We start from the raw sequence: 210,167 nt of genomic DNA, 5'->3' as shown, positions 1-210,167 counted from the left end.
TGTATGAGTAGAAGTTGAAATTTATATGATTTTGGTGTAATTCTGAAAGAATATATTTGTATCTTTTATTGGTCCAGTCAGTTGTAAGTGAGTGGAAGCCCTCCTCATGCTATGGCTATGCAGAATTCAGCATTAGCAAAAGGCTGGAACAACTTAGTCCATGAGAAAGGAACTATTTTACTTGTATATTTACTTCTATCTATATATATATATATAAAATATCAGTTCCATATATTATCTCTTATTATACATTTTATACTGACTTGTAATATGTGTTGCTTATTTTTTTTTTTTTTGTTTTGTTCATCTGTTTAGCTCTGAATTTTCTATATGGGTGTGCGTGTTTTGTGGTATGTGTTTAGATGTTTGGCCTGGATTTGCTCTGTGGTCAAAATGTTTAGTAGTGGACATGGTATACATTGACTATTGCCTTTATTGCTGGTTTTGATATTCACACTGATCATTAGAACAAAATGTACCCATTCAGATCTCACTTTAGCTGTCAGTTTTACTTGCTGGGTAGCCTCCATCATTTTGCACACTGTGTATGCAAAGCCTTTGGAAGCCTTTTTTTTTTTTTTTTTTAAGTTATTTGAAGCAGTAGACCTGAATGACCAAACATTTTCAAATTTATTAGTGCATTAATGTTGCTGAGGAATACAATTGCCATGGCATGTTTTATTGCTTTTATTATCTGTTTTCAGTTTTTGACATATTTAGAAAATGCCAGTTGCCCTTTACATCATGTATAAGTTTCATGATAAATGAACTGAAAGAAACAGCCCAAAATCACATGGGAAACATCTGGTTCCATTGACTTATGTTAAAAGTAAAGTAGATTTTTTCCTTCTCCTGTAAAGTTACCATATTGGACGTATTAGGTTGTGTTCCAACAGCAAAATATGACAATCCAATTACAATAGGAAGGGGGTAAAGGGTGGGGTTTCCAAAAGTGCAGTTCAGAAAATTATTTTAAAAAATAGGGGGGAAAAGAGGCTCCTAAGAACTAGACAGTACCTATTAGGCAGTGATTTAATGCTAGCCTTATCATTATTGAATGAGTTTGGGATTAACTGGTTTGGGAGGAGCAGCAAATGCTGGGGGTGGGGCTGTTATTGGCTGTTTGGACTGGAAATGAAATGAATAAAGAGACTTTTTCATGGTATAGTCATAACAGAAAACGAATAGAATAGCATTTGAAGTGGAATGAATATTTGAGTCTTGTACGGTAGTAGCAGTGTTGATGTATACCATGCCCACGTTATCTTAATCGACACTCTGTGGTCCATGCACTCAGACGGAGGGGCGTGCTAAAGGGGAGATATTATAGAATATGTTTAAAGGGTTACTGTGAGCAGTGTCTGCACAGGCAAAAAGAGATTATGTTGGCACTCTGCAATTGAAGATGTGGTGTTTTTTTTTTTTTTTTATATTGTTAATAATGGTTTGTAGTTGTATTAACAGCATTTACTATGACGCTTGTATATGGATTTTTACCTCTAGAGGGTGAAGATGCAGCTGTGAGGTCAGGGGTTATGGGGCATGTTTCTGCTGCATCCTGTTAACATGGCATTCTTCTCTTTGTATAGCTTCTAACTTTCTTACTCCCTCCTTCTCTTATTTTTTTTACTTTTAATCCCCCTGTGTTGACTTTGTGTTGGCTTTATGTGTGAATGTACACATTAACGTGGTTGCTACAGTTCAGCATACAGTCCCGAAGTGTTTTATATTAGACCAGCTCTGACTTCTGAATACTTTACAATTGAGCTCCAGCTGTAATGGAGCCACATGCAGCCTGTTCCCACTCCCTTTGCGCCCCCTCTTCTTGGAGGACATCTCGTCTTCTGCTGCCTTATTCTCTCTCTGGGCTTTGACCTCTTGCTGTCCCTCTGATCGTACTGTGATATGTTTTTTCCTTTCCCTATTCCAAGCCCTGTGCTAAAAATGTTTTTTTGTTTGTTTTTTTGCTTGTTTGATATCTTTTGTTTTCCAGTCTATTACAGATATTAGTGGTAGTAGTGCATTTTTTGTAGAAAATACGTTTTTTTGTTTGGGGTTTTTTTTTTTGTGTCTTTCTTTTTTTTTTGTTTTTTTAGTCACCTTTTAAAAAATGTACAGTTCTGTTATTTAAAGAATGTTTCCTGTTCACTAGTGTTACTACTTTTTTTGTAATATGCCATTTTAAACCTTTCTTTTTCAGATATTAAAATGTTACTACGCCACAAGGTTTTCGGTTTGTGACATATGTTATAGTGCTTACCTTTGATTTAATATAAACAATAAAACTCTTTTCTGTCTGTCAGAAGCCAGCTTGATTTTCATTTCTTTATTTTTTTTTCTGTTTTCTTTTTATGAATTAAAGGGGAATTCGCAGATATTTTTTTTCCTCCATCATTTTTAAGGTTTCATTTTGCAGAAATGTAAGTTCATTCAGAGTGGCTCTAGAGAAAATGTTGATGGTGATGAGAACCAGAAGTCTGGAGAGTTAAATGACTCTAAAAATGGTTATGAATATATTGCCTGATGTATGAGACATTGTTTTATGATGGCTTTTAGCCTAAAACATGTTTGTTTTTTTTTTTTTTTTTTAAATACATTCATGGTGGAGAGGTACATGCAGGGCATTGTAAACTGAAATAGTGGCAGAAGAAAACTTAGTTTTTCAGCTTCATCACTGCTTTACAGGTGTCAGTATTACATATTACAAAAACTCAGTTGATGTGTAGGTTCACTGGAGGTTTTAGATGGTAAAATGTTTTTATTGGTGTAAAGGCTGTGAGCTCTTGTTCCCATCACCACCACCCTAAAGAACTCCGTTTTCTCTAAAGAAACATTTCACATCAAAGCACTGGATGATTTTGCACATCTCAGTGACCAAATAATGCAGAAATGTTGAAAAAATGAATGGGTTTCCCCTTTAATATTTGTAGCAGTCATTCATTCCTTTCTGCCTTACGTTGGTCTTTTCTGCTTTCTACCAGCAGATGGAGACAGCAAGATGCGCTCGGCCGATGAGGCGCGAGTGCGGCCTCTGAGAAGCACCCTGGTGAGAAACACTGTAAACCAGCCTGTTTGTGATAAACTTGTTTTTACACGATGTTTTAATAGAAGACTGTAGCAAAAATGCATTTGCAAAAACATCCACGGCACAGTTAATGCTTTTTCTTCCGCTCTTCATTATGATAGTCATACTGGGAGATGGAAATTCTTTCAATTATGTGGCTCTTTTTCCATTCTTGGTTTCGAAATACATGTTGCTTACATTAAATAGTTTATGTACTGTGAAATACGCAGAATGCTTCAATCAAAAGGGGAGGAGAAGCTCTTTTATGGACAGAATCGCTTGGTTGAATGAGTTCCGTTCTCTGCTTTGAAGCTCACTCTGTGGTAGTTACACTGTCCTCTGCCTGTCTGGTTTTAGGAACACAAATGCATTGCATTCCCAGCGCATTCATGTTTTTCTCTCTCATACTTTCTGGGTGGAAGATCTGTTTGTCGGCTTCAAAGGCAGTGGGGTGCGTGCCATTCTCGAAATGTGGAGAAACGCCTCAGCAAGTCTGTTATTACCTGCGTGATACAGAATGTCAGATAATGGATTTAAAAACACAGGTAACTCCGTAATAACATGTTCTGCAGAGAGGGGATGGACAGCTTGCAAGCACACTGTTTACACTTACCAACTCTGGTATTCTCATAAACCATTAGGTGGACGGTCATATGGCAAAGCCTCGCTCTCTTTTTTTACAGGGAATAATCTAAAGTTTTTCCTGCCTCTTCATAATACCGTTATTAATGGGTCCCAAATGTTTTTTCTATTTTGTTTTTTTTTTTATTGAGGTGCTCTTAACACTTGTTTGGATTTATGTACCAAAGACAGGCTTAATTCACTTTTACATGACTGTTTTCCAAATTTTCTTTATACCTTAGAATAAAACAGGTTGTTTGTGTTGCTGTGCCTTTAGGACTATGTATGCAACTGATCTCTTGTTATTGGCGGTCTCATTCTCATGTATTGTGCCTTATTCAAACAGCACTCTGGGCTGAATCCTTCCTTATAACTTCAGAATGGGCTGGGATAGGCTGCTGTAAGCTGTATAGGTAGATAAATGCAAATATATTGGGTTTTGTGATGCCACAAAGACAATGAATACCAAACAGGCAGCTTAGTTTCCATATGGGGACTCTGGAGTGAGCGGTATGTTTTGACTTACGACACTAACAGTGCTTATATACTGCATCAAACAAAAATTTTCCATGATCTGAGCCCCTTCGTGCTAAGACTTGTAATCCGTAGCTCGGAATTATTTCATGTCTACTATGGAACTTGTAGGTGAGTTCTGTGCTTAAGAGAGAGGGATCGAAATGTGGGCTCGCATGCAGACCCTTACAGTTTAATGCGTGTGGTAATCCTACACTGCTCTGGGGAGCTTGGGTCCAATCCCACTTATTTTTACCCCTGTCCCTTGTTTTCGAGTGTCACCTTGTGGTTGAAATCTTCCCCTATGAAATGGGACAAACCCTCAAATAAAGAAGAACATTACTTCATTAACAGGCTACTAGAGCTGCTCTGTAGGCGACCCTGCCAGTCTGCAGTGGTATACAATGTAGCTCAGACCATAATACATGGAAACAACCATTGCTTTATCTTAGTTGAATGTCATCACATTTTTAAATGGAGAAAATACTCACATTTTGTGGTTTTGTTGGTCACTTGTGCAGCCGTCTTATCAGTTTTTATTATTTTTTTTCCTCTATCTCAACTAAAATCGAGACACCTTATTCCTTAGGTGAGTGCGCGTGAACTACAGGTGTCTTTATTCAGGAAAGCAAATATCATAATAGGCATGTACAGTAATAACAAAAATAGCAGAGCAAAATAAAGATTTACACAGGAAATCATAAGAAAAGCAGAAATGAGAGTACAGCATCACAAGGCCATGAAGTTGAAGAGTAGTACCGAGTGAGGAGGTTTCAGTTTTAAAAGAGGAAATGGAAGAGCAGTCGCGAATGTCAGGGCATTCAAGGAATTCAAGTGCTTAAGGGCTTTAAATTGTTTAAATTGGCTGATCCCTCAGTTTTTTTTTTTTTTCCTGCGTTTAACCCATCTGTGCAGTAAAACACCACATACACGTTAGTGAAGACACACACTAGGGGGCAGTGAGCACACTTGCCTGGAGCGGTGGGCAGCCCTATCCGCAGCGCCTGGGGAGCAGTTGGGGGTTAGGTGCCTTGCTCAAGGGCATCTCAATCATGTACTGTCGGCTCTGGGGATCAAACCGGCAACCTTCTGGTTACAAGGCTGGTTCCCTAACCTTCAGCCCACGACTGCCCCAAATTTGATGTCAGCAAATTCAGTAAGTTAGGTGAAGTTTAGCTTATTTTAGAGCTGCTTGCTAACAGTTTTGTCATTGAATCAGTTTGGTCTTACACACAGATTAATCCAAAGCTTTTTCAGCCTCAGAAATGAAGTAAAACCACTACCCACCAGATTATCAGGAATAGTATGTGTCTGAATGACGTGGTGTTCACCTTTTTCAACATTTCTTCAACTAAAAATAGTGACTAATTCCCTGCAATCGCTGTTTTTACTCCAGGATTGTTTAGAAGAGCAAATGACAAAGCTGAAATTGGTTGAGTGACTGGTCAGTCATTATTTTGCAGATGGTCAGTTGAACATGAACTGTAGACTGAACAGTTTAGAACATGAATTAAAAATTAATCTTGTTTGCCGTACAGGAGCCATAAATGGCCTGTGTGTTCGACACCTTGGTGTAGGTGGTTGTGTAGGTGTAGGTGTAGGTGGACACCTTGTTTGTGGTAGTTTGATATATGAGCATAGCTGTTTGTACTGATTCTAAACAGAAACAGCTAGCATACTGTATGTGGCAAGCGTCAAAAATAGACACAAGGCATATTTTATGTATGTGTTACTGCCATATAAAAGGCTACAATGATTAACACAGGATAGTATTGCACTCAGCATGTCAAGCAGTGCTTTGAGTCCGACTAATTTATGCCTGATTGTTTAAAAGCAGAGAAACTGCAGAGTTTGCAATGCGAAACAAGCTAACACTGAAAATTTGTGCTGCTCTCCTGTGTTGTCTAAATAATCTAAATCTAAATCCTTTCTCTGTCTCGTTTGAGATCAGATTCTCAAATTTATTTCTGAAATTTGACTTTCTGTTGGTGTTGCTATTGTGTTGGCAGAAAGAGGTGTTTCAGCCCTTTTTTAGGAGTCAGATGCGAGTCAGATGGTGATGATTATCTTCTGTTGTGAGCCAGCAAGGGACTCCACTGAAGGCTTTGTTCCACTTTAGGTCCCTCCAGCAATGCAAGTAAGTCCCCTGAACTCCTTGGAGAAGTCAGAGAACAGTGTTTCTTAAAACAAGTCCTTCTTTGGGTATGGTAGGCTTAGTTAGGGCTGTTACAACTGGAGAATAAAAGATGTTTGACAGCTTGCACCCAGTGTCAGGCTCAGGATTGTAAATCTCCAGTCTTACTGTAATCCTCCAGATACCAAATTATCAAAATGGTGCTTCAAATACAGAGACATTGAGTTCGAAAGGCATGTTAAATAAGTTTGATAAAGAAACTCTGACTAAAGGGGGTTGTTGACGGTGTGTAGAGAGGGTTATCATAAAAAAATGATTTGGGGCATGAACCAGCACTTAATGTTAGACAGGAGCTGTGCTGCTGTGCAGTTCAACACCACAGCAGGGCTGCCGAACCCTTCTCCTGGAGATCTGTCATCTTCAAAGGCTCTTTCCAACCTTGATTAAAGGTATCGTTCAGCGAAAAATGAAATATATGTGGTTTTCCCCTCGACCCAAACAGCCTTTGTAGTTTGTTTCTTTAGTTTTGCCCTGGAGCGACAAAGCTAACATGGCTAACACATAGTCGAAGTTTATGACCATAGAGTGGCATAGTACTAAATGATTGCACAGTTGCATTAGCTGTTAAGGATTCCTTTGAAAACATAGTGGTACAGTTTTTAACAATGCAATGTACTTTTGTGCATTTTCAGGTGGAAGCATCTCATGGACTTGACTTATAATTCACTCACGTTTAGTGCTAAAGTGCTGTTTGTACTTTAGCTTTTGGTGCTTCGTAAGAGTGGTGCTTCACATTAATGACACTGTGTTGACTTTTTAGTAACAGTATATCAGTCTTTTTGAAATTACTCAGCAACTCAATACAGTATTTGCAAGGCAGTTTACACTATACTAATTAGTGGTGTGTATGCCTCCATTAATTATTTGGCAGGGTTTCATGATGAAACTGGAATCATATCCGTATCTGCGGACAATTGCTTAAAAAATGATCAGCATCAGACAGATGTGACCCCATTATATGATGACTCATTTAATGTACTCTGGAAGGCATTGCTGGGCTACTGCACTTAAATATCTATAATTTTATTCACTTTACTGCATTTGCAGCCCTGTACAAATAAATGTTACATTTCTCTGTAATGCTATTCCAGCTGGATCTATTCCCAATCTCTATAGTCTTTAAATGTTCCTTTATCTGCTGGATATTGACCTCATCGTAAAATTCAGGGCATCCGTACTTGTTAGCTGTAGTTTCATAACTCTGCTGCAAAACTAAAGAATCAAACTAATACATCTCGACAGACTGACTATATTTAGGACAAGGATAAACTGGTGTAAATGTTCCTTTAACACACCTCCTTCTGTTCATGTAGTCCTGACCTCTTTGATGAGGTGCATCATATGTCTCTTATTAAGGCTGGAACTGAACTGTCCAGTGAGAGTTTATCTGGGGAAGCTTTGTTGGACATTATTGTTAGCAGAGTTGTGTAGTTGTTTACTGCCACCCTGTAATTCCTTGAAGGATGAGGTGATTAGGCCTGCTGGCTGGCAGCCACAGTGGCTCTAGATTGCACCATACAAGTAAGTAAGTAAGAAATTAATTGGTTGAATCAAGTCGTTTCAAATGCAGGTCTGTGGCCAGCCACTTCCTGCCGTGCAGAAGATGACCTGTAAACCCTGACCTGGTTGGGTGAACTCACTTTTCAATACACCAGTGTCACATACCAAAACAGTTCAGTCAGGAAAGGTAAAGCCAGAATACAGCCGTTTAAAAAAGCTACAGGATTTTTAAAACTCTGCTGCACACAGCTAAAACTAAAGGTTCTCTTTTTATCCTGACCTCAGTCAATAGCGATTCCACACATGAAAGCTCACTTCATGCCTTTCTCTTGTGTTTTTTCCTTCTGGAAATTAAATAAAGATTCTCTGTGCCACTGGTGTTGTAATGTACCATAGTAATCCCTGCTTTTACTCTCAAATCTCATTTTCATCCAACTCTTAATCCTTTTTTCAGTTAATTTGTGCTGGAACAAGCCTGATCTGGATCCAGCATCTCCCATTTTGGATTTGATGTTTAGTTTAGCTCTGGGACCTCCCTCCATAATATCTACAGTACTGTGTAAAAGTCAGATGGGCGCGGTGGGTGGGTTTTGGGGTGGTTGGGGGTCAGGAGTTTCCAAAACTGAAGTTCAGAAATTATTGAACGGATATATGCAAACTGGGACTACTAACAACTGCATAAGACCTGAGAGACCATCAAAACAGCCACCATCAGCTAAACACAGCTTTCATCTTTGAGAGAGAGAGAGGTGAAAATCAAGCTGTGTAAATTCTGAAAGGTGGTGTTTCTGTCCATCCTTCCACTGTGAAAGGACAGCTCAGTTTCTCTGTTAAACATGTTTTCTGTCCCCTCCCCGCTAATACTGGAAAACAAATCATTTGCATTTAATGGCCATTTTGACTGGAAATGATATAAATGAAGAGCGGTGTCTGACTTTTTCACAAAGCTGTACTTGTTCAATCCATCGCCACTCCATTTTCCAGGACCTCACCATTTACAAATTAAGCTCTGATTAGAACTCGTCCGACTCTTTGTGGTCGAGTTTCTGTTATGGAGCAGCACGCTCATTCTTTCCAAGCCTGTAATCCAGCCGGTTGATCTTCAAATTGATGAAGGTTTTCTTCAGTTGATCGCTCCCTATTGAGTTTCAGCACTTTCACTCATCCCGGCCTATTCCTCTGCTTAAGTATTTGCATGTTTTCATTTTACATCTATCTGCTGGGTATTATATTATGTTTATGAGAAGCTGTGTGTAACTTTTTTTTTTTTTTTTGATCAAATGATAAATTACATAGACGTGCATATTATTGTAGGAAAGTTGTCTGCCTGAAGAAAGGCAAAATATTTTAAAACTACCCGTATCAAGTTTAATGAAATCTATCTTATTTTCTTATTACAGTCCGATAGTTAGTTTTTTTTTTTTTTTTTTTTTTTTTTGTTTGTTCTGGGGATTTCTTGATGGTCAGGACGGAACAGGAAAGCTGTGATCTCTCCTGGCTTGAGACGCTGCAGCGGAAAGGTGGGTTCTTTGTGAGTTTCTTGACCCAGGAGAGAGTTTGGTAGTAGCCAGTTTTTCATTTTTAGGCTCCAGACAGCAGGTCTGATTTGAAACCCCACTGAGAGCTGGGGACCGTTCTGATTAATGTCTTTCCCTCCTCAGTGGTATGCGAGGAAAGTAAACAATTCAGATTTACGCCTCATCCCCTGATCTGCTGCAGATTTCATCACTCCTTTGCCACCTGGTCTTATAAACAGTGGAGGTAAATCGGTCCTGCAGGGTCATAGGAGTATGTATGTGTACATGTGTAAGTGTCTGGTCTCACCAGAGCTGGTGTTTTAAGACTTCCAGTTAAGATGTCAGTATTGCTCACATCTGTTGATAATGGGGACCTAGAATCTAGAATAAAGTTTGGGGTTGCACTTTATTTGGAGTGGTCCTTTGTAGATGATTGATTAACTCTTAACAGATTATCAGTGACACATCAACAGTGTATCAGTGAAGTAGCAGTGGTGAAGCATACGAATACATTCAAGTAAATAGTGTTTTGAAGATGTTCTGGTAATATGTTACTTCCATTACACAAAACCTAACCCTGCCCAACCTTACACAAAACCTAACCCTAACCCTCACCTCAACCTTAACCCAAAACCAAATCCTAACCCTCATATCTTTTTGATATGTTACTGAGAGGCAGTTGAGTGTTTGTTAAATCTAAAAGGACCACAAAATAAGACACTCACCCTAACTTCAACCCTAAACCTGGCCCTAATCCTAACTCTAACCTTAGCAAACCAAAACCTAATCCCAAACCTGGCCCTAATCCTAACCCTCACCCTAACCTCAACCCTAAACCTGGCCCTAATCCTAACTCTAATTTTAGCAAACCAAAACCTAATCCCAAACCTGGCCCTAATCCTAACCCTCACCCTAACCTCAACCTTAAACCTGGCCCTAATCCTAACTCTAATTTTAGCAAACCAAAACCTAATCCCAAACCTGGCCCTAATCCTAACCCTCACCCTAACCTCAACCTTAAACCTGGCCCTAATCCTAACTCTAACTTTAGCAAACCAAAACCTAATCCCAAACCTGGCCCTAATCCTAACCCTAACCTCAACCCTAAACCTGGCCCTAATCCTAACTCTGAGAGTCAGTTGAGTGTTTGTTCAATCTAAAATGACCGCTCAAAATAAGACAATACCCATATTTCAGTATTTTTAATGTGCGTCTGCCGATGCCGATATGTAAACATTCATAAAATGTAGGAATAGAGCTAAATCCACCTGGGTTACATTATCAGAGAAATAGAACATTTATTTCTGTACAGGTCCAAAAGCAGAATTGAATAAAATGCAGATAATTTAGCACAGTAGCTTAGCATCACCTAAACATTCTGCTCTTTTGGAGCATATTAAATATCAGTTTCATTTGTTCAGTGGTGACCAATGTCTATTAGAACATGGCATTTAATGTCAAAGTTTGGGCCATTAATGTCACAACCCGGTCAGAAACGAGGGAAAAACCAACTATATGATGATGCTAATTTCCACTAGCGCCCCTATGGGATTCTAGCACTAGCGCTAAGCTAAACTTGCTTCACTTGAACATATTTGGCTTTTCTAGGTCAAAGACATTTAATGCTTGTAAAAAACATCCCATGTTTTATTTGAAGCTTGTCACAGACATGTCTTGTACAGGCCAAGCAGCAGCCCTAACGTTCATGTTAAGGCCCCTTAATAGCTTTGTTTAGTGACCTGCTTGCAGACATTTAGTACACTTGATAACTGCATTGTCTGGTTCGATCTGAGGTGGTCGACACTGAGGTGTCCTTGAGCAAGACACCTAACCTCCAGCTGCTCCCCGGGCGCTGAGGATTGGGCTGCCCACCACTCCGGGCAAGTGTGCTCACTGGACCCTAGTGTGTGTGTGTCTGCTCACTAATGTGTATGTGGTGTTTCACTTCACGGATGGGTTAAATGTGGAGGTGAAATATCCCTGTTGTAGGACTAATAAGGGTCTCTTAATCTTAATCAAACACACTGTCTAGTGCTGATTGTTGGCCAGCAGCCACATCGAGTCGCTAGACTAACAGCGAGGGAGACACTCAGTGTTGGACTGTTGTACTGTTAGTATATCAATTCTTGCCTGAATGAGACTTCATGGACAGAGTCTTCTGCCTTCAATGCTGTGACAAAACCAAAACCGGCCTCTACCACATGTGCCTTGATTGAATTACCATCTTCCACCATTTGAGGCAGTTTTCATGGAGTGATTTGCAAAATTCCAGAGCTTTTTGTAAATTCGGAACATTTCATGGTGCATTTTTTAAAGGTCTACATCTGTCATTAACTGAAATTTCACTGTTTCGTATTCCCCTCTGCAACCAGTAATGGGCTAAGATCTTCTCTAGCAGCATCCCCAGGTGCTCCTGAGCTGTTTACCTCCAGTTTCTCAAATTCAGTTAGCGACCTCGGGCCTTAGCTCATTACAGCGATCAAAACACCGGCCTCCCGAACTGACTAACGTGATTAGTGAAGTACATCTCCTGGCAGTGTATCACCGTCCTTACATGCGTACACAAACATACTCATACAGTGCGGGGGTGTGCTCCGTGTTTGAGTCACTGTGCAGCTGTGTTTAAAGGCTGTGTGTGTACGTCTGCGTTTGTTTTTGTACATTTTCAGGACAAAATGCCTAGACTTTGTAGGACAACCAGACAAAAACTGGGCTAACCTACATGTTTGGGAGCTTAATGGTGCCCCCTTAATAAAGTGCCTTTCACAAATGCAGCAGAACCATTCATTTGTGGTTACTGTGGTAAAAATGTTTATTACAAAAGAAATTGGACTGGTCAGGAAAATGACTAGGCCATGTGAGCACCTTCACCACTTTTTTAGAATCGAATAATTTTGGCTTTGTGTTTGGGTTGTTGTCTTGTTGAAATGGCCACCTTCTCCTCAGTTTTAGAGGAAATTCTTCTCTAATATGCTCCAGTACTTCATTCCAATCATGTTTCCTACTATGATGATGTACTACTCCAGAACAGTTTGCAGAAACGCAGTCCCAGATCAAGATGCTCCCACCTTTGCACTTCACTGTGGATATGTTATCCTTGATATTCTCAACCTGTCTTTCTGCAAACATGATGAGCTGAGCTATTGCCAGAAGGTTTTATTTCCGTTTCGTCTGACCAGAGTTTATAATACAAAATGATTTGCCTTTTTACATTTTGTTTTTTATTTTTAGATAATGTACAGCAAACAGAAGATAATAATGTCAATCTAGAGAACTTTAGAAACATTCTTTATCTTCACTATGATTGCTACTTGGTGCATGAAATCTTAAAATTAAATCATATAGTAACATCTGGTGCAAATTTGCTGCAGCATTAATATCTAGGAACGGAGTATCTGAAAAGACTAAACCAAACATTGCTGAGTACTTTCCCATCATTTTATATGTAATACATACGGAATGAAAAAAAAATATATATATTCAATATATTATTATTATTATTATTATTATTATTATTATTATTATTATTATTATTATTATTCATTATAACATTTTGGTACTTTCATACATAGAGCATACAATTGGGTAATTAGTGTCATGTACAGTTACCTGTACATGTTAAATACCATACACATGGGACATGTGCTGACATTGAACTAAAATGTGTTTGTGTGTAGGTTTCACTCAGGTCCTCTTCCCTCTTTTGGCTCTGGAACTGCTGTGCCACTGAAGTACACAAAACCCTTCCAGAACATGTGAACTGCACATGCACTTGTTTATTTAGCTTAGACAAGTATCACTAGATCTCTGCCAAGAGGGTCTGTGCAATAAAGGCGAGCAGGAGGGGAGCAGCGTCGTTTATTTTTATGTTCTACAAAGGAAACAAGGTAGGGTAAAATTATGGTTGGCACAGAGAGGGAGCAGGCAGACGTTCACAGGAAACTACACCACGACTTCCATGCTTTTGCCGGGCTCCCGTTGTGTTTACTGTGTATTTCTGTGATGTACATATTTTCAGTTCTCCATTTTTACCTCTCTTCAATTGGATGACAGGAACCGCGGATAACACTGTCTACAGCTGAAATGTAGCCATTCTATATATTATTCACTATATATAACCTGCGTGAGTCTTTGAGGTTTTATATGTAATGTTCATGGTAAAATAGTGGCAAGTGTTAAGTGCTCCATCTTGAGTATAATAAATCTGAATACATTTTAGACCAGAAACCCACAGCACAACTATCGTAAAACAATGACTAACGTGTTGTGTAATACCTTGGTCAACATTTTATGTTAGAGCGTCCTGTGAGGGAGCTTTTAGATGCTTTAAGCGCTTCAGACGTCTGGTTCACATCGTCACCACTGTGAACATTTCCAACTCGTCATGTTTCTCTAGAATGGACCATTTTCCATTAAACCACTCTGAACGACTTTGTTTATATCCTTGTGATTTAATTGTGCAGACATTTAAAAAAAATGGTGGAATTTCTTTCAACAGAACTGCTCATGTTTTTTACTGCTGCTCTCCAACTTCTGCCCCGATGTTTGTACATATTTGTGACTAAGAGGAAGAAAAAAAACCTTGCACATCTGCTGCCCAGTGGGTTTTCACACTGAGATAATTCCAGCTACTAAGCAGCTGTTCTGTAGTTTTAACATTCAGCTGATGATCTGCTGAGATTATGTTAGCAGTCGTTTATCTTTTGGCTCCTTGCGTGAATCAGTGGTGTGTTTTAGTGAGCGGTGATTAAATATCATCAGCACTGAGGAGTTCAAGGATTTTGAGAAAAGAAGTAAGATCGTCTTACAACTAAGGTTTTTTTTTTTAATTTAAAGGATGGTTTGCTCCCATGGATTGTGTCCTGCGTTATACACCAATGTTTACGGATTGCAGAAATAGATTTTCTTTATCAAAAGGGATCTTTTACAGAATTTCCAAAATGTATACATAATTAAATTATTACGATGTCAGTTATTTGGAGTGGCTTGATGTGAAATTTCATTGGAGAGAAACTTGCTGACCCTGATTTCTTTACAGTGGTGTTGTTAGGAGCCAGGAGTTGTGATGATTGGCAAATAATGTGGCCATATTTGTATTGCATTCAGTACAACTAGAGCCAACATATGTCTCTTTACATGTAATGTTGATGATGGAATCTTGATTTGGATTTCTTTACAGTGGCGATGATGGGAACCAATGTCTACAACTTAAATATAGCCATTTTGTTTACTATACGAAACAGCGAGTAAACCTACACGTGTCCTTGGGTTTTTATTTGTAACGTTGATGATGGTAAAATAGTGGTAAATCTGAAAAAAAGAAGTTTTCTCTAGGTACTGTTTTGCCTCTCAACACCCTACACGTACCTCTCCTCCATGAGCGCATTTAAAAATGATACATTTGAGGTCAAAATTGATCTCAAAACGGTCACAGGGGTCATGCAATGCACTTGTTACCATGTCATGTAAGAACTTTCTGTGCTGGAGCTTTTAGAGGCAAAGAAAATGCTTCAGACGTCTGGTTCCTATCACCACCACTGTGAACAACTCTGATCTGAAGTTTCTCTAGAAGGGAGAATTTCCCATCAAACCACTCTGGATGACATTGTTTATGTTTTAATGATTGAAAGGGTCGAGACTAAAACGTCTTCCCACTGAATTCTGTTCTAAATGTGTTTTGAGACGCGGGTTTTTCTGTCTTGGGTGCGATGATTAATCCTATGCTACAGATGCCACAGGTTGAAAAGCACTGGAGTGTTGCTTTAAATGCGAATATTCTTGAGTGTAAAGGACAAAACACACCTGTACACTTACACCTCTAACAACTGTTATTTCTGAGACACAGCACATCTGGCACCCAGGAGACAGCCATCATGTAAGGAAATTGCAGGGGCGGAAGAACGGACTCTCCAGAGGACAGCTCATCTGCTCCAAAACATTGGAACATGTGTGGTGTTTGGATGGGTGGCAGTTCTCTGCATGAGATTCCTCTGTGCCTCCAAGTGTAAGAATCCTGCATTCAGAGGTAGGCAGTCCCTCACTTCACACATTTATTTCATTTATTTAGATTATTCCAAAATAAATTCAAACATAGATCATACTACTAAAGCAGGAATAAGCATTTATGATGAGCTCCATCAAATGGGGTTTTTGGGACCTTTCAGCTTTTACATTTTGTTCATTTGTTTATGCTTTTAGCTACTGGCTCCTGCATGAATTTGCTGTTTACTCCAAAATAAAGAACATTATTGTTTTTTTATTTTATTTTATTAGATTTTGCCTTTTGTGTTTTTCCTCAGTTGTATTTGAATGTGGCAGGGCTATGCTGAAATCACATGATCTCTCAAACCAATCAGTTTTTTTTGTCAGCTTCTTACCAGCACTGGTGGTCACAATGTGCACAAATCCAGTTCTTGAGAGAAAGTAGAGATAATATTGTGGTGTCACTCAGAAGAAGAATCAGGAGAAGCCATCATCTGCTCCGAGTCCTATATTTTGTCCCAAAACTCTGACCCAATGTAACTAAACTCATACCCTCAACATGAAACCACACATAAAACACATCTCAACCCATTAACAACATAAAAAAAACAATAACAGGCACTCAAAAGGGTTAGAGGGAGATGCACACCTCCCATGAGCCTCTTCTTATCATCCTTTTAACATGCCTGCTTGTGAGCTCCTATGGGAGTGCAGCCAGTGGCAGAAAAGTGCCCTATTTGTATTTTTTACTTGTGTTAAAATACAGAATGTTCTAGCATTTCAATGTATTTGAGAATCCAAAGTAACAATACTGTGAGATTTTCTAGCAATTCAACATTTTTCCTCTTGTGTTCTCAGTTTAGGAAATGGGTAAAATTTCAGTCCCTGCCCAAACTCTGATTTAAAATACCAGAGTTGCCTGGGCCTGATTACAGTTGCTAAGATACAATTACATTCAGTATTTAGAGGATGAATATAGTGCATGATTTGCTATGAATGATTTAAATTGGGGCTTATTTTTTTCATACATGGAAAAAGATTTTCATGGAAAATCTCATTTTTACTTAATAGTGTGGAAAGGCATCTCACAGTGTTTGACATGAGCCTTAAATAAGTAATGTAAATTTTATATATATATATATATAATAAAATAATGTATTTACTTTGGATATTTGCTTTTATGAAGATTTTTTGCATGCAGTAATTCATTTTGGGGTTTTTTTGGGTGCAGTTCCATTCGTGGGATTCAAAAGAAGAACTGGTTTAGTTCGGTTATCAGACCCGTTGTTCTGTTCATACAGCAATGTTTTCTTCAAAGAGAACATTTCTGAATTTGACTTTAAAAATATCTGATTATCTTTACTTCCTCCCTCTGTTTTCTATTTTAACAATGCATGTATTTTGACAAGATATATTATTATTACACTTCAGTGTAGCTGATTTTATTACAGTGCATGGTGGTAGTATTCGTCATTTGCAGTGGTGAACAGTGACTGTTAGTAGCTATGGCTTCAGTATGGACAGAAAATTTCAAAACCAGGAAAAACTACCATAACAATACACATTTCTGCTAACATCAGTGTGGGATTCTAGTAGTCTGTTAGTGCTTAGCTGGTGGTGGCTCACATAAATAGTTTGACCGTTCTGGATTAAACATGGACATTTGAAGCTTGTGAAAGACATTCCCTGTTTTATTTGAAGCTTGGGACACACATTTACATGTTTTACCTTGTAGCTGTTTTACAGTGACTCTTTCAGTAAAGTGTCCTGACACAGATCTGATGTCTGATGTTTGATCCACCACTTTTCAACATACAGTGGAGGAAATAAGTATTTGATCCCCAACTGATTTTGAAAGTTTGTACTCTGACAACTAATTAAACAGTCTTTGATTTTTATGGTAGCTTCATTTTAACAGTGAGAGATGGAATATCAAAAAGAAAATCTAGAAAATTAAATAATATTGGCTGTAAATAATATAGGGTGTATCCTGCCTTCCGCCCGAAGACTGCTGGGATAGGCTCCAGCTCCCCCCCGCGACCCTGACGGAGAAGCGGCTTAGAAAATGGATGGATGGATGGATGGATAAAAAATTATTTGCATTTCATTGAGGGAAATAAGTATTTGATCCCCTAAAAACCATGACTAATGTTGGCTCCCACAGACCACTGACACACCCTAATCTCAGTGAAGTCGTTACCTGCATGAGAGACACCTGTCCCACCATGGGCAAGACTAAAGAGCTGTCTAAAGATGTCAGGGACAAAATTGTTGACCTACACAAGACTGGAATGGGCTACAAAGCCATAAGTAAGAAGCTGGATCAGAAGGTGACAACTGTTGGTGCAATTATTTGGAAGTGGAAGAAATACAACATTACTGTCAATCGACCTAGGCCTGGATCTCCGTGCAAGATATCACCTTGTGGAGTCTCATTGATCATGAGAAAGGTTAAGAATCAGCCAAGAACTGCACAGTAGGAGCTGGTTAATGATCTCAAGGCAGCTGAGACCACAGTCTCCAAAAAAAACATTGGTAATACATTGAGACGTAAAGGTTTAAAATCCTGCAGTGCACGCAAGGTTCCTCTGCTCAGGAAGGCTCACATCCAGGCCCGCCTCAAGTTTGCCAATGAACATATTAATGACTCTGTGAGAAACTGGGAGAAGGTGCTGTGGTCAGATGAGACCAAAATTCAGCTCTTTGGCCTCAACTCAACTCAACGTGTTTGGAGGAAGAAAAATACAGAATATGACCCTAAGAACACCATCCCCACCGTCAAGCATGGTGGTGGAAGTATTATGTTTTGGAGGTGTTTTTCTTCTAAGGGCACAGGCCAACTTCACTGCATCGATGGGAAGATGAACAGGGCCATGTATCGCAAAATCCTGGGTGACAACCTCCTTGCCTCTGCCAGGGCACTGAAAATGGGTCGTGGATGGGTCTTCCAGCACGACAACGACCCAAAACATACAGACAAGGAAACAAAGGAGTGGCTCCATAAGAAGCATATCAAGGTCATGGAATGGCCTAGCCAGTCTCCTGACCTCAAACCCATAGAAAATCTATGGAGAGAGCTGAAGCTTCACATTTCCAAATGCATGCCTAAAAACTTTGGAGATTTGGAGATGATCTGCAGAGAGGAGTGGGCCAAAATTACTCCTGAAGTGTGTGCAAACCTTATAAAAAAAAACTACAAGAAACGTCTGACTGCTGTGCTTGCCAACAAGGGTTTTGCCACCAAGTATTAAATGATGTTTTTCTAGGGGGTCAAATACTTAATTCCTTTAATGAAATTCAAATTAATTCTTATTTGTCATTTCATGTAATTTTCTCAGTTTTTCTTTTGATATTCCACGTGTCACTGTTAAAATAAAGCTGGCATAAAATTGAGACGTTTCATTTATTTTTTTTTGTATTAAAACTTTTAAAGTCAGTGGGGGACCAAATATTTATTTCCTTCACTGTATATCCCACCACTTTCTGATTAAGTTCTGGACGCTGACATCAAATAGGAAGTTTACATTCTGATGCTTGAGGTGCCAGAATGTAACTGCTGCTTCATTTAAGGTGGAACAGGAAAATTCAAATAACCTAAGTATTAGAGGTGGGTGATAATAAATAACTGTTGCATCCCCCCTCTTTGAAGGCATATAATGCCCTAAATGTATCTAAAGCCCAGCAGTGAGGAGCTGAACTTTGCTATCACTGCAGACTGGCAAGGTCGTCTACAGAGCACCGTTGCCTTTTAATGAAGTAATGTTTTTCTTAATTTGAGGGTCCCGTTTTGCAGCGGAAGATTCCAAAACCACTACCCCTTGTAACTTGGTTCTAAGGGGCAAGATGGCACTCAAAAATAAGGGGTAGGGGTGAAAATAAGAAATGGGATTGGGTCAAAGTTCCCCTTTCTCTAAACTGCACAGCCTGCTGACATATAAACATAAAACAGAAATTTTCATTTGATCTGTTTCGACGTGTGAACACTTCACCTGTATTGAGGTCTGCTTCAAAGAAACGAATGGTGGTCTAGCAAAGTGGTGGGTCATGGGCCGCTTGTAAGTGAACCCTGCAGTTCAGCTACATGGGGAAAAGTGTTTTATGTATATTCAGCACAAGAGCACACTTTCCTCAGTGCATGTCAGCACTGTACTGCCTTTTTAAATACCTTACTCTTTACAAACACTCATCATTTTTGCAATACAAGCAAAAAAAACGTAGTGAAGATATGGCTGAACATATGTTTGGTCAAGCACCAGTGAGCTGGTTAGTTAAATTCAAGTTGGTAAACCAAATATAAAGAAGTCAAATAAGGTTTATTATTGTCTGTTTGGTTGTTATTCACATTGACAACAAGTGTTTCTTTTTTCTGTTTTTCTATTTTCGTGGTGGTAAATGTAACGGAGCGCCTGCAAAATTTCTGACCAATAAACACACCTACGGGTGTAAACTGGTCCACTCTAGTGTGAAATCAACTGAACCACATAAAAGAGTGTCATAAAATCTCTGAGGTGGACTTTAGAAAGTGGATATGAAAAGCCCGCTGTTAGAAAACTCCACTAGCTATCTGAAATTGAAGTGAAGCGAAGGGTCAAACAAACACTGACAATTTTCATCAGTGGATTTATAGAGATGTTTTATTAGCATGACGTGAAAGTAAGTTAGTCATTTATTGTAGTTGCATAATCACTCGCCCAGCTTTTTATTATTTTTTTCTTTTTTGTGGAAACTGTTTTGCCCCGCCACTGCTGGGTGTGCGGCACCATCCCTGCCCACACGTTGCAGCTCAAAATGTGACTTTTTGATTCTCCTGTCATTTACTAATCATGTCAGTAGTTAATCTGACACTTTAGGACTCCGATTCAGATCCTGAAGTCCTAATCAAAGGGAGAACATGATTGGTTACCTACATACCACAGAGAAAAAAAACCCCTAATTGAACAATTTTTGTTTGCCTTCTCTGAAGGCCTAGGGGTCTCAGAGGGTCCCCCACTGGCAATTTGTAACTAAAATACACCATCTGTGTGCAGAGAGCTAACAGATGGATCATTTTGGTTGCAAGTTATAAATACCACACAGTCCAAGCAAATCCAGAGACCGTTAAATGAATGTTAACTAATGTTTGATTTCATGCATATTAAAATTGCTCAAAACAGGGACTACGGGCATTTCAGGCTGTGCTAATCAAAACTGCATGTGCTTATGTTTTTATTAGCGTGGATGTTTGTCTGAGAGACTAAACAGCCAATATCTCCAGCGTGGAGTCAAACCGAGAGGAATGCTAATGAACCGCACAGTGCATTGGTTTACAGTTGCTTTAGGAGGCATGTTTACAAACCTTCACCGTTAACCTCAGGGTTTATAAACTCTGAGCTGTCTGTGATTGGCTTTTTGATTGGATGCGTGTGGCTGGAGTTCGGTTGATTTATGTCTGTTAATGTATTTTTGGACTTTTCGACCTTTTGCGTCCTCCAAGCTGTGTTGTTAAGTGAATGTCCTGTGCAACCTTCAGCAGTTCTGTTATTAGGAGAATTACAGGATGCCTGGGAGTTATGAATTGTTATCAGTTCTTCCCGTTCATAGATAATACATTTTGAATAGTACGAAAGGCTGAGCTCCCTGATATGATGTCGGCTCTTCTTATCCCACGCTTCGCTCTAGCACACCCACCGTAAAACCTTGAGATTAAAGAGTGATGGAATGTGACTTGCACCCTGGAATGGGCTGATTTCCTATCAGCAGTGCACATGAAGGCCGTCTCCCAAGGTCACTGATTTCCCCCTTTTCCTCCTTTAGGAACTTGTAAGCTGTAAATAAACACTGCAAAACTGGGTAAGCGGACTGGTTAAATATCCTGGGTTACTACTTTTAACCACAACTAGAGCTTCAAATTAGACTTAGACTGCCATAAATACTGTTTGCAGTATTAAAGCAATATTCCAGCTTTTTGCAACCTAATCACTATGATCAGTTACTGTACAGTTATAGTAATGTTGCTTTCAAGTGCAAATCAGATGCTAGTTTTCTTCAAAGAGAAACACATTCATGCCACTTGGCTGCTTGCATGTTGGAAGTAAACAGAAACCTATAACAGTTTCAAAACATCCATCCAAACACCCATCAATTTTGGCCTGTTTTACAGGATTATCTAACATAAATATAGCACTGATAAATGTGGGTTAATTCTACAGGCTAAAATAATGTTCTTTCTGTTCCCATCAATTTGTGCTTTATTTAATTAGATACACGATTTTCATCGTCCCCAGCTTCATAGTCCAGCCCTAAAGGGTGTAGTGTAGAGCCTCTGTAACATAGTGGAGGAAAAAAAATTTTAATGTGGCAAAAAACATGTTATTTGACCAGCGCTGCCCAAACCATTGTAATTTTTTAATCAGTGTAGCTGATTTTATTACATTATTTCATAAAGTATTTGTAATCTGCAGTGGCGAGCCATTACTATAAAAACCAGGTCTTCCGTTTCTGTCATAAATGTCAAAACACCTCTATGGTAATGTTCATTTCTTCTAGTGCCACTATTGGACATCTGATATATGTTCATGTACTGCCTGTAGGTATGGCAACCTCTTGAAAGCAGTGGCAAATATGACTATTAGAGCTGGGCCTTCAGTTTGAGCCATAAATGTCAAAACTGAGGAAAAAACCCACCTTGATGATGGTTATTTCTGCCAGTGCCCCACTGGGATTTCTAGAACTTTAGTAGCATGTTAAAACTAAGCAAAAGCAGGTGTACATTTACCCATTTTGGCTGTTCTAGATTGAAAATGGAACGTCGTAACAGACATTTTACCTTGTAACATTTTTATAATGACTCTTTTAGTAAAAATGCAGAGATACTGCTGTTTTACATTTCTAGCGACTAACCGAACCCTGGTTGGACTATGGGTCTATATATGGACAGTGATGCATCTAGGATTTCCAGAAGGCTTAGAGTGATGTTTTGACTCTGCAAATCCGGCATAATTGTGTTGGTTATTTCTCTGACAAATTAGGCCTTCAGTTCAGCTCCTGAAGTCCTAACCAAGTAAAGAGCTTGCTGAGCTGCAGCTACCTAGAAATCACCTTTTTTTCAATCATTAGGCCTTCTCTAAAGGACTAGTGGGCCCTGATGGTTCCCCTCTGATAAATTTTGAAGCACCTGCCCTTTGGCTTCTTTTGTATGTGGATTTTGAATCAACAGGTTCTCTCTTCTTTTCTAAGTACAGAAATACACATTAAAATTATTCGCGATGGTAATCAACAGTACGATACAGGTACAGAGATTACATCGTCGCTGTCCAATGAAAACCTTGTACCTCCATTTTTTGCAATTTCTACTTTTTTCCAAAGACATGCAGTCAGGCCGACTGGACATGCTAAATTGCCCCTAGGTGTGTGTGTGTGCGTGAATGCGTATGTCTGTCTGTCTGCCCTGCGATAGACTGGCTCAATGACCACTGGGATAGGCTCCAGCACCCCCCGCGACCCTGAGGGAGAAGCGGCTTAAAGTGTGTGTGTGTGTGTGTGTGTGTGTGTGTGTACTTTTCTGCATCGTTTGAGCTCTGTAGCTGTCCTTTATACAGTGTGAAAATGTTATGATGATTTGACCAATAAAAATGCTCCAAAATAGTTTAGAGTAAAAACTTTATCCATTAACTTACATTGAAAGTAAAGAACGTTTTAGCCTTCTCCTGTAAAGTTACTAGTTTGGAGATTGTTTTTTGTTGGACAGCGATGATATTGAAAAATGTAGATGTGCTCCTTTAAACCCTTAACATTTCTTTTAAAAGTGCTCATATTCAAAGGCTTCTGAGTGCAGCCCGTACAGCCTGCATCTCCAGATAACAGAAACAGACCAGCTTTGATATGAATGTTTATCTGAAAAGGTGTCAGGACGGCAGGGTGAAGCGCAAGCCAGGCAAACATGCTCTCGCACTCTCACCCTGCGAGAGCCATGAGGAGAGACGCTGGCGTGCCTTTGGAAGCATTCTGTTCCTGGAGTCATAAGGTGAGGACAGATGCCAAGGTCAGCTTCTGAAGGATTAGACCTGCAGATAAAGCAGATTCTTCCCGTGTTGGAGTAGCAGGACACTCACCTTACAGTGTACCTGGATTTTGGAGCTAATTTTAAAGCTCACTTTAAATGTGATTGATTCCTTCATTTTTCGCTTTCCATTTCATGCACACTCAGGATTATAATCAGTCACATCTTAGTCCATTCAGAGTCTAGCTGAGTTGTCTTGAACCCACATGCTTAAAGGAGTAGTTCAGTAAAAACGAACCCATTCCATCAAATATAGTCACTCAGTTGGGACCTGTTTGGTGTCTGAAGTTTGCTTCTTTAGTTACTGGAGCTACAAGGCTAATGTAACTACATCTGCGTACCCATCACATTTAAACCATCTCACATTTTTAAGTGATTTCAAATAAACTTGCTTGTTATTTTCCACTATGCAGTGTACAGGTGTCTATTTTTACAGAGTCATTCTAGAATTGCAGTGGTAAACAAGGTATGAATGTTGGATGTAATTCAAGTCTACAATGTAGTCTATTAAACTGAAAAATATGTAACGGCACTGACAAAAAGACTGAAATCTGAGCTTTTCTAGAATTTAGTCCACTGCCACTTCAGTACAAATTCATATTGTACAAAATTAAGGAAAATTACAAATATTGCATGAGTTTTAAAATCACCTAATGAGTAACACCACTGACGTTTTTGATCTTTTTGCAACATTTGACGGCAGAAATTTAGCCAAAAAAAAAAAGTCCCTCACTGTGGCCTTATCAGTTTATCTGTTGAGAGAGATTGTAATGTGTGTGTTTGTGTGAGTGATTCTTTTTTGAATTTCTGTAACATCACCTACAAAAAATATTGGCAGATGTTTTTACCGTTTACATTGAAAAATGCAACTGGGAAATTCCTGTTTGATAGTCCACTTTAGATGCTTTGTAGATACTTTATATACTTTCAAGAGACATTCAACTAAAGATCTACTAAATTGACCATAACTTTCTTTAACTCTAAACCTGCTCTAATCCTAACCTTAACTTTAAACCTTAACCTCAACCCAACCCTCACCCTGGTCCTAGTTCTAACCCTAATCCAAATCCTAACTCTAACCCCACCACTGTTTAGTATCAACTGATTTTATCAGATAGTTTGTTAACAGTTAGAACATCTGTAGATAAGCAGTAGGTGACTAGTGGACTATCAAGATAAAGTGAGACCAAACAATACCTTAGCATCTGTGAAGTCTCTGCTGAGTCAAGCACAACATGACTACAAATCACTGAAGAAGGATTGTCATATTTTTTTGTTGGTTAATTTAGAAAAAGCACATAAAATACACAAACGTCAGCTTTCTGTGGATTTTCTTATTTTTGTGGATCTGTGGGACACAGATAGAATGAGCCAGAAGACTATAAATCATACAGAGTCAGAAACCACACAGGCCAGTCTGTTTGAGATCACTTAGCAACTGACTGACTAAATTTGGGGTGAGGAGGGAGAAACTGTTTAAATTAGATTTTCGGCTAAACCGGCTCCGTCTTCAATGAACACAAACCACTGACGCGTAAAGCCACTGTTCTTTTAGCAGTGGCTCCAACTGGTCCCAAAAACAGTGTATCAAATGCCCCTGTCCTGGCTGGCATTAGTCCAGCACCCAGTAAAGAGTGTGTCCAGTACTCACCACTGTCAGCTCCTCATCAGCATGCTGCAATAAAGCAGGCCACTGCAGGCCTTTGAAGCTCTCTGCTAATGAGGGCTATATTTCAATCACCTGAGGCAGAATACAGCCCCCCCACCATCACATGTCTGAAGATGTATGGGCAACCATCACATTCCTTTCCACAGGAAACTAGACCCATTCAGTATTCGTTAGCATAATTATCCAGGTTTTCCCTCTTTTTTTTAGGAAATTCTTTTTTCCAGGACTTTTTCACATACATGGTCACTGTTTCTCGCAGAAGGTCATATCAGAATGACTTTCTGTCAACATCCTTAACACTAAAGGGCCCATATCATGGAAAATGAACTTCCCTCCCTTTTCTTTTTTAAGTAAAGGAGTTAGAAGTAATATGTAAACATTTTCAAAGACTCAAAATGCACCATTCACTACCCAGTCCATAGGTCCATATGTAGAAACTAAGCCGCAGCTTGTTTTGAAGTAGTTTTTGTGAAAATGAAAAACTCACTTACATATATCCACATATTCGGCCTACAGCAGTTTATCCCTGCCTATTCCTAGATTTAAGTTCTACAAAGTTTTTAAGCTCTTTTTTAATGATTCACAATACAGGACAGCCAATCAGAACAGAGCTTATTAGCATACATCAGTCTTAAAGGTGCAGTAACAGAAACAGCCTGTTTAAATGTAAGGGATAAAGAGAGGTTGGAAAATTGTCATGTAAAATTTAATGATGACCATTTTTGGTTTATAAAACCACAAATATAAGCCAACCTCAAAAGAAAAAGCAAAATACAAGAAAAAGGTATTTGTAAAGTTACACTCATCGGAATGCATTTTCAGTCATAAGCAAACGTTTGACCACCCTCAGCCTTGCTGACTTTCTAAGTGAAAATAAGTGAACACATTCTATACAGGAACCTTAAATACATGTTTTTGCAAATTTTAGTGCAAATGTTCTATTTATTTGCTGAATTTAACAACACAAAGTCTAAAACGTGCCATAGCTACACAGGCCACATTTAGTGTTTTATATTTTTATTAAATTCAGCATATACACCGTTATTGTGCAGAAGTGTGTTGTGGATGTGCACTTAACTCAACAAAACATATCATCTGACTGGGGTGCCCAAACTTTTTCATGCCTTGTATGTGGCCTTAACGTATGAGTAGCTCCAATACAGCGCTGATCTGTCCACCCAAACTTCAGGAGATACAGCATCAGCAGCCAACCTAAGCAACTTCATGCTTACTTCACATGTACATCCATTTTCCAGTTGCTCTCCAGGAAAATGTAGACGACATTTCCAGGTTTTCCAGGATGTGTGGGATGCTTGATTATTAAGACGTTTCACAAACCACTACTGAAATTTGAACAATGACAGATGGTATCCTTATGCTGTTACATAAGCATGTTCAGGATTTGGATTGTATGTAATAATTGTCATCTGTCTGAATTTATGACTCGGGGGTTTACCTCATCCGTGTAGAGCGCCGTTGATGAGGATCAGATTAGCCGGAGGTATGTTCATTGAGGAGCCCAAAGATGTGGTACACTTGTTAGAGAAAATGTCTCTGCAAGCTGGAACAGGTCAGCGGAGGCCCCTGGGGGACCTCAGCAATCACACACTGGAGAAATGCTTAGAGAGCCTTGTTATTGTCAAGGCCATCCAGAGGGGAGACATAACAATGCTTGGGTGTGCGGCTGATTGTGAATTGTGGCCGATACGAGCTATTTTAAGACCTGTTTCCATGGTCATAGATCAGGCCTGTCCAAGCATTTGTAATAACAGCTGCCAAAACCACACAGTGGCTGTTCATTCTTGGGGGGTTTGTGGTCAGTGGTGCAACTTTACAGCTGAATATTAATGGAAATATACCAGCCTGGCATGTCAGTGATTTCTACAAATATCTACTGAACATCCACCTAAACTCTGGTTAATATTAGTGCCTCTTGCTTGCTCTTGCCCAACACTGTTGCCTGATTAACCCTTTGTATTCTGTCTTAATTCAATGTTTATCATAGCATAGCCCAAATGTAGCTTGAGAGATGGGAAAGTACTCAGCAAAGAAAGTTTAATGTTTTATGCTATCATTGTTCAAGTTTTAAAACACATCTTTCTCTCCTCAGACGCAGCCCATATATGTAAACAGCCCATTTTGAATTCACTGTTTGTGTGATGTCACACGAACCAGGACATTGACCTTTCTAAGGGATGACGAGAGATTGGATGGGGTCATGTAAAAATGAATTATGACTGTTTTTGGCAAATAAAACCACACAATCTTTATAAGAAGACCACAGCGAAAGAATAAAAACAAGAAAAATGTAGATGTGGACTCTTTCAGATGTGTGGTTTGAACCTGCTAGTGGGTTCTTAGACTTAAAGTGGTTAATTTACTATAACAATAATTCATAACTGACTTCTGAAGTGATAACCTGCCATTTACTCTGGAGAAACCAGAGTGCTTCCAACTCACATCATTCCAACTTCCCATCAGTCCCACACACGTCTATTAAACTTCCCAAAGTACTAATGCCAGTCTACTGCTACACCCTCAATTACATCACTGTGCCATCCAGATGTACCAGCATTGAGATAGGATGGGACCGTTTCAGCTCACTCCCGCTTTTCATAAAGATTCAGTCAGAAACTGCCTCTACCAGTGCAGTTTCTAAAGCTTTACCATCCAGTCTTCAAACAGAGATCCTCTTAGCTTTTATTTGGTGTTTAGCTTATTAAATTGTAAATACTGTTTGACCAGAGGAGGACGGGTCTCCCCTTGTGAGTCTTGGTTCCTCCCAAGGTTTCTTCCTCCAGACTGAGGGAGTTTTTCCTTGCCACCGTCGCCTCTGGATTGCTCACTGGGGGATATATGTTGTAACTGTGTAAAGCTGCTTTGTGACAACATTGTTGTAAAAAGCGCTATACAAATAAACTTGAATAGAAAAACTTGAATACTGCTGCAGGGACAGAGCGGACCTGATTCCAGAACAGACCACTTCCTCAGAAACGGACTCCGTGCAGTCTCGCCTCACTGCTCTCTGCTGTGCTGCAGGCGTCTTCACTTTAAATTCCTAAGTACACTAAGGTGTGGAGTCCAAACCTGATGTAATTCCAGCCCTAGATGTATGTGAATCAGACTGAAGGTAAGTCCCACTCACTGTCGGGCAGGACTGAGCTCAGAGGTGCGTGTCAAAAAGGGGACGTGTTGTATAGCGCTAATTATAGGAGGTGTTTCTTTACGGTCATTTGCCTGCAAAAGGAGGGGAGTCTGCACAGTTGTGTATATTGTAGTGGGAGTATCCTTGGAGTAATGATGTGCCTGTGAGGGACGTGCCGTCAGGTCTGTATACCTTCAGAGTCACGTGTTAGCAGGGGGGGCGTATCCTACACCTTATATGCCTTTGGGGCATCTTCATGATTATACACATATGCACGCAGAAGGCGTATCCTCATGGTTGTCATCCAACAGGGGGCGTGCCTTCATGGTCATGTGTCAGCGGGGGGGCATATCCCACCCTTTATATGCCTGTAAGGGCATTTTCATGATTAAATGCATATGTATGCAGGGGGCGTGTCCTCATGGTTGTGAGCCAACAGGAGGCGTGAACTCAGGGTCATGTGTCAGCAGGGGCATTTCATATATCATACATCTAAGTATGCCTTTAGGGTATCTTCATGGTTACATGCATATGTACGCAGGGGGCGCATCCTCATGGTTGTGAGCCAACAAGGGGCTTGCCTTTAGGTTCATGTGTCAACAGGGGGCATATCCTATATGCCTATGAGGCATATGGATGATTATACACTTATGCACGCAGGGGGCGTGTCCTCATGGTTGTGAGCTAACAAGGGGTGTGCCTTCAGGGTCAGAGGGCGTATACCTCATATACCTCATGCCTATGGGGCAGCTTCATGATTGCATGTGCATGTGTGTGCACGGGGTGTATCCTCATGGTTGTGACCCAACAGGGGCCAGTCTTGAAAGTTAAACTTGCAGGGGAGGAGTCGTTAGCTTACGTCTTTAGCGGGTGTGCCTTCATCGTTGTGTTTCTGCAGAGGGCGTGTCTTATAGGTTATGCATATATTTCCAGCGGTGTGGGCGTGTCTTCGTGGTTTCACGTCTACAGGAGGCGTGTGTTCATGGTTATTGGTCTGCGAGGGGCATGTCTACAGAGAAGGACTGGTGAGGGTTTATGTTATTTGTCTGCACAGGGCGTGTCTTCAGGGTTGTATGTCTTGAGGGGGCGTGCCTTCTGGGTTATTTGCCGTGCGGAGGGCGTGTCTTAATAGCTGAAGGGGCAGCACTGCAGAAGGGAAGCGCTGAGGCTCAGCTGCAGGTGGGCTGCTATACAGGCTGCAGATCCCAGGTCGGTGTGAACTGAAGCATAGGTTTTTTTTTTTTTTACCTCTAGCTCTAGTCACGCCTTTACTGCCCTGAGGGCAGACGCGGACTTTCCTGCAGAGCGTGTATTAAGACTAGAGAGCTGGAGCTCATATGTACTTTCTTTATTCACCTGGCAGACCTTGATGATAAGAAGTTATGACATGTATGCCTCAGTCTGTCTGTTATCTTTGTGACTGAATTTAGACCATATTCATTTCTGATTCACTTCTCAGGTCATCTGTACTACGGTCTGGGGGTCTTGTGGACTAAAGAGAGTGGGCTATCCTTCACGTGATCGTGGCCAGGTGGATGAAACGTGCTGCGTTCGAGCTCAATATGCTCAAGAAATGGAATAAACCACCTGCTTGCCAGCAGCGTTGATGGTTATATGGAGCCGAACCGTCCAGTCTGTCTGTATTCGCTCCTGCTGCTCCTTCAACGCTTCTCCTCCTCGCTAGGAGCTTCATCAGGATGAAACTGCGTGCTCCTTTTCTGCTGTGAGAGCCTTTGGCCAGCCCCTTCTCTCTCCTCGAGGATTTCACCCATGTGAGAAGAGCTAGGACTTTGGATCGCAGCTGGTTGATGACCAAAGAGCAAAAGCTATCAGATAGCATGGGTGCAATCAAGTCCACTGACCGTTTGGAAGGAAAGACCCTTGGGATCCCATCGTTCCCAGGCTGCGTTTTAGCAGCTGACTAGTGAAACTGGATGTTTAAAACATTTTCTGTCTCTGAGCTGCACTTGTCTAAGAACTAGGATGCCAAAATCATACAGCAGGTTAGTGTTTTATGAAGATTTCATTGATTTTCTTTGCTTGTTGAAAGCACTGCTGTTGAGAACATGGTCTAGTGGTGGTAAGTGGTCTTCAGTCAAGATGTCAAATGAATCTGCCTGTCTTTGGCACATGTGTCGTTTGGTGTGAGGACCAATTCATGGACCTTCTAGTTAAAGTTACTAGGGTGTTCAGTCTTAGCAATTCATGGGTTTTCTTTCTTATTCTTCAGAATGTCCTTATGAGATGATATTCATGTCGCTGAACTTATGGTTCATCACTGATATATCTATAAACATCTTTATTACTTTGAATGTTCTGTATGGTCAGTCTTGGGCTGGAGGGAACCAGACCTGTGACTGGAAGGTCGCCGGTTCGATCCCCTGACCTGACAGTATGTGACTGAAGTGCCCTTGAGTAAGGCACCTAATCCCCAACTGCCCTCTGGGTTTCTGCGGATTGGGCTGCCCACCATGTGCTCAGTGTGTGTGAATTCTCTAGTGTGTATGTGGTGTTTCACAGCATGGATGGGTTAAAATGTGGAAGTGAAATTTCCCTCTTGTGGGACTAATAACGGTCACTTAATCTTAATGTCTCATTATTATCAGGTTGATTGCTGACAGAGTACCAGATACCCTCCAGAAACAAGTACAAAGCTTGTATATATTAATTAATAAACTGTTTTCTGTACAGCGCTGTGCAAAAGTCACCCTTTCATTTATTTAATTCCCAGTAAAAATGCCATTAAGTATAAGTTTGTTTTTAATGCCAGGAAAAAAGCAGAAAACCTATATTTACAGAAAGACAGAAGCCTCAATAAAGCCTCAACATAAAGCCACATTTGTTGAGCACGTAGTGTGGCCAAACTTTGACTTCATTACAGCTTGGGTTCTTTTCAGGACACTTGCTTTCAGTTTCTCAAAGAAATCTGCAGGGATATTTTTCCACACTTCCAAAGTTCAGTCTCAGAAGTTGGCTGCATTGTCTTCTTCTCACGATCCACATAATCCCAACTGCAAATTTAGGCTCATCAGTCCATAAAGCCTCAGTCCATATCTCAGATGTCCAGTTTTGGTGCAAATGTTCTTCCTTTTTTGGTCTTTTTCACTTCTCATCCACAGCTACACATCCTTTCAGACCCATAGCGCTGAGTCATCTTCTCACAGTGGAAGGATGGACAGAAACACCTGTGGATGTTTTCAGATCTGAAGCAGCTTGATATTCTCCTCTCTCTCTCAAACGAACGAACGAACGAACAAACGAAGATGAAAGCTCAGAATTAGGATCACTTTATTTTGGTACACATGCATGAATTTGATAATTTTTTAATACTCCAGTTTTGGAAACTCGCTTATACTTACATCAAAACTATCTTCCTTGGCTGTTTTAGATGCACATGAAAAAGAAACATTAAGGCAGCTGAGGTGAATTTGGGTAGCTGCGTATGTGAACGTTGGTCTCTTTGATGTCAGTGACCTGTTTGAAATGTTTTGTTGGGAGGACACAACTGTTGCACAGAAGTAAAGAGTGGACAAAAAAATGCTGAAAATATTGACATTATCTTTACTTATTAAGGTATTTAGATAATATGTGCTGAAAAATGAATTGCTTGCACTTAAAGGCTGCTTTGACGTGAAATTAAATAAACAAGAGTGTGGTCTCTGACTTTTGCACAGTACTGTATCTGGAAGGCTGTCATTCCTGCCAAAGGTGCCAAACTGTTGGGACATTGCGACTTTATGAGTGCAGTTTGGCCTCTTTCTCTTTGAGAAAACCTCTTTTGAGAAAGAAGCTTATTTATATGGAGGCAGCATATATTTAATCTTAAGGTCCAAGACAAATTACTGTTGTCAGAGAGCAAAGAGGTTTAACATGGCTTTAAACTATGCCAGTAAGTTCAAATTTATGCTTTTTCTTCTTGTAATTGAATGTTTGCAAATGCTTAAGCAGGTTTTACATGAGTGGAGCAAGTAATATTTTGCATACATATGTATTACACCTGCGAAAGAGTGCTATTCCTATGTAGTCTGTGCAGTTGTGTCTGTTTGAGCGCACACAGCAGGGGTCACATACTCACCTGCTCTCTGTACATTCAAACAATGCACTGTTACTTACCTAAATGAACCCGGCCTATGACCTTGTCATAGCCTTTTAACAGTGGGCCTCTCGACCCAGGAGGCCTTTAACCTCAATTTCAGACATGTAGGACAGTTCTCTGCATGTTATGGTGGTGTGGTTTTAGTCTAGGACGCCAGACATTATGGGTTCCTCACACAACTCCAGGAAAAGTCAGTATGCAATTGCTTAGTAAGACAAAGCACAGGTTTGATGCATTGTAGAAACAGCGGTTTGAGAAATCACAGACATGTATGTTGATATTCCGGCCTTGAAGTTCATTCAGCTTCATTATAGGTGTGGGTGATATGACAAAAAGAGAATAATAAAGTGCCAGAAGACATTTTCATGATACAAAATATCCTCCTCCATTTCTTGCTAATTGTAGTTTATTGCCTAAATGAGCTCAGCCGCTGTTCTTTACATTGTGTGAAAATTTCGTCATGACTGGACCAATAGAAATGCTTCAAATAAAACATCTTTACATTAACTTAGACTGAAAGTAAAGGACGTTTTTGACCTCCCCTGTAAAATCACTATCTTAGAGATAGTTGTTCAGAGAAACTGGAATATACTCAAAGAAAAGTGGAAGTATGGAGCCAAATGATTTCTTTAGGTCAAAAAGCATATGCATATATCTAAAAGTCCATTTTAAACAACTACATTTAAAGTTTCCTTTGTTTGGTGGTAGTGACTGGCCAAAAAAGGTGATCATACCCACCAGCAGCACATGAAAACTGAACATCTTAGCTAAAAGAAAATCTCATTGTCAGCAAATATTTCCTGGATGCAGTTCATTTATAACTTAAGTCATGTTGTGCACAGGTGCCGATCAGCCCCAACACATGGCTTGTTCATTTATATGTGAAGTTTGCCCTGCTGACCTAGAAGTTAACACAACCCTTTTCTATACTTTCAAAATGAAAATGGAAGGAGTAAAATCTGTGCTTTTTCTGTTGGGAATATTATTGACTGAAAGTATTCAGTTTCACTAACACTCGAGTAAAATACAAATCTTCCAAGATTTAATTACATAAGAATTTTCCATCCCTGTTTTTTTCTGGAGCGTCAGCTAAGAACTGACACAGTGTTCCAGCAAAGCAATAGTTCATGTATTTAAAAAAAACTGTACTATAAGTACAGTAATATAACTTTTTATTTAGAGTAATGAGGAGCAAGAAGAAAAGTCAACAACTGGTCAAAAACAATGGGCTAACATCCAGCCAGCCACCTGTTACTCTGCAGTTTTCATTTGACAGTGCAGCACTACTAGTCTGGTTGTTGTTGTTTACAATCAGTCTAGATCAGGGACCAAATTTGGCCTGTATTGATGTTTGATTTGACCCGACTTACCATACCCTAACCTTACTCCCTCACACGATGAGAGGACACATAAGTATTTTACGCTATATATTGTATCATTTTTCAAATTGTATTTTTACAAGTATATTAGTAACAAAACACAGTGTAATATAAAATAAATGAATTAAAAACGCAATTTAAAGCCCACCATTTGTTTTCTCTTTTAGGCCCTCGGCCTACCACAAACATTGTACATTGGTCCCCCTGTGATAAACAGCTTGGGCACTCATGGTCTCTTTTTTTGAAGCGTGCCGTCAGCCAATGTTTTCAAAATACTGACAATAACTGATGTGCTTAGGAAAATGTATTATGACAAAAGTTATTGCAATACTAATAACATACAGTTATATGCAGAAATAATGCATGCCCCAGGGTAAATGACAAATAGTGTTGATTTTTCTATGTGAAAATAAGTAACACATCTTTAACAGAGAACACAGTTTTGCACGTTTTCATACACAACTACTGTTAATTTGCTGAATTTAACATATTGGAAAAAACCTCACCAAATAAATAGAACTTGTGTCATGTTTAAGTATTTGGAGGATGTTTTATTTTCACTTAGAAAATCAACAAAACCTGTCATTTGACCAGGGGTCTTCAAACTTACAGCAAACATAGGAGTGTATGGTCATATTGCCCACCCCTAGAAGTAAATACAGTGTGCTACTTTTTTCAGGGTGGAGTGACGGGCGGATATTTCCTCCACACTGATTTATACACTGTTGGATGAAACGTAGCATGTTCCCTGCTCCTCCGAGGACAGTCTGATCGCTGGAGTGTGGGAGAGATATGTATCGTTTAATTGGATGACTGCAGCTCTGGTGCACAGCCAAAATCAATCTATTTTGGAACGGAAGCCTTTGATCCTTAAGATAAGAGCAAGATGTGAGAAATAAGCATGATTCCTGACAGAGGCTGAGCTGTGGTCAGCCTTCCGAGACTGGGAATTTTTTTTATTCTTTATCTTGTGTCACGTATGTTGTATATACAGTGACAACACATTACTGCCAGTAACAAAGAGAGGGGTATTTCCCAGACTGTAGAGTTTTTGTGAAACTGCTAATTCAGTGAGTCATGTGTTTTGTGCCTTACTCAGTGCTTTGAAGCTTTCTGCAGGAGCCTGGCTGGTTTACATTCACCAGTCAGTCACTCTAAGAAGTGCATAAACAGAGAAACTATAGGATTCAGGGTTGAGCAGCTTTCACAATGATTGTTGTTCAGCAAGACGTTTTACACAGAGTTGCCAGTTTATTGGAAACTTCCTATCTAGCTACACTCACTGGCCATTTTATCAGAAACACCTGCATATAGGTAGCCCCACTCTACTAAACTGGGACGATAGTGTAAGTTTACACAAATGATTGCTCATCTCAATAATTCAGCAGATGATAATGTGATTGTGATCCAAATGCAGTTATGAGGTATCACATGTGGACGTTGCAGAGCCTTGGCATATGGCTCGCATTTTCTCTGATGGCAATATAGTTACCATATAACCACCAACTCCTTCTTTAAGGGGAAATTCAACTGTTTTTCATAATGTCTGCATAATTCATTCTTTGAGATGTAAACAAAGTCATTCAGAGTGGTTTGCTATGACATTTCACATCAAACCACTCTGAAACAGGGGTTGTGATGTTCACAACAGTGTGAGAAACCACAAAAGCAAGTCTGTTTAAGATAACATTAGGGTGAGTTCCACCAATGTTTTTAACTTTCTGCATGATTTAATCATTGAAATGTGAACAAAGTCATTTAGGGTGGTTTGATATGAAATAGTAAAGCAAATATAGCTATTTTATTTACTGTCCAAAATGATCAGTGAAGCTACACGTGTCTTCTGAGGTTTTATGTGTGGTATTTATGATAGTTAAAATAGTGGAAAATCTGAAAAAGTTCGTTTTTTTTGGAAACTGATTTGCATTATAACAACCTGCATGTACCCCTCTGGCATGAATGGATTTTAAAAAGTCATTTTTAGGCCCTAAGCTTATCTCAGAACTATTGTAAACTAATGTCTCATGTATCAGTTCATTCCTAACGATTTCATGTAAAATTGTCTGTGAGGGAGCTTTTAAAAGCACTCTTTGGATGTCTGGTTCCTATCACCACCACTGTGAGCAATTCTGACTTTGTAAGTTTCTCTAGAATGGAGCATTTTGCATACTACGAATGACATCCTAGTAATTGAATTGTACAGAAATTTTGAATTGAGGGAATTCCCATTTAATTAATGACGATGATAATTCCATTCTGCCCAGGTGGCATGTAACACTGTAAATATACAGTGGTTCTCAGCATTCGTTTAGCTGGAAAACAAAATATTGCTAAGCTTATGTGTTGGCACCCTTCTTCTGGATAAGCTAAGCTAGGATTTTAGAGGTGGTCCTATGATGGTAGGTGCTTTTGATAAAATAGCCTAGAGACATATAGTGTTTAATTTTTTTTTACTGTTGTAGAGGAAGGAACCAGATGTCTGAAGAGGTTGACACCTCTCTGCTTAATAATATACAGCTGAATTCAAGACATTGCTTTTCATTCATGTTGAAACAAGGTTTTGGTCCAAAATGAGCTGTGAGGCAAAATAGTCCCTGGTTCATATATACAGTATCTCATAAAAGTGAGTACACCCCTCACATTTCTGCAAATCTTTTATCTTTTCATGGGATGACACTATAGAAATTAAACTTGGATATAAGTTAAAGTAGTCAGTGTGCAGCTTGTATAGCAGTTTAGATTTACTGTCCTCTGAAAAGAACTCAACACAGACATTAATGTCTAAATAGCTGGCACCTCACAGTGAACATGTCCAAATTGTACTCAAAGCGTCAACGTTTTGTGTGACCACCATTATTATCTAGCACTGCCTTAATCGTCTTGGGCATGGAATTCACCAGAGCTGTACAGGTTGCTACAGGAATCCTCTTCCCCTCCTCCATGATGACATCACGGAGCTGGTGGATGTTGGAAGCCCCAGAGGTGCTCAATTGGGTTTGGAGACATACTTGGCCAGTCCATCACCTTTACCTTCAGCAAGGCCGTTGTCATCTTGGAGGTGTGTTTGGGGTCGTTATCGAGTTGGAAAGCTGCCATGCGGCGCAGTTTCCAAAGGGAAGGGATCTTGCTCTGCTTCAGAATGTCACAGTACATGTTGGAATTCATGTTTCCCTCAATGAACTGCAGATCCCCAGTGCCAGCAGCACTCATGCAGCTCCAGACCATGATGCTTACCACCACCATGTATGATTGTAGGCAAAAGACTGGTGTCTCTGGTGTGACAGGTGCACTTCTCACCAGGTCGCCGCCACACATGCTGGACACCATCTAAGCCAAACAAGTTTATCTTGGTCTCATCAGACCAAAGGAGATGGTTCCAGTAATCCATGTTCTTGGACTGCTCGTCTTCAGCAAACTGTTTCTGGGCCTTCTTGTGCGTCAGGTTCAGAAGAGGCTTCCTTCTGTGACGATGGCCATGCAGACCGAGTTGATGGTCTTTTGTGTGGCATATGGTCTGAGCACTGACAGGCTGACCTCCCACTTCTTCAACCTCTGCAGCAATGCTGGCAGCACTCATGTGTTTTTTTAAGCGAACCTCTGGATATGACACTGAACATGTGGACTCAACTTCTTTGGTCGACCCTGGTGAGGCCTGTTCCCGAGTGGAACCTGTCCTGGAAAACCGCTGTATGACCTTGGCCACCATGCTATAGCTCAGTTTCAGGGTCTTGGCAATCTTCTTATAGCCTAGGTCGTCTTTGTGGAGAGCAACAATTCTATTTCTCACATCCTCAGAGAGTTCTTTGCCATGAGGTGCCAATACCCAGTGGCCAATCCGAGCGAATTGTAACCAAAACATCAAATCTAACAGCCCTGCTCCCCATTCACACCTGGAAACTTGTAACTCTGATGAGACACATGACACTAGAGAGGGACAATGACACAACTGGGCACAATTTGGACATTTTCACTGTGAGGTGGACTCACAGTGGCTTTTTAGACATTAATGTCTGTGTTGAGTTCTTTTCAGAGGACAGTAAATCTAAATTGCTATACAAGTTTCATTTCTATAGTGTTGTCCCATTAAAAGATATAATATTTGCAGAAATGTGAGGGGTGTATTCACTTTTGTGAGATATTGTATAAGTATTTTCCACTATTTTACTGTTATCAACATTACCCCTGTTTTATGTCACCACGACTGTTCCCTGTGTTCCCTGGACTGCTTTTTCTATTTGTGTTTGTAGTCAGGCTACAAATATGAATAATATGTATATTTCTACACTATTAAAAAGAGGGTGCTTCAAGGGTTCTTTAGTAGAGGAAATGGTTCCATGTGAAACTGTGAACACTCAAAGAACCCTTTGCACAATTAAAGAGTTCTTTGCATCGTGACAGTTCTCCTCAGACTGATGGAGAATGTGCTGTAGATGGCTCTATATAGAATCTTTTTGAAGCACCCAAAAGGGTTCTTCTGTTCTTACAAGCATGATACCTTTACAATAGAAGAACCCTTTGGGTGCTATCTAGAACCCTTGTCAGAAAGGTTCTAAATAGAACCACCTATTGCACATTCATGCAGATTTTACAACTACAACTTTTTACAACACTTTCATGAAACAAAGAACAATTTAATCATGCAAAGGGTTCATTGAGCATTCTGGGTTCTATTGGGAACTATTTTCTTTACTAAAGAACCCTTGAAGCACTATCTATTTTTAAAAGTGTGTGTTTAATATAGGCCTACAAGAATGAATGTGTAGATCTTATTCCTTAGAAAGCTATTTAGTGATGCAGGCTTTTCGTGACAGTATCCATTACAGCTTCATACATTTTAACACACAGTCCACGTGCTTTTCACACAACAGTAAGAGTAAGAATAATTATCACATCTTAACAATATGTTTATCACGGTAACAGTTCAAATATGATCGATTGTGCTGCCCTGACCAGTTGGTAAGTTTCAGAAATGGTCTGTTCTACATCACTTTGTTTACATTTCAACTATTGAATCATGCAGAATATTTTCAAAACACGACTTAAAAATGAATTTCTCCTTAAGCCTAAAGTTTGCAGTAGAACAGCTAGAGATTGTGCTGTAAGGAGAATACTGAGATGCTGGGAGACTGCTGAACTCTCGGCCCTCTCTCTTCGGGTGTGGAAGTTAATGATCCCGAGAGTACGGAGGGCATTCCTGACCTCGGCTCCTCTACCCTCGGGGCCTCACGGTCGTGGCAGGTCTGGCTGAGCTATTTGTTGTTATTAATGGTGGATCTGTGACCCAGGGCCAAAGCGGCATTGTTAAGTAAGGCTAAGGAGTCCACATTCTCTCACCTCTGTCTAATAGGCTCTCACTGGGGGGTTTTGGGGGCAATGTATGTGAGTGGGTGGTTGTCACTGACTTACACTATTTGTTTTATCTGTCTCTAGGAAACTGTCTCTGTGCCAGTCGTTCACCCTTGTTACCCTGTTGGTGTCCCCAGTTTGCCTGTCCTCTCTGCACGTAAGACAACACCTGTCCCCTTTTTTCCCTCCCAGACTCTCCTCATTAAGAAAGCCTATCGGCTTTGCCATGCCTGAATGGCACAGTTTGATACTGAACAACAACTCTGCACCATGTCAGCACAGTTTGTCCTCAGGCTGCACAATTACCCTGAATTAATTTTAGTCCATATTACATCTAGAGTCCCGTCACACTCAAAATAATTGGGACCTGCATTTAAAAAAAAAAAAAAGCTGAATAGAAATGCCCACATCCTCTGCCAGGCTATTTTATAATGACATTTGAAAGCTGAGCTGACACGATTGTTTGCATAGTGCTGAGTGTGGTAATAGTATATTCTGATTGGCATGTTTCCTTGTCACAGCTCACTTTAACTGTAGCACTGTGTCTCATCAATGCTTCATTGCCATCTTTCAGCACCGTTTGTGTAGCTGTCAGGGACGGGGAACGGCTCTCTCTGATTGTTAATCTAACCTACCAGAGTTAAAAAGAGAACAGCTCTTCCTCACCTTCCCTTTCCGAGCTTCAATGGCAGCTGTAGAAGGGGTTATATGTAGAGGTTATAATTTACTGCTCCCCTATTAGTGTCCTCTGGCCCCTACAGTCATTTTCCACTCTCTGCTCATGAAGCAGAATCACTGCCATTCCACAAAACTGACTGATACGCTTCTCGTTTAGATATAGTCACAGTCAAGTTGCCATAAATACATTAACAAACACATACAGTAGCTCTTGATAACACTTGCCAAATGTCCAGTGATCTATGGATTAAATTGTAGTTTATCGCTCTGAGGCTGAGTTGTTGTTTCTCCTAGGTGCTTCCATTTCACAACAATAGCACTTACAGTTAACAGGAGCAGATCTAGCAGGATATAAACTTCACAAATTGGATTTGCAAATGACATCCTTTGACAGTGCCACATTTAGTTGTGTAGTGGTTAACAACTCTGCCTTCTACACTGTAGACTGGGGTTCAATCCCCACCTGGGCAAACACCCTACACTATACCAATAAGAATCCTTGGGCAAGACTCCTAACACCACCTTGGCCTACCTATGTAAAAATGATCAAATTGTAAGTTGCTCTGGATAAGAGTGTCAGCCAAAATGCCATAAATGGTTAAAGTCACTGAGCTCTTCACTATGACCCAGTCTGCTGCCAGTGTTTGTCTATAGAGATTGCATTGCAGTGTTGGATTGTATACACCTGTTAGCAATGGGTGTGAAGTACCTGAACTCAAAAATTAGAACTGTTCACATACCTTTGGTCAAGCAGAAATACACTTACATAATGAAAGGGAAAGTCAGTTGAAAAGTAAAAAAAAAAAAAAAGATTAAAAATCATTAAAAGCTACAGAGGAAATGAGACTCCTAACAAGAGTGCAAGACCTGGTAAACACCAACACCATCCCCATCATCCCCAAACACTTACAGCTTTCATCTTTCAGAGAGGAGAAAACCAAGCTGCTTCAGATCTGAAAACATCCACAGGTGTTTCTGTCCATCCTTCCACTGTGAGAACACGACTCAGAACTATGGGTCTGAAAGGATGTGTAGCTGCCAAGAAGACCTCACTGAAAAAAGAAATGAACAGCAATGTTACACTAGAAGTTTGAAACTGGACATCTGAGATATGGAGTAAGGTTTTAGGTACTGCTAAATTTGTAACTGAGATGACTTGGAGGGTTAGGAGCAGAAAATGCAACTTCTAAGACTGAACTTTGAAAAATGTCCCTACAGATTTCTTTAAAAAAGATTTCTTTAAAAGCAGAAAGTCTTTCGAAAAGTGTGGAGGCTATAGTCACGACAAACGGTGAACAAACTAAACACTGACAGTTATATATTTAGTTGTTGAGGCTTCTGTATATGCTTCTGATAAATATTTTTCCTATATGAAATAAATAACTTGTACACAATAGCCATTTTGATTGGAAATTAAATTAATGAAGGTTGGTCTTTGCACAGTACCATAAAGCCGAATTGATCACATGTAAAGGTATAAAATGATCAAATGAATTTCAAATAACAGGAATTCCAACAGTTGCATATACGTACATATTCCAGTCTTTATAGAACTTGGACAGTATGTTTTAAATGAGTACTGAGTCAGTACAGTGCACTTTGAATGACATGTTTGAGTTTCATGTTGTGATAACTATATGCACACAGTTTATTGCCCAGCCCTAAGGCATGCTCTATAACGTGACACCTTATTCACACCCAAATTCCTTTGTAACACACGTATTCCTAAGTCAACAGTCTCCTGTGCATTGTCTCTGGGAGAAAACTGACCTTCTGAAGGTTAAAGGTCGATTTCGTTAATCCAGCTTGCTCACTGGCCCCATGGAGGATTATTATCAACACTAATTTGAGTCTTTTACGCTGTAATGAGGCCAGTTTCAAGGCACTCTGTGATAGAAAGCAGCCGTAAATCTCTGGGGTGGTGATGGCAGAGCAGTCACGCCATCTTAAGACCTACGTGCTCCTAGCCACTCATTATCAGGGTGCTGTTCTGCACAGATTAAGAGACTAGCTAAGGTCAAGACCTTTGGAACTCGCTCCACTTATCTTCATCTCCTTTGACGGAAAGATATTTTGACTCCACCCAGCTTTGGCTGGTCATAGACGTATTCAGCAGTGTGTACTTGGAGGAACCGGTGAGAGAGTCACCATGAAAGACTGAAAGATGAGTCAGAGCAGGGAAGCTGAAACACAGCTTTAGGGTTAGAGGTTTGAGACTCATATTCAATGTAGTGTTTGTTTTGCTAAATGGTTCGTATTGTTGCACTGTGTTTACATTCCTCACATGTTCCTGAATGTTCTTCAGATTAGATTTATATGAGACACACCACGTTGGCCGTTTTATTTTTAGCATGAAAACAACTGCTAGGGTTGGTTTAATTGACAGACATAGCAGGGTGTGCACTCTTGGCTTTCACGCCTTCCTCGCTGTGAGGGAATGAGGGTGGCCCTCAGGGACCTGATGAAAGCTGCTGCCTCTCCTTGCTCTCTAGCTGCCGGTTTGTCTCGGATCACAGCCAGCGACAGATCTAAGAACAGCGCAGTAATGTTATCCCGCAGGACGATTAGTCCCCTTCTCCAGAGCGCTGATAGCAATACTGCATGTCTAATGGAGGATGACAGGGAAACCTCTGTGTTAGCGAACTAATGTGGCTTCCTCTGCTCAGCGCTGAGGGAATACACAAATGCTTCTACAAATGTCAGAGGCAGTCTAGCACTGCCAATGAACAGGAAATGTTTGGGTTCCACCTGATATCAAGTATCCTGAATGCAAGGGTTTGTGAGTACAGTGCGTGTCTGGTTGAACTGTCATGGTGCCTTTCAAGCCCTAAAAGGGAATAAAACATTTAAAACTTGTAATAAAATTGCAGTGGTCGGTAGTCTGGTGGTGGGAGGGATGAACTAGCAACCTAGGTCAAATCCCGGCACGGAGTGGGCCCTTGGGCATGGCACTTAAAGGGGAATTCCGAACTCTCTGCGTAATCCATTCTTTGAGATGTAAACATAGTCAATCAGAGTGGTTTTATGTGAAATTGTTCATTGTCGAGACCAGAGTTGGCATCAATGTCTGCAACAAAATTAAAGCTATTTTATGACCAGTGAACCTACATGTGAACAATGAATCTTTAAACATAATGTTGAAGACGGTCAAATATAGGCAAACCAGGCAAAAATACATTTTCTATTTTATGTTACAGCACCCCACATTTACCCACCCCCACCACAAATTAATATAAAAAAAGTTTAGGCCAAAATCAAATAAAAAAAGTCATAGTGACATTCGACATTCAAATTAATTCAATGTAATCACTTTCTGTGAGCAATTCTGACTCTGCATTTCTCTCGAATTAAGCATTTCACATTAAAACACTTTGAAGGATATTATTTACATTGTAATGATTAATTATGTATACATTTTGAAAAATTGCTGGAATTTCCCTTTACCTCTCGACTGTGCCCAGATCATGCTGCTCTGCTGGTGATGCTGCGCTGCTTCCAGGCTGGGCATAGTTATGCAGCAAAATGACACATTTTCATTGTAGGATCAACAAATTATGACATATAACATAATAGAGTATGACACTATAAAATGCATGGTTTATGTACTAAAATACTGGATAAGCAACGTTTGACGTCATTGTAAGATTGTTAGTATACACACATATGACAACATGCATCCGTTGAATTCTGTATGGTTATTTATAAACTATTGGAATAATCATTGTTCATGGAATATTCTATTACTTGGCAACCCAGCCTACTAGTAATGAGCTACATTACTTAGTGTAAGGACAGTTGATAGCATTATTGCAATTTTTTATAATAATACATCTTCTTGTTTTTTTATTTAACTTTTTATTACTTTTCACAATTATTAATAAAGTTGTATGCAAAAGCCTGGGCACCCCAGTGAATCAGTGTTTTGCTGGCTTTCTAAGTGAAAATAAGATTTTAATGCTCAATCACTGTTTTTTTGATGAATTTAACATATTGGGGGGGTCGGGATAAAATAAACATTGTGGCCCATGCAAAGGTTATGACACATTTGTCATATAATGGTGGTTGGTTAGTGTAGTGGATAACACCTCTGCCTTCTACGCTGTAGACTGGGGTTCAATCCCCACCTGGGTAAACACCCTACACTATACCAATAAGAGTCCTTGGGCAAGACTCCTAACACCACCTTCGCCTACCTGTATAAACTGATCAAATTGTAAGTCGCTCTGGATAAGAGCGTCTGCTAAATGCCGTAAATGTAAAAATGTAAATATGATAAACATTAAAAGACATATTTAATGTTTTTTCCCCAATATGTTAAAGAAACTCAAACAATTGCAGAAATATGCTATTTTTAATTCTGCTCCCTGAAGAGGATGCAGTGACTTATTTTCACTTAGAAGATCAACAGAATAGAACATGTTAATTGTCTGGGGGTGTTCAAACTCTTTTACAACTTTGCATGCGTAACAAAGCAGTAAGCCATGCAGAGAATCTCTTGGTTCTTGGTTAAATTAGAGGAGGTTACTGCTGTTATGAAATAGGTGTTAGCTGAACTGTTTTGCATGTTTAATTAGTGCCATGTCTTATCTAAATTGTCCCTTGTGCTTCCATTTTCCAGTCAGCCAGAGAGGTTGATGGGCTAGTTGTTGGTCGTTCATCTCGGGTACCGCGGCAGCTATTCTATCAGAACGAGTGGGCTCCGTGGAGTAGCTGGTCTGAGTGTTCCCGCTCCTGTGGAGGAGGGGCTTCCATCCGCAGACGCACCTGCATTGTCAGGTAAAGTGCAGAATGAATGGCAGGCCTCTTCACTTCACGGGTGCTTTTCCTTTCGGTTTGTTTCAAATGTGTGCATTATTTCTACTTTTCCATCACAATTGTTTGATCTGACATCATCACAGTTATTGCCAAGACTAAGAAAATTGACAAAATGGTCAAATATGTTGTATATTTTACTCATGTAACAGTGATACATGTTTGAATTAAGTAAGTAGTGTATTACGTTTTTCAGTGATGGCACAGCCTACATACCGGATCTGTGTGACGTTACAAGAGTTTACTGTTGACACGAATGTGTGCGTGTGCAGATGTGTCTAAGGACAGAGGTTGCAGTGTTCAATAGTACTTATTTGTGTTTGATCTTTATTCTGATCATCTAAAGCCACGTTTTTTGATGTGTTTCAGGAATCCAGTTGGAGGGCCGTGTTTAGGTGATCCAAGACAATATAAAATCTGCAATAACGAGGTACATCAAACCAAACAATTCTTACACCAGCTCAGGGAATGATTATGCTAATGTGGCCTGTATGCACATCAGTTACTCAATGTAAATAAACAGGGCCAGAAGAAAAACAGCATACATCATACATCAAGCATCAAACATACATCCAAACAACAAATATCAGCAAAGACAAGGGGCAAACACAGGGCTTAAATAATCACACGGATGATGAGGGACAGGTAGGAAACAGGTGAAACGAATCAGGGGTGGAGTCACTAAACAAGGGGGCTGGACCAAAAAAACAAAACAAAACATGTGGACTATCAAAAGGTAAACAAAAAGCACATGGGGAGTGGGGGGTGGGAGGAGCCAAGCGTGACAATAATGTTGGAACACTCATCTTTTAGGACTCCTAATAAAGCTGAAATATTTACCCCACTTGTGCCTGTACACATCTAACTGTATAATAATTCTAAGATTAATAACAGAATAATAAGCCTAAGATTGAATAGACTAATGTATTTCAGGTTTTGATATTTTTTTACATTTCAGTTGGAAAATTATGACAAACCGTTATAAAGTTTCTCTGTATAAACAGGGTCATATTGCTAGATGAGAGTGTGTGTGGTACTCTTTACACAGGAGAGTATCAGCAAGGCGGTCCTGTATTAATCATGCAGAGACTGTAGATAAAGCAGAGCTGAGGTAATGCCTGAGCAAGTACCGACAGGCTGTGCATGTGTGCGTGTGTCCTGGCTTACATACAGCTCTGTGTCTTCTCACTCAGGATTGTCCACCTGGGTCCACAGAGTTCAGAGAACTGCAATGCAAAGCTTTCGACGACAAACAACTGGTTGCTGGCAGCAGTTATAGGTGGACTACCTTTCATGGAGGTCAGTGAGTCATGATGTAGATGTAGGTCTGTCACATGAGACATTTTCACTTCAAGCTTTACTTAATGCTTTTTTATGTGAAGTTTTTCTTGTTAAAAATGAAAAGACTTGGTGTCCTCGCACTACTTTGTGTCACCTAGTAGTACTGAAAAAGTTTATTCAAAGCTGGGGTCAGGACAACAACAGCACAGATATGCGTGACAGTGTATTGACAGCGTAGTGGATCAGTATTATGCAGCACGTGGAAAATGGAAGATTCCATTCCAGGCAGGAATGCCGTACCCATGTCAATAAAAGCCCTAAGGCTAGACTCCTAACTCTGCATTTTCCTACATTTACAAGTTAAATATCGCCATTGTACAAAAAAATAAAATGAGAAGCAGGAGAATCTAAAACATGTTTTTAATTTTAATGTAAGTTAATGTAACTGGATTTTATTCCAAATAATGTTGGAATTTCCAACATTTATATATATATATATATATATGTGTGTGTGTATGCAAGGGGATGGCAACATGTGGCTCTTTTACTGCCCTGTTGCAGCTCCACAGCAGAATTAGATTTGTAGGTAAAAATAAAATAATCCTCCTTTGCAGTAAAATAAAGATCTGATGGTCATTCAACACAGTTTAACCGTAAATGGTCTTAAACGCTGGAGTGAATGTATATTGGCTAATTCGTCCTTTAACTCTGAAGGTTGGCGGACAGACTGTTGGTCACCATAGCTATGCAGACAACAGTCTCACCTAGCTAGTAGCTAACTAAAAAAAGCCAAAGAGAGAGATTTAAGATAAACATTGACAATTCAAAGATGAACTGACTTATTTGCACTTATAAGCACTCCAGCTCGTTTCCTGATCATAATCTACAACAAGAAACTCCACCTTAAATGTTCCCTCAGACACCATTTAAGATGGAGCGGGAAAATCTGAACAAGAAGCTGGTGAAATGTAACGTTGAGAGACAGTTTACAAGAAACTCTTCTACTTTTGCGGAAAAGTTTATTGTTGGAGATGCGAGAACAGCAGTTATAGCTGAGCTGAAGCTTAAAACAGGCCAAAGTAAATCTGCATTGTTATCCTATACTAGTACATGAGCACATACTCTCTAACCACCTCCACTCTGCCTGCAACTGATTTGCCTGATTTTTTTTATCTTATTTTCATTATTTTATTATTTATGTATTTATTATTCTTATTTTAATTATGATTATATTATTATTTGTCATTATAATCATTTTTTGTTAATTTTTGATTTTTATTTCTCCTCTTATTTTATTTTGATTTGATCTGATTTTATTAACCTTTACATTTTAGCTGTTTTAATTTTTGTTTTATATTTTTTATTGTATTTTTATGTACTTTTATTATTAATGTTTTACTTTTTAATACTTACCTGATTTGAGTCTTTTTCATTTATTAAATTAACTTTTATTATTTGATATGTTTTTTATACATCATCAGTCCCTTGCTCTGTATCTACTCGGCAACACTGTAAATGAGGGCCACCCTCAGTGTTCTCCAAGATTAAATAAATGTTGATTGATTGATTGATAATGAGACATATTTATAGCCAAGATGGTAAGACGGCATAAAATGTTGTGGCTTCCGAGGTGGTTTGATTTTTCTTGAAAGGACAAAATGTCTTTTGATAACATTTGGGTTGCTGACCCCTGATATAGATAGCAAAAAACAGCTAAGCAGATATCAACAGCAAAATCATCAAAGAATAAGAATATATCAAACTTCAGTCATCTTTATATAAAACGATAAGAGGAATCCATAGTAAGTGCCTACTGGTTTGTTTGCACACTCGCTCAGAAAATACTGCAGTGCATTCAACAATAAAGGCAGCATAAAGCTCATTTTATACAGCGATGGAAAGCACAGTAGCACACAAAAAGCTCCAATTCTACATGCAGATCCATTTCACTATGACCAACATGCACGTGGCCCGACTGCTCTGGTGTTTTAATAAATTAAATTAGACAAAGTCTCCAAATGCATTTCTAGCAAGAGATTAGCTTTGATTGGGTTTCTGACTGATGCATTTTACCATCTCTGTTTTTCTTCACATCCTCCTGTCCCAGGCTCTAACCCATGTGAACTCAGCTGCCTGGCCTTGGGCTACAATTTCTACTACAATTTTGGGCGAGTCCTGGATGGCACACCCTGCCAAACGGAGCCTGGAGCCATCTGTGTGAATGGCAAATGCCTGGTGAGTGACTAGGCTGCAAGAAAAATGCCCAAGCAGCACGTTTTGTTTCATCCCTTTTTACCTCTCTCCACGCTTTGCTCTCCTTGTTAATGATGTGCAGGTGTTAAAGTATTGGCCTATTTGACAGTGAGTGTTCACAAAAGGCCCAGGTCGTCATGTAACGCAGAGTTTAGCTTATCAGACTTGACTTGGCCCTTCACATGCTATTAAACAACACAGCGTTACAGAACCGCAGAACCTTCAGCTGGAGAAAGCAGAATATCGGCCCCCCGCGCACCTACTCACCCGCTAAATTGCCCCACCACCTCCCATGTGGAGAACATTTCTCCCTCGAACCTTTCACCCATCATGCTCAGGCACTTTGGAGGTTTTCTCATACCAAAGTGCAGCCAAGTGTTTGAAGTTTTCAGTTTTCTTCTGTGCTCAACGTCATCAGATTTACCACCAAATTTTATTTACTATTTATTTACACTATTAACATTTTGTCATAATATTTCATAACCACAGCGACTATTTCTAAACGCACATACATGCACATTGAGGTGAATTCACGCTGCAGCCCATCTGCAGTCAGCCCGCCTGTTTTATATCAATGTAAATACCTGCAGGCTTTCCCAGTTACCCCACACTATCAGGTGGACATGCTCTACTGCAGCTGACTTGAGGTCATCCACATGACCCTGCTGATGGCTCATGGTGATGTGTCTTTTGTCCATTCTTAAAGCGTGAGATGACCTTGGTGTCTTCTCTTTGACAGAATTGTCAGAGAGGTCAGGCCTGAGTGCTGAAAGACATGTATGGTAGCCCTGTGTTTGTGGAAACTCTTTGAGTTTAGAAGCACAAAGCTGTGTGCTGTCTCATCTCCTTCCTTTTTTGTCCTGGAAAATTGGGAGGATTTCATATGAACAGGCAGCTGCTATAAAATTGGCATGGACCAAGTCCGCTTTTTTAAGCATCAGCCTCGTTGGATAGGCCATGTTGTGGTCTGTAAAGTGGTGTGTGGTGATATCCTGCTGCTATTTGGTTTCTAATCCCTGTGTTTTGTTTGTGTGTCTGTACGTCTGTGTAGAAACCAGGCTGTGACCTGATCTTTGGCTCGGAGCAGCAGGAGGACGCCTGCATGGTATGCGGAGGACAGAACACCACCTGCCTCCATCACCACAGTGTCTACCAAAGCAACGGCCAGGAGCTCGGTCAGTACTGCTGGCTCCAACAACACGTTCACAGGCACATCAGCACAGCTGGACACAGCTGCTGTAGAGACTGCAACTTTTAATCTCTTAAAGGGGCATTTCAGTCCAATAATGCTAACGTCACTAACTTTGAATAAATATGAACAACTAAGTTAACATTATGCAAATAACATCATGCTAATTGGTGGATACTCGCTTCCTTTCATTTTTAGCTGTGTTTGCCCTATTTATTTAAAATTTTAACCACCAATTCAGATTTTTTTACAGTGGTGGTGATAGGAGCCAGGGGTCACATTGTCAAATGTAATCTTTTTTTATTTACCATCCAAAATGACAAGTGAACCTACACGGTTAGAAATAACGGTTCTGTGCAGGTGCATTTTTCATTTATTAAGGTGTAAACAATGAGGGTAAAACAGTGGTTTTAAGGTTCAATTGTGAACCATAAATAAGTTTTTCCAGGTGAAAATGATGTATTTTTACCTTTTTATGACTTAATGTTTTAAAACAGAACAATAAAATAAAAAGCCAGGAGACGAGACGGGGGGTGTGAGGTCAGTACAGCTTAGAAAACATCATTTCATTAGATTATGGTTCAGTTATGTTCCCTGGCCTGAGATGTCCCCGTGAGTGAACCAGTCCAGTGACAAGAGGAGTACTGCCCCACTGACAGTTTCGTACCTTTAGTTAAAAATAAATATCACTATATATCACTACACTCTACATGTACCCCTCCACCATGGATGTTTCAGGCCAAAACGTGACCTCAAAACTGTCAAAAGACAACATGCCTCATTTACCATGCGTTCTTAAGAAGGAATGTCTTCTTTTGACAAAGATTCCGACATTCACTAGTGTTTTCTTATTTTGGATTTGTTCTTAGGTAAGAACAGAATCTAAACGCATTCAAGAGCACAAAGTGAACAATTCTGTGGTTTAAGAACACGTCATGAATCTGACGTAGATTTTATTCTTACGACCGTTCTTAACACATTTAAGAAAAAAGATATTGGTGAATGAGGCCCAATGTTTATGCTGGTAACAGATCTAGCATTGCTATCTTGGATTGGCTTGACAAATTTGTGGGTGGGCCAAACCTTGAATTTCACTCTTGTTGGCAGATGGTTGCTGTTGTTACTACAAAGCAGTAGTAATGATTAGCCATTGACCTCAGAACAGGAATAAACTGAAACATAAAATTTGAAACTTAAAATAGGAAAAATGTCACTTTGCACAAGGAAGCAATAATGTCCAGTATAATTTTTAATACACTCATATGCCCTCTCTACTATTCTGCCATGATGCCTTCAGATTTACTGAGCTACTACTTACAGTCTTTGAATGAGCCGTGTTCATAAGCTTGCTGTCCGTATGTGCTGGTGTTGGTGATTGTCTTGGAAGCATTACAAATTTTTTCCTGTGATGAGCTGTTGTTTTATTCTAGGGTCAAGCTGAATTTTGAGTATGTCACATATTTCTTTAGTATATTTATCTAAATATTGAAATTTAATATTGATTTGATCAGTCGTTTTGGGTTCAGGGTTAACTGAAGCCCTAATCTTAGTACACAAAATAGGTGGGCCCACTCACACTGTGGCCACTGGTCTCAGGCATAAGGCAACATATTCAAACCACTTAATTAAACACCCTTCAGTGAAGGAGATTTTAGAGGCATTAAAAACTTTGTACATTGGGCTTTTTTACAGAGACTTTCTATCTTTTTCTCTTAAAATCTGCAGGTCACAAATTCGTATTACAAAACTAAATCTTATCTTAATTTTAAAATCTTATCTTACAGCATCTTTTCTTTTCTCAAGTTAGTTTCTCGATTGAAGTTGACGCTAACGTTATTCCTCACCAGTCACCATCTTTGGAATATTTTATCTAGTGATTTTTTTCGTTTTTATAAAACATTAATATCTGAAGATAATAAGTGGGGACAGTGGGGACAGTGGGGACAGTGAAGATAGTAGGGACAGTGGAGACGGTGTGTCCTTAAAAATGTTGTTTAAAAAAAGTCAAGTCAAAGCACGGTTTTCAGTGTAGATAAATGTAGTGCCACTATGCTTTTTATAGTGGAATGTGCAATAGAAACAGATGATTAAACATAACATGCTCTGGGGTTTATCTTAAATTTTCTAAATATTTAGGATATTTTGGCAGCTTAGGATGTTTCTGTAATACCGTGTTCTTATCTGGAAATAAGATAAGATTATAAACTTAAGAAGCGTTGTTCTGTAATGGCTTTTGTCCTAAGTTCAGTCTTAACTGAAGGAACCATGACAATAAAGCAGATAAGATATGATCTCAGACTTAAGAATTTTCTGTAAAGTGGCTCCTGGTTCCTATAACCACTACTGTAAACAGTTCTGACAAGTTTCTCTTTTTTACAGTCATTTTTCAATTATTAAAATATGGTACTAGGAAAAATACCCACCAGATAGAGACAGAACAGCAGCAGAGACCTTTTTTATCACTGTTTTGATGACTAATTTCCAAGGAAACTGTGAAATCTTCCATTGTTCTGGAGCATTAGTGTGAGCTCTGCATTAGACAGGGCAGCATACAGACCATTTTAAACCCTAAGGTTTGGCTCTTGTCCAGGGAATTCTTCATCTAAGTGGTTCCTGTAGGACAGTGACTGAGTGTTTAAGGAACACACACATACAGTTATTCACACATATCCACAAATTCATACATGCACCACCTCGCAGGGCACTGACACCTCGGTTTGATCTCCACTGGGAGAAACAGTGCCCTGTTTAAAAACCTCTTCATGTTGGCGAAGTGAAAATGCTCAGCGTTTATGGAGGGGAAAACATGAAGATAATGCCAGCTTTGTCTGGCTCTATTGAAAATCCTCGGTTTCCCCTCTTTGTGAACAGCTGGATTTCCCAGAGTGGGATAACAGATTGGGAGCTGCCAGCATGGTGTGCTTTATAGAGGGTCAAAAGCCAATGGAGCATAGAGCGTTGCGGCCAAAGTCGTAATTCTCCAGTTCAGCTCCACATGCAGAGACTGTGAAGCAAATGCACGACTACAGGAAGAGCAGTCATAAAAGCACACCTATACTCTTTTTCCCTTGCAGGACAGGCGTATGCTTTCACAGAAAAACCTGCTCTCAGCGTGGTGCTGGTGTAAAGCAGAGTCATAATACTGTTTTATTCTCTTATCTGTGTCTCTCACCAGGGCCGTTTGGATACAATGAGGTCACCATGATCCCCGCCGGAGCCACTCACATCAGAGTGACCGATAACAGCAAAAACTATTTAGGTTTGGGCAAGGCTTGTTTTTCTATTAGCTAGGAGACGCATGTGTGCTTTTCATTAAAAAGTCAATATGTAATTGCTTTGAACATATTATGTTATTTCATCTCTCTTTGCTGCTGTAAGGCGAGCCAATAGTTGATTGTAAGTTAGTTTTTGTGGTTTTGATCGGTTTCCCATCCTGGGATTAAGTCTAGTCCTGGGCTTAATCCCTGTTGTAAAGCCAACCCTGTCTTTTCAACTATTTCTTATAATCTACAAAATCAACTGTTATTCAAAACAGTGCTGGCCACTACCCCAGTATTTTTTGTAAGGTCTAACAGTCTGAATGACAGCATGTTGTATTACTGTTAAAGAGCATTTTGGGGTGCTTTGGTAAGTTTGCTACCAAAAAAGTTCACTAAAAACAGGGTTGGGTTACATAAACAGTGAAAAAAAAAGATAACAATACATATCATAATAATAATTATACGGGCACATTCTAAAGATAGGGTGAAACCCAGATGTGCTACTTTCAAACCAAAAATCTTTTTAAAGTTTTAATTTTGGGGAAAAAGTGTCTGTGTTAGTTGGGCAGCGTCTGTTGCCATCAGTGAATTCTGAATGCCCCCCCAGCCCCAGCAGCAGTTAGCAGTCTTTCATTCAGCTGGTCTATTGAAATGTTAGTATACATTTTATGTTTTTACTAAGGATATTTGAATCGTGTACTCATTTATTCTGGCTTTCCATAATGCCAGATTCTAAAGAACCAAACTGATCTGGAATTAAGGTCTTTTATTGTTTGTTGCTGCATAAAATTATTCAGTTTTAGTAGCTGTGATGAATCAACAGAAACTGGATGCTTGCGGATGTAAAGGACAACAGCGGTTTAATAACACAAGGCAAATAAACTTCAAAAAGGCAGAGCAAAAGACGAAGTCACAAAAAAGTACAAAAAGGGACAAAGCAAAAGGCAGAATCAGAATAAACAAAGCAGTGGTCAAAACACGAGACACAGGCAATCAGAATACAAATGATTAGTAGTTTACAGAGCAACAATACCTCACAAAGGCCCTAACTAAACCCCGGGCTTATAAAGTAAACTTCCCTGTCATATGACAAAACACACAGGTGATGCCAGTTAGTATTCTGGGGAGTTGGAGCGAGAGAGACTCAGAAGTCATGTGAGTGTGGAGTCTGGGAGATGAAGTCCATCTCTTTCTGAGAGCTTGCTGAATGTGTGACAGCACATGTAACAACCAGTTTAAGACGAGACACTTGGAATGAACATGGGGGCAGGTCTAAACTGTATATCACTTCATTCATTTGTTTACAATTTTGAACAGTCCAATATATTTGGGCTGAAGCTTTCTACAACTTCCCTCAGAACAGCGAAAGTCCTTTGTGGCCAACCACACTGGGAAATACTGGAGTTTCCACACATCCACGGCAGGAACGTCTGTTTGAGAGCAGGTCCAGGGTGCTAGAGGGGGCTGGTAACCTAAGATAGACTGGAAAGGAGTAATTTGTGTGGCAGAACTACTCAATGAATTTTGTGCAATTTCGGCCCAAACCAAAGGGCATTAACTTTCTAGCAGGTAATGTCTTTGGGGTCTTACACTGGGAACACGTCGAGCATGAGGACACAAAGGAATGGATATCTTGTATCATGGATTCCCACCAGTACCGATGGGCTAGAAACTTGTGTGTTTGAGCTTCTCCTGGATGGCCTGAGGTTAGATGGTTAGGAAGATGAATAAGCTTTTGTTATAAGATGGGTCCTGAACTGTTCTGGCACATAAAGCTTCCCTGGTGGGCGTTGGTTGGGCATGTGGACATTGGGTAAAGCCTTTTCTGTGTCTTCATCTATCTGCCATCTAATAGAGGAGATGGTTACATCAGGTGGAAGGATGCGTTCAGGTGTCTCGGACTGTGGTGTGGGAGTTTCCTGTTGATTCATTCTAGATAATGCATCCGCCTTGGTGTTACGGGAACCTGGTCGATATGTTATGTTGAACTGAAAGCGTGAAAGGAATAGGGACCATCTAGCTTGGCAGGCACTGAGACTTTTGGCAGTAGGAAGATATTCTAAGTTCTTATGATCAGACAATACTGTGAATGGATGGTTGGCTCCTTCCAGCCAATGATGCCATTCCTCCAGGGCTAGCTTGACTGCAAGTAGTTCACGATCACCGATACCATAATTTCTCTCTGCAGGCAACAACTTATGAGAAAAAAAATGCAATGGTATGTGATTTCAGAGGGGATCCTGTGATAACACCGCTCCTACTCCAGTTTTAGATGCATCAACCTCTACTACAAACGGCTGTGTGGGGTCTGGTTGTTTCAAAATGGGAGCTGTTGTAAAAGCCTCTTTGAGACTTTGAAAAGCCTTTTCTGCCTGTCTGGTCCAGGTGACCTTCTTGGGGTTTCCTTTTAGCAGAGAGGTGTCAGAGTGGTTGCAATACTGCTAAAGTTTCTAATAAATCTGTGGTAAAAATTGGCGAAACCTAAAAATCTCTGTAATTCCTTAACTGAAGTGGGTGTGGACCATTGGACAAGCACCTCAACTTTGTGGTTGTCCATGATAACTTCCTGATGGCTCTTGATGTAGCCTAGGAAGGACACTGACTACATGTGGAATTCACACTTTTCTCCTTCAAGAAACAAATTGTTCTCTAAGAGCCGTTTTAGCACTCAAACATGTACATGGGACTCTAAGGAAGGTGAGTAGACAAGAATGTCATCAAGGTAGGCTGTGACAAATTGCCCTAACATGTCTCTGAGTACATCATTTATGAAAGCTTGGAATACCGAGGGTGAGACAGAGAGTCCGAATGGCATTACAAGGTATTCATAGTGCCCCCTAGTGGTCAATCTTACACTCATCTCCTTCTTTTACTCTGATGAGGTTGTAAGCACTACAAGGTCCAACTTGGTGAATAACCTAGCCACTTGTAGTTGTTCTCAAACTACTGGAACTAACGGAAGGGGATAAGGGTAAGCTTTGGAAATCTGGTATAGGGCCCGATAATCAATACAGGGGCATAGTCGGCCATCCTTCTTCTTAATAAAGAAACACTGGAGGCTATGGGGCATGTGGAAGGTCTGATGAAACCTTGGTTGAGGGCCTTTTGAATATATACATCGAGTGCCTTCTGGAAAACAGGGTTCTCAATGGCACAGTCATATGGTCTATGAGGAGGCAATTTGGTGGCATTCTTCTTGTTAAATACTTCCTTCAATGTATTCAGAGAGGATTTCAAATGTGGAATCAGAGTTGGGGCTTTCTATGGATGTAGATAAAACTGAGATGGAAGGGGTGGTAGGACATGTTTGGACACAGTAATCAGACCATTTGATGATAGCATGTTCTGTCCATGAAATGGTAGGGTTGTGTCTCTCTAACCAGGGGAGTCTTAGGATCAATTCAAATTCTGACTGCTCAAGAGCTCACAATGATCATTCCTCTTGATGAAGAGCACTGGTCTGTAAAACCAAACATGTTGTGACCTTGGATATGGTCCCCAAAGCAACTGGTCCTCAATCCAATGCAGCCACTTTAAGAACTGTCTGGAGGGTCTTCACTGTAGAACAGTGGAGCAGTTTCACCGAATCTGAAGCTGCTCCACTGCTCTAGCATGAATGAAGTTCCCCTCCGCACCAGAGATGACCAGAGCTGAAACAACAAGAGAATAGGGATGACAATATATATAGTCACAGGTAACATCACTGATTTCAAAACCAACCCCTTTGTGGGCACACTCACCACATTACTTGTGACCTGTCCAGTAGTCAGCGCCTTGCTTTTTTGTGGTCTGGTGCGACAGTTGCAAACTTGATGTCACAATGAAGACAGAAATGATTGTTCAGTCGATGCAGTTTTTCCTCCTGTGATAACCGAGATGAATCACACTGCATGCGTTCAGTGGTTTCAGCAGTCTCCTGGGTGACTTTCACATGAGGGAGTGTCCTTCTTTGGACTTCCTTGATCTTGGTTCTTTTATGGGAGTGTAGAAGATCTAGCTTAATAGCTAGGGTTACCAGTTGATCCAGCATTAAACCGTCATCTTTGCTAGTCAATTTGTTTAATATATCAGCATTAAGTACTCGATGAAATATCACTAGGAGAGCTGCCTCATTCCAGCCACTGCTTGCTGCTAGAGTTCTTAACTCTAATGAATAGGCCACCACAAAATGATTTCCCTGATGTAATTGGGAGAGTAATTCTCCACTAACATTACCCTCATATGAGTGATCAAACACCATCTTGAATTCTTTAATGAATTGGGCATAAGACATGCAGTGAATGTTAACCCAACTGGCTGTGGCCCATTCAAGAGCTTTATCCATTTAAGTGAGACACAACCAAAGATATCTTGTCCTGGTCAGAACTAATAGGGGAATTTTCAAAAAAGACAGAACACTGAAGCAGGAAACCACATTTATCCAGATTCCCTTCAAATTTGTCGGGTTTACTAACCGTAAATACTGCCGGTGAAGTCTCTGCTACCATGGTGGGGAAAACAACGCTTACAGTCTGTTCTGCTAGGCTCATATTCTGGAGCTGGCCCGTCAACCCCTTCACACTGGCGACCAGTTGAGCCAACTGAGCTTGCTGTTCCGCCTGTTGGTGGGCTAGTGACTCCAGGGATTGAGTCACTCCGGACAGCACTTGCTGATGTCGGCTTAGGAGTTGTCCTTGTTTGTTTAGAGCCTTTTGAAAGGCTTCCAGATCTGCCGTCTGTATGTCAGGTGAGGTATTCCGTGACGAATCAACAGAAACCAGAAACCAACAGAAACCACACTCACAAGGCAAACAAACTTCAAAAAGGCAGAGCAAAAGAAGTCGCAAAAACAGGCCAAAAGGTTCAAAAACACAGATCAGTCAGAACAGGCAAAAGTACTAAAAAGGACGAGGCAAAAGGCAGAATCAAAATAAACAAAGCAGTGGTCAAAACACGGGATACAGGCAATCAGAATACGAACGCGCAGTAGTTTAGAGAGAAACAGTGCAGGGTGCACTGGTCCTATAGTTAAGCCCAGAAATATTTGGACAGTGACACAAGTTTTGGTATTTTAGCTGTTTACCAAAACATATTCAAGACACAGTTGTATAATCAAGCACTGAGTGCAGACTCTCAGCTTTAATTTGAGGGTATTCACATCCTAATTGGAGGAAGGGTTTAGGAATTACGGCTCTTTAATATGTAGCTGCCTCTTTTTCAACAGTCCAAAGGTAATTGGACAATTATCTCAAAAGCTATTTCATGGGCTGCATGAGCTATTCCCGCATTAATCCATCATCAGTTAGGCAAGTAAAAGGTCTGCACTTCAATTGCATCTCAGTTGTTTCATATCAAATCCAATGTGGTGGCATGCAGAGCCCAAATCATGAAGATTGTGTCACTGTCCAAATATTTCTGGGCATAACTGTAACTAAAGCCCGGGCTTATAAAGTAAACTACCCTGTCATATGACAAAAAACACAAGTGATACCAGTTAGTATTCTGGGGAGTTAGAGCACTGATTGGAGTGCGAGAGAGTCAGAAGTCACGTGAGCCCCCATAGAACTGTGGGTAATGGAGTCCCTGTTAGAATCTGAGTCTGAGGGAAGTTGCTGAGTCATGTGATATCCAGGTGGGGTCTGGGAGATCAATATAACTGATCTCTTGTGATCAGAGTTGATCAAACTAAAAAGTCTCTTTAGGAGTGGATATCACTTTTCACAAGTGAAAGGCTTAGCATCAGTGCTGTACTGGATTCTTGCTAGTGGGAATTGTGGGAGCAGCAGTGAACTAAAGCAGGCAGTGAATTTCAGAGCTACATTATGGTGATGAGTGAAACTTTCATGAAATATACAACAACAATTTCATGAAATAATATGCCAACCAGTACCAGTGACGGACATCAGAGATTTTCCCTACCTCTTCTTCTTCTTTCGGCTGCTCCCCTTAGGGGTGGCCACAGCGGATCATCTGCCTCAATCTTGCCCTATCCACTGCCTCCTCTACTTTTACACCAACCATCTCCATGTCCACCTTCACTACATCCATAAACCTTCTCTGAGGTCTATCTCTTCTCCTTCTACTCGGCAGCTCCATCTCCAACATTCTTTGAGCAATATATCCACTATTCCTCCTCAACACATGTCCAAACCATCTCAACCTGGCCTCTCTGGCTTTATCTCCAAACTGCTCCACCTTCACTGTCCCTCTGATCTGCTAATTTCTAATCTTGTCCAGCTCCCAACGAAAATCTCAGCATCTTCATCTCCGCCACCTCCAGCTCAGCCTCCTGTCTTTTAGACAGAGCCACAGTCTCCAAACCATACATCATAGCAGGATGCACTACTATCTTGTAAACCTTCCCTTTCACTCTTGCTGCTATCCTTCTGTCACACATCAGCCCTGACATCCGTCTCCACCCACTCCATCCTGCCTGCACCCTCTTCCTCACCTTTTTTGCACTGTCCATTGCTCTGGATGGTTGACCCAAGATATTTGAAGTCATCCACCTTTATGACCTCTACTCCTTGCATCTTCACCTTTCCACCTGCCTCCCTCTCATTCACACACATGTATTCCGTCTTATCTCTACTGACCTTCATTCCTCTCCTCCCCAGTGCAAACCTCCACCTCTCCAGATTCTCTTCCACCTGCTCTCTACTCTCACCACAGATTACAATGTCATCTGCAAACATCATGGTCCATGGAGCCTCCTGCCGGCCTCATCTGTCAACCTGTCCATCACCATTGTAAACAAGAAGGGGCTCAAAGTTGATCCCTGATGTAACCCTACCTTCACCTTGAAACCATTTGTCACTCCAACTGCAAACCTCACCACTGTCTCACTATCCTCATACATGTCCTGCACCACCCTAACATACTTTTCAGCTACACCTGACTTCCTCATACAGTACCACAGTTCCTCTCTTGGCACCCTATCATATGCCTTCTCTAGATCCACAAAGACACAATGTAGCTCCTTCTGACCTTCTCTGTACGCAAAAATTGCATCTGTGGTATCAATATGTCAATATATCAATATGTATTCAAAATGTATTCTGAATATGTTACTTTTTAAATATTGTAATGAAATATTGAACACATTTAGGACAGTATTTTGAGTATTCAGGTATTCACTACTTTTTCAAATTATTCTGCCCAACTCCCACGTTCTCTGTAGTTCTCTGTCACACCTTATTTGAGTACCTAATTTTGAAATGGTTGTACGCATAGCACACATAATGCACAGACAAGTCACCTATTATGAGGTAATCTATCATTTTTTTGTATGAAACAAAGCAATTTTCCTGTTGACTTGTTATCAATGAATCGATGTTGTTGACTTTGTTGACTAATAATTGCAGCCCTATTTTTTAGATAAGTCAGTAAGTCAAAATGTTTGCAAAAGTATAATAAATGTTTATTTGTGTCAAATATTACATCTGAAATCATGTTTTTGTGTCATTTTAAATCCTCCAGCCCTTCAGAATGGACGCTCCCAGTTTGTGATCAATGGGAACTGGAAGATCAGTGTGCCGGGAGAGTATGATGTAGCTGGAACTAAACTGCTGTACCGCCGCTCTGCTGATACCTGGGAGAGCTTTGAGGTACCTGGGCCCACAAAGGAGGACCTTCATGTTATGGTGAGTGAACAGACATATTCAAAATAAAAAGGTTAGAGGTAATTAGAAAAATATGTCACTGTCATAGGACATCATATCTTTGAAACGGTGACTTTAGACCAGGAATAAACATCCGCATCTAAATGTGGACCTACAGGTCAGTTTCTCATACTTGTGACTTGTAACTTATGTTGTTTCATACTGGTTGCTGAATAAAAAGGGAGTGAACATCAGTAAACAGAAAAAGGTTGCTTTTCAAAAATTGAGAATGCTCTGTTCATCATGAAATGTTACTTGCTTTGTGCTGAATGGTTTGCAGGTGCTGTCCACTGATACAACTTCTGGGATAGAGTATGAGTATTGGTTGCCCCCTGACCGCTACGCCCTGTACCACGGAAGGAAAAGCCCACTTCGGCAGCCTCAACACGGGTCAAACTTCCTACCCTGGGAACCACCAACCCCAACCACAACCATAACCACCACCACTACCACTAAAGCTCCTGTCACCATTCGGCCTCACTGGGGTAAACATCTCACATGAGGTTACCTGAAATCTAACTGGCTCCATCAAAGCAGTAGATAGATAATAGATATCTGTAGTCTCACATATCCAGCTCTAAATGGCCAAATATGAGCCCTTTGTAAGCTTTGCTGTGATTAAGTAGTGTGATGTATTGTTCTTAGGAAACTAGCAGCTTTTTCATGTGTATTATTTTACAAATTAGTGAGGACAACCTTTTTATAAAGTGCTGGATCTGTATACACACAGATTATGATTCATAAAAGGTTAATTCCTTTTGAAGGGACTCTGACACGGAAATGGTTTTATGGATGTGTCCCTAATGTGCTTATATCTGTGCATACATGTCTGATGGTACAGTGGAATGCATGCTAGCCACTCCCTGTATTCCAGAACACATTGAGTGATGTAATGTCTTGCTGGTGCTGAAAGTTTCATCTTGTAGGGTGTTTGGATGAGCTTTAAGTCTTTATGCCAATCTAATATATATTTAGACTTTCTTCCAAAAGTGAAAATGGAAATGAAGTTTTATTTTGTTTTTAGTTAGAACTGTTTTGCTTGAAAGGAAGTCAGAATATTGCCTTCTAGCTCTGATTTAAAGCAATTTTTTTCTCACCCCAAATGTAATCAGCCATGACAAGTAACTAAGCAAACTTTTTTACGTGGTTTCTTACTATGTGTCACCTACTGTTTAACAAAAGTACAGTCAAAATTGAAGCTTCAAGACGGCTGTATGTCATACAGTGTCAGAAATGACAAAAGCAAGTATATATAATATAATATATGAAGAGGAGATTCTACAATTTATTCAAATGTCTACATAATTCAATCCAAGTGATGTGAACAAACGCATTCAGATTGGTTTGATGTGAAGTGGTAAAACATATCTAGCCATTTTATCACAAGCCAAAAAGGACCAGTGACAACACACATCATCTAAGTTTTATGTGTGTTGTCGATGAAGGTAAAATAGTGGGAAATCTGAAAATATGCTTTCTTTGGGGGCTGTTTTGCCTTAGAAGGCCCTGCACATATGTCTCTGCTTTGACTGAATTAGGAAAATATGTTTTAGGCCAAAATCTTATCTTAACACTATCATAAAACAGTGTCTGAGGCATCAGGCAGCATATTTATAACTCTGTCACGTAATCGCTTTCTGATGTAGCTTTGAAAGACATTAAATGCTTTGGATGTCTGGTTTCTATCACTATTCCATGCACTTCCATGAAACCACTCTGAATGATTTTGTTTATATTACATTATCCACCAATTTTGAAAAATTGGTGGAATTCCCCGAGTGAGCCTTAGTGATACAAGCTTTGATCATTTGTTGGCTACATTTATCTTGTAGCTCTTTTGGCTGAACAGTTACATTTGGACTACGGGAGAAATTTTCTAGCTGAAGTGAACTGAAGTGTCTGGTATGTCTCATGTCCTGTAGGTGGCAGGCCTGTCAGACGTCCCTCTCAGAGGCACCCAGGGCCTCGTCTCGAACGAGATGAAAACCGAAGCAACTACCTGCCCGAGACGCGCGGTACAGGTCAGCACAAGTTACAGCATCAGCACTGTTGGCTTCAGCTTAATCTCTCTCATCATTTCCACCAGCCTGCGAGGAAAGAGGTTGAATCTTTTACCTTAATGCCTCATGTGTGACCAATTTCTTTACAGGTCACTGTGGCAAATGCAGGAAGGTAAAGGGTCGAGGAGAGCGGCAGAGACAGTATTGCCAGAAGGATTTTGGTGAGATTAATTGTTACTGTTTAGCCCAGTGGTTCTCAACTCCAGTCCAGTCCTGGACAGATTATTGTATTATAGTTATAGTGCTACATTTTGCAATATATATATATATATATATATATATATACACACACACACACACACACACATATTAGTATGTAAGTATGTGGGGCAATGAACATTTTAAACAGAGCAGGGCAGTAGGATTTGAGTTGAGAACACTAGTCATTTTCATTATTCACCCACCAAGCAGAATTTACCTGTTGGTTAAAGGGAAATTTAACCAATTTTGAAGAAATATTCTGCATAATTTATTCATTAATATGTAAACAAAGTCATTCAGAGTGGTTTGAAGTGAGATGATGCATTGTTTATGGATTTCTTTACAGTGGTGGTGACAGGAACCAGGGGTTACAATGTCTGCAATGCAAATACAGTCATTTTACTTACTATCCAAAACCACTAAAGACCCTACACAGGTCTTCTAAGATTTAATTTGTTAAGTTAATAATTGTAAAATAGCAGTAAATGTGAAAAAATATGTTTCCTTTGCCTTTGAATGCGTTGTGTGTATCTCTACACCATGAAAGCATTCAAAAAATACATGGCAATCGAAAGTATGTCAATACTGTTGTAAATCAGTGTCTTAGGCATTATGCATGTGTAACCCTTTCATTTCAAAAGCCCATATAATGGAAAACCGGAATTCCCTCGCTTTGTTTGAAGTAATATGTAAACATTATTAAAGTTTTAGAAGGTATCATTCACTACCCACTCCATACGGTCCTTATACAGAAACTAAGCTGTGAAAAACAGACCAATTTTTATTATTTTTTACATTTACATATATCATTCAGAACAGAGTTCATTTACCTTATCAGTTAAAGACATGCAGTAACAAAAACAAAAACTGTTTAATTCTCAAGGTTAAAAGGAGGCTGGAAAATGGTCATGTAAAATGAATTATGTCTATTTTTGGCAACATAAAATCACACCAACAATATAAGGGGTTCCTGTCTGACATCTGGTTCCTATCACCACTGTTGTAAACTATTTTGGGCAAGTCTCTGTAGAATGCCTCGTTCCACATCAAATGACCCAAATGACCAAAAACTTGTTTACATCTTAATGATCACATTATGGGGAAGTTTAAAAAACAATAGTTGAATTCCCATTTAATTACATCTACACTTAGTGGCCATTTTATCAGAAACACTATACATATAGGTGCACTTAGTTATTAACCATAGGACATCCATAGGACCACCGCTGGCTAGGTATTATATGGATAGTGGACAATGAAATGATAAAGTGGCCACTGCTTATAGGTGTAAAGTAGGTGAACCTTACAAACTTGGTGATTATCTCTAATGTCAAATTTTGCTGCTTCAGTCTTCAGAGCCAAGATCTTAGAGAAGACATATATAGGTGTGGAGACTCGCTATGACGTGCAGATCATCCACACGTACCGCAACCGCTTCCGTCTAGAACACCGAGAATACCTCTGGGCACCCAACAAATGTGACTGCCCCCCATTGGACGAGGGCTATCAGTATGTGCTTATGGTGAGGCGTCATATCAACTATGAGCAGACACTCAATCGCATTCTGCTGGAGGAGGACAGCTATTCTCAGCTTTACCGCCCACGTGAGGACAGCCTGCTGCGCCCCCTAGAAGAGCTTTGCAATAACAGAGGACCTAGAACTCAGCTGAGAGGGTAAAACCTGGTCTCAGCTCTCCCATCACTGTGCACTTACTATATTTAATCCTCATTCCAAAAAACCATGGACAACAACTGCCCATCTCTGGCTTTAAGAAATAAACCAGAGAAGTGGACTGTGGGCTGTGGAAATTACATTAACCCTGGGATTTAAAAGGAACTGAAGCCCACAAAAGTTAAACCTATTCACTAAATGAAGCACTTTAGGTAGCTGTTATGACCTACCTTTAAAACTCACATACCAAAGAGAAGAATATATTATTTTTATTGTTATTGTTATTATTATTGTTATTATTACTAGACTCACTGTTGCCTTTCTGCCGCCAGAATATAGTTACCTGAAATCATGGGGCTCTGTATCTTTGCCCTCATTTGGCATTCATGCTGTACTCAGTTATTGTTGGTTTTATTTGTATTTATGATGATATTAGTACACTTATTATTAGTGTTATGTTTTACGTTTTTTATATATATATATATATATATATATATATATATATATATATGTATGTATGTATATATATATATATATATATATATATATATATATATATATATATATAATTTTTTTTTACTATCAATACATTTTCTGTATGCGATGCAAGTTTATTAGCATCAGTTATTTTGAAGATTTCAAGCAGAAGACAGTCTTTCTTATGAAGTGCCCGACTGAAATGATCAGTAGAGGAGAGCTAGGCGTCTTAGGAGGATTTACATCTTGCATGCTAAGAGGATAATGATCAGCAGACATAGTGCTCTCCTGGAACTGGATCTATATCTGTTGTCCTGCGACCCATTATTTACTTGCGCTGTATATCTGACACACATGTATTTGCATCTCCAAAAGCTTTAACCTTAACCACCATATTTGCTAATATACATTAATTCAATGTTCAGCTTACTGTACATTCTTTGGAGGGGGGGGCTGATATTTATACAGCATATTAAAGGGGAATTCCAACATTTTTTTCAAAATGGTAGAGATGTGAAGTCATTCAAAGTGGTTTGATGTGAAATGCTGGGGTCTAGAGAAACTACCCAATTATATATAAACTGAATTCACAGTGCTGTTAATAAAACTCAGACGTCTGAAATGTGCAATGCTTTTAAAAGCTCAATCAGAGAAAGTTGTTACATGAAATGATTACGAATATGCTAACTCATGACTTTGTTTTATGATAGTTTTCATATGCTTTCAGCCTAAAACATCATTTTAAATACATTCATAGTGGAGAAAGCTCACATATAGGTTCACTGGTCATTTTGGATACTAAATAAAATGGCTATATTTGTGCTACAGACATTGCAATGAGCCCTGGTTCCTATTACCATCACTGTAATGATGATGTAACGAGTCTGAATTCTGCAGAAACTTTGAAAACAGTGGTGGAATTCCCCTTTATGGACTATTATTTCTTCTCAGAGATCTACAAAATTTTCTCCCAGAGAAAAAGAAAAGAAAGGAAATCTTTAATGAGGTTGTTTTTTTCCCTCTGAACCTCCCCTTTCCTCTTTCTTCAAATAATTGCATACAAACAGCAATTATGTGCGTTTTGTTAAAAATATATTTACAAAAATAGCTTGATCTTTGAAGACAATGACATAAAATGTGCTAGACCTGTAATTAGAGATAAAGGAGTTAGGTTGCTCAGTTCTGGTCTAGTAAAATCATTACAGTTTACAGCTCTCTCTCTCCCTGCAGCTGACTGGTTGGTTTGAGGGGCAGAGGAATGTGAGGGACCCTCCCCTGGAGCATATGGCTGCTTTATACATTAGCCACAGATCACAGAGTGACAGCACATACAAGTAATAGGACACTATTTACAAAAAGAGCATAAATAGCTAATGACATTTTTAAATAAAGTTAAAGATTAAGTATTCTATTTTTGTTTGTTTTTTTTTCTAATCCTGGTATAGTTTAAACTAATCTCTAGAGTGCTAAACAGTAATCCAGTGGATGGAAATGTGTTTTCTAAAGCTGAGATTAGTCCCGTGTGAGTCATTTTGTTCACCTTTGTGATCCTTTTGGCAATAATAGCGCACTCCTGATGGTAGGCCATCATAGTCGTAAACATAGCATACATTGTTCCAGTGTCCCTTTTAGGTTTTTTCTTTTTTTTGCTGGTATTTATCCAGCCTTGGTTATGTGGTTATGATGGAGGAGCATCAGAGTGCTTGTCGTTAGAGTCCTTCTCGGCTCAGTTTATTCTTTGATGAGATAAAAGTCCTTCCCTTTTGGCTTCAGCTCTCATCACAGCTTCTGCTGCAGTCCCTGCATCCTGAGCCACGGTCACACGATGACGCTGACATGACGCTGGGAGGCCATTCTCCGCTTGATTCGAGAGCGCCGTGGCCGCTTGGAATCGGAACGGCAGTGGCATAAAGGACCCAGCAGGAGCCACAGGTAGAGCACCACGCACGCCCAGCAAGATGACAGCTTCACGTAAAAGGTGGAGTAGCTGCCGTGGGTGAAGGTGGTCTCCAACACGGCTGTCTCATAGCTGCAGGGAAAGGGACAGTAAGGTAATTGCACTTGATTGGGGTTGAACGATACTGGAAAAAAGTCACATTGCGATATTCTATGTGAACCACATTGTAATACATGAAAAACGAGAAAAGTGTCAAATGCCCAGAGAAACCCATCAAAATTATTACGGTAGCCAATCATAGGGGCTGTATAGACTTGTTGACCAGTAAATCTACTAGTCGGCACTGTTGGTAGTAGCCCCATAGTTGAGAACAGTGTCTGAAATAAAAACTGCAATGAACAGGATTAAGAAGAGAACAGATCAGTTTTTGTGCTAAACAGAAAGCCCAAAGTGGTTTATTTGTGAGGAACTTTTCAACAGCATGAATGTTTCCTGGTTCAGCAACTGGGCCGTTATCCCGCTCTGGATGGCTTATTGTGTAGTGGCTTGCTAATAGCATTTAGCTTGATAAACAATTGTTTCCCAGCTGACTGATAAAACCAGTGCATGGAAGTGCAGGCAGACAGCTCAAATTCTCTGAGATTCCAAGAGCTGTGAGGATTTTAGCGTGCAGTTTATATCAGACAGTCTGTGTACTTTACATTTGGCAATGCAAAATACCCCAGCATCTGCCACCCCTGGCTCCTATTACCATGCTTCTAACAAAATATAGATGTCCAGAACAGTAATATTTTTTATTTTCTCCTTTTTTGGGATTTTTTCCAATTTTCTCATCGATTTAATCATGTCCAGTCCCTCAAATACACAATACCACCAGGTCTAGGAGGGTGAAAGCAAACTCAAGCTTCCTCAGTAAGCCAGCTACCGCATCTATTAACATTGCACTTGGAGAAGAGCACTAGCCGGCAGTTCTGTTTTATCAACTAACAGATGCATGCACTGGTAGTTAGACAGTGTAGTGGGTAACTCCTCTGCCTTCTATGCTGTAGATTGGGGTTCACCCTACACTATACCAGTAAGAGTCCTTGGGCAAGGCTCCTAACACCACCTTGGCCTCCCTGTGTAAAATGATGAATTTGTAAGTCGCTCTGAATAAGAGTGTCTGCCAAAATGCTATAAATGGCTAGCATCACGTTGAAGCAGTTGACTGTGTTTTTGAATGACTAGCTGACTAGTAAACATGAATAGTCCTGCAACCCCTAATTGGCTGTATTCTGGCTAAGGTTGCATGATATTATACTTTCTTATATATTAATTATGTTGCTACATACTGACATAGTGATATACCCTCCAATATATTGATAACACATTGGTGAAGATTTGATGTGATTTTCAATATATTTTAATCAATCCAATTCAAACCAACCTTTTTAGACTCAGACCTCTGTCTTTCTGGGTCTAACTGTTTTAAATATAGCTGGACAAAAACACATTAACACAGATAAGAAACTGAATTAAAGTTAATTATAGAAAAAGATAAGAACAACAAAATATTAACCAATTTTTCTTTTTTTGTTGGATCATGTGATCTTGATTCATTCCAACATCCAACAACCATCTGTGATTGTTCACGATGCACACAATTAAACATTCAGCGGCTGTTTAGAGATTAACTTAATAGAGATATCACAGCCTTTTTCAATGTACAGTCATATGCAAAGTTTTGAATTTAACATATTGGGAAAAAATGGCTCAAATAAATAGAAATTGTGCCCTTTTTTATTCCACATACATGTGAAAATGTAAACATTAACTATATGCTGTGTATGAGCTTTCAGTGAGGGGTCTGGCAAAGGGTCTAGGGTACTATGTCATGGTGATAATCAGGCTCAAGTGTGAGTCAGTGTTCACTACTCTTTCCTTAATCCAGATCAGCACATTCGAGCTCTTTAACAACTGACCTGAACCAATTTGTGAGGGTCATCATGACGTAGAGGGAGGCCAGGAAGAAAACAAAATGGAAGAAGAAGTAGCTGTAGGCCACTCGATGGCTCTCGTTGTGAATCACCTTCTGGCAGCCTTTACTCTCATCGTCAATCACAAACTCTTCCTCCGCTGTAAATAAGAGAAAAGTCAATTGTTTCACAAAAATGTTTGCTACATTATTAGCAGTTATAAATTCGGGTCTGCAGTGTTTTACTTACCATCTTCTTCCTCAGGACAGCAGAAACAACACGTGGCTTTCTGAGAATTCACACAGGTGAAGATTAATATGAGCCATAAACTTTTAAAATGAGCTTCTGGGATCAGAATTTAATCCCCATTGTAAGAAACATAGACAACAACTCACTGCCTCTTGCATTACAAAGAGACAGAAGAGCTTGTATAAGTATAATGCCATAAATCATTGAGAGCTATTGAAGAGCAGACAGTAAATCAGACCCAACCCACCTGGAACTCATAACGATAAACTTTGATCATCCAGAATGGACCAAATACCTCAGCCAGGTAAGAAGCCTCATTGCTGAAAAACAAAGTTAGTTGTTAATGAGTTGTGTGTGTATTAAAACAACACCAAAAATCATAAAATATTTCAATATGATGGTAATATTGTTTAGATTGTAAAGCTGCAAAAATGAATTTTTTAAATGATGAACAGAGCTGTAGACGATAAACTGTATTAACACTGAGAATGAACTTATGCTGAAATAATACAGAATGCGTCATATTTAATAAGTGGTGACTGAAACTTGCTGACCGTGATTTTATGACAATAATTTACAATAAAAAGGTAATTGCAGTTTGTTATTTAATAACAATAACCACTGTTTACCATGATATAACTTCATATAGTCCTCAAAACTGCTCCAAAAAAAAACTTTTGCATAATTGTAAAAAAAAAAAAATATCGGTTTATGTTTTGGTGGTACCTGTTTACAATATTTCAGTCTACTTGCTGTCCAGCCTAACATTCCAGTCTATACTGTACTATTTATTGCTCAATAATGATTATTAATGTAAGACTTTTGAATCATAGTGTATATAATCTGATACACGGATCAAGCATAACATTATGACAACCTCCTTGTTTCTACGCTCAGCTCCACTTACTATGTTACAGACTGTAGTCCATCTGTTTCTCTGATACTTTGTTAGCCCCCTTTTACCCTGTTCTTCAGTGGTCAGGACCCCCATGGACCATCACAGAGCAGGTACTAGCTCCAGCTGCTGGAGTTTTTAAACACCTCAGTGTCTCTGCTGGACAGAGAAAAGTCCACCAACCAAAAATATCCAGCCAACATCGTCCTTTGACCACTGCTAAAGGACTAGAGGACGACCAACACAAACCGTGCAGATGAGCTGTCGTCTCTGACTTTACATCTACAAAGTGGGCTGACAAGGTAGGAGTGTCGAATAGAGTGGACAGTGAGTGGACACAGTATTTAAAAACTCCAGCAGCACTGCTGTGTCTGATCCACTCAGACCAGAACAACACGCTCTAATGCACCACCACCACATCAGTGATACTGCAGTGCTGAGAATGACCCACCACCCAAATAGCACCTTCTCTCCAGTTGTTAGTGATGTGTTTCCACTTTCTCTCTGACAGAGGAACATGGAACTGAAGCGAGTACCGCCACAACACTAGCTATAAATGCAGTGAAAGTCTATGGAAGTTGTGTCACGTCTTACTTCATTTTAAAATGCTTAGAAGTATGTTTTGTTTTTTTTTTAAAGAAAAAAAGTTCAATTAAAAAATAACCAACAAAACAGTCTGTAACTGATCTGCGAATAGTTGAACATGTTTGGGGAAAAAAGCTCTCACCATGCAAACAGCACACAGCAGTACATAATAGCAGCGCCAATGATGGCGACAGCATTTCCTTCGTTCTGGATCTCGTCTCTGCCCACATTAGGGTAGCACACGGTCATGTTGACCCCCTGGTACTCCACTGAAAGAAATGCACACAAAAAAGGGATCAGTGAATTTTATTTTAGGGGGGCTGGATACATTTTGTGGGGTGACAGGTAGTCATCATTATAGTGTCCTGATATAGTAGCTTCCAAGTGAGAGGGCCTGGATCTCCCAGGTCTCCCTGTGGCTCTTGCTCTTGACGTGTCGTACCGTATCAAATTGTCTCACAGCCTTTTATGTTAATGCTGTATATTAATGTTAAAGTAAATACACATTTTCTGCCACGCTTTAATTTGCTTTGGAAAACGTATCGACTGGAGACGCCACTTTGATTGATCTTTCTGTATTGTTACACCCCTAAATTACATGGTTATGCTAATTATCAGTTTTGTCCATTTTTATTAAAAAGGTAATTCATTTCAAACTGTACTTCAATTACTTCAAACTTTTACTTCTTACTTTACTTTTTCAGTTATCTTACTCATAACCTCTGTATTACTCCCTAAAAACCCAAACACAACCGGAAAGTACAAAGGAAAATTTTATATAAACTTCTGTATGTTACTTTCAAAGAAATGGCCAATCACTGTATGATTTCAAAGACACTATGAATGGTTAATGCTATTTAGAACCCTAGAAACTAGCCAATAGAACCTGTTCAGAATCAGAAATAAAACCTTTACGAGATGTTTCTAAGCTGTTACGTGAGGTTGGAGCTCTCTCTTCTTCAGCATCTCTATCCATCAGTTTCACATTAGTGTAAATAGATGTTAGACATATTAAAGCACAGGCACAGTTAATCTATACAAGCTAAATATTTTTCATGTATCACATATTTTTAAGCACCTACAACTTATATTGTTCTCTTAGAAACAGGAGTAATGCAAAAACATAATTCTTATTAAGTCAGCAACTGTAATGTGATTACAAGTATTTATACTGTAATGTGTTACATTAGTTTGTCACAGGAAAAAGTAATTACATTACTGTAACGTTCCTTTGTACTGTGCTACACTGGACACTGCTGTATATATTAGACCCTGTTTTCTCCCCTTTTAGGCCTTGATGCTGAAGTCAAAGTGGAAATGGTAGGTAGAGGACACACACACACACACTCTCACACACACACACACACACTCACCCTCTTCATCCTCCAGGGCTTGCGAATCAATCTAGGGCAAATTCCTCCAGTGTTGCATTAAAAGCCAACTCAGGCTTGTATGAAAACACTGGCTAATTACAGGGGCTTTGAGCGTGGCATTTACACACGCGAGACAGGAATTCTAATTGAGCTGCATTCAGTGGCACACTGTGTTCCTGTTTAAGGATAAGGGACCCTCTCCTGGTGTTCTGTGCTTTCAGATTTACAGAGTTCCTCTGAGATGGGATTAAAGTGTCATGGGTGCGACTTCATAACAGTCCACTCAGACGAAGTCACACAGCAGGCAAAGCCTCACGTCCCCGGAATGTGTTGTCAATATGTTACAATATATTAAAGCCAGGGATGCACAGCGATGGACACAGGGATGCAATTCTGGGCTACTGAGCTACAAAATCTGCATGTTTTTACTTTTTTTCATTTGTAATCCTATAAAAACATCCTTTCTACTTCTCTGTAATGCTAATCTAATTAAGGTGGATTTAGTCATCATTTCTACATTTGATGAATGTTTGTGTCGACATCAGCCATGTACATTGAAAATATTGAATACTGGCATCGAGCTACAATTCCCACAGAAGTGGGAATTCCGTACTTTGGGAAAATCACTGTAACGCTTGGCCTCAAGAGCCTTATTGCTTTTATAAAACAATGATTAAATACAATATAATACTTCTTCAAGAAATATTTTAACTTGGTAATAATATTTACTACAAACAATTCGAACAATTCTTCTACCAAGCAAATTTGTTAACAGTGGGCCATGGCTGCCGGGCAATACTGTGGTCAAATATTATTCAGTTATTAAGCTATTTTAATAACTTGCTGCATTCCAGCAGAATTCAGTTGATGTGTGATATATATCAGATGCCAATAGAGTGATTAAAATAATATGAGTGAAGTCTGTGACTTTATACAAAAACTCAGTAATAAAAAAAAACAACTAATGATTAAAAAAGTTACAAAAACGGTGAATCTTGAGAAATATCTATCCAGTTGCTGTCAAAATTCACAAATGCTATAGGAATATGAAATGATGATAAAAAGAGTGCTCTATTTGAGCCTGTATAGCTACATAAAATATCTATTACAATTTGCCCTGCATTTGTTTGTAGCCCATTCTCCCATCTGGCATGGAGGGTGTGTGCGTTAGAAAGTTGTTTTTATAGCAGGCTGACTCTGCATATTTCTGAAGCATGTCGAAGCATTACCCCATATTGCCTGAAGACAACTTGCCCCTATTCTACACAGCTCTATAGTAATGCCATATTTTGATGCTACATGACCTCCAGACTGCTGGACGTGATCCAGTATTCTCTGTTGTCAAAGCTGGCAGTATCAACTTGATCTTTTCCAGGGTTTTATGTTTCCCCCGTATCCTAAACCTCAAGCGTTAATTTCATTTCCCTTAGCAGGTTTACAACATGTGTCTTTTCAATATGGCATATAAAACATCACCCTCGACCTCATAAGCACAACTGATCTACATGCTTCGGTGGTCTCTCCCTCCCCCTGTTCATCGCCTCACGCTCTAATCAACAGAGCCTTTCTTTCTGGAACGTTCCACCATTTGTCTCTGTCACAGACTGATCACGCTCCATTACATCACTTTTACTAGATACCACATATAGTCATGAATTGCAGATGACTTTCTGCCCAACGCAGCCATCAGATCAGCAATGACAATGCACTGAATGGATGAGCTTTATAGGCTCCAACAAGTCCTTATTTTTTCTTTAACTTAAAAACTACTCTGAATCAAATATTGTCTCAAGTTTTAGGTTGTCTCTACTATGCTTTGTTTTGTGTGGTTTTCATATGCCACAACTTTCAAGCTGGAACCAAGAAGCATAGCAATGCCCTAGCAACAACTTAACAGCCACCTGGGACCCCATAGCATGGTCTTGCAACACCTAAGCAGCTGCCTTTGATATCATAACAAAGGCCTAGCAATACCTTAGCAGCCATCTGGGACACCATAGCAATGCCCTAGCAACACCTTAACAGCCACCTGGGACCCTGTAGCATGGCCTTGCAACACCTAAGCAACTGCCTTTGATACCATAACAAAGGCCTAGCAATACCTAAGCAGCCGACTGGGATACCACAATACCTTAACAACTGCCTGGGATACCATTGCAATGCCCTAACAACACCTGAACAACCACCTGGGACTCCATAGCATGGCCTAAGCAACCACCTGGAGTAACAAAGCAACAGCCTAGCAACACCTTAGCAGCCAACTGGGTTAACATAGCAACAGCCTCGCCACACCTTAACAACCACATGGGATATGTCCTAGTAACACTTTCAACCCTATGGATGTCATTTTTTTTTACAAAATATTCTATTTGGGATTAGAACTACATAGCATTTTCATACATCCCATGTAGAGGGGAAAAACATCTATTCAGACTCAGAGATCAGTTCACATGAAAAAGACAGCTCAGCTCCGAGAAACTGAGTAAAAGCACGTTCATTCATGGCTGGATCGCTACACGCCAGACCATATCTGAAGGCCACAAGGTTACCCTACAACACCCTGAAGAAGTTCAACACACTTATGAGCTGACAGATAGCTTATCCCTTTCTCCTTACAGTCACTGTCAACAAGCCCCCATTTTACCTGTGAGGGACAGCTCAGCAGCACTCAGGTGGGTAAAGCCAGGTTTGTACATGCTGGAAAGATGAGGCTATGCTGTCTAATAGTGTGTAACCGTACCACCAGTGTGCATTACTGTGTTGTTGGAGTGTCATTCGATGCAATAGGAATGTGATGTATCCTCCCATATGCCCTGTAAGGTTAACAGTATGGGGAAGCATTAGCCAGTGTTTCAGCCTGAATTTGGGGTTATTAAAGGAACACTCTCGCATTTTTAATCTGATGTCTATCTGCTGCATCTGTAGTGTGCGGCCAATTACTATGAACAATATAAAATGCTTGAGATACAGGTTTTTTTATTGGGCAGGTGAATTCTATCACTAAACTATTATTTTTACAGAACATGTTCATGAATTCTTCAGTCAAAGGTAAAAAGTAAAGTCTTTAGTAGAGAATTTGAATTAATTCTGGTAAATGGATGCTAAAAACCATAAAAACCTCAACAACTAAATACCTGTCAGGTTTGATAATAAGGCTTAATGACAAGGCTTGTATTATTAAAGAAACTGCAGTCTTTAGTCAGTAGACAGAACTAAAGTGCTACATTCAGTAAAAGCAGTGTTTAAAGGGACAAAGCAAAACAACTTGAATGGGTTGGTTAGTCTGTAGTTCCAACAGCATCTGTGTTAGTTAATTAGCTAGGGTAATAGGTAATCCAACTTTAGCTAGAATAGCTGACAACTAAATTAGCTACTGTGCTATCTAGCATACTTGCTACCCAAATTACATGCTGATGAACCGTTTCAAATTTTTGCCTCTTTCCTTAAAGCTACACTGTGTAAGTTTTGGTGATTTGGAGACCTCTCTGGTGGCAATGTGTAATTGCATGCAGTGTTTGCAAAGAACATTCAGTTGTGCTTTGAGCTCCTTTTATAAAATCAAAACAAATCTGTCTACATGTCGTAAGAGTAGATGATTTTACCTTTACTCATTCTAGCTGTGACCGATTCTAACAAAACTAAGTCATGTAGTTGAAATTTTCAAAATGTCATACACTTCGATTACGTCGGGTGAAGCCACAGAGCCAGACCTTCTTTTTGAGCCTGTGCTTGTGACCTCAATATGTACAGATGACCTGGTCCAAAAAGGTGCCTTCAAATGACTTTTTCAGGCTTTACAGGGAAACTCACAGCAATGCACAAACGCCATATTTCAGCATGTTTTTTTCATCTCCTTTCTTCTTTCAGTTAACAAAAAATCTTACATGGTGCAGCTTTAAACCCTGCATTTACTGCATGTAGCACGTCATCCTGTCCATTTGCCTGAAGGCTCTTCTGTAAAGTACATGTTTGAAACCATAACGAACGTGATATTCCTCGTGAGCTGCAGGAGAACAGTACTGCAGTAATGAACGCAGCAAAACTGACAGGTTAGGAAAAGAGACGTGTTACTGACTTAGCATTTAGCATTAAGGGTGGCAGGCCTAATATTGGTTTTGCTTGTGTTTTTTCTCTGGCTGAAATTTCACAGATCTTAGGTCTTAAGTCTGAGTTGTGAGTCGGTCAATGTCCAACAACGCAGAGTTGCTGACTCAATTCCCCATCACTGGTCTGTATAATTGGATCTTTCAGTGATGAACTGCTTTTCCAGATTGAGTTTGTGGTAGTTCATTACCAGCACGGTAGCTCCGCCTGAACGCTATGGATATGCAGTGGTGGACAGTAACTAAGTAAATGTAATTCATTACTTAAGTAGTTTTTTTGTATATCTGTACGTTACTGAAGTTTTTCCATTTTGGGTGACTTTTTTACTTTCACTCCACTACATTTCCAAGTCAAATATCTTACTTTTTACTCTGCTAGATTATAAATGTATCTTCTAATGTAAGTGAGTATCTTCTAATGTAAGTTGAAATTTCTCTTCATGGTGATCAGGGGTATGACACAATTGAGAGAGACTAGCTTAAAAAACGTTTGTCTATCCTTTTAAGGGTCACTCTAGAGGTTTGGTATGGTTTGCTTTTGGTTTTAGTGTAGCACACTGTGCTCAGTGTGTGGAGGGGCTGTACCTTTCTCAGGTGGACGGCTGGACAGTGCAGAGAAGGTCAGGTACATGACGTAGCAGCTGATGATAGAAGCCTGCAGCAGTCCTGAGCGAGGCTGCTCTGAAAATGCCAAAGCAAGAGTAACATTCCAGAAAACAATCATCGAGCACAAATACAAGCATTGTGTCCATTCTCACTCTCTTCATTCATTTGTGCAAGTTTCAGCAGCATGCATAAATTGTAATCAGAGCATGTTGATAAACACACTTCAGTGTTCTTTCTCTTTCAGCTTCCTATACACTGCCGGCCAAAATCTCGAAGCAACACTAATTTTGTAAAAAATAAATGTTATTTTTTCAAGTATGAAAGGACAGCATTTTTGCTGCTAAACTCTCAAACTGATTCCTAAAGAGGATTCTGCAAAATTTGCAACAAAAAAGTATAAACAAAGTCATTCAGAGTGGTTTGATGTGAAATGTTTAACTGTAGACAAACCAACTGATGCAGATTTCTTTATAATGAAGGTGACAGAAAGCAGGGATCGCAAATTTAGCAATTTCATTTACCATATAAAATAACCAGTGAATGTAATGTTGAATGAGTAAAACAGTGGTCAATCTCAAGTAAGTTTTCTTTAGGTACTATTTTGCCTGTATGCACCTCTCCACTATAAATGTATCCAAAAATTCATCTTAAAACAATCAGAAAACAATGTCTCAGGCATCATGCAGTGCATTCAAAACCATTGCATGTGACTGAAGTAGCTTTTAGAGGCATTAAATGTTTCAGATGTCGGGTTCCTGTCACTGACTTGCTACATTTTTCTATAACGCAATCTAAAATCGCTGGAATTCCCCATGAATTAGTTTAGCTCCTATTGAGTCTTGCAATTTTACTGCAATCTTAATCATCTCCATCTGATTCTCTTATTCAGATGCACCTGAAGGTCTGATTTTAGTCACATGTGCTAAATTAGGAGTTCAAAATATTCAGTCGCAAGCTGATGGTTAAACTAGACAGAAATAAACATGTTTTAATTACTGGCAAATTGACTTACAGTACTGTGCAAAAGTCAGAGACCACCCCTCATGTATCTAATTCTTTCATTTAGAAAAATGATTTATTATCCAGGAGATATTTCTTAGAAAATGAAATATAAGATCATACATCTGCTTAAGTAAGATGGAAATTCAAAGTCAAAGGAAAAGAAGTGGGAAGGAATGATTTTTCTAAAAATTTGAAAATATTCAGAGAAAATGGGACTCCTAACAACCATAGAAGGCCTGGTAGAACAACAAAACAGCCCCCAACAAATAAACAACACTGAAAGCTTTCATCTTTGAAAGAGAGTTGAAAATCAAGCTGCTTCAGCTCTGAAAACACCCACAGGTGTTTCTCTCCATCCTTCCACTGTGATAAGACACATCAGTGCAATGGGTCTGAAAGGATGCTTAGCTGTCAAGAAGCCTCACTAATAAAGAGGAAACCAATGCATCAAACTTTAAGGAGCTGCTGGTGTTCTCTGAACAATGAACTGACCAGCCCAGAGCCCAGGCCTCTACATCACTGAATGCATTTGGGACTGCTTGGATTGTGAGAAGCAGAAAGTGCAACCAACGTCTAAGACTGAACTTTGGAGTTGTGGAAAAATATTCTTGCAAATTTCTTTTAAAAACTGAAAGTGAGTCTCCCGAAAAAATGGAAGCTCTGATGAAGAAAAAGATAAAGAAAAGTGGAACTAAATACTGTAAAAATGATTTTCTGTTAAATATAAGTTTTCTGCTTCTGAAGACAGAATAACCTGTACCTACTGGCTAAGACTTGAAATTCATTAAATAAATGACTTTTACACAGTACTATACTATACTGTTAAAGGTTTTTGGCTTCCACATTTTTGGCCTTTTATGTACGTCGTGTATAGTGGCTGATGACACTGTGGCTGTGACTGACTTTGCTGGACGCAGGGGGTGACGGCAATGAAGCTCATGATGGCACACAGGCCCAGGTTGGTCCACAGCAGCGCTTTGTTTACTCGGCACGCGGACGGGTGTGTGTAGTACTTGTACATGAAGGTGAAGGCTGCGGTGGCCACGGTGTAGAAGAAAAGGGTGGCAAACATGACCGCCACATACCACCTCTTATCTTCAGCTGCCCCGGTTAACCTGCGGAAGAACGGCGAGACATAAAAGCATTGAGATCGAATGTTAACATGGTTTAGAGGAGTGTTCATACTACTGTGTGTTTTTCTTGGACTGGAGCCACGTTCTGCGAGACAGCGTTTCTTTTTTTTTTCCTGCAGCCAAAGTCTTATCATGTCAGTTGTGTTCAGCATTTAAGCAATGCCTCACGTGGCCTCCAGTTACACCCCACAAAACATCTGGGATAAAGCTGTGTCAGAGACAGCGAGTCAAAGGATGAGTCTGTCTGTGTGGAGGGAGACACTCAAAGTGCAACAGCTGATTTTTCAGCCAGCCAGAATATGATAAAGCGCTTCACTTTGCTCAGGCATTGAACACATGGGGCAAAGTTTTGCAATGCAGATTGAACTCCAGTATGAAAGGCCAGATCTATACTTTAGTATCAGTACTTCTGATCATGATGTTTCCTTCTGAGAATGAATCCTCACAAAACAACAGCTAAAGGAGCTGCATCAAGGAAAGACTATTTTGACTTGTAAGCATTCATAAGGTTTTTCAATCTGCCTTTCCATGCCCAATCCATATGGCAAACATATGGAAATTAAGCTGCAAAAGCAACCCATGTTGAATTAATTGTTTTTGTGATTTCACAAAAACCAAAACATTTACATATATCCACCCATTCAGCCAATAGCAGTTTGGCTCTGCCCATTCGCTTAAAGTTGTAAGGAATATTTCAGCTTGGACAGCTGTTTGAATAAGGCTCAGTACAGGGCAGCCAATCAGAACAGAGATCATTTACATATCAGTCTCACTGACACAGTGATAACAATAGCCTGTTTAAGGAATAAAGAGAATGAATTGACTGTAATTGATACATAAAGCCACAAAAAATCCACATAAGTGGACCTCAGGGGCAAATAACTGAAACACAAGAAAAACATGATATGAGCCCTTTAATATATTTGTTTCAGTAAGTGGCTGAGGTGTCCTTGAGCAAGACACCTAACCCCCAACTGCTCCCCGGGCACTGCGGATACGGCTGCCCACTGCTCCAATGCGGAGGTGAAATTTCCCCATTGTGGGACTAATAAGGGTCAATTAATGTTAATACTTGCAACCATTGCTGATACATGTTCAATTGCAAGCGCACAGCTTGTAATCTCCATAGAAAAGCACTGATCAATAGATTGGAGCACTGTGGAACAGTCACACATGGGCTTAAGGTCACAATGCCCAGTGCCAAGTGTTGTGTAGGGGGGTATAAAGCCCCCCCCAGCACAGGGCTGTGGAGCAGTGCTCTCTGGAGTGATGGAGCTCCATCCCGTACCAATGAAATGAGCTGAAATGATCCAGAACTGATCATCCAACACCAGTCCCTGAACTCGCCAATGCTCTTGGAGTTGCAATTAAATCCTCACAGTGATGATCCGACATCTAATGTAAAGCCTTGTCAGAAGGGTAGACGCTGTTACCGCAGCAAAGAGAATACCATTCATTTCAGAAGAAACACTGGATGAGCAGGTGTCTACAAACCTTTGTACATCCTTTAGGCATCTACTGAACAGCACACATTTGACTAATACAGGTCATGGGTCTATTTAATCAATGGCAGTATTTACCAACGTTCACTGTAGAAATCACAAAGATTTCCCTTTCTTGTCCAGGTATAAGATCAGGATACTAGGCTGTCTACTGCTCAGTATCGTATTGAAAAGAAAATCTGCAGTATTGCTCATTGCCTGCTTTGAATGTGGCTCAACCAATCAGATTTTAGAACCACATTCATTGGAGGTTTAAAATACAATTCCACCGATTTTTCAAAACTGTGCATAATTTAATTACAGTGATTCAGAGTGGTTTGATTTTAAATGGCTCACCGTAGATAATCTAATAAGTTTCTCTTTACAGTGGAAATGATGGAAACACGGCTTGCAATGTCTACAATGCAAATCTAGCCATTTTCTTTACTATACAAAATGACCAGTTAATCTTCAGAGTTTTTGTATGTAATGGGAAGAATAGTAAAACTGTAAGTAGGTGATTACATTTATTTTTTATACGTTTTATTTTATTTTTTTAAATACATTTTAGGCCAAAAGCTTATTTCAAAACTGTTGTGGAACAGTGTCTCAGGCATTAGGCAACACAGCCATAACCATTTTGTGTAGTAACTTTCTGTGAGCAGCTTTTAGAGGCAATAAACCCTTGGGGTGACTGGTTCTTGTCACCATGACTGTGAACAATTCTGATGTGGTAAGCTTCTCTAGAACAGACCATTTCACACAAAACCACTCTGAATTCATTGTTTACATCTTAATGACTTACACTCTAAAAAGTGCTGTGTTTTATCATAGTGTTTTCGGATTTAACACATTCTGTGTTAAAAGGAATCTAAAATGCATGATCAATGACTGAGTATTAAAACATTTCAACACATTTTGGGTTAAAAGAAACAGGAAATCTCGTTTTTTGGTAATAGTTAAAATGTAGCTAACTGATGTGTAGTTTGAGACAGAGTGTGTTGTTTTTAACACATGATTTAAAACTGCAGTTATGCTGAAACTCTGAAAAATCTGTGGAATTTCCATTTAACCAGCAAAAATGACTAAAAGTGCTGAATGTATGCTGGCTGAATGACAACACTGCCCTCACTACGCCACTCACCAGTTCTTATTCCAGGTGTGTGCGAAAGCAGTGATGAGGATGAGCTGAATGAGGATGAAGGTAAAACCTCCCACTACTCCGACATAGTGCCAGGCTAGAGAGAGAGAGAGAGGGAGAGAGAGAGAAAGAAAAACAAAAGAGCAATTACATTCTTTGACACACAAACATGACAAATAGGGTAAAAATGCTGTAAAGCTGCCTGAGGCGCAGCGTGTCTACAGAGCAAGATTTACTGCCTCCTACTCAACCGATACTCAACCTTGCGCAGCTTCACAAGTGCTGACAAAATCCACAGTAAATATTTAGCTGTAAAATGTTTCAGTGGGCTTATGGTGCCCCCTGGGTGAATCCAAGTCGCAGTGCATTTATATGGACTGAACTGATGCAATGTGTAGATGTTTCAAGTGAATTTAGTAAGAGCATCAAATGCATCAGTACATTGTGCTGTGTCAACCTGGACAAGATGATTCAACTGTACTGATTTTGGAAGGCAGAATGGATTATAATCCATCATAAAAATCTAATTAATTATTTTAATAAAGTGTTCAAAAACAACCCAATATAATTTATTTAAAAAGCATGATTATATATTATTATTTATCATAATTAATTCCATACAAATCATCCATTACTGTTATAATTCTAAGGAGGTTAGATATAAAATACTAATAACAATACTTGCATAAGGAAGAGGAAACTCAAAGGAAAATAAGTAAGTTTCCAAAACTGGAGTTAAAAAAATGATTGAAGCACCTATAGCGCCTAACAACCTGTGACCTGGTAGACCACCAAAATTGTTCTCTTCAGATTAACAGCGCTTCAAGCTTTCCTTTTTGAGAGAGAGGAGAAAATCAAGCTCCACTCTTCCTTCAGACATCCACAGGTGTTTCTGTCCATACCTTCCACTGTGAGAAGACAACTCAACACTATGGGTCTGAAAGGATGCGTAGCTGTCAAGAAGCATCACTGAGAAAAGGAAATAGACAAAAGGAAGCGACTGGTGTTCTCAGAACAATGAAATGACCACCTCAGAGTCCAGACCTCAGCATGACTGAGTGTTTGGGGTTACTTGGATTGCTAGAAGTAGAAAAATACAACCAGCTTCTAAGACTGAACTTTGGAGGTGTGGAAATTTCAGATTTCCTTGAAAAACTGAAAGCAAATTCTTCTGTCTTCTGAAGTCTCCTGGAAGAATTCTGAAAAGAATGGAGGCTGTAACTAGAAAAGTGCAATTCCTGAATAAAATTCAGTGACTGTGCACCTTAAGCTTGTTAAAATGTTGCTAAGTGGCTGCTGTGGTATCCCAGGTAGTTGCTAGTGTGTTACTATGTGTTTGCTGTGGTACCCCAGATGGTTGTTACGGTTTTGCTACGCGGTTGCTAGAGTATCCCAGGTAATTACTAGGGTGTTGCTAGGGGGTTGCTATGGTATCCCAGGTGGTTGCTAGGGTGTTACTAGCTTGTTGCTATGGTATCCCAGTGTCATATAAAAATAGTGCCATTAATAATCGCTTTATTCATCACTAAAAATATAAAGTAGACATACAAAACACTAAAAACAGATTAGATTTAATTGTTATTCCTTCTGATAAATGAATTAATTGTAAATAATATCCGTTTTTGACTGAAAATAAAATACACAAAAGGTGGTCTTGTGTTTATTTTTTAGCCAAAATAAATAAAATTGGTGATAAACAAAGTGTGGAAAAAATATGTTCTGTACTCCTGTATAAATTTTCCCAGCCACATCTGTGTATTCCATGTATTTAAAGTTATATTCATGTAAAATTATATTCATACCCTTCAATGTAAGCTACAACTTTAGATCATATCAACAAAAATACCAAATTAAAATAAATAAATAAATCATACTCAGTGCAGATCTGCTCGCTCAATCACTCAGCGAGCAGTTCTGCCCTACAGATTAAAGCTTTAGCACTGAGCAAAGCTCTTATTTGTTGCTCATCAACTCACCATGCAGGAAAGACTCAGTAGGGATGAAGAAGGCAGCTGCAACCATCCCAAGTAACGTGATGAACTTCAAAAACCAGAACCTGGTAAAAGCAAAGGAGAGAGTGAAAATCTGCTCATGTGTGGATATTTTTAGTACATGCTGAGCACATAAATCTGTAAATAGTGTACAGATGGACAGAGTCAGAGTAAAAGCTATTTAGAGCCCACAGTGAACTGTGCGTGGATATGCTTGCCCTTCTTGTTGCAGGCTCAGCCCTGTCTGACCTCAGGCCAAGCTCTGTCCTGACTTTAAGAGCTTTAGAGCTGAAGCGCTTTCATATACATTGGGATTGACTCAGTGGCCCTGTTACAGCCTCTAAGAGCCTAATCCCTGCAACTCCACTCTTTAGACGTATGCCAGAGTGCAAGTGAAAGAGATGAAAACAAACACGTCATAACCAAATCTGATGCTTTCCATTAAAAGACAAACAAAGGCTTATGTTAATAGGACAGTATGTAGCTTGGGCTTTTCAAAGAGTTTGCTCTGGATAAAAGGGAATTCCACTGATTTTTTCCCATTTTCTCTATAATGCAACTGTAAAATAAGATGTAAAAAAAATCGCAGAGTGATTTGATATGAAATGTGGCTCTTATCGAGTCAGAATTGTTCACAGTGATGGTGACAGGAACCAGACGTCCACAGTGTTTAATGTGTCCAAAAGCTCATAGAAAGTTATTACATGAAATGCTTATGAATGCACTGACTGATGCCAGATACATTGATTTAAGCTTTTGAGGAACAATGTACATGCAGGGAGTTGAAAGACAAAAAACGTCTCCAAAGAAAACTTTTTTCCCTCGAATTCATCACTTCTTTGCCATCATCAATATCACATACAAAAGCTCAGAAGATGCACATAGATTCACGAAACATTTTGGATGGTAAATAAAATGGCTATATTTGTATAATGGCACTGTAGACACTGTGACCCCGGGTTCCTATCACCACCACTGTAAGGAAATCTGAGCTGGTAAGCTTCTCTCCAATGCGCCATCCCACATCAAACCACTTTGAATGACACCTTGTTCTGGCTGATACTAAAACTATGGATTTTTTCCCTCTCTAAAAAATTCACAGTTTACACTGTTAAAATAGCCTTTTTTACATTTTAAAACAACTTTACATGCATATATGTATATAAGTGCAATTAATTAATGAATCAATGAATAATTTCACATGGCTACATTAGGCCTGACAATTATTCTAAACATTAGAAGTGTAATGATTCATAAAATTCACAATTCACTTTAATACAATATGATGGAGCCTAGTTTCAACACATTATTCAATACTGCAAAAAATATGGAGTGCCTGAAATTGTGCCTTATATTAATCTGTCAAAAATGTTCAAGATTTTTTCATGTATTAGATTTATAGATATGTATTACTTATCTAAAGTATAATATTTGATGCAGTGCAGTTTAAGCTGAGCTATTCAGAATGGTTCCTTAGCAGTATAGATGCAATAAATAAAAGCCGTTCCCCGTTCTAAAGAACTAGCCACGAGCCAGAATTTTGGACCTTCAACTAACCCACTAGCCATTAACTAACACACTAGCTTTTATACCGCAGTACAAAAAAAGTGCTGTGAAAAAGTATTTGCCCCCTTCAGTTTCTCTGTTGCTGCTTAACTGAATCAAAAAAATAATTCAGAAAATGTTTTTGTGGTTGTCTCTTTGTCTAATATCACACTTTGAAAATCTACAAGCATTCAAAGTGACAAATATGGTTTGACAATAAAACATTTTACATTTTTTAGACATTTAACATTTTTACATTTAGAAATATAATAATTAGTTATAAATAATCAACTGTAATTTCAGTAATTAAATATACCCTTTTCCCCTGCTTCTGACTGACACACAGCATCACTGACCCGTTATGGATGAGGGCTCGGAAATCCTGGCTGGACTTAACGTCAATGAGAAAGAGAGCCATCATCAGGTAGAAGCAGGCTGTGCCAAAGCAGACCCTGTAGACTGCGGAGTAGCCCACCAGCATCTCGCAGTCTCCACCACCGTGGGCCTCGTCACACACCACGTTAAAGAAAGGCACCTGAAATAAACAGAGCAACCGTTTCCCTAACAACACATGCTGTGTGACTGGGGTTCGAGAACATTTGTTGGCACACCTCTTTTGTGTGTGTGCTTCTGGACGAAGGATTAACTGAACAGTTATTGGACATGACTTGATACAAACACAGTACACTCTGTGCCAAATTCAAAATCAGAGGGTTTAGTCAGTAATGCAAATAATCTGTAGTCAGTAATCTGGTGCCAGAGCATAATTAGAATCTTATAGATCCCAATGAAGGGTTGGAATTGTGACAGAGCTCTTGGGGGGTAGAGGTAGAGGTTCACTATGAGGTGACCTATAACAAATCTGACATGAACTTAGCATGTACAACAACAGGCATAACACATGTTACCAAATAACTTCTATCCACAAGCATACATATACAACAGAGCACGTACATGTTGGACAATAAGACGCACTTTTTGAAAGCAGTCTAACTGAATGTGGTCGGTAACACTTTATTTAGATGGTCCGCTACAGATGGTTTGAAGATGCTCAGTATATCTACAAACATATTAAAATGCACCAGCAAGTTTGTTAATTATTTAAGTATCTGTAGATCATCTATAGAGGCCCATGAAATAACGTGTGACCATGCAGTTCACCAATGATGCCCAACTAGCTAGACGGCTAGCTAGATTGTTACCTACAACTTCAATCTAGTTTGTTTATTAACTTATGAATGCCATTAATGTTCTACAAGTTCTATAGACATTGCAGCTGTGCAACATGGGAATTTCACCTCTGCATTTAGCCCATCTGTGCAGTTAAACACCACATACACACTAGTGAACACATACACTAGGGGGCAGTGAGCACACTTGCCCAGAGCGCAGGGAAGCCCTATCCCCTTGGGGGTTAGGTGCCTTGCTCAAGGGCACCTCTGTCATGTACTGTCAGCTCAGGGGATTGAACCAGCGACCTTCCAGTCACAAGTCTGGTTCCCTAACCTCCAGCCCACAACTGCCCCCAAATATGGAGCGCTTCATGGATTTGCGTGTTTAGAAAAATTGAATATTTTCATAAAATCAAAGTTAATCCAGAGTAGGTTTTGAAGTTTATGTTTCCACATACTAGGCAGGGGAGGTAATCTCATGACACGTCTTTCCTTTACTTCATGGATTTGAGGGACCGTGAAGCAACTGTGCTCTAGACTGTATGCCTGCATCTGTTCTGCACTCATGTTGGGCATGTTTACAGTTTATCTAGGGGAAGCTAATGTTGAAAACATGGAAACAAAAACCTATCATTTCATGAGAGCGTATTAATTCAATAGAAATGGGCTGCTCAATTTACCCTTTTCTTTCTTATAAGAGGTTCGTTTTCTCTTATGGGAGGTCTGGGACCCCCCCAGACCATCCTTAACCCTTTAAAATTCCAGGCTTGTTACATCCTAAGGCTCATTAGTCAGTAATGAATAACGTGGAAAGCAATGCAAATTGGCTGAATTATTCTTATTTTATAGGAATGAGGAATGGAAACCTGGACTAGCTGGAAGGTCCTGGGCATTTATTACAGCTATCCATTAGAAATGACTGTAAAATTGCACAAATAGTGTCCAGTAAAGAGCTTAGGTGCCCCCCACAGTGTAACTGTCCCTCCTGCACCGCCAGTACTTGACCCACTAAGTGCTGCACTAAGTGACCAAACAAGCCTGATGCTTGAACACTCACATTCTCCCTCACTGCCTCCGAGACGGTTCGAGACAGCATGAGGCACGAGACAGCGCAGGCCAGGATGTGGAACAGAGTGTACATCACCCGTGTGCTGGAAGACGATTTGATGGGCGGACAGAAGGAGCAGCAGAGTGAGCAAGGAGCCGGACCACAGCAGCAGCATATCTGTGAGGAGGTCAGAGAAGACTTTTATTAAAATCAGAACCAGAAAAGCACGTGTGACTTATAATGTACTACACAGATAAGTATGCAAGACAACAAATATTCAAGAGAAATATTGAGAGACAAATAAAGGAAAGTAAAATAAAAGATGTAGACAGATGAGTAGACACATAATCCAGTATTATTTACAATATATTAGATGTTTATACATTATAAAACACAGAAAATTTCAAGTGCCAGTTAGTAGAATTTGCTGTGGACCACTCAGGATCGAAGTCCTGAGAGATGTTTTTGACATAGTCTCACTTTGCCTCATCATTCTATGGTGCCCGCCAGTGCTCCATGGTGGAGCTCAGAACTAGAATCTTTATTTCTGGCTTGAATTTTTATTGCAAATACCAACAGATCTCAAATATATAATAGGGTTTGGGAGGTGAACCCTTTAAAATCTCAGGCTTGTTACATCCTAAGGTGATTTGAAGGTGAATAGCAATTATCACTGTAAGCGTAAAAACAACTGCAACTGCTTGATTTACTGTGTAGCTACAAGTATGTATATGTATGTCTGATTTGTACCTGGAGTTGAAGTATATGAATACAGTGTTTCCTAAACTTAGGCCATACTTGGGCACAACCCCCCCCCTCACCTAGTATATCTTGTGCCATTTTAACAAATTCCAATGGGAAAATATTTTATATTGTCATTAATAAACACGAAACACAGTGTCATTGCATTTTCCCCTGTTAAAAAAAAGCTTCCATTTATCTGATAACAGTGCTGATTTCTGCTAGCACCCCTCCCAAATGTCCAATGTTATCCCTCTACTTATTTGATGCCTTATTTGATTACTTAATTGAGGAAATAACTGCTGTGAACTGCATTAAACTTTAAATGATATGTTACCTGAACAAAGTCTGCGTTTTGAATTCTGTGAACTTATTTGAATTTTAATGAACTCATTTTAAGGAAGGAGTAATCGACGAAATGTGATAACTCTTTTATTTCTATCATGTCAAAACCTTGTTTCGGCTCCCGAGTGGTACAACTGTCTAAGCATTGGCTCTATCATCAGGAGATCGTGAGTTCGATCCCTGCTGATGCTACAGCCGTCCGTAGCTGGGAGTCTGGGTGGGTAGGATGACCCCTCCATCTACCCCCATCATTCATTGTGGTGCTAGTCAGTGCAGGCGTCTGTTAGCTGACGTAACAGATCTGGCGGTTGCCGCTTTCCTCCGAGCACATTCGGCTGTACCGTGAGGTTGTGTGAGCTGTTTCACAGGTCTCGGAGGAAGCCTGTGTTAGCCTTCACCCTCCTAGCATTGATGGCATCGTGTGATTTTGGGAGTCCTAATTGGAGTCCTAATTTGGTGGTGTAATTGGAGGCGATTAAATCGGCGAGAAAATTGGGTAAAAAAAAACTAAAACTTTACTCTATCTGCACAAAATCTGACTACATTAACACATGTTACAGTTAAGAACACTGGTTCCTTGTCTTGTTTTCTATAAATCTCCCATTTTTGGAGATACAAATTTTGTTACAATAACACAAATATGCAAATGAAAAATATGTAAAGATTTCACATTAACATTAAAATGCTCTGTGCTGTAAAAATGCAGGAATTAAAGGCAAAAAAGTCTTCTGGTCACAGAGGAGGGATGTGGAGCTCTTCTTTAGGTAATCTCCAAGTGTTCACCAAGCCTGTGTGGCCCACAGATGCATTAAAAAGATGCTGGAAGAGGAATTCCGGCCCTTAAGGTCCTGGATAGGAACTGTCGTATGTGGTATGGCTGCGGTTCAGTCATGCAGGGACAAATCTGCAGAGTTCTACTTTTTTGCAGTGAACACATTTGGCACAGTCTGAAATTAGAATCTTTTTAGGTCTACAGTCCTCAGCCTACATTCGTGCGTCTGTCTGTCTGCTTGGCTATGAGCGTTTAGAGCGAGGGTGGTGTAGCTCAGTTAGGGATTAATCCAGATTGCTCAGAGCATCTGGATTTTTCTAACGGATCTGGGCTGGTAGGCCGGACGGTGGCCAGGCAGTTTTTATCCTGCGCTAAATCCAGAGGCATGGATTGGGCTACAGCGACAGCCATTTCCTTTATGATCATCCCTTTCCTCAGATTAATGAAGTCACGTTTGATTTGTCTTTTTCACATGTTGGATTGGAGATGATTTCACAGCCATGCCTATAGGTATGAACTGTATGACCTCCCACAGATACACAGAAATACAGACTTCCAAAACAGGCAGCAGTTGCATTTTATGGATAAAAAGACAAGGCAACCCTGTAACTTGCTTGGTCCCACAATCTTCAACTCACAAATGGGTTAATTTTATCACCAGCCCTGACTCTTTTCAGCAGACTGACAGAGAGCTCTGACTTTGGGCTACTGTAACGCAGATGCATGCAGTAGATCTGTCCTACGATGTTCAGGAATTTAGATTCAGCAGAGGAAATCAAAAAGCTTACAGTGGATGTGTGAACCACTCTAAACCGCTTTGTAGTGGATCCTTTAAGCAACAGCCGTTAATCACAAGTCTGAAGAATAAAGTTGTGTTAGAGCAGATGGTCCACTGGAAAAAGGAATAAACTGTGCTGAACTTTATTTAAGGTCCATTAAGAGAATAACTTTACAAGCTTGTTGCCTTAACATTTTAATTTGGAATGAGGTCTTGGGGGTAAGATTCAGGGCTTGACCGATATAAAAAATTTGCTCCAGATATTGATACTGAACTGACTACAACTAATAACATGCGCTGATATAATTTAATATTTCTATTTTAATTTTATACTCAGTTCAGATTGAACAGCGCTTTACTAACGGATATGATTGACAGTTCTCAGTTGTTATGCATCATAATCTGAAATGTGGCTTGGGGCTTAGTGGTAGGAGAGGGGAGCCAGCAGTCAGAAGGTTTGTGCGTTCGGACTGAGTATAACTGGTTGTACCTTTCTGCAAGGCACCTTTCCATCCCACTAACTCAGCCAGCGCTGCTCTACTGGTGATGCTGTGCTGCTCCCAGATGGGGCATAGTTACAAAGCAAAATGACAAATATTCCTAGTAGGATTAATAAAGTACATAAATGAAGCTCATAGCCTTAAATAATATCAATATTTTGGCACTGCAGGTGGAGCTACTCAGATTTCTTTCACAATAATTAACTCATGCATTTTTTTAATATAACCATGATGGTGGATCACTTTAGCCTATGTTGCTATGATATAGCTTATCAGAGCGTGACTCTCCTGGGTTCAATAGTTGTGAGGGTTTATCCTGTGATACACAGACTGAGGGTCTGAATCTGTGACCAAAAAAGTAATCAAGTGAAACATGATTATCAACTTATTTTATTGGCCATATGTATATATATATTGGTCAGGATATTTATACAGTTATATAAGTGGTCAGTGATTTGGTCGGTGATTTGTCATTCTAAGTGAAACTATGTTAACACATCCATTACAAGGTGCAAACTTAAATGTGGCATTTTTCCATTTTAGTTCACAATGTCTAATTATTTCTTTAATTGTGTTTAATTGTGTTAAATGTTTTATGTTGGTCCATCTGTCCATCTGTTTCTCTGCATACTTTGTTAGCCCCCTTTTACCCTGTTCTTCAGTGGTCAGGACCCCCACAAGGCCATCACAGAGGAGGTATTACTTGGGCAGTGGTTAATTTTCAGCACTGAAGTGATACTGACGTCGTGGTGGTGTGTTAGTGTGTGTTATACTGGTACGAGTGGATGACACAGCAGTGTTAGAGCTTTTAATAACTGTGTCCATTTAACTTGGACAATATGACAAAAACATTATACCATGTTACTTCTCATGATATACATGATATTTAGTTGTTCTGTGATTTAAGTAGGAACAAACTAAATAGAACCTGTAGAAACATTTTATTCAATGTTTAAATTTCAATATTTTACAGATTTAACTCCACTGCACAAGTCCAATTAAACAATTGTGCTCACTTTGTAATGAAACATGTAGTGAGTCAGTTCTTTAAGTACTGGCTGTAACCACAATAGAACAGCACAATTATCACATTATTATTATGATGATAATAATAATAATAATAATATATTGACATATTGCCCACTCCTAAGTCAGAGACAACAGCTTGTCTGCTGCTGCACAGTTTGTGTTGGTCATTCTCTAGTCCTTTATCAGTGGTCATATGCAATATGCTGAGAAACAGATGGACTACAGTCTGTAACTGTAGAACTACAAAGTGCAGCTATACAGTAAGTGGAGCTGATAAAGTGGACAATGAACGTAGAAACAAGGAGATGCACTTAGGATGTTCTGGTTGGTGTAAACAGACACATTCTGTAGTTTTGTTAGCTTAGTTCAGTTGATTTCTTTGTCATCTCACTTTTCTGTTCAACAAAACGTGAAACTTCATGCATTTCTCAAACCTATTTTCCGCTTATTAAATTATCATGACTTAACTACTATATCACTGTTGTCGGAACAAAACCTCATATCTCCATTTTTGTGATTTTCAGTTTTTGGCATAATTTGAAAATGCATGTTGGTGTAAATTTTATAAGGGATGGACCCAAAGAAATGGCCAAAAATGACTTGGAAAAATATCTTACATTGAAAGTAATGTAGGTTTTTTCCTTCTCCTGTAAAGTCACCATTTTGGAGATACAAGGTTTTGTTCTGAACACAGTGATATAAATTATTCAATTAAAAGCCTTGTCAGCTTTGTCTTTGGACTAAAGACAAAAAGTCGTGATACATGACACACAACCCTCAGCTGTGAAAGCTGTTCACACGTCTCCACCATGTCGAGGCACAGCACAGCTGCAGCTACACTAAATTGTGTACATGCGCACAATAAAAAAACAGCATTTAAACACAGTAAAAACAGTTGAGTACATTTTGACTGAAATTTAGAAGACTAGGTCATTCAGAGTGGCTTAAAGTGAAATTCTTGAGAAACTTTTCAAGCCGGAATTATTCACAGTAGTGGTGATCATGGCCTATGAAGAGTTCAAAACCTCTAAAAACTCCTTCGTAGAGAGATAATTCACACATCGGTAGTGAATATGTTGCAACATTGTGTGTCATGATAGATTTGAGCAGGTTTTTGGTCCATTATAAACACACAGAGCCTGAGAGATACATACAGGATGTTAGAAAGACAAAATAATCCTCAAATAAAACAAAAATAAAAGTTTTTCAAATTAGCTGCTATCTTACCATAATTACCACATCACACAAGAACTCACTTGTTGCTTTGTATAAGAAAAATGGCTATATTTGTGTCGCAGACATAAAAACCACTGGTTTTTATCACCACCACTGTAATGAAATCTGAATTGGCAAGTTTCTACAATGCACCATTTAACACCAAATCACTCTGAATGGCTTTGTTTACATTTAGGTGAAGGATTTATGCAGGAATTTGGAAATGCTGGTGGAATTCCCCTTCATATTCATCATGGCACCAGATGTTTAGAAACAGCTCTTATGATATGCAGCATTTCATAACTAAACATATGCACCGCTGACAGAGGCATAGACATCCGGGGCTAATCAGAGGTTCAGTTGCGCTCATCCTCTTAGCTGGCTCCACAGATAACATTTTCCATGATGCTATGTGCACAAAAGGCAATATGTATTTCCACCAAACTGACCCAGACTAACTTGTAACTTGGCCTAAGATGACTTTATCTGACTTATCAGCAATCGGTAGCTTAGGTAAGTCTCCATTCTGCATACTGTTCTGGAAAATATGGATTTACAGACGGACAACTATTGTCTGTTTGTGCTCATATTGAGCTGGTCACAATGCAACCATGCAAGGTTAATAGGTTCAGACACTGAAATGGAAATTCTTTAGAGAGCTCATTGAATGCCATCATGTTATGTGAGGACGCCTGCTGCACACCAAATTATTTCAAATTGACAAATGAAACCACGTAACAAGCTTGGGAGCTTAAACACTTAAGCAAGTACTGAGACTTAAATGGAGATCTGCTGTTTACCATCATGAATCTAAAGTTTTCTCTGACACAGTTTTTCACATTCCTCTGATATTAGATGCTCACCATGATACAAAAATCTGCAATCACTTGCCTTAATAACTGTCAGTCATTCATGATTTTTACAGTGTATATTGAATTATTATAAACTAGATGCTAAAATCTTAAATGATTTTGTTCACAATTTTATATATTTTGGGAGAAATATCAAGTTATGACATGGTAAAATAAAGAAAATTATTAAATTATTAAATGCATTTATAGTAATTTCATTAACAATGACAAAAAAGGTATAAATTTAAACTGTATGTAATGTTAGCCTCATAGTACTAAGGATTGAAAACAGTACTTTCAAACTTTTGAACGCTGGCGTATCTTTGAAGGTCATCCCAGACACAGCCCATATCACCTAACACCACTTTTGCGAAATGTTCAATAATGAATTAGTTCATTAATTCATTTGTTAATTGGAACTGAATTAATGCCAGTACAGTTGCTGTTCAACTTTTTCTGGTTAGGAAACAGACTGTCGAACTGAAACAACCCACAACACCACAGCCCTCATTTCTACCTGCCTGTGCATAATAAACAACAGCATTACCTGAAAAGTGAAAGTGATATGTCATTAAAAGCAAGTTTTAAAGGGAATGTGACCATTTTAAATATTAATATAATACATTATTATATTATATATTTATATTAATATTTAATATTAACAAAAATATACATTAAAGTGACATCATTTATTAGGTAGCAATATTAAGTGATTTTATACTGTTTTGTACATAATGTTTCTTTGTAATAAAGGCAAACATACCAGGAACTCCAAAAGAGGAGGCACTTATATCTGCACATAGATTGATATCGTCTTGTATAATCTGGAATATATATATATATATATATATATATATATATATATATATATATATATATATATATATATACACACACACACACACACATACATGTATGTATTCTATCCCCGATCCCCTGTGTACCCTGCGTCTCATTTATCATTTATTATGGCATCGTCATGGCTTTTATTTAATCTACATTACTGTACTACATTAATGTACTGTACAACTGTACATTGGAATGGTGCAATACTGGTGTACACTAATGTGTATAATGTGTGTATATGTATACATTACATATATTTAAGCATTACAAGGTCACACTTAAGATTTTCACCTCACCTTCACACCTGTATAAATATGACGTGCCTATAAATGTGATTGGAAGTCTGTACTTGTGATGTGGTGAGAATTTAAAAGCATGCTCCAAAAGAATGCTCCGTTCTAGAGGAATTTACAGGGTTAGAATTGTTCGCAGTGGTGGTGATGGGAACCAGAGGTCCAAGTTTAGAGTTTAATTTTAGAGTTTAAGTTTAATGCCTCTAAAAACACCCAGAAAGTTCATAGAAAGTTTTTACATGTAACTGTTACTAATATGTAACCTGATGCCTGAGATATTATTTAACAATATTTCTGACATAAAATTTTGGTCTGAAACGTGTTTCTCCCTCACTTATGAGGGGTATATGCAAGGTTTTCTTAGGCAAAACAGCCCTCCTCCCTAAAAACCTTTTTTCCCCATATTTACCACTAATTTACCATTATCAACACTATAATATACATATATAGTGACTATAATAGACATCAAAACCCCTGGTTCCTATCACCACTACTGTAAAGAAATCCAAGCTGGTAAATTTCTCTTGGACGCATTTCGCATTAAATCACCTTGATTACCTTTTTTAGTATTTTAGTGACTGTAGTATACAGAAATTTTTAAAAAGTGGTTGAATTATCCTTTACTTGATTAAGGTGACAGAGATGCTACAAAAAAAAAAAAACAGGCCTTGCATTCAAACCTCTTCCAGCAGGTCTCTCTCACCTGATAGGCCACCATATTGAGAAAGTAGCTGTAGACACCGCTGCGGTTTATTGCCTGAGCAGTCGACATGGCTGCTTATTTGGTCAGCAGCTTCAGAAGGACGTCCTCATTAACCCCTGAAAGTTACACAGTCTACCAAAAATCCAAGAGGGAAAAAACAAGGGTTGAAAAAATGATGCTTTGTGAAGATCCCTGGGTTTCTTCTGTCAGGTTAGCATCCACTTCTCTTTCTCCCAGTGGTCAACTGAAGATCCCCTGCTGTGCACATGCTCATCCTTCCATCCGTAGACAAACACAAAACGAACAGTATATCCTGTTAACTGGCCGGTGGCAGTGAGCAGTGCCAGCAGAGTGTGTGAGCGAGGCTGGATGCCCAGTGGCCCTCCCTACAGTTCCCTCTCCCTTTACCCAGGGAGATTAGCCAGCCAGGGTGGAGGGAGGAGGAGGGATCCGTGTGTTAGTCCATCTGTCCCTCCCTTCCCCCCAGGGCCCACTCTACTGCCCCATGCAGGGCCACCAGCAAAATAAAAACGAGGCCTAATCGGTTTAGGGCAAATAATGTAATTACTCGCAATGCTGTGATTTCACTGTGGTCTTGGGAATGCCTTTACGTTCCCTCTTCTCACTTAGGTGACACATAAGGGATGTCCTGTGCAAATCGACAAAGAGGCCATGCATAATCCGGTCATTATACCTCGACCCAGAAAGAGAGAGAGGGAGAGAGATAGAAAGAGGAGTACATTCAGCCTCACATTCCTCCGCATACAGCGTACCCACAAACAAGAAAAATGTCCACTTCACAGAAATCCCCTTTAAAGGGCCTGTAGCATGGAAACAAAATCTTGATATAATATATAAATATCACTAAAACATCAAAGCGTTCCATTCACTCGCCCAGTACATATGGCCCATTTGGGGAATCTAACTTGCAAAATCAGGCTGTTTTTAATTTCACATTTTTGTGATGTCATAAATATTAACATAGATCTGCCTATTCAGAAAATAGCAGTTTAGCTCAACCCATTCACAGTGAATTTATAAGGAGTGTTTCAGCCTGGACATCTTTTTGAATGAGGCACAATACAGGGCAGCCAATGAAGAGAAAAACTTTACAGGATTAAAAAAAAAAAAAAAAAATTTTAAACTTCCAATGGAAGGAAATGTAACAAGATTTTTGGTTAACGTTTTATTTGAAGAGTCCCCTGCAGATGCTTTGAACATGCTCAGCTTGTCTTTAATGAACAAAATATCAGCTAAATAGAGCAGAACTTAAATCTGACCTCTTAACCTGAAATTGAATTCTAATCCTAAATCTAACCTTTCAAATACTGGTCATAGTCTGACAATACGAGCATCTGTAGATTACCTACATGTGCTCTCAAAATAATAATAACAAAGCATTTTGGTTTGGTTTTTGACCATTTCTGTTGATCACATCATCTTGAAATTTTAACACACAGTGGGGATTTTCAAATTCTGTAAAATAAATAAAAAAATGTAAAAAATACACACATAAAGGCCCAGTGACAAAAACACCCTGTTTAATTCTGTTCATTCTGAGGGATTAAGAGAGGTTAGAAAATGGTCATGTAGAAAGGATTTAGGCAAATGATCTGATCATCAAGACAAAAAAGAAAATAGAACAGAAATGTAGTACAGTATGCCTTTAATTCACCTCTGATAATACTAAGCATCATGAAAAATGATGACAGTGTGCGTGTTATTGGCCTGACTTATCAGTCGTAGGCCGGCCTCTGGGTATATTTGGGTCAGTGTGTGTGAGTGTGTGGAGATGTGCGCCGGGATTATCCTGGAGTTTTTCAGTGCTCGTCTCAGTCTGAGTGACCTTCCCTCTGCCGTAGTTTGACACACTAATCCAAATGGCAGGGTCCAGCCAACAGACACAGTTGGACTCTTTCACAGACTGTGAGTAACACACTGTACCGTGTAAAGTTGATGTGAGTGTAAATACAGAAGCACATGAGTTGTCATGTTGGTTTAGCATGCAATAGGAGGGTGTTTAGTGTGTTACAATGTGTTACTAATGTTACTGTCCGCTGTTGTTCAAAAAGCATAACTAGATAATGTTTTTTCTGTCCACTGTTGTCTACAATGCTTAACTAAATAAAGTAACCATCAGCTGTCGTCTATAATATAACATTATAACATTACACTAACTTAGTGTTGGCTCTAAAAGTACTTCCAAAGTACATCTAAAAATATCTTTTTTTTTAACAAAAAACATTTGTTCAGTCATTGGATAAGGTTATGGGATGAATGTCCTCAAAGGCCAACATTTGGCAATAATAATAGTCTCACAATAATTTACAACTCAATGAAATCATGAATATTTAAATCTTTAAATAAAAAAAAAAGTTAAAAAGGGGCATGATGTGCAGCAGATATATGCTATGACGAGTCATTTCTGACTTATTGTGCACTCTAGTTGCACCTGTATTCCCCAGTTCTAAGAATTTACGAGAGAATTAGTTGCTCCCCAGGAAATACTGGCAGTTCCAGCAAACCCACTGTTCCAAACCCTGATTGGCTTAATATGATTACGTAAACCAGTCAATGAGATGCAACTACTGTAACACATAACAACACAAGAAGGGGGTTCACCTTTCTTTTGAAGAAAGAAATACACTGCGATTCTGAAACAATTGTGCGTTTCGTGTCTTAAAGTTCAAGCAAGAACAAAACGTCCAAGCAAACAAAGAGCAAACTATCAGTTCTACTTGGTATTCAGAATAGCAACATAGCAGTGTAACGTCAGCACCGCACTGACACCTGCTAAAACGGTCCAATCAACAGATGTCATACTAGGAAATTCCTGTTTATTTTAAAGTCTCTAATCCTTGGTTGGCTAAATCACACAGCCATGAACTTCTCTAAACCAATTAGAGTCCTTTAAAGTAAACGGGTCGTACACACAACAAGCCTTCACTCTCCCTCTCACAGTGAAAAGTGGGCTGGCTGGAGGCCCTTTATCTGTTTGATAATTGGGGGCCGTGTGAAAGAGAGGGACACTAGCCACACTATTCACACACAAGCGCAGTCGTTGACATACAGTGCAGATCATGGCAGCCTCACAAGAAACGTTTAAGCTATAGTTTTTTGATGGGCTTCAGAGGAACTGAGGGGGGGATCCACAGTAACACTGAAGCACATTATTTCTGAACGACCTGTATCATGCAATATTTTACAGAACTGAATTGTTGGATCCATCATTCATGGCATTCTGCTGGATATGCTAATTTCATGGTCCCCCAATAAACAAATGACTCCAGATGATTCCAAAAATTACAATGTAATCTGATTGTTTATTCGCTGTTGTGCTGTAATAGGATCTAGTCTGTGCATTATTAAGTCACTCATTAAGGCAAATTACATAAGTGATAATATAAAAGACATTAGGGCACTTGGTTCCCCACCTGCACTAGTATGTACTAGACATTACATATATGTATTGATGGGTATCAACAGCAAAAACGCTGGATCTGAAATTGGAGGGAAATAAAAAGTTAGTTTGATTCAGTCCGGTAATAAATCTGCCTGACAAAGCACTCATCGTGGTTCATGCCATGTTTTAGCTGCGTATTTCTGTGAGGTAGCAGACTATTTGAATACGCTGTAAAAAAGTATTTTCACTGTCAAAGTACTGTAAAATGTAATGGTCAAATCCCTTTTTAAAAAATACTGTATGTCAAAATAACTAAATAAACTAGTGAAGCTGTTCAATTACAGTAAAAGAGAGTAAAAATAAAATCATTGTAATTTCACAGATTTTTACCATTGTTGAGAAAACGTACTTCTACTGTTAATTAACGGGTTTTGTCTGGAGCCCCTGCTACTGGAGTAGTATTTTGTGTTTTTTCTCAGTGTAGTATGAGAGCTTCCTTTAGATGCTCATCTTAAGAAAGACTCAGTTGAAAAAGAGCTTATTATAATGCTCAGTAGTATTTCAAGAAAAATCGATTATACACAAGGATGCAATATCAAAATCAGGAAAGATTGGTAAAAAAAGTGGTAAAAAAAGTGGTAGCATCCCATCTCTAATAGTTGCACTGTAGCTGAAAACCCCATGAGAAATATAAGAACATGCAAGCTGTTGTCATGTGCAAAGGTTTGGTTGCCGCTGGTCAAATTACACATTTAGGTGACTTTCTAAGAAAAAGTAAGTAAAAAGTAAATTTAACATATTGGGGTTCTAGCTTGTGCAAAAATCACGTCACATTTAAATTTTTCCTGTTAGGTCTTTTCGAATATGTGAAACTTTGTGCAAAATTAAATAAATAAACAGTGCATTAAAAAAATGCAGAAAAATATTTATTATTTAAATTCCACATAGAGAGGATGTCATTTTACTGGGGGTGTTGACCAAATGTGTTGAAACTTTTGCATGCATCAGTATGTTCAGCGAAACATGAAACATTCCTAAAAAGAAAACTACATACAAATCTACGCTGTAAAAAGAGATTAAATAAGTAAGTAATTTGGCTATTTATTATTTGAAAATATATTTGATCTACATTTGAAGACAGACAGATTACTTTCTTTTAAGTTGCTTTTCCAATGTAAAGGTTGAGAGTGCACCGTGATCTTACTTGGGCCCAACAACAGCGACACCACATCACTCCCACAGTAAAGTCCTGCTCTCGGCGGAAAGCTCCAGGTCCACAGGCTATCACAGGTCAGTCGTACAGCAGGATGAAGAGGCTGCTGATGATGATAGGGTAACAGCGTGTATTGAGCTCCTGAATCATTCCTCAAGTGCCACACACAACTCAGTCATTCACCAGCTCATGGTCCAGACTGAGCATCTGCTCAGACTGTATAGTAGGTGTTGTCTTTCACACGGGAAAGGTTTCCTTTTTGTTAAGCTGATTAGGGTTAAGTGAAGGATTGGTTTGCCAGGCAGGAGGCTGGAAAACCCTTACTGTCTCTGCAAAGGGAAAGGGACCCGGCGCACAAGGTTTAACAGTAAACCTCTTAAGAGACAGAAATAGCCCTACTTCTGTCATACGTAAGATTTGGTCAGCCATTAGTATATATTTTTTTCACAAACCAATAAATGTGTGTTACTTTTAAAAGCACAAAACACTCATTCAGTAAGCAAAGCAAACTAGTGTCTGAAGTTCAATATGCATACTCAAGTTCTAGACAACGTTTAGGTAGGTGTTTTTGGGTGCTAGACAAGGTTGACAGATTGCTTTGACATTTTCCACCCAATGTTCAACCTGCAAAAAAAAAAAAAGTATTAATGTCATGTACACAGGCTCAAAAAGGTCCGGCTCGATGTTTTGGTCTCAAATTCAAAATCAACGTTATACTGATGAAGACAGGATGATAAAAGTAGATCATATATTTACATCCTCACAAGACACGTCCTTCACCAGGTTTTGGCTGCGTTCTCTTTGAATACGCTTTCATTAGATTCATCCACTCGGGACAGGGGTCCGAAGCACAATCTATGTTACAAAAAGTTCTCCTATACATTGCATGCAGTTACACATTTTCCCCATAGTGGTCTCCAAATCCCCAGCAGCTCTAAGTTTGAACTGTCATTGGTACAAAAACTAAAAGGTTTGTTTTTAATGTAATTTTCTAACTTTGTGTAAAACCTCATCTGAGAAATGCCTGGACAATACATCTGATTTAATTCATGGCAGAAACTTATCAGAATAACTTTTTTTCATTAAAATGCTTATAGATCCCATGACCCAATGCAATCAGGTAATAAATAATAATTATACTGCAAGCAATGGAAGATGCATATCCATCAAACACATTTTTGCTCACAGTTATAGGCTATAGGCTACTCTGAACAGCTATTTTAATTTCCAACTACTGCAGAACTATGTTCGGTCAGTATTGCTGAGTAAACTGGACAAACCATGCCATGTCTTGCCTGTGAGTTTGCAAATGATGTTGATGGATGGGGTAACAGCCTCCTCTCAACTAAGGGAATAATATGATTTTTGTGAGTTTGGGTCAGCAGGTGCTTCTTGAGTATATTGTAAAGTAATTTAAAAAAAAATTAATTTTCTCATGTAACCCTACCTATAGTCATCCAGAGATACTTCAGCAGTGGTTTTAGTAATAAGGCATTATAGAAAATTATAACCTCAATTCCAAAAAGTTGGGACAGCATACGAAATGTTAACAAAAAAGAGAAATGAGTGATTAGTAAATTCTATTAGACATGTATTAAATTGAAAACACAGTATGCTTTCAATTGTCAATACAGTTTTACCGTAGAAACTTTGTTTTTGTAAACATACGCTCGTATATATGTGTTACATCATCTTTCATGTTAACAACACTTAATAAACATTTGGGGACTGAAAACATCAAAAGATCCATGCCTGAAAGTTGATTTTTTGCCATTCTTCATTTCTGGACTGCAGCCACTCCAGTCAAGCACCTGATTTCAAATAAGTATAGGTGTTCCTGAAAAAGACAGCATCTAAAAGGCAGCATATGTTGATCAAATTGTGTTAAGTGTTAATGGTGCTTTAACAGATATGCAGCTAATCCAAATCCACCCCCGACCATAACAAGCCCTGGTTTTTGAACTTTCACTGGTAACAATCTGGATGGTCCTTTTCTTCTTTGGCTTGGAGAACACAACATCCATTATTTCAACAAATAATCCCAAAGGTTGTCTTGTCAGACCACTATGGTACTAGGTGTGAATGGGGAGCAGGGCTGTTAAATGTGGTGCTTTGGGTACAATTCGCTCATACTGGCCACTGGATATTCAACATGGAACCTCATGGCAAAGAACTCTCTGAGGATGTGAGAAACAGAATATTTGCTGTCCACAAAGACGACCTAGGCTATAAGAAGATTACTGACACCCTGAAACCGAGCTATAGCATGGTGACTAAGGTCATACAGTGGTTTCCCAGGACAGGTTCCACTCGGAACAGGCCTCATCAGGGTCGACCAAAGAAGTTGAGTCCACGTGTTCAGCATCATATCCAGACATTGGCTTAAAAAAAAAGATGCATGAGTGCTGCCAGCAATGCTGCAGAGGTTGAAGAAGTGGGAGGTCAGTGAGTCACAATGCCCAGTCTGCATGGCCATCGTCCCAGAAGGAAGCCTCTTCTGAAGCTGACACACGAAAAAGCCCACAAACAGTTTGCTGAAGACAAGCAGTCCAAGAACATGGATTACTGGAACCATGTACTGTGGTTTGACGAGACCAAACGAGACTGGATTCCAGTAGCAACCTGTGCAGCTCTGGTGAATTCCATGCCCAAGAGGATTAAAGCAGTGCTAGATAATAATGGTGGTCACACAAAATGTTGACATGTGAGAGGTGTACTATAACACTATATATATATATATATATATATATATATATATATATATACACACACACATACACACACTGCTCCTTTAAGCGAGCACTTATCTAGCACTCTAGCATTCTAGAGTGCTAGATACAGTGGGGAAAAAAAGTATTTAGTCAGTCACCAATTGTGCAAGTTTTCCCACTTAAAAAGATGAGAGAGCCCTGTAATTGACATCATAGGTAGACCTCAACTATGAGAGACAAAATGAGGAAAAAAAAATCAGAAAATCACATTGTCTGATTTTTAAATAATTTATTTGCAAATAATGGTGGAAAATAAGTATTTGGTCACCTACAAACAAGCAAGATTTCTGCTTGACCTGTAACTCACAGACCTGTAACTTCTTCTTTAAGAGGCTCCTCTGTCCTCCACTCATTACCTGTATTAATGGCACCTGTTTGACCTCGTTATCTGTATAAAAGACACCTGTCCACAACCTCAAACAGTCACACTCCAAACTCCACTATGGTGAAGACCAAAGAGCTGTTGAAGGACACTAGAAACAAGATTGTAGACCTGCACCAGGCTGGGAAGACTGAATCTGCAATAGGCAAGCAGCTTGGTGGCAGCTACTGTGGGAGCAATAATCAGAAAATGGAAGACCTACAAGACCACTACTAATCTCCCTCGATCAGGGGCTACACGCAAGATCTCAGCCCGTGGGGTCAAAATGATCACAAGAACGGTGAGCAGAAATCCCAGAACCACACGGGGGACCTAGTGAATGACCTGCAGAAAGCTGGGACCAATGTTACAAAGGCTACTGTCAGTAACACACTACGCCGCTAGGGACTCAGATCTTGCAGTGGGCACTTCAAACTTCAGACAAGCGCGTCTGAAGTTTGCTAGAGAGCATTTGGATGTTCTGGAAGAGTATTGGTAGAATGTCATGTGGTCAGATGAAACCAAAGTAGAACTGTTTGGTACAAACACAACTCGTCGTGTTTGGAGGAGAGTGAAAGCTGAGTTGCATCCAAAGAATACCATACCAACTGTGAAGCATGGGGGTGGCAACATCAGCCTTTTGGGCTGTTTCTCTGCAAAGGGACCAGGACGACTGGTCCGTGTACATGAAAGAATGAATGGGGCCATGAATTGTGAGATTTTGAGTGCAAACCTCCTTCCATCAGCAAGGGCATTGAAGATGAAACGTGGCTGGGTCTTTCAGCATGACAATGATCCCAAGCACACTGCCAGGGCAACAAAGGAGTGGCTTCGTAAGAAGCATTTCAAGGTCCTGGAGTGGCCTAGCCAGTCTCCAGATCTCAACCCCATAGAAAACCTTTGGAGGGAGTTGAAAGTCCGTGTTGCCCGCCGACAGCCCCAAAACATCACTGCTCTGCATGGAGGAATGGGCCAACATACCAGCAGCGGTGTGTGCCAACCTTGTAAAGACTTACAGAAAACGTTTGACCTCTGTCATTGCCAACAAAGGATATACAACAAAGTATTGAGATGAACATTTGTTATTGACCAAATACTTATTTTCCACCATAATTTGCAAATAAATTCTTTTAAAAATCAGACAATGTGATTTTCTACCTTTTTTTTTTTTTTTTTTTTTTTTTTTCCCCTCATTTTGTCTCTCATAGTTGAGGTCTACCTATGATGTCAATTACAGGCCTCTCTCATATTTTTAAGTGGGAGAACTTGCACAATTGGTGATTGACTAAATAGTTTTTTTTCCCCACTGTAAGGGTAAACTAGCATTGAAATGTACTGTATTATGCTTATGCTATGTCTTAATTCTTCCTAGGTATCAGTGCTGGCTTTTGTTTTTAGTAGGATTTGAACTCAAGGGTAGTTTCAATTCTGTTTGTACTGGTTAGGATAAATCTCTGAGCAGCTGAAGCACATTTGTTAGTCACTCTGGATAAGAGTGTCTGCTGATTGTCATAAATGTAAATTTAAATAAAGAATAGAATCATAAAGTGACACCACAGTTGGAGCCACTAAAACCAGAGCTACTCTGTGTAAAAATGCAGCATGTTTGACTAAATTCAGTGACAATATTGTATGTGTATGAACATTTATTAAGATTATTATTGATATTTATTATTATTGAGCAGGTTTCCTCGATCAAGACAAGGCAAACAGAAGGTCATGCCAAACTTACTGAGCAGGAAGTTCTGAAGGTAGATGCTACCTTCAAGATATCTCGTGCTTAATATGCCAAAATCAGCCAGACATTCATGGTAAAAACAAATAAAAAAAATTAGGCTATACTTGTAAAGGGTTTGACAAGATTCGTAGTCAGTGAACAGACATGGGTCAAATCCAAAAGAGCAAAAAAAAAATTGTTATTGTATTTACAGTGTTACTGAAAGTGTGATTTCAAAGTGTTTTTGTGCAGTTGATCAGCATTATATAGTGTGGATTAATAAAGTATTATGATTAGAATAAAATAAGGCGATCATTTGATATTATAAGCGAATAAGAAAGAAACTTTTTTCTGAGTAGGCCTCGTGTGAGGTGGAGAATTATAGGTAAGGATTCCTAAAAGATGAATGTGTGAAACAGACTGTCCAGGCTACCTGCCGATATACAGATACAGTGAATCCATGGAGAAAACATAAATCTATGTTGCAAAACTCCCTTTTGCTTCTCTCTCCACTGGTGTCTGACTGCATGTGAAGTCATGTACTGAACTGCTTTCTCTTGGTTGAGTGTCTGGAAGCCTTATAATTAGCCAGTTGCGTGAAAGAAAGTAGAGGTGGCACCCAATCAGGTTTCAGGAGTAGCCACTATGCCTCTGTGTGTCAGCTACTTATCCTATCTTTCTTAGTAATATGCAAAATAAAGCCTTTAGATAAAGATGGTCCGTTACAGTTGTGAGGATTCTGTTCCAGGAGTGAAGAACTAGAGCTTAGTGCATTCATATAATGTCAATTCAGGTACAGTGTAATTAAGCTGTGATGTTAGAAACATAAGAAAATAAGAGTGATTTCCACCCTGTCCTCTGCCTCTCCTGCTATTCATATCCCACGGACTGTATTACTGGTTAGGATAGACACAGTCCTCATAATAGAGCACAGCACTAACACCACCTATGTCAGGAGTTCAGTTCCTTCAAATGAATGCTTTCAGAGTAGGTTGAATTGGAGGGAACATCATGGAAGTTGCCCAACAGGCTGCTAACTACCTTCAAGATGTAAACAGAGTCAGAAATAAAATAATTGTTTTAACAGATAAATTGTTGTGCTTATGGGGAGACATTTCATGCCACCCAGAGCTTTACACATGGGCAAACCAATACATGCAATATGAACACTGCTTACAGTGGTCTGGAAGACCATTTATGACAGTCATGTTTATAGGATGATCTGATCTTGGCACCCTTCAAAAAGCCTGACACCATCCTACCAGTTCACCACTGTCTTCAGCTGAAGCACCACTCGACACCTACTCAAAACACTGTTCCTGCAGCCATGGTAGGTTTCCCTTTGATTGATTTCTTTTTTTTGGAAGCCTTCTGGGATAATGAAAATGAAACAGGTGTCACTCACAAGAACTGAATAGGGCTTGTTAATCTTGATGCTTTTTCTATGCCTATGCTTTCTTGTATCTGCAGGATATGTCATAGTCAATATTGGTGTTCCTGAGTCCATGCAGTGATTTCCACTACAGAATCAAGGAATGAGATCCTAATGCATGACTATGACTTTGTAAGACATGATCCAATTCCCACGCCTTACTAAGTCATGGCCATGACTTAATTATCTCATTCCCATGCCTAATTTGTGGCCATACATAAGGATATGGTTCCCACATGTTAATAAGGCATGGCCATGCATTATTTTTATTTATATGGCATGTCACCAGTGGGATCATGCCTTACTAACTCGTGGCCACACATTAGGATCTCACTCCCATGCCTTAATAAATTGTGGCCACAAATTAGGATTAGGTGAATTGTTATTGGACTTCTGTGCCAGGCATGGATTGTCCATAACGAACACCAAGTTTGAATACAAGGATGTTCATAAATGTACATGGTACCAGAGTTCCTTGGGTCAGAGGTCAATGATCGACTTTGTTGTTTCATCTGACTTGGGACCGTATGTTCTGGACACTAGGGTGAAGAGAGGTGCTGAGCTGAACTGGTGAACTGATCACCATCTGATGGTGAGTTGAATCAGATGGCAGGGAAGACTGATGGTCAGGCCTGGTAGGCCCAAGCGAATAGTGAGGGTGTGCTGGGAATGACTGTTGGAGGCCCCTGTTTGGAATGATTTTAACTTCCACCTCTGGGAGACCTTTTCTCATGTCCCGGAGGAGGTAGGAGACATGGAGTGGACCCTGTTCAAAACCCCCACTGTGGAAGCTGCCAGGCGTAGCTGTGGCCAAAAGCTTGTGGGTGCCTTCACGACGGTAACCCAAGAAGCCCCTGGTGGACACCAGTGGTGAGGGAGGCCCTCAAGCTGAAGAAAGAGGCCTTTAGGGACTGGATGACCCGAAGGACTCTCGACTCAGCAGAGAGGTACCGACAGGTGAAAAAGATGGCAGCAGCAATGGTGGCAGAAGCAAAACCCAGGGTGTGGGAGGAGTTTGGTGAGGCCATGGAAAAAGACTTTTGGTCGACTTCAAGGAGGTTCTGGACGAACTGTCGGGCGACTCAGGAATGGTCAGGGTGGCTGCGACCAAGCTGTATTTGGCAGGGGTGGAAAAACACTGACTTCAAGTGAGGATATTGTCGGTCAGTTGAAGGAGCACTTTGAAGAACTCCTTAATCCAGGAGACATGCCTCCCTCACAGGAGTCAGGGCTGGAGGCCTCTGGCATGTCAAGCTCCATTTCCCTGGTGGAGGTCACTGAGGTAGTTTACATTTACAGCATTTGGCTGACACTCTTATCCAGAGCGACAATTTGATCATTATACATAGGTAGGCTAAGGTGGTGTTAGGAGTCTTGCCCAAGGACCCTTATTGGTATAGGGTAGGGTGCTTGCCCTGGTGGGGGATTGAACCAGGTCTACAGCAGTCTACAGCGTAGAAGGCAAAGGTGTTAACCACTACACTAACCAACCACCTCTAGTTGGCAAGCTCTTCAGTGGCAAGGCACCGGAGGTGGATGAGATTCGTTCAGAGATGCATAAGGCTCTGGAAATTGTGGGGCTGTCGTGGCTGGCGCACCTCTGCAATATTGCATGGACCTCAGGAACAGTGCCCTTGCCCTTGCCCTTGGTGGTGGTCCTGATTTTTAAGAAAGGGGATCAGAGTGTGTGCACCAACTATCGGGGTAACACACTGCTCAGCCTCCCTGGGAAAGTCTATGCCAAGGTGCTGGAAAGGAGACTTCAACCAATAGTTGAACCGCAGATTGAGGAGGAACAATGCGGATTCCGTCCCGGCCATGGAACAACGGACCAGCTTTTCACCCTCTCACGGATTGTTGAGGAGGCATGGGAGTTTTCCAACCCAGTCTACATGTGTTTTGTAGAGTTGGAGAAGGCTTACGACCGGGTTCCCTGAGATATCCTGTGGGAGGTCCTCCAGGAGTATGGGGTGCTGGGGCTACTACTCCGGGCCATTCAATGTCTGTACTCCCAGGAGTGAGAGTTGTGTTCATATTCTCGGCATTAGGTCAGACCCTTTCAGTGTTAGCGTTGGACTCCGGCAGGGTTGTGCCATGTCTCCACTCCTGTACATGATTTTCATGGACAGGGTGTCAAGGCGTAGCCGAGGTCAGGAGGGCATTATGTGTGAAGGCCAGAGAGTGGCGTCTGTTATTTGCAGGCGATGTTTTTCTTTTGGCTGAATCACATGGTTGCTTCCAGCGCTCACTGGAGCAGTTTGCAGCTGAGTGTGAAGCGGTGGTATGTGGATCACCACCTCCAAGTCTAAGTCCATGGTCTTAGCCCGGACAAGGTTGGCATGCCCACTCCAGGTAAGGGGAAAGGACTTGCCCCAGGTGGATGAGTTTAAATATCTCGGGGTCTTGATCATGAGTCACGGGAAGAGGGATTGTGAGATCCGTCACAGGCTGGGACAACGATGATGATGATGATGTTTATGAATAAAGAATTTAGCATGTAGAATGAAAAAATTAACAATACACTCAAGAGGCTTGTTAGTAAAGTTTTATAGTAACGAATAACATATTTGAGATTAAAGGAATGTCATTTTGACAGGGTGAAAAATGTGAGCACGTCAGACCAGAAGTCCCGCTCCCACACTGAAAAAACAGGTCAGCGTTTCATCAGCAGATCCACTGAAGGAGCAAAAACTATTAATGTCAACAAATGTGGAAACAACAGAATTCACAGGGTGTTTTATGTACAATTTTTAAGTGAATGTCTTTGATCTTATTAGATATACAGTATTTATAACGCCCATTTCCAACTGATATCCTCAATAAATAAACATGCTTCGTTCGTTTTGACATGTTACGTTTTTATACACACATAAGCCAAAACGGGGATAAGCTCTTGCCTCAAGTGGAGGAGTTTAAGTATCTCAGGGTCTTGTTCACGAGTGATGGTAAAAGGGAGTGGGAGACAGGCGGATTGGTGCTGGGTCAGCAGTGATGTGGGCTCTTTACCGGTCTGTTGTGGTAAAGAAAGAGCTGAGCCATAAGGCAAGGCTCTTGATTTACCGGTCAATCTACATTCCCACCCTCACCTATGGTCATGAGCTTTAGGTAATGACCGAAAGAATGAGATTGTGAATACAAGTGGCCGAAATGAGTTTCCTCTGCAGGGTGTCTGGACTCTCCCTTAGAGATAGGGTGAGAAGTTCGGTCATCCGGGAGGGACTCGGAGTAGAGCCACTGCTTCTCTGCGTTGAGAGGAGCCAGCTGAGGTGGTTCGGGCATCTGGTTAGGATGCCTCCTAGACGCCTCCCTCGGGAGGTGTCACAGGCAAGTCCACCCGGTAGGAGAATCCCCCCCAGGGAGCTAGTGGAAGTGGCTGGGGAAAGGGAGGTCTGGGCCTCATTGCTTAGGATACTGCCCCTGCGACCCGAACCCGGGAGAAGCGGAAGATGATGGATGGATGGATGGATGGATGGATAAGCCAAAACGACAGATTTCGCAAAATGTGGTGGAGTAAAAAGTCATTGAAAAATACTTAAGTACAGAAACAAGAAAAAGCTACTTAAGTACAGTAACGAATTACATGTACTTCGTCCCTGTCCACCACTGGGGGATTCGGAGTTAAGATCTCGTTCCAACGCGTTAATACGGCGTGAACGCTTTATTTTTATCCATACAGTACGCCAACAGCAGGGCTGCCTCATATTCTCAATAACAACGCTTTTCTTCTCCCTGAAACACCGTCAGCCCTGCTAACCTCTTCTTCCTCTTTCTGGCGTCCCTGTACTGTAAAAGGGACAAAGGGAGTGTTACTTAAACTTCCTCCCGGGTCTTTTCGTTCCGGATGCACATCGACGCAGACATGGCGGCTGAGGGAGATGTGGATTTGGACCTGGAGGCCGAGGAGAACTGCACCGGGAAACCGACAGAAAAACCTCGCAAACACGACAGCGGGGCTGCCGATTTAGAACGAGTCACAGATTATGCAGAGGAGAAAGAAATCTCGAGTTCGGACCTGGAGACGGTGAGCTGGGTTTGTTCTCCCTTTAGCCGCGCTAGGTTAGCCGACCATGCGGAGGGAGCGCGGACCTGCAGCGCCATAACGTGTGAATGTACAGGTTAAACACGGAGACGAGCTGTAATGGCCTTTATTTACACTCCATTAGTGTCATCTGCCCGGAGTGGAGTTTAAGTTAAAGCTGCTGGATGTTTTCCTTTCGCTGTGGCTTAGCTAACGCTAACCGGGCTGCTAGCTGGCTAGTTTTCATAGCATTAACGTGAGATACTTCAGCTCACAGCACCCTCGCCATCACCATCAGCTCACAGCACCCTCACCATCAGCTCACAGCACCCTCACAGCACCCTGACCATCAGCTCACATCACCCTCACAGCACCCTGACCATCAGCTCACAGCACCCTGACCATCAGCTCACAGCACCCTCACCCTCACCATCAGCTCACAGCACCCTCACCCTCACCATCAGCTCACAGCACCCTCACCCTCACCATCAGCTCACAGCACCCTCACATCACCCTAACCATCAGCTCACAGCACCCTGACCATCAGCTCACAGCACCCTGACCATCAGCTCACAGCACCCTCACATCACCCTGACCATCAGCTCACAGCACCCTGACCATCAGCTCACAGCACCCTCGCCATCAGCTCACAGCATCCTCGCCATCAGGTCTCCTATAAAACCTTCCATCCCGTTTACATGGTAAAAAGACAGTGTCTGGAAAAGATAAACATTGACTTGACAGGTTTTCTGAGGTTGAACGTGTAGTTAGTTCACTTATTTATGTATTTGCGATGTAGTTTGGTGTGATGTGTATTTATTTATTTTTTTGGAACACAAAGTGGATTTAAAACATGTTTTATAATGAAAATGTGGGCCATTATTGCTGATTATGTAATTATTTTGGTTATCACCAATGGAAAAATTAAACCTTAAATGCAAATGGTTGAAGGAGCCATATGAACCTTTTCTGAAATAACATTTTGATATAGTATTTATTAACAGTTCAAACCCTGTCATTTACTAACCAGACCGTAAAAATGTGTATGTGTGAAAAAAGGGGCAAATCGGAGGCTCAAAAAGGTTATATCTGCTTATAATGAGAGACTAATACAAAACCTGACAAAGGAGAAGCTGATAGAACCACTGCACTGGAGCTGGATTTGAGTCTGTTACCCCCTGGTTTCACCCCAGTTGTTATTTGTCATTGACTGACCTGTTAAGGTCAAGCATGTCATTGCAGTTTTCTGTTAAAGCATCAGACATTCTGTTTAGCTAGTGTAACTTTTCTGTGTATTTGAAGGCGATGTCCGTTATTGGAGACAGGAGATCCAGGGAGCAGAAAGCAAAACAGGAAAGGTGAGGAGACACGTTTGGTCTTACACTTCAGCCTTTTATATTCCGTTTAATCCCGTAACGTCTGACTGTATTATGATTTGTCCCATTTCTGCAGGGAGAAAGAACTGGCCAAAGTCACAATCAAGAAGGAGGACGTAGAGCTCATTGTAAGTATAAAGTGTAGTTGTATATGTTTTCAAAGCCAACCCTGTTCTCATGGCTGTTAAACTAAGTGCTGCTTTTGTTCAACAGATGGGAGAGATGGAGATTCCCAGAGGTGTGGCAGAGCGCAGTTTGAGAGAACACATGGGCAACGTTGTAGAGGCACTGATTGCGCTGACCAACTGAACTGTCGTGACTCAACTATGACCAGTAGCATGGACACCTTGGACTGCCTCTTTTTCTGCAGTAAACTCATTCCACACTTTACTGTATTTAACATCTGTAATAAACTATCTTGCCTGTTCACTACTGCAATTCAATCACCTCCCCTCTCAACTTTTGTAACAACGTACAATTTTCATTTTGATTTGATTGCCTTTTTTTTGTATGTACATTCAGTGTGCTAAATCACTCCAAGGCATATCTTGGACATAATTTCTACTTGTCATAGTAATTTATTAACAATAACAATAAGATTTGTACAAATTGCTGAGCTGAAGGATACAAATTTCTGTAAAGAAATCCATCAAATGTACAAGATTAAAATGCAATAAACCAAGATTCTTTGCCACACTGGGAATTTCAGCTTCGGTGGTACAAAAAAAAAAAAAAAAAAACGAGTGTAGGAACAAAGATGTGAAACAGTTCTTATTTTAGCTGCGTCTGAACATAACAGATGTTCAGAATGGTGTTCATGTCTTCCTCTTCTGCACCGTTGGACGCTCAAACACATCTCTCACGCCCCCTGCCTTCTGTTTGAAGAACTTGGTGTTCTGTGCACTTTCCTGCGCCCAAGCAGAGTCGAACGAGGTGGTGTCCTGGTCCACCAAATGTGTGTACTTGGTGCGTCCCGAACGACCAAAATTCTTGACCTGAATTAAAGAAAACATTGTGAAATGCAAATGAAGCAGAATGAAGATATTCACTGTTACAGAATAATCAGGCTTATCTACAGTTGTTCAGGGCAGGCTCGAGATGTTCATAGAAGTATACAGGGTTTAATGAAGTTACAGTGGGGTCTACTGTCCTCTTAGCACTGTTGCACTGGCACCCTTCAGAGAGTTCCCTCCAATTACGTTACAGCAAAAGTAACAGCTAGACCCTTGGAACGTGTAGAACATGCTTTACTGTAAGGCACTGTATTGATGCTTAGTTCATGATCAGTGGCATATGAAGCCCCATTCAGCACACAACTCCATCAGGAAACTTATTCTTAAGAATTGGATGGTTTTGCAGAGATACCAAGCTCTTGTATCTTGACTTAGAATTCATATGCGAATCTCACACTGACTATAAAAGCACACATAAGCGATTAAGGCTTGGTTAAATGTGAACAATGTTATAGTTAAGAGGACTGCTATAAATTTTAGCTATAACCTATTAGGGCAATTATTATTATCATTATTATTATTTATTGTGTAATACACCCAAACAACATTTATTTGTTTGTTACTAATTACTTTTACCGATGTAGAAACCACGTTTTCAAACAACTGGAATGTACAGTCAGATCTAATTTAAAGACTTAATCCAAGTGCCAGATAAAAACAGCTAAGACTCACAGCTCCGACTTGAACTGGGGTAGTGTGTTGGCTCAGTGAAACACCATCAGATTCAGACTAACAGATGCGTAACCGAAAAATAAACCTAAACCAACCTGCATAACTTTAGGCAGAATAGTTTTGTTGAAGTGGTCATCAAGGGTTGGAGCGCTGAAGTCTCTCTTGTACAAATCTTGCTCGTCATTCTACCAAAGAAACGGGTCATAAAAGGTTTAGCGGTGATCAGTCAGGAGTATAATGAAAAGACTGCTTTGCAGATTCATCTTTCAGCTTCACTCACCATGAAGAAAGCTCCTCTGTGGTAGTACTTTTGGAGGAACTTGTATTTGCCCTTGGTTGCTTTGTTGGTAACGAGTTTTCCGCTGTTGCGAAGCTCAGCTCTACGCTCCTCCTCTGTGAGACTGTGGAATCTCTCAATCTCAGCTTTCTCCTTCTCGAATCTAGAGACCACACAAGTGATGTTCAAGTAAACAAGCCAGTAAGATTTGCATCAGCATTGCGCTGTTCTGGGGCAGGGGTCACAAATCTCATTCACGAAGGGCCAGTGTGGCTGCAGGTTTTCATTCAAACCAAGCAGGAGCACCTCATGTAACTAACCCAGTTAAAGACTGAGACCAACTGATTAAACGTGCTGAACGTAAATTAACGTGCAATCAGTTATGTATTAAAAACATGCAGCCACTGTTTTTTTTTTTTATAGATAATATTGGTGAACCCTACACTGGACAAAGCCAACACTGATGACATTCATTATGCACACAAAGGACAAGCACTTACGCTTCACGAGCCTCCCTGTCCCTCTTGATTCGTTTCAGCTCTCGAACCTTCCAGGCTTCGTACTCCTCTTCCTCGTTTTCCCCGTCTGTGTCCAGTGCCTCCAGAGCAGCCAGAGTGCGTCTATTTTCTTCAAACTCCTTCTTGGCCTCTTCCTCTACAATCTTGAGTGTGTAACGACGTCTCTCCTCAGCCTGTTTCTTGGCCTCGACTTCCAGCTCTTTCTGTCTCTGCTCCTCTGCTTCACGTTCTGCCACAGTCACCCTGTCCTTCCTGACAAGGAAGTGACAAACAAAGAAAAGACAGACAAATAGATACCCTTAGAGGGGATGTTAACTGGCTATAGCATTTATAGTAACATACAACGATCGATCGATCGATAGCCAGACTCCCTTTGAGGGGATGTTAACTGGCTTTAGCATTTATAGTAACATACAACAACAGAAGACGATAGATAGATACACTTTGAGGGGATGTTAACTGGCTTTAGCATTTATAGTAACATACAACAACAGAAGACGATAGATAGATAGATAGATAGATAGATAGATAGATAGATAGATAGATAGATAGATAGATAGATAGATACACTTTGAGGGGATGTTAACTGGCTTTAGCATTTATAGTAACATACAACAACAGAAGACGACAGACAGACAGACTCCCTTTGAGGGGATGTTACCTGGCTTTAGCATTTATAGTAACATACAACAACAGAAGATGACAGACAGACAGACAGACACACAGACAGACAGACACACAGACAGACAGACACACAGACAGACAGACAGACACACAGACAGACAGACACACAGACTGACTGACTGACTGACTGACTGACTGACTGACTGACTGACTGACTCCCTTTGAGGGGATGTTAACTGGCTTTAGCATATATAGTAACATACAACAACAGAAGGCACTGCTTTGTGATATGATGACAGATGGGCTACTCACTTGCGGATAAAAACAGGCTTTAACCGCGGTTCAGTTTCATCCTCACTGTCTGTATATTCCTCATACTCTGACTCGGATTCTGATTCTTCTCCAGACTTCCCCTCTTCCTCCACCTCCATGACCTCCATCTCCTCATTCTTCCTTTCCTGGGCTCGCTGCCGCATCATCGCTCGTCGCCTCTCAATTTCCTGCAAAGACATTTCAGCATCCATATTTGTAACAGTGAGACATTAAATATCCGGAGCACACATACTGGCAACAAGATGTCACTTAAACATGACATTAAAGGGCCCATATTGTGTTGTCCAACAAGTTCTGCTTACTTTTTTAAATGCAGTATGTAAACACTGTTAGTTTAAAAAAAAGGTAAGATTCACTTGACAACTTTTGAATGGGCCACTGACATATATCAGCCTTAAAGGCACAGTAACAAAACAACCTGTTTAACTCTAAGGGATAAAGAGTGGCTGGAAAATGGTCATGCAAAAATGAACTATGACTTTTGTGGTTTTATGCACCAAAAACAGACAAAGTGAATCACAGGGGGAAAAAAAAGACAAGGACACAGGCCCTTTAACATGAATCAATTTGACGACCCACCTCATCATCCACCTCCTCCTCCTCTTCCTCGTCTTCACTGCTCTCCTCCCGCTCAGGGTGCCAGGTTCCTTCATCTGAATCCTCACTGCTCTCAGGAATCAGCTCTGGTTCAGCTATTTGTCTGTGTCTTGCAAGTCTTGGGGAGAAAAAACAAAGCACACACTTCACATATTCATCCAGTTACAACTGAACAGAAATGGGATGGTTACAAATAAAGAAGACAAAGGAAAAACACAAATTTCAAAGATACCTTTCTTCAACATCTTCCGACACGCGGTTCAGAAGACGTCGAAGACGAGGATCTGATACATCCTCTTCTTCCATTTCCATCTCCGGTTCAGCCTCCTTGCCTTTCTTAACAAACTGGAAATCCTCTTCCTCCTCATCCGAGGACTCCATCGGAGCATAATCTGGACGCTTTCCTGACACATATCGCTTCACCTTCACCTTTTCCATAGAAACTTCACCTGTAGGAATGGAAAGTAGAAGAAAAAGAACATTTTTAGACATGCAGTGATATGGGAATATTACTGGCTATATATTTTTATATGTGCATACCTGCTAATGCCAATACACACACACACACACACACACACACACACACACACACACACACACACAATATATATATATATATATATATATATATATATATATATATATATATATAAATATGATTTTGTGTGTATATAAATATATAAGTGTGTGTATATATATTATATATATGAACATAGTATGCATATTCATACTGTTATTTACATTATACATAGGACCAGCTCAAAGCACACAAGCCAGTGAAACCTTGCAATCCTTTTATGTTAACCTCACCAGGCAAATAACCATTTAAGCATGAAACTGTTCTATACAGAACTCTAAACAGAACCACTGCCTTTACAATAATCCGTGAAGAACCAGTTTAGTTTTTAGTTGTGTATATAATACAGCAGTTTAAATTTCCCTTTCATTATAATCCCAATACCTCTCAAACTGATCTTTTTTCAAAGATCAAAGATCAGGAGATCTAATATTAGCGAGGAAAAGAGTTCAAAAATCAGAATAAAATAAAACACCCAGAAAATGTCACTTAATCCACATCAACCCACTGTAATACAAACCAACACGTTCAGTCTGCAGCCAGAGCCAACACAGAACGAGTTATAACACACACCGCTAAACGGACAGTCCTATTATCACACGCCTTGTCTTTTACAGTACAGTAAAGACTCTTAACACGACCCAGAGGTTTTGTGGACCGGTTTAAGTTTCAGTTCAGTAAAATAATCTCCGTTAGCTTAGATGCTAATGCTAACCGTAGCTGCTTTAGCGCGTCTGCTAGTTCACCTTTCTCATTGAGGATCGGAACGGCTCCTGCCGTGGACTGGATCGGCGGCTGCTTGGCATTTAGAGCGTTTTGTCCAGACATGTTGGACAGTTGAAGTGGATCCGTAAATTAAAGAAGTAATAATAAATAAATCGGGTTTCAATCCGCGCCGCCTTGCTTGTTTACTGCCCTCCGCACAGACAGCGCCTGGTACGTCGTCCCTCTGGAAACAGCGCAATCATACCGTTCCTACCCGCGACGTATGACCGCTGCCCACTGGACCGGAGTACAGGCGACGCGACGCCCTCAGTGGCCCATTCATCCCCTCTCACCCTGCCAGCATCCCTGTAAATAAAGATCCCAGTTCATGGAAATTCAAATGTTCTGCTTATGTTTGATACAGAAGAGTTTGATGTCGCTTGTAAACATATCGCTTGAAGTTTGAACGCACGGCTGAGTCTCCAGGTTTTACAGTCCGCATATGTGATCTGCACGAACAGCCCTTTCTGAATGAACTGTTTTTGTGATGTCACAGAAACTAACACATTTACATGTAATGTCTATTCAGCCAACAGCAGTTTTGCTCCACTCGTTTGCACTGAAGTTATAAGGAGTGTTGCAACTCGGACTGCTTTCTGAATGAGGCGCAATACAGAGCAGCCAATCAGAGCAGAAGACATTGACATACAGTACTGTGCAAAAGTTTAAGGCACCTGAGAAGGTTAGAAAAACACTATTATTATAATATGGTAAATACAAATAACATTAAGACAAAAAGAAGTGATTTACATATCGCTGTTGTCGGAAGAAAACCTTGTATCTCAGAAACGGTAACTTTACAGGAGAAGGAAAAAACATATCCTACTTTTAATGTAAGTCAATGGAACCAGAATTTTTTCTAAGCCAATCTGGGTCATTTCTTTTAGTCCATTCATCATGAGATTTGCATACAATGTAAAGGGTAACAGGCATTTTCAAATTATGTCCAAAACTGAAAAAAGGAGATATGAGGTTTTCTTGTCAATGTATTATTTTAACCACTTCCAAAGCTCAACTTAGGAAGCCTAGTATAATACAATCAGCAGTGCTTGGTTGGAAGGCAGTCATGTGAAAATAAATGAAGAATATCTTTTCCTACATAAAACCACACAAACGTGATGAATGGATGTCAGAGAAAAACAGTAAAACACATAAGAATGTAGGTTATGGGCCCTTTTAAAAAAGAGCTGCAACACTGTCTCATCTCTGTGCAGAAGACTCAGTAGATTAAACTGATCAATTTCTAAATCCGCTTCTTAACCCTGCTGTCCTGGGTATCCACTGCACTCTATTAACACGTGTTCTTCCCTACAGAAAACGGTTCTATATAGAACCATGAATACTCAGAAAACCCTTTGCATGATCAACGTATTCTTGGTATCTTCAGTGTTCTATATAAAACCTTTTTGAAAAGGACACCCAAAAGGGTTCTTCTACTGTAACATGCTTGAAATCATGAGAACCATATTTATGTTGTATAATGTTCAATATACAACCATATACAACAATTTTACCAATAATGAAGATTTGTGATGTAAAGAACAATGATACAAAGGGTTCTTTGAGTGTTCGTGGCTCTACAATATAACCATTTTCTTTACTAAAGAACCATCTTTGTACCCTTAACAGTCTCAACTGTCAGTTTGTGTATATATATATATATATATATATATATATATATATTAAATATATACATATATATATAATTACAAAATATTTAGTTCTTTCTGAAAAGTGCACAAGTTACATAATTGTGAAAATCCAAAATGTACGTATTTGTATCAAATTACAGTCTGACTAAATATAATGACCCATATAATGCAGTGCTTTGTTATTATTATTTATTATTTTATTATATATTATTTATGAATGACTTTTTTCCTGTAGTTGACCTGTATGTGGACAACATAGCAAAAAAAAAAAAAGTTATTCTTGTTCTTGTAAATCATCCACTACTACAATCATTTGTCATCTTTATTAATCAGAACAGTGCAGCGATGAAAGTGCTTGGTCTCAAACATTTTGGGATGAAGGAAAACAGAACGTTTTTTATCATAACGAGAAAACAATCCATGACTGTCTACAGCAGTCTAAGACGGCACTATGTGAGGTAGTCCTTTATTAGCATTACATCTCCACGCCTCTCTCACTGAAGAGCAGCTGTAGCTTTTCCTCGAGTGCAGAGTTGGTTCCACGAAGTCCTTTTACTACTTGAGCTGCCCATATAAAGTATTCCTGAACACGTTCTGCAGACCAACCTGTCAGCACACAAAGGCAACAGTTCAAGCCATAAATTCAGGTTGCTGGCTGGACATTATCACACAATTCTCAATGGCCAAAGATCATAACGTACCTGTGGGCGTGCAGCGATTAAGGTCTCGTAAATTATACAGCTTGTCAGCCAGTTTGACCAGTTTGGCTTGGTGGCTGCAGTGAGGCGCGTGCTCCACTTGCAGGCGTTTTCTTTCTTGTTTAGGCAGTGCTTTGTCATCGGTCACTTCCTGAACAATCCTGGACACAGTGCTGCCAAACACAGCCTCTAACTCTTCAACAGATGTGTCTGTGTCTTCTACAGTGTCGTGAAGCAACGCTGCCTGAATAACAGAAGACGGAGCTCTTAGCCGTCCTTTGACATGTGCTATTAACACAACAGTATCTAATGTATTTGTTATTTATATTTAGGTCAGTTAGTTATCTTTTAACTGTTAGAATGCATTTATAAGGACTAAATTAATTTGAAATGTTTGACTCACCTGTAAAACCTCAATATTTGTAATTCCACCTTCATGACTCAAGATCCTTGCCACCCCTGTGAAAAGTGAACCATATTAAAATATTGAAACTTATTAAAACTTAATATCATGATAAAGTGAATATTATTTTCCATCCAACAACTAATAGAAGTATGATGTAAAACAAATGCCTCAAAATTTGTTCTGATTAAAAGTGACGTGTAGTTATTCTTTGGATTAGCACCCATGAGTAGCATCCATTCAATATTTTATTTTTTTTGACGTAATTGGCATTCGCTATCATTTCGTTCAGTAACTCAAGGTGGTCAAAAGACTGAATACTAGACTAAAAGACTGATAAAAACACATTTAGCCCTATGGTTTAATCTATTATGGAACATTTGATGGAAAAAAACTCAGAGAACAAAGGAAATGTAACATTTCGGATATTTTGGGATAACCTGAAAAGTTCCTTTAGGGACCATGTAAGTTACCTATGGGGTGGTTGATGTATGGAGTTGCCTCTGGGTCTTTCCGACGTTGGGTTCGATGTTTTTCTGCAGCAAAGTTTATGGTCTCTAACAGGATCACTGCATCTGAACTCATCGCTAAATGCAAGGGACACTCAATAACATTAATGCTGATAAATCATGTTGTAACAAAAACTGTAACAAAACCCACTGTAACCTTTTTTTATTAAGCTATTCAGTTTAGATGCTGTACTATATGATGTTTAGCTATCCATGAGCCTAACTGTGAAGCATAATACTACTGCTGAAAAAGATTGGATATCTACATATCACAAGTTTTCACTGGATTGCGTAATAAATCTGCACTGATATGGGATGTGTGGGCTGATGTTAATGTCTGTTGATGCCAATACCGACGAGCATCTACAATAGACAGAATTTGCGTAAGGATCCACCTGGATTAGTCTTACAGAAAAACATTCATCTGTGGAGGCGTATAACTTACAGCAAATGTCTAAACATCTAGCCAGTGCTTATGTATATCTTTGCCAATGCCAATGTGTGTTTGATATTGCTGTGCATCCCTGCATAAATCAATTCCTTTGCTAAAATAAGAGCTCCCCATAGCAGGACCCCCGTCTCTTTTAGCCACAGTCCCACCAGAGAGAGCTGCCTGCGTTTCTTTTATTGGATAAAAAAAAGATAAATCAGGAAACAGCAGTTTACAGACCTACAGTCCCAAAATACACACAACCACAATAAACACTAGGCCAAAAGAAATAGTACACTACCAATAGTGTCCATTCATTAGTGCAGTGTTGGGCTTTTAGACCCAGCTTGGGTCATACTGTCACACTCAATATCCCGTGATAATAATACTGAGAAGAAAACCAGTGAAAACACGAGAAGTTCAGCACTAGATAACAGCGAACACACACATGGAGACGCTTGAAGGGTTTCACTACAGCAGCAGTCAAACGTTAAACGGGTGGCTTATAACGACCAAACCTCTCAAAAAAGACGATAATAAGCGCTGTTGTATCGTACTTAGACTTTCCTTTAATCACTTACCTTTGTACAGGAGTTATATTCATATACTAAGTTAAATAAATCTTTATTTTTGACATAAATTTGACAGTTTTACTCGGACTGGCGTCACCGTTCGTCCTCTGTGGTGTGCGCTCCTGTAACGGCTCCGTGGAGAAACGCATACTTCTGATTGCCGTTTCTTCCGTAAGCGCAGCGGGCGAAGAGGTGAGGTTTGCATCTGGTTGAATAAATGTTCATAATTTTATCATTTCAGTCCGATGTGTGTTCAGGGCTAGATGGGTTGGGTTATAATAACATACATATAAGGTTTCTCAGATTGATGCTCTGCCAAATTGCTGTGTGTTCATAAATTATCCAGTGTCTGAAATCCGTCTAGCTTGTGTTGAGCGGTTAGTGGTTTCTTTAGATGTAGTTTCATGAAATAATGTTTGGTTTTAGGTTTCGTTCGTTTTTAATGTACCTTGAAGTAAAGACCACTGCTCAGAATGCTGTGAGAGATTATAATATTTTTTTTAGCATGAAAACCGTAGCGTTAGTGTAGCTCGGGGGTCTTGGCATTAGCCTGCTGTCAAACTGGCGAAAAATTAATCCTCACATGCTACAGATACAGCCTGCATATATACGCTTACTGTGCTGCGTGTGCTGCCTGTATAATGCTGTTTTCTACAGAAGAGCAGAGCATTATACTATCTGCTCTCTGTTCTCTGGCTGTTGTGTTGACAGCTAGCCTCGCAATACGTCATGGGAGTTGTAGTTTTTTGCGACGCCTGCTCAGACCCAACTACGTTGAAATGTCTTCCATTTAAAACTACAACTTAAGAGTAACCCAAATCCATACTCAGGTAAAAATGTTCTTTCTTCTGTTAACTAATGAAACAAGTGAAATCTAAAGTACTTTTTCCTAAAAACTACTGGTACAAAATGAAACTTCTCAGTATGTCCAGTCTTTTTTAAGCGTTGGAACTAATGTTTTGTCTTTTTGAAGAACTCCAAAGAGACTAACATGATAAACCTTAAAAATCAGATGAGTGGTCAGTCGCAAAATAGCACAGGTGATATCAGCCAACAAAAAAGGAATTAGTTATAAAGGGATTAGTAACTAAATGTTAAATACTAAAATCTACATGAGTAAAATAGATTCCTTGTCTCACAAATGCTCCTGAAATCAAAGTCGACGTTTTTTATTTGTCATATGTAGAATATGTCAAGGAGATCTAAACATTGAAAAGCTTTTGAGGTTTAGGCAATTTCTCTCTATAGCAGTACAACAATGTACAGATAATTATATACACGTCAATATACTAAAAAAAATACTAGACTAATAAGAATATGTGTTGTTACAGAATGAATACTACATAATACGCATAAAAATGCATGTGTGCAGGGACAAATGTACAGGACTGGAGTTAACATTTCTGTAGTGGGGAGAGAGATGACAAACAAATAAAAGTATACATTTATATATTTAATAATACGTATGCACATGCACAGTGACAGTGGATCTGTAGCAATGCCCGTAACCTGGACAAGAGTAGAAGTAAATTAGAGTAGAAGTTATCATTTGAAAATACCCAGGCACGTTTGAATGTATCAGTTTTTTCTCGAGTACATATATCTGAGTAAATGCAACTAGTTACTACCTCTGAGTGTGAAGAATAAAGTACAGTGCAAACAGTTAAGCTGTAACAGTGCCATCCACATTGGCTCAACTCATCTCAAAGTTAATAGTGTTTTTCTTTTTGTATATAAACAGAAGCACAGCTGTGGTGCTGCTCTGCAGAGTCCCACATGGCACACACTGGCAGGAGAGATGCTCCTGAACTTCCAGACTTCTCCCTCCTTAAAAGACTGGCCAGAGACCAGCTCATCTACCTGCTGGAACAAGTATGACATTCTCTATACCCTAATTGCCACAAGCTGGTACTCTGTAGGTTATCAGGTGTTGTAAAAAGTTTGTTTTGTTTATATTTTGTCCTCTTAGCTGCCAGGAAAGAAGGACTTGTTTATTGATGCAGATTTGATGAGCCTTCTGGACCGAATAGCTAATGTGACCACACTCAAGGTAGGAGTACTTTAAAGTGGATTTAAGCATTTTGGTAGTGTTATTTCTTATTATATCGCATTACGTGATCTATGAAAACATTCAGCATGGTCTTTATGTTTTATATAGCAACATGAAGTGGACAAACTGTACAAAGTTGAGCTCAAACCTATTGTCAGTACTTCAGATCAGTAAGTATGTTATTGCCACCACGTTTTAAAGTGTATGGCGTTTTCAACAAACCTGCTCTGCTTCATTATATACTTCCTTTTTTTAGGCTGTGCTTCTTGATACGTCCTCGAATACAGACTGTGAAGTGGATTGCAGGTTAGCTCTACATTCCAAATAGCGCATAATCTGAGGTCAGAATAAGGCGACATCTGTCAAAGAACATCAACAATACAATACAGCAATGTACATTTTGCCAATGTTTGCAGATATAGTTAACTCGGACAAGGCGTCTGGAAGATTCAGAAGATATAAGATCATATTCACCCCTCAGAAGGTAAGCTATTATTGATTAGATTGCTTGGTTATAAAGTATTAGAATGCATTTAGTCAGCATTTGTACAAAATACTGATATTGTCCCTTTCATACGAAACCCTTATAACAGCATTTACAATATTGCTTTTATTGATAAGTAATTTTGCCACACATCATTTTTCATGACATGTGGACAAAAGAAATTCAAAAAGCAATTGTTCCTGTAAAGTGTGTTTTTTCACATGAAGGGAGGTTAAGAATGTTTTCCTTCTCATATTCCTCCTATACTGCTTCAGATATATGACCTTTTCATACAACACAGTGTATTGGTTGTTCATTGAATTGGCTAAAAATGTTATTTCAACGTTCCTGCAATTATTTGGACAAATGTCAATGTACACTGTATGTCTAAAAGTTTGCAGACACCTGCTCCTCCAGCGTTTCTTCTGAAATGAAGGGTATTAATAGAACGTTTGTCCCCCTTTGCTGCAGTAACAGCCTCTGTTCTTCAGGCAAGACTTTACATTAGATGTTGAACATTGCTGTGTGGATTTGATTGCATTCAGCCACAAAAGTGAGGTTTGGTACTGATGTTGGATTATCAGTTCTAGATCACTCCAACTCACCGCAAAGGTACTGGAGCTCCATCACTCCAGAGAACCTAGTTCCTGTGCTCCACAGCCCAATGCAAGGGGGCTTTACAGCTCTCTAGCTTTACCATTGAGAATGGTGGTCTTAGACTCATGTTTGGCCTTTCAAGAGTGTCCCATTTTACTAATCAATGCTTTTCTATGGAGATTATATAAGCTGTTTGTCTGTAACAGTGGGTGCACCCTAAAGTTGCTTAAGTCACTAATTAGAAGGGTTTCTACAAACGTTTGGACAGTGTATCCATGCAATTGAACATAAAACTATAAATTTGAATGAACATTTCTTGCCTAATATGTCTTGTTTGGCATTCCTTGCAGTTCTATGCATGTGAAACCGTTTTGGAGGAGCAGGGAGTCTACGGTGGTAGGTGCTTTAAATTTTCACATAAAACCTCAGAGATATTGAACTCACAGGAACCTTAATGGACACTGCTTGACCTTTTCGGCAGATGTGACAACTGATGAGTGGGCTTTCTATCTCCTTCCACTTGATGATGACATCATAAGCCTAGAACTGCCTGAATTCTTCAGAGATAATTTTCTGGTAATATTTCACTGATGTGCCCATTCAAGTGAAAATGTAGTAGCTGATCAAACCGTTTCATTTGTAGTTTAAAGCTTCCCACTGGGAGGTTTAGTGCTAGCTTAGTTTTGTTGAATATTGTTCAGGACAGGGAATTTGATGGCATTTTATTGTGATAAATTACATTATAATATGCTGATATAATATTTTCTGAGCATATTGTAGATTGTCAATACTTAAAGAACACGGACCAGCTGCTTGATTGATTACAAGAAGAGCATAATTAGCTTTGTTTGAATGGATTTAGTGCAGTATGTGAAACACTGAATAAAAATCATTGTAGGCAGAATTTTTGAAATGATGTGACACTAATGTTTTGCTGGTGCACTGTATCCCAATTTGCCAGCAAACTTCAGAAAAAACAAACATTGTGGTACATATCATGAAAACATCCTCATATGTTGTGATGTAGTTTTGCCATATTGCCCTCCCTTAAATCTAAGAAGCATTTCTCCAGGGCTTTGCATAAAACTCCAGACCTTTACATAAAACTGTAGGAAAGGTAAATATATATAAAAGACAAAGTAAATATAAATGCTAATCAATGTATACATAATACATCAAGTGCACAAAATTTGTCAACAAACAAGTACATTTTCATATTAGTGATCTTTTTCCTTGACACCGTGTTTTTGTTGGAATTTTTATTCTTGTTTTTTCTTATTGTTTTCTTTACTATGTGTTTCCTTTGATTATTTGCCTGGATGAACAACTGTAAAACCATCAGGAGGGAGATCAGCGCTGGGTGACCACAGCTGGAAGTGCATTACGTCTGGTATACTCCTTATACGGGCCCTTCTCAAAGGTGTATGGGATTGGACGATGTGCCAAGGTGAGATTATGAGGCCAAAAGAATATCCAAAATCTGATTTTTATTTTTGGTTTGTGTAAATTTAAGAAATGATCCCTGTTGTTGCTGCAGATGGTGTATGAGTCATGGAGGGATCAAGTGGAGGACGGAGAGCAAAAAGCACGGCAGCCTGAGATTGGAAACGTTTTCCTCATTGATAGAGGTCAAAGTCACATTTAAAAATTTTGTTTTACTTTTTTTTTCTCTCTAATATTTATTCAATGTAATGTAGTTGCAGTGTGTCCTGTTTTTATATATGTTGTTGCTGATGGAACAAAATAGTAGCCTAACTTGAAGTTAGTCATTTTCGATTGGTCTGTTTGTCATATCATTTTAATACAATCCAAAGGGTAAGTAGTTTTCAAACTATGAAAAAATTAATTGGAAAATGAAAAATGGAAATACAAGGTTTTTGCATGACAGCAGTGGTGTGTAGGACGTGATGTCCAGTCGAATTTAGTGCTCCGTTTTTACATTTACAGATGTGGACTTTGTCACTCCGCTGTGCTCTCAGGTCGTCTATGAGGGACTGGTGGATGACATTTTCAGGATTAAATGTGGTACGTGATGATATACTTTCAAATCTGTGGGCAGTATTTAGTTTGATTCTCAGTATTTTATGTGTTAAAACTGTCATAATTCTACAGCGCTCGAATTATATCATACACTGGGTTGTTTGGCGAAAAATAAAAGTTCCTTAACAGAGTCACCATCTAACAACATAAACACCTTAAACTGCACTTCAGTAAAAATGTCCTGTCATTTAGGAGTGGGCGTGTCCACAGCATAAGCCCCTCCTCCTCCTCCTCCACACCCACTTCACTCTTATAAGATGCAGCCAGTGGGTTCCAGAAATGAGGAGAGACCTTTGTAAGCCAGTGAGAACTTTTACAATCTTATGCAAAATTTTGAGCATCCCAGTGAAATTACTTTTTTAATAAGTTAAATTAAGTCATCTTCTTCAGAGAGCACACTTCTGCATATTTAAAGCACACTTGCTCTTTATTTGCTGAATTGAACATATTGGGGGAAAAAACATAAACGTGGCCTGTGCAAAAGTTATGGCAGATTATAATTTTTGTTTTTTACAACATGCTAAACTCAGCAAATAAATAAAAACTATGCAGAACATTTGCAGAAAAATGCCATATTTAAGTCTATTTCATGTAGAGGATGTATTAACTTATTTTCAATTAGAAAAACAACAAAATGCGTAAATCGACAGGGGGCTAGTCAAACCGTTGCGTACAACTATGCATCTGTGAAAAATGTTACATTTCTAAAGACAAGCTTATTTTACATTTTTATATTGTATTGTACTTTTATGCCTTTACTTTTAACAGTAATTTTTATCAATAATAGTAACAAAAACAAGTTTACTTATGTCCTATGATGCCACCAACTATGAGAATTTCCCATTTGTGAGCATTATTCTACTTGTACAGTGACAGAGAAAAATATACCAACTTCACATTTGAGTCGTGACTTTTTTTAACAGGTAGTGTGGAGTTTGGACCTGAAGTCACCTCCTCTGATAAGAGTTTAAAAGTGATGGTTAACTCTCAAGATAAGGTACATTATAGCGAAGTTAAAGCAGAGATACAGTTGCTGTAACTTTGCTTATTTGTGACTGTGTTAAGTGATTGTTTTGTTTCCTCAGGTGTTCAATGAAATCAGGAATGAGCACTTTTCCAACGTGTTTGGCTTTTTGAGTCAGAAGGCTCGAAACCTTCAAACAGCATATGATGTAAGTTGAGAATTTTAAGGTACCCATGTCATGAAAAAGCATTAAGGAGTTTGATGTAGTATGTAAACATTAAAGTGTTAAAAGCGTACCATTCACTCCCCATTCCATACAGTTCATATATGGAAACTAAGACCCCATTTACACCATCTAGAGTATCAGGATTAAATCAGATAAGACCAAGCCGCATAAAAATGCAAGTGTAAACGCTCCCAGGATGCGTTTAAAATGCATACAAATCTGATCACTCCGAGTGCTTCAGGAGGTGTCTCTCCAAGACACTTTTGACAACCAAAACACTCCCAGTACACCCAAAACTCCTCCCCATGCAGTTTGTTACCGGGCACATGATCAGTGACTGCAAGGAAGATAATCATGGAGGACGCACATGGTAGAAGACCAGACAAAACAAACTGCAGACGAAGAGGCTGAACAGATAAACAGTTGGTAATTGGTTGCTACGTAATGAGCAGATTTGCTTTTTCTATCCCACACAGCAGTCGGATTTCAGTCCAACTAACTGAAGATAGATTTGACTTCCAGGTGTAAGTGCCTGTGGCTAAAATCTTATCAGGATACAATTCAGATACATGAAGTGACCAGGTGTAACCTGGTGTAAGCCTGTTTTAGTGAGGCCAGCATATTTACACACATCCACCTATTCAGCAAACAGCCCTGCCCACTGACGCTGAAGCTATATGGAGTGTTTCAGCCACTTTTTGAACAAAGTCTAATATACACTGATCAGACATAACATCAACATCAACACCACCTCCTTGTTTCTATACTCATTGTACATTTTATCAGCTCCACTTACTGTATAGGTGCACTTTGTAGTTCTACAGTTACAGACTGTAGTCCATCTGTTTCTCTGATACTTTGTTAGCCCCCTTTTACCCTTTTCTTCAGTGGTCAGGACCCCCATGGACCCTCACAGAGAAGGTACTGTTTGGGTGGTGGATCATTCTCAGCACTGCAGTAACACTGACGTGGTAGTGGTGTGTTAGTGTGTGTTGCGCTGGTCTGAGTGGATCAGACACAGCAGTGCTGCTTGAGTTTTTAAACACTGTGTCCACTCACTGTCCACTCTATTAGACACTCCTACCTTGTTCGTCCACCTTGCAGATGTAAAGTCAGAGACGACAGCTCATCTGCTGCTGCACAGTTTGTGTTGGTCATCCTCTAGTCCTTCATCAGTGGTCACAGGATGCTGCCCACAGGACGCTGTTGACTGGATATTTTTGGTCCAGCGGTGACACTGAGGTGTTCAAAAACTCCAGCAGCACTGCAGTGTCTGATCCACTCAGACCAGCGCAACACACACTAACACACCACCACCACGTCAGTGTTACTGCAGTGCTGAGAATGATCCACCACCCAAATAGTACCTGTTCTGTGAGGGTCTATGGAGGTCCTGACCACTGAAGAACAGGGTAAAAGGGGCTAACAAAGCATCAGAGAAACAGACGGTCTACAGTCTGTAACTGTAGAACTACAAAGTGCAGCTATACAGTAAGTGGAGCTGATAAAATGGACAATGAGTGCAGAAACAAGATCATAATGTTATGCCTGATGGCATATGGCAACCAACTAGAACAGAGCACATTTACATATGTCAGTCTTAAAAGCACAGTAACAAGAATAGCCTTTCATTATAAATGGAAAAATAGGTTGAAAAATGTTAGTGAGTTGTGATGTTTTTTGGTTAGAGGGTGGGATTTGGAGGGGGGTTTGTGGTGGTGTGGGATAAATGTAGGATTTGGGTCCTTTTTTTGGGCCATGTTTGGTGGGAACCTAAATCCAGTGAGAACCTTGTTGTTTTACATTTTTACAAAACAGTAGTCGGTTTTGTCCTTTTCTCACATCTCACACTTACAATAGAAACGGCGCGGGATGGACATCCAGCAGATGAAGACGTTTGTTTCGGAGGAACTGAAAGGCCTGAAACAGGAGCACCGTCTTCTCAGTCTGCGTAAGTTACATCGACTTAATTGTGGTCATTTGGATGTTCCTCTCTGAGGGTTTTGTTAGTGGATATCTGGGTGGATAGAATCCTGAGAAGTGCTTTGGTAGGATCTTTAGTGTTTTGAAGCACAGGCAGTGTGTGTGTGTGTTCTAACTAATAAATCATGTTACATCAGATATTGGTGCAAGTGAATGCATAATGAAGAAGAAAACAAAGCAGGACTTTCAGGAATTGCTGAAGACTGAACACTGTAAGAAATGTTGCTTCTTCTGAAATAATTATGAAATTATTTTTATTTAATCGTGTTGGTATTTATGTAAGGATTGCAGGATTTTGCTACTGAATTAATCATACATGTTGTGGGGGTGGGGTAATTAGCTTTGCTTGAAGGTTTTGAAGTTCGGGAGTGTATCTCCTTCATTGAAGAACACATTAACAGACAGGTACGTCAACACAAACAGAGCAAGACAATAGTTGTTGATCTACTTCGCACACAGCGATGCAGATCTTCATTGTGTAGCTATAATCTCATCAATAGAAATATTGTGCTTCGTTCATTAGATATCAATGATAGACAGTCTGAGACTCCTTTGCCTGTTGTCGATCACTGAAAATGGTGAGTCCTATAAAACCTCAGTTCGTATTGAAGCTTTTTACTGAAAATGAACGTATGTGTATTCTTATTTTGTTGTTACTGTTATGGCTGAGGTGGTGAGAGAGATGAGATTAATGAGAAATGCACAAAACCATGTCTGTGTGCTATTTCATGTTCTTCAACAGGACTTCTCCCCAAAGATTATCGGTCCCTAAAGGCTCAGTACCTCCAGGTCAGTTAATGCTGGAGCAGATGTTGGGCTGGTTTTCTGGACGTGGATTATAGACCTCTGAAGTCTTCAAGTCGGAGACATGAACAGGCTAACTGTCCTCTGCACTGAAACGCTGTTGCATGAAAGTCTGCTACACTGAAAAAATGTTGCTTTGAGTTTTCTCGATTTAAATGTGCATATAGGTTCCACATAAATGAAATATACTACATAAACACAATTACTTTTCAATTTACTTACTGTTGGAAAGAAAAGCGTGGTGAATTTGATTCATTACACTTATGAATCAAGTCGATTCAAAGCAAAACTTTAAATGTATTTAAATGTGAGATGCAGTTTGGCAGAGCCTGCTGCTCTGTGTGAGGTGTTTTTGAGAGGCTGCCAGTCTTGATGTCAGTTGAGTTCGTAGCAATGTTTGATCGCATATAGCAATATTCGTACTTCGGCTCTTCAACAACCTCGTAGTTCAGAGGATCGAGTAAGAGGATGTAATAGCGGTGATATTCGAAAATGCCATTCATTTGTCTCGCAGAGAAAATCTGCTTAGACCTGAGTTCCTAATGTGGGCATGACTGTAATATGCCACACAACTTCAGATTCCTTGTCTTAGACTACACCTGTTCTAAAAGTGTTTTACCATTTAAAAATCCTATTCTAGGCTTATCGTCAACAGGGGAGCAGGAAACTAGCACATTGAGGTGGTCCTGGGGTACCCCTGTCCTGCATTTCACTGCTTATTAAATTTTCTGTTTTCTGTACAACACAGCTACTGACCTTTACATTGTTTGAAAATGTAATGATGATTGGACCAATAGAAATGGTCCAAAATTGCTTGGAATGAAATCTCTTACATTAACTTGCCTTAAAGGTAAAGAATGTTTTTGCCCTCTCTTGAAAAGTTACCATGTTGGCGATTTTTTTTTTTTTTTTTTTGGACAACAAGAGTCTATTGGTATTTTCTCTGCTCTGATCCAACTGATCCAACTCATTAGCTGCTAAATAACAACATTTTATGAGTTGAAGTGGAAGTGTCAGAGCAAGGGAGCACTAAAATGTATAAGACAGATGTACCCAAAGACCAGGGTAGATAAAGCACATGCAGTGTCTCACAAAGCTGAGTACACCCCTCACATTTCTGCAAATATTTTATTCTATCTTTTAATGGGACGACACTATAGAAATGAAACTTGGATATAACTTAAAGTAGTCAGTGTGCAGCTTGTATCGCAGTTTAGATTTACTGTCCTCTGAAAATAACACACAGCCATTAATGCCTAAACAGCTGGCAACACAAGTGAGTCCACCTCACAGTGAAAATGTCCAAATTGTGCTCAAAGTGTCAATATTTTGTGTGACCATTATTATTATCTAGCACTGCTCTAACCCTCTTGTGCATGGAATTCACCAGAGCTGCACAGGTTGCTACTGGAATCCTCTTCCACTCTACGACTCACATGACACCAGGGAAGGATGACGACACAATTGGGCACAATTTGGACTGTTTACTGTGAGGTGGACTCACTTGTGTTGCCAGCTGTTTAGACATTTATGGCTGTGTGTTGAGTTCTTTTCAGAGGACAGTAAATCTAAACTGCTATACAAGCTGCACACTGACTAAGTTATATCAAAGTGTCGTTTCTATAGTGTCGTCCCATGAAAAGATATAATAAAATATTTGCAGAAATGTGAGGGGTGTACTCACTTTTGTGAGATACTGTATGTACACAAGCTCAACATGCATGATAATTCAGTATCTGATATTTGATGTGCGATAGCTGCAAGTTAACTTCATTGTGGTTCACCCTCTTGTCTTCAGAGTTATGGCATAGAGCACCTGCTGACCTTTGCCAACCTGAAGCAAATTGGCCTGCTAGTGGAGCAGCAGCCTGGCGAAACACTAACAGTCATGGAAAGCAAAGTGGGCAAACTGGTCAATGATAAGACTGCTGGTAAGATACAGGCAAACTTGCACGATATCACTGAGGCCAGCATTTCTCTCACTCTTGCACACACATCTTATTCACCATCACTCCTAGAAACACTGGGCCTTGTTCACCAATATCTTCTTAAGTTTTTTCTTAACATTATTCTTGAAAAGGTCCTAAGAAAAAAACCGCATCAGATTCATGACGTGTTCTTTAATTGTTCACACCTTTGTGCTGTTCAGCGTGCAAAGTTTCTGTTCTTACCTAAGAACATATCTCAAAATAGAGTCTTTGTGAAAACCGTGTAAGTGGGTTGTAAGGAGAAATTTCTTCTTAAGAATGGTTGGTGAATGAGTTCCAATGGTGCCAAAAAGGGTTTTCTGAAGTTGGCCGGTAACAATTATTACATAATATTTTCTGATTACGCTCAAATTTTGTGATTGTGACAAGCCAACTTCAGAGCAATGCCAGAGAGGAACCACTTTTGGTTTCCTAAGCAACCGCCATCAGTTTTCTATCATTTAACACCTTAAAATCTTAGACTTATTACATACTATGTAATAACTAGGTATGTTTATGTACCTCATTATTTGTAAGTCGCTTTGGATAAAAGCGTCTGCTAAATGTAATGTAATAATAATGTAATAATACTAAGGATTGTTATTCAGTAACTACAGTGACTTCATTGCAAACTGTTAGAGCTATTCATCGGTTATAGAAGTGTGTAATTAAACTTTGGGCCCACCAGTGGGAATTTAAGGGGTTCCAGATTTCCAGAACCATACCTGTAAGCCAACAACAGCATCCTTTATTTTTAGGATTATATGCACGAGACAGTTCAGAAAGAAGGCAGTTGATACGGTCATGCTTTTTTTCAGGAAAACTGACTGATGCTTTCTCCTCTTTGGCCAAGAAGAGCAATTTCCGAGCGCTGAGTAAAAGGCTGGTGCTGGTAAGATTGTCTTACTTTGCTTATGAACAAACACATTAAAATATCGCATTCCTCTTATGTGAACCTCCACACCCACAGATACCTAAATCAGGGGAGGAATATGACCTCCGTGTCCCACGAGACATGGCCTACATCTTCAGTGGGGCTTATATCCCTTTGAGCTGCAAACTGATTGAACAGGTTGGTGCCCCCCAACCCCCCCACCCAGAGAAAGTTTATTTACAGTCAGCTGACTTTGTTCAGACTTCAAGACTGCATTAAAAAGTCCTTTACATTTTCTCTTTGCAGGTATTAGAGAGAGATGGCTGGACAGGGCTTGAGGAGGTCACGCGCATGTTGAACGGACATGAATTTGCAGTAACAGGTCCTGAACATCACATCTCTCCTCATCTACGCCTTGAGATGAGACTCTCACAAGCAGTTTCCAAGTTATGCTTTAAAAATGAGCAAAAGTAGAGACACCGTTTAGCCACACACTGCCAGAAACCACATAAGCAAGTAGGGGTGGGAAACTCCAGGCACTCCGTGATTTGTTTTGAATTCGATTATGTGTGCTGAGAATTTCTACAACCTATGTTATGTTTTTTATATCATAATGTAGGCGCTACACTTTTAAATATTTAATGCAAATCACATTTTAAATAACTTAATAAAAAAATAACTTGTTTGGAAGATAGTCCAACCGTGTGCGTTTGTGGATGTTTCCTATCTTTAAGTAAAGCGCACTAATGCGACTTGCTTAGTAAAAGCACCCACTGCTGGAAAAACCTAATATTTCAGTAATACATTCATGGAGGATAGATACATAATGGATGTTGTAAGGCAAAATAGCCCCAAAAAAACTTTTCTAGACCCTCATATACACTCACTAATGAACACTTTCTTAGGAACACCTCCTTGTTTCTTTACTTATTGTTTATTTTATCAGCTCCACTTACTATATAGGTGCACTGTAGTCCATCTGTTTCTCTGCATACTTTGTTAGCCCCCTTTTACTCTGTTTGTTATTGGTCAGGACCCCCACAGGACCACTGCAGAGCAGGTATCATTTGGGTGGTGGATCATATTTGGGTTGCTGCAGTGACACTTGTGTGGTGGTAGCGTGTGTATTGTGCTGGTCTGAGTGGATCAGACACAGCAGTACTGCTGGAGGTTTTAAGCACCTCAGTGTCACTGCTGGACTGAGAAATGTCCACCTACCAAAAATATCCAGCCAACAGTGTCCTGTGGGCAGCGTCCTGTTTCCACTGATGAAGGACTAGAGAATGAACAACACAAACTGTGTAGCAACAGATGAGCTACTGTCTCTGACTTTACTTCTACAAGGTGGACTGACAAGGTAGGAGTATTGAATAGAGTGGACAGTGAGTGGACACAGTGTTTAAAACTCCAGCAGCACTGCTGTGTCTGATCCACTCATACCAGCACAACACACACTAATACACGACTACCACTCCAGTGCAAAATTAAACAAGGCCCTACTTTAGTTACTTGCAATTTCACCTTACTTACCTTACTGCCTTTATGTTGTAGGAGGCACCAATGGAACTGAAGCAAGAATCAAGACGGATCCTCAGAGGATTATTCTTGTGATGTTCCTGGGAGGATGTACTTACTCTGAAATTTCTGCCCTGCGTTTCTTGGGTCGAGAGAAAGGTAAGGATGATTCAGTAGAGCAGTAGTGGATCAAAGAGTTCTGACTTATTGAAACTAATGTAACTCTTCTTTACCAAAGGGTATAAATTCATTGTGCTGACCACAGCCATCACAAACAGTGCTCGCCTGCTGGAGGCTCTGTTGGATAATCATGCTTGAATCTCCAGTGCCTGCTGTCAATAAGGTGACAGAGTCGCGGGAGATTCGGGTGTGACCTGCCTGTAGGATGCAGCTGAGAGAGACATTCCAGAAGGATTTTTTCCTCAACAATGGACATGAAAACCATCACTGACCAACAGCACTACCTATTGCCATTTCAGTGAATAATGCATACTTCTGGGAGACCGTATGGTTCTGAAAACTCGCTGCTGCGATGGGACACTCAGTTGCCAAAAGACCCTTGTAGAAAATGGTTGTTGTGGTCTGTTTTGAACGTGATGGGCAATGTAATATATAAACAGAATATCTATTTCAACGGTGAAAAAATAAACATTTATTTCATTTTAAATGTATGAAAGATTGTGATGCCTGAATTTTACCAGATGTTAGAATGTGTACCCCCTACTATTACAATCCAGATTTCATATGCTCATAGCCTAAGTCTAAACACAAGCCTGGGTAGGTAGAAAAGGGACATGCAGATGAAAATTTGACATCCAAACTGAAGCACAAGGACCTTACCCATCTGTTTAAACATTATAGACACTCCCCATTACATTACATCCCCACTTTTACATTATAAAATGTTACTAGGCACTGTAAATAACCTTAGGTCCTGAGAAACTCACCCTGTCACAATAGTTACTCTTTTATTTTCACTCTCCAGCTACATTTCCCAGAAAGAATTTTCACTGCCTCCCATTCTCTACTCAATATTTCTACTGTCCTTTACCAAAGAGCTATGGTGTACTGCAGCCCTTATTAGCAGGTGCACTACCAAAGCTTTCATCTGTAACTAGGTTTCTAAGATATGATATTCTGCATATTAAATCTTTGAGATGTAAATAAAGTCATTGAGAGTGTTTTAATGTGAAATGTGCCATTCTAGAGATAGTTTTGGTCTAAAATGTATTTTTTAAATACATTAATGGAGGAGGGGTGTATGCAGGGCGTTGTAAGGCAAACTGAAGAAAACTTTTTTTTGCCAGATTTACTACTATTTTAACACACCACATATAAAACCCTAGAAGAGACATATAGGTGCATTGGTTTTAATACTAGATAAAGTGGTTACATTCTCATACCTGATGAAAAAAAAAACATACAAGCCATTCAAAGTTTCCGTTTGTTCCTGATGGTGTCCAGTGGTCACTAATGGTATTCTGTGTTTTCCCAGGGGGTTGATATCACAGTGTAAAGGAGTCTATTGGTTAAGCAGGTGTTCTGAGTCCAGATGCATTTTATGGTTTCCTGATGGGATCTAAAGGTGTCCTACAAGAATATAGCGGCCTCTAATATTGTATAAGCCAGTTCCCACTAGAGAGCAAAATCACCTAATTTTAATTCTAATGGTTCCAATGGTTATTTTTCAGCAGGGAATCCTTGGCTCCTATCACCACCACTGTAAAGAAAGCCATTTGCAAATCTGCCAGACAAGACAGGCAAAAAAAAAAAAAAAAAAAAAAAAAGCCATAAGCTTATCTACAGTGAGCCAATACACATTGAAGCACTCTTAATAATTAAAATTGCATAATTTTTGAAAATTCGATGGAATTCCCTTTGAACACACAGAAGTGAATCTGCAAAGGAGCTCAGCGGGTCAGCGAACGGCTGAACTACATTGATGTGGAGTGACTGAGCTCGGCCAGTGACCTGATCTCTGACCAGTCGGTCCTCTGGGGCCGGAGGCGAGTGACCGTTTATTGCGTCATTAATGGAAATAGCCCGGCTCCAGAACACACCCTCGCGCATGCGCTGTTCGGCGCCCCGCTGGCCAATCAGAATCCGAGGCGCTTATTTTGACGCGTGTTTTGAATCAGACAGAAACGGCCGTGAGCGATTCGGGTGGGTCGCAGCTCCGTCTTCTACATAACGCTGGAGAGTTATTAAAACACGATTAAAATCAGCACCGAGGGCACCTTAGGATGAGGAAAAGGTCAGTAACGTTATTTTGAATCGTCTGTTTCATTTCATTTTATCGCTTTATAACAACAGCGTTATGAATGTTCTCTAACTGGCTAATCTAACCCAGTTAACGTTATAACTGTGTAATAACTAGCAGTACAGCATCTAACGTTACTGTCCTTTATGCCAAAACAGTTGTGAGCCTTTATTCTGCCTTTACTGAACAGCGTTAGACTTCTTAGTGTTCATTGTTTTATCGCTACAGAAATCTGACACGCTAGGGGTTTTACACGTATGGCTAGAGGTGGGTAATCCAGGTCCAAAGAGTAAAAACCCTCCCCAGGATTTTGTTCCAACTGCTTGACTTCTCTAATTTGCTCAAACCAGCAGCAAATGTGTTCAGGCAGTTGGAACAAAATCCTGGGGAGGGTTTTTGCTTTTTGGACCTGGATTACCCACCTCTACGGATTTCCCTTATATCCACCTTATATTTATCACATATGGACAGATACGTAAACTAGATGCCATCTTATTTGAAATATGCCTAGATTTCAAGCTTATATCAACATATAATGCACAAACATAGCATATGTAACACCTGTATAACAATATATGATAGAAAACATTTATATATGGATGGCATATATAACTATATACTACCTCCATGTTAAGTTTTTTATAAAATTTTTCTTCATAATAAAAAGTAAAAATTAATATGATAGTTGCAGACAGGTGTCTGTCTGTCTGCCCTGCAATGGACTGTCGACCTGCCTTCCGCCCGATGATGGCTGGGATAGGCTCCAGCACCCCCCCGTGACCCTGAGGGAGAAGTGGCTTAGAAAATGGATGGATGATAGCTGCATAACTAAACTCTAAAAACATACACATAAAGGCATTAAAACGAATGCTGAAAATAAAATAAATGAAAATATTGCCCCTGACACTTTAATAATTTAATATTTAAAAGCAAACAGATAATATAGTGACATAACTGATCGTCATTATAACTCTGCTAGGATGTTCACCCACTTATCAGACATATAGGTATGATCCATATATTTTGATGAATGCCTGAATTTTTATGATTTATGCGCATATTTGGCCATATATCAGATTTACTATATGGGTGAAGGGGGGTTTCACTGATTTTTCAAAAAATCTGGATAATTCAATCGTCGAGAGACAAAGTTATTCAGATGTGGAATGATTCATTGTAGAGACACCAGGAACATCATGTCTACAGTATAAGTAGGAACCAGGGGTCACAATATCTACAGTATAAATATAGCCACTTTATACACTATGAAAAATGACTAGTGAACCTACACATGTCACATGAGTCTTAAAGGCAATATTGACAGTGGTGTAAAAAATGCATGGAGGTTTCCTTCGGGAATGTTTTGCTTTAGAACTACTTTTTGGGTATGAAAACCTAATCACACACATTATATTCGTTACCAAAACAGTGTATCCATAATTATTTCATCTAGTGACTTTCTGTGAGCTTTTAGGGCTCAGACGTCTGGTTGCTTTCACAAAACGTCTGACTCTTTAGAACTGTGCGTTTCATATCAAGCCACTCTGAATGACTTTGTGTGCATTTTCATGAGTGATTAAAAAAGACAGTCAGTGAAATTCTCTTTGAAGAGGTCTAATATCTACAGTGGATCTCCTGTAGTGGAGCCCTTATATCCTTTAAGATTTTTTACTGTAGCAGCAACTTAAATATGGAGTTAAGAGTGACCAAACCTTTCTGAAAACCAAAGTATAGCATGAACTAATGCAGACCATCTGTCTAGGGTTAACCCTTGTGTGGTGTTGTTGTTACTCAGTGGTCTGGTGGACCCACCACATTATTGTTTTGTTTTTTATCAATACAGCCATAACAATTTATGTAAAAATACCAGATGTTAAAATATGATCAAATCTCACAAGTGGCCAGCGTAGGGTTCTCCTTTAGCAGCTGTAGCCAGTCAGAAGCCTCACACACACACACACACACACACACACATACACACACACATACACACTAACAGCAGGCCATGTAGGAAGAGAACAGAGTGAAGGGACACAGCACCTCCACACTTTTATTCCCTGTGTCATATAAATGTGTAGGGGTGAACAATGTGAAGTCATTGAAAATGTCTGTTTTATATGTTCTTCACAGAAAATGAAGAAAGGCCAAGGGATCTGAGGTTAAAATAGCAATAAATCACATAATATCTTCTTTTGGTAAACATTAAAAATGGGTCCCACAGACCCCAACACCACACCAAGGGTTAACTGACTTTTAACCAGATGTAACTTCACAGCTTAGTAATGGTAAAGTAACAGGTGTAAAAGTAAAGACGGCATGATTTGCATGTTTTTCCATTGTGATTGCAGTGAGGTGCTTGCAGCCGAATCAGTGGCATGCCTGAATAAAGCACTATGCCACTTGAAGGACATATGGGAGGAGATTGGGATCCCAGAGGAGCAGAGGCTGGAGAGAACAAATGTGGTTAAAAACCACATCAAAGTGAGTTTGAGGTTGTTGTGCTCATGCATGGTGTCACTAAATCGAATAAGAGCCTATGAATTTTGAATGTAATTGTGCATGTTAGGGCCTCCTGGACATGATGATAGCAGAGGAGGAGAATCTGCGTAAGCGTTTGACGGCGAGTATTGAGTCGTGCCGCAAAGAACTGAACAAAGTGTGCTTGGAGCTTCAGATGCCTCCATTTCAGGCAAGTGTGGATGGAATGTACGTAGATGACCCTGACCTGTAGTTTGTGCTTTTTAACAGTTATTATCAGCAAACGTCAAAACCAAAAGAAAGAAAAACAGTGTCAAGTGAAGCGCATGGTTGTCATCAGTGGGCTGAGGTCTGCCACTACAATAGAGGAACATCTCTACCATTGTTGTGTTTGATTATGAGTGAGCTGTTATGATAAGAAAATATAGGAAGTATTTGCTCTTCAACCTCATGAATGGCATTAGGACGTCCTGCATTGATAAATGGTTGTCAGCATTACCTGCTTTACTACGTTCTTTTGTGTTTATTGACATATTTTTTGTGGATTTCATATGTTCATTACTTTACTTGATGTAGTTCACTCTTTGTTATGTTGCTGTATAGTGTCAGATTGTTCCACCAAAGAACTTCACATTTAAAGTTGCTATTTGTCGTTTAGGAGGATAGGAGTAACACGATGCTCCAGCAGGAGAAGGATATTCGAACCTGCCTTGAGGTTATGCTGAAGGAGAAGAGTCAGAGGATGCAAGCGCTTAAAGCCCTAATAGAGCAGGATCAGGACCTCTGTGACATTCTCTGCTCCGAGCCGTATTCTATCTCGGCCAGCTCGGTCCCGTCTCTTGAGCAACTGGAAAGCCTCCGACAACACATAGCTGCTCTCACAGCAGAAAAGGTGGAACATTTATTTGTTTACTCATTCACGTTGAGCTTAATTGTATTAAAGTCTAACCTCTTTGTTCTGGATTATGAATCATTTTTTAATCTTAACTTTTATCCTGTTGCTACAAAAGTTGTTGCGATTTCAATATGTATCAAAAATTGAATTTGAATAGTGTTAAAATAGCAATTTAAAACTCTATCACAGATACGCCTCGGTTTCTTCTGGGGGTCTCTAATTAACTATCTTTCACCAAAACGAGTGTCCATGATCAAAACTAGGCCTCTGGGTATATCCTATCAGAGTAAAGTGTGCAGGAAGGGACTTATTGTATAGACACATCCTCACTCAGTTGTGTGCTGTTGTATTTTTAAGTCAATTATAAAGTCTACGCATTGTGATTTTTGGGGTTTATTTTGTTAGAGAGTGCAGCGGTAGACATTAAAACAAGTTGTGTAGGGGAACTTTTATCTGAGCCTAGTCTAGTCTATTACCTATGTCTAGTAAATATTAGTTACTTAGTGAAATTGAATCTTGAATTTTGACCTTGGAACTGAAAGTCACATTGAACCTTAGATTCTGTGCATCATTATGTAGCTAGTGTGCATAGATGGTGCAAATATTAATATATTAATACTAACATATAAACTAGAGATGGAATCGAACCGAAATTGGAAAATTCAATTCAAATTTAAATTGCAAGAGCTGTCATTTAAGTTATATTCTGAATTATGCAGCATTGTCTTAGCATATTTTAAGTGAAGTTTAAATTCACTTAAGACGTTATAAGCACATTATCACTGGAGCTTAATTTATAGGAAATAAATGAATAAATATTAGAATAGCATTAGTATGAATTATTCATAATGGAGAGAAGAAATAATTGCGATTGCAATGTTGTAATATGGACAGAAGCTTCATATTCAGGTACTCCTTTTTTTGCTTCTATATATCATATTGAGACACCACTATTTTGTATCTGAAGAAATGTCACTGTTGTGTCACATTTGTTGTAAAAGTAATATGCAGGTTATGTATTATGTAGGTCCTCAGGGTGTATTTCATAAAACATTGGTAAGTTTTATTAATGAATGTTTGAATTAAAATATATCTTCTTCTTCAGGAACAAAGACACAGCAAGTTTGTCGAACTTAAGAAAAAGATAATACTGTGCATGGATGACCTGGATCAATTGCCTGAGACTAGTTTTGAAAAGGATATTGTGTGTGAGGATGAAGAAGCTTTTTGTCTGTCTAAAGAGAATATTGACTCCCTTAAAGTCCTACTTCATCAGGTAAGGGCAATAAATTAGCATGTTTTATCCTATAAGACCAGCTCTAGTGAAATGCTTTAATATGCAAAACGTTTGATATTAAATTGTTTCAGCTGGAGAGCAAGAAAGCTGAGAATGAACGTATCTGTGCGTCATATCGAGAGAAGATCCAGGAACTATGGGACAGGTTACAGATCTCACAGGAAGATCGAGATGCCATTTCTGAGAACATGACCTTGTCCAAGAAGAGGAACATGGAAGCTGTAAGTACATATCTGTCACAGTAAGACCAAGTTTCATGCTCAACTTTTCCATTTCTGTACATATTCATATGTTAAAATTTGGGCACCCCTGACAAAATTATGTTTTGTTGATTTCCTGCATAAAAACAAGTTACCACATCCTCTACAAACATATTTGGGGGAAAAATATAAAAAAGGAGACCTTTCTAAATGTTATGGCACATTTTGTACTATATTTTTATTTTTTAAACAGAAATTGTGCACTAAAATTTGCAGATGCCATGTTTATTTTTTTCCCTGTGGAGGATGTGGAATATCAACAAGACATCTTCAAACTTCTGCATATGTATTGGAATTCAGAGCCAAAGCATTTTGTATGTGTGAGATTGATTTGCTGTGTTCTGTCTTTGTTTTCAGCTGCAAGCTGAAGTCAACCGCCTTGAGGAACTCAAGCTTAGGAATATTAAGAATGTTACTATGGCTATTCGGGATGACATTGCTGTGTTCTGGGAGAAGTGTTTCTATAGTACTGAGCAGCGCCAGGCTTTTGTGCCCTACTATGATGGTAAGCAGAGATTTATGAAATATATATATGAATATATATGAAATTTGGCTTTTTTTTAATTTATGTCAAGAGATACGCTAGCTTGGAATAACAGAGTTTGGTATCACTGTTTCTAATTATATAAAGGCAAATTTGTTGCAGACGAGTATATTATCATTCTAACATACTGTTTTCAAATAATAAGTAGGACTGAGAATTAAGTTATAATAAAATTGACATCCAGAATTCATCATAATTCATAGGTGGGGATTAAATATCAAGGCAGGCAACTTGACATAAAATAATTTATTTATATTTAATAGATTAATTTATTTAGGTTATTACAATATAGAATTTAACATTTTATGATCTCCTTGTTCACAAATTATTTTAAACTGTCCACTAATACTATTTGAGAATAGTTTATTACATTTAAATCCGTGTTGAATAAGTCACCATTGTATTAAAAAGTAATTGTAAATATGACAAGTGATAGCAAACTTTTGAATGCTAGTGTATGTGTGCTATATATATATATATATATATATATATATATATATATATATATATATATATATATATATATATATATATATATATAGCTGACGGAAGAAAACCTTGTCTCAAAAATGACAACTTTACAGGAAAAGGAAAAAGCCTACTTTACTTTTAATGTAAGTCAGTCGAACCAGACTTTTGTGTATGTATATATATATATATATATATATATATATATATATGACACATACATAAACACAATATTTAACATCTATCATGAGAATAATAATTTCCCTTCTTCAGATAATTTTAATGAAGACCTTCTGAGCTTGCATGATGCTGAGATCCTGCAACTAAAACAGCATTACGAAGATCATAAAGAACTTTTTGAAGGTGTCCACAAATGGGAGGAGAGTTGGAGGCTTTTCCTGGAACTTGAGGTAAGCTGCATGATCAATAGATATACGCTGACGTGATATATTACTTTTGTCTACAACAAGCTTTTTTTCATTTCTTATTTATTTCATTGATTTTTGAAGAGAAGAGCTACAGATCCTTCAAGATTCACAAACAGAGGAGGAAACCTTCTCAAGGAAGAGAAGCAAAGGTCTGACCTGCTCAAAAGCCTTCCTAAGGTAACTGATTCTTGTTTCCAAAACAAAAACCCTCAGCTTTCACCAAGCTGAGTAAAATCAGCTCTGAATTAAATCATTTCTCAATATCTCTCATTTAGCTGGAAAAGAAGCTGAAAGCCCAGATTGATTTATGGGAGCAAGAGCAGCGAAGGGAGTTTCTGGTCCAAGGTCAGAGGTTCATGCAGTTTGTTACTGAGCAGTGGGAGCTGCATCGACTTGAGAAGGAGCGGGAGAAGCAAGAAAGGGTATGCTTTTCTGTGTTTTAGTGTGCATGAGGGAAAATGAGGTGAAGAATTTAGGTGTGTTTGGAGGAAAATCTGCTGAATCGGATCTTGGTCAGTTTTGATTAGCTACCTACTTATAACTAATAACATTCTCTGTGCTTTTACTATATTCAGGGAAAAGGTCACATTTCCAATTAATCACCAGTACCTCTCTTTTTACCACTAGTCATCAGTAATTCCCATTCATCCCCCAAAATTTGTGTACACCACCTCCAGAATGTGCGATGGAATGCACACTTTCACATCAAGTTTCACTTTTATAAATATCGATTTCCTGAGTAGAGAGTTACTAAGCACCGCTTTAATGCATGTACGCTCTTCATATATATGGCCCATAGTGTCCTAGCCTGTTATTCAGAGTGTGAGTTCACAGATCATACCAGTCTTGTTTTTGGTTGCTTGTGAGAGGTTTTGTATAATGTTTTTAGAAACTCTTTGAAGTGCTTAGACACACAAGTTATTGAAGCCTGTGTCTTTGTTTTAGCAACTGAAAAAAAACAAACAAACAGAGGAGGATATGCTCTATGGCACTGCAGTTCGGACACCAACTAAACGAAGATTCTTGGGGAGTATGACACCTTGCAAGGCACGCAAGGTAAAAACACTTAATGAGATTTGCTTGAAATCACTGTCGGAACAAAACCTGGTATCTCCAGCAAGGTAACTTACAGGAGAAGAAAAGATGTCCTTAAATTTCAGTGTTAATTGATGTAACAAGGTTTTATAGTTATTTTGGTCCTTTTCTGTTGGTGCATTTGTCACAATTGACCCCTCCCAGTCCTCCATGTGCTTTTGTTTTGCTTCCTTGTTTTTTCCCGGGTACTACCCCCTTGTTTTCAGACCCTGCCCTTTATTGTACCACTTGTGTCTCATTGTCTCTGTATTTAAGCCCTATGTTTTTCCCTAGTTGTTTGCTGGTCTTTGTAGTGTATTCTTTGTAGTGCATTGTATCGTTTGGTGTTTGTTCTGCTGGCCTCCGTTGTTTGTTTAGCCTGTTTTCCTTTTTTTGAAATGTCCGTTCCTCGTTCTATCCATGTTGGCTCTCTAACCCTGGACTGTCTTGACCCTGAGAATGATTTTGCCTCTAATAAATCTCACTTCTCTCAGCACATGTGTCTGCCTCATCATCGCTCCCCGGTGTTACAGAAACACACTCCGGTATGTGGTTGTTTTGTTGGGACGAAACTGTTTCTATGCAGCCCGAGTTAGACATGTCTCAACGCCACCAATCCGGAGACAGCAAACAACTAGGGAGAAACATAGGGCTTAAATACAGAGACAATGAGGGTTAATAAGACACAGGTGAAAAACACAGGTGGTACAATAAAGGGCAGGGTCTGGAAACAAGGGGGCAGGACCTGGAATAAACAAGGAAGCAAAACAAAAGCACACGGAGGACTGGGAGGGGCCAATCGTGACAGCATTCGGCATGAAATTTGAGTGCAAACAGCAGTTGGCATTTTCAAATGAAATGTAGATAGAAAGGTTTGTTCTGATAGTGACAATATGCTTATTAATTCCTGTCACTTAAATTTAAGCTGAATAATTTCATCATTGCATGTTGTGATTCATTGCCTTTTCATTGCATCACTAACACCTCCTGCATTTTTCTCAATAGCTTAATGCCACTTCCAGCACCTCCACTGGTACCTCTAACAGCACTATGCGCTCTGTTTTTGGTGGAACTGTCTGCCACTCCCCTGTGTCCCGCCCTCCGATATCAGCAAGCAAGGTTAGTGCAGGGCCTTAACAAACATTAGATTTAGATTCAGTCTATACGGACAATGGAACATTATTTTTACGTAGTGAAGTGACTTCAAACAATGCTTTTGTTTTTCTTTCTGAAACAGGGTAATGCAGTAAGGACCCCTGTTCGTGGTAAACCCCCCAATCCAGGACTGGCAGAACGCAACAAGGAGAATATTTGTCATCTTAACTGTGGCATAAGTGGTGGGTTGAAGACTCCATCTAGCCCGCAACGTAACTTCAGTATTAACTCTGTCGCCAGCACCTATTCAGAGTTTGCGGTAATTTCTTTTTCTTTTTGTAATTTAAGTTTCAGTGAACAACACACAGTCTAATCAAAGAACAGAAAGCATTCAATAACAGGCATTAAATGTTGAGCCTGATGGAGAGTACTGATTTAATGATGTTTTAACCATTAGCATGATGCAAAGCTTTTGTTGCAACTAATATGTTTTGAAATGTTTTTGATATATAATCTGATTATCTGCAGCTTAAAGAGAGAATCCACTGATTTTTCAAATTTTCTATGAGGTGTAAACAAAATCATTCAGAGTGTTTTGATGTGAAATTTTGATGTGTTTATTTCAGGGAAACTTAAAAGTTCATTTAGAGAACTTAACTACTCGAAATTATTCAGTGGTAGTGATGGAAACCAGAGATTGTGATATCTACAACACAAATATAGCCTTTGAAACATTAATGGATTCTAAAAATATGTTTAAGGCCAAAATCTTGTGTCAAAACTATGACAGTGTCTTAGGCATCAGGTGGCATATTCATAACCATTTTGTGTAATAGATATCAGTGAAGGAGCCTTTAGAGCAAACCCAGCCACTAAAAGGGTCATATTAAACAATCTCAACAAATCTGTGGGTCAGAGAACAGCTGTGTTTTAAGCTTTAATTAACATTATGCTATAAACTGACTGTTGCTGGTTCAAAATACACAAAAACCTCAACAGTAAAATATAGGCACTTGTAGTAGACCTTGAAATATTACATACATGCTTAAAATATTTAAAATTTAAATGTCCCCAGGTGCTCAGTCATTTAAACCAACCTATTTGCTTGATTAGACACCTGGCATCCTTTCTTTGCTGCAAGTTCATTAATACTTGGGCTCAACTTTTGAGCTCATGTTACATGTTTATATTGGCTGAACTGCAGTGTGTTCGGTGATATGACTGGTGTTGAATTGTGTAGAACTGAGGTGTAACCGCTGTCCCATAGATTGCTGTTGGGGTAGGAGAATCAGAGCACACATTATGTTGCAGTGCACGTTGGGGATATTATATAATATTAATAGAAAATGAAAATTTTTTACGAGCCTTGTGTTTGACACATAGGCTTTAGAGGCATTTAATGCCTTAGACGTCTGGTTCCTATCACCATCACTGAGAAAAATTCTGACTCAGAAGGTTCCCTAGAAGGGAGAAATTCACATCATACCACATTTGTTAACATTTCATTTGTAAATCTTCTTTTAAGCATTAACAAAATTATTATTAGTTGAGCTGTATTTAAATATCTTCTGATTTACATAAATATTCAGTCAGAAATATCTTGCATTATTTTATCTTGATGTATAATTCATTTTGAAATTTGTTTTAAAAGGTAATAGTCAGCGCTGAATCTGTTCAATCAAGGTTTGTTTGAACAAATGCTTTTCTGAGCCAAGTTTCTTATAAGTGCATGCTTACCTTAACAAAGCTGCTACAGCTCTATTGTGGAAAGATGGCAGATTGACAGTTTGTGTGCCGCTCTTCTATCTTTATGTCTTGCATCATACATGACTAGTTATCTAATTTTATGTACTGGATTTGTAAAAGTAGACATGTGCGCATTGCATTTCATGCATTGATTCTTAATTTACATCCCGTCTGATCGCTTAATGTCCAGCTGTGTCAATGACAACACTGTAGCAATAAACAGTGGACAGAATGGACAAAATGATCCTGTTTTAAAATACAACAGTGCAAACTACAATAGTGATAATTGCAATAGTCTACATAGTCTGAACTTATTATTTGTGTCTAAACACTTGCCAGCTTATCCAAACTTTTTGAACCTTTATCTTCTTCTCCAACTGAGCTGTTGCACATATATAACCCAGTAATTAATGTATTCCTGCTGACCTGTTGTTTGGAGTTAGACTGTGTGTATCATATAATCCCTTTTTCATTCTTGCTCACAACCACACCTTTTAACCTGATGACTACTAACCACCTTCATCCGTCTCTTTGGTATTTTGTCACTGTTAACATTATCCAGTCATTTGTCTGTTAAAGCAGAATTCCCCGAAAGTTTCAAAGTTTCTGCATAATTAAATGGTTAAGATGTGAACAACCTTATTCAGAGTGGTTTAATGTGAAATTCTAGAGAAGCTCACGGAGTCAGAATTGTGATGGGAACCAGATGTCCTAAGAGTTTAAAGCCTCTTAAAACTACATCACAGAACGTTATTACATGAAATGATTATGAATATAGAGAATACGCTGTGTATTGCCTAAGACACTGATTTATAATGGTTTCAAGATAACATTTTCACCCAAAACATTTTCTTAAAAGGCCATTTATTGTGAAGAGGAACATGCAAGAGGCTGTAAAGCCAAAAAGTCCCCTAAGAAAACGTATTTTTTCAGGTTCACAACTGTTTATCATTATTAATATTACACATGAAAACTCATAAGATACAGTATGTGTAGGTTCAATGGTTGATTTGAAGAGTAATATATATATAAAAGCACTATAGCCTTGTAGTTATTGTGATCCCTGGTTCCTGTCATCACCACTATGAAGAAATTTGAGTCAGTAAAGTTCTCTATAATGAAGCATTTGACTTTAAACCACTCTGAATGACATTTACATCTTGACAATTGCAGAGATTTGAAAAGTGGATTTCCCCTCTAAAAGCCTAGACTGTTTCTTAGATATCTTATTTTATTGTCACTGCAAAACTGTTTATCATCATTTACAACAAATTTTAACCAATTAACCAGGGGTATGACTATACACATATTTTTAGGTTCTAGGATATTTTTGAGCTAAAATGAATTGATTCTTCAAAGCTATGATTATATACTATACAGATTGATTTGGATCAGACACAAAGAAAATTGCAAAGTTGTGTGTCCTTGTGCAAAATAGTGATTTCATTAGATATAAAGACATGAGATGTATGTCTTCCTTCTCAATGCATCAAAATTTAAATTTCACTATCAATATACATTTATCAAAAATATATGCTCTTTCAAATTGTTTGAGTTTTATGTCTGAATGTGTTGATTGATGAACTGACAGTACTGGTAGTGTAGGTCTTAATAATAATCAGTAAGACCCTTATTGGTATACTTAACATGAGTGGCTGTGTGTTATCATGAATATCATCATGTCTGTGATTCGGTCTCAGGCCGTAGATCATTAGAACAGTGAAGTTCTTTGTGATAACACACAACCTTGAGTGTTCATGTTTTGAAACATTGGTTTTAACTTGTTATCTATCCTCTCAGGTGTGAGAAAATGTAAGTTTGGTCATTTTTGGATGTTTATTTCTCCCAACATTGAGGAGAGATTTTTTTTTCTGTTTGTAATAAAGTAGAACTTACTAACGTTTGGCTGAGAAAGCAGTCGTTACTTAGCAGCCGGTGTTCAGCGTAATGATGCAGTCGTGAAAAGACTGCTGTTATCACAATAACAGCATAGCTGGAACGTTTCTCAGCCAATCAGATTGTGTTGTCTGAACTATTGTATAATTTACACCCTTACATCTGACATAAGGAAAAGTTAACCTTATAGGTTAAGGTAGACCAATTTAAACACGCACACATGCTGATCTAAAGGAGCATTTACATGACACATTTTTCATTGGATGTTCTCTTCCACAGCGAGATCTCTCCAAGGCCTCTAAGTCAAAGTGCACCCCAGACGTCCTGAATTCCACCATCACACAGCTCTGACCGCACGCAGAGTAAATACTAATATTGGGACTGGAGCGGTAAACACTGCATGACCTGATCAATATCAAAAAAGCTTTTCACGTTTTAAATATCTATGTTATTGTGCATTGTATGTGTACATGATGGTAATATATTTAATGCTTCTTAAAGAATCTTTATTGAATGTTCACTGTTAATGTGATTAACACTAGTTTTAATGCACAGTCAAAGGTCCTCCTAACTGTTTATGTTCATGCTAAGCAAAATCGTCTTTCCCTTGTAACATATTTACACAGACGTAGATTGGTGATTGGGCGTATGATTTAAGCTAGACCAGGGCTTCCTGCCTCCAGTTCTGTTGGCCTGCTGTGCTGCACCGTTTTTGTGTTTTCAGATATACAGAACTGGAAAAACAGGTGCAGATGACCTGCAGGACTGGAAGGGTAAACGCTCAGCTAGGTTGATACCAGCGGTGTTACCAAATGTACTTTAACGTCTGTGCCTATCATGAAAGTTTTGCACAATATATTGTTACAAGTTTTGTTTTTGTATTTGTATTGTACAGTTCACTATATAAAACTGATTTCAGACACTGTCAGTCATCATTTCACAACTGCTTTGTGTGCATCACCATCTTTTATTCTGCTAAATTTCTGAAGTTATTTAACAAGATGTCTAAAATGACAGTAACTGCCATGCAGACTTATAATGTAACTACGCACATATACATGGACTTTGTCTATCTCTGGTCAAAAATTGATTTTCTTCCACAGCCTACATGACGTGGAATTTGAACTTTGTCCTTTCAGATGCTATGGCATGTGGTAGTGACATTTTTTCTGACTGTATATTCATTTCCAAATAGGTCCTGTCATTAACAGGAGTTCTAGTTATAAAAGTTATAGCTGCAGTTCAGTTATAAGTCTTTTATATATTGCCTGTGGTTTCATAATGTACTTTGACAGTAGTGGAGGTGAATAGCAACTAGATGGAACTATACTTGTATAAGCATTTTCAGTTAATCCATGTGTTCAAGTGACATTTCAATCCTTCGTGTTTAGTTTCTAATACATTTTTGAGAATAATTTAATTCTGTTGAAAATCAATCCACTCTCCACCCCATAGGGTCCATATATGGAAACTAAACTGCAAAACTGTCTGTTTTGAATGCATTGATTTTATGATGTCATGAAAAACGTACACAATCACATATTTAATCTATTCAGCCTACAACAGTTTAGCCCCACCCATTCATGCTGAAGTGATAGAGTGATTCAGCCTGGGCTGCTTTTTGAATGGAGCACCATACAGGCCAGACAATCAGAACAGAGTTCATTACATACCTAGTACACATATATCAAATAGGGGCCTTTTAAACACTTTTTGATCCAACAGTTTATACTTAAATGCAAATGAAAGCATTAAATATTGTTTGAGGTTGACGCCTTTTGAAATTATTTCTAATAAATTTAAATAAAAACATTTTTCAAAACTCCCCACAACAAATATTCAGTCCTGTTGGAAAGACATCTCAGGAAGCTGCAATGGAATAATCAAGAATGTAAATCTGCATCAAGGCAAAGCTTTCTAAAATACTAAAAGTAAATAAAAAGATTATATTTTTAGGTGTTGAACACTTTTTTTGCTTTAAGTTGCTTCACTATTATTTTAAAATCATGGAAGCCCATTTCTGACACTGGAGAACATTATATAGCTATTTAGTAAGTCATAATAATGAGAATGTTTTCTGTATTTATGACTTATCTCATAAGTATGACTTAGTATCTCATAATTATGACTTCATGTCTTATAATAATCTCAAGACTTACTATCTTATAAGAAGAATTTAATATCATCTCATTATCTCATAATTAACTCACTATTGACTTAATATCTCATATTTATGATTGAGCACCTCATAATGACTGTCATAATTATGACTTACGTTCTCATAATTACGACTTAGCATGTCGTAGTTATGACTGACTTTGTCATAATGATTAGAAAATGTTCCCATTGTTATGTGATTGTAATTATTTGGATATTAAGTCTCATAAGTCTATCTTAATTATGAGATAGTATCATGTAGCAAGTCATAGCAAGTCATAATTAGGGAAAACTTGAATTATTATGAGATACTAAATACCTGTGGTGATAGTGTGGAAAATAGGAAAAATAAAACCCTTCCGTGATTAGGCGTGTCCAATAACTCAATAACTTAAACTTAGACACTAATGTGAAAAATGTAATGGTTTTAAAGTAAAGTAAATGCAGTGCAAAACTGGCCTAAACAGTTTGGTCTGATTCCATTCATTCCTCTTAGGAACAAAAAATGTATGTAAACGGAAGTATATTGTTTTTCATATTTTTTTTCTGTTTGATTAATTAATTGACAGCATTATTACTGTTGTAACATTGCAGTACATTTTTATTGTTTAATAATTGCAGTAACATTACTATTGCTTAGTATAATTGCAGTAACGTTATTATTATTATTATTATTATTATTGTTTAATAATTGCAGTAACATTGTTATTGTTTAGTGTAATTGCAATAACATTATTATTGTTTAATAATTGCAGTAACATTACTATTGCTTAGTGTAATTGCAGTAACATTATTATTATTATTATTGTTGTTGTTAATAATAATAATAATAATAATAATAATTATTATTATTCTTTAATAATTGCAATAACATTACTATTGTTAGTTTAATTGCAGTAACATTATTGATATTATTATTAATAATTATTATTATTGTTTAATAATTGCAGTATCATTACTATTGTTTAATGTAATTGCAGTAATATTATAATTATTGCTGTTTAATTATAATTTTTATTGTTTAATAATTGCAGCAACATTTTTATTTAATAAAAAAAATAATATTTGTAATAATAAAACGCTGTTACAGAAGAAACTGTGTTTAAATGGGAATGTTGGGAAATGTAGTGCACAGACACTGCTGTGCGTTTTATTGTAGTTTTGTCGCGGTCGCTGTTGTTATAGTAACGCCCGTCTGCGTGTAACCCGGATGTAGAAGGACCGCGATGACGACGCGGGTCGGATGGACGGTAGAGAGAAAAAATGGCGAACGACGAGAGCGGCAGCGTTAGCCTGAGAAACCACCTCGGTTTCGCCGAGCTGTGGAAAACGCCGGCTCGGAGCTGGATGTTCGTCTTCATCTGCGTGCTCCTGGTCGAGCCGGGACGAGCCACCACGCACTGGGTCGTTACGGAGGACGGGAAAATCCAGCAGCAGGCACGCAGGCGCTTTGGGCTTTAACGCTAACTCTTTATTTCTGATGAGGCGACAGAGACGAAGCTGATGTCCGCCTCATATTCGCCAGCGGACCTTCCCATTTCACCTTAACTGGTGCAGCGTTTAGGCTACATTCTGGCCAAGCTGGCTGCCTATCCTCCAGCTCGTTCGTATTTTCCCGTTCCACCTTAAGTGGTGCGTCAACTAATGCACCATTTAAGGTGGAACGGGAAAATTCGAATAGGAAGCCGACTTCAGCCTCGTCTCAGAGAGCCCAACAAACTGTTCTAGTAAAGCCAGCCGAGCTGTCTAACTGCCAGCTGTGGAGCTGGATAGATGCTGCTTTAAGTGATGACTTAACGTTACACCTTACAGACTCACCCTGATGCTGCCTGCTGACAGCAGCTTCGCAGCCTTGGGGTGAAGCGATGATTGATGTGGAGGTGTCTCTGCCAAGTAGGCTCAGTTTGTCTAGCTAGCTCTCTGGAGTGCTGTGTTCGTCCTCAGCTCTGGCCGAGAGCCGTTGTGTGGTCAGAAACTGAATATTGAAGGGCGTGAGGGTGGCTGACATGGCAGCAGTCACTGTATACAAGCATGGTAAACCTTAAAGGTGGCTTAGGGGTTTCTAATGGAGTGGCCGGTGAGTGGGGGTTAATTATTGGCATGGAGAACTGAATTGGTGTGAGGAGACTAAAGGAAGGTATTGACCTTAAATACATGCGCTGAGTGCATTTTTATTACAGCCTCTTCATTTAAGTGACATAGTTATAAACTTGGAGCATCTTGTGTAGGGATGTTGAGCAGGTTGGGATTGGCTGGCTTGGATGTGAAGTAATGGTGGTGTGAAGATTACCTGTTCGGTAGATTGCCGTGGCCTTCAGTTTGCTAGAGGGTTGCTGTTCGCTGCTCTAGCCAAGAGCCGTTCTGTGGTCAGAAGCTGAGTGTCGAAGGTCTAGAGGGTGACTAACATGGCATTAGTCTTATGGTAGACCTCCATGGTAGGAGTTTCAGATAAAAGTGGCCAGTGAGTCTATGTTAGCTGTTGGTTAGGAGAACTGAAAGATGGGTCGCCAGAAGACGAAATTAAGTTAGTTAAATTAATGTACTGGATACATTTATGTTACCCACAGTCTATCCAACCAGAGGGTTATGATTGTCTCTGATTCTAATCGAGACCAGTTCTGTGGTCAGCCTTTGAAAGGCAGGAGCTAATGTGATATCCAAAGGGCTACAGTCTGTAAGTGATAGAGCGAAGTTGACCTACAAGTTAGGAGCATCCAATAATTTTATGATAATCTTTTCACTAAAGTAGTTATTTGACGCCTCTTTTGTAGAGATATCTGGCAGTTTGGGCTTGGATGTGAACTATTGGTAATATGAAGAACGGTCATTCTGCAGTAGGTTGCCATGCTCCTATACTGCTCCTATATTGCTCTAGCTGGACATGTAGGATCACCAGGCTGCTTTAGGTTTTGCAGTATTGACGTCTCTGTGCCAGTCGTCATGCTTGCAAGGTAGATAAAGAAATCAATATAGGACAGACTAATCAGTGTCTTATGTTATGTGGTAGCTGTAGTGTTGTAGACCTGAAATGACTGAGGAAAGCTTGTACATACAAGGGGAGTCGAGCTGTAGCATTTGGATATAGCTGGTCCATAAACATACTGACTTCCGTCCTGATAGCATCATTTGCTGCTTTGTTTACAGGTGGATTCTCCGCTTAACTTGAAACATCCACATCATCTCGTTCTTTTCATGCAACAAGAGACTCGAGTGAGCTACCTCAAGAAATTAGAGGTGATGTTGAGTTTTTTTGTCCTGTGTTTTCCACTTCACATTAAATTTAGAGAGTCAAATGTCATGTAGTGATGAGTCAGACTTCTCCATCACATGCTTTTCCACAAGTTTCCTTCCTATTAATCGCCTCATGTTTCCATTAAAATTTTCTTCCATCTGTAGAAGCAACTAGTTGCTCAGAAAATTCACATTGAGGAGAATGAAGACCGCGACACTGGGTTGGAACAACGTCACTATAAAGAAGATGCTGATTGTGTCACAGCTAAAGTTCCACTGGGGGATCTAGACCTCTATGACAGCACCTTTATATCCCTGGAGAGCAAAGGCATAAGGTTAGTTTTGTTTCTGCATCCTGCTTGTAGGTTGTATTTGTGCTGTAGATGAACTCTCTTGCTGTGCTTGCATTGTAATTCTGTTCTACTCTTGTTTTTTATGCATTACAGTCTTGAAGATTATGTGGATTACATGTCACCTCTACCTCCAGACCTGGAAAACCCTGACTGTGCAGAAATTCTTGAGCTCCCTTATAGCATTCACGCTTTCCAGCACTTAAGGGTGAACATGCTCTCATTATTTATACTTGAATGTGCAAATAGATATGTCTGAATCTCTATAGCTTTCTTTGAATGAATTTGTTATCTCTCTTTTTTTCAGGGTGTGCAAGAGAGAGTAAACCTCACGTCACCTTTGCTCTCAAAAGATGACCCTATCTTTGCTTCATTGTCCCACAAATTGGGTCAGCGCATGGATGAGGTTGGACATAGAATACACCAGGGTCTCTTGAGGGTACGTGTGTGTGTGCACGTGTATATATAAGTGTGTGTGTCTGTGTGTGTGTGTGTGTGTGTGTATATAAACCACAAGTTGTACACAAATTTACATTATCCAGATTAGGAAATTACATGCACCACCTTTCTCTCTTTCAAGATTTCTCTCTTAAAACAATGAATTCATGTCATCATCATATTTTTGTACAGACTTTGCATTTCTCCTACTGTAAAATAAACTCACATGCAGCTACATTTGGGCGACATGACAAAAATATTGTATCATAATACTGAAAGACATTTTGCACAATACAAAATATGTATCACAATGTTCTGACACACACACAATGCACTAATAATGCCATATTTAAAAACTCTGGGTACAGTGATTTTTAACATTTCACATACCCTGCTGCACTAAAGTTAACCAGTTAAACAGGTATAATTAAGCACTCTTTTTAATTAAAGATGCAGTTCATCATCATGCTTAAAGTATTGAAAATATCCATTATATGTTCAGAAAATTACATCATTTTTATCATTATAACAAAATGTCAACAAAAAAAAAAATCTATATACTGCCACCTCTGTGTGCAGCTAGAGGTTTTGTAAGATCCTCTGGGGAGATTGGAGAGGGAAAACACCACAGGATATCACTAATACAAGAATATTTGCATGTTAGTTACAAATGTTCACCATTTCCATGTATGTGAATTAAAAGACCTGGAACCGTTGTAAACATGACCCTTTGTAAGAATGCAGCTTTGTTTTATGACCATCTCCGCAAATTGGAAACAGGCTAATCCAGTCTTGTTCAGAGTAAGGCTTTAAATTTAAGACTGAATCCTGCAAAGCTTTTGCATTTTTAGATTATAGTATAAACCTAGTTTATACTATACTGGAGTTTGCATGTTCTCCCCGTGTCTGCGTGGGTTTTCTCTGGGTTCTCCGGTTTCCTCCCACAGTCCAAAGACATGCAGTCAGGTCGATTGGACGTGCTAAATTGCCCCTAGGTCTGAGTGTGTGAGTGACTGTCTGTGTCTGTCTGCCCTGCGATGGACTGGCGACCTGTCCAGGGTGTATCCTGCCTTCCGCCTGATGACTGCTGGGATAGGCTCCAGCACCCCCCACGACCCTGACGGAGAAGCGGCTTTGGATGGATGGATGGATGGATGGAGTATAAACCTATTAGATGGTGAAACAGGCTACAGAAATAAAAAAGCGAAATGCATTGAGAATTATTTTTTGAATGTTGGCCGTGTTAATTTAAGTCGAATGGAATCACAAGGTCATGAGACACTTAATAAAAAAATTCATAGGGTGTCAGCTGATCAGGTAGAAGCCAAAAGACACTGCTCTACCTGTCGTTGGTGGAAATATTGTGGATGAGTAATTTTTTCTCCCTCTTTTTCTGCCTCTTTTATGTTTAGAATTCCTCCTCTTGGGTGCTTTATAACGTGGCCTCCTTCTACTGGCGTATGAAGAACGAGCCCAGGAGAGCTGTGGACTGTGTGATCCGTGCTCTGCACTTCTCGCCCAGGTAGTCTAATCTCACTAGCACTACGTGTTGGCTAAATATAGAACTCCATAGGGAAGCAGAGCTAACATAGCACATCGGTTCTCATCACCTGATTTATTGAGATATCGGAATCATTCAGTATAGGATTTGCACATATTTGCATGTTGCTCTTTCCCTTTGTAGGCAGTACAAGGACGTAGCCCTGGTCAATATGGCGAATATACTGCACCGAGCTCACTTTTCAGCAGATGCTGCCATCTTGGCACATGCTGCCCTGGATCTTACTGCTGATCTGTTTACTAGCCACTACACCCTTGGCAATATCTATGCTGTGAGTACTGTTTATCTAAGCAAGAGTAACTGAGAGCTCATTCAAACTTGCATTAGCACTCGCTGTTTGCTGTGTGGTAAACATATTGCCCTCTCTGTCCCCCTCTGTTATCAGATGTTGGGGGAATATAATCACTCAGTGCTGTGCTATGAGCAGGCTCTGCAGGCCCAGCCAGGCTTTGAACAGGCTCTTAGGAGGAAGCACGCTGTTCTATGTCAGCAGAAGCTGGAGCAGCGGCTGGAGGCTCAGCATCGGTGAGAGCAAGTGGAGAAAGAATCGAATGCTCTGTAACGTACAGTGAGGGGGAAACAAGTTTTCAGACATTTTTGTTTTTGTTACGTAAAACATTTTCAATATTATATAATATTATATAATATTTCAATATCTCCTTCAAATTGATTTGTGCTTATAAATAATGAAGATTACATATTGTAAGCATAAAGTTATGTTTACCAAAACAAAATTGGTGGAAAAAAGTACTCAACACCACAAATTAATAACATTAGTACTTTATTGCAAAGCTGTTGTTGGCAGCTATAGCTTCAAGATGTCTGCAGTAAGAAATGATCAGCGTTGAGCGAAACCAGCATTTTTGTTGGCTGTTTTGTTTAAATGTCCATGTTTTCCCCACATTATATTTGTTGGCCAAGTTGTAGTTCCATGAACTTTCCAAATACGTATTAAAACATCTGTACTGACAGAGACGTTTGGGTCTTTGCTATGGCTCTGCAGCTTTTTCCATTCATGTTTTAATGATGGTGAGCCTGAGAACTTTAGGAAGCTCCATAACCATGATTGCTGCTTCTTGGATGAAATCTTCCCAACAAATGGTAGCGTCTTTTATGATGAGACCAAGTGCAATTTGCACAGTATTATTTTTTTTTTATGGTGTCTGAATATTTTTTACCCCCATCAGTTCTTTGTAGATGCTTGTGAGTCCATACCTTTTGTTCATATTCATTCTTCAAGTTCAAAAAGTCAAAAGACGTTGTTTGTTTGTGTAAATTTGAAGTGGTTATTTGCTCTGGAAGTATGTTACATTACAAAACAAAAATGTCTGAATACTATTAATATGAATATATTCCCATGCTATGGTTTGCGGGATCAGAAATTTCCAGCCCGGATGTGCATTTTGGCTAAATGTGATATTCAATTATCACGAAGGGTTAATAAATGAATAATGGGTTAACTGCAGGGAAGGAAAAAGCAATAAATAACTCATCATTAATGTAGGGCAGTAGGCTTAAAGTAATGTATGGCTACGTTAATGTAGGGCCATCTTCTCACAGGTGGGCAATGTGATGTGCCAACATGTTAGTTTTTCAGGGAATTATATTTGTACTGGTTTTGGACCAAGCGACACACCAAAAGCTGGCAGTTAAGATGTGTTTCTTAGAAGCGCAGTGTAACATTTTTGTTTTCAAATATGAGTAAACTCTCCACATTTTAGAGTCCTGTTAAAGTTTAAAATTTCACTCAAGTGTTTCCACAGTTAAACGAAATGAAGACCCAAATCGTGAGTTCAGTGTTCAAATATTGGCACTTCAACTCCTTAACTGAGTGCTCAAGTACCAATGCACATGTGTGTTTTTGTAATATTCCCAAATACAAAATACATGGTAATAAGGAAAAGTGTTGTAGCTGGGTTATACGTCTGCTACTAAGCGGTTTGTTAAGACTGTGTGTTTTTCATGTGTATAACTAAACCCAGAGAATTCTCATGGAAGTTGAAACACCTAATCATTCCCCTATGTTGTGTGAACGAGCTAATGCGAGTTCTCTCTCTGTGCAGGTCTCTGCAGCGCACTCTAAATGAACTGAAAGAATACCAGAAGCAACATGACCATTACCTCCGGCAACAAAGCATGCTGGACAAGCATAAGTTAATCCAAGAGGAGCAAATACTGCGCAACATCATCCATGAGACGCAGATGGCCAAAGAGGCACAGCTAGGTGAGACTAACTGGCTACCTGCATGTATTTAGATAAGTAATACTGTTCAGTGATGGTAAATGAGTAACATGGTTGCGTAAGCATGCTAGGATTTCCTATGTTTGCTCCCTGCTCAGTCTCTTTCTCTCTCTCTTTTCCTGGTTGTCATACAGTGCTACTATTTCAAAGCACTTACAAATGGGCTGGTAATGATTTATTTATGTCCCTTTCAGGTAACCACCAGATGTGTCATCTAGGCCAGCAGCAGTATAGCCTGTTCTGCCCCTTTGATTTGCCTGTTCGTTATCATCGAGGAGACCTGTTTGAGAATGTGCAGCACATACAGGTTAGACAGGTTTGACTCCACACCCTCCTCCATCTCCAGGCTTTTTATTTTATTCTTCTATTTTAAGATATTAGGTTATGAAAAGGTACAAATGTGTACCTTTTTCCGCTGGGAAAAATTATATAAGGTTCTCATTTGGACCTTAAAACCACTGTTGTACCTTTAAGGGAACATTTACATTGTTTGTACCTTGATGAACAAAAAATGTACCTGCACAGAACCTTTATTTCTAAAAGTGCACTTTGTAGGTGGTCATACATGTACAATACATACTTTATTTCTATATATATATACATATGATATATATAAAGGTGCCTCAGCATGCATATTGTGATGCTACTTTGCTGTTATGCATGAGGTGCATGGAACAATGTTCTTAAACATCAACATGTGAACAACATAAATCACTTTTTATCTCAGTCTTACCAAATTAGTGTCCATCCGTAATAGTGTTGTTGAAATCTTTTATAGGAAAAGTGATTCCTAATTGGTCCTTTGGTCTGTGTAAACTTTTTCCCTAATCTGTTAATGACATTTGTCTCTGTTATTATGTATGTTGTGCAGTTTGGAGAGGAGGTGTCAGTAGCCAGCAGTGTGGCCCTGGTATCAGAGCTGAGCGTGAATGAGAGCCGAAGCCCACAGCCTTACTCTTCGGTCTCTGGAGGAGAGGAACCAGCAGTACACTGGGGCAAGGAGACCTCCACTAATACTGTAAGACTGTTTCTGTTTTATTGTGAATATTCTGCTTGTTTACTGCAAGTTCTCTGTGTTTTTGGGTTCATAGTGGCCATGTGGGCATTTTGAATACTGTATTGGTGTTGTTTCCAGGATTAATATCTGAATATTTTTCAGAGTGTTTTGCAGTGTAGCTCTGGAATTTAAGACTTGTCCATGTTGAATGTTAAACAGGAGTCTCATAGCGTGTTGTGGCCGAGAAGATCAGACTGTGCCCAGCGATTCCCCTCCATACCCTCTGCTCACCTGCTGCCCACCTTCTTCCTCCCACCAGAGAGCCATGGCTTCGAGTGAGACTGACTGACTCTTGCTTTCTCTGTCTTGTTGCTTCTGTTTACCTTCATATTATTGTAGACATCCTGTCATGCCTACATCTAAATCTAGCCCTCAGTCTCTTTGTGCTGTGCTGATTGTTTTGCTCCAGAGTGAAAGCTGAAGAAACCAGATGATTAATTGTAGTTTTAAACTATTTTTTATGGTCAGAACATAAGAAAAACTTGCCAAACAGAGGAACATCTTTGCAAATCTAACATGGGATAGTGGGAGAAATGTATAAAAATCACACCTAATTTTAAAAGAAAAATTTGTCTGGTGACAAATGCTAGGCTGTCTGGTTACAGATGCTAAGCACAATAGTGTCAGCTTAGTATGAACAGTAAATTTTAGCTGGCTCGGTACGTCAGTAATGGATCACGCTGCTTTAATCGTGTCGGTCTTACCACATCCATGTCAGAGCATACCACACTATTTAAATACAAGCTAGCAGACATTTGGATTTGTCTCTTCTGTCATGGTAGTTTAAGGGATGAAGGACGTGCAACATGTCTGACACTCTTTGTGTGAAAGACGGACCTCGGTGGCATTAACTGTAGTGTGATTCTCTTGCACCAGTAACGACTTTGTACCTAAAATGAGGACGACGTTTGTCTGGTGCAGGAGAATTACACCAGCTATTACCGCAGACGAGATCTGTCTGTCTTGTTTGATCACAGTAGTTCAACACAATAACATCAGTCTGCCACTTCAAGTTAACCAGCTGCTAAAAACAGCTAACCTGGTAGTCAAGAAACTGTCCCATGCCACACAAGCAGTAAATTCAGCTTACTTTCGTTTGAATTAGTGGTGCAACTAGCATGACCCCTCTTTTTTCTTTGTTTTGCTGCTTGAGAATGTACTAATACTAAAATATAACTGTTTAAGCGCCGTAACACACAAACTATTTCAGCTGTAGTTGTGTGGAGCAGAGATGATCTAACCCTGCTAAAGCTTGTTAGGATAGAAGAGAGTTTGCTTTAGGCCAGCACAGTTATGATACTTGCCTTGTCAATCACACATGATCGACAAACAGATTGTACGTCCAAGTATATTTGGTGACCCATTTTAGTTTACCATCCCCTCCTTTGTTGAATCATCTGAAAACTCAGAAGAAAAACCCTCTCATGGCGATGGCAGTAGTTTCACTTTTCCTGCAGTAGAAAATGCCACTACTCTAGTAGTAGTATAGTAATGCCATACTCTAATAGTAGTATAGTGATAAAATTAAAAGTCCCAAAATGGTCTGGGTAGAAAATAGCTATGAACAATGTAGAATGTATGAGTGTCATGTCTTTGCTCTCTGCTTGGTGTTTTGACATCCAATGTTTGTACGTTTTTCATTCTCACTTTCAGTTTTGGGCACTTTTGCATTGTGAAACAAACTTTATTTTAGGTTCTCTTAAACAAAACCACAGTACCCTAATAAAGTTTCATAATGATTAAGCTTGTTACTTTGTGTTTGGCTCAGGGCTCAGAGTAGCCTGTATGCAAACAGGAGCCCCCCAGGGTCACTGGAGCCCCCAGACTGCAGTTCTAAAGCACAGCTTTCGACTGGTGACCCCCTTGCCTCTGTGGCCTGGACTCTGGAGGGGAAACAGTTGCCTGACCAGCATGCCTCTCAGGTTTGATTGATTTCTTTCTTTTTTTTAGTGATGCACAAGTCTAATGCACTCTGATTTGAGATAAAAGGACATCATGCTTCATATTAATATTGACAGTAAAGAGGCTGAATAAGATCTGTAAAACCAGGTTTGTGTCTAGTTTTAGCACAGTAATGCTTTGAGGAACTTCATTAAGATACATGGAAACAAAACTAGCCATCCCTAAGTTTATAACTCTTCTGCATAACAGGTGCATGTAAAGGGTGGCCTCAGTAATGTCCTTTTTGAGATTTGCTTCTGATTTGACAGTAATGGCTCTTAGAGAATCAGAAGTTTGGACAATAATTTAGTTTGTAAATTTAAAGACTCGGCACAGTGGCTTTTTATACATGTGTCAACTTCCAGAATGTTCCCTTATCAAAAGGGTATTAAATTGAGTGTTTTATACTTTACAATTTATTTGTTGACTTCTCTATTTTGCTGTCTGACCCTTAACATATTGCATGTCCACGACCACCTCTTGATTGACAGGCTGTGTCAATGTATGAACGAGTCAGAAGAGAACAGCATTACAAAACGTGAACCAAGGATGAGCCTGGCTATTCGAATTCAGATGCCTGAATTTATCATAGAAGTAAAACATTTGAAAACACCTAAACAAGCCTTGCATCAGAGAGTTAATATGTTAATAGGCTTTGAAGAGTTCAGGTTAGGTCTTAAGCTTACATTTTTTTTTTTTGCGAATGAATGGCAAAGTTTGCTTAAGACTAATCCATAATTGTAAAATCCATATAGGCGCTAGCAGAAATTAGCATTGCGCAAACAGGGTTATGCGCATAAAAAAAAAACCTTTCAGTATTAAGCCATTTGGCTGTCATTTCTTTATGCAGTTTATGACCAAATAAATTTTTTATTTTGTTTGGTTCAGGTTGTGCTAGGTTGTGGAAAGAGATGACAGCCAAAAAAGACCAGGAGTCCAGACAAAAAAATGTTCATTACAGACCCGTAAAGAAATTTGAGACATTTTGGTTTTGGTCTCATGAAAACTGAGTATTTGGAAGCTCTAATTCAGACGGTCCAGTGGACTAGTGTAAGCAGACAAGTTGCTTTTGCAGTTTATGAACATACAATACAAGATCAACTATAATTTGCTGTAATCCGTTGTGTGTGACGTCTGCGGTAAAGCCAAATTGTGTAATTCCCAAAAGGTTGCTAGGGGGCAGTATAGAAGTATTTTAAACTTTGAGATCGTTTAATTCACTGAAAGCACACAGGTAACCCAAGTCTTGCTACTGGGTTAAGATTTTGAGTAAGAAGGGAATAAAAAAAAGACACAATATTACTGCAGGTGTTAAAAATATACCTAAAATGTCTGAGAACAAATATCTACAGCCAAAAGCATGTATAAGTTTAGACCTTAATACAGCTAATTTCTCTGTGAAGTTTACAGAGCATCATACATTATCCTACCATATCATATCTTATTAACTGAGTATACTAAACAATAGGTGTTTAATTAGTCGGTATGTAGTGTTTTCACAAAATGAGTGATGAGGTGAAGCACATGATTGTGCGTGACTTGTTGCAGGTACTGCTGAGGCGTAGTGATGGGTGGAGTTTGGAACAGACTGGTGCATTGATAACACATGCAATGGAGAAGGTAAGGCCTAAGGACTGTGTTTAGAGCGGTGATAAATCATGACAAATACTGCATGACCTTGTTTTTGACCCACATTTGCAACTTGAAGGCCATGATAGTGAGTGGGCAGGATTTGTTTTGCTCCAAAAAAACACTTTCACAATGTATGTAGGCTAACTAATTTGAGATTAGATGAATCAGGTCTACCTGTGCAGTGTTCTGTGGGTTTTTTAATTGGTGCTATGACGCAGTATACAAAAGTGACTATGCAGTGACAACAACAGAGTTTAGTGACTCTCCAGAACTTTTCACAATATAAGCAATATTAAGATGCTGGATTATTTTTAATAGATGATGGTTTGTTCAGTAATGTTCAGGATTTTACAGTCTGCTTTGCACAGGATGAAGTATCTGGATAATTTCCCCAAATTACCACAGATACACTATATTACCAAAAGTATTTGTTCATCTGCCTTTGCACACTTGTGAAGTTGAGTGACATCCCATTCTTAATCCATGGGGTTTAATATGGTGTCAGCTCACCCTTTGCAGCCATGACAGCTTCACCGCTTCTGGGAAGGCTTTCCACAAGGGTTAGGAGTGTGTTTATGGGAATTTTTGACTGTTCTTCCAGAAGCGCATTTGTGAGGTCAGACACTGATGTTGGATGAGAAGGCCTGGCTCACAGTCTCCACTCTAATTCATCCCAAAGGTGTTCTATCGGGTTAAGGTCAGGACTCTGCAGGCCAGTCAAGTTCCTCCACACCAAACTCGCTCATCCGTTTCTTTATGGACCTTGCTTTGTGTGCACTTGTGTGCAGTCATGTTGGAACAGGAAGGGACCATTCCCAAAATGTTCCCACAAAGTTGGGAGCATGAAATTGTCCAAAATCTCTTGGTCTGCTGAATCATTAAGAGTTCCATTCACTGGAACTAATGGGCCGAGCCCAACTCCTGAAAAACAACCCCACACCATAATCCCCCCTCCACCAAACTTTACACTTGGCACAATGCAGAAGTACCGTTCTCCTGGCAACCACCAAACCCAGAGTCATCCATCAGATTGGCAGACAGAGAGGCGTGATTCATCACTCCAGAAAACACGTCTCCACTGCTCTGGAGTGTAGTGGTGGCTCTACACCACTGCATTCGGCGCTTTGCATTGTGCTTGGTGATGTAAAGCTTAGATGCAGCTGCTTGGCCTTGCCAACCCATTCCATGAAGCTCTCTACGCAGTTCTTGAGCTAATCTGAAGGCCACATGACGTTTGGAGGGCTGTAGTGATTGACTCTGCAGAAAGTTGGTGACCTCTGTGCACTATGCCCCTCAGCATCCGCTGACCCCGTGCTGTCATTTTACTTGGCCAACCACTTCTTGGCCGAGTTACAATCATTCCCAATCACTTCCACTTTGTTATAATCCCACTGACAGTTGACTGTGGAGTATTTAGTAGCGAGGAAATTTCATGATTGGACTTGTTGCGTATGGCATCCTATCACGGTACCACGCTGGAATTTCCCTGAGCTCCTGAGAGCGATGTTTTCTCTACATTCACAGATGTTTGTAGAAGCAGTCTGCAGGCCTAGGTGCTTGGTTTTATACACCTGTGGCCATGGAAGTGAATGGAACACCTGAATTCAATGATTTGGATGGGTGAGTGAATACTTTTGGAAATGTAGTGTAGCTTGAAACTTGGAAACATATCTGAATATAGATATTAACAGATAATTGCTTTAAAAAGTCGGCTACAGACAGACGTACAGGTTTTGTTGCTTTTTCAAAACACAGGTAAGATGTATAGATAGCCAGCTGCCTTGCTAAATGTAGCTTTTACTTGCTTGTCCTCCTGATCTGATGAGTAGTTTTAAGTGGTCCTTTTTAAATGATACACACAACTGACTCTCAGTAACATGTCAGAAATATATGATGGTTAGGGTTAGATTTTTGGTTGAGGTTAAGGTTAGGGTTAGGATTAAGCCCAGGGTTAGGGTCAGGTTTTGGGTAAGGCTGGGTGAGGTTAGGTTTGGCATAATGGAAGTAACATATTAACAACACATCTACTTAATGTAAGAAATGTATCAACGGAACATCGTCAAGATATTGAATGTATTCAGATGCTGCACTAATATGATGATGATGATGTTGTTGTTGTTGTTGTTGTTGTTGATGATAATCTGTTTAGAGTTTATTAATCATCTACAAAGGACCACTCCAAACAAAGTGTTACCTTTTGTTTTTGTCGTTTGTTATCCATTCTCTCCATTGTAATGATGATTTGAAACCAGTTACTATGGCTGCTGTAACATATTCAGCTTCCTAGCAGTAACATTAGCTAACCAGCTTCCTTCTGCACACAAAAAATATCAGGAAAAACGATGCCTTAAACCAGCCCATCCCCAAAAGTCCACCCCCAAACCAGTTGTAGTTTTTTCCTTGGTTTAAGATATCATAACAAGGGGCTTTTTCTAGTCTTTAAAGTGAAAACATTTTTTTTGCTGCTGGATGTGAGTAAGCATGTTTACAACACACAGGTGCATTTTTGGCTCTTTTAAGTCTTTCTGATTCTCTTTGTATGTAGATGAGTGTGCCATGGTGGCTGCTGATGAATGAAGCTGGGCTGTTTTGGAGAGCTCAGGGAAATGGCACGCGAGCTCTGCAGTGTCTGCGCCAGGCCCTTCATTCAGCTCCACCTCAGCATAGAAGCGTACCGCTGGTCAACACAGCCAACCTGCTGTTCCATTATGGCCTGCACCATGAGGCCCAGGGGCTATTGCAACAAGCCCTGGAGCTCAACGCATCTGAGGTACATCAGGGCGGTCACTCCCCTTCTAACATACATGACAGTGAGGCACAGGCAATCACTTTAGCCAGTTTGTATTTAATAATCTGTTAATTCATATTTTCAGATAGTGTTATGTTTTTTTTTTTTTTTGTTAGGGAAACATTTTTAGCCATTTAAAGGCAGATTCCAACTCAGATGAACTCTTCTGCTGATGGCAATGTTACTTACTTGATACTTACATTTATAAGGGAAAAAAGCAGGTATTTTGTGTATGATGGACGTTCCACTTGTCTTGCTACATCCAGCCTCATACTCTGCTGAGCATGGCGAGTGTGCAGCTCACTCGGGGGAACCTCACTGGTGCGCTGATCCTGTTTCGACACACCCTGTCTTTGAGTGCCAGCTGCAGCCAGTGCCATGCCAGCCTGCCTCTGCTGCGCTGCCTGCAGTTTTACCCCTTTCTCTACAACCTCCAGCACCAGGGCTGCCAGCGTGAGTACTCCTGCCACTAATGGCTGCTCTAATTGTCCTCCGCCTGGGAACAGAAGGGAACTCTTTATAGCACTGAAGAGAGGGGAAAGGTTGAGAGGTAGACATTGATCATTGGAATTGGATATGAGCAAAAGTGCACCATTTTTCTGCCTGCGTGTCATTCAACATCTGTCATCACATTTTTTTAATTACTGATGTTTTAAAGTTTCTAGTTTATTAATGAATCTATAGGATTATGGATAAATAATGGTACGGTTCATATTACCCTGAGTTTACCCTAGACTGGCTCCGTATTGCACCTTTCTCCTTGCTCTGCCTTGCTGTCTCTTTGCTCTAATCCCTTGTGTTTCAGCCTCAGTTGTGTTGTGGGTTGAGGTCTTTTTATAGCCCAGTCACTGTAATCTCTCAGCCATTTTTAGCTCCCTCACTGCTGCGTTTTCTATTCTAGGTTTGCCTTCTCTTCCTCCTCCCACTCGTTCTTTCCTTCCATCCATCTCTCCGCTTCCCCTGTAGTTCAGCACTCTTTCCCCTGACGCTGTTCCCCGTCAAGCCAAAGGGCTTTGAAGTAGAGAAATCTTGCACTCAATAATTCAGTGGGCCGAAAATAGCTCAAGCTTTATTTAGATGCTGCTCTACTCTGCAGACAAAAACTGAACTCATTGTCCTCTCCTAGTTTGGGGGAAACGCGTGCTGTGCTATTGATTCAGATATTAATATACCACCCCTCTAGTCTTAATGGTGCGTTAGTATCCAAGTTTCATCTCTCCTTCTCAATCTGAGTCAAAGTTCTGCAGTTTTCATCAAAACAAAGAGGAAGATTTTTCAAAATAGAGTCTAGTTAAATAGTGGCTTGTAGTTTTTGGTGTAGTTTTGAGTGTGATTAGGCTGTGTGTTTGGTGTGCAGATGGCTCTGGCTGTGAGAGAGATGAGGATGTGGAGGTGGAGGACTGGGGCACAGAGGGGAGGCAGGACAGAGGGAACAGTAATGCCATGCCTGGCTCTGCCCTGGAGGACTCACTCCTGTTTGAGAGTAAGGACACACTTACTCATGTCCTCAATGTTTAAAGATTTGTTAGTAGACCACTGAAGTTGTGTATCATTCTATAGTCTGTGTCATGGCCCATATTAGAAGCTCTGTTTCTAAGCAGATTTCTCTGTGGAAGAAATGAATGGCATTTTTTATAAAATCTCTGCTGTTGTGCCCTGACAGTTCCAAATCAGAGATGTTTTTGTTCTACATGCATTTTCCTCCAGATTGCCAGTGGATCCTTTTAGAGAATTATGAGGTCATTTAGCAGTCAAATGCCAAATAATGGTACATACATGTTCCAAGCAGGCTGCCACTAGTGCACATTCAAGTTCATTATTATACTAATACACTATTTTAAAGTGACGTCAAAGTGTAGGCTACTACTGCCAAAGCAACATAACTGCCACAATGGTCAAAGCTTGCTGCTCAGTGTGGGGTGTTTGGTAATGTTGCTAGTATTCTGATGTAAGATCAGTGAATGCTTAGGTTGCATGTAGCAATATTCGTAATTTGAATCCTTAACAACGTCATACTTCAGAGGATTCAGTGACATTTGGAGGAAAAACATTCACTGCAAATATTACGGTTTTGGAAGATTTTGTTTATTTTGAAAGACGCCCCCCCCCCCCTCCCCCCAAATTAGCTTAAACCCAGCGTTCCTAATATGGACATGACAAAGCAACACACCTTCAGATTATTTGATTTATAGATTATATTGTTACAGAGTATTTGCCATACATTTTGTCTTTATTTTTAGGGCATATCTATATTTATCTGGCAAGTTTCCCAGATCCTGATCAAGTTTAAGCATGGACCAATTAGAATTTTTAATGATGAAGCTCGTTTAGAATTCCAGTTTATTCCAAGATTAGTCTTAATTCATGACTAAGAGTATGAACAGAGTCTCTGACTACCCAGTGTGGTAGCTGTGCGTTTCTGACATTATCACACTCTCGCTCTCTCACTTACACATTCATACTCTCTGGTTCGTCCTGTCCCCCGACAGAAGTAGTGGTGGACAGTAATGGCTCAGGAGAGGTGGGTCAGCAGGAGAGAGGAGGGGAAGAAAAGAAAGGAAGTCTGGAGGGAGAAGAGGACTGGCAGCTGCAAGAGGACCTGATGGGGGCATTTGAGGGGGCTCTTGACATTAGTGGGAAGCGTGGGGATCTGCGGGGGATCCGTGTCCTTAAGAACGATAAGGTCATGGGGGCCAGGACTGGTGGACCCTGCTTTGGTAACTGCGAGGATGACGATGGCGCTGAATGGGTGAGCTATGCAGTGACTTTCTCTGTCTAATATCTTATTGTCCGTCTTTTTCTTGATTTATTATTTTTTTTTTCCAGTCTGTAGGCAGCCAAATCGGTCTTTTTATCTTTATACACTAATGTTCAAAAGCCTGGAATCACAATTCAAAGGTTTGACATTACTGTAGTTAATAAAATAAAACACAAAAAACAGTTTCTTCTCATTTGTAAAAAACTGTACAAAAAGTTTTAGATGTATCCAAAATTATTAACAGAGCTATAGTTGTAATAAAATTAGTATTTTTGTCCATTTGTTTCATTTGCGTACAAGGTAAAACAAGGTAATCAAGTCTCAGCCAAATAAGGTATGGTGAAATTCTTAAAATAAATAATTACTGTGTATATTAATCATTTAATAACTTCATGACAAGTGATTCCAAACTTTTGAATGCTAGTATGTATCACTGCTGACAGATCAAAACCTTGTGAATCCATAATTTTATTTTCTTTTTTATTTTAAATTGTTAAACTATTAAAAAACTTCATGTTTTATGGTTAATAAATAGAAAGGGTCTGAAATTACTTGTAATAAGTTGATATTTCATTGTAACAAAAGCCGTAATATTTTTCATGCCTCTGGGTTTGCAGATCACATTCCAAGTGAAGCGAATGAGAAAGCCCAAATCAGAGGCTTCAGAGGGCTGGGGAGGGGAGGAAGATTTCCCCCAGAGTGAGCCCTCACCAGGACACTCCATTCTGGAGATCAGTGGACCCACCATTCCTTCTCCTGGACCATCAGGTATGCGTCGTATTCACTGACCCCTTGCTTTGACCTATTTCCTATATGCTCTGAGGGTAAGTGGTGCTCTGTGTGTGAAATGGCAAAGAGCCGGGCAGTCGTGGGCTGGAGGTGAGGGAATTGGCCCTGTAACCGGAAGGTTGCCGGTTCGATCCCCAGTGCCGACAGTCCATGACTGAGGTGTCCTTGAGCAAGACACCTAACCCCCAATTGCTCCCCGGGCACCATGGATAGGCTGCCCACCGCTTCAGGCAAGTGTGCTCACTGCCCTCTGGTGTGTGTGTAATCACTAGTGTGTATGTGGTGTTTCACTTCACGGATGGGTTAAATGTGGAGGTGGAATTTCCCCGTTTGTGGGATTAAAAAAGTATCACTTAATTTATGTGTTGTGTTTTGCAGGGAGGTGGAGAGACTACAGCAGTTTAGGCTGGCCAGGACCTGAAGAGTGTCAACGGACACGACGGGTAGACCTCACCACTGTGGCCAGCACTTGGCTAGCTGTGTCTGCCAAGAACATTGAGTATGTTACTCCATGCTGAGTTTAATGCACATCTTCAACACTTTCAGCCACACCATTAGTTTGCTTATTGTCTCCTCCCCTCTTTTCTGTCCACACCTCCGTGCAGCATCACAGAGCATATAGACTTTGCTACCCCACTCCAGGAGCCCGCTGCAGAACCGGTGTGCAATGCTAACCTGCCTGCTAGCATGCATACGCTAGACCACTTGGGGGGGGTGGCCAACCGTGGGAGCATCCACTACACAGGAGAGAGCCAGCTCAAAGAGGTGGGCTTAATTCGCTCTGTCAGCGAGTCATTTGCATGTAGCCCTTTAGTAATGCACTGCTAGTCTTTGCTCTTGTTTACCTTCCTATGCCTGTTGCTTAGGTGCTTCAAAATCTGGGAAAGGATAAGTTCTCACCACAGTCTTTTGAGCAAGTGGGCACCCGCATTGCCAAGGTCTTGGAAAAGGTATAGCTGCGATCGAGTAGTATCAAAATTTTCATAAACAAGTATGGTTATTTATTATTGCAGATTGTTAGTCATTGTGAATGGAGCTTAGAAGTACCATGCCAAGAAATACCATGTGCTCAGTAACAGTGTTTGTGCACTAATTGCTCTTTTTGAACATTAGAATCAGACTTCATGGGTTCTGTCCAGCATGGCAGCACTGTACTGGAGAGTGAAGGGTCAAGGCAAGAAGGCCATTGACTGCCTGCGTCAGGCTCTAAACTATGCTCCTCACCACATGAAGGTACCGTCAATCTCAATATTTATTCAGTTAGCCATACTCATGACTGCACTGCCCATGCTCTTTGAAAACTGAGACAGTTCACAGAAATAGAAAGCATTGTCAACATAAATACCATTTTGGGCATAAGAGTTTTTTTTAGGGCTGGGATGGTAAGTAACCAAAAAAAGCCCAATTTATAAATAAAGCCAAAAAGCAAATCCATAAGGCATTTTCACACTGCGTCAGAGTTTTATAGACCAAAAAATAAGTTTTGAAAACGAATATATGAACTCTAAAGCCATCTTTCATGTAATGAGTCACACTGGCAAAAAAAACTGATTTACATAATACATTCTTCACCATTGACTATTAGATAAATCAGTTTTTTCCTGCATTCTCAGTGTTAAATGTTTAAGGGTGATTTCAGATTTAATGTGACGGTTTAAGTGGAATAAATCCGTAAAAAAGAAGACTGTGTGAAAAGATGTCATGAGAGCTAAACATTAAACTATAGCAAAGAACAGAAAATACTGCTTTTACAAGTATACCATATAAACACATCTGGAACAGCTGTCAAATAATGACGTCTCTTTTTCTCCAGGATGTGCCCCTTATCAGCCTGGCTAACATCTTCCAGAATGCTCGCCTGTGGGAGGATGCACTGACTGTGGCCCGCATGGCTGTGGAGATCGCTCCTCACTTTGTTGTCAATCATTTTACACTCGCTAATGTCTACATAGCAATGGTGAGTTTCAGTGCTTCACTGCTTATCTGAACTCATTTGTTCCTCACTGATGTTTTTCACACTGATGTGTTATGCTGCCCTCTCACAGGAAGAGTTTGAAAAGGCTATGCGCTGGTACGAGTCCACTCTAAAGCTTCAGCCGGAGTTCGGACCTGCCAAAGACCGTCTTCGCACCATCCAGTGTTACCTCCTCACCAAGAGGGACAGACGAGCTCCATAAAGGCATGGGGGTGGTGACCGACTGCGCGCACACACTGTCTACACACGCACACATACATATGCATACAGAATCATGCAACTTCATTTTAAAGAACAGTAAAGTCTTCGTCTATTTCGGTCTTCGTTTTTTCCCATATAGAACATATCCATGGCAGAAGGGTTTGGCTTAAACAGATGTGTTTGAGCTAATTTGTATCTTGTTTTAAAGAAAGGGTTATAGTAATTATTTTTATTGATTTTACGATGCCAGGGTTTTATATTAAAGCTGCTTTACAAAGACGACAACAATAATAACTGACTACAGACTCTAAATTCTGCATTTTAAGTTCCTTTTTCTTCTCTTTGTCAGTACAACACAGTTAATCATGATCCAATTCCTGCATCAAGGTCCTCAAGTCAGAATTGAAAAGTTTGAGGGAAAGACGTCTGCCTGGTTTACGTTAAAAATGTTATGTGAATGCAGTAATGTGCCGAAGTCATTTAATTTCCATTTATTTGATTTCCAGACAGCAACAGCCATTAAGTACAAGTTATTCATTTTCCACATATTTCTGTGAAGATTAGCTGTAAGATAATCCACCTGCCTAAGGATGGAAAACAAGTAAAACAGGAGTTTTCAAAACTGGAGTTCAAAGAAATCATTCAACGATAATACAACTCAAAGCTAAGGGTCTGAAAGGATGTGTAGTTGTTGAGAAGCTGTTACTGAGAAGAGGAAATAGACAAAAAAGAAAAACATTTGCTAAAAGAATGGAACCTGTAATAAAGACAAAACGTGGACACAAACACAACTGAATTGATGTATTTAGGTGTTCTCTGGAATTTTCTGTTAAATACATGTTTGACACTGAAAAATGAATAATTTGTGCTTAATTGGCATTTTTAGTGGAAATAAAAGGGTGGTCTGTGACACTTGCAAAGTACTGTACATCAGCAGGAAAGAGGTCAGTTTTTGAAGTGTAACCCACAAGCATTCACGTATGCTCTTATATTACTGGTGGAAACAACAGATTTTGGCCAGTGTTCGTAGATACATCACTGCAGTATGCTTAATTATATAACACGAGCATAATATGCCCCCGCAGAGTAAAATAATATGGACTACGTGACTTTGCAGTCAGTTTAGCCTTTTTGTTTTGTTACCAGTTCTAGCTCAGATTCTAGCTGATGTGCAAAGGTGTTTTATGACATGTGGGTAATTGGATACTCCGCACTACAAAAAGGGAGAAAGGCAGTGAAGGTAAATAAAGAATGTTTTCTTAATACCAACAGTTTAGATAGCATGGATGGGTTAAGGGAGTTACTGGGTGCTACAAAAGTAGCCCTGTGGAAAAATGCAATGCTCAATACTACTGATTTTTTTATGCCAATATGAGCTGACCTCTACCACTCTTAACTGTACTTGCATTAAAAGTGGCAAGTTTACTTGCTTATATGAGGTTTCAGTTGTTATACTCATGAAAATAAGTTGTTTCTGTACCTCACTTTGGACCATATCAATCTAAATGGGACCTTACAAGTACACAAAGTGCATCAGAACTGCATATTGGTAGGTTGTATTGAATGTCAGATGGTGGAAAGACATGAAGGCATGATGCATTTCCCTTTTGTGTTGCCTCAACAACTGAAATATCTTATTTAAAGAAAAATTGTCTAAAGAAAAATTAGAGATCAGACAACGGTAAACTGCCATGCACTGCCATCTGGGTGTATTCATCATATTTGTTCTGTATTTGGAAGTTCTTTTTATTATAGTATTTCTGGGTGAATGTGGTTGCAGGTGGCTACAGTTATGGGCATGAGGCTTCAGTGTAATGGATATAATTGTTCTGTATTTATTTATTTTATTTTATTTTTTAAACCAAATTCATTTTTTAAAACTTTTGCTGTAACACTACGCTACACACATTCATGTCAATGTTTGTAAAATGTAATACAACTCTGAACTCTTTCTTTTCATCAAAACAGTAAAAAGGTACCCGTCTTATTTTATTTAATGAATAAATATCACTGATATAAAGAGAGTAATAATAATGTTCTATACAGCGTAAGCGGTTTTAAAGTGACTGGAACCTGGAACAGTGTTATTTTAACTCTGAGACAGACTGGGTGTGTCTTTTTCTATTGAATCATGTGATTTAAGATGGGAGATCATTCTCTTGAGTGGGTACATTTCGGAAATGAATAAAAATACTTTTGAAAACAAGTTTTGAATTGTATTTTACAGTAAAGCAGGTACTGCGTGGGCAGTGGAGTTAATGATATTGAACTATCCTGTTTGACCAGAAGGGAGCAGCAAAGTTCTACTGAAAGAGAGTCAATATAATAGAAACAAACTGTTTTTTAGTTAATTTTGTGTGTAATGTTTCTTATACTTAAAAGGCGGAGATTATTATTGGGAACCATTCTAGTTATGGTTTTGATTTGGATGATGTTCAGCCATATAGCTGCAGCAACCACAGTCTGCTAATGTTTATACAGGTAGTGTTTTTATTTTTTTGTTTTTTTATTAATTAAATACATTTTAAACTCTCCATGTAATGGGGATATAATATACTTTAAAATAATAGCCAGAATATGCAGATTGCGTATTTGCATATGGCTTTAAAAATATTTATGATCTTCTCATGTAGTAATAGAACAAGATATTTTAGTATTACTACATGGCGTGCAGCTCTTGTGGATATTTATAATGTTGTATATTCTTAATTACCTTTTTAGGCCAGCAGGTGGCTGCATGCTTGAGGGAAGCAGACTTTGACTAGGTGTTTCCCAAACGAGTGATCCATGGAAACACATAACGCAGAAGCACAGGCAGAGGCAGGGTAATGCAAGGTAATATGGAGTCCCTAATCTTTAGCCCTTCGCCATGAGCCGGTCCTTTGAAGCGAAATGTTAGATATTGGGTATATTCCGATGTCTGCGTCTTGCATCTTATGGTAACTCGATGCCACAGGAGTTTTTACATTTAGACTGAAAAAGGATTGGACTGCCTTATTTCTGCACTCACCGTTTCCCTCAGCTGATTGTTCTGCTCTCTTGAATAGCAACTTTCAGCTTGTTCTTGGCCCTCTGCTGGGTGGGGCCACATCTTAATTCACTCATACACAAAGCACATCTTTGTAGTACGTGCAAAAGAGACAGAACACCCCCCCCCCTCCCCCCAGCTGCACGGCCACAGCGTACAGTCTGAGTCTCGCACTTATTTCCAGCCCATGACTGCTGGAAATGGCAGGGAATGAGGGTCATCATCCTTTTAGCAATGGTGCAAATGTGGTTTCTGGTATCCTCAAACATTAGACTACATTTTGCTTGCACCACTTAAAAACTGTGCTAGTAATAATAATAATAATAATCATAATAATAATAACCCCCTCCCTCACATTCTTACCTCCTGCCAAGCCCCCCCCCCCCCTCCCCCCAAGCTGAATTAATCTGATGCTATTTTTGAATGTCTATGTTTCTAAGGGATACCTAATGACGCAGTGACGTCAATGCGGGTCAATAGCACAGTGATAGGCTGACGGAGGGGGGTGGCTTTTGCTCTCCGCTAGGGGGCAGCCGACACAGCCTGGGAAACCAACCCGATGCCAGGGGCTGGAATAAAAAAAAAAAAATGAAACGATAAAAAAATTACAAACTTTTCCAAAATGCATTAAGATTTTTAATAGAATATAATAATAGAATAATAGAATATTAATAGAATTTTTTACTAGAATGTCTTCTGTCGGCAAGTGTCCGCTCGCGTTTCTGTCCTTCGCTTTTTCCAAACAATTCAAAAGTGCGCCCGAGCATTCGGTCAGAAAAATGAACGCTTCAATAAAAAAAATAAACAAACAAACAAACAAATAGATCCATAGATAACCTGAGAGAAGCTCGTGCACACAGAGAGCCTGGTGGTCTAGACGCGCGCGCGCGCGCGCATGCCTGTGTAGTCCAGTCCAGTCTGTCTGTAGTCTTGACACAGACACGCACGCGCACGCACGCGCTCGGAGAGTCTACAGCAGACGGCTGAACGGTGAGTGCTCGCGGTTTCTGTGTGTGCGCGCGTGCGGTTCTCTAAGCAGACCGGTGCTTTTTCGAACTTGCCCGGCGAGCGTTTTCCCGCGGCGCGTGAGTGCGGGCGCAGGACCCCGCAGGCCGAGAGTTCTCGCCGCTCCGGCTCAGCTTTGTGGAAACGTGTGAGGCAAGTTTGGCCGTCAGTCGCTGCGGCTCGTGCTTTGCTTCCACAACGCGCTGCGCCTGCGAGGCTGAAGTTCGCGTCCTCTTCGCCAGCTTCTCCGAATTTTCCAGTTCCACCTTAAATGGTGCAGCGGTTCCGTTCCGGCGCCTGAGGAGGCAGGCTGTAACTGCTGCACCGCTTAAGGTGGAACGGGGAAATTGGAGTAAGACCTCAGCTTCGTGCGGAGCTCGAACTTAGCAGGTGGTTCGGACTTGGCAACTTGTGAGAGAGAAACCGCTGCGTTTGTGTGTCTGCGTGCAGATACAGGCTCGCTTTTCCGTTCGTGCGGGTTCTGTTGATGGTTCCAGATGATAAAGTGGACGTGGTGAGCGGCTGGGAGCTCACTGACTGCAAGTTCTCCAGTGGAGCTGCTCGCAGTCACGACTCGTTCACAGTTATACATCAGTCCTGGGTCAGCTTACGGCGCCCGGTGGGCTTCTGCTCAAAGCAGCAGCGTTTCAGGAGCCCGGAGCTGCTTAATTACACGTGCCTGTGATTTATCAGTAGTTCTGCATGTGTGTGTTTACATGTTTGAGAGATTTTACAGCTGCAGCACTTCACAGAGGTAACATTAAGATATGAAAAACTCAACTGCTTCCTAAATTATGCTGTGAGTGCTAAACCTCATTCACAATGATTTCTGTGAGGGTCTAGATCACTTTGTTTGGTGGTCGTGCCTGTGGGCTTAATGCGCGTGCTATAATTATACTAACGCATTTCATCGATAGGCTTTTTATAGTGCACTGTTTTCCCTGAATTTTGCGTTGCTGCTCAAACGAACAACCCCCCCCATCTCTCTCTCTCGCTCTCCCTCTCTCTCTCCCGCCCCCATCACCAAATCCCCACAAAAGCAAAGGATTTTGATCAGGAGTTCAGCACCATGGAGAGCAACGTGCACTCTTAAAGGGCCCATATCCTGGAAATACAACATTTTTTCATATTTCTGTTTACAAATAGGTCTTCGTGTCCCGTGACTACGTTGTTAAAGTTTGAAAACATAACTTTTACTCAAGTCCATTTGTGGAAGCTTGTTTTCAATTCACTCTTTTTGTGATGTCACAAAAGCCAACACATTTGCATGTGCCTAACTATTCAGCCAGTGGCACTTTAAGTCCTGTTCATTCGTGTTGAGGTTATAAGAAGCATTTCAGCCTGGACTGCTTTTTTAATTAAGGCAGCCAATCAGATAAGATATTTTTAATGTATGCCAACACAAATAAGTGGACCCTAGGGGACAACATAAAATAACAGGAAAAAATGTAGGATATGGGCCCTTCAAGCAAAGTTTGTCAGTCCAGTTTGGTGTTTTTTGGTCCTTTATGTGATTAGAAATACAAAATAAAGATGCAAACAAAGATTCCTTGCCACAGGCGAACCACTTTTGGTCCCTTAAAGAACTATCCATTTTGTTTTTTTTAAAAGAACCGGTCCTTGAAAAGCTCTTTCGGAAACCAACCAAGATTATGCTATGGACCTTCCTCCAAAGAACACCAGAAGAACTCAGTATGAGGTGGATGGGGAGCTGATGTGTTCAGTTAAGTATGGTGGGAGTGGATATACTCTAGATGTAGGACTGTCCTTCCACATAAGAAGGACAACACAAGATCTGTAGCACTGTTGGCCATAGTGGCCATAGTAGCCATAGTGGAACGCCTAGTGGAAGATGGCTTAGTTTATTTTAGCATTTTTTTGCTACAGCAATAGCAAACTCATTGCAAATGAGGCTGGGCTTATGACATTTGGGCTGTATTCATCTGCTAAAATGTAAGATTGTCCTCACAATTGTCAGTAATTAACTAGAACCGTTAAAAAACAGAGATATCTTTGGAGCAATGACAATGAAGAACCACTTTTGGTTCCTTAAAGACCCTTTCAATGCATGTAGCAGTTGATGGCGATGTGGAACTGGGGTTCAGTTCCCCATCCAGGCAAGCACACCACACTATACTAATAAGAGTCCTTGGTCAAGACGCCCAACCCAGCTTTCCCCTTTCTTTGCAATATAATTCAATTCTAGATAAGAATACCTGCAAAATGCCATAGACGCAAGTGGTTCCTTTAATAAGACATTACTAAGAGATGTGAAGAACCCTATGCCACTTCCAGGTTCTGTAGCCAGTAAAGGATTTCTTGGAATGGTATGTCCAAACCAACCACCCTCCTTGATCTCAAGAGTTTGTTGTACAGTAATAAAGCTGTACACTCTTAGGGCTCTGTGTAGTACTAAAAGAGGTTCTTTGACTTCTAATAGTGGTGGGATGGTGCTGTTTAGAGCCATTTTTAAAACCTTCGACTACAGTTTCTCCATCATGTTGAGAAATGCTCATCTTTTGAGCTGCGGTGCCTCTGTGGCACTGAGGAATCCGCTTCAGGTGGATGTCATCAAACCCGAGCGGATTCCTCTCTGAATGTGTTCACAGTCGCTGAAATTCTGGTGACTGCTGCCGTGTAGACCCCTCAGTGCAGGTCCACGATCCTGAGCATCCACTGCTCTGTCACGTTCCTCACAGCCTTTGCAGCACGACGACTGTACATGTGTGCTAGATTTATACGTGACTTTGGTGAAATAACAGGCGCGCTAAGAATAGTAACGCTGTATCTCCTTTTAGAAGCTTGTGGCCATTCTTGGTCATGCATGAAAGGGGGGAGAGAGAGAGAGAGAGAGAGAGAGAGAGAGAGAGAGAGAGCGCACAGACGAGCACGGATGATGGAAACAGAGCAGTGTGGTAAACCTGCTTCGTCCTTTTTCATGCAACACCAAATGCAGTTAATGCATTTGAGTGCGTTCATCAAGCTGTTACCACTCTTTCAAAACGGCCAGCAGACCAATGAAGTCTTTAATCAGGGCAACAGAGAAGAAGGAGGAGGGTGGGGGATTGGGGGGGACCTAAACGTGACGTCAATGCTTAGGTGCTGACGCATCCTGGGAAAAAAGAGAAAGAAATAAGGTGAAAAAAAAACCATTTTCTGTTATTTTGTGCTCTTCCAACATAACTCATTCATGTTAAGTGTCCGGAATGGCAGTCAGATGGATGGATTGATGGATGGATGGATGGAGGGATGGAGGCAGACCGCACGAGCGTGTCCCGTTGAAGTCTGAACAGACAACGGCTTGGGAAAAATGGGAAAACGGGGCAAGACACAGCGACGCCCATTGCCGGGGTTAGACGCGAGGCTCGCGTGAGGTGAAGAAAGAAGCGGATTTTCCTCGCGCTCCGGCTCGTTCGTCTCCGAACGCATCGCAAGGCACGAAGAGCAAGCAGACGACGTGGACGCGCATGTCACGGCCAGAGAAGGGGGGGGGGGACGTGAACGCGCATGTCACGGCGATCACGTAGAGGAGCGTTTGTGGGCTAAAAATAGTTACAGAGTTTGATCGTGATCTAGAAATAGAAGGGGGGGGGGGTGAGGGGGGGGGGGGGTTCACCCTCAGAAAGAGCCCTCGTTTGGAGAGAGAAAACCCTGGAAACAGCGCGTGCTTCATACAGATACGGTCCGAGTCTGCCCTTCAGAATCGTGTAGATATAGTTCGACCCTTTCACGCGCGTATGGAGGACCCCCTCCGTCGGTGAGTGGGTTGCATGCTGTGCATGTCCTGGCCTTGTTTTGTTGGGTTTTTTTTTTCTATAGTTTTTGGCACCATATTGGAGCCCAGAGAGCTCAGAACATGAACCAGACGTGAAAGTCTGCTTCATACTTCTATTTATTTTTTCCTCTTGGAGACTGGGAATCACCCTTCCTGCAGAGCAGTGAATGACACTGAGCTCATGCAGCATGTGGGCGCTATTGGGCCCTTTCCTTTCTTTCACCTCCTTCAGTGTCTGAACTGCAGAATGGAAACGCTCCAGTGTGAGTGTAAAGAAGTTTGCAGAACTGAATTGTTTAACCGTGCACTGAGAAGAAATACTGCCTTAAATGTACACAATGTGTGCATGAATAAAATACAGGGTGTCCCAAAACAATCAAGATGATTTGAGATGTGAATATCTGAGCAACTACACGTCGCAGGCAAACAGAGTTAAACGGTCCTCATGCTGAACAACACGAGATTTGTTTATCAAAATTTCAATGAGAAATTCAGAGGGATGTAGATTTTATAACCGATTTCACAGCTTCACAAATGTTCAGTATGCGCACCGCCTGTGACGCGACACACGTGAAGTCGGTGGTCCAGCTCCTGGTCCAGCTCTTTCCAGAGATGCTCTTCTCTGGGGCTTCGCACAAATGTTTCTCGAACCTGACTGACGATATCTTCCGATACTGGTGGTCATCGAGACCCCTTTGCGCTGCACAGACAGCCTTCCTCTTTGAAGTTTTGTGTCATGTCCAAATCTGCTTTCCAGTTGGTGCATTTTTATGGAATTTGATCTAAACTGCACGCTGCACGCTCTTGTCTGACTGCGTTCGAGCACGTTCTAACACCCAAAATGCCTTTTCATTTCTAGTGAACGCCATTCCTCAACCTGAAGAAACATTCAAATGAAACTTGGATAGTTTTTACACATTTTGTTAAAATTTGAGATCATTTACGAGAGAATTGGCTCTGTTATTAGACTGCGTGTTATTAGACTAGACTATGTGTTATTAGATTACATGTTATTAGACTATGTTTTATTAGATTACGTGTTATTAGACTACGTTTTATTAGATTACACGTTATTAGACTGTTTTATTAGATTGTGTTATTAGACTATGTTTTATTAGATTACATGTTATTAGACTATGTTTTATTAGATTACATGTTATTAGACTGTTTTATTAGATTACATGTTATTAGACTGTTTTATTAGATTACGTGTTATTAGACTGTTTTATTAGATTACGTGTTATTAGACTACGTTTTATTAGATTACACGTTAATAGACTGTTTTATTAGATTACATATTATTAGATTGTTTTATTAGATTAGATTATTAGTTTTATTAGACTACATTACATTATTAGATTATGTGTTATTAGACTGTTTTATTAGATTATGTGTTATTAGACTATGTTTATTAGATTACGTGTTATTAGACTATGTTTTATTAGATTACGTGTTATTGGACTATGTTTATTAGATTACGTGTTATTAGACTAGACTACGTGTTATTAGACTATGTGTTATTAGACTGTGTTAATAGACTAGACCACGTGTTATTAGACTGTGTTATTAGACTAGACTATGTGTTATTAGAGTGTGTTATCAGACTATGTGTTATTAGACTATGTGTTATTAGACAACGTGTTATTAGACTGAAGTATTAGACTACGTGTTATTAGACTGTGTTATTAGAGTACACTATGTGTTATTAGAGTATGTGTTATTAGACTATGTGTTATTAGACAACGTGTTATTAGACTGAATTATTAGACTACGTGTTATTAGACAATGTGTTATTAGACTGTGTTATTAGACTAGATTACGTTATCAGACTAGACTACGTGTTATTAGACTACGTCTTATTAGACTACATGTTATTAGACTACGTGTTATTAGACTACGTGTTATTAGACTAGATTACGTGTTATTAGACTGTGTTATTAGACTGTGTTATTAGACTATGTGTTATTAGACTATGTGTTATTAGAGTATGTGTTATTAGACTTTGTGTTATTAGACTTTGTGTTATTAGACTAGGTAATTAGACTATGTGTTATTAGACTTTGTGTTATTAGACTATGTTATTAGACTATGTTATTAGACTATGTGTTATTAGACTATGTGTTAATAGACTATGTGTTAATAGACTATGTGTTATTAGACTATGTGTTATTAGATTGTGTTATTAGACTGTGTTATTAGACTAGATTACATGTTTATTAAATTGTGTGTTATTAGACTGTGTTATTAGACTATATTACGTGTTATTAGACTATGTGTTATTAGATTACGAAATGATGTCAATTTTTTTGGGACACCCTGTATATAGAGCACACTTAGCCCAAGGGTTCTATATAGTACCTCCTCTGCCACATAACAGTCGTGGAACCCTTTTCTTTCCATATATGAAAGGGTTTTAGAAAAGAATCAAGAACCATTTATGTATTCAAATAGTGTGTTCACTGTTCTACATATAACCGCGGCACTAACTGAAGGATCTTTACTAAAGACTTGTAGCAACAGCCGATCCATTTTTGGTACCGTTAAAAAAGTGTGTCGCAAAGGGTTATTCAAGCAATGCCATAAAGGAACCCCTTTTTTATTCCCAGAGGAACCATGTTTGAAAAAGATTTATGAGTGTGAAGAACCTTTTCACCTAACATAAAGGTTTTTTTCCTTCCTAGAACCCTCACATTAGGTGGAAATTCTTTAAACAGGGGGCAGTCATGGACTGGAGGTTAGGGACCCAGCCCTGTGACTGGAAGGTCACTGGTTTGATCCCCTTAGCCGACCTTGCCTGACTGAATTACCCTTGAGCAAGGCACCTAGCCCCCAACTGCTCCCTGAGTACTGTGGACAGGGCTGCCCACCACTCCGGTCAAGTGTGATCACTGACCCCTGGTGTGTGTGCTCACTAGTGTGTATGTGGTGTTTCACTGCACAGGTGGGTTAAAATGCAGAGGTAAAATTTCCTCGTTGTGGGACTAATAAGGGTCACTTAATCTAAATGGATTCTTCTTATTCACGCATCTCATTTATAAAGATGGTTCTCTAAAGACGAATCCGTTGAAAGGTTTGAACCATTGAAGAACCAACTTTTAAGAGTGTCCACACAAAACATTATTTATTTGTGTCCAACTTTTTTTTTCTTTTCAGTATGCACATCGTCGCTGTCCAGTGAAGACCATGAATCTCCATTTTTGTCGAATTTTATTTTTCTACATTATTTCAACGCACAAGCTCTCCTTTATGTTGTGGGAAAATTTCATGATGAATCGACCAATAGAAATGCTATAAAATCACTTGGTATAATATCTTTTTACATTGACTTACGTTGATGGGTAAGAGTGTTTTTGCTCTCTCCTGTAAAGTTACTATTTTGGAGATGCTTGTTTTCCTTTGGACAGCGACAACTTGCTCTATGAATGAACAGTTAAATTCCCAGGATGGACGCCAGTAGTACTAAATTAGAGGAGCTGTTATGTAAACATACAGCGATATTAACAGTTATAGTACTGAATTAACACGTGTTGTTGAGTTCACTCGTACAGTGTCGGTTTTGACCTAAGTGAACACTCGTTCCACACTGTATTAGGTGTTAATTTGACAGTGCAGGCAAGTGTTCATTGAACAAATCAGCTTCTTGTGGAGCTGTCCACGGCACCGGTGCTGAAACTCTCTACACTTGTCTCAATGTCACTGTCAATAGCATACAATCCAATACAGGCTTGCATGCATGGGTCTGACTGGCTCTTAGACCATTCCCCAGAGACATGAAGGCGTTGTCTAGCCACATTTTGGCTACTGGCTCAATCATCCAGTGGCATTTTAGGGATACCTGATGGGGTTTCCTTTCCATCATCTATTAGATGATACTGGCTGTCTATAGTATACTTTATAATAGACTATAATAGGCTCATTATGCATTTTGAGGACACTATAGAGGAACCATATCACTGCATATGACTGAATTTAAGATCTCACCTGAGTCCTCCATCCTGTACCACAGGATCCTTCATTGTAAATGGTGGAGAACCTTTCTGATACTCTGAACTCATCCTCCAGTACAGCAGCCTAAATTACATTAGTGTTCTCCACACCAGAGTCATTCTAGTGACTGATTCTAGTGAAGATGTTCTCTGACATACATTTAGCTCTGCACTGTCTATATCGTGGTTCGACACTAGACAAGGGTGGTGGTGGATTCGGGGGTGGGGGGGGGGGGGGGGGGGGGGGGGGTGCAGGGGTCGTTGAGTTTAAAATTTTGGAGACACCTGAGGCGCTTCGCCTTTTGCCAGCGTGTAAAAAAATGTAAGGTGGTCTTGATCAATCCCGCGCCAGCGCTCGGCGGCGTTAGTTTGTGCACAGCAGCAGCAGCAGAAGCAGCCGTGCCGTGTGAGCAGCCGGAGGAAGGCGTTTCTTCACGTTTAGCGCTCGAAACGAGCGCGTTTGCACGGCTTTGCCACACGCACGGGGTGGACATGGGCGTGCTGCTCGTGGCTAATTCGTTTCTGGCGAGCTGGTGGATCGGAAACGGCGCAGATTGGCGAGTCGTGACTGCGAGAAGTGAGTAATGCGCGTCGGCTGCGTCAGTGAGGGGCAAAGCGCTGGGAGCCCGACACACATGGAGGGGAATCGTGACTGACTGGAGACTTCCAGCACACAGCCCGCGCGCTACCGCTGCTGCCGCTGCCGCCGCCCGGAACCGTGAAGATCATTGTGTCTTTCCATCTTACCATATCTCTCTCTCTCTCTCTCTCTCTCTCTCTCTCTCTCTCTCTCTCTCTATGTCTCTCTCTCTCTCTCTCTCTCTCTCTCTCTCTCTCTCTCTATGTCTCTCTCTCTCTCTCTCTCTCTATGTCTCTCTCTCTCTCTCTCTCTCTCTCTCTCTCTCTCACTCTCTCTCTCTCTCTCTCTCTCTCTCTCTCTCTCTCTCTCTCTCTCTCTCTCTATGTCTCTGTCTCTCTCTCTCTCTCTCTCTCTCTCTCCTGACCTTGGGATCCGGAGCCAGCTGAGAGAAACGAATTGGAGTATTGGGTTGTTGGGTGAGAGAGATATATATGGTGTGTGTGTGAGAGAGAGAGAGAGAGTTTGTTGGTTCTCTTGTGTATCTCTGTGCCCGCGCGTCTGTGGGGAGGGGGGTGGGTTTGCTTGTGATTTGTGTGTGTGTGTGTGTGTGTGAGAGAGAGAGAGAGAGAGAGAGAGAGAGAGAGCGAGAGAGAGGGAGTTTGTGTACACGCGCGGATGTGAGGGGTGGGCTTGGTTTTTGTGATTTATGTGAATGTATGTATGTGTGTGTGTGTGTGTGTGTGTGTGTCTGTGTGTTGGGGGGGGCTGTTCTGATGTGTCCAAATATAGCCAAACTCAGAGAAATGATGTTCATAATTCATGAGCGCGCGGAGCCGTGGGGCTCAGAAGGCGCGTGCACTCGCTCGCGGCTTTGGTAAGTGAGCTGTGGGTCCTGCCGCGTCTTTCTGGATCCGTTTTTTTCTGGATCGTCATGTTGCGCGTCTTCGGAGACGCGCCGCTGTTGGCTATCAGGGAGAGCCGCTTCACACCGGACTGGATCGCAGCTGCTTGCTGCGCGTGTTTCGGTGCGTAATGAGTAGATTGCATGCGGAATACGGGGCTCCTTATGGACTAAAACTAAACCCCATCTAAACCTAATCTGCGTCGACCCTGCGCGGTATCGTGCGCTGCTGGAGATTTAGTTTTTTTTTCCTTCTCTATATTTTTTCCTTTTTTTTTTTGAAAAGGGGGGTTCCTGCGCGAGAAGGCCAGCGATTGGTCGATGACGCGTTTCTGCTCGCTCCAATCAGATCCCTCGCTGCTGTGTATTTACTGCGAGCTGGAGCGCACCGACTCCCCTCCCTCCTCTTCTCCTCTCTCTCTCTCCTCCTCTCCATCTCTCCTTTTCTCCTTCCACCACATCCCAGCGACTGACAGGAGTGGATCAGCTTTTCTCCTCCTCACGACATGGAGGGGGGGATTCGTGTCTCAGCGTGCCGATAAGACGATCTCCACGGCTTGGACGAGGGAAAAACAAGGGGACCCCCCCTCCCCTTCATCTCCTCCCTCCCTCTCTCCCTCTCTTCTTCCTCTCCTCCTTCTTCTCCTCTTCTCCCTCCTCCCCACCCTACCCACCAGAACGGGACCCTGCTCGTTTCACCACCCCGCCGAAACCGCTCAGGACTGGACTGGAAGTGCGCCGTGCGGGCCGCTCGCTCGCGGATCTGCTGCGCGTAAAAACAGAAAAGGCCCGGTTTTCGGTTTTTTTACGCACGCACGCAAGGAGGGAGACAGACGAGGCTGCACGTGCACCACCAAGCAGGTCCTTCACGAATCTTTTTGCGGTCTGGGCTTGCTGTTCGTGACTCTCAATGGGAAGCCCTTACCCCAAAAAGCATTCGCGGAGGGCACACGCGCCGGACGCTGCCACGAGGACGATGCTTTCGCTTTCACAACTGCGATGCTGTTTTTGTTATTCTACTGAACCCTGTCCTGTATTTGTTTATTCATTTGTTTATTTGTTTACCCCCCTCAACTCTGGCACACCATAGCCATGCCTGGTGTGTCCCGCCCTGCCTCAAGAACGTGAGCCGTGGTATCAGAAGTGCTGCCTACAACGCGTTCGTGACATCGGCCAGTGCTGTCACACGTGGCACGGCACTATTAGCGAGTGTGCGTTAAATGCTGTGCAGACCCGCCTGCACGTCTCGGTCGTGACATGTGCAGTTTGGCACCGAGGCGCATGGCGCGCGCAGGTGTGCCGTTCTGCTTGGTTAAAGTGCAACAGCAGCAGCATCTCCTTTATAGTGTTTTTGTTGTTGTTGTTGTTGTTGTTGTTTTATTCTTTTTTTGTTTATACCAGGGGTTTCTGCTGACATCACCAGCACGCTGCTTCCCTGTGAAGTGGTTTGAGTTGGCAGCTAGATTAAGGAGAGGAGAGTGGAGGGTGACCCCCCAAAGGCTGTTTGCATTGACTTGCACACGTGTTTGGTCAGCTTGGTTAAGCTGCTGACACTCAGTGGGATCATTTGAACTGCATTTAATCATCTCAAGGAAATATTAGAGAAAGTCAGGGCAGGACTTTTCTCTCTTCTCTTTTTAAGAAAAGAACCAAGACTGATTTTATACGTGAAGCTTTCACACCTTTCCACACCTTCCAGCATGCTTTTGATGCTCTCTCACTTTTTCCCCATTTCTAAAGACAAAGAATGTTTTTTTTTTGACATGACAGATGTGTGATAAAATAATACTGATGCAGTCAAATGCTTTGTAAAAAGAATTGTGTTGTATGTTTTGTAAAGGCAAGAGATGTTGTGGCTCTGGAACAGTGGAAGAACTCAAGTGCACCTGCGCGAGACACGTCACCTGTGTACATCTTAATGAAGGTGATCAGATCTGTGGTTTTGTTCGTAAACGTCTGATCCGATCCGATCCGATCTGATCACTCACGCCCAACTTGACACAGGACTCTGAAAGGGTGCGATGGAACTGTGGATCTAATTAAAGGACATTTTAATGAGGCTGAATTTTGCTCTGTCATGACACCAGGGTTTCCAAGTTGTATGACTTCAGAAATGAGAAATAAAAGCAAAACAATTGGCATAAATCGTGAGTCGTGAGTTTGTGTGTGTGTGTGTGTGTGTGTGTGTGTGTGTGTGTGTGTGTGTGTGTGCATATGTGTGTGTGTGTGTGTGTGTGCGCATGCATGTCTCTTTACGTCTGCACTGACAACATCTTGACTTCACTTACTGTCATTAGCAGTTTTGTTTTTGTTTTGGGTTTGGATTTTTTCTTTGTTTTCCCCTCTTTGGTGCGTTTTTTTAATCCAAAATGGAAATGCTGAGATGGACTGGAAGGGGCACGATAGGGCCTGGTCATGGTCCGACTGCACGTCTACAGCAGGGGAGTCCCCCGGCCTAACAGAAAGCACTGATGCATTAAAGAAAAAAAAAGTCTATTACAATATATATCTGAGCTAAATGAGTCTGCATTTTTGATATGTGTGCAGGTTATTCCAGCCCTATTGTCTGAGCGATAGTGCTATGGAGGGAAAGTGAGTGAGCATGGACAGAGACAGACAGAGACAGAGAGAGAGGGAGAGAGAGGGAGGGAAGCCCGAGCCGACAGATGAAGGAGCCCTTTCTTTAATGCCAGCCATATGACACAGAGTGCGTCCCTTTCGAAAGTCTGTTTTTGTTATTTTTTCACAATTTGGCCACCAGCATATTTCCCTTTTCAATGCATATCACTTCATACTTGTCCTTTTTTGTTCCCTCTTGTACATGTAATTCATATTCAGTAGAGTTATCAGCTGTGAAATTACTGTTTCCATTTATTTCTGCTTGAATTAGTTGCTTTTTTGCCATTTTTTAAAAGGGACGAGTATTGATGGCAGTTTAAATGACGCACCACAGCCGGCCACGTCTTTGTTTAGGACATTTCTTTTTCTGTTGAATTTCTTTTAATAAGCTGCATAAACGTCAGCATTGTGCTGATTATTTTATAATCACATGATTTCAGGTGCTGCACACAGAACATGGCAACATGCAGAGAAAGTGCAGTAATATTTTACGTTTTGTGAGAACAGGGCTTACAAATTCTGTCACAGTGCCTTTGTTGATACGCAGGCAGGCGTTTTTTTGTTTGTTTGTTTGTTTATTTGCGTTTTTTAAAATTCTGGACACAGCCGGGTGTAAGCACACGATACATCAGCATGATATTTATCAGTATTACTCACAATAATTGCAGTTGCGCGCAAACAAGCTTTGGATATTTGTATTTTTTTTTTCTTCAAAGAAACAGAAGCACAGAAGGACGTGTTTATGGCCTGGACCGCCCACACCCCGCCTGGCCAAGTGTAACGGCACAGCAACAGGCCGAGCTGAAACAGTGAGACAGAACGATCCCCTTTAAGCACAGATTTCATTCAGATCCTCCGACGTTTCTCGAGATACATATTTAAACTAATAGCCGAACAGGCCTGCTTTTATACTTTATATGACCATTTTGAATTGAACTGACGCTCCATTAAAGCTCCATTAATCACATTATTGCATTTCACATTTTTGCACTTACAGCTACTGTTTATATCACCTTCTCATCTTCTTTACTCTGCTTTAACTTGATTTTAATCATAGGAACAATAATGCATACTCTAAGTCATGCACTTCATTTGATTAATGAGAAGTGCTAATGCTTTCATAGTCTATCTTAATGTAATCTATATTTTTAGAAAAACTACTTTTAACTGTATTTTTTTATCTTCTGTGAATACTATGCAAGTCTAAACAAACTGTTTTTATATTTCTCTTTATCTCAGCACTTTTTTGATTTTGCCCATTAAAAAGACCATATAACATTAGTATGAATACAAACATAAATGCATAAATAAATAACCAGAATTTCTTATTTTCAGAAAATCAAATGATATCTTCTGAGCCAGTTCAAAGAACGTGGGTTCTGCAGTGGTTTAAACAAACACACATACACAAAATTGCTTCTTGCTATATTAAAGTTATATGTATTTGCTCTAATATTTATGTTTTTCGGAGCGAATCAGCAGATGAGCAGCTTTTTAAATCCAATTTTCTCACCTAAAACCTTACCTGCACAATATTGTCTGTATACTCTTCATCTTCCATGGTATTGTGTAAATGTGTACATTGAGGAAGAAAATAAACGTTTACAAAATGCAATTCTATTCTTTTTCTCGTCAATTTTGCATCGTGGCATAAAATTAAATGAATATCTTCCTGCAGAGAACGTGAGTTTTGGGAAATGCACCACACCTCAGTGCCGGACACAAGACTCGTCGCAGTTATTCATCCCGAGTCAAACGCTCACACGTCCTAACAGCTGCACAGGAACTTCACTGATACTGAATGCATTCTTACCACGTAGAAGCATCTGAGTTGAACCCACATTCCCATATGAGTTCATTCATCACATGTGATTTTCCCGTGTTTAAAAGATTTGTCTGTGTTCTATTGGCAGGACTAGGCACCAGAAAAGCAGGTACCTTGTGCAGGATGTGATTGCACAGCTGTGAAATCTATATATTAAATATTCAAAGTGAATTATTAACTGAGTTAAAAATACAGCCATATGTGCGCACTGCGTAGACGCTCAGGAGGAGCTGACACGGCAGCGCACCCCCCAAACAGACAACAATGGCAACAGTTGCAACAGATGTAATAAACCAAACAGACTGAAATGAAGCAAAGATGTGACACACAGTCCCGAACTGAAAGAGACCACGCTGAAAATATATAGATATGTTTATCATTTAAACCTGGAAATAAATAACAACGTTTTACAATTTTGAAACAAATAAAAGTGATGACGTGTGAAATTAAGAAGGAATATTCTCAAGATTTCTAGGTTCAGATTTAATCACATTTGTGACACAGACCATGTTAACTGGCCGTGTCTTAAATGGCCAGCACCCACTGGCAGACCCAGAGTTTTATTACACACGTCTATAATCTAAGAATAGCTCAGGCAGTTTGCATTGAAGTCCCTGTAGTTACTGAGTAATAAGCCTTAGTATGTATTAAGCCTGGGATTTTAAGTGGTCAAGGTCTCTATACAAAAAGGTCAGATTTTTTTTTAAAAGGTCGTTTTTCCTTCCACTGAAACTTGTGTTCAGACGACTCTCAGGTGGGTTTGATCTACTAATCAGAGGCTTTGATATGAACTTGAGTACAGATTGAGTGCGCGCTGCCATTAAAGCTAAAGAAAGATAAAACCAAATACAAAGAAATTCTGCAATTCATTTAAATTAATGTAAATATCTCAAATGTTCTACTTCTGACTCAAATTGTTATGCTACCAATATAGTTTATTGGGAAAAGGTCTGTATTAAATTATAAATGAATGATTAATGCAGTAGCTAGTGGATATAGCAGGAATTTACAGCAAGTCCTTTTGGGTCTTAAAGGGCAATTGGTCCAAAAGTCCTGTATAATTCAATCATGCAGATGTCATTCAGAGACGTTTGATGTGAAATGGTTTACTGTAGAGAAACGTATTGACTCAGATTTCTCATCAGTGGTTGTGATAGAAACCAGTGGCCATTATGTTTACAACACAAATATAGTCATTTAGTTTTCTTATTCGAAATGACCAGGAACCTACATGAGTTTTATATGTAACATTAATAATGCTAAAATACTGGTAAGTTAGAAATATGTGTTTTCTTTTGGGGACTGTTTGGCCTTACAGGGTCCTGCATGTGCCTCTCCACCATGAATAGATTTAACAGTATGTGGTTTAGGCCAAAACTGTCATGAAACAATGCCATAGGCATCAGGCAGCATATTTGTAACCATTACATGTGCAAGCTACTGTGATGTAGCTTTTAGAGGCATTTGACACTTCAGACATCTGGTTCCTATCACCACCACTGGGAATATTTCTGACTTGGTAAGTCTCTCCAGATCGGAGCATTTCGCACCAAACCGCTCTGAATGACCTCATTTACATCTCAACTTGTGCAGAAATTGTGCAGAAAATGAGAAAAATCTGTGACATCAGTGAACTATACTAGATCCTACAGCATAACAAACACATCTGCAAGATTTACACACACTCGTACAAATACAGTGGACAAAAACGGTTCTTTACTCAGTGCTGTAGAAATGCCACAAAGTCTAGATCTAAAGAACATTCACATAATGTAAAGGTCCTGGAAAGAACCCTTAAATCACTATAGAACCTTTACATTCTGTGAACACTTAAAAAAAGGTTCCACAAAGGCTTATTTTGTGCGATGCCTTAGAAGAACCAGTTTAGTTCACCAAAGAACCATGTTTTTTAATCAGATGTGTGAGTGTCAAGCACCTTTTAGACGTATAAAGAACCTTCACATGATGTCAATTAATTTTAGGGTTCTTCCAAAAACCTTTACATACAACCTTTTACATAATGTGGAAGTTCTTTAAACCTCTAAAAGTTTCTTCACATTCACACATCCTGTTTACATAAATGGTTCCCTAAAGAACCATCCATTGAGAGAGGTTCTGTAGGGAAACAAAAGTGGTTTGTCTACGGCATCAATCAAAAACATAAGTGTGTGTTTGTGTGTGTGTGTGTGTGTGTGTGAATATATATATATATATATATATATATATATATATTTTTTTTTTTTTTTTTTCCCCTTTGGACAATGTGTCCTAAATTTGTTATGTGTGTTTTATATATATATATATATATATATATATATATATATATATATATATATACATATTGCTCATCAGTTGCTTATAACTGTATTTTACAGTAACTTTCTGTAATCATGGTTTTAATCTCTTTCAATTTCTGAAAACCTTTACTGAGTCCTCATTGGTCTGCATTTCTTTCTATGTTTCTATGCTATTTTAAGTTTAAATAGCTTGCGGCGCACTTAACTCAATTGTCCCAAGCTTGTTGTTCAGGATAAATCACAATTCAAGAGCACAACATACTTCTAAGAAACAGCCTGAGCCAATTACATCAAATTCACACAACTTGATAATAGCCATGCCTCAGATATGAAGAGTCATTATTACGTGACGTCACTTTCTGGGGAATTCTGCCAATTTTTCAAAAACATTTTTTGAAACGTGTTGCTGGCATCAAATTCAATTCATGTTGCCTTTGTTCAACTTTCAATTAAATATAGGATTGAAATGATTTGCATTTTTATTTACATTTTATTCATTTTTTGCTAATGGAGTTATATGTAGCTCAGTAGTTGAGATGTAAACAGAATCATTCAGAGTGGTTTGATGTGAGACTGTTGTAGAGAAACTTACCGGCTCCTGGTGGTGATAGGAACCAGGGTTCATGATGTCAACAACCCAGAAAAGCTATTTTACTTACTATTCAAAATGACCAAGGAGCCGTCTGAAACGTTCTGTGTCCTGCTGCTGATGAGAAAACAGTGATAAATCTAAAAAAGCAGTGTTTTTTTGTGTTACTTTACCATCTTCCCCGCGTCTACCTAAAATGTGTTTTAGGCCAAGCGCTTATCTTAAAACTATTGTAAAACAATGTTTCAGCCTATTCATAACCGCTCTATGTAATAACTCTTTGAGAGAGATCCTGTAGAGGCGTGTCAGTCGTCTGGTTCCTATCACCACCACTGTGAACCGTTCTGACTCTGCAGGTTTCTCTAGAATTGGGCATTTCACAGCAAACCACCCTGAATGACTTCGTTCACGTTTTGATGACTTCATTACAAAGAATAATAAAAAAAACGGATGGAATTCCCCTTTACTGACCCCCTTTCCACCATTTTCTTCGTTTTCCTTTAACTTTAGGGGGCCAAGCCCTGCAGGTTTATTTATTTATTTATATATATTCATACCCTTGCAGTATTATTTATCATTTTTACATGTTCAGTGCACAAGGGGGAATCATTTTATGTTCTGCATTTATTTTTCCTCAAATTAGTTCAGTTGGCTAGTTAAGACTGTACGTAACATGCCTTAATGTGGTGTTTACAACTTTAATAAGATGCAAATAGTGCTGGAATAATTCAGAGACAAAGACAGCGATAATAATAAAGTCATTATGAAATGCTCAGCATGTTTAGGTCTTATACAGAATGGCAGAACAGACGGCACTTATATTCATAAAACGTAATGTTCTTGTTGAACTGGGGGTGCCTTAGGTTGACATTGTTCAGTACAGCCATGTTCTACTTGGTTATAAAGCAGTAATCTGAGCTTTAAATAGCTGCATTTTGGGAAATTAAAAAGTCAGAAATACTTAGAAATGTCCCACAGTTAAATGTCTGGACGAGTGTCCTCTCTGATCTGTTATTTTGCTCTATCAGTGAGATAGACCCCTTAGATATTTGTGTGTATTGGCCTGTTTATAGTGAATAGTGAATTGTGTCTTATGAACTCTTGAACAGTTTGAGCCCTTATTTTAATATATGAGTAGTAATAATATACGCCGAGGGCAGTCATTGCTTGGTTCGCTGCCTGAATCCCTGCCCAGGGCTGTACTGTAATAAATGAAGGGTCATTACGAGTGATCTGTAAAGAGGAGCAGGCTACAGAGCCACATAAGTTGTGAATTGTAGTCTTGCACCTGTAAAAAATAAGTCTTAGAGAGTCCTCAAAGCCCTCGATGCAGCAGAGAGACTGAGCTCACACGACGCACCAAATATGACATTCAGGCTCGCTGCAGGCAGGACAGGCCTAATGCTGCATTTAACCTCTTAAATTTCCAACCTCATTACATCACAACGCTTAATTACCTAGTAAGTACATGGAAAACTGCAAACTAACGGAGTTATTTATAAGTTAGAGAGGTAAGGAGTGGGGTTGTGGCCACATCGGTGGGTCCTGGGCATTTAAGGGGTTAATTAGATCCATTATATACACAAATCCGTCTCTATACATCATTTCATTGACCAGTCTCAGTAATGACTATGCTGCTATATAAAATGGATAATCTGTAAAGCTATTATGTTGGGATTTTCTTCTCCCGCAGCCTGAATGTCCTGCCATAGAGCCGTCAGACAGATGTTTCTTTTTTTGGTTAACAGGTACAGTTAACGTTTGATAGTGACGAGACTTCAATTGTCTAAAAGAGCATCTTTTACTCAGAAAGAACAAAGGAAAATGATTTGTAAATGTCAGTGGTTCTCATTGCGAATCTGGCTCTGGCTTGCCATTTTATTTTTTCGTGAGTTCATAGTTTATTAATGTTATTATAGTTTATATATGTAAATTATTATATATATTATATATTATTAAACTTTATATATATATATATATATATATATATATATATATATATATATATATATATATATATATATTGAAGTTCACAGTAATGTCAGCAAATGTTTCATGTGAATTAAAAGTATGTCTTTGCTTTCAAATCAGAATGACATAAAATTTCACTATTGATTTTAATCACATTACATTATTTCAATCACTGGGTTATTATTTCTGTGAAAATAGGCCGAAAGTGCAGCAAACCTGTCAAGAAAAATATCTGCCATAAAAAAGGTACAAAATAACCACATAAATAAAACAAAACATTAAGACAGAATGAAAACTAGCTGCACTATTTTGTGGAGGAGAGTTAAACTTCAAGAAACCCTCAAAATACTCCTCTGTTAAGAAAGGGGTTCTTAAAGGGATTCTTGGGTAAAAACAATGGTTTTAATGTTTTTCTAGATAGACAATGCTCTCCAAGAGAGCCTCTTGGTTGTGGTTCTTTAAACATTCTGAAATGGCTTAAAATATCAGGCGAACATCTTGCGTTGAAAAAGTTAAGCAAGGTTACTTAACATGTTAAAGCTTAAAGAACTTACTTATTTTAATTAATCCACGTTTCTAAAGCACATAAGCTTCAACCAGACTAATAATTATAAATTGTGTCCACTGAGTCCTGCTTACTATTGAATTAGTTCAGTTAACTTGAATCAAACACTCTTCCTTGTGTATCAGTTCAGTTTCATTGTATTAAACGGATTGATTTGTGAGACTAGAATCAAGACTAAGACTAGAATCACCCATTTCCTATGACTCGAGTAGTTTAATGCATGCTTGCCGTTCTGTTAGCATTCATGGTAAAAGCCCAAACTCAAACTGGTGAACCTGAACCCAAAACACCGTCATGATAAGAAGAACAACATGTCAAATATTCCCAAACCTTTCATTTAACAAAGTAAACTCTGACACAAATAGACTTATCAAAGTAAGTGAGGATTAGACAAGAAATAATACATGTTAGATTTGTATCAGTAACTTTAACAAATAAGTAAAAAAAATAAATAAATAAATGAGTGCATTTATTGTTTGAGCGTGATCTAGAACACTTTTTTGAGTTTACCTGATAGTTTTATACACAAATAGAAAGTCTATAGTATCTTATTCATTTTAGCCTGTCACTATATTTGTTGGCCTGTTTGTATCTACTGCCACTGATATTGTATATATGTCAGCTGATATATGTCTGAAAGTTGAGTAATAAACCACAAACGCTCATGTGAAATTTCTACTTGCTGTTCTTGTTATTGAATTTGTTATTATTCTAGTATTTGTCATTATTTTCATTATATCGTACTGAGTTGGACATTGAAAGAGTTGCACTCAAGTCTCCTTTAACCTTTAACAGCGTTGCTTTTGTTTCATACGTAATCTTGACTTTAGCCTGCTGTTCGTTCTGACTTTCTCTCTATTTTTAGGTGAAGGTGACTAAATGGAGTCTGTAAACATTTTTAATGGACTGACTTTGGCTTTACCTGAGTGTTTTTTTATTCTCTCTCTTTTTGTCTGGCCCATGCACAGGGCAGTAAACAAGTCTGGGCTGCATCCACAAAACAGCATTTAAAGCTGGTTAATTATCAGTCCAGAACTGGATCCTCATTGGCACAATAATCACAAAAGCACTCAGTTAAAGTCATTTCGTGTTGTCTCTGTGTTACGTGACCACAGACTGATCATGTCTGGTCTCAAACTGTCAGTCAGTAAATTCTGCTAATGAATGTGTGTGTGACTGCAAAAGGTCTTTAGCTGAACTCATATAAAGTATCAAAAAATTTGTATACATACATATATACACACACACACACACACACACACACACACACACACACACACACACACACACACACACACACTCATGGAAGTACTATTTATGAGTTTAACAGAAGACCTGTCTGTCTGTCTGTCTATCTATCTATCTATCTATCTATCTATCTATCTATCTATCTATCTATCTATCTATCTATAAAATATATAATATAATATACATATATTATGTATGTATATTATATTATATATATTATGTATTATGTATATTATATATAATATAATATACATATATTATATTATATTATAATACATACATAATATATTATATTGTATTATATTGCAACCTTATTACATCCTATGGCTTATTACTTACATTGAAAACTGCAAAGTAGCTTGGTTATTCAAAAGGTTTGATAATATATGTATATATATATATATATATATATATATATATATATATATATATATATATATATGCGTGTGTTATATTATATTATATTATATTATATTATATTATATTATATTATATTATATTATTGTTCCAACCTTATTACATCCTATGGCTTATTGCTTATTACCTACATTGAAAACTGCAAAAAGGTTTAAGGGTGATTATATTAAAAATTTGCCAGAAGCAAAAAAAAAAAGCAAAAAACACAGAATATGGGCAGACACAATATCCAGTTTCTCTATATCAAAAACAATTGTACTTATTAGTGATGTCTTCAAATTCAAATTTAAAGTAATATGCTTCATTTAAAAGGTCAGAGTGAATGTATTCAATAATGTAAATGGCATCTATTCATACACAAACATACATTTAGAACAATGTACAGAGCTTGTAATGCAATTAGAAAATGTCATTTTGCTCAAATGTTTCTAAAAGCACATGAAAATTAAATTGCAGAACTATTCACATACAAATGTACAGAAGTCATAATGCAACCTGCCTCACAATAAAACATAAAGGGATGTCCAGACAGAGTCTAAAACCAGGTTTAGCCTTTTTTCATAAGATGCTTTGCACAGATAGTAATTTAATCCAAAGTGAAGTCTAAAGCCTAGACTTAAGTCTAAAGTCTAGACCTAAGCTACAGCACAAGATAGATAAAAGATAAACAAAAATGAAATAAATGATATATACAACTATGGAACAAAGACCCCAGCTCAATAAAAGCAGTGAGAAATAATGTATTCACTAATACACAGAGGTAACCACAGTTATGTGCAAATGTTTGGGCACCCCTGGTCAAACGAAATTGTTGATTTTCTAAGAGAAAATAAGTCAAACCATCCTCTACAGTGAACACACTTGTGCACATTTAAATGGAGAATTACTCTTTATTCGCTGCATTTAAAATATTGGGGAAAAAATAAAACGTAAATTGTGTCCTGTGTAAAAGTTTTGGCACATGTTATATCCTGTTGTTTTTCAACATATTAAACTCAGAAAATGAATAGAAATTGTGGTCTGAAATTTGCAGAAAAATGCCATGTTTAAGTATGTTCCCTGTAAAAGATTTTAATTGATTTTAACTTACAAAATCAGCAGGACATGTAGTTGAATGAGGGATGTTCAGTCTTTTATATAAGCCTCTATACTGGTTGGAACACATAAAGCAATGAAGGTTTAAACTAAGACTGAAGAATTATGTTTTTTTCCTGATTAAACACATCAACAGGCTGTGCTACTGCCTGATCCTCTAAAAGTCTTTTATAGTCATTGTTTATTGTCATTTTTAAAAATAAAAGTAATAGTTTTAGGGAAATAAAAAGCTCATGGTCCAGTTCCAATAGAGATGCTTCGGGAACATAAAGACATCTGTTAGTCATATCAGGCTAAAATTGCTTAAGTTCTAAAAATGAGCACAGAGGGATTCGGACTGATGTGATGTGTAACAGAGTTTGTAAATATGTGGTGGACAATCCAGTACTTGAGTGAAAGTACCAACATGCTTGGTCAAATTTTACTCAAGCAGAAGTAAAAGTGCTCCATTCGATATTTTAACTTGAATTAAAGTACAAAAAGGTACAAAAAAGTACTTGAAAAGTAAAAAAACATTGTGAGATGTACTAACGCTCCAGAGTTTCTCCCCCGGTGCTTCCAGTTTAGAAATGGGTAAAAATTTCACTTTCTCTGTTTCATTTCTTTACATTTCTACAACAGCTTATAACCTGTGATTGAACATCCAGTATTAAAGGGAGAGATTTCATGAAAAGTGCACAATGATTGGTTTGCTTTATTTTTCTTATTTGTTTAAGTGCTTTATATTTTTATATTTTCCTATATATTTTGGAAAATCTAGTTTTTTATTCACAATATCTTGCAGAAATTTGCAGATATTGGTTAAAAACAGAATCCTGAAACATAACAATGACAGTAGAAGTCCTAAAAATACAGAAATACTTTTAAAAAGTAGTGTTGTTACTGTCCACTACTGTGTCATTAAAGGTGTGGTAGTCTGTTTTATTGTTAGCTCATATTGAAGAGCAGTGTGTGTGTGTGTGTGTGGGTTAAATGTATGCACTAATACATCAGAAAAAGAGAGAAATTGATCCAGTTTGGCTGCGTTTTAGAGGACTGAGGTGTTGGACACTACAGTGTCAGTGAAATTCACAGTGCTGGAATGTACGGATTGTAATATGAGCTGTGTTTTTGTGTTATGTGTAAGTTTGAACAGCCCTGATCAAATTACGTTTCGTTGATTTTCTAAGTGAAAGTGAGTTTACACTTTCTACAGAGAACATGCTTAAAAATGACATCTTTCTGCTATTTGGAGCAATTTCTATTCATTTACAGAAGAGAAAAAAAAACATAAAAATATATAATGTGCTATAACTTTTGCACAGGCCACATTATACATTTCATTACCCCCCTCCCTCCCCCCAGCAAACAAGGAGTAACCATGCTAAAAAGATTGGAGTTCTCTGTAGAGGGTGTGTTAAACTTATTTTCACTTAGAAAATTAACATAACATGTATCTTGACCAAGGGGTGCTCATACTTTTGCATAGCACTTTGTATACCAGTATGGAATCACTAATAATTGCTATTGCACTTATTTTATTATTATAGCTATTTTATTGAAGAATAATTAGACTGAAATACTGTACGTTCTCGTAGTGTCGTAGTGTTTTATTTCATATTTTAGGCGTTTCTTGTGAGCAATGCATATTAACGATAATTGATAAGTAATCTACAGCAATTGTATATGTGATTTCCTTAATATGTTATCTGTTATCTGCCCTGGGATTTGATCATCAAATATGCCTCGTTCTAGATATTAATTTTATTCCCATTCTTGATGTTCTACAGCTTTCTCAGTCATTACAGAATCATACCCATCTGGACATTTCTTTATATTGTAGAGGCTTCCTACTAATTAATGAAGAGGTATAAAGTCGTGGAGTAATAGCATCTTCATAGAATCAGTTTTTCACATTTTGCATTAATGAAAACTTTGAGACGGTGATGTAAATAAAGTTATTATTGTTGTTATTACTAGAGTGATGGTGGGATCTGTCTGAATGTGTAATCCTGTGGTCCTTCTGCTTTATTTGGGCAGAATTTAGCAGTTTAGAATGGAAACACATCATCAGTTTAAACAGGTGCTGATAACCTGTAAAGGCTGTACAGGCTTTAACACCTTTGGCCCTGCATTATTTATCAGACCAGGAGTTTTGGGATTTCTGTGGCACAAATATTGGCAAACGATGCTGTATGTATGTGAGCTTGTTTTAGATTTCTGTTCTAATGTGAATTATTTGTAATGCTAAGGAATCTCTGATTGCTGTATCTGTAGTATGTTCACTGTAGTATATACTTTGGTATATGTAGTATATATGTAGTAAGTGCTACAATATATGTAGTATATATGTAGTATGTACTACAGTATATGTAGTATATATGTAGTATGTGCTACAATATATGTAGTATATATGTAGTATGTGCTACAATATATGTAGTATATATATTTCCCTGTACCCTGCAAAAGGAACAGAAGATTCGTTGATACAAAGCAATGGGCAGATGCTTCAAGTGCCTGCTTACTTTTATTATCATCATGGTTTTCAGATTCAGATTCAGATTCAGATTCCTTTATTGATCCCAGGGGAAATTGCAGGTCTGGAATGTCCCATTCTATAGAGAAGTGAAAGGTCTAATGCTTCTTAAATTTCCCCCCAGAAAGTCTTTACATGAAATGGTTGTGAAAACACTGCCTGATATCTGAGACACTGCTTTATGATAGTTTTGAGAAGGTTTTAGCCTAAAACTTATTTCTAAAAAGGCTTCATGGCGAAGGTTTCACCGTCATCAACATTGCATGTAAAAACACATTTAAAAAGACGTGTAGGTTCACTGGTCATTCTGAATAGTATATAAAATAGCTGTATTTGTGTTGTAGACATTGTGACTCCTGGTTCCTGTCACCAGCGCTGTAAAGAAATCAGTGTCAAATTTCTCTACAATGAACTATTTCACATCAAGCTACTCTGAATAACTTTGTTTACATCTCAACCATTGAATTAATGTGTAAAAAATGGGTGGAATTCCCCTTTAAAACATTTTTTTCCCTTCTCCTCAAAAGTTGCCAGTTTTGGAGACATGAGTTTTTGTTCTGACAGCAATGACACGTGTGCTTTGAGTGAATGGATTTTCCGGTTTGCTGCTGTTAATTACGTGTTACAGACACAGTAGTTTGAGATTAAGCTGAAAATCACGTTTAACATTTTTCAGCCGTGTTGAACAATGCAGGAATGTTTTTTTGTGAGTTTGTATATTTATAATTTATATTATTCTTTATTTAAATAAATAAATGAAACCAAGACATAGTCATTTTCTTCAGCCGTGTTTACTTTATTTGCACAAAGAAGCAGATTTATTAGAAAAGATGAAATAATGTGATATTTACTTTCTTGGAAAGGGTTAAGATTAAGATTTTACTCTTATAGCACTATTTTAATAACGTATGAGGTAATGTTAATAAGCGAAATACTGTGCAAAGGTTTGAGACCATTTATCCCATTTCCCCCTTTTTAAATCTTTTTTAAAACCACTATTTTACCATTATCAACATTACAAATAAACACAGAGGAGATGGTTGCATGTTTTGGCCCACTGTTTGTTTGGGATCATAAGTAAAATGGCTATATTTAAGTTGTAGACGTGGTGACGTCTGGTTCCTATCACCACCACTGTAAAGAAATCAGTCAGTATGTTTCTCCACAATTATTAATTTCACATCAAACCTCTCGGAATGACTTTGTTTACATTTCACCAATGGAATTATTAAGAAATTTTGAAAATAAGTTGTCCATTTTACAGTGTCAAGGTGTCTGCAGCATTTGCCTTCACATGGATTTGGTAAATTCCATCTTTGGCACATTTGATTTAATTTAATGAAGTATTGATTAGACCAGATTATTGGTCAGACCAGATATTGGCTGATAACTACAAATACTACTGGACGTCCTTAAGGAGAGTTTTGTTAAATTAACACATTGTCATACATAAAGTCACTACTTTTTAAATATAATTTGTATTTGTTCTAATATTATACTGCAGAGGTGAACAGCTTTTTAAAATGGAAATTTTCTCAGGTGTCTAAAACATTTACATGGTACTGTATACTTACTAGAAGGTCACCCGAAAGCCTCAAGAGCTAAATATTATCAGCATTTTTCAGTACTTAGTGTCTCCACCCTTTGCATGATTACAGCTTCGATTCTTTCCAGGAGACTCACTGTCAGGAATATTTTTCCACACCTCCAAAGTTCAGTCATAGATGTCGGTTGCATTTTCCATTTCTCACCGGCCAAGTAATCCCAAACACTTTCAGTGATGTAGAGGTCTGGACTCTGGGGTGATGTAGAGGTCTGGGGTGGTCAGTCCATTGTTCTGAGAACAAGAGCAGCTTGTTTGTTTGATAAGTGCGTCTTGGTCTTCTTAGCCGTGTACTTAGAGCCGCTATCTTGGCGCAGACTGAATTTCTTCCGTATCACGCGTTTTTCAGAGTTGTACTGCATAATGTATAAACGTGTTCATTTCAGCTCTTAAGACGCTTCAGTCAAAAACTAGATGGTTATATATTCGTAAATGTGCACTGTTACTTCCAGAGTCGTATCAGTCCATAAAATCTTACTTCACATCTCAGATGTCCAGCTTTGCTGCTCTGGTGCACATGAACTCACCTCACTAAGGGCTTCTTGACAGCTACACATCCTTTCAGACCCAAACTGAATCTGTTTTTTTTTGTCCTTTGACTTTCTCATTCCTTATGCAAGTGGATTATTCTATATATAATATGCCTATATCTGTCTGTTCCTATCCATATTTCGTCTTAGAAATATCTCCTTTAATCACTTTAGATGCTCATAAGAAAGAAACGTGAAGGCAGCTGAGGTGAGTTTGGGTAGTTGTTTTTGTGAATGGGAACCATTATGTCAGCGACTCCTTTGAGAACAGCTGTTGTTGGGAAGACTGAAAGGATGCAGGAGTTAAGGAGAGTGTGCAGGAGGGTGTGTGAGGCATTTGCGCAATTATCTGTTAAATACATGTTTCCTGCTTTTTTGCTGATGTTGAAAAACACATTACTTGCACTTTACAATGGTTGTATTGACAGGTGGTCTCTGACCTTTGCATAGTGCTATATATATACATGTCTGTGCATATAGGTATACACTTATACATAACCAGAGTTGAGAAAAGGAGCTTGTTTTCTGGATCTAACGTATTGTTACCTTGTGAAATTTACATTTTAAATGGCCCATATCACAGAAAAATTCATTTTCAAAATTTCTTTTAACAGAGTTTGATGTAGTAGGTAAACCTTGTAAAGGTTGTACACTGACAGAAATGAAGGTGCTGTGCAGGTACATTTTTAATTCCTACAAACAATGTAAATGTTCCCTCAAAGGTACAGCAGTGGGTTTAAGGTTCGATAGTGAACCTTAAATATATTCTTCCAGGTGAAAAGCTTGTATTTGTAGCTTTTCATAACCAAATGTTTTAAAACAGAAGAGTAAAATAAAAGCCTGGAGGCGAGGCGGGGTATGCGGAGTCACTACAGCTTAGAAAATACCATTTCAGTGGATTATGGTTCAGTTATGTTCCCTGACTAAAGGTACTGAGATCTATCCTTGAGGGTCCCACCCCAGTGACAAGAGTGGTACTGCCCCAGTGACCGTTTTGAATGGACTGTTTTTGTGAAACTAACACTTTTACATATATTTACCTTTTCAGTTAGAGCAGTTTAACGGCACCTATTAATGCTGATGTTGTAAGGAGTGTGTCAGCTAAGGCTGCCTTTAAAAGGCACAATACAGGGCAGCCAATACAAGCAGAGGACGTTTAATTATGTTATTCTTGAAGATGTAGCAACAAAAACATCCTGTTAAATTCTAAAAGATGATGAGATTGAGTAAAATGGTCATCTAAAAATGATTTCTGACTATTTTGATACATGAAATGACATTGAACAAGCCTGGAAGTGTAAGCTAGTTTAAAAAAAATCCAAGCCAAAAAATACCACCCCCTACTTTCAGCCCTCCTTCCAAATCCACACCCCCAAACACACATGATTGTGCACGGCTTGCAAACATTTCACTGTTGTCAGAAGAAAATCTCATATCTCCAAAATAGTAACTTTACAGAAAAAGGAAAAAACCTACTTTACTTTTAATGTAAGTCAATGGAACTGGACTTTTTCCAAGTCGAGTTGGGCCATTTCTGTTGGTCTGTTCTTCATGAAATTTACACACAATGTAAAGGACAAAAGGGCTTTTCCAATTATGCCAAAAACTGAAAAACTACAAAAATGGAGTTTTATTCCGACAGCAGCGAATACACTGAGATGAAATATAAGATAAACATATCTAGCTGGCTTACGCCTGCAGCTTAGCTAACCTTAGTGTTGGACTAATGCATAATGTAGCTACATAGGTAGCTAGCTACAGTATGTTGGCTGTGTGTTTCAGGAAACTAAATTCCCCCACAAACAAAACAAGCCAAACAGAAAAACAGCAACTTGGCGTCCCTTTCCAGCTTTTCAGCTCCCGCAGATTTTGCCTCCCTCGGAAGCCACAATGATGTTTGACCTCTTACTTTATCCAACCTCTTTTTTGTTCATTTCTTCTAAAGCCATTTCTACCTCTGTCTTTCTTTTCTTGTGAATCTAGCTCACTACCTTTCAGCCTTTCAGCTGTGTGTGTGTGTGTGTGTGTGTGTGTGTGTAGAGCTGTATGACATACTAAGCGCAAATGAGTACACATGCAAAGCAGACCCATATGGGCAGGTCATGAGGTAGGTCGACAGACAGATGGGCCATCCAGTCATTTAATTCAGTTTGATCAGATGGGGTTTTTACAGTCCTGTGGTCTACAGATAACGATTTTTTAAATTGACAGAGCATTTGATTTATTGATTGCTATTAGGATATAAAGAGCATTTAATAAAACAATAAATTTTTCTAAAATGAATCACCTACTCCAGCTTTAAGGGAACGAAGAGAAAAATTAGAACATGGTCCCTTGAAAAAACATTTTTTTTTTCTTGAAGAAATATGTTCTTACCTATTTTATCCATCTAACAATGGCCTCATACTCATACAGGTGAGACTGATGAGGTAGGCCTCTGAAGACCTCTATCAATTCAAGTAGACTTAGTTTTTTCCAAGTTTGAATAGTTGAACTACTATAAATAAGGCCTCCCCTAATATAGTGTCCATTTAAAAGTGAAGGGCGCAAAATGAAGTGTTTTCTGTTTTTCTGTCTAAAAGCATTTCAAGTGGAGTTTATCTTCAGAATACTATTATTAGTATTAACATAAGAAAACTATAGTAAAGCTGCTGCTGTGTTCTGTTTTAGGTGGATATTTTGAGCAGTAAAAATGTCTTTTCGCTGGAATGCTTGTTCTGAGAAAAATACTTAATTGGTAAAGAGCAGGGGTCTTTTTCGGGGGTTGGGGGGGGGGGGGTAAAGTACAATATTCATGGTGGGCTCTGAGCCAAAAAGACAAAACATTCTGCAAAATAAGGAGCTTTCAAAATGAGTATTTTGTATGGTTTATAACTCTGTACGTGTAATATAATTACTGAAGTACTACTAAATGCTATTTTAATAGAAAAATGTGAATGTAATCTTATGAATAGTTTTATGCAGTATTAACAGCCCCTCCCTCATTACCAGTGCAAGTGCTAAATACAAGTGATTCATTGTTCATGAGACATTTCTGATATGATTAGATTTGGAAAAAGTCTTCATAAAGAAGGAGAAAGACAAAGGAAAATAAGTGGGAAAAAAACTGGAGTTTCTGAAACGGTTTAAAAATGGGCTAAAAGATACGCTGTGAGAAGAAAGCTCAGTGCTGTGGGTCTAAAAGAATGTGTAGCTGTCAATAAGCCCTCACTGAGAAACTGAGACAGGCACAAAAACTAATTAGAACTTTGCAAAACAAACAGAAAAGCCACCCCAGAGTCCAGACTTCAGCATCACCTGGACACATTCAATCCTGAAATTTTATATCTATATCTGTATCTATATATATCTGTATCTCTCTCTCTCTCTCTCTCTCTCTCTATAAATATATATATATATATATATATATATATATATATAGTTTTTATGTTTATTTGAATTATGAATGTGACTTTATTCTAATGTATATTGTGATAAACTCACTGCGTGTATTGTTTAAAAATTTGCTTAGATGGCTAAAACTTGTGTGTGTGTGTGTGTGTGTGTGTGTGCGCGTGTGTGTGTGTGTGTGTGTAGTGCTCAGCATAAATGAGTACACCCCCTTTGAAAAGTAAGATTTTTATGAATGTCCCACTGAACACAAGAACAATTAGACTGGGTTTCATAGAACATTTGTTTGACCTATAACCATGGAAGTAAGGTTAATAGTATGACTTGGATTACAAAATCTAAATTAGTTAATGCAAAAATGAATACACCCCACAACAAAAACTACTAAAAACTATCTTCTAGGCATAGAATGAACAAGCTGGCGGCATATTGAAACATCAGTCTTTTTCCATTCTTCAAGAATGACCTCTTTTAGAGCCTGGATGCTGGATGGAGAGTGGTGCTCAACTTATCTCTTCAGAATTCCCCATAGGTGTTTGATTGGGTTACGATCAGGAGACATACTTGGCCACTGAATCACCATCACCCTGTACTTCTTCAGAATGCAACAGTGGCCTTGGATGTGTGTTTTGGATCATTGTCATGCTGGAAAAGTGCATGACAACCAAGGGCACGGAGTGATGGTAGCATCTTCTCTTTCAATATAGAGCAGTACATCTGTGAATTCATGATACCATCAATGAAATGCAGCTCCCCGGCACCAGGAGCACTCATGCAGCCCCACATAAGGACAGTGCCCCCACCATGTTTCACTGTAGGCACCATGCATTTTTCTTTGTACTCCTTACCTTTGCGATGCCATACAGTTTGGAAGCCATCAGGTCCAAAAACATTTGTCTTGGTCTCATCACTCCAGAATATAGAGTCCCAGTAGTCTTCATCTTTTTCAGTATGGGCCCTGGCAAAATCTAGGTGGGCTTTTTTGTGCATGGGCTTTAGGAGAGGCTTCCTTCATGGAGTGGATGACACCCATGCATGCCATTCTTGTACAGTGTATGTCATATTGTGTCATGGGAAACAAGTCACCCCTGACTGCCTTTCTACTTCTTTAGCTAACTGCATTGAACTTGCACGGCGATTTTCATCAAGGCTTCTCATCAGAAGACGCTCCTGTTTAGGTGATGACTTCCATGGACGGCCTGGATGTCTTTGGGAGATGGTTGCAGTTCCATCTTTGTTAAGTTTTTGTATCACTTTTGCTACAGTATTCTGACTGATAAGTGAAGCTTTGCTGATCTTCTTGTAGTCTTCACTGTTCTTGTGTAAAGAAATAATCTTCTTTCATAGGTCTTGTGACGTTTCTCTTCCATGTGATGCCATTGATGGCAGCTTGAAATGGGAAGGGGTTTTCTTTGTTAAGTATTACCCTTTTATAGTCACCTATCTGCTGGACACCTGTTTAATGAATAATTAGACTCAGCTGTGGTTGAATTCTGTTTAATTAGAATTTTGTAGTCTAAACTTTAGCTGTGCTCCTAAGACTTTCATTGGGGTGTACTCACTTTTGCAACACAGTCTTAGGAATATTACTTTTTTGTGTGTATAAATTAACACATCTTGTTTGCAATCAATGACCCACATTTGTGGGGGTATTTTGTAGTATAGTATCCCAATGTTGATTCTGAAAGTAAACTAAAGGTTTTATGACAAATCTGTTGGTGTCTACTCATTTATGCTGAGCACTGTGTATATATATACAGTATATATATATATATCCATCCATTTTCTAAAAAATAAAACATAAAAAAATGCAGAAAATATATATTACAGAACAGTACATATAAAAATATATATGAGTTATTGAGGATTCTCTGTATTTTTCTGAAATATATATTTTCTGCATTTTTAATATATAAAAGTTGCTCTGGAAATTAAACAAATGAAGGGGGGTCTCTGACTTTTGTATAGTACTTTATAGCATAATATGTTTGTTCTCTCATTGGGTGATAGTAATTTATAGAACATTTGCATTATGTGGATGTCTCTTAAACTCACATATCTTATTCACAACAATGATTCTCTAAAGAACGATTCTTCTTCTGTATTTCACTCTAAAGAACACTTAGCACCTTTATTTTGAAAAGCGTGGAGAGGAAGTTCCACACAGGCTAGTCTCTAAGAGACAGGGCGGATCCTCTCCGCTAGCAGGGCTTGGCAAAATATTGTGAAATGGCTGATGAAATACTGATGGCTGAATACTGAACACCCTGTCCTAAATGTATTCAGGAAAGTATTCAGTTACAATATATAACAAGTATTGTACTTCCAATACATTTAGAATCTGGGGAAGATACATGGCACATTTTTGCATTCATGCTGTTCCTCGTTATCACTGATTGTCAGTTTTTTCATGTAATTATTTTGTTATGTTTATAAAAATTTCTTATCATTAAAAAAAAAATCTACTGTTTTCTCTCTCACCGCCTGCTTCAGTCACTGCTGCTCCCACAGTCCCCCAAGCAGGAGTCCAGTATAACACTGATGCTGAAGCTTTCACTTGCAAACATGGAGTTTACTTGTTTAATGAGATTATTAGCTTGATCATCCCACAAAAGAGCTCAGTAACGCTGAGATTAATAACTGCTCATCACATTGATTTATCAGTCCACTCAGGCTGTAACAGGAACTTCAGTGTTTGTAAATAGGCCATTAATTGAGGTCCTTTTTAGAGTTCATCTAACAAGCATGTTTGCTACATGTTTACTCTACTGCCACATATCAGCCAAAGGTGTTATCCACTACACTACACAACCGATGTGAATGAACAGATTCTCTTAAAGCGGATGATCTCTCACTGCCTCTGTGTTTGAATACAGTAATGTTATGTGTCCTTGCTGCTGAGTTTGGTTGCTTAAATGATGCTTTATTAAAGAGATGTAATTAGTGCTTTATGGGCAGGACTTCCAGCACTGTGGTGATGCATGCATGTGATTGGTCAGACTTGATTGGGATTAAGTCCAGAGGGGCACCAATGAGTGCTGAAACTTGTGGAATTCAAGCCCAAGAGCTCTATTACTAGAACATGGCTATAAACGATGGTGGGCGGGCTTATATAAATGCTCTACATGCTGATCTCCTGGCACTAATTTTATATATATATATATATATATATATACACACACACCATATTGCCAAAAGTATTCAGTCACCCATCCAATCATTGAATTCAGGTGTTCCAATCACTTCCATGGCCACAGGTGTATAAAGCCGAGCCCCTAAACCTGCAGACTGCTTCTACAGACATTAGTGAAAGAATGGGTCGCTCTCAGGAGCTCAGTGAATTCCAGCGTGGCACCGTGATTAGATGCCACTTGTGCAACAAGTCCAGTTGTGAAATTTCCTCACTACTAAATATTCCACAGTCATCTGTCAGTGGTATTGTACCAAAGTGGAAGTGATTGGGAACGACAGCAACTCAGCTATGAAGTGTTAGGTCACGTAAAATGATAGGGCAGGGCATAGTGTGCAGAGGTCGCCAACTTTCTGCACAGTCAATCGCTACAGACCTCCAAACATTATGTGGCCTTCAGATCAGCTCAAGAACAGCATAGAAAGCTTCATGGAATGGGTTTCCAAGGCCGAACAGCTGCATCCAAGCCTTCAATCAAGCACAATGCAAAGCGTGGAATGCAGTGGTGTAAAGCGCTGCCACTGGACTCTAGAGCAGTGGAGACGTGTTCTCTGGAGTGACGAATCACGCTTCTCTGCCTGGCAGTCCGATGGACGAGTCTGGGTTTTTTTATATATGGGTACATACATACACACACACACACACACACACACACACACACACACACATACACACACACACACACACATACATACATACATACATACATACATATATATATACACACAATTTATGAAATTAAAATATTGTACTTTCAATATTTACACGCTTTTCTGTGTTTATATAGTATACTATTGGTGTACTTATATGCCTCTTTTTCATGAGGGATGTTGTGATAAAAAAATATTGGGTTACTGCCATCATTGTTGTCTTAATGGCTGCTATTAGTGATGTTCACTTCCGGTGTCATTGATAAACAGAACTACATTGTTGTGAAAAATAGTTTATTATTCTTTTAACTTTGTAACAATACATGTGAATGTTCATATATTTGCCCCAGGAAGCAAGCTAGAGAGAAATCAAAACATTCAAAACAAAACAATCATCAAACATTTTATTATACAACATGAGAGCACTATTAAAAAATGAATACTGGAGAAATTCCCAGTAAATTGCTGTTATTTAACACTAAATATTTTTATAGTGTACAAATATTAGTCACACTGAGATTTCAAGACCCCCTGATGCATCGTGTAGAACTGCAGT

General features: G+C 39.4%; 8 protein-coding genes across 15 annotated transcripts; 5 read left to right on the top strand and 3 right to left on the bottom strand.

Annotated features, from left to right (window-relative positions):
* The first annotated feature begins 27,962 nt into the window (after positions 1-27,962).
* Positions 27,963-64,568, top strand: adamtsl5 (ADAMTS like 5). Of its 3 annotated transcripts, none has more exons than XM_017711613.2 (14): positions 27,963-28,228; positions 29,703-30,246; positions 39,149-39,221; positions 44,361-44,518; positions 44,924-44,984; positions 45,748-45,853; positions 47,943-48,070; positions 49,140-49,263; positions 52,453-52,536; positions 59,996-60,159; positions 60,458-60,662; positions 62,100-62,198; positions 62,327-62,398; positions 63,788-64,568. In XM_017711613.2, the coding sequence occupies exons 2-14, from the start codon at positions 30,227-30,229 to the stop codon at positions 64,114-64,116; spliced, it is 1,623 nt and encodes a 540-aa protein (XP_017567102.1). In that variant the 5' UTR covers positions 27,963-28,228; positions 29,703-30,226; the 3' UTR covers positions 64,117-64,568. The 3 variants fall into 3 exon arrangements, with proteins under 3 accessions (XP_017567102.1, XP_017567101.1, XP_017567103.1); XM_017711612.2 differs by lacking the exon at positions 27,963-28,228 and adding an exon at positions 29,363-29,452; XM_017711614.2 differs by lacking the exon at positions 27,963-28,228 and adding an exon at positions 29,512-29,632.
* Positions 64,569-65,093: 525 nt separating this feature from the next.
* serinc4 (serine incorporator 4) lies at positions 65,094-99,649 on the bottom strand. Of its 2 annotated transcripts, none has more exons than XM_017711611.2 (12): positions 99,444-99,649; positions 86,773-86,940; positions 84,900-85,078; positions 82,984-83,063; positions 81,011-81,104; positions 78,156-78,367; positions 76,230-76,325; positions 70,311-70,437; positions 68,936-69,008; positions 68,689-68,728; positions 68,446-68,599; positions 65,094-66,616 (listed from the first exon to the last, which is right to left on the bottom strand). In XM_017711611.2, exons 1-12 carry the CDS (start codon positions 99,468-99,470, stop codon positions 66,406-66,408), a joined length of 1,461 nt encoding a protein of 486 aa, XP_017567100.1. In that variant the 5' UTR covers positions 99,471-99,649; the 3' UTR covers positions 65,094-66,405. The 2 variants fall into 2 exon arrangements, with proteins under 2 accessions (XP_017567100.1, XP_017567099.1); XM_017711610.2 differs by lacking the exon at positions 99,444-99,649 and adding an exon at positions 94,837-95,234.
* Positions 99,650-109,543: 9,894 nt separating this feature from the next.
* hypk (huntingtin interacting protein K) lies at positions 109,544-111,570 on the top strand. Its single transcript, XM_017711609.2, has 4 exons — positions 109,544-109,754; positions 111,054-111,109; positions 111,204-111,255; positions 111,341-111,570. Exons 1-4 carry the CDS (start codon positions 109,575-109,577, stop codon positions 111,434-111,436), a joined length of 384 nt encoding a protein of 127 aa, XP_017567098.1. The 5' UTR covers positions 109,544-109,574; the 3' UTR covers positions 111,437-111,570.
* A 72-nt stretch (positions 111,571-111,642) lies between these two features.
* mfap1 (microfibril associated protein 1) lies at positions 111,643-116,688 on the bottom strand. Its single transcript, XM_017711607.2, has 8 exons — positions 116,485-116,688; positions 115,394-115,610; positions 115,144-115,279; positions 114,544-114,731; positions 113,590-113,859; positions 113,093-113,252; positions 112,908-112,997; positions 111,643-112,122 (listed from the first exon to the last, which is right to left on the bottom strand). The coding sequence occupies exons 1-8, from the start codon at positions 116,564-116,566 to the stop codon at positions 111,943-111,945; spliced, it is 1,323 nt and encodes a 440-aa protein (XP_017567096.1). The 5' UTR covers positions 116,567-116,688; the 3' UTR covers positions 111,643-111,942.
* A 1,771-nt stretch (positions 116,689-118,459) lies between these two features.
* Positions 118,460-120,897, bottom strand: hddc3 (HD domain containing 3). 2 transcript variants are annotated; one of them, XM_017711605.2, is made up of 5 exons: positions 120,777-120,897; positions 119,730-119,843; positions 119,257-119,312; positions 118,857-119,097; positions 118,460-118,761 (listed from the first exon to the last, which is right to left on the bottom strand). In XM_017711605.2, the coding sequence occupies exons 2-5, from the start codon at positions 119,839-119,841 to the stop codon at positions 118,631-118,633; spliced, it is 540 nt and encodes a 179-aa protein (XP_017567094.1). In that variant the 5' UTR covers positions 119,842-119,843; positions 120,777-120,897; the 3' UTR covers positions 118,460-118,630. The 2 variants fall into 2 exon arrangements, with proteins under 2 accessions (XP_017567094.1, XP_017567095.1); XM_017711606.2 differs by lacking the exon at positions 120,777-120,897 and having other exon boundaries at positions 119,730-120,770.
* On the top strand, positions 120,871-134,942 carry vps33b (VPS33B late endosome and lysosome associated). The gene is made up of 24 exons (XM_017711604.2): positions 120,871-120,959; positions 122,509-122,639; positions 122,737-122,817; positions 122,926-122,987; positions 123,074-123,123; positions 123,234-123,301; positions 124,249-124,294; positions 124,380-124,474; positions 125,241-125,345; positions 125,436-125,526; positions 125,846-125,923; positions 126,862-126,935; positions 127,024-127,110; positions 128,989-129,079; positions 129,249-129,323; positions 129,452-129,516; positions 129,635-129,689; positions 129,854-129,900; positions 131,714-131,846; positions 132,701-132,774; positions 132,853-132,954; positions 133,063-133,138; positions 134,308-134,430; positions 134,510-134,942. The coding sequence occupies exons 2-24, from the start codon at positions 122,544-122,546 to the stop codon at positions 134,587-134,589; spliced, it is 1,854 nt and encodes a 617-aa protein (XP_017567093.1). The 5' UTR covers positions 120,871-120,959; positions 122,509-122,543; the 3' UTR covers positions 134,590-134,942.
* A 1,479-nt stretch (positions 134,943-136,421) lies between these two features.
* On the top strand, positions 136,422-149,640 carry prc1b (protein regulator of cytokinesis 1b). 4 transcript variants are annotated; one of them, XM_037534363.1, is made up of 15 exons: positions 136,422-136,525; positions 138,880-139,012; positions 139,098-139,220; positions 139,668-139,901; positions 141,010-141,180; positions 141,273-141,422; positions 141,819-141,966; positions 142,747-142,883; positions 142,983-143,078; positions 143,177-143,323; positions 143,847-143,957; positions 144,981-145,094; positions 145,213-145,389; positions 146,722-146,753; positions 148,992-149,640. In XM_037534363.1, exons 1-15 carry the CDS (start codon positions 136,515-136,517, stop codon positions 149,038-149,040), a joined length of 1,833 nt encoding a protein of 610 aa, XP_037390260.1. In that variant the 5' UTR covers positions 136,422-136,514; the 3' UTR covers positions 149,041-149,640. The 4 variants fall into 4 exon arrangements, with proteins under 4 accessions (XP_037390260.1, XP_037390261.1, XP_037390262.1 ...); XM_037534364.1 differs by lacking the exon at positions 144,981-145,094; XM_037534365.1 differs by lacking the exon at positions 146,722-146,753 and having other exon boundaries at positions 145,213-145,312.
* Positions 149,641-152,103: 2,463 nt separating this feature from the next.
* ttc17 (tetratricopeptide repeat domain 17) lies at positions 152,104-174,038 on the top strand. Its single transcript, XM_017711603.2, has 25 exons — positions 152,104-152,306; positions 154,014-154,103; positions 154,266-154,435; positions 154,547-154,658; positions 154,758-154,889; positions 156,301-156,410; positions 156,573-156,720; positions 156,835-156,974; positions 158,513-158,673; positions 158,886-158,998; positions 159,563-159,709; positions 159,908-160,023; positions 161,517-161,670; positions 163,238-163,309; positions 165,867-166,091; positions 166,376-166,562; positions 167,467-167,592; positions 168,599-168,858; positions 169,485-169,635; positions 170,035-170,155; positions 170,262-170,421; positions 170,523-170,606; positions 170,770-170,889; positions 171,470-171,613; positions 171,702-174,038. The coding sequence occupies exons 1-25, from the start codon at positions 152,133-152,135 to the stop codon at positions 171,831-171,833; spliced, it is 3,549 nt and encodes a 1,182-aa protein (XP_017567092.1). The 5' UTR covers positions 152,104-152,132; the 3' UTR covers positions 171,834-174,038.
* Positions 174,039-210,167: the final 36,129 nt, after the last annotated feature.

The sequence above is a fragment of the Pygocentrus nattereri genome, chromosome 25 (genome assembly GCF_015220715.1).
Source record: "Pygocentrus nattereri isolate fPygNat1 chromosome 25, fPygNat1.pri, whole genome shotgun sequence".
Lineage (NCBI taxonomy): Eukaryota > Metazoa > Chordata > Actinopteri > Characiformes > Serrasalmidae > Pygocentrus > Pygocentrus nattereri.
The sequence above is the reverse complement of the archived record's forward strand: the minus strand, read 5'-3'. Positions and strand labels throughout refer to the sequence as shown.

What these genes read in the sequence shown, in the direction of transcription:
- prc1b (XM_037534363.1), top strand. An exon ending in TGCTCAAAAGCCTTCCTAAG is followed by an intron (nt 143,079 to 143,176) that starts GTAACTGATTCT and finishes TCTCTCATTTAG; the next exon opens with CTGGAAAAGAAGCTGAAAGC. An exon ending in AGCGGGAGAAGCAAGAAAGG is followed by an intron (nt 143,324 to 143,846) that starts GTATGCTTTTCT and finishes TCTTTGTTTTAG; the next exon opens with CAACTGAAAAAAAACAAACA.
- serinc4 (XM_017711610.2), bottom strand. Translation starts at nt 94,905, where the DNA reads ATGTCGACTGCTCAGGCAATAAACCGCAGCGGTGTCTACAGCTACTTT. An exon ending in CGAGCCCTCATCCATAACGG is followed by an intron (nt 83,064 to 84,899) that starts GTCAGTGATGCT and finishes TGCTTTTACCAG; the next exon opens with GTTCTGGTTTTTGAAGTTCA. An exon ending in CACCCCCTGCGTCCAGCAAA is followed by an intron (nt 76,326 to 78,155) that starts GTCAGTCACAGC and finishes TGGCATTTTCAG; the next exon opens with AGCAGCCTCGCTCAGGACTG.
- adamtsl5 (XM_017711613.2), top strand. Translation starts at nt 30,227, where the DNA reads ATGCCAAAATCATACAGCAG. An exon ending in ATGCCAAAATCATACAGCAG is followed by an intron (nt 30,247 to 39,148) that starts GTTAGTGTTTTA and finishes ATCTGTCTCTAG; the next exon opens with GAAACTGTCTCTGTGCCAGT. An exon ending in GTGTGAATGGCAAATGCCTG is followed by an intron (nt 48,071 to 49,139) that starts GTGAGTGACTAG and finishes ACGTCTGTGTAG; the next exon opens with AAACCAGGCTGTGACCTGAT.
- hddc3 (XM_017711605.2), bottom strand. Translation starts at nt 119,841, where the DNA reads ATGAGTTCAGATGCAGTGATCCTGTTAGAGACCATAAACTTTGCTGCA. An exon ending in ATACATCAACCACCCCATAG is followed by an intron (nt 119,313 to 119,729) that starts GTAACTTACATG and finishes CACTTTTCACAG; the next exon opens with GGGTGGCAAGGATCTTGAGT. An exon ending in CAAATATTGAGGTTTTACAG is followed by an intron (nt 119,098 to 119,256) that starts GTGAGTCAAACA and finishes TCTGTTATTCAG; the next exon opens with GCAGCGTTGCTTCACGACAC.
- vps33b (XM_017711604.2), top strand. Translation starts at nt 122,544, where the DNA reads ATGGCACACACTGGCAGGAGAGATGCTCCTGAACTTCCAGACTTCTCC. An exon ending in GGAGCAGGGAGTCTACGGTG is followed by an intron (nt 124,295 to 124,379) that starts GTAGGTGCTTTA and finishes CCTTTTCGGCAG; the next exon opens with ATGTGACAACTGATGAGTGG. An exon ending in TCTTCAGAGATAATTTTCTG is followed by an intron (nt 124,475 to 125,240) that starts GTAATATTTCAC and finishes TAAAACCATCAG; the next exon opens with GAGGGAGATCAGCGCTGGGT.
- hypk (XM_017711609.2), top strand. Translation starts at nt 109,575, where the DNA reads ATGCACATCGACGCAGACATGGCGGCTGAGGGAGATGTGGATTTGGAC. An exon ending in CGAGTTCGGACCTGGAGACG is followed by an intron (nt 109,755 to 111,053) that starts GTGAGCTGGGTT and finishes GTGTATTTGAAG; the next exon opens with GCGATGTCCGTTATTGGAGA. An exon ending in CAGAAAGCAAAACAGGAAAG is followed by an intron (nt 111,110 to 111,203) that starts GTGAGGAGACAC and finishes CCATTTCTGCAG; the next exon opens with GGAGAAAGAACTGGCCAAAG.
- ttc17 (XM_017711603.2), top strand. Translation starts at nt 152,133, where the DNA reads ATGGCGAACGACGAGAGCGGCAGCGTTAGCCTGAGAAACCACCTCGGT. An exon ending in AGGAGACCTCCACTAATACT is followed by an intron (nt 159,710 to 159,907) that starts GTAAGACTGTTT and finishes AATGTTAAACAG; the next exon opens with GAGTCTCATAGCGTGTTGTG. An exon ending in TAACACATGCAATGGAGAAG is followed by an intron (nt 163,310 to 165,866) that starts GTAAGGCCTAAG and finishes CTTTGTATGTAG; the next exon opens with ATGAGTGTGCCATGGTGGCT.
- mfap1 (XM_017711607.2), bottom strand. Translation starts at nt 116,566, where the DNA reads ATGTCTGGACAAAACGCTCTAAATGCCAAGCAGCCGCCGATCCAGTCC. An exon ending in TCCGATCCTCAATGAGAAAG is followed by an intron (nt 115,611 to 116,484) that starts GTGAACTAGCAG and finishes CCATTCCTACAG; the next exon opens with GTGAAGTTTCTATGGAAAAG. An exon ending in AAGCCTGTTTTTATCCGCAA is followed by an intron (nt 113,860 to 114,543) that starts GTGAGTAGCCCA and finishes CTTCCTTGTCAG; the next exon opens with GAAGGACAGGGTGACTGTGG.